The sequence below is a fragment of the Rhipicephalus microplus genome, chromosome 6 (genome assembly GCF_043290135.1).
Source record: "Rhipicephalus microplus isolate Deutch F79 chromosome 6, USDA_Rmic, whole genome shotgun sequence".
NCBI classification, from domain to species: domain Eukaryota; kingdom Metazoa; phylum Arthropoda; class Arachnida; order Ixodida; family Ixodidae; genus Rhipicephalus; species Rhipicephalus microplus.
In genome coordinates, this window is record NC_134705.1 from 70110495 (window position 1) to 70384616 (window position 274122).

Genomic DNA, 274122 nt, shown 5'->3' on the forward strand with positions numbered 1-274122 from the left:
GAATGATACTCTTCCAAGAATCACTCACTCAAAGTCCAGCGCGGTTGTCGTTCTGCTGCCTCCGAAGTTGCTCTTCCAGGAGAGCTCGCGTCTTCAATTGGCCGCTCTCCAAACACCAAACTTCCTCGCCGTTAGCGCGTCAGCTTCCCACACGCAGCTGTTGCAACGCGTCTTCGCTCGCTGGCGGTAGACACACTCTTCTGCTTGTAGCACGAGTCTTCACCACTCAGGGGGAAATCCTCTTCATTACCTGCTTTGTAACTGAGGACACACGCCTTCGCCGACAAGGCGGGACACCCTACGCACCCTGGCGCACACTTTCTTCTTCTCCTGCTTTGTCACTGAGGACAAAACCTTCGCTGATAGACACGGCAGAAACACCCTAGGCATACTGGCGCAAGCTTTCTTCTTCTCCTGCCTACGCACACGCGTGCGCAAACATTCTTCTTCTCCTGATCTCCCTTCTCCACTGTTCACTTAAATATCTTTCCCGCTAGATTCCAGAAAATTCTAATCATTTCGTCGGCGCGATGCACAGTCAGGGCTGGGGAACCGGTGAGACGTTTCAAGAGCCGTCTGCGACATGTGACGCAACTCAGCATCACCACGCCCATTTCCTTCGAGATCTTTTCAGGGCTTGCTCGGCTGCCAATGTCAGGAGGTTCGTCGGCAAAACTACGCTTCTCAGAGGTGCGGGGACAGTGCGCCCGGGGAGTCTTTGTAGGCTTGTTTTCTTCTTTATCGTTGACGTTGAGGCTTCTCTATAGCGCTTGGTCGCCAGAATGCGGCGGCAAGCTCCTTTTTGAGCGCTGGTTTGTGACACTCCCACAGTGTTTGTGATTAGGGGGTGACCACCGGTTTCATTTTTGTCTGCGTGTCTTTTTTTGTCCACTCTTCATACGGACAGGTGTTGTTCCACGACTGGTCTACGTACGTGCTGACGCGGCCTGTGGACCACTGGTGCAAGCCTCCCACGCTGTTCGCCCACCTGACGCGCGACCAGTGGCTGAACGTGAGTGTGCCCGTTGTGGAGGACTCGCAGGGCAACCGTCACCACAGCCAGTGCGCCATGTATGACCTCAGCACCATAGTGTTCAACGGGTCCCGACTGGAGGTGCCCTGCGACGGGTGGGACTATGACCTGCCAGCCGACGCCAGCACCGTCGTCTCCAAGTGAGTATTCATTTGCTTATACTTGGGAGTTGGTTCAAGTGTAGTTAGAAAAGCAGCGCGACTGGAACAGAAAAGGAAGTGACCACAAACATACGAGCGCTGACTGGCGAATTCCTTGAGTGCTGTCTCCTCCGTCATTTGGGAGGGGGGGGTGCAGAATACTACTATATCACTGAGTTAAACAGAAAAAAATTCAAGCTAGAAGTAAGAATGATTGCTTCAACAGCAGGTGAAGCAGAGGTGACAGACGTGGTTTTCTCGTTGAGAGCGTAGTGTCATTGTTGGAGGCGCTTTATTAATGAACGAATTCATGAAAGACCCTGTTTTGTTTTATTGTGACTGGCCATGGCATCATTGTTCCTGTCCAAAGACCACAATATAGAAAGATTGAGACACTATCGAACCGGTATATATTGTGTAGTTGTGTGTTCGAAGTGTAAATTTCGCACTTAACGTTGTGGTCGATTAAGTTTTTCTCACTTTTACCAAGAGTTATGCTGTCTTCCCTTTTACCAAGAGTTATACTGTCTACGAAGGCCCTTATTCTAGTTCCGTATGACATACATGAGTACGCGTAATTAGCGGCGACAACTGAATGGTACCTAAAGCGGCACTCAGTTATGCCGCGTACACTCGACATAACAATGTTGGAACAATAAAACACAAAGCTAGACCTGCTAAAAAAATAAAGCCATTATGACGTCTTAGTGTTCGCGCATGGCATTTATTTGAAGCAAAGCCTCGAAAAACGAACGGGCAGAGCACGCACCCACACGATGACGATGAGGGAAGAAAGTGAAACGAATGATGGCCATTACGATAATGCAGTGGTAAGGAAGCAGGAAATAACAAATGCCCACACAAAATCCACCACGTGGAAGTCGATATTCTGGCCATCGAAAGCCAAGTGTCAAGAAACGTCGTGTGAAAGGTTTCATGCGAGAAACGTGGACAATCTCGGTGCACAACTATGTTCAGCCCGATGAAGTGCAGTTGAAATGTGCCAGAAAAAGCGGGGATTAGTGTCGAAAGCAGAAACTCGTCACCAGGTCGGAAATATACAACGCGATGGCATGCGTAATAAATTATTTTACACGCTGTTGGCCTCGCTTCTTTGTTGATGCGAGTCTTTTGGCGAGACTGGGCCACACGATAATGTATTCTTTGATAGACGACTGACATGAATTAACATCGTTAATATAGGAGGACACGTCGAGAAAGGTAGTAGAGGGACGTCTGTGAAGGAGGTAGAAAGGCGAGTAGCCAGTTGTGTGCTAAAGGCCCGTGTTCTATGCGAAGGTCAGGAATGGTAGAGCTATATTCCAGTTTTTGTAGTCAAGTTGGACGTAAACGGCTATCATGTCAGCAAGAGTACAATTAAATCATTCAGTGAGACCATTGGTCTGAGGGTGGTAGCTTGTAGCTGTCTTTTGAGTAGTTCCGAATACGCGTAGTACTTCATTTAACATTTTTGACAGGAACACCCTTCCGCCGTCACTAAGTAGAACACGTGGAACCACATGACGCAAGATTATGGCGTGAAAGCGTGAAAAATGAGCGCAACAACTTTCACAGCTGAGCTAGTAATCACAGAGGTTGTGTCAGTGTAGCTTGTCAGGTAGTCAACGGTAGTCACTATTCATGGTTTGCCAGCACGGAATGGTTGCAGAGGTTCCGCGGGTGCAGAAGTCGAAAGTTTACGACACCGACATGAGAAGAATGGACGTACCTACGCTACGCTACAAGAAAATTCTGGTCAGTATGAACGATATCGAATGCGGTCAAGTTTTTTTAACGAAATAGACAAGTAGTCATGACGACCAGCTGTCAAAACCAAGAAAACCAGCAGTTACTCGGTGGCCCCGTCCTATGAATCAGCGGCAGTCACACAGTCCTATTCATCGATTCAGTCCTTGATGTCTTCTCTCCGATGACAAGCAAAGAGTAAGGGACCATCCTGCTAGTAAAAATCAACCTTCTACCCACTCTCTCTGTTCCCTTGAGCAGAGCTCTCCCAGTTGCGTAGCGGCTGTTGCTACAGAAGGGAGTGGAAGGTTGGTTGCTTCTTGGTGTCCGTCTTGTCTTGTCGTGGCTGCTGCTGCTTGTTCGGGGATGGAAGCCAGCACATTTCGAACGTTACACCAACTCGACTTTATATACAGAAACTTATGTACATAATGTTTTTTTCTTTTATTCGGTGAGTGCCCCGCTTTGCTCAAAAAGGCGTTACAGCAGGAGGGTTACAGACTGGAATAAAACAATTCTTCGTTTATGCAGCACACTTGCTTGTCTTGCAGCCGGATTTAATCTCTAATGGTCATCACAAAAAAGGAATTATAAAACATGGTCGTTCTTGCACGATACTCTTTCACTTTGCGTCGGTGGCCATGTCGACTAGATATGTAACTGGGTTCACTGAAATAGTTATGACGGTCAATCCCAGTGCGCCCATGAAAAACAGAAAAGAAAAACTTCAAACGCAGTTTTTTCCTGCGTAAAGAAAGCAATTCCCAACCCAATTCAGCTTTCATAGCACTGGTTGTCTTGTCGTGGCTGCTGCTGCTTGTTCGGGGATGGAAGCTAGCACATTTCAAACGTTACACCAACTCGACTTTATATACAGAAACTTATGTACATATTTACAAGACTTCACCGTCGGAACCGTCGCATGCTGCCTCGGCAGAGCCGATAGTGCAGAGCACTCTTTGCTGCGACCAGACTCCCCTGCGAGGTTTCGGAAGCCAGGTTGTAATACCTCGGTTGCCCCTCCCGATTCTCCTTACGGCCAACCAAAGCAATTTAGTCCGTTTATTGGACAGACAAAACACTTGTTGCCGTCCGCTCCTCTCGCTCTCTTCTTCCCGCACTCGACTGCTCGGTCGGAAAGAGAGAGACGAAAGGACCGGCCTGCACACAACGTTCCGGGAACTGTGTGAACGCACACAATGGTGGCGCCGATCGGCTGCGGGCCTCCTGCATCGCCGTGGGATGACTACGCTGTCCAGCACGACAGCAGTCCCGCGGACTCTAATCCTGACGGATGGGTGGCTGTGCACTGTCCTCACGTCACCCGCCGGCAATCGGCAGTCCGGGGACCATTTAGCTGGTTGCTAAAAGCGGCGACTGATCGCGGTATTCTTGCCAGAAGGGGCGCGCTTACGCCGAGATTATCGTCTCCCGAAAATCGGCTTTTTGGGAAGCGCGCCCTTTTGAGACCGAGAAGACTCGCTCCCATGGGCTGCGACGCCAGACCTTACACGCCTTTTCCAAGATTCTCGCAAGCGCTCAAATGCAGCTACGCGAATAACAACAAAGGTATGGCGCCGCACGTCCCCAACCCTGTGGCCACACTTCGCAGTTCCTTGAACGCCAGAGGCGTTTCTGCAAACCGTGCAATACTTTCTCTGCTTAACCTTTGGGGCCCCACCAAACGGACGCCCCCACATAGCAAAAAAAGAAAAAAAACCAACACGAGGTCACTGTGTACACAAGTACAATCTATAAAGCAGACAAGTCAAACAACAACAAATTTCCACATGCTTACAGCGTATATATACAAAAAAACACTTCACTGAAACACACACACACCCTTCCGCACATGGTGCTGTTCAAATTCAACCAAAATACCAATAACTCCTGCATGCTACACACACGCACATGAGAAACAATACACTTCACTGAGGCACAAAGACCATTCAACGCGTGGTGCTGTTCAATTGTCCACAGGTTCGCGCACGTCACTCTTGAGTGTCCACCATGCGCCTAGTCCTCTAGTGTCTCGACCCCCGGAGCACCGCTGCCGATTACCCAGCACTCATTAGGCACCCTCGCAAGTGCATCTGCGTTGCCATGCTCGACGCCTTTCCTGTGCTCCACCACTACATAATACCGCTGAAGCGCCAAGGCCCAACGGGTAAGCTTAGCCCCAGGAAGAGTGCCCTGGATGAGAAAAACTAGTGGGTTGCAGTCTGACACCAAGGTAACCTGTGCGCCGAAGAGCCAGAAATTAAACCTGTTCAGACCCCAGATGACTGCAAAGGCCTCTCGCTCAATAGTCGACCAGCGCGTTTGAGTTGGAGAGAACTTGTGGCTCGCAAATGCGATCGGCACCTCGGTACCATCGTCCGCACGTTGCGACAGGCAGAGTCCAGCCGCGACCGCGGACGCGTCTGTAAACAGCCAATACGGCCTCTTGGAATCTGCGGTCGATAATGCCGCTGCCTCACACAGTGCGATCTTAAGCCGCTGAAACGCCCTTTCAGCTTCTGCGGACCACGGAATTCGGTTCGGGATTCGCTTCCCCGTTAGCTCTGTCAGGGGCCTCGCTACCTCTGCGTAATCTTTCACATAGCTTCGGTAGTAACCAGACAGGCCCAGTACGCTGCGTAGTTCTCCTTTAGTCTGCAGCGCTTTTAAACCTTTGATCGCTGCAAGCTTCTCAGGGTCAGGTGCATGCCGCCCCGATGCCTACCACATGTCCCAAAAACCGGATCGATGGACGAGCTACCTGACACTTATCCCTCTTGACCTTCAGGTTAGCCCGCTTTAGGGTCTCAAACACCTGCCCCAGGTGTTCCGCGTGCTCTTCGAGCGTTTCGCTAAAAACGGCTATATCATCCAGGTATGCACAGCAGTATCCACTGTGTGGCCTTAGCAGTTCGTTCATTGCCCTCTGGAATGTTTAAGCAGCGTTTTTAAGCCCGAAGGGCATTACCGTCCAGGCAAACTGTCCGCGATGACACGCAAACGCTGTCAGCAGGCGCGAAGAGGACTCGAGTGGTACCTGGCAATAACCTCTTCGCAGGTCGAGCAGCGTTATGTACTTCGCTTTTCCTACGCTCATTATGAGTTCTTGCTGAAGGGCCATTGGGTATGCGTCCACCACCGTCCCCGCGTTTAATGCCCGAAAATCGACCCAGACTCGCATGCTGCCGTCTTTCTTCGGAACGCATACCTGCGGATGGGCATACGGGCTCTCGCACGGAAAGATCAAGCCCAATTCGAGCAGCTCGTCTACCTGCCTCCCCACCTCGGCCTGCAAGCTTTTAGGTACCCTGTACGGATGCAGGCTTCTGTGGTCAAACCCATCTTGCAATATTATCTCGTGTGGCCTTACTGCCGCTACCGTTGGCCCCCCGCCAAACTGCTCCACATGCCTCTTGAACACTTTGCAGATCAACCCGTGTTCCCGTTCTACAAAATGGGCTACCATATCGCGCGACGGAAAAACTTCTTCACTATGCATTGCCCCTGGCTGTGGGGCCCACTCTACTTCACCGAAATCACCATCCTCTTCGAACATTACTCCTACCGACATAACCCTGGACTGATATGGGCGCAGCTTATTCGCGTGCACCAGTTTCCAGTTACCTGCCGCCATCTGCACGAAATATGAATGCTCGCGGTATCTCTCGGTGACACTGCCTGGCCCTTCCCATTTCGGAAACATTTTCCCTGGCCGTTGATCATTAAACGCGAGTACCAAATCACCGACGTTAAACTTTTTTGCCTTCGCCCTTTTGTTAAATTGTGCAGCGTAGGTGTTTTGCGACTTCGAGCTGACCATTTCCGCAACCTGCGCCGCACGCCTCAGCTGCCCTCGTAATTCTTCCATCTACGCCGCTGGCGACGCTCCCAACTCTCCCAGCACTGCAGTTTCCCCCGTCCAAGTCCTCTTAAGTATACTTAACGGACCCGTTGGTTGTCTCCCATACAGCATCTCAAAAGGCGCTACTCCGGTCGTGTCGTGTGGGACTTCCCTGTACCCCCACAGCAACAAAGGCAGAAATTGATCCCAATTCCTACCCTCCTTCTTAATATGTGGTATAGCATGTTCTTAAAGGTCCTGTTCCATCGCTCGACCACCCCATTGCTCTCAGGGTGCCCCGGCGTGGAAAATCGAGGGGAGCAACCAAGTTTCGACAAAAACTCTCTTGTCAGTGCCGCTATAAAGTTAGTGCCGCAGTCGGACGCTATAACCTCGGGTATGCCTGTTCTGCTAAATACTGCCAGTAGTGCATCGCAGGTTGCCCTAGCGTTTAATGAACGCAAACACACTACCTCGGACTAGCGCGTGCATAAGTCGATGACGCATAAACAGTACTTATGGCCCCGGCCTGATACTGGCTCCAACGGCCCAATAACGTCCACGTTAACCTGCTGAAACGGATATCTTGATCTCGTAAGGGGTTCGATCGGAACGCTGTCCCCGCGACGCCAGTCTGCCCTCGCCGCGAAACCATGACAACTGTTGCAGTGCCGTCATACGTCGTCTCCTACGCCTGGTCAATAAAAACTGTACTTGATCCCAGAGCACGTTTTACGGCAACCAAAATGCCCGGCCCAGCTTGACTCGTGCGCCAGTTACAAAACTTCCCCTCTGCGGCATTCCGGCAGTACCAGCAGCGTTACCGATTGCCCAAACACCTTATCCTTATGATAAAGTAACCCGTCGATTACTAGCATACTGACTTTTCCTGTCGCTGCTCCTCCCCACGCTTCCTGTTAAGTCGGGTCTCCCCGTTGTTTCTCGCCAAACTCGTCTGACGCGGACCTCTCCTTCATGCCGACACTCGGGGCTTCATTAGGCAACATGTTGTCATCCCGCTGATCCCCTTCATCGCGGCTTGCTACAGCTACCTCGCTGATCAACACCTCCTCGGTGGCGTGTCGCTCTACCAATTTTACACGAGTGTCCACCTCGTCCTGACGCCATACGGCCTCGGCGTGCTGAGGCTCGCTTTCGAACTCTGGCCGAGTGCCGCCCACTTCTAAGGTACCCTCCACTACCCCATCGAGGGTGCTCTCCTCGTGTAGTAGTTTCCATGCTTCTTCGGAAAGTAGGCAATCTGTTCGTGCCATTAGACGGTCCATTAACGCGCACAACACTGGGATTGGTTCCCTAACGTCGGAAAAAACTCCACGCTCACGCGAAATAGTCAGTGGAATAACTGCGAGCTTGGCCTGTACTTTCTCCCCGAACGCCGAAGTCAGGTTGACCATCCCATGCGGTTGCACCAACTCTGGCGGGACCACGCTCTCATGGACTACTGTAATTTCCGCACCTGTGTCCAACACTGCTCCTATATGTTTGTCTTTGCAGTCGAGTGATATTGGGATTAAATTGCTGTGTGCAGCTGGGGGACCTTCAATTGAAACACGCGCCGCTAAGCTGTCTTCTTTACTGTTCGGAAGCACTCCCGTCGGCTGTTTCTGACGCTGTGGGCAATTCTATTTCTGGTGCCCTGTACTGCCGCAACTGTAGCAGGCCCTGGACTTTGGTTTCCACTCCACGATACGGTTTTTCCCAGCCCCGCGGCCCTTCATTGCCTCTTCATTGGATCTATTCCTGCTCGCGCTTTTCGACTCCGCCACGCTTTGCTTCGCCTGCCTCGCGGCACTGTTCGTCCCCTGTGCTTCTTCAAACGTTCGCAGCAGCGCGGATATCTCTGGGGCGCTCATCCACGTTCTACCTTCTTGGAGTGTCACATATCGCAAGGCCTCCTCCGACAAATTTTTCTTTAATTGGTCGGCCACCAAAAGCTTGACTAGGCCCTCGAATGTCGACACCCCTCTTGCCTGAAGGTAAAAGTGGAGGTAGCTCTCTAAACGTGTCGAAAAAGGTCTCCACCCCTCGTTCACACGCTTGCCTGACCCCAAAAATCTTTTTAGATATTTCCCGGCAGAAAGTTTGAGCTCGTCCAGCACCGTTTGCTTGATTACCTGTTAACCTTTGTGCTCTGTTGGGCTTAGCCGCGTGGACAAAAATGGGACACTCTCCGCTACCAGCGGGAAAACTAAACGTCCCCAAAACTCTCCCGGTATCTCGTACACTTCTAGGGCACTCTCCACGGACTCAAACCACACTGGTGCTTCAGCCTCGGCTGGAAATTTAGGTAACACTTCTGTGAGGACTTTTGAGTAGCATCTCAGTTCGTTACACGGATCCCGCCTGCCGAACTCTGGTCCACTCCACCGAAAGCTTCCGCCCATCATCTGCGACAGCCTCTCCATCTCCAACCGCAATTCCTGCAGTCTACGCTCCGGCATGAGATTTTCGAAACGGTCATCTTTCTGGCTCTCCCGCGCTCTCGTCCCCCGACTCACGACTCATGGCCTGCGCTCACCTGTCCGGGTTTAAGTGGGCAAACCTCGTGTCCGTAGGACGCTTTAAAACTCAAAAAAGGCAACGCCACCCCTGAGATGTGAGAACACCAGAGGACTCACCACTTTTGAAGTTTCTGCTCGCTGGTTGCTCGATGTCGCCGGGGTTGTCGCCGGAATGATGAATTGGGATGACCGTAGCTGGACCCCTGGCTTCCTCGGGTCGATGACTGCCACACTGCCGCCTCCTAAGCTCGGTGACTTGGCTCTTCGTTGGAACAGCCGATGTCTTGGCTTTTGGTCTTGCGTGTTTTCGCAACACGACGATCTCTTTGTTGCGCAGAGCACTCTTTGTCGTCGTCATCTCGATCCTGTCGGACTGCGCCAGTAAACCTCAACCTTCTACCCACTCCCTCTGTTCCCTTGAGCAGAGCTCTCCCAGCTGCGTAGCCGCTGTCGCTACAGAAGGGAGTGGAAGGTTGGTTGCTTCTCGGTGTCCATCTTGTCTGGTCGTGGCTGCTGCTGCTTGTTCGGGGATGGAAGCTAGCACATTTCGAACGTTACACCAACTCGACTTTATATACAGAAACTTATGCACATATTTACAAGACTTCACCGTCGGAACCGTCACATGTTGCCTCGGCAGAACCGATAGTGCAGAGCACTCTTTGCTGCGACCAGACTCCCCTGCGAGGACTCGGAAGCCAGATTTTAATACCTCGGTTGCCCCTCCCGATTCTCCACGCGGCCAACCAAAGCAATTTAGTCCGTTTATTGGACAGACAAAACACTTGTTGCCGTTCCCTCCTCTCGCTCTCTTCTTCCCGCACTCGACTGCTCGTTCGGAAAGAGAGAGACGAAAGGACCGGCCTGCACACAACGTTCCGGGAACTGTGCGAATGCACACAATGGTGGCGCCGTTCGGCTGTGGGCCTCCTGCATCACCACGAGATGACTACGCTGTCCAGCACGACAGCCGTCTCGCGGACTCTAATCCTGACGGATGGGTGGCTATGCACTGTCCTCACGTCACCCGCCGGCAATCCGCAGTCCCGGGACCATTTAGCTGGTTGCTAGAAGCGGCGACTGATCGTGGTATTCTTGCCAGAAGGGGCGCGCTTACGCCGAGATTATCGTCTCCCGAGAATGGGCTTTTTGGAAAGCGCGCCCTCTTGAGACCGAGAAGACTTGCTCCCATGGCCTGCGATGCCAGACCTTACACTGCTGTGCGTGTATGAAAACAGGAGGCACGGCTTGCGGCAGCGGGGTGGTGATGGCATCAGTACCGGCAGGCTCGATTTGTGACGTGCTGCTGGAGAGTGGGCGCAAGCGTTGGCCTGAGCGAAGCTCCAGGGGGTAGAGCAGCATGAAAAATGACCGAGGACCGAAAATCCCCCTCCAGCACGAGTGACATTGTGGTTTCGATGGCATTTATTGAAGAAAAAAAAAACTCTGAAAACTGACAGGCAGAGCATACACCCACACGTTTATGATGAAATGACGCAAGGTGACGATGAGGACAGGGACACAAACGTATGGTGATCAATATGGTCATGCAGTAGTGAGGACGGAGAAAAGAACAAATGCCCACACTGTATCCATATATGTGACTGAGTTCTAGGTGATGGGCTAGTTTACGGGCGCACGGCCGTATTATTTATTGTCCTAGAACAAAAGTTCAACGCACCAGGCCCACCAATTCACAAGATATATAATGTTTTTAAGATGAAAGACATCGATGTAAAGTACTTGTGCCCATCCGTTCGTTCATCCGTGCCCAGGAACATTGTTAGCTGTAGCCACAGAGTTTCCAAATATACACTAGATGGAACTCTGGCGCTAGTGTCTGTGGGAGCTTCAACGCATGGCGCTTCAGTGAGCACGGAAATTGTGGATAGGGCATGAATTCACCTTACCTTCGTACTTCTGGCTCCGTGTGTGTTCGTGTGGCTTGAAGCTGTTATCCCACGAAACAAACATCAGAAAATGTACAGCGGTTGCACTTTACAACATCCTTCTTTTATGCTTACCATTTCAAACTGGGTCACGAAGTTTAGACTCGTTTTCCTTCGAAACAAAAACCGAAACACAGCAAGAAACAAAGCCACAAGTGCGATTCACCGCCCTCAAGCATGAAGACTAGGCAAATTCGTGTCTAGCCCATCATTCCCTTGGTCGCTAAGTGATCGTCGCGCCTAATTACCCTCTAGGTAACCTTAAGAAACTCTATGACTGTAGCCTCTCCCCTCCCTCTCTAAGCAATCATGTGACAGCAGAGCATCGTGCAGCAACAGTTGCGCTGCCTTAGCTGTGACTTCTCCCCCCTGCACTCTCTCACGAATCACGTGATTGCTGAATGTCAAACGAAATAAAAAGCACAAGAAAAGGAAGACCAAAGAAAAAATTACCATGAATCGCAGCAGAGAAGTGACACTAATCTGCCTCCGTTTAGCATGAGTTCGTATAATCGCGCTTTGACCATCGTGCAGATTCCATTCAAGTTCCAGGCTGATATATTCGTTTCTAAATAAATGTTTACTACTACTACTCCCGCGTGGTGGGAGACGCTGCAGGTGAGACCATTGCCAGGGGACAGGACGGCGGTGTAGGATGACTCGCATTTCTTACGGTTTTAACTTTTCACGAGAAGCTACACATTCATCATTCTTATGCTTCGTTCATTAGCTTTACATAAGACCATAATTAGCTCATAAAACGGCTCGTTAGACCATTGCATTTTTATCATCTGCAACGCCTCTCAGGTGGCACCTGGTGTGCGACCGCGCACCGTACGTGGTCATGACGCACGTCTACTACACGGTCGGTGAATTGTTGGGCGCCCCGCTGGTGGGACAGCTGGCAGACCGTGCTGGCCGCCGGCCCATGGTCTTTGGCGCCTTGCTGATGTCCATGGCGTCAGTGTTCACAGCAACGGCAGCCGACTCCTTCCCCGCCTTTGTGGTCGCCCACGTGCTCATCGCCTTGTCGACATCCACCACCCACTTCCTGATGTCTATTCTGCTCTTCGAGGTATGACACTCGATCAGCGGCAATAACCTGTTAGCAACATCCTTCCATAAAAACAGAAGAAACCGTGCCGAGTATTATTTAGCATCTGGACGGGACGACGTACTACACCTGTGGCCCATTAGTGATGAGAAAGAGTTGAAACATTGCTTCAATCGAAACATTATTGCCAAATGACGTTCAATTTATTGTAACCATTCCCTATCTGAGTATATTTTACCGGCAGAGAATTTACGCGCCCCACATACTATAAATGTGCCCACTTGTAGCTGTAGAACCAACTCGCCCAAATCAAATCCTTAATGTAACATGTGTTGTGAAGCTTCTAGTCATGCCTATTCGGTGTAGACGTGTACTGTCCTGACGTATATCGTCCATAAATCATATAAATCGGCGTAGTTTGCGGTCTCATTATAACATGCAACGCATGGCTTTGTACTGTCATTCCTGAATAGAGAAGTTTGACCCAAAGGCCATCTCCTACTGCACGGCAAAATGGCCTAGCTAGAATTTTTTTCTGGTGGCTGGGGGGGGGGGTAGGGGGTGCAGTAATGCTTTATCTACGTTCGCGCGTGCATTTCTATAACGTGGGTGCATGTATATGAATGCACAACTAAAAATTTTCTGGTGGCTTCAAACCTCCGCCTTCCCTCGTTGACTATGCCCATTGCAGGACATACACTCGTTCACGTAACCCACGAATGACATATGCTTCTTATTGCAGTGTGAGAACAATGTACTACTTCTGTTTTTTGCGCAACTACACTCAGAGCTCTTCATCGGCCTACCGAGCGCTGTACATCGCTGCAGCCGAGACGGGTGCTCCACTCGTGCACGCCATCTCGTTGTGCCCATGGCTGCAGCACATGGACCTCCGCTTCACGCGCATCGCGCTCGTCTTCAGCATGATCCTGTTGTCACTCGCCTTCCACGCGGTGGCCGAGTCTCCCCGATGGATGCTCGCAGTGGGCGAATACGACGCCCTGACCACCGTGCTGACCAGGATCGCCCAGGAGAACGAGTTCCAGCTCGGAGACGTCTGGCGTCTTGTCCACTATGCAGAGGCCGTCAAACCACTGCAGGTTGGTCGTCCTCAGAGCACGTTTTCGTGCGATGGCAAAATTACTGACACTAACAACGGCTATGCCGTCGGCTTTTCTGCAACCGTCATGTTCCTAATGAAATTCAAACAGATAACGTCCCCTCCCCCCGCATTGGATGCTTTACCAGCAGGTAAAAATGCTAGCGCGGGTGACAAACGCGGCGGCTCAGGCAGATCAACCGATATAAAACGAGCCGACCTGTCTACGTGTCACACAGGGTGCACTCAATAACATGTGTTTGACAATATGTGTTGCTGTGCGTTGGCATTAGATAAGATGTATTGAAAACACGGCACTCACAATAGCAAGACAGCTTCGTTAAGAATCGCCTTTAATGGGTTGGGGGAAAAGTTACAGCTTTGCTGCAAAGGCAAAGCTGTGAACGCGATAGCAACAAATTGGAAGCTGACGCGAAGAACGGCAAGCAAATACAAACATGCTCCACGTTTCTCACGCGCATTTTGCGTGCGAAACATACTCATGGGTACAGATGAACGTGAATAAGCATATCAGTTGTTACTCTGGTGTGCCTGAAAAGCGCGCCCTTGTCGCAAATGGAAGCTGTGCAACGAGTGAAGTGACCTTTGTGCGCCTGGTAAGTTAAAAACATAATCGTTCGGTGAAAGCCCACGACGTAAGATTGTCTCCACCGCGATATAAGTGAGCGCAGACGTGAGGTTACCCTCACTGCGAAGCGAAGTACGCGTGGCAGATGAGAGCGCGCGCCGCCGCGTCGTGACGATCTGGTGACGCGCGCTCACTGCGGCATCTGGCTTGTAATGCTGAAAACGCGATAGTTCCCTCGAGATCCATCTCACCAGCCCTAAGTGCTAGATATAAGCAGCTTGCCGTTTGAACGTTGGACATGGTGCTCTTTTGTGGCTTGGTGACTAGAGCCCCGCCTTCCCAATTGAGAGGTCGGACGGATGTTCAATTCTGCTCACCGGGTTCTTTTTAAGAGTTTTTTTTTCGTTTTTATATATAGATAGGTTTACATATATGGTGAATGACGTCGACGCCCCCGCCAACGCCGGCGGCAAAATCTAGCCGAGAGTGTCCATATAATCGCTACGGCAATAAAAAGATATATAATATTGCTCAGACGAAAGACTGAAAGCCCACGCGCACTGCTGTTCGTCACACTGGGGACACACACTGCATCCGCCCAACTAGCGCACTGTCTCTCAGCTATAGTACGCTAATTCGCGCCGTCGCACAAACGCGCACACCCTAGGTCACAATCCCACCGCTATAGGTTCGTCTCAAGCCACTGTACTGCTGAATACTGCTGCTGCGATCGCTCAGCGACCATGTTTCGTTGTTGCGGGCAGATAATCCACTTGTGACTGCGTTAATTGCTGTGTTTAAGTTTTGTTTTGAAGGAAAGAACAAATCATGTTTCACTTCATGACCTGATTTGAGGTGGTAAACCTACAAAATCTAGGTTGTGAAGCGTAGTTGCCGAACACATGCCGATTGTTTCGTGAGAAAGCAGCTTCGAGCCATGCGAAGCCAGAATGGCCGTAAAATACGAAGACTAAGTGAACTTATGTCATATCCACAATTCCCATGCTCACAAAGGCGCTATGCGCTGCAGCTCCCATAAACACTAGCGCCAGTGCTCTTTCAACTGTATATTTAGAGATCTCCATGCCACACAAGATAGGTGGCACTGCACTCTGTTTCTTTACTTTTGGTTCAGCAGTACCGAAGCTACAGGATGTAAAAAAGCCACACGCTTGCGCAGCGAAACCTAGTCCCCAATAGAAGTACCTTAAAATTAACAGAAGTGGCTGAAATTGACGCTTCTTCAGTGTTTTGCACCACGTCAATATACATACAGTTTAATAAAATCCACTAGAACAAGAGACTCTGACTCTACGATTGTTAGGCGACCATGGGAGTCAATGGTAGTACATGGATATGCCTCGTCTTCGTACTTGCGGATGACGAATCGCATTTGTGGCTTCCTTTATTGCGGTGTTTGGGTTGTCTTTTAAAGAAAAAAACGAGACCTTCTGAACTTCGTGACCCGGTTTGAAATGGTAAGCCTCAAGAAATAAGGTGGTGAAGTGCAACCGCTGAACATTCACCGAGTTTTGTTTCGTGAGAAAACAACTCCAAGCCCCTCGAACACACACGGAACCAGAAGTACAAAGATTAGACAAATTCATGTACTCAGTTTCATCTCTCTTGTTACTTCCCGGTGTCTGAAAAGCGCGCTCTTTTCGCAAACGGACACTGTGCAACAAATGCAGTGGCCTTTGTGCGCCCGGTAATTACAATAGAATCGTTCCGATGAAAGCCCAAGGCGCACGATTGTCCCCACCGCGAGATAGGCGAGTACACGCGTAAGCACCTCCTTTCCGTGGCGAAAGGTACGCGTGGGAGATGAGAGCGCGCGCCTCCTCGTCGTGACGATCTGGCGACGCTCGCTCATTGCACTATCTCGTTGCTAATGCTGAAAACACGATAGCCCCCCCCCCCCCCCCCCCCTGAGATGCCCATCGCCAGCGGTAAGTGGTAAATATAAATAGTTTGCCATTCAGGCGTTGAAGAAGATGCTCCTTCGTGGCTTAGTGCAAACGCCTCTTCAGACGTCAGACATTTGATTCCGCGCGCCGGAGTCTTTCCAGATATTTTTTTTTTCATTTTCAAGTATATAAATACGTATGCATTTACGATGGATGACGGCGACACCTGCGTCAAAATCCAACCTAGAGTGACCATATATTTGCTATCGCAATGAAAAACAGAAAGCCAGTTGAAAGCCATTCCGTGGGCTTCACACTTGATGAGGCCGCAATGACATAAATAACCAAGCTGTGACAGAATGATACCTAAGACTGTGTACCCAATCGAAACCGGACAAAATTAAATCAAACCGTCTTGAAAAGCCGCCGTTTTGACTTGGTAACACATCCGAGTCCCACGACAGTTCTGAAACGAATTTACTTGTTACATGAAAAATCTCTGTACTGCACAAAAATACCGTATATTTCTTTTTTCACTTCAAAAACGTTATAGTATGAATATTATGCTGGGATGGTGCCACTTATGAGTTGCTCAATTGTAGAGACCGCATTATAGGCGATTGCCGATTTTGTTCTAAATGCTATGCATTTCTTAGTTAACTTCGGTGACTTTGCCCGTATCTATCTATTTATCTATCTATCTATCTATCTATCTATCTATCTATCTATCTATCTATCTATCTAGCCACCTACGACGATTAGCTCTCCTGGCCTTTCGATAAGGGGATCACTACCAAAATTAGTATGGCATAAATGACTGTATGACGAGCATAAGTGAATAGAGACAACATAAAAATTATGGCACGTCTGTCATTACTGTCATGATTTACACGTCACGATCTTGCTGCCCGTGGGTAGGTTTCGTTCACATAACATGTTGCAACACTGGCATGGTATGACACGACAGCAAGACGAACATAATTGACCGGCCTTAACGTAGAAATTTGGACATGCATGTCATGTAAGTCATGACTACACGCTGCGCTCATGGTGAGCTCGCAGCCGTTTCGCTAGCTTCAGATAAAGCAAATTCGGTATTGTGTGAAGCGAACGGACCACGAAGGTAAATGACACGTCCAAACATGACAATCATGATATGCGTGTTATTTCCAACATGACTACGTGGAACGACCGTAGCACGCTCGCGGCATTTTCACTAGCTTTACATATACCAAATTGGTTATTACGTGAAGTGAATAGACGATGAGTGTAAATTACACGTCCAAACATAATGATCATGACACGTCATGCACGTCATATAAAATATGACTACATGCCACACTCATGATGCGCTTGCGGCCGTTTTGCTCGCTTCACATATACCAAATTTGGTATTACGTTACGTGAATAGACGACGAACCAAAATACAATGCACAAGCATGATATCCATAATATAGAAGTCATTTACGGCATACCTTCTGCCTACCACTGCTGCTGCTGTTATTACAAACGTTAGTGGGACCGTCGTTACGCGACGATATACAACATACTTGCCCCGCCGCGGTGGTCTAGTGGGTAAAGTACTCGGCTGCTGGTCCGTAGGTCGCGGGATGGATTCCCGGCTATGGCGGCTGTATTTTCGACGAAGGCGGAAACGCTGTAGGCCCGTGTGCTCAGGTTTGGGTGCACATTACACAAACGCAGGTGATCGAAATTCCCGGAGTCCTCCACTACGGCGTCTCGCATAATCATATGGTGGTTCTGGGACGTTAAACCACACAAATCAATCATTATATAAAACATACTTATACCTTATCTAGATACGTGAGTGTGCATAATATTTCTACTTGTGTCCGCCTCGTAACGTTGTGCTCATTATATAAAGCTTTCTCATTCGCGCTTCGTATTTCATTGATTCCCACTGTACCTTGGATCTGCCAATTTTTTTAATTGGTAGATCACTCTATTATTTAATAGCACTGATTTAATAAAATAGGCATGCCTCGAGACAATCTATGGAATGTGTTACAGGAAAGTAAAACTCCAGCGAAAGTGCGTGCCCTTTTTTACTTTATCATAAGCAGGATGAGTTTTTATGCAGGTGTAGCTTCAGCGAGTTTATTCCGCAAAACCAACAACCGTGCGAACCCTGAAAAGCTTTCTCTACCTCATCATAAGCAAACCCATCTCTTACAAAAAACGAAAAAGACGAATCGCTACACGAGAAACGAGTCCACTTCATGTGTGAAATATGAATTGCCCGCTGCACAAGTATGTGTTTTAGATGCGAAGCAGGTCTTTTAATAAACAGTTATAACATACCGGGCGTACCGTGATAGCGGAACCGAAGTGTGCATGCGCAGATACATACCTATACTGCTTACAGTACACGCGCTATTTTTCAGATTTAACTTTATTGTGTTTGCGTGGTGTAGGTATCGTTAGTAAACATGGCGGCGCTTTCCGACGCCCGCTTCGAAGTGATTTTGGCGTAGTATTTGAAAGATTCAGTTTGTTCACAGTAAACGACTGTATAAAATGGCTTCGCTTGCCTTCAGTTATCTTCGCTGACCGAGTATTACGGATAAGCTAGAGTAATTTTTGAGATAGCTTCCCATTACGGACTTCTCTTGGCCTAACTAGAAGATCGATGTAAACAAATCGGCAACATAAATGTCATCGCCTTCAGTGCATGGTTCATATTTATTTACTTTTAGTATTGCTAAAATAAACTAGTAACAATACTTTGAGCGGTGGTAAAGGCAAACATTCTCGTTTTCTTCTGTTTTTCCCTGTTCTTGAACTTATTAACCGTCTGATAGGTGACGCCACTATCCCAGCCTACACTATCCCGCTAAACTATAGGACACTGTCCGCAACCAAAGTTTTCTGCGTGGTAACGCCATTTCCTTAACCTCCGTTATCACGCTAACGGCCAACCATAACTGTCTGTAACTGTCTGTAACTGTCATAACTGTCTGTAAACCATAACTGGAAATGGGCGCTGACGTGACGCTCTCCCTCGCCGGCCGCGCGCTCGCTGCGGCGCCCGCAGCTACCACCTCGTCCGTTCTCCCGCAACACCTGCGGCGACCGCCACTCACTACACCACCGACTCGTTCGTTCACGCGAAATTAACACAACGCGCGCCTAACGTACACTTTGAAACATGTATCTACGTGTCGCCTACTAGACCTACGCCAGCCATCGCTTGCAACGAATCTCCCAGCGGTCACCGCAGCACACGCGTTAGCGCCGTTCAACCCATCATGCCACCCATGCGACACGCTTCTGCTTCGCTTCTCATCAGCGTTCCCTTCGGGGAGATAGTCAAAAGTTTTTCTATCCCGAATAGCCATCATTCGACGAGGCTAAAAACCCGCCACCCGAAAGAGATGCTCTTACAGGTCGGGTACAAAGCTGTTCTGCCTATACGTTTTCTAGTCAGCGGCTATTTTCGGAGCCAGATGGAATGGTGACACTGAAACGGTGTGAATGCTTTCCGAATATGGCAAACTGCTATTCATTTACGCTTACAGCTAGTAATGACGTCAAGAGTAGTACTGCCAATCGTGTACGTGAATATTTCTCGTAGAATATTTTGCCGCATAACAAAGAAACACGTTCTCCCGTTGCTGGAGACTTTTTGGAAATGTTGAGTGGATTAGGTTTTCTTGTCAAAAATACTCCAGAAATATCGGTGTAAACTCACGATTCTTTTGCATAATGCAGTTTACATAATACCTGAAAATTGGCACTCCCCTACTTCTCAGTAGAAGGGCACTTGCACCTTTAGTTATAATAGGAAGGTTCTTTCGTCGACAACGCTTATTCATCTCACGTCCCCTTAACCAATATACCAAACCCCCACGCGTAACAGGCACGCATGCCGTTCCAAATATCTGACGTGCTGCTGCTTCCTGAACTGCGCACCCGCACAGTGGCGCTGTCGGTACTCTGGTTCTGGTGCTTCTTCGCGGAGTACTCAATCCTTCTCGTGCGGCCAAACGCGGCAACCAGGACGTCGTAGCTTGTTGCCATGCTCCTTCTACTGGTGCCCGTATACGCCACGGGCTACCCGCTGGTCATCAGGTGGCCCCGCCGCACGAGCCTCCACATGACCCTCATGGTGGCGTCAACGGTTGGTGTCGCTGCGGGTGCCACGCACTACTACGAAAGCCCGCTTGTCACCGAGGTGAGGTGAACCCCTGCCTTTACTCTCTCCATATTTTAGACGAGAAGCAGCCCTTTGACTAGCATGTGTAACGCTGTCCGTCCGTGTCTCCATGCGAACGCACCACACCATGATCCCCCTCATAATGGGCGTTGGGGCGGTGCCACGTACGTCACGCCTTATCTCGTGGTGTGCGGTGACATCACTCTCTCCCTCACCTGCCGCGCGCTCACAGCTTGTCACCTATTTTTCGCTCCACACACTTTATCGCCCGCAACGTTAAAGCGCACGTGGCGTTAACGCTATCTCGGCTCGTTGATCTGCGATGAAGAGGACGCCAAAAAGCGAAGCTCCTTCGCCTGATGAAACAGGCGCCGGAGCGATTTGGCGTAACCCGGCCGTCGCCCAGGTTGCGAGGGTTAGCAGAGCCGATCTCGTTCGCGAATGGCGACGCCGCACGTGCAACGCTGACGAGGTGCGAGCCAGAGAAGCCGAACGCAAGCGTCGGCAGCGAAAAACTAACGACACCGACGAGGCGCAAGTAAAAAAAAATGCCTGGCCTGAGTGGAAGGTGCATCACAGTCGCAGCGAAAGCTTGAAGAGTGGCCTTTCAGAGCCTTTCAAAACACTCATTGGTTAACTAGCACACTTGCTTGATACCCACTGGAGCATTCATAATAAATTTTAGGTAGTAGGCCGGCATTCACCATGCTATTTTTTGTCATTTTTCTGAGAAGCATGGTATCCGCTAAACACTTCCAAGGAATTTTGTGGCAATTTATGCAATGGCTGACGACGATGAGGAATTATGGTTGAAGTGGGTATGCGCCACAGTTTAATAGGGGAACAACAACAAGCTTTTGTAATAGGCTGAAGCATTGGATGACCCACTCGTTACGCTATTCACATTGTGCGATTACGGGTTGTTTCGTTGTTTTAAGACGCTTTAAAGGTCCTATGTACGCTATTCATTTCCTGACATCAAGCCTGCCTAAGGCAAGTTTGCCAAGAAGTCCCAAGCGTCAGTGTGGCTCAGTGGTAGAATACTGGGCTGGAACCCAGCTGCGGCGGGTTCGAGCCCCACCAGGTTTTTTTCCCTAATTTCGCGCGATGTGGTTACGGACACCGGTGGTGGCGGACAACTGCGCGTGACCAACTTTGTGATCTTATAGGATCTTTCTCTGTAAAACGCAGATCGCGTCGGTTCGCACCGCTGCTGCTTCGCGTCCTGTCAGGCTTCCCTTCGGGAAGATCGTCCATAACTGTTTTAATATCACTGTATTTCAAATCAGCGAGAGCTCATCAAGTTTACAATGATTGTACTGTGTTGAGGAAAGGACGAACCACCGTGCCCATGGCGAAGCCCACCCGAATGAGCTCTTCTTTATTCCGAATGCTGGTCTAATCCCCCGATGATGATAATGCGCTCCTCGTCTTGTACGCAATTTGTTACAGTACTAAATGAAACATACTAATCGGCCCAAAAAGAAAAACTAGTACGAAAACAGCAGCGAACAAGCTGGGCAGCACTGCACTAGCGAGTGTAGTTTACTCAAGCGACACGTCACCGATATACGGAATAGAAAGAAGCAGAGGTTCCAAACATTGCGGTATAATGGTTTAGCAAGTTACAGAAACGTATGCGCGAATGCCGTATGGGACTACGGTAGCCCTCCTTCACTATAACTCATTGTGTATAAGGCACTAATAGCTCTAGTGACAGTGCTCTCCCGGTCGACAGATACATCGCTAACAATGAGTAGCATGTTGCCAATGATTTAAATAAATGAAACATTTCAAGCAGCCCAAAGGGATAACTAATATGAAGACGACCGCAATGAGACTGCTGCAACAGCGACTATTGCGTACCGAAGCAACATGTACATGATATGCAAAAGGATTGAAAACACAAAGCGTGCTGCAAAAAAGGCGTAGGGCATGACTTGAAACAAAACTAATAAAGCACTTACATGGTGCCCAGCTTCTATGATGATTTCATTCTTCTACGCCCAACCATCACTTACGCTTTTTTAATGCACATGCCTTCATAAGCGCTATTATAAAGAAAAGTAAACTTTTTGGAGTATTATATAGGCAGAAGCACGTGGCACAGTACACACACTCGCACTAACATATCCCGAACTGAGACTCGCAGCGGTTAGTGTTGGAACATATACAACTTGTATTAATACGTGAATTAAGAACTGCTAAGCACACTGCACATAACGAGAGCACACTTTTCTCGCAGCCTACAGTTGATAAACTGAATTTTATCGCTAAACAAAGGTAGCTAGGGGCACTCATCCTTTTCAATGAAAAGAACCCCTAAAACGCCGTGTGCTGTCTCGTGCTTCTACCAAAAATCGTCGCCAGAAAAAAAAACGTACCTCATATTGCCCCAAGGGTGTATGCCCAACTAGATGCGCGCCCTTGTCGTCTTTAATCATAATTTTTAAACATCATGCTCTACACGCTCTTCAAGACACCTCTTGTTTCGACCGAAATGTAAAGTTCTCCAGGACATGAGTGTGGAGTGTACGGTGTACGTGAAACATTTCACAAGTGCCCTCTCCTGCTTCTCGCAGCCGTGTTTTGCCCTATCACAATTGCATTACCGACCCTTCCTGATTTTTTCGCTTGCTGAGAGGACTGTGCGGAATCCCTTTCTTGCACGCGACTTTCCAGAGATTATGTGAGAGCTTACAAATATATCGCACAGCATTGTGGTTTAATCCTTGAGGACAGAGTAGCAGTCGTCACCTCATGTGTTTCACTTCTCAATTTCTACAGGAGTGTCTAGGCAACAGACGTAATACCGTATAGACGGGAGCCAACAACCTCTAATCAGCACACCTAAATAACAAAACAAAGTCGCATGCCACGTGTGCACCACTTTTTCAACGCTGACTGCATGCACGGAGAAGCCACGTCCTTTTTGGCAATCGTTGGATGTGTATGAAAACAATTCCGTCTGAACCCCTTACAATAAAAACAAGCAAAAGTGTTCTTCGTTTCACGCGATCATCAAAGCTTCAAATTTCAAAGAAGCTTCTTGCAGCAATTTCGTCTTGAAATCGGTCCTCGTCTTATTCTTTGAAATACGTTTAAAATACATTAAGCAGATATCAGGTCTCCCTGTGTATTTAACAAACAATCATCTACCTAGTTAAGAACCACTAACCGCCCCTCCTTCTTTTTTAAAACATTGCTCAAGTTCTTATTGAACTCAATAAAATGGCACCACATATGAACATGTGCAATGTCCCTGTCATTCGAGTTGGCGTTTTTCATCAAACATGACAGACTGAGATGAAACAATGAAAACGATATAAAAGAGCCAACCCTAATGCCTGGGCCGTTCAATAAAGGAACATCACCATTCTTTTCGATGCAGGATTTTACAGAAACTAAAAGCATGTCATGCAGCACAGGATAATATGTCTTCAATATAGACCTAAAACGCATTGCCAATACTATAATAGGACCACGAGGGACCGCAAGGTCCCCGTACTTTCTGGAGTTTAACCTAAGCTCATAGCTATTAAGCAAATGCAATAATCATCATATGTTAATTAGACACATTTCGCAGTAATAATATCAGTCATCTTAATATTCACACCTCTATACGCTTTCGCGTAAATATGCTTTCCTCCTTGCCTGTATCATAATAATAATGTGTGCAGTGATGCTGAGGCCGTTTAAAAACTGAGATATACCATCAAATACGATGGAGCTCTTCTGTGCTGCCTTTTCATCAGATTTAAGAAAATATTTTTATAGGACACATAACTCACTTAGAGTAAGTTGACTTCTATATTCTGACAATGGCAGCGAATGCCACATAACAATCTTCAATGGTTGTTTTCTTAGAAATATTTGATTGCATTGCCAACTCCTAGAAGCGCCCTCATTTCATAACACCGCGAAAATTGCGAGCCGTAAGCGTCCACACTGCTGTGACCGGACCAGTATTTTTCGAAAAGAAGCAATGAAAACGGTCCTGGGAGCACGGCGGCAACTCGTGGTGGTTTTATGCGCGCGAACCGTGTCGGACACGTTGTTCGATGTATCCATTCGACCATTTTGATGTTAACGTAGGCGTAGTTTACTGGCTTTCCCTGCTTTGGGATCTCCGCAGAAAAGATGCTTTGACGGAAGAGGTGCAGCTCAGGCAATGACGTCAGCGCTAGTTCAGCGGTGTACTTACAAGATGCTCCGGTGCCCATTGAATTGTGCCGTCTTGTTCTCGGCCACCACCGAGGCAGGAGGCGGCAGTCTTGAAGACCAGGGAAAAATACGCACGTGTCATTCTCGCTGCATATTTGTAAATACAGTTGTTTTTGAAGAACAAGCGTCCTGAATACCGCGGCCCTACACTGAGGTCCCTCGGCTGTTTGAGGTGGCTTTGAAACTGAAGTACCCAGTTCCTAGTCGAAACAGCATGTAGAAGATATATATATTGTATAAATGTCAACGAAAGGAATGTGCCTTCAGTATTTTTATTGATGCTACATACTAGCCATACTTTTCCTTCTCTTTCACCTGCTTGTCCTGGCACGGCCTCTGCAATTTCTTTTCAGCACTGTGCGATTGTGGTTAGCTTAAATGTGTGAAACACTATATCTGACACTATGGTTTGATTGTGGCCTCACCAGAAAGTTTTCATTCTCTTTTATTCATTTTATTTCATGGTAATGATTCTTCTACGCATTTTCACATCATGGTTCTATATTATAAATTGTTTAATCTATGCTTTCGTTATGCGTTGCGCATCGCTTTCCTCCTAAAGATGATGTCTCTGAAAACATGACCTCGGCAAGCACACTCTTGCCCTGATCTTAGATGATTTTGGTAACCAACTCTTGCTTTCTTGCAAGCCAATATCAAGGTTATCTTTGAGTTAAGCATAATACATTCTTCTACACTGCTCTCCCACTCTGCCGGCTGATGTTGTCTATCACTTATCTCAAGTCAGCCACTACATGTACGAGACGTCATTTGCTGAAGGAACGTCGTCACAATTGTCCCCGGCAGATCTTCACTCTTAAAAGAAAATGACATTATATATATTGTGCTTACCTTTCACTTGAAACCAAATTAAAACATGCTTTACAGTTACCTTGGTCTAGAAAATGCTCCGACGTAAAGAAAATACGAACCATAACATTTGCAGTGCTCCAGATGTTATTGTGCTCAACTTTTCAAAAACATTTCAAAACGTAGTTTATATGGAGTGAAATTTGCTAGGGCCACGTGGACTTAAATTTGGCTAAAAGGTAAATAACCACAGGTGATCGAAATTGTCGAAGCTCTTCTGTACGGTGTCTTTCAAAATTATACAAGCATTTTGGTGCCTTCGAATGAACCGATTATTATTCGAGATATTGAAATACATGTACAGTGTTTCCTTGCGTATTGCGATGTATGTACGGCTATATTTACTATATGAAATACGAATCCTGCTACTAGCCACCATGAGGTTCAAAATCAATGGCGAGCTCAATAGAGATGTTTCCAGTTATTTAGGCGGAAATAATCATCAAGTAAATTATTTAATAAATTACTAAGTAACCTAGTCATTCTTTGCTTGCTTGCGTGCTTACGTGATTGTACGCTTAGTTTATCGATTGACTGTTTGCTAAAAAGCGTTGGCTCGCGTTCGTCCAGCAGGTCATGGGCTTGCTCTTAGCCATGGTGCAGCTGTGTTTGCTGGTGGCCAAGTTGCACACGTACGAGTGCTTCCCGAGTGCTGTCAGGGCCACTGCTGTACACGTGGTGGTCGCAGCTGGATGCCTCGGTCAAGGCATGGCCCAGTTCCTGGTGGATGTCGCGCGTGTCGCGGACGCAACCTCGGCGCTCCTCATCATGTCCGCGGGGCTGCTGACCTGTGAGCTGGCCATCCGCTGGCTCCCCGAGACGAAAAATGTCGAGCTGCCCGAAGTACAGGCAGAGGTTCTGTCCCAGGAATGCCACCCACAGCAGGTTACACCACCGTTCAAAGACGAAGTGCTTCCAGCAAGGAGAACCAGCAGTACACGGGCCAGCTCGAGTCACCAAGCCAGTTCAGCGGGCCGTGGCGGCGCTGGAAGAAAATGAAGCGCGGGGAAATGCTTGGGGCAAGTGCGGTCACCGACTTAAGGACATGGGCCACGTCACATCAGAAAGGACTTTCAGCTGTGTGGCCAGCCATATTAACTGGACCGCAAAACACCTTCTAGAGATATGTGCGGGAGTTGCGCGTTTTATTTTCGCTGGAAGAAATAGATTTATTGATATCCGTACTTTTTCTCGTTATTTCTGGACCGAATCATACCCTGCCTGTCACCATTTGCGTGAAGTGAACCACGGATTCCGACGTAGACTTAACTGTTACCTGCCGTAGCGAAACCGCTTAGTTGCGATTTCTTGAGAAAAATATGAAAAGGTTTTTGTTGTTTTCTTTATTAACTTTGAAAAGTTAGCTATAGGTGAACGCTGATTGATTGACATGTGCGGTTTAGCGTTCCAAAACCACCATGTGATTATGAGAGACGCTGCAGTGGAGGGCTTCGGAAATTTCCACCACCTTGGGTTTTTTAACGTGCACCCAAATCTGATCGCACGGGCCTCAGCATTTTCTAGTTGCGAACGTTGCCATGTCTAATTTTTAATTTTCATACGATGTGAGCAAGCTTCGTAGGTACCCACCCCTATTGACATTTTAACCAGTCGAAGAACTGTGATCGTTTCTTTATTGCAGAAGAGAGGAATAAATTCGTCTCCGATCCTACCATGCTTCTAGGGATAATACAAGCGAAGATGAGCAGCGGGCGCGTCCCCCAAAGGAAGTCGCAACGAAGCGATGCATGAAAATAGGTCTGTGAAATTAAGAGTTTTCTGAGCCTTTGACGCGTCATTGCAATCTTCTGTACAAATGCCGGAGACAGGCAAGAGCTCAAACTCTAATGCGTGTCGTAGGTCTAGTTCTAATGCTAGTCGAAGTCGTAATGTCTAGGTCTAATGCTAGTCGTAATGCTAGTCGTAGGTAGGTCTAATGCTAGTAGTAGGACTGGTGCACATGTAGCGCACCAGTCCTCTACATTGATGTGGCGTGATATCCAGAGAAACGGACCATGTAGGTGTCTTGTAGTGGACAGTATCAAATATGTAACGGCATTGGCTACGCATAACACCGAGAACAGTGGCACAGCAGGCCAGGCTTCTATATCGCCCTTGCTGTCATACACGCTTCGCAGATACCAGCACCATACAAACAAATCCCCGTGGTTAACGATATACAAACGAAACCACCAGTCAGAACATAATGAAAAGAATGATCACACTCTACAAACACCGTACCCCGACATGAATATACCTTTCTTTGTTACATAAGGTGCGTATCGTCCAGACACCTGGACACGTCTCACTCCATGACCATGAACCCACAAAGTGGCACCTCAAGAGCTTACGAACCGCGGGCGCCATCAGAACTGTTTTACCCCGGAGGACACCAACAGATCCGCTAAACTACACTGAAACGCTAAAGGATTGCCGACAAAGCCATATGTACTTACCACCACCAGTCAAATCACTCCACCCAGAGGACGTTGCCTGTAGGCCGCTTCAGACTAATCAATCCCCCTGCCTTTACATCCTTGTCTTCCACCCCATTGAATATCCCTCATGCTATCCCTATTGTGGAGCAAATACCACGGTGTATCAGTGCACTTGGGAATGTCCACAGCAACCGGGCAACCATTCTATTCCTTCACCTTGACATCCTTCTAGAAAGACAGCGCCGACGAGCTCAGAGCTACAGGAGCATTTTCGGCTGATCCATCGGACGCTCCGCTTAGCGTGAGCCAAGGGGGGCCTGAACTAAAGGCTCGCCCCGACTAGGACATTTCTTTCGGCCTACATAAATAAGCTTTTCTCTATCTCTGCAGAAAGCGTTGTCGGCTAATGCCAAGCTGCTCTCGGCGTTCGGTTTTACAAAATGAAAATGGTCTCGGTAACATTTTCAAAGTTACAGGAGACGCGTATGAAGAAAGTACTTTGCCTAATCCTGCTGCCAAACTGGCAGCCTAAGCAGAAGCTCAACGCAACAGAGCTACAGCTCGCAGGCCCGCCAAACAATGCAGTGTCCACAGCGCAGACACCATGAGTAACATTCCCCATGCACTGGCGAAACATAACGTCATCCATGTGTGCATGCAGGTAACTGTCTGCCAGTTTATATATCGGAAATGTAAGAAGCAAAACAGACATGCTTCAAATTCACAACATTGAAGTTCGAACATTTACATGCTTCAAATTCAGAACTACAGAACATTGTAATCGTGGGTGAACGCTTCAAATGTGCCATTATATTTTCGTAGTTGTCTTGAAGTACGCATAGTTAGCATGTCATAATTTGTAGCAACTGCGAACTTTGCTCATAAATGTAGAGTCCAAACCACTGAGACGCAGCCTGTGCCGATTGACATCATTAGGCGACACACAGCCGTGGTGCTTTCTCAGTGCTCACTCTGCGCTGAGACGATAGACAGCAAGGAAGTCGCTTCCCTCACTACAGGCGCTTCGTTGACTTTAACCAGTGTTTTTAGAGTTGAGCGAGATCTGATCTGAAAAACAAGCAAAGAAAGAAAAGGGCTCGCGAAAGAAAAAAAAATCTGAAGAGAAACAAAGGAGGCTGTCCAGCTTTCACTTGGGCACAACTAGTGCGAAGCTGCCTTCATTTTTATTTTATGACACGTCCTCATAGGCTTAAACAGTTGCTTGGAGTAAACAAGTAAAAAGAGATGTTTACATTTTTTTGTCAAACTATATAGGTTTCACAAATGGCACACAACTGCCTCTCAACCCACGAGCTCTGGTTTGACGCCCTGGTTCCTATTTTCCGTGAATCACGAAGGCTATTGCGAACAAGGCCACCGCTATATATCATAGGTACTCTGGTCGCGTATGTGGCTGCCACGAAATTCATTGATTGAAAGGTTACGTGGCTCATACCTTGCACTCAATGGGACCGTCGCACGACTTCTGAGGATCGACCCTCTCCTCGCGCGACAACAGCTTGCGGAATGCTGTGAACTGTTCGGGAGACAATTCGATAGGTGAGGAGGTGAGAAGAGAGAAAGGCGTGACTCTGCCGCTGTCACCACAGTACTTCGCGCCAGCGCAGTAATTTTGTAATCGTACAATTTTAAGTGTGCGCAAGGCTCTGCGTCTGCAGCAGGCTGCATGTAGCGTACACATCGTTTCAGGCTACCACCAAGAACATGTATCCGGTGCCTCTTCTTATTTTTCCTCGTCCACATCCGGGCTACGAAATGACTTTCCATTATTTTTGCCTGCGCATTACCCGAAACGTGTACAACGGGCGAGCGTCAACCGACAACAGCGTCCTTCGGGCGTTGCTTGGCTTCATGCACTAGCATAGAGTCATCTTGGGTTTCCACGCTCATTAGCAGCTCGGAGAGCCTGTAGTTAAACCACAGACGATCAAGGACACGACAACGGAACCACCATTTGCGTAAGGCTTCCATTGCTTCGTAGCTGACATGCTCTCGTAGCTGACATTGCCTTTCCCGTTTTTTAGTATTCTCTCGTTGTACGTAGTAGGGTTGTTCGGCTCGCCGCCTCCGCTTCGCAGTCATTGGTTAGCCAAAACGTCGTCTTCATCCTTTCAGTGTAAGCTTTGTGTAATGGGATTTACCCTGTTTCTGCGGCACTAGCTTGTTTATGATGATGATACTTTTGTGAGACGTCACCCAAATATTCGAGTTCAATATATACGTATTAGTACTAAACACCTCTGGCTGATGTTTTAAAGGCCCTAAATAAAGTAATGATACATAAATTGATAGCCGTAAGTGTGCAGAGTTCTTTTCTTAATTGCTGCCCAAATAGTGGCTATTCCTTTTTTTTTGAATGGCGGTTGAGAAGAAGACGAGGTTCAACAGAATGCCTACGTATCTGGGTAACAACAACAACCCATTGAATTTTTTTTTATGACACTGTCTGCCGATCACTTTTCTTCCCCTTAGCGGGTAAGCTACATCAACGAGAGAATCAGCACCCTCATCGTTACTTCGTGACAGATGTTTTTCCGGCCGCGTCAAGCTCGTTTACCAAACCGTCCCCAAAGGCAAGGTTCTTTCCTGTTCTGATATTCGTTGCGAATTTTTCAAGCACATTCGTCCTTCTACAGGCATGTCCTCCGTAAACAAGCTGTTTGACTGCGTCCCTAAGTGCTATTTTGGAAAGAGTACGGAAAAGAGCACTAAGCGCATTGGAAACAAGCAGTCACCGGTCAATATTGTGACAAAAGACGTGACACCGGATCCCTATTTGAGGGACAACCCACTGCAGTGGGACGATACGGGCCTGCGGTCTACGAGCATCTCCAACACCGGTGAGACATGGGAAGTGAGCGTCAAGGTGGCGGAACCAAACCTTCGCGGGGGACCTCTGCAACACCACTACCAACTGGATCGGTTTCATGCCCACTGGGGCAAGACCAACAACACCGGCAGCGAGCACCGTGTCGACGGGAAGCAGTATGCCGGTGAACTGCACTGGGTCCATTTCAACGCCGACAAGTACAAGTCATTCGTGGAGGCAGCTTCATCTGAAGAGGGTCTCGCCGTGGTGGCTGTGTTCTTGGAAGAAGGTGCAGCTAACCCACTGCTTCAGAGCGTCGTCGACTGCATCCCGCACATCAAGCACAAGGGCATGAAGTGGGTACTGCAGAAGCCTCTAGACATCTCCTCGCAAATTGCAACCGGCAGTAGCTACTGGACGTACGAAGGCTCGCTGACGACACCACCGTGGTACGAGAACGTAACATGGATTGTCTACAAGCACCCCATCGTAGTGTCACCCGAGCAGTTGGCAGCTTTTCGCACGCTGATGTCGTACGAGGAAAAAGTCCATCCGCAGAAGTCTTCCGATGGCCCAATTGAGTGCAATGTGCGTGCCACACAGCCTCTTATGCGACGCATTGTGCGGGAGCCCCTGAATAAACGGGACGAGAGTGGCCCTCGTTCACAGGGACGGCCTTGTTCCCAAGAGTGCTCGCAACTTCCGCAAAAGAAGAACTAAGGCGTCAAATCAGGGACAGTGGCTTGAGACAGAGCTGTGTGTGTTTTATGTAGTTGATGTAGCTGAAGAAATATTCGTAAACTTTTTCGTTCTACCCGTTCACTCCGACTACGCTCTGAGCCTTACGAGGACAATCATATGCCTTCATATTCTAGAGGACATGTCTTATGTACGAACCTTCCATGACGTGGGCGATTTTACAATTATATAAATGTCGCGTGAGCTCTTCGCCGCTGGCAATTACAAACCATAATACTGTAAATGAACTTCAGTGGCGATGACCAATGTTCAAATGCCTTGTAATACGCTTAATAAGAGCAGCTGTAACATAGAGGCACATTTTCCGATTTCGCGAAAATACACGCTTTAAAAATTGTATTACATGTGAGCTTTTATCCTCACGGGACGTAGATAGAAAATCAGCATCATCTTCATGAGCCGGCACACGTTTCCAACTTCCCCAGCATTCTGTACGGATGGTGGACAAGAGAACCTAATACTTGAGACCACGTTCCAGCTTCTGAAATGTAACCAAGCCTTACGCGAGTTAGCGCTTTACTCGCCGACAACGTTTCTGGGCATTGAAATGAAGGATATATAGAGCCAAACGCCGCTCATTCTACCGTCTGTTATTGTACTTTCAACGTGAAAGATAAAAGTTCCCCCTCTATTTTAACATGGGAAATTTGGCCCAGGACTCGGCTAACTCTATTAAGATATTCATAATGGTTTATATTTAGTCGTTGTGAATTCGGGCTTTTGAACGCGAGAGAATGTCCCGCCTTTTTAAGTGAACCTCAAACGCTAAGCGGCGTCTGCATCTGCACGAAGCTCTGATAGTGCGCCCCTGTAAACTACTGCTGCATTACGAGACGCGTGCCACAACGAACTGCTTCGCGTAGTGCTACATGTGTGGAAGCTCTACCCCCGTAGCTTTCCTTCCCTACACTGCCAAGAAAAGTTGTCGCCGCGTATTGCTGCGCTACTTTTAAAAGTATTTTCTTTGACACATTTGTTGAATGGTTAACTTTTTGTTAGAGAACTAATATTCTATAACAACTATTCATTTCAACTGACATCACACGCTGTACTACTGATTGATAATATATCGATCATAATTTAATCTACCAACTGTTGATCGCTCCCCATGAGTGGGTAGGTGCCTTGCACGTTTGGATCGTTATCGTAATGAATGTTTTGTGAAGGAGCCGAAGGAAGCGTGGTTGTCAAAAGCAAGCAAATACAAGTAGCAAAAAGGAGCCCCATATAGGACTTTGTTCGTTGTACTTACGCAAAGGCAGAAGATACCACCATGCTAGGCCTACCCGTCGCACTCGCAACGATTCCGACCATTTTATATGCAGTTTCGTATTTGATGGTTTGGGCTGCCGCCGTCACGCAGAAAAAGGGTCTTGGTTTAAACTGGTTGGGGAAGACTCGCATTTAACTAAAGCTTCGCAGCAAAGATTAAAGCATGGACACCAAAAAAACAAAAAAAAAATTCGGCAGATACCACGTACACTTCTCAATCGACATTATGCGAAGGATGCGGAGGAAAGGTTACCGTGTTGCAATTTTTCTATTGAGCGACACGTCATGAAATGACGCTAAGTATATGTACAAGTGTTGACACATGTTGAAGACTTGCAGATGAATTTACAAATGTTGCACGCACAGACATAAGTTAAAGAGTGGCAGATGTTTATATAACCAGTTGTTCGCACTTGCGTAACGATGCCAACTGGAACATGCGTATTATCAACACCTGAAGCTGATATGAAGCGCTGATGCCCGTCAGGATGCTGCCCTGGACACTGCTACAAAAATGAACTTCAACGCGTGGCAACTAACCACAATTGACGATAATTCCACGTGACAGCTGTATAAAATAAGTACATATGTAATGTTTAGAAAATTGGGTAGGCAGCACTGCAACCACTATTCACGTTTCACGAAGAATAGCGTCTATTTGATGCCCCACCTTGGTGGTCTAGCGGCTAAGGTACTCGGTTGATGACCCGCAGGTCGCGAGATGCATGGAGTCCCGGCTGCGCAGGCTGCATTTTAGATGAAGGCGAAAATGCTCTAAGCCCGTGTGCGGAGGTTTGGGCGCACGTTAAAGAGCCCCAGGTGGTCAAAATTTCTGGAGTTCTCTTCTATGGCGTCTGTCATATTCATTTGGTGGTTTTAAGGCGTTAAACCCCACAAATAAATAGGCGTCTATTTGAAAATTAGTTCCCAGACCTTGCGTAGCTCTGTGGTAAAATGCTTCATTGACACTCAGAATCCTTAACTTTGATTACAGCCAGGACCCTGACATTTATTCTTTGTATTCATTGGGTCTACGCTACAGATGTCGGGTATTTTTAACGCTCGCACGTTAAAATTGCACATGTGTTTTGTCGTCGTTTCTGGGTAGATAATAGGTAACAATCAACTGTGGCACACAGCCGCATACCAGCGGCACATACCCTGCCGTGGGTATCTGCCACTGTTTGGTGGGAAGTATTTGATGACGTACGCAAAAAAATTGTGAAATAATTTTTCTCGACTTGCGTGCCATATTCGTCAAATCATCTTACCCTTTCATGCTAATTTTGGTTCACGCCAAGTTTAGGGGGTAACCACGAGAACACCCAAACGTAGGCAGATAGATAGATAGATAGATAGATAGATAGATAGATAGATAGATAGATAGATAGATAGATAGATAGATAGATAGATAGATAGATAGATAGATAGACAGACAGATAGATAGATAGATAGATAGATAGATAGATAGATAGATAGATAGATAGATAGATAGATAGATAGATAGATAGATAGATAGATAGATAGATAGATAGATAGATAGATAGATAGATAGATAGATAGATAGATAGATAGATAGATAGATAGATAGATAGATAGATAGATAGATAGATAGATAGATAGATAGATAGATAGATAGATAGATAGATAGATAGATAGATAGATAGATAGATAGATAGATAGATACGCGCAAAGTCGTCGAAGTTCACTAAGAAATGCTTCGCATTTAATAATCAGAAAAGTGGGTACATATATAATACTTCATGCATACAAATACAAGAAAATGGCATATGTAAGTGCCCACGTATTATATGTGGTCCAAGAAGTACATCTTCAACTTCTTTCTGAAAGATAACATGGAAGAAGCACGCATTATCAGAATTAGTACTTGGGGATGACTGTTTATTAGATTACAAATTTGCTGTTTGAAAAGTTGCTGACCATAAGTTGTTCTAGCTATTGGCGTAAAAAAGTGGGATGTTTAAAGTTGTAGTTCCGAGCGTTGTTAGCGTAGGTATTGAGAAATTGCTCAGAGTCATTTCTCTACTCTAAATGTATGAGCTTGGATAGACGCTGGTTATATATCTAATGAATGTAAAGAATGTGTTCTGATGAAAAATGCGAAGATACGTGCTCGTGGTACGATAAGTTATGAATGAATCGAAGAGCTTTCTTTGAATAAGATATAAACTGTTCAGATTAGACCGCGACGTAACTCCCCAAATTAAAACGCAATAGAGCAAGCGAGAATGAAATAAAGAAAAGTATAATTGGTGTTTTTAAAATTTTGGTAACAAAGCCCAGTATCTGTTTAGGACACCTACTGATTTGGCTATGTTGTTTACAAAAAACTTTCATTACGTCTCCTAGTTCTCTTCGGTTATAACCTAAAGCAAGTCAACTAGGCCACCTGCTGCGAAATATTCTGGTAGCCTTAGATGCCACATTTAACGCGAAAAAGAACCATCCGCACGCCAGCATATAAGATGCATAAAGTTACGTGATCACAGGTTACGATTGATAACGTTGCCGTTATTCACAGCTGCTGCAAAAATTTTTTTTCTGAATATATAATCGTCTGTTAACGTCTTGGTTTTTTGTTCTGTGATGAACGGTTAGATAGTGAAAAAAGAAGGCTTATAACAGCGGAGCTGTTTAGGCGATGCGTAACTGGTCCAATTGTAACCAAAAAAATTCTACGTTGCGATGACGCCATCTTGCGTTGGCGAGCAACACAGCGCACAGAAGTGTGGCTGCTTGGCTCCAACACCAGCTCGCCTCCCTTCACACAGCGCGGAGTCACTAGTTCACGCCAGACTTGACGCTACGGCCAGCTGCTCATGCGCATTTTAAATGTGTATAAAGCCGGCGGGTGGCGGTGGTGCCAAGTGCCCTCATTCGCAGGCATGGTGCGATCGAAGAAAGTGATAAACTTCGATAAAGCAACCGCTTACCGAAAAACTTGGCGCGCGACCAAGAAAGACCGCTGGACCCTCCTTGTTTAAAGTAGTCCATGACGTTTTACCACAGAAACCGTAAATAGTTACTGTGCTGTACTCGACTACAACTTTGAATCCCTTTGTATAAGTCCACATAACTTATGAGAAATTCTCAAAAAGGGGGCAAGTGCTGGAGCCGACTTTTCCACATGTGTACTGGTCTTCTTAAAGGCTGCTACTAGCAGCACCGGTGTGTGCATGCTTCGTGCCTTCTGCCCCAACAGCGATATCTTTTCCCGGAATACCATTTCTTTTCTGACTCGCCCAAGTCACCACGACGACTTCTCATTGTTCCTCCTTCCCTCCCCCACTTTGGTCGTTGCGCTCTCTCCCTCCTCTTCCTCTGTTTGGATCGGAGGAGAGGGCACGAGGCATACACAGACAAGCGGAGCAGAAATCAGATAAAGTCTCAAAAAAGACAAGTCTATTTGCCGAAACGCTCGCTCCAGCACCAACCTCCTCATTACGAATTTCTCATAGCAACCTACCATTTACCCCTTCTTGCCTTTCCTTTGAATTTTCAGCACCACTTGGCATCACTTTATATGGCGAGGACCAACTAGGAACCAATTAGCTCCATTGTACCTCTATCTTACACTATGTGCGTGAAATCTTTTCGAACTTGCTATGCACCCACTACGTAGCCTTAAGGGAATAAGCGCAGTAACCTGTGTGCCTTTTCTGGTCGGTGGTGGACTTTAAAGCACAAAGTCCTTCTGATAATCACATGTTCTGACCAGATATGTGATAATCACATGTTCTGACCCAAACCTGAGCACACGGGCCTACAACATTTCCGCCTCCATCGGAAATGCAGCCGCAATCGGGATTTGATCCCGTGACCTGCGGGTCAGCAGCCGAGTATCTTAGCCACTAGACCCCCGCGGCGGAGCTGCCCCAGCTGGGAATGATAGGGGACTGATGCGCCCGCTCTTCTCCGGTGGCCTCCCTCAAGCCGGATCGTACTGGAGCAACTACATTCGTATTGCACCATTTTCCTTCAGTGGGCGCCGGATGAAGGAAACTGGAGTAAAACAGGACCAATTGACTGATCATGCTCCCCTGGCTGCTCCGCAAATGCTCCGGCGTATCACTTTTGCTCCAATGGATGGTACGCAAATACTCTGGCTTATCACTCAGTGGCATTCATTGGCTGTTGGAAGAGTGATGTAGGCAGCCTCACCGCCGCGAGGCCAATCTCCACAAACCAACGTGGCGCAGACCAAGCCGCTGCAGTGATAATTGGGCGAAGCGTTCAGCCACACTCGGGAAAAGGAAATCGTTCTGTACGCCTTCTCAATATCACAAGTGACTAAAAGCAGCAAGGAAGGTCATCATCGACAGAATGGAGTTGTGGGAATGGTAATCGTGTGATGGTTCCTCGCAGCAAAGGACACATTGTGATCTCCCGAGCATTGGGCGACCCGGCCGTCCCTGGCCAACACCACCTAGAAAAACTCAAGGCCCCCACACGGTGCCGTGACGTCACGCCAGTCAGATCGTCCTGGAAGTTCGCTTCACCTCACACAATCGCTCTCTGTAAGTGGCGCGGTGTCGCGAAAATAAAATTCGCTCGCTCATGTTGTGCACAAAAACTAGATAAGATGCCTCGTCTACAATTATGCACACAGCTTGGCCGGGAAACTACCATAGATGGCAGCCTCATGAAGGCACTATGTTTTCTTAATGATTGGGAGGGATTTATCTAAATTTTTGTCGTCAGGTAATCATTTTTTGACCCTGCTGTGATTGCTATATATTTGATACTTCCGGATGATATATCCCGGAGTTTCAAATGCTCTAACAGGTATACTTGAAAAATGGCATAATTTGACGTTGAAACTAAAATATCAGCAGCTGAAAGTGAAAAAAAAAACATAATCATGCTCAAACATAAAATGACACTCATTTCTGCTCAGCAGCAGTGAAAGCTTGTTTATTACATACAGTGGTGACAGGCTGCTCCATCCAAGACACATTAGTAAAACTGCACATGCGACTCAGCGTCTGGAAGAAGTAGGTACATTTCTGCTACAACAGGGCACGAATTGTTACCTCAAACATGCAGGCCACAGATGTGCACGATTTTCGTGCAAAACAGAAAGATGGACATTAGCATCCCGCTGACCAATGGCAGGATGCGGGGTATTTTCTTTCTTTATTTATTTGTTTATTTTGAACAAACAATTATATAAAGTGGTTTGTCCAAGGGGACACGGCTAAAGGCAAACATTGCCTGACTGGGCCGTGCCACCCATACAGCAGCAGCAGCAGAAAGATGACATATTGTACATAAAAGCATACATAAAAAATAATCAACTACACTTGTTTTACACAGATGTCATGTACAATCAAAATTAAAAGCAAATGCAATAATTGAAAAAAAAAACATCAATTTTGTACACTTTGACAGGTTTTTAGCACTAAAAGGCAGACGCACAAAATAAGAATTGATGCACGTGTAACTCTCGAGCAATGAAGAAAAAGAAATGAACGACAACCAAGTACAACGTGATAGGGTTCGCGAGTCCCATGCGAAAAAAAAACAAAACAAAGAAAACATAACATTGACGTGGAATCAGTCTTCATATATTAACTTTAGTTTTGTCCTCTGAAAGTAATAATTCTCTTATCGTTTTTTGGAAATCTTGCTTCGTAATTCCAGAATTTAGTAGATCTGTAGTTAAGGCATAGTCGTTGAGGAGGTTAGGAATTTATTGGCATTGATGAAAGCAAAAAACATTTCATTCACAAATCATACTGTCAAAATAAGACTACATAAAAGGCGCCTCAGCTTTTAACAGTTTCAAGTTTTCGCTTTGCCTTTGTGGCAGGCAACTTTTAATTTGGTGTTTTTGCCTTTGTTGCAGACAACTTGTTGTTAGCTGTCTTGCACAAGTTGTTTAGAAGGGTGTTTGCTGCAGCACTTAAAATGTAATGCATGACCTGTTGAGGAGCATGCCCATAACCACAAACATCCAGGTCCTCATTATCACTGAGGATGCCATACGCAAGAGCCACTAGTACTTCTTTCTGCTTAGGAAGTGCAAATAACTGAGAAGCGAAGCGTGGACTCCTTAGCTTGTCGAGCACTATTTCTGTGGTAAGCACAGTATTTATAACCAAGTTCACGGGGGAACTTCAACCCACCCCTGGTCATGCTCGTAATAAGGACAGTTTTGGCAATGTCAATCTCTGCATCATCCATTACCAGGTTTTCTTTGCATGATTGGCACAAAAGTTTCTTTAGTGCAGCATAAGCACAGTATCCTGCAACATATGTGACAGCTGGAAGCCTTGCCACTTTCTTCTCACTACCACTGTCACTAACCGTGACGTCGAACTCACTTAGCAATGAGCTGACACTGATGACAGGAATATCGCACAGCATGTCAACATCTGGCAGCTCAAGCACTTTCTGTAACCGCAACTTCGTATCGGACTCGTAAATCTGCCTAATGGACACATGATAGTTGGCACCAGACAACTGACGGTACCGACCCAAGCGATCTTCGAGAGAATCTGTCTGAAACTTGCCCAGCAAAATGTATTGCATACCAAGCTTTTCAAGGCAGTAGATACCGATCTCGTGGAGTGCGTGAGTTGTATGACATAAGGCTAAGTGTGTGTCCCTTGTCAAATGTCCTGCATCATGCTTCAAACTCTTCCAATAGTCTCGCCACTGGATCATTTTCTCCAAAAACTGTAACTAGGGGCAAGGTGCCAAGGTAATATGCTTTTGCAGGTCATCTAAAAGCCTCTGGCCCTTTCGTGGAGTTTTAACATTAACAATATTCCACCATGTTAGCACCGTGTTGATGTACTGAGCTGTGCTATCAGCATGCTGAAGGTTGCTATTACGAAGTGCTGCCTCTGTTGATGAATTGAAGATTCTGAAAGCCAACTTAACATTTTGCCTCTCCATGTTAGACGAGTTGAAAGCTTTCAACGAGAATGTCGGAGCAATCTTCAAGAGCTCATTTTGTTCAGACTCATGCAGCTCACATGAAGTCTTGAATGATGCTGTTAATATTTTGGGTGTGGCTTCTATACTATTTGGATCTGGGAAGTACATGAATATTCCTGCATTGCATTGATTCTACCAGGTATTTCGGACAAATTTTAACAAATGAACATGGTGCACGACAAAAAACAAAGGTCATGAATGGTCAGCAGGATGTTGGTAAACTATCCTTAGTCTCGGGGGGCTTGAAAACAACGACATTGTTTTCCTGTTTATAGAATTGTTGTCCGAGTTTACAGCAATCACTTTGAATCCAATATGCCCAAGATTGACAACTAGCATTCGCAAAAAATCATGCAAGCATTTTGCATCAATTGTAGCCACTGGCAAAATATACACATCTTTGTGATAAGATAACAAACTCTGAGTCATAAAGACATATGCTGTTTTTGCTGGGCTTGTGGTGTTGACTGCTGCACCTGTTATTGATCCAGCTTTGAAATCAAAGTGTGACTGAAGGTGGATTATATCCATCATTAAAGTTACTCTCTATTCATGTTCTTTCATTGCGGCAGCAACTTTCTTAGCATATGACAGAAAAGAGGAGTCTTGCTGCTCCATGGCTGGGCTGACCTGTTGAGTGGAGCAGACACGTCATATTGTTTGAGGATGAGGCAACTTTACCTTCAGTGAACCTCTGAGGAATCAGTACGCATGCGGCGAAATGGTGTAGAGGAGACTTGCAAATACCAGCAGGTCTGGCGAGTAGCGTGCTGCGTTATTAAGGATGAGCTCCACTTGAGATTTAATGAACTTCAAGATTTCCAGATGCCATCCATGGAGCTGATGCTGCTGATCATTGCATATCAGCTCCTCCAACAGTACCATCACAGACGCAAGCAGTTGACGAGCCCACTGGACATTGTTGGAAGCATCAGGAGTGCGCAGACGCTCAACACGATGAAGGATGTCGCATAATTGCCGCAAGTCCTGCAACTCCGCAGGCCCACTGACACGATCAAGTTCCACAATGCGTGTTTCCCCAATATACACTTCCATACACATGCTGTCTGATGAACGCACAGAGGCGCCTCGATCAACAGTCAAGTCCAGGAATAGAACCTTCGAGTCCACGTTGATCACAGACCAAAATGGTGAAGTGTTAAAGCTTGGCAGAGCATTACGGAATTCAGAAAAGCTTGTAACTTTGTTCTTCTTGTCCTGTTGTCGTTTTTCTTCCAGAAACTTTTCAATGAAGATATGGAGTGATTCGTCCTTAAGACGCTTTCTTTTCTTTCTCGGAGCCTCCCGAGTGCACGCATATTGACGAGAGAGGTACTGAGGACAATTCGGGAACACACTCGGTATCGCATCCAGCTTCAGCCAAAAGACTTTCAGCGGCACTTCAATAGTCTTTCCCGTCTTCAAGTCTGTGTACTTTGACGTTTTAACGTAGTCGCTGGCCGAAAAATGCTTCTCGCAGAGCTGAAACAACAACAAAAAAAGGAAATCATGTGGGAACACGTTTCATACAGCCGAAAACAAGAATGTTAGGTATAGCTTTCGATACAACAAATAAACTGTGAGCACGTTTCAGGCTCCGACAATGCAGGCTGGGCAATTTAGCTGGTGCTGGATACACTCAGCCACAAAAACTTGCATTGCATAAATAACAAGCACCCGTATTCAACCATAAAACGAACCTTACCACTGTGTTCTTCGTAGGAGCGAAATCCTTTCGCGGAACCGCTCTTGTCCATGCCGCCTGCCGCACCGGGTCGTTGGGAAACACGTGCACTCGCACGCTCGGCTCTCCTGCGTAGTTCGACTTACAGTTTGGAGCACAACAGCAGCCGGGCATCCTTCCAGTTCATTCACACGCACAAACACCACGCGAAATGAAGAATATACGTCTTCCAAACGTAAAAAAGACACACGCTCACATGCGAACGAGCGACTCCAACTGCTCTATTAGATTGTTGTTGTTGTTGTTGTTGTTGTTGTTGTTGTTGTTGTTGTTGTTGTTGTTGTTGTTGTTGTTGTTGTTGTTGTTGTTGTTGTTGTTGTTGTTGTTGTTGTTGTTGTTGTTGTTGTTGTTCTCCTATTGTTAGTGGCGCTTGCTTCGATCACTGTGGCCAGCAAACGTGAAACGGAGTCCGGCCGAAGCGCGTGGGAATGTGGCTGCTTAATAATGTTTAAGCAATATGGCGTGCCGTTATTTGACAATGCGGTTGGCTGATTAAAACCGAATAGTTAAATACTGCAACCATTGGCAACGTTCGTGCCTTAATTGTTACAAAACTAAAAAAAAATTGTTTCGGTACAAGCCAGAGTCACTGCGGAAGCCACTGCGAGGCATCCGTAGCTGTTCTTGTCCGGTTGTGCGTTCACGTGATACAGACGTTGGGCGAGACTGTCACCGAGCCATCCAAGCGGTGATCTGAGCTTGGTGACGTAGGCACTTGGGCGAGGAGGTAGGGCTGGGGCCTTCAGTTTTTCTAGGTGGAGTTCCCCTGGCGCGACAAAAAATCGTGAGTGAGCTCTTCTTAAATTATCTCTGCTATTCATGTCAGGTGGTTTTAAGATTGGAAAATGTAACTTTGATGACAAAAACGGCTATCAAAAATAGACTAATTTAGTGAACGTTCGGACGATGTATTCTTTTTCTCAACATAATTTGGTAGTACTAATCACACCACTGTAATAATTCAGGAGCTACTTTGATATGCAATAATGAAAAATACCATAGTTTTGGTTTGAATTCATATGAGGTTAATAACTGTTATAAATGACCCTTACTGGTTGAAAAATTTTTGTCGTGTCGTCAGTAAACACAAACGGTAATACTTGTCCCCTTTCGATATAATTGAAAGTCAGGTCACGGTTTCACACTGCGTATAAATTATTCTGACCTATTGTGTAAGTTGAACTAATAAAACACAAATGAATAAATCAGCGTTAAATCTTTATGAATGTAGTGAATTAAGTGTGGGCAATGTGTTTAGTACAGACCTTTAGAACGCATACACGCACTCATTTTAGTGAGAAATTTATTTTGATTGTATAATAGGCAATGTGGTATTTTCAGGAGCGTCGTGCTTTTAGAGACAAGAAATAGAGGGGAAAAGAAGCAGACTAGATCAATTACAAGGAATGCGATAAAAAATTCAAGCAGGTAAAACTGTCACTTGTCAGGACGGGTTGCAGAGTGCTTGACGTTTCCATAAAAAAAGGTAAGAAAAAATTGGCCCCGTATCTGCATGTTAATCTGCAAATAACGTCGAAAGACGATAGTCTTGAGTCCGGAGAGATTGAACAAAACGTTTATTTAATGTTCCGTGCCAGAAAATCGGTGAATGGCCATCTGGAGGCGCTGCGTTTAGGGTGCCTCAAGCGTACAGCGGAAGCGAACGAGCGCACAAAGTCACGCCACACGTGAGACATGAGCTCCATCTGGCAGTTATCTTGGAAAACAAAACGCGTGGCTCTAAGACGGGCCTGCACGCCCGTCTCAGAGGTGATAAATTGTAGAACACAATGCGACGGGTAGGTGCCACCACCATGTTGTCTTAGCAAAGCGTTGAAAACACTTCCCTTTTCGTGCAAGCGTTGCATGGTCAGCACCACGTGATAAAAGTTACAGTCTTTAGAATAACATACGTATGCCTTTTCTAGTAAAAGACGCATGTACAAAATATATACGTGTTGTTATGGTGCCTCAAATACGCGCAACAATTGTTTTTAATTGAGAATCGCACAACTATGAACGCTGAATATTGAGCAACATTGGCGGGCGCTGCGGATGGGGTCGGCCGTTTGGGGTATCCTCTGGTGCCGCTTGAAGTTCCCAGTACCGTTAAAAGTGGACAAACAAACAAATGGACAGATGGACAGACAGACCAAATTTTTTGCGCAGAAGGTCCCCAAGAAAGACTTTCGTCTTAAAAAAAGCATTTAGCAGCACGGTTGAACGTTGTAAGACGTAAAGAACGTGTTAAATAAATAAAGAAAAGAAAGGGCACCTTCTCGAGAAACTAGCCGCATTCTCTGTGTCGCCTTACGGAAGACAGAAGTTAGATGCAGTTCTTCCTTTCCTCAAGAACCACTACTGTGACGGGAGAGAGTTGTGCCACGCTGCTGCATTTCTTTTTCTTTTTTCAGTCCTGTGCGGAATAAAACACCTCTAACCTTTATCCTATCCACTGTTCCCCCATCCCCCCTAACCGCAGGCGCTGCGCCATGCTTCATACCAGCCTGCAGAAATTAGGCGCCTTCTTCTTCTATCCACAACCACCACCACCAGTCCTGCTTCCATGGCCGTGAAAGCAGTTTTTTTTTGGGGGGGGGGGGGTAGGGGGAGGTGGAGAGAGCAGTCAAGTTTTCCCGACCAAACAGATAAAACTGTCAAAATGTTCTCCTTCTGTGCCCTATCTCTGTAATAAAACGTTTCTTTCTGTCTCTCTCTGATGAAGGGTGCTCGAATACGAGAATAGTTTCAACCTGAACTATGAAATAACGCTGGTCTGTGAACAGAACGGGGGAAAAAATTCCTGGCATCGTGGCGCGCACGTCGTGACGCCTCATCTGTCATCAAGTTCCGTGACTTCCGGACGTTTGCATGGACGTGTATGTTGGGTAAAGTCGTCGACCTTTCCTTATTTCTGCCACTATATTATGAAAATGCAGTTGGCATACGCGGCGTGATTGAAATCCAGGTCGATGCTGGACGTCACACCACCCTCATCGGTACGCCACCGAGGGCAAGCATCATCTGCTAGTGAATTGGGACGTGTTTCGCATAGCCCGGAAAGAGCAGAAACGTGGCAGCGCGGCCACCAAGGATATCAAGAGCTGGACCGCGACGCTTAGGGGCGATATAGAAACGGCAACACCGGAATCGGAGCTAAAGGTAATAGACAGCAAACTCCTACACATGTTAGAAGCCAGACGCAGCCTGCAGGACAGGTTGAAGTGTCAACGCCACAATAGAACGCTACGCAGACGCATTGCACGACTAAGCAAGGATATAGAAGAGCATGCCTTACAAGTATGCCGAGTGCAATGGTAGGAGACGTAACAGGATAGAGAACCAGCTGGACTTGGCCAAGACGTAGCATCTCCTCTGGCATCTCTTGGATTCGGAAGAGACCAAAGCCGCGTACGCACATAAGCTAAACAAGTTACTGCACGAGTACGAAGGAACGTCTGCGGACTTGCCTGTTGACGTGCGCAGCCGTTACTTCAAGTGCTCAAGCCCCATCGTGCACCCGGCATACGGACTGAATAGCGAGAGTAACGCGGAGCTGGACGAGGACTTCGGTGTGGCAGAGGTGAGGGTGGTACTGCTCAAGCTCAACACGAAATCGGCACCAGGCCCGGACGGAATAACAAACAAAACATTGCGTAACTTGGACGATAAGTCGAAAGAACAATGAACAGCTTACATGAACGAGTGCGGGAGCGCAGGCGCTATACCGAGTTCGTGGAAAACGGTGCGCAAAATTATAATCTTAAACCCGGGCAAACGGGTAGAGATTGACTATCTTCGACCAATATCTCTGACTTCCTGTCTTGGTAAGGTCATGAAACACGTGGTTCTCGCTCATCTTACCAACTACCTCGAGGACCAAGACATGCTCTCGTACACGATGCTGAGGTTCCGTCGTAACCTTTCCACGCAGAACGTTATGGTTCAACTCAAACACGATATCATAGACAATACCACGCGATCTACAAAAGCGATACTCTGGCTTGACTTAAAGAAGGCGTTCGACAACGTGAAACACGCCGCAATACTTGAAATTTTACGTGCATTGAGACTGGGCGAGAGAACGTTCCACTACGTATGGGATTTCCTTACAGGGCGCCGGGCCCGCTTAGCGATCGGTGGACTAGAATTGGAAGATATAGACATAAGTTGCATGGCCACGCCACAAGGCTCCATAATTTCGCCCATGCTTTTTAACCTCGTGCTTGTCGGGTTACCACACAAATTAGCTTTTATAGAAGGCCTCCGCCACAGATTGTACGCCGATGATACCACCCTCTGGTTTGTCGAGAGGAATGACGGAGAGATTGAGCAAACGTTGCAGGAGGCGGCTGACGTGGTACAGGACTACCTTCGCGGCATGGACCTTGAATGTTTGGCGGCTAAATCGGAGCTCCTTCTCTATAGACCCACGTGCAGGGACCGTAAACCCAAGAATGCCGATTCTTCTAGCGAGCATGCAGACGGAAGTATTAAAGTAGTAACATAGGATGGCACCGTCATCTCAAAAGTTAATAACATTAGAGTACTGGACTTTCACCTGTCGGCCAATGGCCCCAACTGCGAAACCATACGCAGAGTAGACGTTGCTGTGAATGAAACGCTCCGGTTGCTCAAACGCATAACAAATCGCCACAGCGGAATGAAAGAAAGCAATACCATTCGTTCGGTACATGTTTTTGTAATAAGCCACATAACCTACGTCACCACCTAGTGGCAGGTGACTGAACGAATTAAGCTAGACCGTCTCCTTCGCATGGCGTACAGACGCGCATAAGGCTTACCAATAAATACCGGCACGGAAAATGTTCTTGAGCTGGGGCTGCACAATACCCTAGATGAACTAATCGAAGCACACACCATCGCCCAGTACGAACGTTTGGCGGAAACAAAAACAGGTCGACACATCCTTGAGAGACTGGGCATAAACTGCCACACGCTGCGTGGCGAAAAGGTCAGAATACCCAGACATATTCGAGAGCGCATTGGCGTTCTGCCGTTGCCCAGGATTATGCATCCCCCACATCATATCGATCAGCGCAACAGACGTGCGTGAGATCTGGAAAAGAATTTCGGTAACAGTCAAAACACCATTTACGTAGCCGCGGCCCGTTACGAGTGGCAACGCGGTTTCGCCATAGCGATCAGAATCACGCTGGAACTTGCATCGCGAGCGCTACAATTGTGAAGGAAGAGCTGCGGAAGATTCTGCACCTACAAGCCGCACCACCAGTTTCGTCTCTCACTACCCTTATGAGTGATGAAGTTTGCCACGCCATTCTGCAAGCGGAACCCAAGGCGCAACCAGTTTGACTCGAACAGCAGTTGCAGGAACGCACCGTTCCGACTTACGCCGATAGTGTGCGCCCGCCCGCCGTGCACACGGCTTCGTTTGCAGCTCCCAGTGGCTACCGACCGGCATCACGTGGCTTAAACTATCTAGCTAGTTCGAGGCCATGAAAGAGCGATGTGTGGCACACACCCGGCAGGACGCTGCTCTGTGTTCACTGCGGCGAAGCTGGACTCTAGAACGGAATGTGCCCGTATCGACGAGTTGATCTGCGTGGGTTTCCTCTAAACGCGCCATGCTCCAAAATGGCGAAAGACACGTTGAAATCGAAGATTACTTGTCCGGCCATCTGTTTCCAACTGCTGGTTTCGAGCATTAGCCTGGATCCCCAGCGCCTGCTCGCTATCAACCACCAAGCCCTCGACGATCTAGTTGACCTTCTTCTCCTTCAACTTCAACACGCCGTCGATCAAGCAGTGTTTATCAGGAAAACTGAAGCCAGCGACCTGTGGGGCAAGGCCGCTAATGTCCTACCAACTGAAGATCCTCCGTCAAGGTCCCAGTGCAGGAACGACGAGCGGAACACTACAACTAAGCTAGGTAAAGACAAAATTTCTTCAGACTTACGCGTAACCATAGACGGGTGTGAATTTAACGTTTTGGTCGACACAGCTGCTGATTATTCGGTTGTCAGTTATGCTGCTGCAAAGGATTTAAAGAAAGTTCTGACACTTTGGAGTGGACCCCAAATACGCACGGCTGGGTGTCATCTAATTACACCTCTGGGAAGATGTACCGCAAGAATCAGAATTCAAGGCACTGCTTACGTTGCTGACTTTGTCGTACTTCCGGAATGCTCTGGAGATGTAATACTCGGAATGAATTTTCTGCTAGCAAATAGAGCTATAATCAACCTGCAGAATTATAATCTCTCTTTTTCGAGGAAGCTGGAATATAGACACAAATGAGCGAAAGTACACTGCATGACGTGTTATAGATTGTGATGTTACAGGCCGCCACAATTAAGCGTAATGGTCGGTGTAAGAAATGAAGCATTCGTTGCTTCTGAAGGTATAGCGGATGCAAACATCAAACTACTGTTCAAGAAAGGTGTTTGCGTAGCTCGAAGCATTATTCATTTACGTTGTGGATGTGCTGATGTATTGCTCACGAATTTTGGAAACGAAATTCAGCATGTTGCAAAAGACACTGCTATCGCCTTTCTGCACGGTTTGGAAACAGTTGAAAATTTATGTAGTCTGGTATTAGGCCCACCTGCTTCGGAACCGGCGCCCGATGTCACGGCAAGAAACCGAAATCTATCACCGGCTGAGAAGAAAATCATTCAAGACCTCATAGGAGATTTCGCCGGATGTTTCTTCACGTAGTCGAAAGTACGGTGGACCCAGGCTGTTAAATACCGAATAATAACAGATGAAGCTACAAGGCCGGTACACCAACATCCGTACAGAGTATCAACAAAGGAGCGATAAATCATAAAGAGCCAAGTGAAAGAGATGCTTGCGGACGATGTCATACAGCCATCCAATAGTCTGTGGGCGTCCCCTGCAGTCCTCTCGAGGAAAAAGGACAAGACGCTGAAATTCTGCATTGATTACCGAAAGTTGAACAGCGGAACCAAGCGGGATGTCTACCCTTTGCCACGTATTGATGATACGTTGGATCGGCTACGGCACGCAAGATATTTCTCTTCATTGGATTTGAACAGTGGTTATTGGCAAATTGACGTGGATGAAAGAGACCGTGAAAAGGCTGCTTTCGTAATCCCGATTGGTCTATATGAGTTTAAAGCACTTCCATTCGGCCTCTGTTGTGCGCCGGCAACATTCCAGCGCATGATGAACAGCGTCCGTTCGTGCCTCAAATGGCAGTCGTGCTTTGTCTACCTGGACGACGTCGTGGTGTTTTCAGCAACGGTTGAACAGCATGTACAGCGACTACATTCGGTACTTCAGGCTATCCAGTCAGCCAGCTTGACGATTAAACCGGGAAAATGCCAGTTTGGATTCGAGAAGCTTCGTTTCCTCGGCCATGTAATCAGTGCTCAATGTGTTGCCCGGACCCCGATAAGACTATGGCCGTGGGGCTGTTTCCCAAGCTGAAAGGCAAGATGGGCGTACGCAGATTTTGGGTTACTGTGCTTATTACAGGCGCTTTGTGAAGAATTTCGCGAAAATTGCCGAAATTTTAACAAGACTCACGAAAGAGGACGTGCCATTTATTTGGCACACCAAATAAGAGAGTGCTTTCAACGAACTAAAGAAACGTTTACAACCCCCACCTATTCTGGCCCACTTCGACGAAACCATGTATACGGAAGTTCATACAGATGCAAGCCATCTTGGCCTAGGTGCAGTGCTGGTGTAATGGCAAAGTAGACAAGAAAACGTGATAGCATATGCTAGCCGCACCCTCTCAAAAGCGGAAAGAAACTACTCTGCAACCAAAAAAGAGTGCTTGACAGTCATATGGATGATCATAAAGTTCAGGCCATACCTCTACGGCAGGCCACTCTGTGCCGTCAGTGACCACCACTCACTTTGTTGGCAGGTGAGCTTAAAAGACCCATCGAGATGGCTTGCAAGATGGAATCTGAGGCTCCAGGAATATGACATTACGATCGTATATCGGTCTGGCACAGAGCATGAAGATGCTGACTGCTTATCACGTTCACCAGTCGACTCTACTCTTTCAGAAGAAGAGGACTTCACACTCCTTTGTGTGATAAAATTCTCAGAAATCGCCGAGCATCAACGGGCTGATATGGAACTGCTCCAATTGATAAAGTATCTCGAAGGGCATGACGAACAAGTTCCTCGCGTATTTAAGAGAGGGTTATCCTCATTCTACCTGCAAGATAATGCACTTTACAAGAGGAATTTTGAACACAACAAGGAGAAGTTCTTACTCGTTGTACCATCAGCCATGAGGCATGAAGTCTTAGAAGCCTGCCATGATGAACCATCTGCGGGTCACTTGGGAGCGAGTCGAACATTCGCCGAAATTCATCAGAAATATTTCTGACCCAAGTTGCTAGCGTCCGTGAAGCGTTACGTCAAGACATGTCGCCAGTGTCAAAGGCGCAAATCATTACCCCTCAAGACGGCCGGCCTTCTCCAACATATAGAGCCTCCTGTACCATCATTTCAATAAATTGAAATGGACCTCCTTAAGCCGTTTATAATGTTGGCATCACGAAAAAGGTAAACAATAGTTGCTACTGAGTATTTGACACCATACGCTGAAACCGGCTGGCTTGAGCGAGGAACGGCCACGGAAATCACGAAGGTTTTTTTCTTCGGAATATTGTTCTGCGCCATGGAGCCCCAGTCGTCGTGATTTCTGATCGAGGAGCAGCGTTCACGGCTGATTTGATGCATGCAGTTCTTTATGACAATGACTAACGCCAGTCACAGGAAGACCACTGCATACCATCCTAAAACCAACAGCTTGACAGAACGCCTGAACCATACCGTCGCTTAGATGCTGTCGATGTACATTGAAATTGAGCATAAATTGTGGGACTAAATCTTGCAATACGCAACCTTCGCCTACAATACGGCCATGCAAGAGACCATCCACGTCACACTATTTGAGCTGGTCTATGGTCGCACTGTCACTACGACACACGATGCTATATTACCAGAACAAAACGACAATTATGAGCCATCTGAAGTTGACGACTTTCCGCAAGGGGCTGAAGAAGCATGCCAGTTGGCAAGACACCGAATACATCAACAGAAAAACAAGGATGCAAGCGACGACAACCTGCGCCGCAGAAAAGTTCAGTACAACCCAGGCGAGCGAATGTGGATATGAACACCAATCCGACGCCGCAGCCTATCAGAAAAGCTTCTTTGTGGATACTTTGGTCCCTATAGGGTTCTCCGATGAGTAAGTGACCTAAACTACGAAGGCATCGCCGATGAACACTTCCGTTCAAAACGGCAAAACAGTGCAGAAGTCGTACACGTTGTTCGTATGAAGCCCTATATCTCTTTTTGTTTGCCTCTGTCCATCGCGCATCAGGACGATGCGTAATTTGAAGGGAGACTAATGCCACATAGACTAATTACACTATCCGATATTATGAAGAATCAGCGTCCACAGTCTTGTACGTGCTCGTGCTTGTGGCCGCACGACTCATGCCTCTCGTTCACAGGCACGAGCCAGCGTGGGTTTGACCTGCGAGGAAGAAGAAGGCGCGTCGGCGGATGATCAGCTTTTGCTTGTGACGCTCTAGCGGACTCTTCCATTTTTGAACGTAGTTTTCAAAGCACAAGTTCGCCCACAATAAACAAGTTTTTGGTGTTTCTTCTCTTGAATCTGTTACAGTATTAACGTTGTTCTTTTTGTCTTTATACCAGTTGTGCATTGGCGCTACTTATGCAATGCGGCAAATGGTGAAGCAGTGTACCAGGTAATGAGGCTGGCCTCTTGCAGTTCACCTAATTCATTTGTGACTGGCTTGATAAGTCTGATGGCGTTGATGACCTTGTTTACAGTGTCAACATTCGCCACGTTGGATTTGATAGTCATTCCAAGGACTCAGACGCATTTCACAATAGGGATGGTGCTCTCACTTTTGGTGCGCAATCGAACCTCTACTTTTCCTCTTGTTTTATTGAAACTCTTGGGAGGCCTTCCCACAAAGGTAGACCGGTACAGCGAAAATTCTGACTTTTTTTGGGAGAACATCGGAAACCAGAATTAGCCAGGTACCCTTCAACAACATCAATGGCATCCTGCAGGGCCGTCTCAACCTGGCCGTCACTACCCCTGAAGGACCAGATCGTAGTATCATCTGCATATATCGTGTGATTGACGTTAATCTCTGTTTAGAGCCGTTTGGAAACGCCAATTATGATAAAAAATAACATAGGCGATATTACCAAGCCCTGTGTGGTCCCACTGCTACCGAGCTCTTGTTCTTCGCTTAGGATATCACTCGCTAGTAGAAGGATGGCTCTTCTTCCAGTGAGGAAATCCCGAACATAGTTGTAAACCCTCTCTCCGACGTCGAGCTCAGAGATGTGTTTCAGGATGGCAGAATGGCTGACACTGTCGAAAGCACTCCCCAGGTCCAGGCCCAGGATCGCCTTGGTGCTCCGAGACTTGTTGTCGAGGACTTGATGCTTAAGCTGGAGCATTGCATCCCGAGTCGACAGGTGTGCCCGGAATCCGGCGATGGTGTGCGGGTATGCTTCCGTAGATTCGAGGTAGTTGTTGACTCGGTTAAGGACGGCGTGCTCCATTACCTTTCCTACACACGAGGTTAGAAAGATAAGTCGAAGAGTGTCGAGACCGGGAGATTTGCCAGGCTTGGGTATTAGGACTGTCTTAGCCGTTTTCCACTGCACCGGTATGTTTCCTGCCCTGTCAGTCGCCTGCAGAATATACTCGCCTACCAGGGGCACATAGCCGAAACATGTTTGGCGAAAAAAAATTGTCGACGTACGTGTACGTACTCTGACATATGCATGTGAGGACCAGCGAGTCATATTTGTCCAACCATCTCACCTTCTCATACAAATTTTGGTTTAGGAGTGATCACGAGATCATCCAGACGTAGGCGGCCAAACAGACGCACAGGAAAACTGGCAGACAGACGGAGATAGATAGATAGATAGATAGATAGATAGATAGATAGATAGATAGATAGATAGATAGATAGATAGATAGATAGATAGATAGATAGATAGATAGATAGATAGATAGATAGATTCTAAATATACATATAGTACGCAAAGAAATGCTTCGTATTTGACTCACCGATATGAACCACTGAAGGCATCTTACTTGACCACTTTTGGCCTGTGGTGACACCGAGCAACTGTTGGAAATTAACTTTTTTCATTCTTGATAATCATCATCATCATCAGCCTGACTACGTCCACTGCAGGACAAAGGCCTCTCCCATGTTACGCCAGTTAACCCGGTCCTGTGCTTGCTGCTGCCAATTTATACCCGCAAACTTCTTAATCTCATCTGCCCACCTAACCTTCTGTCTCCCCCTAAGCCGCTTCCCTTCTCTGGGAATCCAGTTAGTTACCCTTAATGACCAGCGGTTATCCTGTCTACGCGCTACATGCCCGGCCCATGTCCATTTCTTCTTCTTTATTTCAACTATGATATCCTTAACCCCCGTTTGTCCCCTAATCCACTCTGCTCTCTTCTTGTCCCTTAAGGTTACACCTACCATTTTTCTTTCCATTGCTCGCTGCGTCGTCCTCAATTTAAGCTGAACCCTCTTTGTAAGTCTCCAGGTTTCTGCTCCATAGCTAAGTACCAGCAAGATACAGTTGTTATATACCTTCCTCTTGAGGGATAGTGGCGATCTACCTGTCATAATTTGGGAGTGCTTGCCGAATGTGCTCCCATTCTTGATACAGTTCTCTAATGCGCTGCTATCGTCTCTATTGCTTAGCCTTTCAGGGATTTTTTCAACCCGAAATTGTTTTATGCCGGGGTTCATCACCAGTCCACCGACGTACTTCCTTCTCGGAAGTGACGATGAAAATATGTACTAAAAGATTCCAAAGGGAAAAAAAACCGAAAACAAACATCTGACACACGGGATCGGACGATAGACCTCTCGATTTTCAGCGCGCAATGCCAACCTCTACGTCTCAAAGCGCAAGTTGTCTAGAATTAACGGCAAGCCATTTATGTACACAATACACAGTTTGGCAGTCCTCAGAGCTTCGAAACTTCAGCGCTTTTTTGTTATGAGTGGCAAGGTGGTGCGACTAGCTCGTGTTGGGCGCGCTCTAAAGGTGGTCACCTTCACGAAGCGCCGCCCCGCCCCCCTCCCACCTTCCAGAGCGTGTCTCTCCTTCGCACGCGCTTATCTTCAGGAGACAACTAAGATCACTTTTAGATCACTTCGCGCACTGCCACAGCCGCCTTCACGAAAGGAGGGCACTGCTGACACACAACGCAAGAATAATTGACAGTTGCTCGCACTTGTCCTGTCTATACTTGTGCGCTCGTTTCGCGCGTCTTTCTTTCTGTTTGAACAGTGTGCTTTAAGTGTCGAACTTTAAGCGTTTTATGTCTACGCCTGTCCTGTGTATGGTATTTTATGCGTGCTTTCTGCTTGTGGTGGGTGCTGCATTTTCCGAGCAGCTTGACGGTACCTAACGTGACTTGCAATTTGTTGCTGTTGCTAATACAATGCATAATAAACGCTCAACTACCTCTGTGAGGACACGTTTCACTTTCGTGTTATAGGTCGATATAGGGGGATCAGCCACGTTTTTTCTTTTGTAGGCCATGACAGCTCAGATTGAGAAATCAAAAGTTGCCTGTATGAACCCATTGCTTAAGGCCCACTGATGGGCTAGCTGGTAAGTCGTGATAGTTTATGACAGCGTGCATCAGGATCAAGCACACCACATAACAGAAAAAATTCGGCAGACCGTGCACGTATCTTGGGAGTCAACATTATTCGAAGCCTGCGGAGGGAAGGTGACCATGTTGTATTGTTTTCATTCAGCGACACGTTATGAAATCACACAAAATATATAGCGTCACATACCCACCCACGGGTATGTTCCACTGTCTGGCTATGTCGTACGCGACGGGATCATGACATTATGTGTTGACCAAGGCGTCATGTACATCAAACCATCTTACCCTCCCATAATAAGGCCACACGTAAGCGGCTATATTGATAGATTGATTGATAGAGAGATACGCAGATAGACGCCAAAAGTGCTTGCAGTACTCAAAGAAATGTTCGACATTTAAAAGTGCTTTGTTTTTATACAGTCCTAACCTGGGTCACTTTTTTATTGTTTTCATGATACACACTGCTGCAAGCTACCGTTACATGCTCTTGTCACCTGTCCTGTAAGACTAACCAATGAAATGGTAATATTTAATCTTTATAAATAAAGTTCGCGTCATGTTTACTCGCGCCAACAATACGTCAGGGTCTACGATTGCTTCGCAAAAGGCATCAAGTATCAACGCAGGCCCGTTCACAGCTGGCCACAGATTCAAATCGGTTCATGCCGACGAGGCAGCGATGCGCCTTGAGCTCAGGGCTGGTGGCGCTGACGCAGCGGGCGGCTCTGTTCGCCCGCATGATGGCGAAGTACGGATACTTCAGCTGTCGCGGGGTACACGTAGTGGCGTCGGGAGCGTCGCAGCGCTGCGGCTCGCCGCTGTATTCGCCCTCCCGACGCGGAAGGCACGTCTCGTGGCACTGGCGTCGGTTTCGGAACACCCGCTCGACCTGCAGCGGACAATTGCCGAGCGGGAAGCTCCACTGGGTGCACTCAGCACCGTCGTAAAACCACCACGTTTCGGCAACGTCTTGCCTGTACACAAGACCACACTGCTTAAGAACACTGAACAATCATCAGTTGTCATCTATCCACGTGATAGACTCTTATCACGTCTTAGCACTTTTGTTATATTTTGTTATTCAAGTACCCCCACGGTGTTCTAGAGCTAAGGCACGCAGCTGCTGACCCGCAGGTCGCGGGATCGAATCCCCACTACGGCGGCCGCGTTTTCCATGGAGTCGAGAATGCTTGAAGGCCGCGTGCTTAAATTTAGGTGCGCATTAAAGAACCCAAGGCGGTCGAAATTTCCAGAGCCCTTCACTACGACGTCTCTCATTTTCATATGCTGGTTTTGAGATGCTAAACCCTAGCAATTATTATAATTATTACTAAAATAGTCATGGATCCGGTACGGCAGCGCTATGTTAGACACGCCGTACGTGTTATCGAAACCATGATGTCCATGTTAGTGCTTGTATTTCATGTTAGTTACTCGCTCATGGCATGTATAGTGCGGTGTCTATCTAAGATAGACGTACGACAACCCTATTTCACGTCTCTTTCTGTGTCCTGTTCGCTTCCTTTTTTTAACAAGTCGTGAACCAATTACACACTATGTACAAGCCAGGCACGTAAGCAAGGGCCCCCCTTCCCCGAAATTCGTCTAGTCAGCCAATAACGCCTTAGTACAGAGGCAGGAGTACAAATAGCGGCAGGCGCAATTATACAAATGAAAGGCAAACGCTGTTTAGAGAACTAGCTCAGAACAGCTACCAAAGAACGTTTATTCTGAATTCTGAAATCACGGCAACGCTCGCCGAGAAACTCAGCGCCCAGCCCGTGAATCAACATCACAACTCGCTGATACGTCTCAGGCGTCAGCGAAACCATTGCCTGAACAGAAAACAAGACATCCGAGTGACTCACAAGCCGACGACCACATGCTCTCTACATACTGCTAAAGGCTGTCCACTGAGGGAGACAGCCAAAGGCACTCCATACACGGAGAGCTTAAAAAGTGAACTTCTGCATGGAATGTGAAGGATTCGACGACGCATTAACCCGTCCGACCCCGCTCACGCCTATGCGAACCCCACGATCCTTTGTCCGCTTCCTCTGTCTTCGGCCATATGCCCACCTAGCGGAAAGAGTCAACAGTGCAAACAATTTTATGCTTGGGCCACCCACCTAATGAATGAGTGTTTATGCGGCTCTTCAGTTATTCTGTTGCCACCGACAAAAGCGCCAATGTTGGTGGACTTGCTGATCACTCTAGAGAACGCAAGCAGACCACTACCGTTATTTGTGTCGTTGTACTTGTGGTAACGCATTTGAGTTTCCGTTAGAAAATAGCAACGTTCCCCGTATGTGTGGTGGCTGAAACTTTTGAGGATGTCTAATAATTGCTCTGGCGTGCGGTGCTCAACTCCTACAAAAACTCGTCGGCAACACAGTTTTACTTCTTTCCCACAAGGCCTTATGAGAAAGAGTGACAGAAGCAATGAATCACCGCCGTGTGTTGGGACAGACGAGCCCCTCCGACATTCTGCGACTTGATGCGTCGCTTCTTGTCCTCAAGCTTTCGTTCTGTCGTATCGGTGCTCGCCGGATGCACTCGATCGTGTTGGCACTGGTAAACGACAACAGATTTCGTAGCCGAATAATGCATGTATTGGTTCTGTTCCACCACCGTGCAAGGGCACTTCGCGCAGACGTTCTGTTTGTCTTTGTTACAGAAACAGCATTGCGGCAATCGTTGAATTCGGAAAGAACAAGCAGTGACTAAGACGTCACATTCGTTTTAGAAGCAAATATGATGTTCACCGCAAGCCCAACCTTATATCTGGGCTTTGTTACACTGGTCTGCGCGAAGCTCTTATCATATCCATCGGCTTGACGATTGCCTCCGCAGCGCCAGCAGCGCTAATGGTTCGTTCTCCTTTGAACTAGGAGGTTATCACATGTATCCGCAGTGAACCTCTTAGAAACTCGTCACTCCTCCAACGACGTCATCTATTCATACTTTTCAACAATACGGTTGACCGCACTACACCATCAAACACGTCTCCTCTGGTCGACCAAACCACGCTATTCCTTGAGCAACAAGTTTCACTGACGAACGCCTCACTGACCGACTCGCCCCGCCTCCGTCAGCACGCACTTAGGCCCGGGCCAGGAAGCCTGCAAAGCTTCTGCGTGATTCGTGTATGCGTAGCATAGTGGAAGCTGTAGGGGGAAAGCCACATCCTTCTCACAGATTCGTACGTGGAATCAGACGGCGCCACTTCGACTTCTTTAGTTCCCCTGATCTTCCGCGGTGTTGGGGCTTGGGGATTAGGAGGACACTACCGCTGCATCCAGTTTGTTGGGACCGGGTTCAGCCGGTCTCGGCTGGTAGCTCGCCCTCGTCACCGGATCCATCCTTTTCAGTGCGGAAATGTAGTCTTGCAGGACAGACGGACGTTCGTTTACATCTCATGAGCACAGAGAAAACGAAGGATATGAAGAAGAAGAAGGAATAGGCTTATATAGCCAACCATCGGAAAACCCTGAGGCACCTGGTGTCTGCAGCTGCCGCCACTCGGATGACTCGATGACCCGGCGGCAAGGATGACAGTCAGACAGTGTGAAAAGGGAGGGAACCTTTGTGTTAGTGACGCCTCAGCTGGCCAAGACATTCGACGGGCTTTTGAAACAAGTAGTCAAGTTCGCACTTTATTTCATGCGTCATTATAAATGACAGCAGTCCTGAAAAAAAACATCTATAGAAGCGCCTCCAATGTCATTATGCCGGATGCGCAATATTCAGAAACAATTAAAGTGGTTCGAACGTCACGATTCAGTTACATTGTTTGGAGAAACGGTTTCCGAGATCGGTCGCTCACCTGAACAGTTCACGGACACCACACGTGACAAAAGAACAGTGCCCACCGCTCATTTTCTCCATCAGCGAATATGTCCACCCAACTTTCACATATGCCTTGCTGTTAGTTAGACATTCCTAGACCTCACACGCCGCTTGTATGTGTATCTGCAGAGCCCGTATATTGACACCAGCGTCGCCATGGGACAGGTTGACTTGGTGCTGTCTAAGCTGGAAGAGATGGGAACTTACGCGTAGGCATAATTCCAAAAAATATTTCCTCTATGTCAAGGCAAAGTGGCGGAGTTTGGAGTGAAGCGCGAGATTTCGCGAGGGGTAGAAACACAGAGGTACCGGGAAAGTTACAATTGTAGCTCTGCGGAAGAGTACTACAGACGAGCTTCGTTTATTCCCTAATAGATGACCTGAAACCTTTCTGTAAAGGGCGCTTTGCAAACCATGGGAAAACTCTACAAAGTTGGCAATTAGTGTTACCAAAGCACGCTTCCAAAGGCAAATTTCAATATGTGCAGCCGGCCTTTGATTTTTACTTGGCAAATGTGAGAAAAGCTCATATCTTTACAATGAAAGGTTAATGGTAAGTCTGGAAAACAAAATGACAAAACAAGCAAGAGGATGAATTTCCTTACTTTACGACGGACGCTTTAGCTAAATGCGGCAGAGCCATCTTCCCGAACAATCACACACTCCTGAAGAAAGTGGCGGCTGCAGAACACAGCTTCTCATAGTACAGCTACTGCAGGACGCTACTTCTCGACGCTGGAAAGAGTGAAAATATATTTGAGGAACAGGATGGTGGTGGAGCGGCTTGACGGTCCGACCCTAATGTCCATTCGCCGGGTACAAATCAATGTCGACGAAGTTATCATTGTGTTTAAGGAGAAACTGCGACGCATGGAAATTGTAGAGGGGACCGCTCTTTTCGGCCAGGCTACATGGTCGTTTTTTTCTTTTATATTGATCTTTGCTATACGATAAAACTATTGGCAATGTCATTCTTTGAAGTTGCTCGCTAAAATTAATGTTAACGTTCTGCCTCTTTTGTTTGAGAGAAGACCGTGTTTTATTTCTCGGTTGTTTAATAAAATTGTTTTTTCCGCATTTGTGTATCCTTTGTTTAAAAATCTCTGCCATAAAGCGACTCCTGCTCTTCTCGCAGGTCTGTTGTTAAGAAAGAGCGTTAGAAGTTTAGCAGGGAAAGCGTCCGCCGTCCGATATATTTTTTTAATCTTTTGCCGCGCATGCGCAAGTGGACGAGCAGTTTCTTTGCATTCCCCCCCTCCCCCTCCCCCCCCGTTGTTTTCTTTTTGTCACTCGTTTTCCCGTTACTGACTCTGTATGGTTATTCTTGATCGAAATTATTTGGTAGCAAAATATCCTTTCTGGTGCCCAAGTAGTATCTCTGCTGCACTGTCAAAAGTTACTTTACATCGCTGATTAACTCGTCTCTTGTGCTGCATCGCACTTTGTTTTCGTTTTGTTTTAATAATTAGGCACCTTCTATATTTTGGGCAACTTCTTTTCTAATTACCATGAAAAGACGTTCTCACACTTAGGCCTTGCACCCCCCCCCCCCTGCCCGAAAAAAAAAAATCCTGGACATGTGGCTGGTGCAAGCTACTGTAATAATATGATCGACTCTTCTTGCGCGAACTTACAAAAGGAACCAAGAACTCTAAGATTTGCATTGCACGTACTTCTTCCCTGTGCCCAGTTCCGTTTGTGAATTTCCATACCGAGCCTGCATAAACAATTAAGTAGCCAAGAGCTGTGGGAGACTGCCCTGCACAGCTGCAACCCCGCCCATCAGGAGGCTAACAAAGGTGGGCTGAGAGAGACGGCCTACTGCGAGTAGAATCCCTCGTCTACTTGCAGCCCCTTTCCCTTAGATCGGATCAATATAGATGCCTCTCTCTGTTTTGTTTTTTTTTTTGCAAAATGAAAGTTGTGCATGTGTACCCAACTGCACTATTGTGAAGTTTTTATGCTGTAATAACTAACAGCAATTAGGAATACGCATCTTAGTTAACACGAGGAGCGACATATGCACAAGCAATCACTCGCACGCACTCGCACGCACACACGCACACACACATGTGCGCAGTGAGAATCTATATCGTTATGGGTTGCGGTGTAATAAAGGGAGTAAGACTATCCAACAAGCCCAACGTGCAACCTGAGTATGAAATCAAGACATCTCGAGAAATAAAATGAAATATGTTTGAGTTCAGTTATCAGGGAAGAGTGACTGCTGGGTAAAAGAGGTAAGAGTTTTTTCGAGAACGGATGGCACAGGAGCCAGCATTTAAACAAGTTGTCTTGTCTTTTTCAAAGGCGGCAACATTAAGACAACGCTTGCAGTCTTAATAGAGACAAGTCAACTGGTCGAAACACCGGCTAAAGCGATACTCCTCAGGCTACGATTTCTCAGCACCTCAATTCTCTACCATCTCCCGAACCGTGTGTCTTGCTGTGATCTTCTGTGTACCCTGCATGTCCGTGGAATTATCGCATTGCATTGCAATGGCATTGAGCACAAGGACTACGGGACTCAAAGTGCGAGACTCTGTGATGAACTCACCACGTGCAGGTGGTGAAGAGAGTGCTCTCGTAGCACCGCGGCTGAGGCCTCCCGTTCGACTCAGGCGCGCAGCTTCTGTGGCAACTCTCAAGGCTGGTGAAGCGGTTGACGCCGTGATTACACACATGCACGCTGTCAGCCTCTGTTGAGGTACAGGCACGCAAGGAGGCGCTGTAATAGACCTCGGTGCGCCCTTCCTGGCAGTAAGTGTACATATGGGGGCCGCATCTGTGAGACAACTGAAGACAAAGAGTGAGAAAAACATTCTTTGGTGGGTGGGCCACATGTTTGACTTGCCAAGTTGTTTAATATCACGACACGTACAGAAACATACCAGCATTATTCATAGAATATCGAAGAAATACAACGCAACTTTTTCGCAAACATATAGTGGCGTTCCACAGTTAGGACGCGTTCACACTTGGCATTGTATGGAGTGAAAGCGGCAGGACTCACCGGAATTGCACACACTTTGCCGTTTAAGCCGTCGAAAAACCAAGCAGCGAGGCCGACACGAAAGGGAATCGTCTTTGCGCTTCATATCTTTGACGGCACTAACTAAAAACTGGTAATGTAAACCGCCGGCCGCAAACTCAACATGGCGGCAAAGGCGTTGGCGGTGGCTCACAACGGCTAAAGTGGCAAGTGACTTGTGCAGCACGACGAAGCTTTATGGCCTGAATGAGGACACATTCGTTTACTGTCTCGTTTGAATTACGATCGCCAAAAACGGTGCAAGTAGAAGGTGCAGCAGCAGCGAGTCGGCATGCCCTGACGTCTCTCGTTTTTGTGCAGCCGGCTGAATCCGCTGCGAACGGTGCCAGTGTGTCCCCTTGTGTCATTTCTGCTGATGCGTCTTTCAAAACACCGTTTCAAAAAGGGCGAACTGTTTCTATTCAGTGCTTTACATGAAAACTACAATTCGGTACGAAATCAGAATGACAAAGAAAATGAATTCTGAGGATAGTAAAGGCGGTGGTGGTAGTCGTCTGCACAAGGGGCCGAACAAATGGGAACGTTTTCGAGCACGTGGACGTGGTTTCCCGGCCACTTCGGTGTTTTCAAAACGATAGTTTTTTTTATTACCTCACCACAAAAACTTTGGTCTGTCGTCTATCTGTCTGTCTGTTTGACAACCGGAACGGCTGAACTACGGCCACTATCACAGCGCCCATTATTATTGCCAAAACTTCTGCGTTCACACATGTGTGATTGTCGATTAAAACAAATATTGCGCATTTTTGAGGCATAATATCAACAATTCAACAATCTGCGCCGTGTTTCTTTACACTGCAGGAGGCATACATAAACAATTCCAACAACTGTAGCATTTATTACGCTGCGCTGACAATGCGAAGCTTTGCACGAAAAGGTGAGTTTCCCACGCTTTGCTTGTACGACAAGGGGCTGCCACCCACATTGAAATCTACAAAATATGGCCTCGAAGATTATGCACGCATGCTTCGCGCTCGTTTTCACAGAGGTCATCTTTTAATTTTCTAAGATTACCGCCAGATAGCGCTCTGTTCTCACGCAGCGCCTTAAAAAACCCATTCACCGATTTTATCGCGCAAAACATCATACAAATGTTTTATTCTATTCACTCTCTCCAGACGGGAGACTATCCTTGTTCGACGACATTTGCAGTCGAACAAGTAGATACGGGGCCAATTTTTTTCTCTTCGCCTCTAATGTGTGAATGTGCCTCTGGAAAAAGCTAAGTGCCCGAAATCTATTCTAGATTAGAGATGGCATAGAATGCCTTTCGTGAGTGTGAAACTAGTATAGTACTACACCCGTGGAAAGTGTGCAAGGCGGGTGGCCTCAGTAGTCGAAGCCCGTGCTGGGTGAACAACCTGTGTGTAACCGGTAACCTGAGCTTTCGACTGGAATACAGAATACAAGTCTAAAGTAGGACCAGTAATATGGATTCTGCATTTGCTGATCTTTTCAGATGAGGAGTAGCCAATGCCTGAAATGCCACTCAATTTTCGTGAAGACAAACATAGTTACAAAAGGCGACCTCTAGATCTGAACTGGATAGGCCAGATGCTGCGGTATTCAGTCATGATATCGTATTCGTTTCATCTAGATGTAGAGGACGCACTATGCACTTCCGAGTAACGAGATATGTTCTTTAGAGCCGACAGATTCGTACTGGCGAACAATTTAAAGGACCCATCACCTGCCTCTAAAAATTAAATAGGAAAACAGGCACGTTATCCTGTCCTAGAGTTTCTGCTCTTGCGTACTTAGTGTCGCAACAACAGTACGTTACAGACTCGTACTATCGAGTCTCGATGTAGTGCGTACTCTCGTACTGCGTAGTGCGTATTATGTAGTACGTACTCTCGATTGTTCCACGCACGCGAATTATCGCGTGTCATCTAATGCGGTAGTTTGCCATGAAGCCATGCTGCACTTCTTTGTCATCCGCTCTTCCTTGTCTCGCATCACTATTGTTCGCGATTAACTAATTTTCCTTCGTTTTGTGTGTTTTCGATTGCGCCAGCGGAGATCAGTGCGTCGCCGACAAACGCGAAATCTTGATGGTCTCAACACTTCATGATAACATTGTACGAGTGGTTTCAAAAATGCACTGCAAGGAGGAAAAATTGCTTTTAGGTATCGGAAGCGAGGACGAAACCACCTCCTCGTCTTTAAGCACTGGGTAGTGGGGGGGGGGGGGTTAAAAATCATAGTTAGCCATCGAGTCACAAACGGCATTTATGAAGGAAGAGCTTTTCAAATACGGCAGTGTAATCTGTTTTGTATGAAACGAGGCTGTGTGTGTACTGTAGTGGTCAGCCAGTGTTAATTGCACTTTATGCGCATGACCTGCCTTTCACTTACGGTTCTGTTGCTGGCACCAAGGCTCGGCCGGCGCGGTCCCTGCACACCTAACGCCCTGTCCTTGCGGTGCGCTCTTGCAATAGTTGGTGACTGGTGGGTTATTTTGTGAGCTTCCAATATGGGGCGGAAGTTCTCTCGTGGTCTTCTTCCCTGAGGCTTGACCACCGGAGCTGATGGGATGGCAGCCCTTCCCGAGACGATATTCCCCATGGCACCACGAATTGGCGAGGTGGGCCAGTGTTCGAAGTCGGAGTCCGGCAGGTCCGTGGTCAGTGCTAGGGTTAGTGCCACGGTGAGCATCGTAGCTACCAGCACCCCGATGGCAATGATGGGAAGCCAGTGCAGCGAGGAAGCGCCAAGGTCATCTGGAGAGGGTGGCGGCTCGAAGGCACCGCTTGAAGAATCCCCCTCGAATGCGTTGGACCAGCTTATCTCGAGCGGTGACCTCCTGGAGTGCAAGCTGCGTCAAAAAAAAAAGCAGTGAAGAACAAGCGTGCATGTGGTTTGAATCAGCAAAGTGTATCAACCACAAAAGGGTCCCTTCTACGCTCGGTGCCGCATCCTTCAACATGCCTTCATAGCCGCATGTCTCATAAGCAATCTGTGTGACCACGGCGTCCTTTTCTGACCACATGTTCACCTGTTTGCGCGAACTACTCGTTCAGTAAGACGGCTATGGTGTGCTCTGGGTCAGCTCACTCCAGCTTATGCTTTGAAAGAAGTAGTTTTTGGCATGTCGTTGATGCGGGTGGCGGGTACTATGGTATGTGGACAAAGAATGCACTTGAGAAGTGGTAGTGCGTAGCGTAAGTAGCACAATAGATCTTATCAAAAATACGTTCACTCTGAAATGTGTAGGCTAGCTCTTGTAAACAGTCAAACCAGATTCTCGGTCAAAGAGATCCTCACAAGAGGCATGATGACAGGTGTCTGACAAATATGCAAAATTCTGGTCATTACTGCGCCCCCTTCCATCATAACGTGTTGTATTTTGGCTTGGATGTTCTTGATCTGTACAACGATCACACAATGCCGTGAAATTCATGCAACAAGCTAGCCACATAAGCAGCGTGCCACTCCTGTGATTACGCGCTATGCGAGCTATTTTATGCACACCGATTCGCACAATAAGTCAGCATTGCAATGATGCCCAAGTGTTCAGCTGTTTTCTTTGTTAGGGGCCGACAGCCATTGGATATGAAAATAATTCGCTGACTTGTGAGTCAGTATTGTCCATATTAGATTTCATGGCAAATAGATGATATAGCGATAAAAGGACACTGCACTTGTTATGTCGGGGTTGAACTGGCTGCGACGCTGACGAAGGAGAAGAACGAAGTGCCGCAGCATGCCGACGCTGCCAGCGGCAGCCACCTACGACTTGGGCATGGAGCGTCAAGAGAAAGAACGAAACATCCGTCTCAAACAAGGGCTCGTCACCAACTGTTTTGTTTACCACTATACATATGTAATAATCACATGCCTCTTAGGCACCACCTGGTACCTCTACACATCACTGCTGTGCGAGGCGCCACATGAATCTAAACAAAAATTGGCAGATCCCACGCACAGTGCGAATCGATTATATGCGAAGCATGAATGAGAATTAACGATATATGCCACTTTAAATTCAGCGCAACGTTACGAGGTGGAGGTAAATGATTCCGTAGATGACTTTCATGTCATGATTATCACCATTGGTTGTGTCGTTTACCTTCGTCATCTACTCACGTCACGTGATACCAAATTTAGTACATGTGCAGCTAGCGAAACGACCACGAGCACGCTATGAGTGTGGTATGATGTCCTTACATGATACGCTTGTCAGAATTATCATGTCTGCACCAGTCATATACTTCATCATTCATTGACGTCACGTAACACCAAATTTGGTATATGTGCACCTAGCAAAATGGCCGCGAGCGCATCATGAAGGGTCCAATATACTCCAGTGTCGCGTTGACACACGCGCACGCTAGGCACAGTGACGCTACATTACCAAAACGCGAGCACTCTATAGTCTGACGCCAGGCACGACCAGCGTCCGTCAGCACGGCCCGACGGCAACCAGCGCTTTCGCGTCGATGCGTTACCCAGACAACACAGCGTCTCCCTCTTTTCTTGATGGAGGGACGCGGGACGCGCTGAAACGCGCATGCGTCAAAGCAACGCAGCGCGGTGTGCGCCTACGAATATATGGCAGAACCGGCACCTGGCGTGGCAACGCCAGCGTGACGCGACGAAATGAACGCTGGCGGGAACGCACACCACGTCATGTCGAAATGTATTGGCGCCTTGACTGTGGCATGTAGTCATGTCTCCACATGTCATGCATCTCATGATTATTTCGTTTGCACCAGTCACATACCTTCATCATCCATTGGCGTCACGTAATAACAAATTTGGGATAGATACACAGATAGATAGATAGATAGATAGATAGATAGATAGATAGATAGATAGATAGATAGATAGATAGATAGATAGATAGATAGATAGATAGATAGATAGATAGATAGATAGATAGATAGATAGATAGATAGATAGATAGATAGATAGATAGATAGATAGATAGATAGATAGATAGATAGATAGATAGATAGATAGATACGCTCAAAGTCACCGAAGTTCGCTAACAAATGCTTCGCATTTAAAACGAACAGAACAAAACAGGAACAGCACAACACGACAGCGCTACTCTTAATTGATCACTCCACAGCAGCGAAGTGTCTTTTCGTCTCCCTTGCGTCCTGTTGTTATGTTAAAGCTTACTATTGGTGTCATCCGTTGGCAGATTCGGAGCACTTCCGGTAATAATTTCTTCTGCTCCATGCGGGGCAAGTCTATTTCGTTGGCGGATTGAGAGTGCACCCTGTATGTTCCATTGGCAGATCTGGAGCAGCTTCTTTGCGAGATCCACTCCATGGAGCAACTTTTTCTACTCCGCAAAAACCGGCGGATTCTACCGGAAGTCGCAAGCGCCCCATGCCTTCAAAATATAGTGAGCTATACTAAAAATGGTGCTAACTTTGGGCGGGCCAATGAATGCCAATCGCGTCGGTTGCGCCTCGCGTCGGAGCCCACATTTTGCTAGCGTAGCGTCGCTGTGCGCAGCGTGCTCACACATGCAAGAAAAGAGACGCGTCCATCGCGTTGCATTCTGACCCTGCCATTTGCTCCAGAGGGAGGGCGTGTGTTCCATTGGCAGATTGCTGTCAGTTGCGCTCCGCCAGAGTGGAGTGCTCCGGCGCAGAGTTGGTCAGCCACTCCGTATCTGCCAATGAACGACACCGTATGATTGCACGCCAAATTTGTACGAGCCGACAACTTACCGGGGCCGCAGTAAGGAAGGACTAAGAGTGATTGGCGGTTCCTCTGGTAACGACCCAACCTGCGTTGGCGCAGCTGCTTCGAGCAGTGAGGTTGTAGAAGACTCCACGGATCTGAATTCGGGCCTGTATTGCGGCGGGCAGCTGTAGCGATCCCAATAGCCAGCAGATCCCGAGTGGCGACGAGCTGCAGGCAGGCTCACCCCACGGTCGTCGCACTGAAGCTGTGGCGACGTCCGCAATGAACTCTGGCTTGTTCCTTCCGTGCTCTCTTCACACGATGTGTCGGCGAAGGACACTCGCCGTCTCCCGAGCCGTGATATGCGCACCCGCGAATGCGAATCCCGGTGCTTTGTCGATGCCAGCATGGTTGCTTCCTCGCGTTCTTCTCGTGCAGCACATGTACCTGTCGATGATAATGATGCCTGCTGCGAAAAATTACACAAGTCTACTGTGGAGGTATAAACCCTCTTAAACAACGGAATGTCGGGGCACACAGCCTACTGAATCGGCTTGAGCAGTAGAAGGATAGCCAACGAGTACGTAGGATCAGAGAGTAGGATCTGACATATATAAAAAAACCGTTGAACTACTGAGAGAGATAAAATTTAAATATAAACGAATAATCAATTAGAATGTATAGGTAACCAACTTTACAACGCAGGTACAATTTCGCGTATAACTTGAGCGTCTTAATATGATTCTCAACAGAGAAGAAAACGTACTAGTAGTTGTATCCAAGAATAAAGACCCAAAGCCAAATTGCAATTTTTTTCATCGAAGCCCGCATCATACAACAAAACATTCGCCTTGCGTATCATATGAAGAAGTCCTGGAATGGTATTCTGCCTGAATTTCATCAGCTAACGCTTTCCGGTGTAAGTGGGGAGGAGCGTTATGGGCTGCTCGCATCCGCATCGGCCTTGGCGTCTTCAGAAATGGAACGTTTAGGCGAGACAGGGAAAGAGTGCAGTGGTAACGCGCCACCCTCAATCTCAGTCAACATTGACACTCAACCCTTCGATGTGATTTAAATTGGCCGTTCATGTGCTGATGGGTCGATTGAAGCCGTTGCTTCTTTTTTTTGACAGTGGAGCTGTTTAAAGGGGCTTTCTAACGATTCAAAACATCGCTTCTCACAGCACTAACTCGCAGTGGCGTTTGCCAGAACTATTGCGAGTGGATTTGACGACGGAGGGCGCAGGCCTGTGTTTGGATAAATATAACGTTAGATGTACCCACGGCATTGCATCATGATAGGAAAACTATCGGGTTTATTTTTTCTTTAGCATGGGTTTTCACTAAACGCGGAAGAAAATGAAGCTCTCCGACTTTCTCAGCTTTAAACCTGCAAAGACAGTCAACGAATGCGACGAATGCCGCGGTGGTGCAGGGGAACGTGCCAGGGGCTATTTTTTTAAGAAACTAAATGAAAAAGATATAAGAGCGTTGATATATAGACGCCACCTCAAAAAGAGAGATCAGTAAAGCTGTGGAACATCATGGAAGCGTTCGCGAGCAGCCTCGTTTCGCACATGCCATTCACTCAAGTACCACATTATGTGTTATCATCGCAACGACGTTTTAAATATCTTTGAAATAACGGCAGTTTGATAGAATTTCCTGAATATCCACAAGAAGGAACCCTAGAACTAGTGTCTAAGGGAGCGGCAACGCACAGCCCTTCAGCGACCATGAGAATTATGGGTAGTACACAGATTTGCCTAATCTTCAGATTTGTCTAATTTCTGGCTCCGTGAGTGTTCGTGTGGCTTGGAGCTGTTTTCTCACGAAAAAAAAATCAGCAAATGTTAAGCGCTTGCACTTCACCGCCTCCTTCTTTTAGACTTACCATTTCGATTCGGGTGATGAAGTTCAGAAGGGTTGGTTCTTTCCTTTGAAACAAAACCGAAACACGGCAGTAAACAAAGCCACAAGTGCAATTCACCACTCGCAAGTACGAAGACTGGGAAAATTCGTATACTACTCATCATTCCCATGGTCGTTGAACAATCGCAGTGCTAGAGGGCCCTCTATAAATTTTAGGAAACTCTATGGACAATATGGCATGCAAACATCTTTTACGGTAAGGCTTTCAGTCCATTTTATTGGACAGCCATCACACGTCACAGGGTGAGAGAAACATGATCAGGTGAGCACGCGAATATCAAGTTGAGGGTAGGCCTCTAATTTATTGTATCGATTTTTCTATACCAAATAATGTTGAACTTTGTGCGTGTCCCTAACGCTTCCGTTCTTTCAGCATTTATCTTTCAAGCCTTCAGTTCACGCAAGCAGCTTGGAAAATATTTGAAACAGTGAGGTTGTGAAAGGTGTTAGAGGGCCCCTTTAGAGTCAAGGTTTTTTTTTTTTTTTCGAAGAGGGTGCATAGTTCTTAGCGGCTATGCGTCACAGAGACAGCACGAGCCCCACTACTCAGCACTCGTCCGCTACAAATAAAGTCTGCAGGCAAAAGTGCACACGCCCCGGAGAGAAAATGAAAGAGAAAAAAACGACAAGAATGAGAAACAAACTGGCAAGCATTTCTGGCCGATGTAATGAAATATACAAAGAAACAAACAAACAAAGGTAAAAGCGAAAGAAGAAAGAAGAGAAATAAAGAAATAAAGAAACAAGAAAAGATAAAGAAAGAAGGAAAGAAAGAAATATTACGTTGACGATATTTGGTTGTAAGAGCACAATAAAAAAAATTGGCCCGAATCTACATGTTACACTGTAAATATCGTCGAAAGACGATAGTCTTGCATCTGGAGAGAGTGAACAAAACGTCTATTTGATGTCTTGCGCAAGAAAACTTGTGAATGGTATTCTGCGTTGGAGTGCCTAGAGCATGTAACAGAGGAGAACATGCGCATCTAGGCACGTTTTACACGAGCGCCATCTGGCAGTTTTCTTTGAAAACGAAGGCGTGCGCGACCGTGGAGAAAGATGCGCGCCAGTCTCACGGAGGTGATGAGGTGTAGAAATGGAAGCGACGGGCAGGTGCCACCACTGTGCCGTCGTAGCAAAGCGTTGGAAACACTTTATTGCGCATCGCGTTGCACAGTCAGCGCAGCGCGTTAAACGCTACAGTCCTTAGAGTTACTTGTGTGTGCCTCTTCTAATACAAAGGCAGACATACGAAACATAGACATGTTGTTATGGCGCCTCAGATATGCGCAATATTTGCTTTTTTAATTGACAATCACACAACTATGAACGCTAAACCTTGAGCAATATTGGTGAGTGCTGCGGATTGGGTGGGCCGTTTGGTGCCGTTTGAGGTATCGTTAGGGCGGACAGACAAATGTACAGACAGACAGACAGACAGACAGACAGACAGACAGATAGACAGACAGACAGACAGACAGACAGACAGGCAGGCAGACAGACAGACAGACAGACAGACAGACAGACAGACAGACAGACAGACAGACAGACAGACAGACAGACAGACAGACCAAAATTGTTTTGTCGAAGGTCCCCAACAAAGACTATCGTCTTTAAAATATTAGTGACGTACCTGGCTGGCATACAAAGTTAATGATTACACCTTCTCCCCGCTCCCGGAAACGATTTTTGGCTAAGCTACTGGAAATGAGTATGGCGTCGTTTGTACCGCTGCAGCCATTTCTACGTAACGTTAGGCCACAAGCTCCAAAGTTAAACTAGCATTCGCGACGTTAAGTCTATGAAGCTGCTTCACTTTTTTCTAATTCATCACTAGTAGCCACCGAAACTAAGATACGGGAGTAAATAAGTACTAGTACACAATCCCCCTAAAACTCAAGATGGAGCTTAAAAACAACCCTCACAAGTAACTCAGAAAGTTTGCAAAGCCACTAAAGATCGCCCTGACTATATTCGCTACGAAGCCTAACACGGAGTGAAAAATTGCTGCTATTTGTACATTTAGAAGCTTGGTCGATATCACAGTAAATTTCTAACTCGCCTGTGTTCCCAAAAGTTGTGCTTCTTGCGTTGTGAAATGTAAGAGTTGGTAAACTCTCTATTGGAGTTTGGCAGCTATGGAACCGTTTGAAGTGAATGCGTACGTGTTTACAAGTAACGGCACCTCTTCTTCACGACGATTAACGCCTATGATGATAATTTAACCTCTGTTGTAATGATAGGTCAGTAGAAAAATTCAAGCCCACTCAAGGACTGTATGTCGCTCTGAGGGCTCACCCATTACAATTTTCTTGAACCGGACTCACTCTTACTCCGACTCTAAACGTTTTGTCAATCGTACTCACTCTTCATGACACAAACTCATCAACATATTACTCAGCCGGACTCACTGAGACTCACAACTCCACCTCAATGCGAATGAGCCTGAGTGAATTCACTCATGAGTGAATTAGAGTAAAAATATAGCTCTTTAGACAACGGAATCAATGCTCTTTAATAGCGTCTACATCTCACATAATCGGTGCTCGACAAAACACATTTTGACCATGCATGTTCAAATACGAGTCATTAGTGGTTTCAGCTCAGTGCGGCTATTTTCATGAAATACACGCTTCTCACAAAAGATATTTTTTATTAAAAACTTTCCATAAAAGAGTTCGAAGTCTTAGGTCATAACCCCTCGCCTAAGTAAATTACGTCTTTGATCAATGAATATTGAGGCGGGGCACGATAATCAGTGCGGTGAGATATTTGTGCATCAAGGTGAGCATAAGTGTGAGTAAATATAGGACTCATGGCGACACTGAAGATGGCAAGATATGACCATAGGTCAAAAATCAAAGATGTAGCTCACTCAGACTCATTCAAGGAATTTTTTTTAGTTTAAACCTAACTCAGACTCACACTCACCAATATTCTTCTCATAGACTTACTCAGACTTATTAAAATTTTACTAAATCGAACAAGATATTATTCGGCCGAAATCACTCGGACTCATGGCCTTAGTGCCTGAAGGAGTAGACGCATGAATGAGTTTGCCGACCTGTGGCGGTAACGGAAGTTGTTAACTGGAAGCGGCGCATATGATTCTCGCACAAAGATTACATTAACAAGGAAATAATAAACATTAGTTCTCGATGCGCACTGCATCTGACAGTCGTCCTTTAGTCAAGAAAACGACACGGTCTGTGCTGACATACGACTGTGCTCATACATACCATTCTCTGCTTCAGAAACTCTGAAAGCGGGGATTCGTAGCTTGGCATGCGAACAGGCGCAGGTGTTCTACGACTCAGCGGCCCCTATCGCGCTCCACCAAAGAACACCATTCAGCCGTTGACGTAGTTCTTTTTCTACGGCGCTTAATAAAGCAGTTTTATTTGAGTTTAGGTTTGAGTTTATTCAACCACGTGACAAGTACATCACATACGTCGTACATGACAAGTACATGACATTTGTCGTTGATATCGCCTTCGTAGCAGTCGGCGGCCGACAAACACCACTGGTGCATGTGGAACCTGCTCTACTCCGCAAACGGGCCATGACAGCTAACAGTGAGTGAAAAGCAGAAAACAAGTGCGTCTATAGCGACTGCCCATTGCTAGCGTCACCAGCATTCCTCGCTAACATGGAGACACTTTAATCATGGCCTTCGAGACCTGTTACTGCGCAACCCGGAGGGCATGTTTAACTGCGTCGTCGCAGAATCACTTTATATCGGCGCCATAAAGTTTCCTAAAATTACCTAGAGGGGACTCTGGAGCTGCGATCATTCAGTGAGCATTCGGATGGACGGATTCCCCTAGTCTTCGTACTTGTGGGCGGCAAATCGCACTTCTGGCTTCGTTTATTGCTGTGTTTCTGTTTTGTTTCGTAGGAAAGAACGAGCTCTTTTGAACTTCGTGTCCCGATTTGAAAAGTTAAACCTAAAAGAATAAGGTGGTGAATGAAGCGCAACAACCGAGCACTTGAAGATTTTTGTTTCGTGAGAAAACAGCTGCAAGCCACACGAACAAACACGGAGCCAAAAGCAGGCCAAAAGTACGAAGATTAGACGAATCTGTGTACAACCATCATTCTCGTGCTAGATGAAGCACCGTGCGTTGCATCTACCGTGGACACTAACGTCAGAGTTCCCTCTAGTGTATATTTAGGAAACTCTATAATCAGCACTAGCAAGATTCATGACCAAGAATACTGGTCTTCCACTCACAAACAACGGTACCAACCACCCCTACTCGGCGTAGGCCAACCAACAGAGAACAACGCGAGAGAAAGAAAGTATAAGAGACATCATCATCATCATGATCAGCCTGACTACGTCCCCTGTAGGACAAATGCCTCCCCCATGTTCCGCCAGAGAACTCAGTCCTGCACTTGCTGCTGCCACTTTATACCCGCAAACTTCCTTATCTGATCTGCCCTCCTAACTTTATGTCTCTTCTTCACCCGCTTGTTTTGTCTGGGAATCCAGTCAGTTACCCTTACTGACAAGCTGTGATCCCGCCTACGTGCTACGTATCCCAGTTCATGTCCAATTCTTCATTTCAATTATGATATCCTTAACAAAGGTTTGTTCCCTGATCCACTCTGCTCTCTTCTTGTCTGCCCACCTAACTTTGTCTCCTCTTCACCCATTTGCCTTCTCTGGGAATTCAGTCAGTTCCCCTAATGACGAGTGGTGATCCTGCCTACGTGCCACGTTCCTAGTCCATGTCCAATTCTTCATTGCAACCATGATATCCTTAACAAAGCTTCGTTCCCTGACCCACTGTGCTCTCTTCTTGTATCTTAAGGTTACAAATATCATTTCCATCGCTCGCTGCATCTTTCCGAATTTAAGCCATACCATCTTCGTAAGCCTCCACGTTTCTGCTCAGTAGGTGAGTACCGGCAAGATGAAGCGGTTATATACCTTCATCTTGAGGGTTAGTGTCAGATTACCATTCATGATTTGAGAATGATGGCCGAATGTGGTCCACCTCATTCTTATTCTTTTACTTATTTCACTCTCATATTTTGGCTCCGCAGTTACTGCCTGTCCTAAGGAGACATATTCCTTTATAACTTCCAGCGTCGCTCCACGTAACGCAAAGTGCTGTTTTCTGTCGAGACTGTTGCACAATACTTTCTCTTCTGTATATTATTTTTCTGACCTTTTTTTCTGCTTTCCGAGTTGACTTCAGTAATCATGAGCTGCAATTCGTCCCCTGAGTTACTCATAAAGCCATCATAAAGCCGTCAGCAAATCGCAGGTTACTAAGATACTCTCCATTATTTCTTGCCCTTAACTCTTCCCAATCTATGGCCCTGAAAACCTTCTGTAAACACGCCTTAAATAGCACTGAAAGATCTTGTCTCCCTGCCTTACACCCTTCATTATTGAGGTTATGTTGCTTTCTTTATGGAGAACTATGGTGTCTCTGAATCCACAGTAAATTTATTCTAGTATATTTATGTAGTGTTTGTCGATTCCTTGATTCCATAGTTCCTGCATTACTGCTAATGTCTCGACTGAGTCAAACGCCTTCTAAAAACCTATAAAAGCAATGTATAGGGGCTGGTTGTATTCCGCGAATTTCTCTATGACCTGATTGATAGTATGAATATAATCTATTGTGGAGTAACCTGTACAAATTCTTGCTTATTCTTATCGTTTATTCAACTCTAAGGTCGCCTTATTTATATAAGCTATATTTTTGTAAATAGTTTGTAGAGAACGAACAGCACGCTGATCGGCCTGTAATTTTTTATGTCCTTGGCGTCTTTTTTTATGAATTAATATGATGGCGCTCTTTCAAGATTCCGGTGTATTTCCATCAAGAGACACTTCGTATATAAATGGGCCAGTTTTTCTAACCCAATTACTGCGCCATCCTTCAGCAGGTCCGTTGTTACCTCATTATTACCAGCGGCTTTGCCTCTTTGTATTCATTCTAGGGCTTTCCAACGGTGTCGTTAGTGGTAGGATGTCGAATTTCTCTGGGCTCTTATTGCTTCTTACGATATAATCCTGGTTGTTTCGGCTTCTATACAGCTCTCTGTAGAGCTCCTTCGCCAACCTAGCTATCTTATCTATATTGGTTACGACATTGCCTTCCTTGTCCCTTTATGCATGCTTCCGATTTTTGGTTATGCACGAGTTTGCCTTCGCAGCTTTTAGGCTTCTGCCACTTTTTACAGCGTGCTCGATTCTTCCAATGTTAAACCTTCTGATGTCGGCTGCGATGTGCTTAGTAAATAACTTCGAAAGCTCCACTAACTATATATTGTCTGTTTCATTTAGGGCTTCCATAATTTGTCGCCTTGTGGTGAAATTTTTTGTATTGCCGCATTCAACCTGAAGAGGGGAGCTCGCGAAGCCAGAAAGGAAGACGAAGCTCTTGCCTGGTCCTCTTTACATCTAATATGGTGAAGCTCATCGAAAGAGTGCTCAATAAAGGAATTCTAATATGTATGGAGGGAAAATCTATATTAAATCCAAATCAAATTGGCTTCAGAACAGATTGTTCAATCTGGTGTGCACATGCAGATTTAGAAAGCCCCATTCAGCTTGCTCGCAAAAAGAAGACAACATGCGGCACTAGTGACAATAGATATAGCTAAGGCATACGATAGTGTAGAACATTCAGTTTTATTAGACATATTAGAGAGCCACAATCTCCCAAAATATATATTGGCGTGGGTGAGAGAATTCTTGAGCGGAAAAGAGTTCTATTGTTTTAAGGATGAGTGCGCATCGTGAAAGTGCAAACAAACACGCGGTGTCCCCCAAGGCGCTTTATTATCGCCAGTTCTATTTAACATCTTAATGAGCACTATACCGCATTGCCAGGACGTGAAAGTGTGTGTATATGCTGATGATATTGCATTTTTCACGGCACATAGTGACATATATTAATTATATCAAAAGCGACAGAGATATGCCAATATGCTGGAGAGATGGCTAGATGCAGTCTGCATGACCCTAAATGTAAATAAGAGTGCAGTATTGATATTCCCTTTATCCGATCCTATCTCAATTTCAATATGTTATGAACAAGAGCCCATTCCGCAGGTGGAATCTCTTAAATATTTGGGAGTAATTTATAATGCCAACCTAAACTTGACTCCCCACATAGAAAGCATGGCATCTAAAGCACAACGCGCCTTAAGAATTCTTCGTAGACTGAGCAGCCGCCGATATGGTCTACGCAGAAGCACAATGGTGATGATCTATAAAATGTATATGCGACCAATCCTAGAATTTGGGTGCGTATTGTTCTCAGGTGGCCCTGCTTATAAAATAAAGCATCTGGTTATGCTGGAACGAGAAGCCTTGTGATTGTGTCTAGGACTTCCGAGGTTTGTAACAAACAATGTTTCGTATCAGGAAGCACGATTACCTACATTGCCTTGCCGTTTTCGTATCCTAACGGTTCAGACGTTTCTGAAATTTTATAGCTATGCGTCAAGACGATCTGAATATGATGTTATAAATGACCCACACAGCTTTTTTCTTGCCCATTGGCCACGCTTTCGAACACCTCAAATTGCTTTTGTCCAGAAATAACTAGATAGGTTAAATGCAAAAATTCGAGATGTGATTGCGGCGCAGGTTACAAATCAAATTCTTAAGATAGAATTCGATGAGATTTTTCCCTCTAAGCCCAAATTACGATCCTATAGGGTCTTAAGTAGCCGACTGCTGGATTATCTTGCACACGCAGAAATGAATAATATTATAGCCACAGATGCTTCAGTAATGGATGAAAAGACAGGTGTAGGTATACACCCCCATTCGCTTGACTGGTCTTTTTCATTAAGATTACCGGATTTCACCCCAGTTTTTGAAGCTGAACTCTTGGCAATAGTTCTAGCGCTGCAAAAGCTACCTTTGAATGCCGCTAACGCGATCATAATCACGTATTCCCTGTCAGTATGTACGTCGATTACGGCGTCAACAAAATCGATGGCCTTAAAGACGCTCCTTATGCTAGTTCCTCCTCAGCTGCAGCTACTGAAATTAGTATGGGTACCCGGTCATTGTGGCTTAGAAGTAAATGAAATCGCCGACACTGTAGCACGAGCAGCATTGGAAGGGTCAGTACTATCAGTCCTTCCCGAAGTGGCCACTATAACAGCGACAAGATACAGAAAGCTTGCGCTTAGTGCAGACGCTATGGAAGCAATATTGTCAACACCAGAATTCACTCACTTAAGATTTCCATGGAAAATTGATTGGTGTCCTACAAGACAGTTGAAAACCATAATAACCAGATTTTGATGTCGTGTCCCCCCGTTAATTTTCTATTCACATAGGGCTGGTCTGGCGATATCACCACTATCTAACTTTTGTTCAGAATCGGAAACAATAGAGCACTATTTTTTATCATGTCGCCAATACAAATCGCTCAGGAAAACATTCTTAGTCCTCCCATTCGCTAGCCTTGGGCTGAATTTCACTTTAGAAAACAAACTTTCCTACGGTGCTTACGATCCGGGCTTCAGCCACGAGAACGTTTTCTATGCAGTTTGCATGTACCTTAATGAAAGTAAAAGAATTAAGCTTTTAATTGCGTGAATATTATTCGTGCAAAAAAAATTCCAACATACACAAGAGCATTGTTTAACCATGCTGATTCTTATTCAAGGTAATGAATAATTGTCTTATCTGAACGAGTGACATACAACTATTGCACTCCTTTCGTTCTGTCTAGGGTGTCTTTTTTTTCTTTCTTTTTTCTGGTGGGTGGTTTCGATATTGAAAAAAAAAATCTTACCGAATTAAGTCATCGATTCTTGGCCGATCCCCCTGAGTGGGTACGAGCCATGGCTGTGGAGTCATCATCATCATCATAATCATCATCATCATCACCTCTTTACGAGCGTCTTTTATTTTATTTAAAGTGAGCTCTTCTATATCGGACTCCTGCTGTGTCTGCGTCGTGACACTGGTGGAGGAGCTGGGTACATGTCCAGGGCACCTTCCAACAGCCCGGGATCTAGTCCACAAAGACTTCCGCTCGTCGAAACACCCGTTCACCGCGCCAGCCGCCGCCTGTTAGGCCTGAGGCCAGAGTTCGGTCCTTGGACGGAAAAGATGACCGCGCCCGGAAGCAGTTGCCCCGCCATGACCAGCCCAAGCACGACACAGGTGACTGTTTTCACCCCTAAAATTCCTGCTGACTTGCACGGCATCACATATGAGGACGCAGATGACTGGCTTGAGGAGTTCGAGCGCACAGCCAACGTTAACGAGTGGAACGCCGCACAGAAGTTGTGGTACGTGTATTTCCCTCTTCAAGGCGGGGCTCGCACATGGTTCACGAATCACGTGTGGTCAACGTAGGATGAGTTCCGGCGGAAGTTCCTGGACACCTTCGCAAACACCGAAAGGCGGGAGCATGCACAACGACTCCTCGAATCATGGATTCAAAAGCCCAACGAGTCTGTTGCTATGTTTGTTGAGGACATGGCTCGTCTCTTTCATCGAGCCGATCCCGATATGTCCGAGAGCAGAAAGACCAGCCACCTCATGCGCGGTGTCAAAGAGCAGCTGTTTGCTGATCTCGTGCGGAACCCACCTTCAAGCGTCGAAGAATTTTCGAAGGAGGCGACCGCCATTGAACGTGCAATACAGCTACGCTACCGCCAGTACGACCGCCCAAACAACAACGGACAAATCAGCGCAACCGCCGTGACCACTGTGACACCTGACGAGCGTTCTTTGTGCGACCTGATACGCGAAATCGTGCAAGAAGAGGTGAAGAAGCTTGCCACCACACCGAATGACTGCGCGATTGTGTCGGTCACAGAAGTTGATCGCCAAGAGATAAGGCAAGCGCTTTCACTTCCCGAGCCGAACACTGAAATAGTTAGGCCAACATATGCAGATATTCTCCGTCGACAGCCTAGATCTAACGTGCCGCCACTTCAGCAGTACCACCAGCAACAGCCGCCGACAGTGCCTTGGTACTAAAGGGAAACGTCGACGCCGATGCGACCCCCACTCCGCAAAACTGACATATGGCGTACCCCTGACTACAGGCCCCTTGTGCTTCCATTGTGGGGAAGCAGGCCACATGGTGCGGTATTGTCCTCATCGCGTTGCCGGGTATCAAGAATTTCCGTCCACTACGCCTCGGCGCTATTTCGACGGAAGACGCAACGTTGGTACGAGCACGACGATACCGTGGGACGTTTCTCCTGGGTTCCGGTCACGCTCGCCCTGCCCTGGTCATTTTCCCTAATCTGATAGAGGTAGCATCACGGACATGGCGAGAGGAAGATCTCCCAGTCCACGCCGGGGAAACTAAAAGCAGCGACCTTAGGGGGAAGGTTGTGAATTGCCGAAGAGTTGAAAATCCCCCATTACCACCGCACGAAGCGCCGCACATTTCGAATGAACCAACGAAAGACGAGATTGTCACCGCGGACATTACGCTTTCAATTGATGGTCACGACGTCACAGCACTGGTCGACACTGGTGAATCTGGCGGACACACTCGAGAGGGTAAAAATGTAATGGACGGGGCCGCAAATTAGAGGAGCCGGGGGCCAGCTGATGACGCCTACCAGATAGTGCACTGTACGAATCAAGATTGGGGATTCATCATTCGTCGCAACCTTCGTTATTCTTTCTGAGTGTTGTAAACAGGGCATCTTGGGTCTGGATTTCTTGCGGGAGTACGGTGCCATCATAAATATACCGGATGGTGCACTGACCTTCTCAGCAGACCATAGTGCAGCGTTGCATCGCAAGCCCATGCGCGTGATTGACGACGTGACCATGCCACGGTTGTCATGCCGCCTCGTCTCTGTCACGTGTAACACGCAGCATACTGGAGAAGGTGTCGCGGAACAAGTATCGACGCTTTTACTCTCTCAAGGAATCGCTATTGCCAGAAGTCTCAGTGTCTGAGCAAGCAGAAGTCATGTTGACGAACTTCAGCAACGAGCGTCGACGCATTATGGAAGGTACCACACTTGCATACTTCAAAGAAATTGTAGAATTCCGCGAGTGCTTCGCAGTACAACAGGCAGAGACGCCGGCTGCTTCATCACCACTGCCTGTCGACGTGAGCACAGATTTATCGCCAGCGCAGAGGCAGAATCTTCTAGATATGCTCGGCCAGTTTGAAGATTGTTTTTCGTCGACCTCGAGGGTAAATCAAACGCCACTGACAAAGCACCGAATTATAACGGAAGAGACGGCAAGACCAATTCGACAAAACCCATACCGCGTGGCACTGAAAGAACGTGAAGCGATTCAAAAACAAGTCCAGAAAATGGTCGATGGTGACATCTTTCAGCCGTCAAAAAGCCCTTGGGCATCACCGGTAGTGCTAGTTGAGAAGAAAGACGGCAGCTTACGCTTCTGTGTGGACTACTGCAAGATGAACCGCGTGACAAAGAAAGACATACCCATTACCGCGTATTGACGATTTACTTGACAGGCTGAGGCATGCACGCTTCTTCTCGTCGATGGACCTGAAAAGCGGGTATTGGTAAATCGAGGTCGATGAGCGGGACAGAGAAAAGACTGCTTTTGGTACATCTGACGGGCTTTACGAGTTTAAAGTCTTGCCCTTCGGATTGTGCTCAGCCCCAGCAACATTTCAGAGACTGATGGATACCGTCCTATCAGGCCTTAAGTGGCAGACGTGTCTGGTATACCTCGACGACGTCATTTTTTTTTCACCAACGCTCGAGGAACATCTAAGACGGCTGCTATTAGTATTTAGAGCAATACGGTCCGCTGGCTTAACGCTGCAACCTGAGAAATGTCATGTCGCTTTCAAGGAACTCCTATTCTTAGGACATGTGGTGAGCCATGAAGGTGTTCGTCCGGACCCCGACAAGATTGACGCTGCCCGAAAATTTCCGGCGCCAACAGAAAAGAAGGCCGTAAGACGTTTTCTTGGCCTTTGCGACTACTACCGCAGCTTTATCGCCGATTTCTCGCACATAGCGTCGCCCTTAACACGCATAACGAGAGACGATGTTCCATTTTTATGGGGCGAAGAAGAACAAGCAGCATTTGACCGTCTACGACAGCACCTGCAGACACCACCTGTGCTTGCTCACTTTGACCAACACCACCTAGACTATTCACAAGGCCCGTTCATACCCCTCTCTCCATACGGCTTACGTCACGCTAGTTGTCCGATGTTATGACCGGCACAGCAAGAAGGTGGCTTGCAAGGGACGCTCATCGGCGTAACGGTCAAACGCTGTCCGCGTCCTGCAGGAACGCGGGAGGCGTCTGTGTGCGCCGCAGGAAATGCACACCAGTGTCGCTGGGACACACAGTCGGCGTCTAGCGCGTGCACGGACGGCTATAAAAGGAGCGTGACGGGAGTGCGCTGTGCTGTCTCTCTGGACTTCTCTGGCCCGCTCGTCTCGAGTGCGCTCTGGGCCCTTGTGATGGAAAGGCGCGTCTGTACGCTCTCGTTGCAATGTACTTATCTTGCAAATATGTAAATTAAATGCATCTTCTACTTGTTCGTGAGACGCGTCGCAAGAGTCGTCCTTCGCCGGATCCTGGGTGGCAGCCTCAACCCCTCCCCGGACATATCACCGACTGTCCAGTGGCCGAGGACGCGTCGCTCAGGTGGTGGTGTTGGTCACCCCGCGCACTTTTTACCCCGAACGGCGGACAAGCCACGACAGGTTTGCCTTTCATCGCTACCTGCTTCACTGGTTAGACTGCGTTAGGCTTGGTGCTGCATCGCACTGCTCTGAGTCTTCGTCCGTTCTCACGTGTCCTATTTTATTGGTGTTGTATTTGTGAGTATGCGATTACACATCGATCAGTGCGACATGGGACGTTGTTGTGTTCCCGGGTGCCGCGGCAATTATGACAGTGGTCCCAAAGTGCGTGTTTTCGCATTCCCCAAGGATGAAGCTCGGAAGAAGTCTTGGATAAAAGCCATTCCGCGAAAGGATTTCACACCAAGCATACACTCCAAGGTGAGATACTGCTGAAGTTTGTTGTCTTACCGGCTCTATCGCATTACTGGCGTTCTGGCTCTGTTACTGTTGAACGGAGCGAGTATTGTGAGTGGTGATTGTAGTTTTGTCGTGCTTCATGTAGGGCAGTGCGGTAAAATAGAACAGAAATACTCAGGCTCGTGTCAAAGTTCCCATTAGCCCGTTTCGTATGAAAGTAATGAAGTCACAGTTATGCTTGGCGCAGGTCTGTGAGCTCCACTTCCTCGAGGCTGACTTCATCACAAAGCTGTCACATTTCGACGCAGCGCCGGGACGGACATTGACAGTCGACAGCGAGAGGATGCGCCTAGTGTGAGATGCTATACCATCGGTGTTTCCGAACTGTCCGTCCTACCTGAGCACGAATCGCAATCGTCGAGAATCTCCTGTCTCGAAACGAGCTCTAATGGAAGACGAGGCCTTGAGCAAAGCGATTAAGGACTCTATATGCGCAAAAAAAGCGAAGAGGAGAGAAATTCTGTGTTTTCTTTCGAACACTTAAGAGGCAAGCTTTCTGCTGTATGCAGTAATGATTTCTGGACCATCAAGGCCAACGATCGTTGTGTGATGTTTCTCCGCATCGAAGATAATCCTTCACCGCACGTGAGGTTTTCCGTCACTGTGCTTGCTGATCTCTCACTTGCAGTCTCAGCAGGTATGATCAAGCTGGTTTCATTACCTTGCGGAGGCGCAGTTCTAGATGCAGTGCGCGATGATGATGATGAAAAACATTTGTTATAAAAGAGAGAGGTACGGGGCCAAAGCATGACCCCGCTACATGATCGGCGTCCTTAGTCCGGGACACCGCATGACGAGGCCCCTGCTCGCGCCCGTCTCACCAGAGCCCGTTGAGACTCAAGTGATGAGCAGTTGAGGAGGGCAGTCTCCCATGCCTCTCGGGAAGGGGTAGGGGAAGGGGGTAGGTGGGGGTTTTTCGGACATGCCCATACCATGTGGAAGATATCACACGTCATTTAATCATATGGTGTAGTAGCGCGAATTTGACGGGGACGAAGAGGACAAGAAAACACAACACTCGCTTTCTTGTCCTCTTCGTCCCCGTCAAATCTGCGCTACTACACCATATGGTTAAATGATGTCTCACCAACTAGCCCAGCTCTCAACCCTATTGAGCTTCATATCACACGTCTCCCCACAGTGTGGGCACCGCCCATCTGTGTTCGCATCGAAATGTTTTAGGATTGCAGGACAGAGTAGAGTACCTGTCTGCAGGCGCCTTAGAGTTCGCTCTTCTGCCATACTCAGCCCCTTTGCAGGAGCCGGGTAAAGGCGGTGAGTGTCGCGATAATAGGTCAGAATTTCTTTGAACCGCAGCAGCGGTGTATTGGCCTCCGAGTCATAAGAGCCAAGGTGAGGAGCCCGGTGGGTAAGCGCTCGGGCGGCCGCGTCAGCGGCCTCATTACCTCGTAAGCCCTGATGGCCAGGAGCCCATACGATGCGTTTCGGGGCTGGATTAGCGAGAGCCCGTTTTAGAATTTGGCTGGCTAGGGGGGATATCTCTCCTACCAAGTGATGAGTACATGCTTTCCGGGAGTCCGTGATGATAACTTTCGAGTTGGGGTCCACAGCAGCAAGCGCTATCGCGACTTCCTCAGCGCGCTCTGGATTTTGTGCTCGGAACGAGAGCCCATTGACATGCTTTTCCCGGTGAACTACAGAGGCCGTGTAAAATCCCATGGGCGAAGACCCTGCTATATCTACGTAGAATACACCAGGTCGGGAGCCGTGTTGCCTCTCAAGCGTCCGAGCCCACGCCTGTCTTCTGCTTTCGTGCGTGTGCTTATCCATGTTACTGGGGAGTGGAGTGACCGAGAGCATATGCCGCCACAGTTCTGGAATACGCTCCGCCTCCTCTGCAGTGCAAGTGTGCTGTATATGTAAGCGGTTTAGCAGGCGGCGCCCGGGAGCCGTCTGCACGAGCCGCGTATATTGATTCATAAGGTGGGCCTCCCGCAACTCCTGGTAGGAGTTGAGCACACCTAACGCCCTCAGTTTGGCGCTGGAAGTGGCCACCGGGAGATCCAGAGCTCGTTTAGTAGCCTTACGAATGATGGCCTCTATTCTTTCGTCTTCTTGCTTGTTAGTGCGAAGGTATGGAACGGCGTAGAAGATCCGGCTAGTCACGAAGGCATGGGCGAGCCGAAGCGCGTCCCTGCCCCACAGACCACCCCGCTTGTTGGAAACGCGGTGGATCATGCGCCCTACCTGTTCGCCTATTCTCTTGAGTTTCGCTATAGTGGAGTCCGGTATGAGTCTGTGGTGAATGAACAGGCCCAGAATCCGGAGCTCCTCCACCTGTCTGATGGGAACCCCAGACAGGGAGATGTGTATGGCTGACTTATCTCTTGGCTTCACTCTAACGTGCAGAAGCTCTGATTTGTTTGGAGCACATTGGAGTCCACAATCGTTGGCATACGCCTCGACTATGAATGCGGCCTGCTGAAGGCGTTCCTGCATTTCACCAAGGCTCCCTTCAGTGGTCCAGATTGTAATATCGTCGGCATATACTGCGTGTTGTGTGCCTTCCACCCTGGCCAATTCGCTTGGAAGGCGCATCATAGCAATGTTGAAAAGGAGCGGTGATAACACTGCTCCCTATGGGGTACCCCGTGTTCCCAGCAGTGCGCGACATCCGGACGTTGTCCTCACTGCTCCATCAGCTGGAAAAACACATGACTGAGACGCCTGAAGTTGCAAGTCCGTCGAAAACAGCGTCAGTGTTGCAGCATATCGGCTCCTTATTGAATGAACTATCCCAAGACAGTGACACGACCGAAGAACACAGTGCTTTGTTTCGTTTGCTAAATGAAAAAATAGCTCTCGCACTCGCTGCCCCCATTCGTCGCTACAGTGCTGAAACATTAGTGTTTTCTAGCATCCTGCACTCCATATCTCCGCACGCCTATAACTTTGCCAGATCAGCGTCGACGTTGATTTTACCCCATCCTTCAACCCTGCGCCGCGTTTGTTCCAAGTATGGAGGCGATCCACTGAAGGAGCAAAACGAAGCGAACTTCCTCTCCTACATTCGAGAAAGAGTGAAGTGCATGCCGCCGCACGAAAAGATGGTGACGCTAATGGTTGATGAAATTCATATCAAGCCATACTTCGATTATAAAGGGGGCAGCATAGTTGGATCTGCAGCCAATTCTCAAGAGGCAGCCACAACCGCTAATGTTTTCATGCTTCAGTCGCTCTTGTCATCAAACAAAGATGTGCTTCACATTCTTCCTGATGCTAAAATGACCGCCGAAATTCTACATGAGTTCTGCAAGAAAGTAATTTTACAAGTGAAATGTATGGGCCTCAGGGTCATTGCTGTTATTACCGACAACAATTCCTTCAACCGGAAAATGATGTTGTTTTTCTCAGAGAAACAGGAAGTAAGCATTGTATATTCTCATCCAGCCGACAACAATCGGCCTCTGTTTTATGTCGTAGACCCTGTGCACATACTGAAATGCATCAGGAACAACTGAATGGATAAAAAAACGAAGGAATATGCTTTTACTTTCCTGAAGTGAGCCTGTCAGGAATATTGCCCGACGGGCCACCCAAAATGAAAGCAGCATCATTTGAAGCCGTACGGCAGCTGTATGCACTGGAGCAGACATCGCTTCTCAAGCTTGGCTACAAGCTAAATTCCAAGGCAATCAATCCAACACCTATCGAGAGACAAAATGTAAAGTTGGTGTTAAATGTCATTAATCCGTTTGTATCAAACGCACTTGAGACGCGTGGCGATGCCCTTGAACCCACATGTGCCAGTTCAACAGCTCTCTTCATAGACATGATATCGACGTGGTGGAAAATCGTCAACATGAAGACCCCTTCGAAAGGTCACCGACTGAACGACACCCTTCAAAATCCAGTGAATTCTACGGTGGATCAACAGCTGGTTTTCCTTAGTGGCATGGTAGACTGACTGGATGCTTGGAGCAGCGTCAACATGAGCCGTGGCTGCTTCACAAGGGAAACACATTATGCGTTGAGACTGACTTGCTACTCCCTTGTTGAGCTGTCGCGGTACTGTTTAGAAAAACTGAAGTTCAAGTATGTCTTGCTTGGAAAATTTCAAACTGACACTCTTGAAGATCGCTTTGGTCGCTACCGTCAGCTTGCTGGTGCACAATATCATGTTCCCGTGAGGCAGCTTCTCGAGTCTGAAAAGAAAATTCGTCTGCAAAAGCTGCTGATGCTTCCGCAGCCAGACATCAGCAGCGAAAGTGACACAGAAGTATCGCAACATAACTTCTCTGTTCACATCTCAAATGATGAAATTTCCAACCCAAAGCATGACATGGAGGTCGTTGCTTATATCGCTAGATATTGTGCTCATTCAGGTCTGAAGAAGCTGTCATGCGCATTTTGCAGCAGCGTGCTCGTCCTGGAGAGCAGGAACATAGATGTGGAAGGTAACACAATGATTGACATCTTGTCAAGAGGAAGCTTAAAGTTTCCGCAGCCATGTACTGTGCACATGGTGCTGGTGACAACGCTTGTTGTCGAAAAGCTCACCAAGGGAGAAAATGCAAAGGCGTTCCTCGCGTCGAACAACCAACGTGGCACTGTAAGCTCCATTACCACATCACTGCTAGGAGATGTTGAGCTAGAGGCTTGTGAAAATGGCCATACCTGTGAGACTATCGTGCGGCATGTAGTGCGTGTTGCAACAAATGTCGCTCTGAACAACTTTTGTAGACTTCGAAATGACACCATTCAAAGCACCGCACAAAATAGGCAGCTGACAGAAAAATCAAAACCTTGAACAAGAAATGAGGTAGGGTGGTTTTAGCCTTTCGTCCTAATTAAAACAACTTCTACAAGTGCAGTTCTGACTATTTAGTTTGATCACTAAAGTGTAAAGGCAGGCGTAAACAAATGCAGATCGCGCAGGAACAAAAAACGAACAAAAAAAGAAACACCGGCTTTCAATAAGTGCCCACAGCAGATATAACGAGAACGAGTGACGACGACGGCCGGGGTGCAGGTGGGCAACTAGCGTGACGTCACGCTCTCCCTGGAGGGGCCTTCTCAATAGTCTAGGTGGTGTTGCTTTGACGAGGACGCTCCAACCATGATCCACACTGATGCCAGCAACGTAGGTTTAGGCGCTGTACTCGTCCAGTCGAAAGACTCAGCCGAAAGAGTGATTGCATATGCAAGGAGGACGCTTTCCCGTGCCGAGTCCCATTATTCCACAACGGAAAAGGAATGTCTTGCTGTAGTATGGGCAGTTCTGAAGTTTCGCCCATACCTCTACGGCCGTCCCTTCCACGTAGTCAGCGACCACCACTCCCTTTGCTGGCTGACCAACTTGGACTCATCTGGTCGGCTAGCGCGCTGGAGCTTACGCCTACAAGAATTCGATATGACGGTCATCTATAAGTCGGGACGGCAGCACTCTGATTCTGATTGCTTATCTAGGTCGCCTATAAAGCAAGACGATGTCTCAGAAGATGATTACATGGCACGCTCTCCCTGGACTGGTCGACACGGTCACCATTTTGTCTAAGCAGAAAGAAGACAGCAAGCTGCTTCATATTATTAATTTTCTTAACGGCCAGTCTACAAGCGTTCCCAAGATATATGCAAGGAGCCTGTCATCATTCTGTTTGCGCAGTGGTGTCCTATACAAGAACTTTTCCCCCAGCGGAAATGTCCACCTATTTGTCGTCCCGACATCCATTCGCGATGAGATCCTGAGTGCTTGCCACGATGAGTCAACCTCCGGCCACCTCGGATACACGCGCACTATGGCCAGAATCCAACAGAAGTACTACTAGCCGAAGTTTCCAGGCATTACGTCCACACGTGCCTCGATTGTAAACGACGAAAATCACCATTTTTAAAACCAGCCGGATTGTTGCAACCAGTTCAAGTGCCCACCATGCCTTTTGCACAAATCAGAATGGATCTCTTTGGACCATTTCCGACTTCGCATTCTGGAAACAAGTGGGTAATTGTGGCTACGGACTATCTTACTCGCTACGCAGAAACAAAGGCTTTATCAAGCGGAACCGCAGTAGAAGCGGCACAATTTTTCATTGAAAATATCGTTCTGAGGCATGGTGCTTCTAGAATTATAATAACGGACAGAGGCACCGCTTTCACGGCCATGCTCCTCCTCAAGTCAGTGCTTGAGCTGAGTGGAACAGCGCATTGAAGAACTACCTCCTACCACCCACAAACCAACGGCTTAACAGAACGCCTCAACAAGACAATTGCTAATATGCTGAGTATGCACACCGACGTGGATCATAAAAATTGGGACGACGTTCTACCATACGTGACGTTTGCCTATAATAAGACGCAGCAGGAAACTACACGAAGCACGCCATTTAGTCTTTTTTATGGCCGTGAAGTGACAACAATGCTTGATGCCGTGTTTCTGTACGACTGTGATGATACAGACACGGATGTTCAAGCCTTTACCCAACGAGCTGAAGAGGCGCGGCAGGTAGCACGCGTGCGAATCGCCCGGCAGCAGAGTTACGAAGCACAACGTTAGAACCTGCGACACCGATACGTCACTTATCAACCAGGAGAGAAAGTGTGGGTCTGGAGCACTATTCGCCGACGCGGCCTTTTTGAAAAGTTACTGGAGAAGTACTTTGGTCCCTACAATGTTGCACGCCGCATAAGTGAGGTGAATTATGAGGTCATCCCTGACAGTTCCTCGCGAACTCAAAACTCTGAAATCGTACACGTTGTGCGCATGAAGCCATATTGCAGTGAGCCAGTTGCGTAATACGTCAACTACATACACCGCGTATTCTGTAGCCGAGCATCGGGACGATGCTCTTCCTGGAGAGAGGCAAATGCCGCATTCAACCTGTAGAGAGGAGCTTGCGCAACCAGAAAGGAAGACGAAGCTCTTGCCCGGTCCTCTTTACGAGCGCCTTTCATTTTAATTAAAGTGAGCTCTTCTATATCGGACTTCTGCTGTGTCTGCGTCATGACAATATACTGAGATAGTTTTCCGGTATCCTGTCTAGTGAATTTACCTCCGACTTCCATCACACACTTTTTTATGATACTAGTAAGATCATCGTTCATATGTCAATGCGGACGTCGGCTACCTCGTTTAGAACCTGGAATCTATTTTGAAGCGAAACTCTGAATTCCTGTAAATTTTCTGTCTTCGCTAGCTCAATAATCGGCTTCTTGGCTATTAGTTTATGCGTTTGCGTTTTTAAATTTAATTGAATACGATCTCTTACAATTCTATGATCACTGCTTCGTATCTTGCTAGCTACTTCTACATTCTTTACAGTGCCTGGGTGTTCACACAGAATGAAACCTATTTCATTTTTAGTTTTGCCATTAGGTCTTCACCACGTTCGCTTACGGTTAGCTCGTTTATTGAAGAAGTTATTCAAGATTCGAAAATGATTACGTTCTGCAAACTTTACTCACAACTACTTTCTGGCATTTCTAGAGCTGATGCCATATCCCTCACTGCAGGGTCTCCAGCCTGTTTATTGCCTATTTTGGCATTAAAGTCGCCCATCATGATAGTAAACTGTGTCATCACTTAATTAATATGTAACCTTACGTCTCCATAGAAGCGTCCAACCAAATGATCATCATGGCTCAATGTAGGCGCGTAAGCCTGTGCTATCTTCATCTTGTACCTTTTGTTAAGCGTAAATATGACACAATCTTCCCACTGATTCTATAGTATTCCTCTGCGCTGCCAGCGATAATCTTGCGTATAAGAAATTCTACCTCTAGTTCTTTTCTGTCATTTAACTCATCGTAGCATAGGACTTGTTCGTTCTTCAGCACTGTATAAGCCTGACGTGTCCTCCCATTACTGATCCCTAATAGATCCCATTTAACAGCCTCTATTTCCTGCAACAGTACAGCTAGACTTGCCTCACTTGATTACCTCTAGCATTAAACGTATATACAGCCAAGCTCAGATTCCGATGGCAGCCTGTCCGGACCCAGAGATTCTTCGCACACTTCGCTCCATCGCAGGTCTGACCGCCGCCTTGAACCGTTGCTTCACCGCCGCTGGAGACTTAGGGCCGAGGGTTCCTTGGTACTTTCATAAGGAAGGTACTGCCCGAGTACTGCACCATGGTGGCCAGTCTTGCTCTCGTGAGGAAATGCATTACCAGCTGGTGGTCGCCAGTGATGCTGTGCCCCAGAACTCTTCTTGTTATAACGATTCCTTTTTCATGCGTTTAAGTAAATGTACAATTAAGAATAGTTCGGCACCTGCATTCGAACCTAATTTCGTAATTGCATGCTACATGCGGAGCTATCTCTAAGTAGAGTGTTCTGTTGCACTTTTTAGCACTGTAAATACCACCTGATAGCCTAACAGCTCTCTACTTCACAAGTCTCGTCGCTCTCCTCTACTTTTCCTAACTGTGTGAAAGTTCATATCTGCATTATTTAAAAAACAACGGCGCGGTTTTGCACTTCTGACCTTGCGAACTTAAGCCAGTTTAGTGCTAGGATGACCCTCCTTCTCAAGCGTTTACTGAATTCTTCCTGTCTCGCCCAATTATGACATCGTTGGCTTCAAAGTGTCCGCAGGGTCAAAGTCGTCGCACTCCCATTTCGACCTTCCCTGTCAACTGAGTAGTTGGGCGCTTCTGTTTTGCAAACTAGTCGGCTACTTCTTTGTGATTAAAACGTTGGGCGTATACGTCACGGGTGGTTGGAGTGCGTGAAACGTAAATGCGAAAAGTCTCTAACCGCTAAAAAAACTGATGTATACAGCGTTTAAAGGCTGTATCCTTTTTCGTTGGCGTTTTGGAGTAGCAATTAGAACTCTGGTAAAAAGACATAAACGCAAAGTCCATGCAACAGGTTCCGAAGTTGAAAGTGCTTCTAGGAGACATCATAGTCCCATGTTTTGTGAACGCAACTGGTGCCGGTGGGTGACTATGCCTCAGGATAAATATTTTAAATTGACCTCTTTGTTTAGGCACTGTACAATTATATTACGTCTTTAGGTAACGTAGCATAGGACTTTTAATCAAATAATGCTGAAATTGTGCCAACTTTGCACACTGCCGCCTCATCATAGCATATATAATACAAGACCCAAGATGGGATTATACTAACATTACATATAGCGCCTCAATGAACTTCAACGTATCTCTGGGCTAGTAATAGCTTGTTAAAGAGAAGTACACTACATCAAGTTTAGCATGGTATATCCAGCGTACCTTGTATAGCATGATATATCTATGATGCAGAAAGGCGAATTAGGAGGACTTATGTGAGGTTGAGGAGGACAGGAATGAGAAGGGAAAAAAAGGCCACGAAAAAAAATCAAGGAAAGGCACATATTTAGACCTGCTCAATCTCAGTGCACGTAACGCATTATTTCAGAACGTATATGCTAACAGCTAAAAATGTTATTGTGTGTGCTATTTCTTTACCAGAGCTGCTTCAGAAGTGTAGCACCTTCGGAATCTTTGAACATTATTTTGTCAACTCGTAGTTTTAGGGATTTGTCCACGTGAGTGCAGGTGCAGAATTTACTCTGGCACGCTACCTCTCCTTCGCCTTCGTGATCGCAGCAATGCAATCAGAGGGCCAATGCACCGTGATTCTTTAACTTACAAATGATGATGACTGATATGTGGGTCTTCACGTCCCAAAACCACGATATGAATATAAGAGACACCATATTATAATGTATTTATTAATATGTGATGTTTAACGTTCCAAAACCACTATATGATTATGAGACGCCGTAGTGGAGGGCTCCGGAAAGTTCTACCACCTGGGGTTCTTTAACGTGCACCCAAATTTGACCACACGGGCCTATAGCATATCCGCCTCCATCGGAAATGCAGTTGCTGGCAGCCGGGATTTGATCCCGCGACCTGCGGGTCACCAGCCAAGTACCTTAACCACTAGACCACCGCGGCGGGGCAGGAAAGACACCGTAGTGGAGGGCTCTGTAAATTTAGACCCCCTGAAATTCTTTAACGTGCGCCCAAATCTGACCACATGAACCTACAGCATTTTCGCGTTCATCGAAAATGCGGAAGCCGCAGCTGGGATTCAAACCAGAGATCTGCGTGTGAGCAGTCGAGTACCTTAGCCACCAGATTACTAGACCACCGCGTCGGAGCACTCTTCAACCTATAAATCAACGACAAGACTGGATGTAAGTGGCTCTGTTCAACGTCCTATGACCGTCACTCGGGTCGCCCAAAGGGAAAGCAATAAGGATGGTTAGCCGGCAGGAAGGGCCGGCCGCGTAAGAATACGATGACGATACGTCAACTTTGACATGCCGTTGGACCCTCGAGATGGTAACCAGGGGAAACCCCCCTTCATCCTCTTGCACCCTTATCTCTTCGGTTATCTGGGGCTGAGTGTCGTGCGCCGATTCGGCGCGTGGCGAGGCACTCGATTTTCTATCGCAAGCCGACCGCACGAAGTCGCCGCACGATAAACGGCGCTTCTTTGCAAAGACAAGGCAAACGCCATTCGCAGACACCCAACCCGGTGCAGGCCGCTACGCGATGGACACCACCGGCTGGCCCAGATGCAGTGCCTTCTTTGTGGTTGGGACGCGTATTTCGGTGCTCGCCCTGCTGCTGATCTCACTTTCAAAGACTGAAGTGGAAGCTGTGTCTTGCAAGGACGAGCATAACCAAGATGTGGAGTGGTAAGCGCACTACCCTTTTATCGAGCATCGTCCTTAAGGGTGTGCTCGTGTATGGAGGGAGAACGCTATACTGCAGATTGCGTAAATATATTTAGTACGGAAACATACCGACCGCCATCTTTCAGGCACATTTATGTCTCGATTTCCGAACTTCATTCTCATTAAGTAACTTGCAAATCTTCATATCGCAGCACAATATGACATACATCACAAACATGGGGCCATAGGACAGCTACGAAACAAACATAAACGGCACTCGCGTTGTCAATTTTTCATTTTTTTTATAACGATACCGCACTGTTCGTCACATTCTGCCTCGCCAACAAGTCAGGCCAGAAATGTTTTTATTGATGAGCTTTTTTATTGGGCTGCATATACTTCTTTCTTCTCAAAATACGGTTAAGTTATTCTTTCTTTAGAGTTTCATGCTTTAAACTCAGATATCAGCGTGTTGACAAAATCCCATCTGGGCGATATTATTTATACATAACAAAGCGGAACAATGTATAGCAATTGAAACCATGAGGTATCTTGATATGTTGTTCGGTGTTTGGTTTTTCATTTGTGGGGGCGGGAGGGGGGCTCTGTTTTTTTTTCTGTCGCTTTTGTCTATACGTGAGTTTTTTGCGAGTAAAGCAAGCACAAGCAGTAATAACATAGCGAACACAAGCGCGACGCGTTCATAAAATATCATACACCAACATCTGTGCTAACACGAAAATTTTAAAAAGTAAGTGCAACTAAGAAATGTACATGTTCAACAGCCCTTTTTCCACCACGACACACCACAAAAAACCGACAGAACGACTATAGTAAGAAATACGAATGACATGCAAGTCTTCGCAATAATAGGCGCAATTTTTCATAGAATTAGGAGTAAGGACCATTGCTCAAGTTGATTACTTCGTGAAAATAGACATATTTCGGCTTCCACTAATCAAAAAGTCTGCTCCAAACCAAGCGTTAGGGTTCAGGGGAAACACCCAGTCAAACTTAGAGCAGGATCTGTGTGTTCATTTTCGTTGTCCTGGTCTTCGTGCGTTTCCTATTCTCAATATGTCACTCAAAACCCGCTTCTGAACACTTGATTCTCTGTTGAAGCTTTCTTTGTACCCTAAATGTCGATCAGCTGAATTTGTGGAACACTGAGTTCGCATGCTCACTGATCGCCTGTTGCCATATTATGCTTTATTATGCTTTCTTTTTCTAGAGGATTGTTGCACCATCTAAAGCATGGTTAACGCGATTCTTTATGCACGCGACGCAAAGTCTTTAGACTTTTAGGGGCGAAGCTTCTTAAAGCGGCACCCGTTCGTCCCTCGTCGTAGTACGCAACATGTCTTACGTTTTGACCTGCAAGGTGGTGCCTGTGGGAGATTTCTCCTGTGCGTTGTTGAACAATAAAAAATTTCCAGCGTGCGCGTTAACTGAAAACCGAATTCTCCTGTCCCTCATTCCCCATTAGCAGCCATCGGCATGTACATTGAGCACTATCTGACAAGAAAGGGTTGCTACGTAATACTCGCTGGGCGTAACCTCCTTGGTTTTAGAAAGGTTTAGCGAGCGTTCGGCGCATTCTTTGACCAGATCTGCAGTTCTTAAGTTGAATAAGTCAGAGAGCTCCGTTTTCTTCCACGTTCAGTGGAAACCCATGCTAAATAAAAAATGAACTCAATAGAAGCTTAGATTTTGATGCAATGCCGCAATTACGTCTAGAGTTATATTTATCGAATCGCAGGTCTGCGTTCTCCGTCGTCGTATCCACTCGCAATACTTCTGGAGAGCGCCACTGCGAGTTGATGCGGTCAGCAGGAATGTTTTGAAGTGTCAGAGGGCCCCTTTGAGGAGCAGCATCAGTGTGACTGTCCATATATTATTTTTTTTACGGCAACGAGACATAGTGACAGACATTATAAGCACTGCCGTATTCTCTTTTCCTCTATTTTGCTTTTCCTTCTGCATTTTGTAACACCATTTTTCTATCATATTTTACTCTCTTCACGCCTCCTCCGAACAGCCAGTTGATTTAATAACTGACTAACCTCCGTGTCTTTCCTCTTATGTCTTCCTTCTTATCGCAACAAGAGGCCGCAAGGTACGCTTCATCGGCGTCATTCGTGCTGCCCACGTGATGCATTCGTCCGACGCTGTATCCCCATATCGCTTGTGACAGTGACGTTATCTGTGCCGCACGTCAACGTTCCGACAGCCCCTTGACTGTCCTCCAGAGAAACCGCGATGAGTGTACAAACGCAGACGAGTGGATTCAGGAAGCACTTATCGTCTATACAACGTAAAGTCAATGTATACACAAGTTCCACACACTCAGTGAATGAATAGCCTTACGTCTCATCAACTCCGCGTAACCATGCGCAGATAACCACCAGCGTGCGCTTTGTACTGTTTGAACAAGCCCAAGACACATAACATAGTAATACTATTGCAGCTGGTCTTGCTATAAACTTATCTTTCTCGGAAGCCGCGATCTGTAAACATGTGTAAGAGTGATAGCTTTTATCGAAAGGAACGGGACAAGCCCTTTTTAGGGGTGAAGCTCCTTATGGCGTGGGTCATACGTCCCGTGTCGTCGTAGTAGCCACCTCTCATTTAGTCCTTAGAATGTCGGCTGGATGGCGGTACTTCTATATATTGAATCTATGATGAAAAGCTGCGAGATAAAATGCGGGATAGATGCGAGATAGATGCGAGATAGATGGAGTGTTCGCTAGATGGAAGGATGGATGGACGAATGGACGAACAGACAGACAAAAGGACGGACGGACGCTTCGGCCCACTCATCATCATGCACTCCGTGTATATGCTGTTTTTATATACGACTTTTATTACCGTTTTCCCAAATTGATAAACCAAAACGCTGTAGCACAGAAACAAAGGCTATTTGACGGTTCTGTGAGTTTTTTCTTTTTCTTAGCAGTCAATTTAACTCGGGAACATAGAAATCATCACAGCAACGAAGAGCCGCTGGCATGCGACGAAGTGGTTTTCCACCAGGCCGCTTCCCCATTGTGGTGCTGTCGTGTACTGGCAGTTCTATCTCGGAGAAAGGTGCTATTAGTTCACAAGCACTCGTGAGACCCGGTGGCCCTCAATTAGGGTGAGTGTAGGAAACAATTTGCGCCACCAGTGTGATCTTCTTGAACGCCAGCACAATAACATGGTAGGGTCTCATTACAAGTGCTCAAACTACCCATACAAAACAATAAAGTTTTTGGCTTACAAAACGGAAGGACCTGCAATTATTGTTTTCAGCTTCATTCAAGCGAAAAAGAAATGGTGTTACCTTTGAGAACGATGAAAGTTCTTGTTTTTTTGCCTGGCTGAGCTCCGCTGAAGCTCCTTGATCCGTTGCGCCGCAGCGGTCAGCGGTCGGTCAGTAACGTCAGAATATAAGGCCCCTCTCCGAGGCGGATATTTCGAATCGCGCAAACGTTGGTTGTGCGGCGTGATTTCTTTTTTTTTCAGACTAGGCATTCCTTGAGACGAAACAAGCGTGGTCAAATTTCGAGAACGTTATTTCAGCAATCTATGTCAACTCAATATTTGGCGTTAGAGTCCCATTCAGTGGAAGCCTACTGAATCTACATTTAGCTTTTTGTTTTCTCTCTACGACTGGCTGCAGGTTCTTCATGTACAAAATGCCCAAGGAGGCGTCACGTGCCGCCTCGGTGGCCTTCAACAAGGCTTCCACGTCACCCAGAGGCGGAGAGGAGTACTTCTACGTGGATGCACGGACGCCGGAGACCACATCTCGGTGGCCACAGTCCGAGCATTCGGTGGCCGAGGCCGCAGGAGCGCTGGCCAACACTCTGGCACCACTTTACACGACGAACAAGTCCGGCCTGGTGAGAAAACCAACAAAACCGACCGGAAGTTTCCAGCGACACAGCCATTTCGCTGCATGGCCAGCATAAGTCCCAGAAACTTTCATTGAAAGAAGATCGAGGCAACATCGCCATCACACTGTTTATTTAGTGCTATACCATAATTCATATAACCTTAATAAGCTTGCTGAAAATCAGCTAGTTATAAAATGTGCTCATTCAGACATACAGAATTGAGACAAAAGGTATCGTGACAAAAGGAATGAATGTTAGCAGGAACGAGAACGCACAACAGGTATTTAAAAAAAAAAATATATGACGAAGTACCGACACTTACACCAGGTAATTGCAGTTGCAACAAAAAGCAATGGTCTGGTAAAAGCAAAGAAAACGTGAAAGCAACAAGCTTTCAAATTGTGCGCAAGACATACAGATAAAGAACGTTATTGTGTTCCTGAGGAACTGCGTTGAGCCGCCCCTTTTAGGGGGAATCCGTAGCAATCGTGGGCCACTCCCTCGTAGGGACAGGAAGACCAAGGCCCTCCGCCCTTTCGCAGGCCCTCTGAACTCTGCGCAAGAGTATCTATATCTATATAGATTACTAAGAGCGAAGCCAAGTAGAGAAAAAATAAAAGAAATGATCAACGACTGAGGATCAGTTGAGGCACACCCTGAGGAAGTGCTTGTGTGATCAACGCAAGAAAAAATGTTTTTATCAGGCCAGTTTTAATGGCCGTCGAGTATGACATGCTAACGTTGCCCGGCGGAGTAAATAATACTTGTTAATTTACTTAGTGAGCAAGCAACCGAAGTATACATGACCAAAAATAATATGAATCATATGCTTTGTGGGCTTGTGTACTGCATTGTTGTAAGCATAAATGCTTAGTACTTGGGGAGACGCTCAGTTATATTTAACAAATAGGGTTAGTAGCAATTTACCCATGACAGACAGTGCTAATGAGACACGAAACATAAGTACACGACACGGGCGCTGTCACTGACCTATAAGTATATTGAAAAACGTAGCATATTAGAACCCAACAGCATAATACCTCTCAGTGATGCTAAGGTTTGTGTGTGCGACATACATTGTTAGAAGCTCGACATGGCGTCATCAGGTTTTTTCAGTGTGTCTCTTACGGCTCAAATACGGGCCACGATATTTCATTGAATTTTCAGTTGGTAGACAACGCCTGTGTCATATCGTTTCTCGCGTTTCGTGTGTTATCAGCGGTGATAATCGTGAGCTCAGATATATATATATATATATATATATATATATATATATATATATATATATATATATATATATATATATATATATATATATATATATATATATATATATATATATATATTACTTACCTGTTGCTGTCAAATGTTGCAGAACTTTGCTTACGCGACGTACAATGACCAGCCTCCCACAGGCACTGATGCCAATGTTGACAGTCATGGTCATACGAAAGGTAAGGCCACGTTATTCGTACTCATCGCTTGTACCTGTCGATAAAACTGATGCGCGGAAGTTTAGCTGCAAAATAATCATGTATGAGTTCACACTATGCTTTATTCAAGCCTAAAGTTCCGATGGAATGCCAGAAAACTGGAGGAAACAAACGAGGAAAAAAATGCTCCGTGCGGTGGTCTACTAGTTAAAATACTCGGCTGCTAACCCGCAGGTCACGGGATCGAATGCCGGCTGCGACGGCTTCATTTCCGATGGAGGCGGAAATGTTGTAGGCCCGTGTACTCAGATTTGGGTGCAGGTTAAAGAACCCCAGGTGGTCGAAATTTCCGGAGCCCTCCACTGCGGCATCTCCATAACCATATGATTGTTTCGGGACGTTAAACGCCACATATCAAATCAAGCTTTTTGCAAGCCTAAAGTTCAAATGGAATGACAGAAAACTGGAGGAACATAACGCGAAAAAAAAAAAAGATCTCCAGCTGAAGCAAGCTAGCAGGAAGGGTACTTCACCAGGACTTTTTTTTAATACGAAAGTATTTTATGCCAGGGTACACCACGGTAGAAAATCCCTTTTGCGTAGTCCTGAGTTGCCACATATATGACTCTTTGAACGGCCAAGTTAATCATTTTGTGGGTCACAAGAAGTTTCACGTATTTCTGATACCGATATGATGTTGTAAATATAAACTTACAGATTGCAACAAAAGCGAGACCGAAAGGTTTTGAGGTGGGCCTCGAATCAGAGACGTCGCAGTCCGCAGCACACGGCGCTAGCCACTAGACCACGAAGCGTACGTTGTCCAATTTGTTAACCTCAAGCCGTTTATATACACAATATACCGTTTGGCAGTCCTGAGAGCTTCTCACATTCAGCGCAATTTCGTCATCCGTAGCGAGACGGCGCGGACGTCTCGCACTGGGAAGAGTTTCAGTATATGCTCCCTGTGGGAGCAGAGTTGCACATAGGTCCGCCATCTTGCCTGGCTAGCAACCATAGTTACGCGGTGAAGCTGTGCTCTGTTTTTTGCAGAGAACTTCCATTTATTCGATAAGGACGATTCGGAGTGACCGATAACGATATACCAAGATTAGACGTACCTTGCGTGTCAACGATCGGCGAAGAACAAACACCAGGTTTTCGGGACTGTGCCGCACGAGTACAAAGGCATTTCTTCAGTCTATCTTGTAACACAAATTACAAAGGCACAGCGTAGTGCCGAATAACATTCATCGCCGGAGCCGCCACGTCAAGTGGCGCCACCTCTAAAAAACAAGCAACAACTGGCAGACACAAAATATATGTCATCCGAGATTTAAGAAGCACCTACTGGTACGCGCGAGTGACCCAGAGACGAAGTGTATTGCTGAGAATCTCGATACCAACGAGCTTTATTATTCGTTCAGCAAGGTAGACTCGGAAACCGGTTCCCTTTTCCTTTCCCTCTGCGCACCTTTGCTGGCGGTGCAGAGAGAATAAAATGTTGGTCTGGATGGATGAATGGATGGATGGATGGATATGGCTGTAGCCTTTAGATTGGGCGGTGGCTAGCGCCACCAAGCCGTAATACTTAATGAACCAAAAACTCGATTTATTTATTTTTCTTTAAAAGGTGAGTTTGAGGATTCGTACTTTGCAGTGAAGAGTTTAATTTTCACGCGTGCCTTGACTTTAGCCAGCAATCAGATAACCTCCGTCTAGTTAAGTCTACTCGCTTGAAGTCTATTTTGCCCTCCCGGTCCCTAAACCACAGTGCTTTGAAAAACTCTGTGCCATCATTCTGAACTATATGGTGAAGCCCTTTACAGAACATTATCAAGTGTTCGGCAGTTTCTTCTTCCTCTCCGCACGCACTGCATACTGAGTCTACCCCTTCGTACTTGGCCCGATATGTCTTGGTTCGCTGCACTTCCGTCCTGGCCTCAAACAGTAGAGAACTACCGCGAGTATTATCATAGATCCTTTCCTTGACAATTTCCTGCTTAAAAGTTCGGTAAATCTTTAGTGCGAACTTCTTAATCATGCCCATTCTCCACATGTCAGTCTCCGTTTCCTTCACTTTCTTCTTAACCGTTAGTTCTTTTTGGTTTGGCCACTTGCTGTTTTCTGAGTATTTACCAGTCAATTTCCTGGTTCGCTTCCTCCATTCTGTATCGACATTCTTCATGTACAAGTAGCTGAAAACCTTCCTAGCCCAACGCTCCTCCCCCATTTCTCTCAATCGCTTCTCAAATTTTATCTTGCTGCTAGCTTCCCTGCCCTCAAATGATGTACATCGCATATCACCTTGTACTCCTTGATTTGGTGTATTCCCGTGAGCTCCTAAAGCAAGCCTACCAATTCCACGTTGCTTAATTTCTAATCTTGCTTGAACTTCTAATCTCATGCACAAGACCGCATTGCCGAACGTCAGCCCAGGAACCAAGACCCCTTTCCATATTCCTCTCACAACATCATACCTATTGTAATTCCACAGTGCCCTATTTTTCATCACTGCTGCATTGCTGTTACTTTTAGTCCTCACCTATATTTCGTGTTCCCTCAGGTACTCGGTCCCATTGCTTATCCATACGCTCAGATATTTGTATTTATCTGTCACCTCTAGTGTGACCTCCTGTATTCTAAGCTCATTACCTTCGTTGTCATTGAAAATCATGACTGCTAATTTTTCCTTACTGAATCTAAAATCTAACCTATCTCCCTCAATACCGCAGATGTCCATCAATATCTGCAAATCTTCCTTGTTGTTGGCCATTAGCACTATATCATCTGCGTACATTAATGCTGGTAGTGCCTGATCAATAGGTTTTCCTTGTTTGACTAAGGAGAGGTTGAAGCCCAGTCCACTTCCCTCTAATTTGGCCTCTAATCCTTGTAGCTACATCATGAATAATAAGGGTGACAGGGGACACTTCTGCTTAAGCCTCCGTTTCACCTCTGCAGGCTTGTATACCTGTTTTTCCCACTTTATACCTACCTTGTTACCTTTATAGATACCCTTAAAAAGATTAGTGACTACATCTTCCACGCCTAGTGTGTCCAGTATTCCCCACAATTCCTCTTGAACCACGCTATCGTACGCTCCCTTGATATCCAAAAATGCTAGCCACAGGGGCCTGTGCTTCTTTTCTGCTATTTCGATGCACTGCGTCAGTGAGAACAGATTATCTTCCAACCTCCTGTGTTTCCGAAACCCATTCTGCAGTTCCCCCAGCACCTCCTCATCCTCTACCCATGCCTGCAGTCTTTCCTTTATAATCTGCATCGCCAGCCTGTAGACCACTGATGACACTATTATAGGACGGTAGTTGTTTATGTCAGCTTTGTCCCCCTTTCCTTTATAGATCATGCTCATCCTAGTAAGTTTCCATCCATCGGGAACTTCACCATCGATTATTATTTTGCTCACTGCCTCTCTCAAAGGCTGCTTAGACTTCGGACCTAATGTCTTTATCAGCATAATTGGAATGCCATCTGGGCGTGTTGACGTACTACTAGGAACCCTTTTCTCAGCCCTTTCCCACTCTTGTTGTGAAAATCGAGCCATTGCACCACTTCACTCGTCCTTGTCTATTGTGCTGCATAAAGCACTTCTTTGTTAAAATTTTTCTGTCACCCTTGTTCTTATATATTCAATGGCTTCGTCACCTTTTAGCCTAGCACCTTGGGCTGTAGTTATAAAACTATGCTCTAGGCTGGTCTCATTTCTTAGGGAGTTTAGATGGTTCCAAAATTTCTCAGCTGCCTTTCTATCTTTTTTATGTACTTCTGCCAGCCACTGAGCTCCCTTTGTTCTAATCTTTTCATTGATCAGAAGGGATGCATCCCATCTACAGCTTAGAAAGGTTTCCCATTTTCTTTCAACATCATCTGTCGGTTCACCGCGCTGCTTAGCATGTATGTGTTCCCTAGAGGCTTCCTGACGTTTTGCTATGGCTCTCTTAACTTCCTCATCCCACCAACTTTTGGGTTTGTGTCTTCTTTTCCGAGGTGACTTGTCACGCGTCTTAGCAAGCTCTAGCTCTAAGAGTCTAATTAGATTCGTGTATGTCCTCAATGTCTTATTATCCTCTGTGATTACTTTCTCAATTTGTTTAGCGGGTATTTCAATTTGCCTTTCTGGATAAAAATTTTCCTGTAGTTGCTCTTCTTGTCTCCTTCCCACTTTCACTGCTCTTCCAAAACTTAGCTTTATACGTTTGTGATCACTACCCAGACTTCTGGAGCCACCTTCATCTATCTGCATTCCCCTGAGCTTATCATACATCCTATGTGACATCAGTGCACAATCTATCGTCGACTGCATCCTTCCTACCTCCCATGTTATTTGCCCTTCACACTTCTCGGTACTGTTGCAAATGATCAAATCAAGCCTTTCACACTTATCCATGATCATTTTGCCTGTCGGGTCGGTATACCCATCTATATCTTCTATGTGCGCATTCATGTCTCCTACTATAATTATTTCGCACTCTCTTCCTAACTCCTGAATGTCCTTTGATATACACTCTACCATTGCCTGGTTTTCCTCTCTGGCCTTTGCTCTTGTCCACAAGTGCACGAAACCAAGGAGTGTCATTTGACCTGCCACTTTCCCTTTTAGCCATAAATGTTCCTTGCACTCCTGCTTGACCCTTTGTCAGTCTGTTCTTTTATGAATGAATGCCCCAATACCACCCCCCCTTTCTCCTGCCTTCTGTTCTATTACAATATTCCCACGCGTAGTCCGGATTGTTCGGAGGTTGTTCCATGTCCATGAGATGTGTTTCTACAAAACCGTATACCATCGGCCTCTCTTCCCTTAGCTGTTCTTCTATCTCTTCCCACTTCAGCCTGTTCCTACCACCCTGCATGTTAATATACCCTATGTCTGAATTGGCTCGGCGCTCGTGGCTACGTCTATTTATGCCCCGGACTCTACCTATCTTAGATATTGGTGCCACTTTGGAATCGTATCTGTCCATACCACCTGTCGAAGAGTCTCCCTGGTTGTTTTCCTCGTTACTAGCTATCCTGCACCCCGAAGGGCTTGCTTGCCCCCCAGAAAAGCTACTGCGCGTCCTGCAAGTCGCCAACCCACCTCATGACCTAGCCACCCATCGAAGTGAATTCTGTCTCGTTGAAAAGCACCCCACCTATGCACCTCTCTGTTTATTTCCACCACCTCAAAGTCTTTCTCTCGACTCATTCGCCATATCTCTTGGTTTGCGTTGACGACCGCTCTTTGCAGGTTGCTATCACGCACCGGTACCTCCGGTATCGTGGATACCTGTACCTTAGGATGAGTGGCGCGCATGTCATCGACGCCTTTCGCCAGTATGGTTGCTAGTCCTGCTGTATCTTCATTTAGGACATCGTTTATACCGCCTGAATTTATCACGAGGTTCCGTCTATCAGCTGTAGTTCTGAGTTTGGCGCTCGCTTGCCTCATGACTGCTTCCAGCTTGCGTCCTGGGAACGCCCCTACTGCAACCCTCTTGGCACCTCTTACCCTCTCTTTGATGGCTTGTGTGCATCGATTTAAATTCGAGTCCCCGGCGATTATCACATGCCGTGACTTTTCAGCTGGAGCGTCCTGCACCTGGGGGCTACTTGCACCTGTGACGCCGGCTGCTTTGTCCCCTCCCAGCCCCACCACTACGTCGCTGAAGCTGGGCTTTGCAACAATTGAACCGGCTAAACCTGTTTTTTCCAAACTTGCTTGCTCTTCCTTCTCCACCGTTCTGGTTGCCGGTTCCCTACTGTTCTCTCCGTAGGCCGCTTCTTTGTTCAGCTTCGCTAGTGCTTCCTCGGCGGACTTCAGTCTTTCTCCCATTGCCCTCGTTTTCTCTTGCTCTGTTGCCAACGCAGTCTCGGGCTTGGCGATTCTCATCAGCAGTTCACTCTGGGCAACCATCATTTCCTCAATTTTTTCCTCGACCTCACATTGCCTACACTTCGCGTCAGCCTCTTCTCCATCCGCTTCTACGCTTGGGTCCACTTTCAAACCCACTCCACATCCTGAACACTTCACAGTCTTTTTAACCATATCTTTCTGACACCAATTGTCCCTATACTCAATAATTACTAAATTCGAGCCCTTCACTACGAAAAAAAGGAAAGTCTAAGCTCTACTACAAAAATTTGCGTGTTCAATGTACGCGCACCTCCCCCACGGGGTGGCAAAAGAAAAAAAACAACAAAAAATTCAAACACACACACCCGCACTAATAAATACCTGGTGACTGGCCCCCGAAAAAGCCGTACCATGAAATAAGTGCTACGAAGATTTCAACCGCTGCCTTATAATTATAAAGACAAGCTCAAAACATGCAAGCACACTTATCTGCGCAGTCGAACCGGAGCGATCAAAAAACACGTTCATCCACCGTGACAGCCCGAACTGACAGCCCGGTCTACGACACGCTGGCAGCGCCACCTGGAACGCCACGGCAATCACTAAACTTCACCACAGAATACCACAGAATCACTAAGCCTACAGCATCGATTATTTCAGCTTGTTTTTAATGGTGCTAAATCCACGCAAATCATTTGCTCACGAAGTTTAAGGGCATGATGCTAAAGCAAATAAAAGCACGATTTCATACCTAACGAACTACAAAGTGCACGACGGTCACATGATAGATACCAGACGGACGGCGACCGCTTTCGGCGGTGCGGCTATGTTTTCAGGGCGCGGTCTGTGAATCAGCTTCTCCGCAGTGCATGGTTAATAATGGCGTTAGAAAACAGATGCGCAATTCTGCTACCTAAATGTAGCATATACAGTAACTCTAGCGCTGGGTAGCGTTGGGGCCTCTCGCGTATCGTGGAGAGCCGCCTCAACTGAGCGTGCTCTCTCCTGTGCGCGTATACTTAAGATTCGTGATTCGGTAGAGAACAAAGGACACTTCGCTTGCTGCCGCGGCCGCGTTAAGGAAACGAGCACGCTGCTCACACACGGAGAAGTAAGAATGGTGACAGACGTTCGCGCTTGTCCTGTGCATACTTGTTCCTTTCGTGTGTCCTTTTTTTCTGAACAGTGCGCTTCAAGTGTCGAGCTTTCACAGTTGTTGGTCCACGCTCGTCTTGTGAATACTCAATTCGTGCGTGTTTTTTCGCTTGAGATGCATGCTGCAAATTTCGAGCTGCTTGCCGTTCTCCGCCTGACTTCGCAATTCGTTCCTGTAGCAATCCATCGTTTGCCGCTGAGGCGTAACAACACACAATAAACGCTCAACCACATCTCTGAAAATACCTTTCACTTTCGTGTTATACCAATTTTTAAAAAGAGGAATCAGCCAAGTTTTTATTTGTCAAGACTGCAGTATTGTACGATGTAGCGTCATACGCCACCCGTGAACCGAGTACGCCAAGTGACCTAATTTAACGTATAAAGACTGGTGGCCCTACATAGATAATACCATTTAGAAGGTGCAGTGTCATTTTGCGTGCGCTTGCACTCAATCTGTTACAGTGAATCGGTCACTGTCGGTAAAGTTTTGTAGCGCTATTACACCATACGTGCGTGTCGTGACAAGTTCCCGACAGCACTCTGTGTGACAAACTACTAATACACATCAAAAATTTAACTTGTTCTCACAATGATAAAAAGTTGGACAAGTTTCTATTGATAAACACTTCAAAAGGCACGAAAAGTCCATCACAAAAGAAATATGAAAAACAAAACTGCATAAAAATGTGAGTTGTTTGTAACGCGTTGTCCTGTTCTCGGTTTTTCTTTTGTACTTGCCTTTTCGCATCTAAGTTTGTTTTCATGCGTTCAATAATGCCAAGCAGACAAATTTAATCAACACATTGTGCTTTTGTGCAAAAAGCACTGTTATATATATGTCTTTTTTTTTGAAACTGCCGAAAGTGCAAGGAAAAAAGCTTACATTACCGCTCTTATATCCATGTTCAAAATGCTTGAAATCTTTGAAATCTTAGCACAATTAATAGAATAATTACCTGATCGATGTGTTGTTCCAATCATTCAGTCGCAATTAGAAGCTTGAGGGAACTAGAGCCTGAAGACGCTCAGCCTATTATCAACGACTGTAGTATCACATACTAATAAAATAAATTAATGGCTAAGTAGATCCAGGAGCTTGCTCAGCAGCGGTATTTCGGTTTCTCTGGGGGGTACGTACTGCGTATATCAGGAAGTGTATTGTTCTCCTTCTTATTCTGCCTGCTGTAAACAAAAGCTTCCCAGAGTGAAATATGACAGAAAGTTATGACAGTTATCAATACCATGATGTCAACCATTCGTATTGCCTTCCAATTCACTCAGAATAATTCGAAAAATATAAAGAGGATAAACGGCACTTTATATAATTTGCTTCAGGTCACTATTTCCACTCAGCAACAGTATCATAATCGATCTATTGCAGGATCAATAGATCTGTCGATGCTCTCAAATTTACACTATCTTCTGCGAGCTGATTACATTTTATCCCACTTGGTGTTCATTCTGTTGTTGTACTCCCCACCGGTTGTCTGTCCTGCGTATTAGGCGGCCGACTCAAGATAATTTCTTCGCGCTCGATTTAAACTGAATGATGATTAACCGGACACTCCCCCACCCACTTCCATTCTCACTCCTCTTCTTCCACAGGCGTGATCCTATTCGACCAGCAGCAGGGCGTGTGGCTGGTCCACAGCGTGCCGGACTTTCCCGGCTCCCTGCACAGTGGACACTACGAGTTCCCCGAAAGTGGCCGCGAGTACGGCCAGGTGGCGCTGTGCGTCACATTCCCCGCGAGTCAGCTGGACACTATTGGTATGCCATCACATGAAACGCAAGATCGTCACAGAAACACTTGTATCCCTCACTCAGCGTTATTTTTGCGTTGTCGTGCTATAATATTTCTGATCATTTGCTGCAACCTTAATGTGAGTGCCATTTGGACATCAAGTGCTATACAAATGAGCGATGGGGGTCAACATCTCGGGGTAGCCATTAGGCTTGTGCTGGTAATCTAGCCCTGGTTACTAGCCGTAGCCAGAAAAAAAAACGTCGTAAATTTTTCCCTTTTTTGTAATTGCTTGAAAGGTTGTATCCCTGCAATCCTATAAAGAAACAGGGCGAACTGGTGAAACAGCACTTGATACGTTTCACCCCAAACAAAGCACACCTGGAATTGCTACTATGGTTCGGCTAACCAAACCACAATGTTCACCTTGGGCCAGTGTAGTCACCATCAGCAGCAGTACCTTCATGGCACCAATTCAAAAATGATCTAACCGTTGTAGAACACCGAGGAAAGTCCACGTAACTGAAACTGTGTAGTCTCGATGTGACTATCCATATCTTTTTATTACTCTTCTTCTTTTCTCTCTATCCCTTTCCTTTCTATTGTTCCCCTTTTCCCTTTGGGATGTGGAGTCGGTGAAAGACGGATCTCAACATAAAACGTAACGGTCGCTTATGTTCGTGGTAGCAGCAGCAGGGCAAGCATGCCAGTGCTGCGCTCTAACAGATAGAGAAACAATGATTCTCCCTGCGAGCTTACAGCGCAGTTTTGTAGGCACCGCTGGTGACGTATGCCTCGGATGATTATCGGCACTGTAGCTTATCGGATAGTGGTGCGCATTGTGCAGCCATGTCACGCCGAGCAAAGAAATAGCGAGGTTAGAGGCTGCATTAAGATCTGCGCAGATTGTGTACCCCCCCCCCCCCTCCATTGTATGGTAGCCAACCAAGTCAAGCTTGGTGAACCTCCTTGCCTTTTCTCTCTATTTCTCTCTCTCTGTGTTAACAGTGGCGTAATCTCGCAACGATATTTGCGAAAATGTGCTGTCAAAATGTAGGTGTCGTCAATTTGGTGCAATTAATTTTTTTTTCTCCTAGTTGCTAGCAATCATACTTGCGGTAAATGTATAAAAGCGCTTGAATCGACCGACTCGGACTATCTATCAGGCCATTCTAACAAGAAATATTTTTCTAAATTATATAGCCAGCCTATTGTATACACTATAGAAAAGTGTCAGCAGCCCTGTTTGATGTATTACACGACATGCAATAGGTTACTTTGGGCTGCTCGAACGTCCCTGGTGGTGAAAATAGAAGCCGTTTTACACGTAACACATATAGAGTGTACATATAATGCATGCCCACAGAATACGTTGTGTATATTATTTCTACACACTTGCACGCGCAGTCGTGAGAAACTTTAACATGAACGTTCCGCAGCGTGTCCTGAAACAGCTTGATTGACGCCAGTGCTGCGTAGCTTTCGATGCTGCTGCAGATATGTTAGCAATGCGTGCCGACATACTAGCCAAGCATACCGGGGTATCACCTCAGCAACAGCGCCCAGTGCTTCACGTCTAGCTTCAAAGTAGCACAGGACAGGTCCCACACCGGAGCATTCGTGTGAATTACGGAATATTTGGCGCAAGGACGAGAAGGTGGAACACAGCACGAGCGCTAACACTTGTCATTTTGTTAAATGTTGTGTCCTCTTTTCGTTTGCTTGCGTCACTTCGCACTAAATACGTATTGCCGAATGCCTCAGCAACATGGCCGAATTTCATTCGGGGCTTGTTTGTGTGAAGCTTGCAGATGACTGTACACAAACGAAGTGCTATTCCCATCCGGAGTAACATGCTAGGCGAGTCCTCATTCCAACGATAACTGTGGTTTATTAAATAGACCTTCTCATCCCTCGGCCTCCCCAGTTTTCTAGAACATAAAAAGCGTGTTTCTCGTCTCGCAGCAACGCACCTTCGTCTCCAGCATCCGGACATCTACGACAGCTACTCTCCACAGAGCCTCCTCACCGCACACCCCCAGTTGGCGCTACTACTGCAGAAAAGTTTCATCCACACACAGCCGTGGCTGCTGACCGCCAAGCTTGTCACCCAGGGGAACGCCACGTTCGTCAGCTTCGCCAAGCACGGGCAGTACGAACAGGGTGGGTAGCTATGCTGCTCGATGTCTTAGGCTGGGGCTCTGAGTTCACTCATTCTGTCGAGGTATATGCACACAGGCATTCTGAAGTTTATTTCTTTGTAATTCGGGATTTACCGCTGCGTTATATTGAACATCCGTTTACGCGATCCAAATCAGAGTTCTTCATAGTTTTGTTTTACTGTATCAAAATTTCAGCAATATAGATTCCCTAAGACAAAATGTGCACATTGTCATGAGATGAAGTATATATTTTTTTTTCACTAGAAGAGGGATCACTGTCTTGACGTACTACATATTACCTACAAACCCAGCTTCCAATATTTGCCTCCACATCTCCGACGTGCTTCTTATGGTTCACGAAATGGAACATAGGTGCGCCCTTTTCATTTTCGTGCTAACCATAGAGTTTCCTAAAATTAAGTAGAGGGGACCCTGGCACTGCAATCATTAGGCGACATGGGCATTGTGGGTAGTACACAAATTTGCATGGTCTTCGCGCTTGCAGGCTACAAACATACTTGTGGATTTGTTTACTGGTGGTTTGGTTTTGGTTCGATTGAAAGAACAGACCACAGGGAATTACATTACCCGATCTGAATGAACGAGCCTAAATGGTTAAGGTGGTGAATGTATCGATCGAGCAATGCTTGCAAGCCATGCGCACGCATGCACCACCATCAACGAAACTAATCTTAGATAATGACCACACGTGGTTATCATGCTGCATACTATCTATACGCATTCCTTGTTTGAATAAAGGGTATTTTTCTTACTGGCTTCCACTCGTCACAGATCTGATACATGGTGTCAGAAGTGGGCGCGTCGCTCCGTGGCATAGATGAAATCGGCCCACAAGCTACAAGCAGTAACCGGTCTATGCAATTGGAAGCCACGACCGCCCGGCAAAATTGAGCATTAGCAATGGAACTTCTCAAAGCACCAGAACCCTTGCTGTTATCCGGAAACACGGCAAAGAACTGGGAGAGATTCAAACAGAAGTTTGAGCTGTTCTTGGAGGCGACATCACCAGCGAAGGAACTCAAGACTCCAGCTGTGAAGACCGCGCTCCTGCTGAGCTTAGCGGGAGACGAAGCACTCGAGGTATTCAACAATTTCTATTTTCTTGAGAGTAAAAGCAAGCAAAATTACGAGACTGTTGTGAAGAAGTTCGATGAATATTGCCAAGAGCAGCAAAATGAGGCTTTTTAGAGATATCTGTACCGCATTAAGACACAAGCAGAAGGCGAACCCTTTGAGCATTTTCTACGTGACCTCAAGAGACAGGCACACAGCTGCAACTTAGATTCCTTGACAGAATCTTTGATACGGGACCAGATAGTCTTCGGCACAAACAACGCCAAGCTGCGCGAAAAAATGCTCAAGGAGAAGGACTTGACGCTCGACAAAGCATGGCAAATATGTCGAGCTGCGGAAGTATCCGCCCAACAGAATGAAGCGTGGTCCCATGCATACAACCAGATAGACATGGTTAAAAAATCGCAACAGCACGTTTGTGCCAAATTCAGTCGCTCTCACGCGCGTGCTAGGTATCCAGCCTTTGGAAAAACTTGCTTCGTGTGTAAAGGAAGAAATCACTTCGCTAGGTGCTGCACGAAACGTCAAGTAGACGAGGTTCACAAAGAAAGCAATGACTTCAGCGTTTTAGATGTAAAAATTTGCAACATCAACAGCAGGGAAGATTGGACAGTCAAAGCGCCGGTTACGGGTGAAAAGGTGGTGGTTAAGGTTCACACAGGCTCTCAGGCAAATCTGCTGCCTTACTCTATCTACCGAAAGTGCAAGGGGGACTTGAAGCTTTACCCAAGCTGTGCCGTACTTCGGTCCTACAGCGGAGGTGTTATCAAACACGTCGGCGTGGCAACAGTGCAAGTTGAGACGAATGATCGGTGCTGTAGCATCCCCTTTTTCGTTGTGAAAAAGAGCAGCCCCGCTATTGTGGGATTAGCCGCAAGTGAAACTCTGGGTCTGGTGTCGCGCAACGTAAACATGGTCAGCAAAGATGGCACCAGTGACATTGCCAAAAAATTCCCGGATTTATTTCAGGGAACTGGCTGCTTGCATCAACAGTACCACATGGTTTTGCGCAAGGATTCAGTACCAGTAGTAATGCCAGCGCGGCGCGTACCATTGACAGTTTGGGGACCACTACAAGATGAGCTCGATCAGATGGAAAGAGGTGGCATCATAGAGAAGGTGAACGCGCCAACAGCCTGGGTGAGCCCTCTAGTAATCGTAAGAAAGAAAAACGGAATGCTGCGTTTGTGCATGGATCCTAGGAACATCAATGAGTGTCTAAAGCGAGAACATCATCAAATGCCAAAGCGAGATGATATTGAGGCTGAGTTAGCAGATGCTAAATATTTCTCGCGCCTTGATGCAAACTCCGGCTTTCACCAAATCCCTTTAGACAATGCAACGTCCAATATGTGCACGTTCAGCACACCGTTCAGGCGATACCGTTTTCTCAGGCTCCCATTCGATATAGCTTCCGCTCCAGAAGTTTTGCAGAAGGCGATGAGCGAAATATTCGACCGCGCAGCAGGAGTGCACGTGTATGTTGATGATGTCCTAATATATGGAACTACTAAAGATGAACACGATGCGTGCCTCCGTCGTGCTTTGCAATTAGCCAGACAGGCTGGTTTGACGTTCAATGCTGATAAATGCAAGTTCGGGCTGACTGAAATTCATTTCTTGGGTGACGTCATATCTAAAGAGGGAATAAAACCAAACCCTTTGTTGAGCGCATCACTGGGCGATTTACCTCACCCAGCCGACAAGGCAGCCGTACACCGGATGCTAGGCGTGGCTAAATACTTTGGCAAATTCATACCCAACCTGGCCGATAAGACGAACCTTCTGCGCAGCCTTTCAAAGAAACACACCATTTTCGAATGAACGAAGAACCATGCGCATGAGTGGGCAGTTATTTGCGAGCATCTCATCAAACCACCACTGCTCGCCGTCTTTGACGCGTCTAGAGAAACTAAAATCTCTCCAGGTGCTTCGAAGTGCGGGCTAGGAGCAGCTCTTTTACAGCGTTATGGTGACGCTTGGCGGCCATTTGCCTATGCATCTCGCGCTATGAGCGATACAGAACAAAGATAATCTCAGATCGAAAAAGAGGCGATGGCAATTACCTACGGATGCGAAAAGTTTCACCAGTTTGTTTATAGAAGCAAGATTGTAATTGAAACTGACCATTGTCCGTTGATTGCCATTGCTACCAAACCTATTGGTGACATGCCTCCACGACTTCAGCGTTTCTTTCTGCGTTTGTTCACCTATGACTTTGATCTTTACTTCGTGCCAGGCAAGCAGCTGCTCCTGGCGGACATGCTGTCTAGGGCGTCACCAAGTGCCACCGGAGACGTTGTATTCAACAAAGACGTGGAAGTCAATGCAACGAGAATCGTGTCAGAGTTGGTAAGCAAAGGCCATGGATCGCCTAGCAAAGAAAACTGCATCCGATCCCGAGTTTCGGGCTGTTATCGACTACTTGTGCGGCAAGGGAAAGCTCGAGGGCCCATTGAAATTGTTCGCATCCGAATTATCCCTCGTACAGAACATTTTATTGAAGGGATCCAAAGTGGTTGTCCCGAAGTCATTGAGGCGAGAAATACTCCACCGCATTCATAAAGGGCACTTGGGTATGAACAAGACCAAAGCAAAAGCTCGACGTCTGGTTTTCTGGCCAGGGCTTAACGTGGACATCGAGAAGATGCTACAGGGCTGTACAGCCTGCCGCAAGTACGCTTATGCGCAGCAAAGTGAGCCGCTAGTATTGAGGCCGACACCGCAATACGCGTGGTACAGAGTTGGAGTCGACATTTTCCAGCAAGGTGGAAGTTCATACCTCTGTGTCTTCGATGCTTTGTCCAATTTCCCAGAAGTCGAAAAACTAACGGACTTGACCACTATATCTGTAATCGAAAGCTGAGCGCCATTTTCGCTAGATATGGCATCCCAGTAGAAGTTTGCAGCGATAATGGTCCTCAGTTCTCATCCTATGAATTTGCACGTTTTGCCTCCAGATACGACTTCCAGCATGTGACATCTAGCCCCGGATTCCCTCAGTCCTACGGCCTCGCTGAAAAAGGCGTTCAAATTGTCAAACGAATCATGAAGAAGACTGCGGAAACGAAACAGGACTTCTGGCTTGAGCTGTTGAGCTATCGTTCATCACTCCTCGAAGATGGTCGTTCCCCTGGTGAACTCCTCCAAGGCAGACGCCTACGCACGAGACTTCCAGACTTCAGCTACCACTGAAGCATTCCCGTGACTAAGCACAAACAGTCCGGAGATCGGGGCAGATGCTTGCCAGCGCTCAAGAAAGGCGAAGCTGTACGCGTCAAAGACAAGGCATGGACTAGAAAGGCGCAAGTGCTAAAACGCGTCGCACCGAGATCTTACGAGGTGGCCACGGAGGACGGCCGAAAGTTTCGACGTAAGCGGCGCCACCTACCGAGGACAGGTGAGCAGTATCGGGAAGGCTTTGAAAGTGAGTCCTCATGGAGCGATAAACGTGATGGCCTCGACGAGCCAGGACGGGCTCGGCATGAGCACAGTGACGAACATTGAAGGCCCGGTAACAGATCATCCGAGCAGCCGCCAGCACAAGTTCCTCATCAAGGCGTACTTCCTCCCCTACGCAGGTCTGCTCGGGAGACACGACTACCGAATCGAGTACGTTATGACAGTAACTTTAATCAAGTAACTTAAGTTGTTTTGTTTTCCCGCTGGAAGATCTATCGACTGGAAGCCATGCGCACGCATGCACCACCGTCAACGAAACTAATCTTAGATAATGACCACACGTGGTTATCATGCTGCATACTGTATATACGCATTCCTTGTTTGAACAAATGGTATTTTTGTTACTGGCTTCCACTCGTCACAGATCTGATACAGTGAAGTGCAACTGCTGAACATTTGCTGATTGTTGTCTCGTGAGAAAGTGGCTCCGGGCCACGCGAATCCAGGCGGAGCCGAAAGTATGCAGATTAAACAAATTTCCGCACTACCTACCATTCCCAAGCATGCTGGATGAAGCTTCGTGCGTTGCAGCTCCCACAGACACTAGAGCCCGAGTTCCCTTTAGTGTATATATAGGAAACTCTATAGTGCTAACTACTGGGTGTATGAGGAGATACAATGTAACGTAGTAAAGTGTAAGAAAAGAGGCCATGCGTGGAAATTAATGGAAGAACATCGCATTTTCCAAACAATTCAATTTACGTCATATTCCTGGTAATACAAAGCGTCTGACGAGTAATTATGAGTGTGTCACCGTTATCAGACCCAGCTAAAGCACACACAGGCAAGTAAGCCTCGAATGGCTTGACAAATTGTTCTATAAGTACAGTTTCATAATTTGCAGTCGGCGTAAGATAGCATAGATGGGGTACACTGCAGCTACCTCGCAATGCTCCTTTCAACAGAGTACACTAATGATTGCGTTCCTTTAAAATAGTTTGCCGACGCTCCAGCGTTTGACTTTTCTGAACGTTTCCACTTACAGGAAGGTGCACTAGCTGGCAAGTGAGAGAAATGAAATTTCTTGCAGTTTCTCGAAGGAATCTAAACTTAAACTTCGTGGCGTCGAATCCTTCCTAATATGTACATATAACGTGTGTGCCTAACCTCCCTAGCTTTGTCTGAACAGCCTACCACAATTTGTTTACATACAACGTGACACGTAGGTACAGTGCACATTGGCCACGAAATAAATCGAACGTTATTCAGACAATCAATATGTTTAAATCGCTGCTCAAGTATGCCAATGCACTTGCCACGGTGCAATTGTGCATATATTAACACTGTACAACGGCAGCTCGATGATTTGCTGCGGCGCAAATACCTACCGGGACCTGGGATGTTCGCAGACGTCTACGAGACGGCCGTGGGCGTCATTTTCGGGAAGGACGTGCTGGTCTCTACGTGGCGGAACGGTCGTGGCGGCAAGCTACCACCGGCGTGCAACGGCATCGACGGTCCTCGGGTGCTGGACGTGCTGCAGATGCGCTTCGACCAGGCCTCGAGCAACGCCTCACTGGCCTTCGACAACACCGAGGACCACAGCAAGTGGGCTGTCTCCCTGCCCGGCAAGACGTGGACGCACGACAAGGCAGAAGAGAGCGGAGGAAACAACGACGTAGGCTACGTCTGCATAGGCACGCTCAATCGAATGGTACGCATGCCCACAAGCGCTCGCGCTTTCTTCAAGCCTTCGCCTTGCGAGGCTTGAAGCACGATCGATCTTGGCCTTGCGAGGCAAGGTCGATCCTTAGCACTACGCTTTGTCAGTGTTATACTCGGACGAATGATTGTTCAGGTGGTGCCGTGCGAACAAGGACAAGAGAGTCGTATTCGTCGTTTTTTTATTATTATTATTTCAGACAACACGGTATACACAGTTCGACATGTCCCTTGTCTTGTTTTGCACTAAACTACTCACACTACCTTTTAAAGGTGCCATGCAACGCCTTTTAAGGACGGTTAGAAAACACCCTGATCGGTCGTCGAGGCTCCTCCGAACACGTGAGCCGAGCGTTTGCAGCACGCTGCTTGAAACTAGCAAATAATTCTCAGACTCAGCTAGACAACGCTCGCTCTTCTCTGGACAAAAGACACTGTATACATTAACCCAAATTACCACGCCATAAAACCAAAGTCTACGGCTCTTGGCGACCTTAGCTTCGTGAGCTGCATAGTTACAGTGATCGCCGCGGAGTGCCGCGACGTGGCCGCATGCTTGCCTGCGATAACACTGAAAGTAAGACTATATAGCAGCTTTTGAAATCCATACATCTGTTTGTGCATACAAGCGTACGTAATGATTGATAATAAGGATTACATTTTCACCCTAAAGGCGGAGTAGCAATTGCGATAGCAACAAATTGAAATTGTAGAGGTAAAAAGAGTGGCAGCTACTTTGTGGGATCCGATCGCTATACTAAACTCTTCAGTAAGCAAAGGTCTTCTGTATACGGTTGCCCCTGGGAGAGAATCAATTTTAGAGCTGTCAGTATTCTCAACGTGAAATAAACAGTGAGAGCACATTATGAACAAGGGTATAAGAGCCCTCTTCTAATGCCTCTCGAGATGGCACTCGCGGCCGCGCTCTTGTGGTCAAAGTTCACAGTTCGTGGTAGAGAGACGCACCATCCTCCGCCACCGGCGGGTAAGGCTTTTCTTTGTGCTTGAGAAGCGATGAACGCAACGGGGATATGATCGCAAGCGCCCTTTACGCGACGTAGACGGCCGGCACATTCCGTGTCTGCTTCAGCCGCGTTTTTCTCCGGCGTTTATTTTCAGCCGCGTTTGTATCCAGCGCTTTTACTCTTTCGTAGAACGTACGATGCATGGGGCGATGTTAACAATTTAAACTATATATGAAACATGACGGTGATGGTAAAAAAAAACGCCAAGTGTGTCCATATAACCCCTAATCTAATAATATCAGCCGACTCCAAGGCACGTATTCGGACTCAGCGCCGCGAGCTTTGCCAGGCCCTGACAGGTGCCTTCAAATTAGCACCAATGATGCGGCATACTCACGTGATAGACAGTGGCGGTCTAAAAATGTTACTGTGATTAAATATATTATTATTCTGTAAAAAAAGTACCAGCAAGCGTTTTTTTTTTTTTTTGTCATGAATTCATTCAGCTTTTGGAACGGCTTTTCACTTGCAGTCTTTAAGTATCTGCCTAGCCGCAATTGACTGTTTTTCGGGGCGTATCATTGGCAGTCATTTCATGAGTTCTTTTACGTCACAAAATCTGTGTTATTACTATCATGTGGTGCTACAGCAAAGTAAACAAGTACATTGTTATTATTTCATTAAAATATTGAGCGATTGTGGGTAACACCTGCAGAAATTGATGAACTAATGAATATCGCAGTAGCAACATCATTTTGGAGTGATTTGATATGTTCTAAACGTGTTTTTATTGCGGTGATTTGTATCTCGGCGTTCAGTCACAGTTTATCAGTGACCCTGTTATTTCGCAATTTCTGTGCAGCAATCTCAACTGCGAAGAGGCGGCGAAACCCTGTGCTTCCGCAACGCTATGCTCCACGGCTTGCTCCTCAACAGTGTCGTCTCACATGACACCTGTCCACGGAACGCTGCAGGCACCTGATCTTGCCGCTACGAACGTTTACTACAACACGCACCAACGTGCTAACGAAGCGAACAATAAATAAAGCTCATGCGCGATATACTGAACTCAGCCACCTCAATTTTTCAGCTGTCGCGCATTTTCTACCAGATTTGTGCGCTTTTAACAGCGGCATTGTTTAAGCTTCGAATAAGGCCGACGCTGCAGGAATTTAGGCGGGCACGCGACACAGAAATTGGATGTGTGCCAAGACGCGGCTCGCACACAATATGTATGTGTAGCATAGTACATAGCAAGGGGGCAGGAAAGAAAAATAAGAGTGAGTACGAGTGATGGGAAGGTGAGAAGGAGGCGAGAAGGTAATGCAAAGAATAGCCTTATAAAGTATAGTTGAGGATGTATATGGGAAAGGGAATGAAGGGTAAGAACTAGGAAATAAAAATTATGAGGTGATGAGAGGCTACATCCTGACAGCACAATATACATATGCATCATGATGGACATTATAGCATATATGAAGGTGTGGAAATGCCAGAGGGTGAAGAGGAGTGATGTAAATGTTAGGAGAAGAAAAAGGAGGAGAAATACCAATATATAGAGAGAGATAAAGAAGGCAGAAAGACGAGAGAACTGAATCTGCCCTTGAAAGATGGCGGCTCTTGCTCGCCAGCTCCGCTGTTTTCTAAGATTTCACAGTTGAAGCCGCATTTAGTCCTTTTTTTTTTTGTTTATTCGCTTTGCAGAACTGACTGCCTGGTTCAAGCAGGATGCCCGACCTTGAGGAATGCTTGAGGAACAAATGACAAACTACAAGTGTATATCAGCAACCTTGCAGGCAACGCTGTTGTTCAAAAAAAATCATTTCTACTAGGTACCCTGCCCAGCGGTTTAGGAGCAAAAAAAGTCATGTATACACTTAAATGCAGTTACGTAAGAAAATACAGAAACAGGCGCTGTTTCAGAGTGTACATTTTCTCCTTGTTTTGAGCGGCTTATAGATTACAATCAGTGTAAGACAATAGATCATCCAGGACCATTTTGCACAATTACAATAAGTGAATTTTACTTTTCGGCGTATTTCCAACTATTGCAGATTTCGTTGCCCATTACCGAAGGCGCTGAGCCAGTTCTTCTGTACTCTCTAAATGTAACTCTCATTTCCTTGAGGCACTGTTTCCCAGACAATCGCGGAATATTCAAGCATTGCCTCAATAAAAGAATTTCATGCCAATTAAGACGATACTTATAGCACGAGAACAAAACGACGACACAGAGACATCGTCATGCCATACCAACTAGCCCAAGCTGCAACGCTTCTAAGCCAATTAAGAGCCGATCGTGCGATTTCAGCTGCCCTCCCACAACTTACGCTTTGAAATCGCCAACGCAAGGAATTCATCCATAAAACCTCTATTTCCTTGCAGACATGGACAGCTCACTTCTGGTTGAATCTAATTAATATGTTTTATTTTTACTGTATGATCGATCATATTTGACACATTTTTGCACCCAGGAGCGACGACATAAGACATGGCGTTTTGGTCGTTGGTTTCTAGGGTTTGCCGTTCCGAAGTGACGCCACTGAGGAGGGCTCCGCATGATTTCGATTACCAGGGTTTCTTCAACAAACATGTGGTGAGGCTTAGCGGGGAGACAAATGAAAGGTGCGTGGCTAATATAGGTAAGCATTCGTGTTGTAAATTACTTAGGTAAGGAAGAACACGGCGCCAGACGCCGGCTGCGAGATAGGGTCGGGAGAGGAGGCGTTTGTCGCCACTTCGGTAAACCTGAAAAATCTAGGGGCTTTCTCCTTCCGGTCGTCTGGAACGAATGCGTAAAGCACGTTGTGACGTTTGTCTCAAAGTCTTGTTACGCCAATGCATAAGGGATCCTGTGAGCTTTTGCTGATTTTTTTGCCCAAATTAATCGCAGGTTCACCAACTTGCTCTGCCTGCTTGACATTACCAAGTGCAATTAACAGTATATCAATCAGGCAGAGATACCTTTCTGGATACTGTTCAGCAACAGGTCATTTTCGAAATATTCCTTCAACGTTGCTGTATACATACATGTCCCCTTCCTTAGTCATTCTTTCAAAGACTTAGAGATAACCATTTTGGAATAGGGTTTCCAAAAAACATTATGACCGCAATGACCTTGAGTCGTATATTATTTACAAGTTGAATGTTATTGCATCAGTCATTCATGAAAGCATGAGCAACCTTATATGCTTACCTTGTGAATGGAGGATAGGTGTTACTAGGAAGCTTTGTTCCTAATTACTTTGAATGAGTTTTTTCGTACCTTGAAGCTTTTATGTATATTTATTATCCTCTTTTTCATTCTCTTGTTTCGTTAGGTACTTATTATTCATTATGACGGCTCTCGTTTAATAAATCTTCTTGATGGTACCTGTTCAGCATTTCGCCTATTGGACGCGCATGGGGTACCTGAGTCTGCAGCATCATTTGCCCTAAATTTCATTCCGAAACATTTATTGGCACTTTCATTGGTCATCTTTTGTAGCTTTCTCTCAGCGGAGAACGAAAATGGGCCTTCGCTACTCAAGTATTCATCCAATTAAAGGCTATATCACAAACATACACGAGCACACACACACAAACACACACAAAAATTCCCGATTCGAAGTGATAGGCTTGTCACTCGTTTGAAAAGAGAGAAAGTTTTAACCCTATTGCGCTAAGCAGCTCGTATCGCTGAAATTCCGGTGTCGGCGTCGTTGGTTGTGAGCGAAAAATCAGCGCTAGCCGCGGCAGGAAAATCGAGAAATATACAAATAAAGTTCATAAAAATTGGCAGATACCCCATACAGCGGGAAACGATCATATGCGAAGCACAAATGAAGTGATATGTAATTTTAAAATCAGCACAAGGTTACAAAGCGCACATATGTAGTACACGGTAAAAACAAGTACAGATGCTATGCGCACTCAGGTATCGAGATAAGATGCAAATTCGTTGTTTATATCCACATAACGACAGCCCCACTAACGTTTGCAATACCAGCACCAGCAGTAGTAGGCTCGTAAATTATGCCTTCCATGTCATGATTATCATGTTTGCGCCTGCCCTTTGTGTTCGACGTCCATTCACATCACGTAATGCCAAATTTTGTATATGTGAAGCTAGCGAAACGACCGTGAGCATGCTATGAGTGTAGCATGTGGTCATGTTTTACATGACACCCATATCACGATTATGCTTCTTGGACGTCTCACTTACCTTTGTCGTCCCTTCACGTCACGTAATATCAAATTCCATGTTTTCTCGGTTTATTCAAAATATATACAATTTTACATGTACATTTTTTGCATGGCAGATGAACAATCGGAGGTCCCAAAGTTTTTGAGGCTTATGAAGCGGCCGCGCGTGCATCATGAGCGTGGTATGTAGTCATGTTCTTACATGACACGCATATCTAAATTATCAAGTTTGAACGGGTCATTTTCTTTGTCCGTTCACGTAACGTAATGCCAAATTTGGTATATGTGGAGCTAGCGAAACGGCCGCGAGCGCATCATGAGCTTGGCATGTAGTCATGTTCTTACATGACACGCATTCCATGATTATCATCTTTTGACAAGTCATGTGCCTTCGTCATTCATTTACGTCACGCAACACCAAATTTAGTATATATTAAGCTAGCCGAATGGCCACGAGCCCACCATGAGTGTAGAATGTAGTCATCTTTTACATGACAGGCATGTCATAATTATCATGTTCAGACATATCATTTACTTCGTGCTCCGTTCGCGTCCCGTAATAGCAAATTTGGTGTATGTGAAGCTAGCGAAACAGTGGCAAGCGCGCTATGAGCATAGCATGTGGTCATGTTGTACATGACACGCATATTATGATAATCATGTTTGGGCGTGTCATTTACCATCATAGTGCATTCACGCCACAAAATACCAAATTCAGTATATATAATTTTTTAGTTTATTCAAAATACATACACTTTATTTATATACATTTTTGCATGGCAAATGAACAACCGGCAGTCCGAAAGGCCCCGCCGCGGTGGTCTCGTGGCTAAGGTACTCGACTGCTGACCCGCAGGTCGCGGGATTCAATCCCGGCTGCGGCGGCTGCATTTCCGATGGAAGCAGAAATGTTGTAGGCCCGTGTGCTCAGATTTGGGTGCACGTTAAAGAACCCCAGGTGGTCGAAATTTCCGGAGCCCTACTCTACGGCGTCTCTCATAATCATATGGTTGTTTTGGGACGTTAAACCCCACATATCTATCTATCTAAGTCCGAAAGTTCGTGAGGCTTATGAAACGGTGGCGAGTGCATCATGAGCGTGGTATGTAGTCATGCTCTTACATGACACGCATATCATGCATGATTATCATGTTTAGACTAGTCATTTCCTTTGTTGTCCATTCGCGCAACGTAACACCAAATTTGGTATAAGTGAAGCTAGCGAAGCAGCCGCGAGAGCATCATCAAAGTGGCTTGTAGTCATGTTTCACATGACACGCATGTCCTGATTGTCATATTTGGACAGATCATGTTTTTCGTTGTCCATTCGCGTCACGTAATAATAAATTTGGTAAATGTGAAGCTCGCGAAATGGTCGCAAGCCCACCGTAAGTGTAGCATGTAGTCATGTTTTGCATGACCTGCATGTCATGATTATCATGTTTGGACGTATCACTTACTTTGTTGCACGTTCGCATCGCGTAATACCCAATTTGGTATATGTGATGCTAGCGAACGTACGGCAGCGAGCGCATCATAAGCGTGGCAGGTAGTCGTATCTTACATTGCACACATGTCATGGTTATCATGCTTGCACCAGTCATATGCCTTCGTCACCCATTCACGTCACGTAACTCCAAATTTCGTATACCGTTTATGTGAAGCTAGCGAAACGGCCGCGAGCGCGCTATGAGCGCTATAGCATGTGATCATGTTTTACACGACACGCATATCATGATGTTTGAACGTGTCATTTACATTCGTCTTCATTCAGGTAACGTTATACAAAATTTGGCTATGTGAAGCTAGCGAAGCGGCTGTGAGTGTAGCATGTAGTCATGCTTTACATGACACGCATATCATGATTATGATGTATCGACGTGTGTGTACCTTCGTCGTCCATTCACGTCACGTAGTGCCAAATTTGGTATTTGTTAAGATAGCGAAACGGCCGCTAGTGCATTATGAGCGTGGCATGTAGTCATGTTCTTGCATGACACGCATGTCATGATTATCGTGTTTGCACTAGTCATATACCTTCATCTTTCATTCACGTCATGTAATACTACATTTGGTATACGTGAAGCTATATAGCGAAAGGACCGTGAGCGCACCATGAGCGTATGGCGTGTTGTCATGACATACATGACATGCATGTCACGATTTCCACGTTAGGACCTGTGACGTATGTTCGTTATGCAGTAATGTCATACCATGCCGGTTTCGCAATATCTCATGTGAACGAAACCACTGCAACAGGAGAAAGACCATGACAAGCAAATGACATTCATGACATACATAAAATGATTTTCATGATATGACTAGTCACTTATGCTCGTCATACAGTCGATTATCTTACGCTATGCCAATTTTCGCATTGATCCCATCATCGAAACGGCCAGGAAAGCTTAAGGTCGTAGGCGGTTAAAAAGATAGATAGATAGATAGATAGATAGATAGATAGATAGATAGATAGATAGATAGATAGATAGATAGATAGATAGATAGATAGATAGATAGATAGATAGATAGATAGATAGATAGATAGATAGATAGATAGATAGATAGATAGATAGATAGATAGATAGATAGATAGATAGATAGATAGATAGATAGATAGATAGATAGATACGCTCAAAGTCTCCGCAGTTCGCTAAGAATGTTTCGCATTTAAAAATCATCGGTTGGAGTGACAATCAAACCCAGGCCTTGCACGAGTCAAGGAGCTGTCCCGCCACAGACAGGAAGGTGTCCCGCCACACACACACACAAAAACACTATATGTAAACAATGAAGTGGGAGAAATTCTCTTATGCACTCGGCTGCTTATGTACCGCAGGTCACGGGATTGAATCCCGGCTGCGGCGGCTGCATTTCCGATGGAGGCGGAAATGCTCTAGGCCCGTGTACACAGATTTGGGTGCGCATTATTGAACCCCAGGTGGTCGAAATTTCCAGAGCTCTCCACTACGGCGTCTCTCATAACATTATAGTGGTTTTGGGGCGTTACACCCTACATATATATCTATCTATCAATTAATCAAATTTCCTAGTATAATTTAGAGTGGCAGAAGCAGAGAATTACTCCAGGCGTCAAAACATGTGAATCACGCAACGAGTGGGTGTTTGAAAGGTGCAACTGTTACAAAGCGCGCCGATATATTTGATCAGCATAGTCGGCAAAAGCGCCAACAACGGGAGCAGCTGCGTAGGTTCGCGTATTGCCTTACAGACGCGTGGTGCGCACATCACACATGAAGAATTATGGCCTCGTGGGCAGTGCGCCACTAGCAGTAGGCCTTCTAGGATAGTTTGAAGCGACCAATGGTATGCGCACAGGCGTTCGTTTTCTTTCGGCAATGTTGAAGCATGTATCAAGAACAGAAGCTATGGCTATAGCAGTTAAGAAGTCGATGCGCACGGCGTTTCGATTACACAGTGTCCCGCTCTACTCTTCGAGGCAAAGCTCAAGCAACCTCCAAGCTTTCCGACTTTCAGTGTAATGGGTGAACAGAAAATAGCTGCACAAGTTTCATGGTCACAAAAACACGATCACGATACGACCTTATTAAGCGACGGCAGAGCGTCTGATAGAATTCGAAGAAAGCCCCGCCGCGGTGGTCTAGTGGCTAAGGTACTCGGCTGCTGACCCGCAGGTCGCGGGTTCGATTCCCGGCTGCGGCGGCTGCATTTCCGATGGAGGCGGAAATGTTGTAGGCCCGTGTACTCAGATTTGGGTGCACGTTGAAGAACCCCAGGTGGTCAAAATTTCCGGAGTCCTCCCCTACGGCGTCTCTCATAATCAAATGTGGTTTTGGGACGTTAAACCCCACAAATCAATCAGAATTCGAAGAAAAAGAAACGCTGGGCTTGCTCCATGCTTTTCTCGTGCGCATCGAGGCACCACAAGGACTCGGATGCCACTAGATGGGGCATACTTGAATGCCTGACCCAAAGGGCTAGTAACACACTGATTTCTTTCAGCATCACAGAACGCATCATTTTTATCATCAACAATATCAATTTAGAGCGAGTACAAGCCAGACAAACGTTTTTAAAGCCGCACCCACTGCACGAGCGGGTATGAACGTGGCGCGATTTTACAGCGAAAGCTGTACGAGATAACAAGAGACGTTTTCAGCGCCGTAGTTGTCCACCACCGGTGTCCGTAACCACTATTGCTCAAAATGAGAAAAAAATACCCATGACGGAAAGGAATTCGAACCTGGGTCTTCTCCGTGACATTCCAGGGTTCACCCACAGAGCCACGCCGTGGAGCTGAAAATTCCGCTGCAAAAAGAGTCAAAGACCCTATACAGGCGTTATGTGGGGAAAGAACCACGTTAACACGTGTAGTGTCGCGTGGTAGAAAAAGAAAATAACCAAGCGCCACACAATCTTAATTCTGTACATTAACATTGACAGTTGGGCGAGTTGGAGTTGGTTGATAGCTATGAACGGCGCAAGAAAACACACGTAACACAGAGGAAGAAAAACGGCGCAGACACAGGCGCCCGTGTCTGTGTATCTTTTGTTCATCTATGCCCCATGTGTTTTCTTGCGCCGTTCGTAACTGTGAACTGTATTCTGTAACCAGACGTCATACAATACTAAACGCGTAACGAGTGGGTCGTTGAATGCTTCCAAACCATTAAAAAGGGCTCAGCCAAAATCCCTCGTCATCAGCTATTGCTTGAACCAAGTGCATATAATGTCTTCCGAATGCGTTCGGGTAGCTCGCTTCTCCACAGAATCGTGGATAATGGCGCAATGAGTGCTTCCCAGATTGACAAAAGTTATGATCTATGGCGTTGTGGGCACTTCGCAAGCGTACTTGTTATGAAAAGAGTTGACTGTTGGGCAAGGCGGCGCTTTGACTTAGAAACCATCGTGAGGGCTCAACTAAACACAACACACGGGAAGAAACAGACGAGGACAGACGCAAACTACCAACTGGCTTCATTGAAGGAAGATTCACACGTTTACATATTAACACCCCATGCAGGGCCCCGCGACGACGACCAGGAAAATCGAAGCCAGGCGAGGAAGAAATTGTAATTCAGCATTGTACAACGCAATGGAGGTTTCGCACTCGTCACGAAGGATGCATGTGACCTGAGAAGCCAGCGATGGCCTCACTAGCTGCTCAGACTAGAGTTACTGTGTATGCTATATAGGTAGCGTATACAGAAACTCCAACTAGCTCACACAAGTATAGGCATGCTTTGACTAATGAGATGATACTTACAAAGAAGGCGCGAAATTTCGAATTCGTACCCTATAGGAATCTCAAGTTTATAAGGGTCCTTTAGGAGCTTTTATAGCAACAGCGATTACAAACGCGGATGTGCTCGTGGAAGGATTTACGAAAAAGCACTTGTATATGTAGATCCATGAACAAAGTATAATAAAGTAAAAAGTGTCACCGCGTTCCCACCGTTCGCGTGTTGTTCTGTGGATGCCAAGTGCACAACATCAGATCACGATGTCCAGAAGAAGGCGTGGCATTCTCGCACCACGCTTGCAGTTATTAGTGGAAACCGGCTTAATTACGTGCCGCGCAACACTTCAAACAAGCTATCAGCAGCGTTCTTGGAAATGACATCGTGCGCCGATCAATTGCCGCCACAGTTTCACGATACTGACTGGACTAGACGTCACCAGCCCTTGAGGAGAGCGCGTTTTGCCGTTCAGCAGACCTAAACAACAGATGTTTCGTCGGAACCAAACATATAGCATCGTCGATTACTTAGGACGCACACGCGACGGCTGTTAATTTCGCGGTTTAATTATAGGTACGTGATAGTGACTTTGATGGCTCCAACAACAAGGCGCACGTGTTAGTGATAAACGTTCCCAATCCGACTTTAGCGCAGTTGCGCAGTTGCGTCGATTTTATTAGGATGGCACTGTAAGTCTTATTCGGGGCACTTTCGCACGTGAGTGAAATCACTGCATAATGACGAATAGCACAGTGGGCATTTGACTAGGTCGTAAAATTATGATCTAAGGCGTTGTGAGTACCTTCGCACTGCACTTGCATTGGTCGCTGCTCTAGGAGAGAAACGCCCCTGCCCAAATTTAAAGTTAGTGGAGCTTAAAGGTCCTCTGTAAGCTAACCCCCCTCAGTGCTCACGTTGGGCGGAAAGACTTGGCGCGAGCGCTGCGCTAGCTGCTCGGACTGTCTCCGTCGGTGGGCGTGGCTCATGCGAGAAACCAGGCGCGGAGGGTTTTTTAAAGACAACAGTCTTTCTTGAGGACCTCCGACGCAAAAATATTCGTCTGTCTGTACATTTGCCTGTTTGTCCGGCCTTAACGGTACCCTTAACAGCATAAAACGGTACCCCAAACGTCGGACCCCATCCGCAGCGCCCACCAATATTGCTATGTTATAGCATTCATACTTGTGTGATTGCCAAATGAAAAGCGATTATTGCGCATATCTGAGGCACCACAACACCTCAATATTCTCTGTGTGTGCCTTTGTACTAGAAAAGGCATACATAAGTCATTCTAAGGACCATATCGTTCATCACGCAGCGGTGATAATGCAATGCTTGCACGAAAAGGCAAGTGTTTCTAACGCTTTGCTAAGACGACGCGGTGGCGGTACCTACCCGTCGCCTTGCGTTCTGCACCTTATCGTCTCCAAGACGGGCACGCGCGCCACGCGCTTTGTTTTCCAAGATAACGGTCAGATAGCGCTCATGTCTCACGTGTGATGTGACTCGTTGCGCTCGTTCGCCTCTGCTGCACGCTCTAGACACTCTGACGCAGCGCCTCCAGAATACCTTTCACCGATTTTCTTGCGCAGAACATCAAATAAACGTTTTGTTCACTCTCTCCAGACACAAGACTATCGTCTTTCGACGACATTTGCAGTGTAACATGCAGATACGGGGCCATTTTTTCTTTATTGTTTTCATACTCTGATCAAGAAAAAAAAAACAGAAGAGAGAAGAAACCCGAAGATCGCGGCGTTGATGTACTCGCACGGCTGCAGAGGAAGACCACGCTCGGCAACGGTGGAGCGAGATTTGCACGTGTCGTCTGGCAGCGTCATCCGCGCGGGTCTCGTCAGGTAAACAGGATGTCCTCGTCGCCGGAGTCGTCTTGGAGGATGTTGCGCGGATGGTCTTCCAGCTCCTTCTTCGCAGTCTTAGGCTGCAGCTTGGCCAACTCGGCCTCGCGGAGCGCCCTCTGAGCCTTCTTCTTTTCCTGGACCTTCTTCAGCCTGCTCGCCGCGCACATAGCGACCATTAATCCTCACCGACTAATACGTTGCACTCTACGCTACGAAGAACAAAAAAAGAAAAAAAACGTTTCGCGAGAATCATTTCGGGGAATAATGGGTGCATTTTTGTTTTTTTTAATTGTATTTTTTTTGTTGCGCAAAATCACTTTCAAAGTAGCCTTATACTAGCTAATATTACATTCAAATGTGCCCAATTTACTTTTCTGTGGGGGCCCGGTCCATAGGACGCAGCATGGGAAGGCTGCCGATGCCTAACGGGAATTTTATGTTTCTTTCAGAATTGCAATCTCTACTTTTTACTTTCCGTACCTACAACTCACTTACTTAGGTATCTATTTTAACTTAATTGTTTTTCGTTTCTACCACTCACTGAATTTTTCTAGAAATGTTTTGCTTTCATGAGTTATATAAGTATTTTGCCTCTTCAACAACCTCCATTACCTGAAAATTTTATTGAATTTCTATTCCTGTATTGCATTCTTATTGTGAACCGGCAACTCGTATTTCAAAAAATATTTCCGGATTTCATTCGAACCTGCGCGGTTACTGGCCAATGCCCTAGAGCGGATGTTCGCCACAACTTCGGAGATCTTCTGCTTGTACACGTAAACACGCGAGATAATTGTCAGATTAGGAAGAGAATGATGCTGTCATAACGACACACAGCCTATGCATTAGCCAACACCATCACTTGGCAACAGTATGAAAACACAGCCCGATATTTGCTAACAGACGGCTGGCTATGTAATTGGTACACATTTCAAGAGTTGTACCAACACATAAATTTAAAAAAAAAATTCCATAGTTTCTCGCTGTCTTCACAACTACTTTTCTCCGGGGTCACTGGTATCTTACGATAAATACTGACATTACAGCAATATCTATACATATATTCAAGTGGATCTTGCTTCAGAACGGTAACAACGGAAGCGTTTATTTCGACAGTTTCGGCCAAAGTCAGGAGGTTCTGACGAAGCCCATCCAGACTCTGGCCGAAACTGCCAAAATAAGCACTTCCGGTATCTTTTTCACACAGGACCTACTTGACTATTTGCAATGCCAGGGCCCATTTAACCTCCATGTCTATATATATATATATATATATATATATATATATATATATATATATATATATATATATATATATATATATATATATATATATATATATATATATATATACTTCTCATAGTTTAATAATAACTTCCCACATAGTTTCCTTGGCAAGTTATTAGAGCCAATGTAATGCAAATAAAAAGAAAGAAAAGTGGGTGAAAAAATAACTAGCCGATCTCATTACTATTGTGTGAAAACACGGGAAAACGAGGCGAGCCCTTAGGTATTTTCCCTTATATATATATATATATATATATATATATATATATATATATATATATATATATATATATATATATATATATATTGCTACGTGCAAGTGCACGAGGTTGAAGAAGACAAAGCATGTAGACTGGCGCGAGCTAATCTGTGTGGCTGGCGCTGCTCGCTTAACCGGCTGTAAATACATCTCTGATTACCCCTCCGAGTCGGTCTCCTTCTCGTAACATATTTGGTGGAGTTTTGCGATCCCCGGAACTCCGAAGCGGACGCTCCGTCGAGGGTTTCAACATGACCATTCAAGACTCGGCTACATCCTCCCCGGTCGCAGGCCCTTCTGCCCGGCCTGTCACCCCAGCGCCCGCAACAACTTTCGTGACGCTTCCCGCCCTCAAAGACCCCGGCGTGTTCTCGGGCTGCGAGGGTTCCGACATCGACAAATGGCTACGCCTCTACGAACGCGTCAGCGCCACTTACAGGTGGGATCCCACACTAATGCTCGCAAACGTCATCTTTTATCTCGACGGGACCCCTTGTGTTTGGTTTGACAACCACGAGCATGACATAACAAGCTGGTACATCTTCAAGGAAAAGATCCGTGAGCTTTTTGGCAACATCTCTGGTCGTCGCGAAGCTGCGAAAAATGAGTTGTCGACTCGTGCACAATCTTCCGCGGAGCCCTCCATCGGTTACATTCAGGCTGTCCTCTCACTATGCCGCCAAGCTGACGAAAACATGTCCGAGCCTGAAAAAGTTGCGCATATCCTAAAGGGTATCGCCGACGATGCTTTCAACCTGTTGGTATTCAACAATGTGTCATCTGTTGATGCGATTATTCAAGAATGCCGCCGGTTCCAACAAGCTAAAAGCAGGCGCATCTCCCATCAGTTCCAGTGCCTTCCGAACACTGCTGCGACATCCTCATGTCTCGACACACATCATCCACCAGACACCTGTGACAACTTGACGCGACTCGTCAGGCACGAACTTGAAGCGGCTGCTCCAGCTAAGGTGGGACCAACGTCCCCTGACCCCTTTCCTCCAATTACGTTGCCCCTCATTCAAGCAGTCATCCGGCAGGAAATCGCCAGCTTGGGAATTCACACTATCTCACCGCCTCCCCGCACTGACTACCAGCCCCAATACATGCCTGCACGTCCCTTCCCGATCGGCTCTCCCTCAACGTTCTGTAATCCGTCCGCATGGCGAACACGATGACAATTAAGCCGATCTGCTTCTCGTGTCACCGAATCGGGCACATTTCTCGCCACTGCAGAAGTCGCTGGGGTCCTCCTGCAGAAGCCTCCTCTCGTCCCATCTATGCACGTCCTGCCTATCGCCTTGAGACCATCCGCGACCGTTTTCCCCAGGCACCTGCTACTGAACACCGCTACTCCCGCTCTCCATCCCCCCAAAGCCGCCAGTCTCGTTCTCCACAGCCCCGCCGACCGTCTTCTCCCGCCTTCCCACGAGGTTCCCCGACGGAAAACTAAGTGTTGCAGCCCCCGGAGGTGGCACTGGATCGCTCGGACTGACCGAAAACCCTCTCTTGACGATACGGACAAAACGGAACCTTATAGACATACAAGTAGACGGCGTACCCATCACTGCTCTTGTCGACACCGGCGCCCTACTTTCTGTGATGACGAGTGATTTTCGCCGCAAGCTCAAGAAGTTTCTCACACCTGCGACCACTCAGTTCGTTCACGTTGCGGATATCAGAATAGCATCTATCGTTGGAATGCGCTCTGCTCGTGTAAGCATTGTGGATCGACACACAGTTGTTCTCTTCACCGTCCTTGATAAATGCCCCCACGACGTAATCTTAGGCCTCGACTTCCTGTCCATGCATTCTGCCCTCATAGACTGTTCGACCAGTACGCTCCGTCTACACTTGCCCGAAACAGAACCTCTTACACAACGGCCGAGTCGCCTCTGCACAACGGGACACGCGCGCCTTTCTCCACAGACACTGACCTACATAGAGCTCGTCTAAATATCACCAGTTCCCGACGGTGACTATGCTCTGACCCCTATCACCGATGTTCTCATAAGCCAGGGCATTACATTACCGCACATCATTCTGTCCGTCGCAGGAAATTCTACGTGCCTCGCAGTTGTCAACTTTAGCTTGACACCTCAAGTTTTGCCACAAGGGATCTCTTTGGCGTTGCTCTGCACCTTAGAAGACAATGCGGTAGATGTTTTCACGATGGCCGCCCCTTCTGACCCCCACGCTCAACATCAATCTGCCACTTGCTCCGACAGCACTATTACTTCGATGATCGCTTCCAACTTAGCGCCGCAGCAGACTGATGAGCTCCACCGGGTTCTGCTGTCCTACATCGACGTTTTTGACATCAGCGGCCGTCCGTTGGGGAAAGCTACCGGTATGAGCCACCGCATAAACACTGGTAATGAGCATCCTATTCATAGGCATCCACATCGGGTGTCGGCGGCCGAGCGTCACATTATCCAAAGTGAGGTCGATAAAATGCTCGCCAAGGACATCATTGAGCAATCCTGCAGTCCTTGTGCTTCTCCTGTAGTGCTAGTCCGCAAGAAAGACGGTGCATGACGTTTCTGCGTTGATTATCGACACCTTAACAAAATTACCAAAAAAGACGTGTATTCCCTGCCACGAATAGATGATGCGCTTGATTGCCTCTGTAAGTCTCACTATTTTTCCTCCATAGACCTTCGTTCCGGCTACTAGCAGATAGAGGTAGATGAAATGGACCGTGAAAAGACGGCATTCATCACCCCCCAATGACCTATATCAGTTCAAGGTCATGCTCTTCGGCCTTGTAACGCTCCAGCCACCTTCGAACGAATGATGGACTCCCTGCTCAGAGGATTCAAATGGTCCACCTGTTTGTGCTGCTTAGACGACGTCATCGTCTTTTCACCAACATTTGAAACTCATATAGAGCGCCTCTCAGCCATCTTGGGAATCTTCCGTCACGCTGGCCTGCAGCTCAACTCGTCTAAATGTCACTTTGGACGACATTAAATCACAGTACTTGGCCATTTAGTTGACGCCAACGACGTACAACCAGACCCGGCAAAAATCAGCGCCGTCAAAAACTTTCCTTTACCACGATCTGCGAAGGATGTACGCAGCTTTATTGGACTATGTTCTTACTTCCGACGCTTCGTGAAAAATTTTGCGCACATAGCGAGGCCACTTACGCAGCTCCTCAAGAAAGACTTCCCGTTTTCATGGGGCTCCGAAGACGCTTCTGCGTTCTCGACTCCCATCGCTCTTCTCACAGCTCCTCCAATTCTGGCACACTTCAACCCTGCTGCCCATACGGAAATCCGTCCAGATGAAAGTAGACATGGCATTGGTGCAGTGCTGGCTCAGAAACAACCTGGCCATGATTGCGGTATTGCATATGCCAGCCGCCTCCTATCCGCCCCTGAACGTAACTATTCGATCACAAAACGTGAGTGCTTGGCTCTTATATGGGCAGTGGAGAAATTTCGACCTTATCTGTACGGACGCCCATTTTCGGTAGTTACCGACCACCACGCGCTCTGCTGGCTCAACCCTCTGAAAGATCCATCAGGCCGCCTTGGTCGCTGGGCTTTGCGCCTGCAAGAGTTTTCCTATTCAGTGGTCTCCAAATCTGGCCGCCTACACCATGATGCCGATTGCCTCTCCCGATACCCTGTCAACGATCCTGAGGACACTGACGAGCCCGCGGAGAACTCTATCATTTCAGTGTCCGACTTCTATTGGGGAAGAACAGAAGCGCGATATAGCGCTGCTTGACATCATCAGCCGTATGGAATCCTTCCCAAATGACGCTTCCGTCCGCTACTTTGTCATTCAAAATAGTGTGCTATACCATAGCAATTTCCGACCAGACAGGCCCGACCTTCTCATTGTTGTGCCTAAGCATTTGCGCTGCTGTGTTCTCACCGAACTTCACGACGCTCCCACGGCTGGACACCTTGGCGTATCCCGAACGTACGAGCGCGTCCGGCACCGTTTCTTCTGGCCAGGCCTTGCTCGCTCGGTACACCGATACGTCGCCACATGTGACCTATGCCAACGTCGTAAAACACCGTCGCTGCTACCCGCTGGCCATCTTCAACCAATTGACATGCCCGCGGAACCATTTTACCGTGTTGGATTAGACCTGCTTGGCCCTTTTCCCACATCAACATTGGAAACAAATGGACAGCCGTTATTACAGACTACGCTACACGCTACGCTATCACGCGAGCTCTACCGACCAGCTGTGCAACCGACGTCGCTGACTTCTTGTTACGGGACGTTATATTGATTCACGGTGCTCCGAGACAGCTTCTCACAGACCGTGGCCGTGCATTTCTATCCCAAGTCATCGCCGACATTCTGCGTCCTTGTTCCACGCAACACACACTGACAACCGCTCACCACCCTCAAACAAATGGTCTCGCGGAACGATTTAACCGCACTCTAACAAATATGCTCGCTATGTACGTGTCGCCCCACCACCGAGACTGGAACCCTGCCTTACCCTACGCAACTTTCGCGTATAATTCCTCCCGTCACGACACAGCGGGCTTTTCGCCATTCTACTTATTGTACGGAAGAGAGCCGACTTTACCAGTGGACATAGTCATCTCAGCTCACACCTCGTCCACCAGCGAGTATGCCCGCGACGCGATTGCACGAGCCGATCATGCCCGTCAGCTCGCTCGCGCTCGGCTGATGGCGTCGCAAACCAACCAATGCCGTCGGTACGATGCGGAACATAGAGACGTACATTTCGCTCCCGGTACCCTCGTTTTACTCTGCTCCCCTCATCGTCGGTTGGGCTTATCAGAAAAACTTCTGTCTAATTACACGGGGCCATACCATATATTGCGTCAACTAACACCTGTCACCTACGGGATCAGCCCCATCTATCCATCATCATCTGCTGTGCGGTCCAGTGATATTGTACACGTCTGTGATATGTGTCGTGCGCGAAGCTTCAAAGTGCGCGCCATTCAAAGTGCGCGCCATACAAAGTGCGCGCTTGAAGCAGACAACGACGAAGGTAGCACGAGAACGGAGTAGCGTGGCGGCGAAGGTACGAGAAGGAACGAGGAAGACGGGGCTCTCGACTCGGCCGTTGGGTTCCGGACCCGAGCCTAGTAACAGTCGAGCCCGGCCTACCTGCCACGTTCTACCTGCCACGGCCGTGCGTCGCTGACGTGCTGCGGCTTCAAGGCATCCTGTGCTTGAGGACACGCGGAGCTGTCGGGCTACGGGCACGAGTTCCAGCAGAGGTGTCCGGCCGGGACGCGGCCGGTGGTAGTGCCTGGTCTACCGCGCCAACTGGTCCACCTGGTCTACCGTGCGAGCAACGCGGAGCTGTCGGGCTACGGGCACGAGTTCCAGCGGAGGTGTCCGGCCTGTACGTGGTCGGTGGTGGTGCGTATACCCTTCAAGTTGCCACCTGGTCTACCGTGCGAGCAACGCGGAGCTGTCGGGCTACGGGCACGAGCTCCAGCAGATGTGTCCAGCCGCGACGTGGCTGCGGGGGCGGAGCCTACCCATCAACTAGTCGCCTGGTTGACTGTGCGGACAACGCGAGCCAGCTCAAGACGTAGCAACGAACCTCGGTGAGACCGACCTCATGTCTTGTGTCCATGTTAAAAAGGAGGGACGGTTAGTTTAGGACTTTGATAGTTCACAGAGACAGTGAAGGATTCTTTAAATAGCCTGTCCATGTTATGTGTGTTCGTTTTTCGTGTGTATAAAGTGTGGCGTACAAACGGCCTCGTCTTTTCGTGGGAGTCTGGGGCGACGGCTCGGACACCCATTAACTAAGAACCTGCACGTTGCTATAACACCCACTGCAATGTAACACTGGCGTCCGCGACAGGACGAGGCCATTTGTATCGCTTGAGTCAGGCTGACGATTAGTGAGGAAAAGATGAGCTCGACAGATTTAATGGCGTTGGCCATGCGCATGGGTTTGGAAGGTGCGGAATTGAAAACTTGGATTGATGAGCGAGAAGCTCGAGCTCGTGAGGAAAGGGCGGCAGAAAGAGAGGCGAAGAAGGAACAAATGCAGTTGCAATTACAAGTCGAGGAGCAGGCCCAAAGGACGATCCAATTGCGCCTTCAACTGACTCAGACTGAAACCGCCAGAGAGCCTGTCGGGGCAGACATAGGTCGATCATCAAGGGTGTCTTCCAACGTCAATCCTCATAATTTTATACCAGGATTAGATGAAAACCGGGATGACCTAGATGCGTACTTAAAAAGGTTCGAGAATGTGGCGACAGGGCAAGAGTGGCCTAGAGACAAGTGGGCCACGGCTCTGAGTTTGTGCCTAAGCGGAGAAGCGCTAAAAGTGTTTGGTCGCCTATCCCCTGAAGATGCACTTGATTACGAGAAAGTGAAACTGGCTCTATTTCAGCGATTTCGCCTCACAGCGGAAGGGTACCGTGAGAAGTTCCGGCACAGTAAGCCTCAAGAGGGAGAAACCGGCCGGCAGTACGCTGCACGATTAATGAGTTTTTTCGACCGATGGGTGGAAATGTCGAAAGTAGACAAAGAATACGCGTCAGTTCGTGACCTGATTGTAGCTGAACAGTTCATCAGTAAGTGTCATGATCGAGTGGCGCTCTTTTTGCGTGAAAAGAATTGCCGTAAACTTGAAGAAATGGCTGAAGCGGCAGATCAGTTTTTAGAGGCACAGCGACAGTCTAACCTGCTTGTTTTCCGAGAAAAGGCTGAAAACGGCATGGCTGTGAAAAGTGGGAGCACGACCTCAAAAACTTCAGTGCAATGTTTTGTTTGCAACAAAATCGGCCATAAAGCCTCAGATTGTCGCGCTCGGACGAAGCAAACTTACTGTGGGCATTGTCGTAGGGCAGGACACGATACCCAAGTTTGCACCAAGAAACCCGCCACGTATAAAAAGGCTTCATGTATATTGTCCGAAGAGAACTCTAAAGACAATGATAACGCATCCGGCGGCGGGCCCGAGAATAATGTGTCGGGGGCAGTAAACACGCAACAAATGGCAACGAAATATCAGATGCCAGTTCTCCAGGGTCTCCTATTTGGTAAGCCTGTCTCTGTTCTTCGGGATACAGGAAGTAACACGACGGTTGTGCGACGTTCCCTCGTGCCCGACGAAGTGCTGACAGGAGCTATGACGACAGTATTTTTAGCCGATGGGAGCAGAATAAAAGTTCCCGAAGCAAAAGTGGAGATATTTTCGCCCTATTTTTCTTGCACGGTGATCGTTAAATGCATGACTTCCCCATTGTATGACGTCATCGTGGGAAACGTGCCAGGATCCCGTGATCCCAATGATCCAGATAGCAGGTGGAGCGAGGGACTGTCGGAAAGGAAGACGAAGTCTAAAAGCGTCAAGGAGAGATTAGGGGTGATGAAAGCAGATCGCTACGAGAGACCAATGATCAGCGTAGTCAAGAATTCAAGTACTTCGTTGGATTCGGTGAAAGCAACCGCTTTGAATATCAACCAACGAATCTTCAAGATTGAGCAGGCGGAGGACAAGAGCCTAGATCTCTGTAGGAACAAAGTTGGGCAGGTGTTTTTTGGGAGAGGATCGACAGAATATTCGTTTGTTATGCAAAAGGGAGTTTTATATCGCCATTATCGGTTATCCTCCGGCAAGATAGTACAGCAGGTAGTTGTTCCTCGCAAACTGCGGAGCCAAGTACTGCAGCTAGCTCATGAAAGTCTGATGGCGGGCCATCAAGGCATCAAGAGGACAATTGACCGAGTACTAGGATCATTCTATTGGCCAGGAGTTCAGGAAGAAGTAAAGAGATACGTGCGATCCTGTGACATTTGCCAAAGAGCATATCCAAAAGGTAAAGTGGGCAAGGTGCCTCTGGGCGTAATGCCGTTGATCGACACCCCCTTCGAGCGAGTGGCAATCGATATTATCGGTCCTTTAAAACCTGTGTCGAGAAACGGAAACCGCTACATATTGACCATGGTGGACTTCGCCACGCGCTACCCGGACGCGGTGGCCCTGCCAGCAATCGATTCGGCGACAGTAACAGAGGGCCTGGTGGAGATGTTCTCACGCGTAGGATTCCCGCGTGAAATTCTATGTGATCAAGCATCTTGCTTTACTTCCGAACTGATGAAAGAAGTCAACGAGTTACTGGCCATTAAGCACCTCAGTTCTACACCTTACCATCCTATGTGTAACGGGTTGGTGGAACGATTTAACGGTACGTTAAAACAGATGTTGCGGAAGCTCTGCCAGGAGGAACCAAGATCCTGGGATCGGTTGCTTGCCCCACTCCTTTTTGCCTATCGTGAAGTGCCTCAGACCAGCACGGGATTTTCTCCCTTCGAACTTATTTACGGGCGTGACGTCAGAGGACCACTTAGTTTGTTAAAAGAATTATGGATTGGAGAACACATCGGCGACGAGGCGAAGACAACTTACGAATATGTATTGGATCTGCGAGATCGTCTTGAAAAAACACTGCAGTTGGCTCATGAGAACTTGACACGAGCAAGAAAATCACAGAAGCAATACTATGATCAGCGAAGCACGAAACGTCAGCTTGAAATAGGCGACCGGGCCCTTATTCTACTCCCTACTACGGAAAATAAATTACTCATGCAATGGAAAGGACCTTTTAAGGTCACAGGGAAAAAGGGCAGTCATGACTACTGGTTGGACTTGGGACGTGACACCAAGTTGTTCCACATCAACATGTTAAAGCGTTACGAGGATCGCGAACCGGAGAGGTTTACACAAACAGCGTCATTCGTAGTGATGGAAGAAGAGGAGGCAGATTCACCTATACCAGTTTACACTATTGAACAGTAGGGTCCTGAGGTGGAGCCTGGCATTGCAAGAATACTCATTTAGCATTCAGCATATAAAAGGGTCGGAGAATACCGGTGCGGACTTCATGAGTAGATTGTGAGCCAAGAGTTCGGACTTCATGCACTGTGATATTGGGTGTTGGACACTCAAAGTATGTCAGTGTATTTAACGGTGTTCTTGTGTGTTTAGTAAATATTGGACCTCGACATGTGAACTATACAGAGGACATATACAGTGAAGGGGTTTACAGACCGCGCACGTGTCAGCAGTTTTTTTTTTTAAAAAAAAAAAAAAAAAACTCATTTAAGGGGGGGCTTTTGTGATATGTGTCGTGCGCGAAGCTTCAAAGTGCGCGCCATTCAAAGTGCGCGCCATACAAAGTGCGCGCTTGAAGCAGACAACGACGAAGGTAGCACGAGAACGGAGTAGCGTGGCGGCGAAGGTACGAGAAGGAACGAGGAAGACGGGGCTCTCGACTCGGCCGTTGGGTTCCGGACCCGAGCCTAGTAACAGTCGAGCCCGGCCTACCTGCCACGTTCTACCTGCCACGGCCGTGCGTCGCTGACGTGCTGCGGCTTCAAGGCATCCTGTGCTTGAGGACACGCGGAGCTGTCGGGCTACGGGCACGAGTTCCAGCAGAGGTGTCCGGCCGGGACGCGGCCGGTGGTAGTGCCTGGTCTACCGCGCCAACTGGTCCACCTGGTCTACCGTGCGAGCAACGCGGAGCTGTCGGGCTACGGGCACGAGTTCCAGCGGAGGTGTCCGGCCTGTACGTGGTCGGTGGTGGTGCGTATACCCTTCAAGTTGCCACCTGGTCTACCGTGCGAGCAACGCGGAGCTGTCGGGCTACGGGCACGAGCTCCAGCAGATGTGTCCAGCCGCGACGTGGCTGCGGGGGCGGAGCCTACCCATCAACTAGTCGCCTGGTTGACTGTGCGGACAACGCGAGCCAGCTCAAGACGTAGCAACGAACCTCGGTGAGACCGACCTCATGTCTTGTGTCCATGTTAAAAAGGAGGGACGGTTAGTTTAGGACTTTGATAGTTCACAGAGACAGTGAAGGATTCTTTAAATAGCCTGTCCATGTTATGTGTGTTCGTTTTTCGTGTGTATAAAGTGTGGCGTACAAACGGCCTCGTCTTTTCGTGGGAGTCTGGGGCGACGGCTCGGACACCCATTAACTAAGAACCTGCACGTTGCTATAACACCCACTGCAATGTAACAACGTCTCGCGGATCAAGCCCTACAAGAATGCGTCGGATAATTACCTTTAAAGCACCGGGACGGTGCCTCCAACGCCGGGGGTCATGCTACGTGCCAGTGCAGGGAGTTGAAGAAGACGAAGGAGATAGACTGGCTCGAGCTAATCTGTGTGGCTGGCGCTGCTCGCTTAACCGGCTGTAAAAACATCTCCGACTACCCCTCCGAGTCAGTCTCCTTCTCGTAATATATATATATATATATATATAGGCAGGCATGGTGGTTGAGTGGCCGTAGCGTTGCATATAGTCTAGTAGATCCTCCGTGAGCGGTCACAACGTGGTTTATTTCGACGTTTCGGCCTAGAGTCTGGCCTTCATCAGGAAGGCCATCCTGATGAAGGCCATCCTGATGAAGGCCAGACTCTAGGCCGAAACGTCGAAATAAACCACGTTGTGACCGCTCACGGAGGATCTACTAGACTATATATATATATATATATATATATATATATATATTGTCACGTAACTCACGACAAAACTTGATACAATGCGCTCGTTTAGTCGACTAGCCAAGCAGCGGCTCAGAGAGATCGTCTTTGTCCTCTTTCACTCTTCGATCTCACCCAAGCAAACCATGTGGCAATAGTCCCCCCCTTTGAAAGCATCGACTCGATGCTCGTAAATAAAAAAATGAAGGTATACACACGCAGATATAGAGAACCAAAAGAGGAAGAGTGCCAGTACTCGCAGCGCAAATGAGGAAGTTTCGTCAACGCTTGCGCCAAGAGCAAAAAAAGAAGGCATAAAAACACAGGAGAACACAAACAGCAGCAGCAACGCAAAGTCACGGCATGTCGTAGCACGTGAAACCACAAGGGCTACTGTGTGAAGTAGGGCATCAGCTGAACGACATGCACGGTTTCGGGCCGAAGCTGTCGACGAGAAGACGCTGCGCCGTCCGGAAATACCTCGTAGGTAACATTTGTGACTCGTCTAAGAACCTTGTACGGTCCAAAATAACGGCTTAGGAGTTTTTCGGATAAGCCTGGTCGCCGGACAGGAATCCACACCCACACTCGGTCCCCAGGGTGGTAGGTGACATTTCGATGGCGGAGGTTGTAACGCCGTGCGTCTGCATCTTGTTGGTGACTGGTGTTTATGCGAGCTAGCTGACGAGCTTCTTCGGCGTATTGAGTTTATTGCTCAGCATCTTGAGCAAGTTCATTGCTTTGGTCGCACGGAAGCATAGCATCGAGCATGGTTCGCACGTTGCGTCCGTAAACAAGTCGGAAAGGCGGAAATCGCGTTGTTTCTTGCGTTGCCGTATTGTAAGCAAACGTGATGTATGGAAGAATCTCGTCCCAGGTTTTGTGTTGTACGTCCACGTACATTGACAGCATGTCCACTATGGTCTTGTTAAGCCTCTCTTTCAGTCCATTGGATTGCAGGTGATAAGCCGTTGTTTTTCGATGACTTGTGCAGCTCAGTTTAAAAATGTCCTCCATCATTCGTGCTGTAAACGACGTCCCTCTGTCCGTAATCACGCATGACGGGGCACCATGCCGTAGGACGATTTGGTGCACGAAGAACTGCGCGACTTCAGAGGCCGTGCCACGGGGTAACGCTTTTGTTTCAGCATAACGCGTGAGATAATCTGTCGCAACTATAATCCACTTGTTCCCAGAGGACGACAAAGGGAAGGGCCCAAGAAGGTCCATTCCCACGAGGTCAAAAGGTGTCCGTGGTGGTGCGATCGGCTGGAGCAGGCCTGCGGGTCTCACAGGCGGAGTCTTGCGGCGCTGGCACTCACGGCAGCCTTTCACATATCGACGTACACTAGTTGATAGTCGCGGCCAGTAATACTGTTGGCGTACTCTGGTGAGAGTTCGCGAATAGCCCAAACGTCCTGACGTGGGCTCGTCGTGGCACGCAAGGAGGATCTCATCACGCATGTCGGTAGGAACAACGAGTAGGAAGGCTTTGTCGCTACCACGGGCGTTTTTTTGTAAAGAATGCCTCTTTTTAGACAAAAAGAGGATAGTTCGCGAGCAATGTGTTGAGGGACCTGAGAGTTGTGGCCTTCCAGGGAATCAATGACTGGGCGTAATTCGTCGTCTGCCCGCTGCTTTGACATAATTTCAGAGTCGCTAACTGCTCCGAGAAAGGCATCTTCATCATCGGAGCCCCTGACAGCATTCCCCTCAGGTGCTCGAGAAAGCGCGTCGGCGTCTTCGTGTTGGCGCCCTGACCTGTACGCAATCGTAATATCGAACTCCTGCAAACGCAAACTCCACCGTGCGAGACGGCCGGATGGATCTCTGAGATTTGCCAGCCAGCAGAGCTAGTGGTGGTCAGTCACCACTTTGAAGGGACAACCGTAGAGGTAAGGCCGAAATTTGGTCGTCGCCCACACGACTGCGAGGCATTCTTTTTCTGACGTAGAATAGTTGGTCTCGGCTCGAGAAAGAGTACGACTGACGTAAGCTATCACATGCTCAACGCCACCGTGTCGTTGTACAAGGACAGCGCCAAGTCCGACGTTGCTGGCATCTGTATGTATTTCTGTAGCAGCGTCCTCATCAAAATGGGCAAAAACAGGGGCTGTTTGCATTCTCTGTCGTAACTCTGTGAACGTTGTATCTTGTTCTGCGCCCCAAGTAAAGGGCACGTCATCTCGGGTGAGTCGCGTAAGAGGTTCAGCTATCATCGAGAAGTTGGCGATAAATCGGCGATAATACGCGCACAAGCCGAGGAAACGGCGTACTGCTCTTTTATCTGATGGAACAGGGAAGGCGGCGACAGCAGCAGTTTTGTCTGGATCAGGTCGCACTCCATCCGCACTAATGACATGTCCCAGAAATTTCAGCTCTTCATAGCCGAAATGGCATTTTTTGGGTTTCAGCGTGAGTTCAGCTGTGCAAATGGCTTCCAGAACCTTTCTCAGACACTTCAGATGTTCTTCGAAGCTTTCGGAAAAGATGACCACATCATAGAGGTAGACAAGGCAGCTTTGCCACTTCAAGCCAGCGAGAACTGTGTCCATCATCCTCTGAAAAGTGGTTGGTGCGGAACAGAGGCCGAAGGGAAGAACTCGGAATTCGTAAAGTCCATCTGGAGTCACAAACGCGGTTTTATCTCGGTCTCGTTCATTCACTTCAATTTGCCAATAGCCACTCTTTAGATCGATGGACGAAAAATACTTCGCGCGTCGTAACCTGTCGAGGGAGTCGTCAACCCGTGGAAGCGGGTAGACGTCCTTTTTTGTGACGCTATTAAGCTTCCTGTAGTCAATACAGAATCGCAGCGTTCCGTCTTTTTAGGGGCAAAGCTCCTTAGGGCGTGGGCTGTGCGTCCCCTGTAGCCTGTATGTAGCCACCTCTAGTTTAGTTCTTGCAGTATTCACTAGATGGCGGTACCGTCCCCTGTACCGTCCCCTGTATGTAAGTTCAGTTCAGGCTGTCAAGGTGGATGGACGTATTTTTTGAGCGCTCCGGATCGACTGCGCAGATAAGTGTTTTTGCATGTTTTAAGCTTGTCTTTATAATTATAAGGCAGCGGTTGAAATCTTCGTAGTACTTATTTTATGGTACGGCTTTTTCGGGGGCCAGACACCAGGTATTTATTAGTTAGTGCAGGTGTGTGTGTTTGAAATTTTTTTGTTTTTTTTGCCACCCCGAGGGGGAGGTGCGCGTACATTGAACACGCAAATTTTTGTAGTAGAGCTTAGACTTTCCTTTTTTTTTCTTCGAAGTGCAGGGCTCGAGTTTAGTAATTATTGAGTATAGGGACAATTGGTGTCAGAAAGGTATGGTTAAAAAGACCGTAAAGTGTTCAGGATGTGGAGTGGGTTTGAAAGTGGACCCAAGCGTAGAAGCGGATGGAGAAGAGGCCGGCGCGAAGTGTAGGCAATGTGAGGCCGAGGAAAAAATGGAGAAAATGATGGTTGCCCAGAGTGAACTGCTGAGGAGAATCGCCGAGCTCGAGACTGCGGTGGCGACAGAGCAAGAAAAAACGAGGGTAATGGGAGAAAGACTGAAGTCCGCCGAGGAAGCGCTAGCGAAGCTGAATAAAGAAGCGACCTACCGAGAGAACAGTAAGGAACCGGCAACGAGAACGGTGGAGATGGAAAAGCAAGCAAGCTTGGAAAAAACAGGTTTAGCCGGTTCAACTGTCGCAAGGCCCAGCTTCAGCGAGGTAGTGGTGGGGCAGGAAGGGAACAAAGCAGCCGGCGTCACAGGTGCAAGTAGCCCCCAGGTGCAGAACGCTCCAGCTTTTCTGAAAAGTCACAGCATGTGATAATAGCCGGGGACTCGAATTTAAATCGATGCACAGAAGCCATCAAAGAGAGGGTAAGAGGTGACAAGAGGGTTGCGGTAGGGGCGTTCCCAGGACGCAAGCTGGAAGCAGTCATGAGGCAAGCGAGCGCAAAGCTCAAAACGACAGATGATAGACGAAACCTCGTGATAATTTCAGGTGGTTTAAACGATGTCCTCAATGAAGATGCAGAAGGACTAGCAGCCACACTGGCGAAAGGCGTCGATGACATGCGCGCCACTTCTCCTAAGGTACAGGTAGTTATATGCACGATACCGGAGGTACCGGTGCGTGATAGCAACCTTCAAAGAGCGGTGGTCAACGCAAACCAAGAGATATGGCGGATGAGTCGAGAGAAAGGCTTTGAGGTGGTGGAAATAAACAGAGAGGTGCATAGGTGGGGGGGTTTTCAACGAGACAGAATTCACTTCGATGGGCGGCTAGGTCATGAGGTGGGTTGGCGACTTGCAGGACGCGCAGTAGCTTTTTTGGGGGGCAAGCGAGCCCTTCGGGGTGCAGGATAGCTAGTAACGAGGAAAACAACCAGGGAGACTCTTCGACAGCTGGTATGGACAGATACGATTCCAAAGTGGCACCAATATCTAAGATAGGTAGAGTCCGGGGCATAAATAGACGTAGCCACGAGCGCCGAGCCAATTCAGACATAGGGTATATTAACATGCAGGGTGGTAGGAACAGGCTGAAGTGGGAAGAGATAGAAGAACAGCTAAGGGAAGAGAGGCCGATGGTATACGGTTTTGTAGAAACACATCTCAGGGACATGGAACAACCTCCGAACAATCCGGACTACGCGTGGGAATATTGTAACAGAACAGAAGGCAGCAGAAAGGGGGGTGGCATTGGGGCATTCATTCATAAAAGTACAGACTGGCAAAGGGTCAAGCAGGAGTGCAAGGAACATTTATGGCTAAAAGGGAAAGTGGCAGGTCAAATGACACTCCTTGGTTTCGTGTACTTGTGGACGGGAGCAAAGGCCAGAGAGGAAAACCAGGCAATGGTAGAGTGTATATCAAAGGACATTCAGGAGTTAGGAAGAGAGTGCGAGATAATTATACTAGGAGACATGAATGCGCACATAGAAGATATAGATGGGTATACCGACCCGACAGGCAAAATGATCATGGATATGTGTGAAAGGCTTGATTTGATCATTTGCAACAGTACCGAGAAGTGTGAAGGGCAAATAACATGGGAGGTAGGAAGGCTTCAGTCGACGATAGATTATGCACTGATGTCACATAGGATGTATGATAAGCTCAGGGGAATGCACATAGATGAAGGTGGCTCCAGAAGTTTGGGTAGCGATCACAAACGTATCAAGCTAAGTTTTGGAAGAGCAGTGAAAGTGGGAAGGAGACAAGATGAGCAACTACAGAAAAATTTTTATCCAGAAAGGCTAATTGAAATAGCCACTAAACAAATTGAGAAAGTAATCACGGAGGATAACAAGACAGTGTGGACATACACGAATCTAATTAGACTCTTTGAGCTAGAGCTTGTTAAGACGCGTGACAAATCACCCCGGAAAAGAAGACACAAACCCAAAAGTTGGTGGGATGAGGAAGTTAAGAGAGCCATAGCAAAACGTCAGGAAGCCTCTAGGGAACACAGACATGCTAAGCAGCGGGGTGAACCGACAGATGATGTTGAAAGAAAATGGGCAACCTTTCTAAGCTGTAGAAGGGATGCATCCCTTCTGATCAATGAAAAGATTAGAAGGAAGGGAGCTCAGTGGCTGGCAGAAGTACATAAAAAAGATAGAAAGGCAGCTGCGAAATTTTGGAACCATCTAAACTCCCTAAGAAATGAGACGAGCCTAGAGCAGAGTTTTATAACTACAGCCCAAGGTGCTAGGCTAGAAGGGGACGAAGTTATTGAATATATAAGAACAAGGGTGACAGAAAAATTTCAACAAAGAAGTACTTTATGCACCACAATAGACAAGGACGAATCAAGGGGTGCAATGGCACCATTTTCACAACAAGAGTGGGAAAGGGCTGAGAAAAGGGTTCCTGGTAGTACATCAACAGGCCCAGATGGCATTCCAATTAGGCTGATAAAGACATTAGGTCCGAAGTCTAAGCAGGCTTTGAGAGAGGCAGTGAGCAAAATAATAATCGACGGTGAAGTTCCCAATGGATGGAAACTTAGCAGGATGAGCATGATCTATAAAGGAAAGGGGGAAAAAGCTGACATAAACAACTACCGTCCTATAACAGTGACATCAGTGGTCTACAGGCTGGCGATGCAAATTATAAAGGAAAGACTGCAGGCGTGGATAGAGGATGAGGGGGTGCTGGGGGAACTGCAGAATGGGTTTCGGAAACACAGGAGGTTGGAAGACAATCTGTTCTCACTGACGCAGTGCATCGAAATAGCAGAAAAGGAACACAGGCCCCTGTGGCTAGCATTTTTGGATATCAAGGGAGCGTACGATAGCGTGGTTCAAGAGGAATTGTGGGGAATACTGGACACACTAGGCGTGGAACATGTAGTCACTAATCTTTTAAAGGGTATCTATAAAGGTAACAAGGTAGTTATAAAGTGGGAAAAACAGGTATCCAAGCCTGCAGAGGTAAAACGGGGGCTTAGGCAGGGGTGCCCCCTGTCACCCTTATTATTCATGATGTACCTACAAGGATTAGAGGCAAAATTAGAGGGAAGTGGACTGGGCTTCAACCTCTCTTTAGTCAAACAAGGAAAACTTATTAATCAGGCACTACCAGCATTAATGTACGCAGATGATATAGTGCTAATGGCCAACAACAAGGAAGATTTGCAGAGATTGATGGACATCTGCGGTAATGAGGGAGATAGGTTAGATTTTAGATTCAGTAAGGAAAAATCAGCAGTCATGATTTTCAATGACAACGAAGGTAGTGAGCTTAGAATACAGGAGGTCACGCTAGAGATAACAGATAAATACAAATATCTGGGCGTATGGATAAGCAATGGGACCGAGTATCTGAGGGAACACGAAATATACGTGACGACTAAAGGTAACAGGAATGCAGCAGTCATGAAAAATAGGGCACTGTGGAATTACAATAGGTATGATGTTGTGAGAGGAATATGGAAAGGGGTCATGGTTCCTGGGCTGACGTTCGGCAATGCGGTCTTGTGCATGAGATCAGAAGTTCAAGCAAGATTAGAAATTAAGCAACGTGGAATAGGTAGGCTTGCTTTAGGAGCTCACGGGAATACACCAAATCAGGGAGTACAAGGTGATATGGGATGGACATCATTTGAGGGCAGGGAAGCTAGCAGCAAGATAAAATTTGAGAAACGATTGAGAGAAATGGGGGAAGAGCGTTGGGCTAGGAAGGTTTTCAGCTACTTGTACATGAAGAATGTCGATACAAAATGGAGAAAGCGAACCAGGAAGTTGACTGGTAAATACTTAGAAAACAGCAGGTGGCCAAACCAAAAAGAACTATCGGTTAAGAAGAAAGTGAAGGAAACGGAGACTGACATGTGGAGAATGGGCATGATTAAGAAGTCCGCACTAGAGATCTATCGAACTTTTAAGCAGGAAATTGCCAAGGAAAGGATCTATGATAATACACGGGGTAGTTCTCTACTGTTTGAGGCCAGGACGGGAGTACTGCGAACCAAGACATATCGGGCCAAATACGAAGGGGTAGACACAGTATGCAGTGCGTGTGGAGAGGAAGAAGAAACTGCCGAACACTTGATAATGTTCTGTAAAGGGCTTCACCCTATAGTTCAGGATGATGGCGCAGAGTTTTTCAAAGCACTGGGGTTTAGGGACCGGGAGGGCAAAATAAACTTTAAGCGGGTAGACTTAACCAGAAGGAGGTTATCTGATTGGTGGCTAAAGTCAAGACACGAGTGAAAATTAAACTCTTCACTGCAAAGTACGAATCCTCAAACTCACTTTTTAAGGAAAAAAAATAAATATAGTTTTTGGTTCATTAGGTGTTACGGCTTGGTGGCGCTAGCCACCGCCCGATCTAAAGGGTACAGCCATATCCATCCATCCATCCATGTAGCCACCTCTAGTTTAGTTCTTGCAGTGTTCACTAGATGGCGGTACCGTCTCCTGTATGTAGCCACCTCTCGTTTAGTTCTTGTAGTGTTTACTAGATGGTGGTACTTGTAGCTGATGATGAAAAGATGCAAGATGTTATAAACTAGAAAGCGGTACTTGTAGTTGATGAAAGACGCGAGATCTTATAAAATAGGAATGATGTCACATATGGCGCGTGTCATTGGTTGAAGGCAATCGTTCGATTTAGTGCGGCGACGTACGCTAGGGGGAGCGATGTAATAAAATCGAGTGGGCAAAATGTACAGAGGATTCATGGTTTACCAGGTTTACCTCCGGAGCTTCGCCCACTCATCATCATTCACTTCGTGGATATGGCGGAATTTTTTCTTTACTAGAACGACTGGCGAGGACCAAGCGCTGCTGGATGGTTGAATAATCCCGTCATCGAGCATCTCTTTTACTTGTCTCTGAATAGCCTCGCGTTCTTTGGCAGAAACGCGATAAGGCTGCTGCCGGATGGGGCGGACGTCATCGTCGGTAATAATTCGATGCTTCGTGAGGCGTGTTTGACGGACTTTAGAAGAAGAGGCAAAGCAAGATCAAAACTCCCTTAAAAGGTCATGAAGTGCAGCCTTTGTCTCGTCTGACAGCGTCGAATTAATGTCGATGCGGTCTAGAAATTCCTCATCCTCATGCGTTTCCTCGGACGCGAAGCACTCCGTGACGTCGGAAACAGGGTCTCCATGAGCTAGGGTGGTTCCGCGAAAAAGATGCCGGTGCTCGTAATTGAAGTTCGTAACTAGTATCGTTGACTGTCCGTCACGGACGCGCACAACACTTCGGGCGGCGCATACACCGTGGAGCAGCAGAAGTGATAGGTTGCTTTCAGCCACCACGTCGCCGTCTTGGAAGTCTTCACAAGTGACTTCAATGGGAACAGTTGCTCGAGGTGGTAGCGTCACACTGTCGTCAGCAACAGGCAGCGCAGGTCTACGGCAGTTATCAGCGTCTCGATCTGTTGCGCCTTGAGTCGAGAAGGTCACGATGCGCTCACGGAGATTTATGATGGCACCGTATTCCCGAAGGAAGTCCATGCCGATAATCAGCTGACGCGAACAGTCGCGAAGAACGAGGCAGCTGAGCACAAACGTTGACGCACGAATTTTCACTCTTGCGGTACAGCGACCCAGTGGTGTTACAACGTGTCCTCCAGCTGTTCGAATTCGCGTTCCATTCCACGGCGTGATCACTTTCCTCAGATCTTTCGCTAGCCTCCCGCTGATGATCGAATAGTCTGCACCAGTGTCTACCAATGCACTGACCTGAAGACCGTCAACCAGCACAGGTATGTCGAGTGACACGCGGTCACTAGGTTCAAATGTGGATGTCGGCGTTTCTTCGGTACTCCGATTATTCTCTGACGAAATGCCTTCGGCGTTGCGTGCAAGCGTCGATGGGAGGTCTTCCGCACTTTGAGTCCCAGCGACCTTGCCCCCGAAGGCCGCTGCCTTCAGTTTTCCCGACGAGGGCTCGGGGAGTGTTCCCGTGCCGTCACCCCGAAACGTGGCCCAGTGGCTGCGGGTCTCCTCGGAGATGGTGACCGCGATTGCCGTCGTGTAAAGGGTGCACGCTGTTGCGCGAGATACTCTTCGATATCCCTTGGCCTTTGACCAATTCGGGGACGAGGGGAATTGACGGAAAATCCGCGCAGTCCAAGTTGCCGGTATGGGCATTCGCGGTAAATGTGACCAGCCTCACCGCAATGATAGCAGAGGGGTCGTCTGTCTGGCGTACGCCAGAGATCAGACTTGCGCGTCAGTGCACGGCGACTATCGATGTCCAAATCAGCGTGCGCTGACTGAATCGCGACTGACGGCATCATTGTCTGGATCGGGACGTATGGCATTGTCTGGATCGGGACGTGCGGCAATGTCTGGATCGGGACGTGCGGCACTGGCTGGGTCAGCACTCCTTGACCAGAAAGAGGAGTGGCAGATCGCAAGGCTTCCGCGTACGTACGACGGCGACTGTCAGTAGACACACGAGCCGTTTCCATATCAACCGACGTGGGCGGAAAACGATGGGCGTGCAGCGCCTGCTGGACCTCGTCACGGATGACACTGGTGATAGAACCAACATCGATTTGCCTTGTCCCGTACATCTTTTCCATTTCTTCCCGGACGACAGATCGGATGATCTTGCGAATCCATTCGGGGCTCTTGCTCCCAGGGGTGGCGAAAATTTCGGGAGTTGAGGCAGCATTCACTTGAGGGTTAAACAAAGCAGACCGTTGGTGCAGTACTCGCTCCATTGTTGCCGCTTCAGTAAGGAACTCAGCAACACTTTTGGGGGGACTACGCACCAAACCAGCAGAAAGTTGTTCCTTCACACCACGCATAAGGTGGCGCAACTTTTTTCTTCTGCCATAGCAGGATCCGCTCGCTTCAAAAGCCGTGTCATGTCCTCGACGTACATCGAGACGGTCTCGTTGGGCATCTGGATGCGTGATTGTAGTGCACGCTCCGCCCGTTCGCGGCAGTCGGGACTCCTGTAGGTCTCCAGGAGGCGACGCTGGAACTCGCGCCAAGATGTCAGAACATCATCCCTGTTCAAAAACCACGTCTTGGCACCGTCTTTTAGGCAAGTGTACACGTTCCGGAGCTTCGCGGCATCATCCCAGTAATTGATCGCTGTGACACGTTCGAACTCACTCAGCCAGTCGTCAACATCTTCATGCTGCTCTCCGTGAAAGGGGCTAGGCACGAGCGGGTTCTGGGCGGTGCAGTAGATTGGCGTAGAAGGTGTCAGAGCTTGCATGGGATCTTGTGTCGAAGTCATAGTCGCTGCGTCAGTGGTTGGTGTCTCAGGCGGTAGGCCTCGTTGGCGGCGGCTTACTCTATGAACAGGAGTGTCCACGGGTGGCAGGGCTTGTGTTCCGGCTGCTGGACGGGGTCTTGGGCATCGGGTGGATCATGAGACGTTGTACCCAGGAACTCCACCAGTCTTGTCACTTTACTCACGAAAAAACTTGATACAATGGGCTCGTTTAGTCGACTAGCCAAGCAGCGGCTCAGAGAGATCGTCTTTGTCTTCTTTCACTCTTCGATCTCACCCAAGCAAACCATGTGGCAATATATATATATATATATATATATATATATATATATATATATATATATATATATATATATATATATAATCAAGGGTGAAAATCAGGCGGACCTAACGGGTGAATGGGAGTCCTTCAAGCAAATAGCGCAATTCTGCCTTGATATTACTGAAAAGCATCCGCTGGATGTGCACAGCGATGCTTCAGACACATTATTAGAAAGTTGCAGGTTCATTCCTTGCCGGTGGCAAGCTGCATTTTCTTCCACTTTAATTTTTTTCCAATTGAATTACTACAAATAGCCTATCCTACACATTTGCATTTCACTTCATCGTCTATTAGTCCTGATATATACCCATTGATTGATTTGTGGGGTTTAACGTCCCAAAACCACCATATGATTATGAGAGACGCCATAGTGGAGGGCTCCGGAAATTTCGACCACCTGGGGTTCTTTAACGTGCACCCAAATCTGAGCACACGGGCCTACAACATTTCCGTCTCCATCGGAAATGCAGCCGCCGCAGCCGGGATTCGAACCCGCGACCTGCGGGTCAGCAGCCGAGTACCTTAGCCACTAGACCACCGCGGCGGGGCCTGATATATACCCAATTACTACAAATAGCACACCCTACAATTTCACATTTCGCTTCAAATTCATGTTGGGTCTAAAAACGAAAATGGGCCACTGAAATTACCCTTTTTCGTTCTTGTTTTTAACGCAATAGCGTTAAAGAGCTTGTGACGCAGAAATTCCGCCACCAGCATGGCCCCGTTCGTTGTGAGCGAAAAAGCTCGTTACAGAGATCGCCGCGGGAGGCCGCTACTTGTCCACACGAGCGCGATCACACTGAAAAACCCGCGCATCCGAAGAAAAAAAAAAAAGAGAAAAGAATGCTCAAGGGCACGAGGTGTGAGTGACGCATGTTTCTTTGCCCTGCCACTCATCCCTGCTTCGCTTCCAGCGCTTCGGTCGGGACGAGAGAACATGACATGCAATTGCAGCATGCGACAAACCTTTGTAACTCCACTCGCACTGAACCGATTTTTAAAAATTTCGCGGCGTTGAATTCTTGAGGCAATAAGCTCTTCTAGTGAATTCATTTCATGGTTACTTGAAAAAGTGTTTCAGGGCCCCTTTAGCGCATTTTGTTCGACAGGTTTCACGAAGAAAACGAGCTCATTCGGTAATTTGTAGGTGCATTTGGGAGGCCTCAAACTACGTCGAAAACAGCCAGGATAGTGCAGCCATCGCCGCCGAAAACACACAGGAACTTTCAAAAAGCTCTAAAAATAGACAACTATGTCCATCTAGTGGAAAACATATCAGGCCCTTCCAGAGGCATTGATCAATCAAACAGCAAACGGTAGATAATGTGCTGCCATCTGTGAGGCATTGTGAGACTCTTTATGGCCTCCGAGATGGCGAGCGTGCGGCGTATATCTTGGAGTCCATGCGACTCTTGCTTTAGATTAAAAAAAACTGTATGTACCATTCATGCACGCACACTGCTACAATCTTTTGTGTGCTTGTGTGTGTGTATGTAACAAAACATAATAATAAGTATGCACTTAACGGTTGAAGGGCACACTAGGGGCCGGATCGCGGCACATACAGAGGACAGCTTATGACATCAACCGCTCTCTCGGAACCCTTTCCCCAGTGTGTACACATGAACTGCACTCTACGAAAAAACGAGAAAGAGACAGAGGGAGGGAGGTCATTATCCCCCTCGCGAGTGCTTTGAAGACGGCGCTCCTGCGTAGTCTCCGCAGTCACCCCCAAGGAAGGAACCAAGTCGGTTTCGAAACGTCGCGTTTGTTCAAAACTTTTGGTTGGAGTCTAAATCATCTCCCAACTTTGGGATCGGATTGCGGCCTCTGAAATTTAAAACTTCGTCCATGGGGAGGCACCCCTTTCCACCCCCCCCCCCCCCAAAAAAAAAAACCACATGGTGGTTTAATGAACCGAAATGGAAGACAGTGCATCGATACTGTCATCAGCAACGGGCAACCTACGGATTTGCCTTTCCTTATTTTATTATTAGTATTATTATAGATTCTTTCCTTGGCAATTTCCTGCTTAAAAGTTCGATGGATCTCTAGTGCGGACTTCTTAATCATGCCCATTCTCCACATGTCAGTCTCCGTTTTCTTCACTTTCTTCTTAATCGATAGTTCGTTTTGGTTTGGCCACCTGCTGTTTTCTAAGTATTTACCAGTCAATTTCCTGGTTCGCTTCCTCCATTTTGTATCCACATTCTTCATGTACAAGTAGCTGAAAACCTTCCTAGCCCAACGCTCCTCCCCCATTTCTCTCAATCGCTTCTCAAATTTTATCTTGCTGCTAGCTTCCCTGCCCTCAAATGATGTACATCCCATATCACCTTGTACTCCCTGATTTGGTGTATTCCCGTGAGCTCCTAAAGCAAGCCTACCTATTCCACGTTGCTTAATTTCTAATCTTGCTTGAACTTCTGATCTCATGCACAAGACCGCATTGTCGAACGTCAGCCCAGGAACCATGACCCCTTTCCATATTCCTCTCACAACATCATACCTATTGTAACTCCACAGTGCCCTATTTTTCATCACTGCTGCATTTCTGTTACCTTTAGTCGTCACGTATATTTCATGCTCCCTCAGGTACTCGGTCCCATTGCTTATCCATACGCCCAGATATTTGTATTTATCTGTTATTTCTAGTGTGACCTCCTGTACCCTAAGCTCCCTACCTTTATTATCATTAAAAATCATGACTGCTGATTTTTCCTTACTGAATCTGAAATCTAACCTATTTTCCGCATTAACGCAGATGTACATCAACCTTTGCAAATCTTCCTTGTTGTCGGCCAATAGCACTATGTCATCTGCATACATTAATGCTGGTAGTGCCTGTTCAATGAGTTTTCCTTGTTTGATGAAAGAGAGGTTGAAGCCAAGTCCACTTTCCTCTAATTTGGCCTCTAATCCTTGTAAATACATCAATACAGAGGACACCCCCGCCTCAGCCCCCGTTTTACCTCTGTGGGCTTGGATACCTGTTTTTCCCACTTTCTGACTACCTTGTTACTTTTATAGATATCCTTTAGAAGTTTAGTGACTACATCTTCCACACCTAGTGTGTCCAGTATTCCCCACAAGTCCTTGTGAACCACGTTATCGCACGCTCCCTTGATATCCAAAAATGCTAACCACAGGGGCCTGCGTTCCTTTTCTGCTATTTCAATGCACTGAGACAGTGAGAACAGATTGTCTTCTAATCTCCCGTGTTTTCGAAATCAATTTTGCAGTTTCCCCAGCACCCCCTCATTCTCTATCCATGCCTGTAGTCTTTCCTTTATAATCTTCATTGCCAGCTTGTAGATCACTGATGTCACTGTTATAGGACAGTAGTTGTTTATGTCAGCTTCGTCCCCCTTTCCTTTATAGATCATGCTCATCCTGCTAAGTTTCCATCCATCAGGGACTTCACCATCGATGGATCAAAATTGATCTGTGCGTGATCAGTGCCATCTGAAGTCTTACTATTTGCAGTTTTGAAAATGTCGCCCAGTTTTTATTTCATTTTTATCACCATGCGTATTTTTGTGAGTGTGTGTGTGATTGTGGTCTACTTCGTGCGCGCGCACGTGACCATCCCGCGAGCGACGCCGGGATGGCTTCCCCTCTGTCTCCTGCGGCCCCAACCACCCCAACTCCTGCAGCGAAGAAGGTGAAGTATGAAGCAAAGGATTTGTCTGCAAAAATGAAAATATTGAAGGCGTCGCAAGCGGGAGCATCTCGAAAATAAGTGATGGAAATGTTCAATGTAAAGAAAAGCACGCTGAGCACTTACGTGAACAACGAATACCAATTATGCAAGCGTATGACGGGGGCATGTTTGGCGACCAAAAGAAGAGGCTTCAAACGGCAGCACATCCCAAGCTAGAAGAAGCCCTGTTGCGCTAGACTTCCGTTTCGCGCGTTGTGCGTTTCCCATCGAGCTGCCCCTTTATCCGCGCACAAGCAGAGAAGTTCGCAGTGACCATGAACATCGGCTCCTTCAATGCGTCGGAAGGCTGGTTCGACCGCTTCAAGAAGCGACACTGGCTGGTGTTCCGCAACGTGTGTGATGAAAGAGGTGCGGTTGATGAAAGTGTTGTGTAGAACTGGCGGTCTGGACTACCCACGCGCCTTTTCACCTACAAGCCGTGCAACATTTTGAACGCTGATGAGACAGCGCTGTTCTATAAGGCTCTGCCTGACAAGACAATCGAACCTAAGGGGGACCCGTGCGTCAGTGGAAAACGAAGAGCGCGTGACAGTTCTGCTGGCTGCTAACATAACCGGCACAGAGCGGCTGCCGCTGCTGGTGATCGGGAAGGCTGCGAAGCCAAGATGTTTTAAGAATATTAAGCAGCTGTCTGTCGACTACCGGTTCAACAGAAAGGCTAGGATGAGTGCTGAACTCTTTTAAGCCTGGCTGCGTCAGCCAGACCGCCGCTTTGCGGCCAAGGCTCAGAAGATGTTGTTCGTGCTAGAGAACTGTAGCGCGCACATGAAGCTGTCCGGGCTCGAGAACATTGAACTGCTATTCCTGCCTCCAAGCACAACGACTTCCCTGCAGCCGATGGACAAGGGAATCATACAGTTCATGAAAAGCCACTATTGACAGCAGGTACTCGAGCGGATGTTGCTCTGCATGGAGTCAGGCAAGCAGTACGAAGCAAGATTGCCAAGCGCAATCCACATGCTGACACACGTGTTTAACACACCACCTGCAGTAGTCGCGAACTGCTTCAGGCATAGCGACTTCGTGCATGAAGCTGCTGATCCGGGGGTGGTGGCAGATGAGGAAACCGGCAAAGAACAAGACTGCCGCTATGTGAGCATCATGGCAGCTGATGCGCTTCTGGGAGATAATTTCGCAATTCACAGGGATGTTGCCGTGGCCGGCACTATGACCGACAGCGTTAGTGTCGCCGAAGTCTTGGACGGCAAAGGGGAATCGGCTGACGAGGACGTAAGTGATGCTGATGAGCGTCCACGCCACAGTATGACGGAGGCTGCGCGTGCGTTGGCCGTTTCGGAGGACATATGCATGCTTTCCTCGGACAGTGTGTGTGGCAGCTGCAAGCACTTCGCAAAATTGTGACTTCGTCGCACATTGCATCCGTGAAGCAAACGGCGATCACAGAGTTTGAAAAATAAAAGTCTGATAGTGTAGGAGACATTTTTCAAGTGTTCTGTTCGTACTTGCGATAATTCGTACCCTCAGTTAATTCGGACATTCTCTCCGGTCCCGTGAAGTCCGAATTAACAGGGTTTTACATATTAGTTTTCTTTTCGCTTTATACTTTCACACTTCAAAGCACATGCCCCTGCAATTTGGTTTTCTTATTGTCTTCGTGTATTTTTTTGAATAACAAAAATTCACTTAGTCACAAATGCATTTATCAAACATAATTTTACGGATATTTATAAAGATATTAGTAAATTCTCAGCACTATGTAGCTACGCAGTTTAATTATATTAACCCTGTAATGTCTAGCGAATCATATATGCTATGCCGTCTTTGGCAATTAGTGGTAATGCTTGTTTCACCATCATCTGAGCCAAAGCAGTGCAGACCGCTGGCCATGAACATCATAGACATTTTCGCTTTTGACTAGTACTAAAATTTATCGTGAGGGGGCCACACGTCTACAACGAATATGGCAGCACTCAACTCAAGCGGCATGGCCTAGCCACCCTAGCATGGCGATTCCAACAAAAACATTAATGGTTGTTCTACAAACAACAAAGGTAAATAATTCGATCTTTTACCTGATTTTACCGTGTGCTGGTGTAGTTAAGTTAGTTCTGGAAAAAATAAAGGTAACTATATTGATATTTTACCCGATTTGTGTTCTAGAACCTTTGCTGGTACAGTTAAGTTAGTTTTGTTTACTGGAGTCATGCATAAAAGTGTTCTGACGAGAACATGTTTTCAGCGTATTATATATGATATAGTGGGCATTCATCATAAATTTCACTGTCCCTATCATGTATGATATAAGTTATGATTACCTACAAATATATCTAAGATAACTTCTTTTTTCAGCTCCCAGCGCCAAGGATATCACAGCCTGCATGCCTTCGGGTGAAGACAGCGACTTTGGTGACCTGACTGACGACGAATACATTTCAAACAATGCACCGAGGCTTGTCACAGATGATACGGACATCTCTGATCAGTCTTCGGAAGAGGATGAAGACAATGTGAGCAGCTCGCAATGTGGCACTTGATACGTGGACAGGGGTCACTGGAGGAAGCGCTTGATGGATTGCTGCCTCCCTACTTTTACAGACACATCCACGCAGCCTGCCGAAGTACGTACTTTCTTCAGACACTTGAGACATTTCGTAACCCCATCAATGATCAGCGAAGTAGTTTGCGAGACCAACCCGTACTGTACTCGGACGACTGGAAAATCCCTGAATATCACAGACAGCGAGCTTGACCAATTCGTAGGTCTCTACTTATTCATGGGACTTATGCAGATGCCCAGTGTTCTCAGCTATTGGGAACATGAAACGCTGTTTCCTCCCATTGCAGACATAATGCCTTGAAACCGATTTGAGAAAATTATGCGCCTTTTGCACTTCACAGACATTAACAAAGCCAACGACGAAGCGAAAAAGAACAAAGTATGGAAAATCCGTGCCTCCTTAGATGAGCTTCAGCGCAAATTTCTGACTGTAGAACCTGAACATCTCAACAGTGTCGACGAAGTCATGATCTCCTTTACAGGAAGATGCCTAATCAAGCAGTACATGCCCGCTAAACAACACTCTTGGGCCATAAAACTGTGGGCGAGAGCTGGTTCATCTGGCTTTCTTTATCAGTTTGATGTCTACCAAGGACAAGCAAAGAAAAATTACCAGTGTGGTCTAGGCGGCAACGTTACGCTAAAGATGTGCCAGACTCTGCCGAAAAACAGGGGATACAAAGTAGCAGCAGATAACTACTTCTCCTCTCTTGACCTAGCTGCCGAGCTGTCAAAGAGAGGCTTTGGATTTGTTGGGACGCTAAGAAGCAACAGACTGAAGGACTGCAGACTGAAATCGGAGAGTGAACTAAAAAAGCAGGCCATGGTGCCTTCAACTACGCTGTTGACTCTTCGCGGAATATATCGGTAGTGAGGTGGCACGACAACAGAGCTGTCACCATTGTCTCAACCTACGTATCCACTGAGTTAATTGCCTCTGTACGAAGATGGGATAGGAAGCAGAAAAAGTGCATTCATGTTGCACAGCCAGCTGCAGTAAAGATCTACAACTCCTTCATGGGAGGTATAGACCTTTACTCATGGGAGGTGTAGATCTTTACTCATGGGAGGTGTAGATCTTTACTCATGGGAGGTGTAGAGGTGTGTATTGAATTACTTGGTGGAGCTGTACAAGTTAGGATTGAAATCTAGAAGATGGTACATGTGCCTTTTATATCATACTCTCATGATGAGTACAGTGAACACCTGGCTTCTCTACAGGTGCCACTGCGACAGCCTCAATGAAAAAAATTGTGAACCTCTGACAATTCTAGACTGGCATAGCCCGATGCCTAATTTCAGTGGGCAAAAAACCAGTTGGAAGACCGTCCTTTTTTGGAGTACCAGCATCTAAAAAACGCAAAGTGTGTTCAAGCTCACCCGACGAAGTGCAAAAGAATGTAGTTGGCCACATGCCAATATGGGGCTTCAACAGGCTCAGGTGCAGGCATTACCATCCAGCAAAGAACTCTTTTTCTTTAATTTATTGTAATAAGTGCAACGTGTACTTATGCGATAAGGACCGCAATTTTTTTGCTGCATATCATATGTAAGGCATATATGTACTAACAAGCAGCAATGCCCAGTGTATCATATATGATACGCTTTGTATTATGTATACCTATATCTCAAAAAAAAAAATAAAACAATATTTGGCTATCCTTTATAATGCAGATGAAGTGTGAATCTATATATAAACTTTTTTCATTTGCAACAACTTCTGGGCATTACAGGGTTAAAATGTGTTACCACTGACATGATCACTTTTTAGAAATTGTATACATGACAGGGTAGGCCACATTCAAGGGGAAGGAGTGACCATTTTATGAAAATTGATTTTGATTAGAACTATGAGTATACTAGATGTTACAGCCATGAGCAAGACTTTCAGTTAGGGCTACGCTAGCGTGGCCCTGTGCTTCCACTACAGTTAAAGCTTATACTAACTACCCCTAAAAAACTACCAATGACGTCCTCTACACCTGTCTCGGCTTTACTGTCTGTTGGTTGTAATGAGTTACGTGTCAGAGGGACACGTATCCATGAGAAACTGCAGCACTGAATAAAACAGCCACAATATATATATGTGCGTACACCTGCACATACAAAATGAAATAAGACCCTTAAGTGCCTTGCTCATTGACCGGCTGACGTAAACTCTCACCGTACGCATAGAGCACTGTTGCATTCACTGTACGCACAGAGCATTCTGTTGTGTGCACACTTCGGTGACCCGAACGCATTGATCAGTCTGTATGTAAATGCTGCTTTGCAATTCCATGCACACGATTTCGCATAGTACCTGGCAGCAATTTAATCCAGTCCATGCACGATCCCTTGCAGGTAACATGCAAAGACATTGAAATAGCAGTTCAAAGTACAATGCACCCCTGTTAATACATTAAAATTGCTGCAAAACAATACGTTCTAGCTTTAAGACTATGTTTCACAAGATGGAGACAAAGATCAACAGCGATCTGAGAAAAAATTCCTGGCATTGAAGTTACTGTTTCAACTCGTCTGAGCTGCATGACATGCGCTCTTGTCGAAACAGCTCCATGTCAAGCTGTCAAATCACCATTGTTCACAAATTTCTCCCGATACTCCATGTAAAGTTTGTTAATAAGCAAGTGGTTTGCAAAAAAGTGCACACACAAGGACCTGGTCGTTACCTGTGGCATCAGCTTTTGGCATTGGAAAGGGGTATCCTAATAAGAAGATGGAATTGTGGCGACTTTCTTGTTCAATAAATTCACATCTGCAATTTTTAAAACTGACTAGGTGATGTAAAATGGCACGAGCCCATACATACCAGCCACTGGGCAATCATTCTTACTGTGGATTATTCCCATGCTTCGCACACCTAAAACATTTGCTTATAAGGAGTACCTTGAGAGCTTCAGGTTAATTTTTTCCCGTGCAGAGTTCTTGAACATGCAGTTAAATCCATGCACATTAATGTTTTTCTACGTTGGAACTGCCCATTTCAGTGATTGTTCCGTTGGAAATAGAACCTACAGCTTCGTGACAAGAACATTAGCATAAGGTATGACATGGACAGAAAACACCAAGAAAAATAAGAAGGCACTTCATAGTGAGCAGAATCATTCCATCAAGAATGTCATATAGCATTCATGCTTGTACAAGATTTAACTCTTACCTACCTATTCAAAGACATTCAGCTGTCATGTGAGCAAAAGGCTGCTTTTCGTATTCGTGAAAGAAAGCACCGAAGTCACTACAGCCCGGTCGAGCTGGAAACTGAAGTCTTACCAGATGAAATCAAGGAAACCAATGTATTTCAAAGTGCTGCATTGAAGGGTATGAAGGCAGCAAACAAAAAAACAAAAATTCATAGTTATAACCACCTGTAAAATTGTGAAGGGTAGTGCGAGGGAATTCAGGCAGAGGGAAGCAGGTCCAAAGCAAGGAAAAAGTGGTTGCTGCACATAATATGGGAACACTGGGGAGAGAGAGCCCCCACAAAAAAACGGAATGAACACATAAGGCTTTTAGGTGTCAAGCCTCAAAATGAGACAACAGAGAGTGAAGCTCACAGTAAATTGAAGCAGAATGAATTATGAGAGCCGAGGTCACCGAAAAAAGAGGCAAGCTCCCAGCATAAGAAACGGATACACAAACCGAAGCACGCATATGCAAGATCAGGAAGGAGAGCAAGGATAAAAAAAGAATGCCCCAAACAAGAGGAAAAGATGCATATGTCACAGTGGCAGAACGTGAAGCTTAGGATGGAGTCATGGAGAGGAAAGGAGGAATCAGGAGAAGCACGCAGCCCCACAATGCAAAGCAGGAAACGGGTACATTGGAGGGAAAAAGCTTCCAGCACAGATTCCACGGATATGAGGGACTACAAACAGCAGGTCCACAGTACAACAATAGACAGGCTTCGGGCAAGTGAGTGCAAAGCAGGAGATGGGAAAACACAAAATGAAGGCAAGTGCAAAAAAAAAAAATGAAAGGAATAGCTAGTATTGAGCAAATAATCGTGAAGCACAGGTTGGAGACACAGGGAAAAAAAAGGCACAGCCAAAGTTCAAAGCAGGAGGCAATCAAGTAAAAGTTGAAGGGCAAATACTTGCACCAAGCACCGAGGAATTGGGGTGCTGTCATCACACACATCTTAGACTCTTGGGTGGTTGATTAAAACCACCAATCCATAAAATTGGTATGGCTTTTGTGTGCAACAGTAAGCACCAGAGCCTGTCTAAAATTAGTGCAACCTCAAATTTACCTTGCCCAAGGTGTGCTTAAAGACAAGAGCATTCAACAGAGACCATTTATTGTCCAGTGAAATATTTTTTGAGCAGGACATTCTTTGAACGTAAAGGTCAAACAATAACAACGAATATAACTGGTTTATCTATATGGATACATTTGGACCCACAGTATGGTGGGAGCGGAGAAACTGGGGAGAATGGATGACTGCCCTTAACTACAGTGTACAACGTGCCGAGGCAAATAGGCAGACGCCCGTTAATTGAACAGGATATCTTCGTCGTGCGCATCCTCGAGGATGTTTGGTGCGTGTTCAAATGCCTCGGCAAGCAATCCCACCTCGGCATTGTGTTTGGCCAGCTCAGCCTCCTTCCGCACCTTGATCTGCTTCTTCTTTTCCTGGATTTTCTTCAGCCTGCCAACCCCAATCGCAGTGCACCGCAGGAAACACATAAAACAAAGAATATCCAAATCAGCTCTCATAACAAATTGGACACATTGTGTACATTGCACCTGCTGCCACATCCCACTGTCTCACTCCATCACGACAGGGCCCAAGGACATGAACGAAAAATGAAGCCGCCACAATAGTTACAGCAAGGCTCTGACAATATGGCTTTGACATTTGTTACTGCAGCCACAGAGGCAACATCGCTTTTCTCAGCGTCAGTTCTACAACTTCGCGTCTTTAGCTATTAAGGGCTTCACCAGAGTGAATGAGGTCCACTATGGAGGCAAGCATCACGAGACCTCCAACGACCATTACAATGGCACAGCAAAATGAAAATGAACAAGCAACCAAGCTAGATGAAATGAGAAGCTCTTAAAAAAGTGATCCAGAGAAGAGGAATGAAATGCAGGCTTTTATGACGAAGGCTGCATCCACTGCAATGTAACTATTCACGTACAAAGCACGTCGTAATGTGAGCGTGTAAAAATAAAAGCAACATTTGTGTCCAGTACTGAGAAGATACAATGCGCTTATTTGCCAGTGTTGCCTGGCAAGTAAGGAATGAAGCATTAAAACGTAATAACAGATTTATTAAGTCAGTCACATTAGGTACTGTGAAACCTCATTACCTAGTTGCAAGGCACACTCAAACCCGGCAAGCTGAATATTGATGAGTTATTATTGCAAATCGGAAAGAGTAAAAATATGTGCATATAAAGAAAAAAAAAGCACACATTTTCTGAACTAGGTTTGTTACACAGAAAAAATATGCTTTTATGCAAAGGCAACATGCACCAGCACAAGACAGAACAACGAATGTGGTGCATGCCTGTGGCCTTCAACACAATAGCATGGTAGACAAATGTGAAAAGAGAGTTTCTTTTGGTGACAAAGTGATCGAGGCAGCGCTTACAAAGTTCCAATCTTTTCATGTAAAACGTCCCAAGCACCAAACACCATTTTTTTGTCATCATATCTACTAAAATATTCGGTGCCTGCATCTTTTTCTTTTCTTCCTTGTGAGCTGTGAGTGCATATTGATTCAGTGTTCTAGTCATCTCAGCCCGGGGCATGTACTATGTTTCTGAAACAAAAAGTTTTAAGAAAACTGAGGGACCTGACTATATCCTTTCAAGGCTCATAAGCATCAAAGTGAGATCAAAATATCTACAGTAAATAGCTCACGATGATTTAAAGAAGTCAAAGTAGTTTGTTTTTTGTGATTGCATATTACATTTGCTTTCTTGACAACTTCTGGAGGTCAGGTATTTTACCTTGAAAACCTCTGCAAATGCCACAAATGCTATCACTCTGCAGACGAAGCCTTGATGTATTCAAGCCTTCTTCAATAATTATCAAGTTGTGTGCGTGACGTCTGCAATATAGTACTCTGATGGATACCAGGCCCTTGCATATATAGGATAGCCGAACTGCAATCCAGTAAATGCTTTTTTAAAAATGGACCCATAGATCGCCCTGAAGGCACCTTCTGTTTTTTTTTGCATTACCGTGAAGTATTGCCCTAAAGTGCCCTTGCACACCAGAATTCACCTGTAACTTCGTACCCAGACTTAACCTTTAGAGCACCAGTACTTTTGCGTGATCATACCCGAGAAACAGCAATTATGCCCGAATCTAATGTGACTCAAGAAATGAAAAATTTGAAAGAGCAAAAAGCTGTGCTTGGCACTCATTGTAGCACTTCGAGTGTTCGTGGGTTTCTCGGTGCATGTCCCTCTCCCCCACCAGAGTTTATTTCTTACCGTGCGCATCTGATATTCTTACCAATTAGAATGTGATAATATAAATGCAAATAATTATCACAATAATAACCTTCCCACTTTAAAACCACGGAAAGATCAAGGCCTCACTCAGTAATGTATGACGTCTTCCTACTACACACAATAAAATGCAGACACACAAAAATACATCGAAAAGGTTACCAGTCTTTCCATTAGCCTTGTTAGTTCTACTGCAGCCTTATATAACAATAAAAATAAGAATGAGTGAAGTATTGTGATGAAGCTTGTGACAAAGGAAGCACATCTCACCTGAAGAATTCTTCCCTCTCCCTCTCGTCGAGCTCAGATGTGATGTACTGCAGAGTGCGGTCGATGCGAGGAATGATCACTGCGACAAAATGCAAACAGTAAATTAAAAGTCTGAACTGCTTTCCCGGTGTACATAAAACAATGTCAAGCTTCCTCCTGCATTAAACTGGAATCTGTTAAACATAATGTCAATTACTCATCATACCTCAAGTGACAGAACCATGGTATGATCATGACAGACGCCGTAGCGTAGGACACCGGGAGAATTCTTACCCCCTTGGGTTGTTTAAAGGGGCCATGACACTTTCACCCAACGGCTTGTGGTTTTCCGCGACAAATAAAAGCCCAGGGTCTATTATACCAGTCCATATAGTACCAGTACATATAGCCAGACTAAATTGTAAAAGAATATTTCAACAAAAACAAGACCTAGAAGTCACCGGCTATAAAGCCCACTCATTGCCACCAAACATCATTTTGTCATGGCCTTCACGAGTCGCACGGAGCACATTCGTAATTTGTAATCCCCTAGCAAAATCTTAAAAGCTGCAGAGAGTTCGATTTCGATATTAAACTGAAGAAAGCTTCAATAGCAAAATCGCACACGCAGCTAAGCAAACAAAGCAAAATAGTTTGCCAGAATGCAGAAGCTTGCATGGCAAGCAGCTTGTTAAGTCACTGCTCTGGAGTGTGTCAGTGTTGCCTGAGTGTTAGGTTGATAGCGTGTTTTTAAAGACACTCATTTATAAATAAAGTGGCCAACAGAAGGCCCAAAAATTGACATACTGCCAAAGCAGATTGGTAGGAAAACCAAAGGTCAATGATGCAAGCAGTAAAATTCCTAACATCTCTATTGGAGAAGGAAAGCACTTATTTATTGCAATGGCGGCACCTAAACTTTTGTGTGCCAAATTGCATGTCTGAACCCTCCATTAAAGGAAAAAAATAAAGTTGAAATATTGGCGCGTTGGCTGTGGCCTGCTCTTCTTGCTGGGCGAGTTGGGGGTGCATGATGTGCACACATTTTTGCAATTAGAGGTAGAAAGCCCTGTGCACTGAGTCTTCTCCTTTAGGAGTTCTTCCTGGCCAGGTTTTGCGCTAAAAAATATGTGGCCTGTTCCGAGTTGCACTTTTCTGCATACACATCAAATGCACATTAGCAATGTATTGATCTTCCATTTTTCATCCAGAAAAGGAATTGTAAACACAGAGTGCAGATACAAGACTTGCAACCTCAGCCACACTGTTAGTATTGCCACCTACTTCTAGTAGTGGGTCGTATGCCAAGGTGAAGGCTCACGCCACAGAGAAGAAAGAAGTGCACGTGGGCCCCCGCTCTGAAAAACAAGCCCAACCCTTGGACAAGCGGCCCTTGGAGGCGAGGTCGCTGGCAATCGACGTGCTGAAGACCTCCGATCGACGCTAACAGTAAAGGGTGTAGATTCGACTAAGTAACACTAGGCATCGAACGACGACTGCTTACCATCCGCAGAGCAATGGCTCAACCGAGCGACTAAATAAGACAGTCACAAACATGATCTCCATGTACATCGACGTCCAACACAAAACATGGGATCGCATTTTGCCTTATGTGACGTTCGCTTATAACACCGCCGTTCAAGAAACAACCCGATTTACGCCGTTTCGCCTTCTCTACGGCCGCGAAGTTCAGACGATGCTGGATGCGATGCTTCCTTGTGAAGGCGCAGATCAATTAACAACTGACGCAGAAGAATTTGCAGAGCGTGCCGAGGAAACTCGCCAGCTCGCCCGGCTACACATTGGTCAGCAGCAACAGGTCGATGCACGACGTTACAATATGCGTCACAATGACGTATCTTACAGACCGGGAGACCAAGTTTGGATTTGGACCCCTGTTCGACGCCGTGGCCTCTCCGAAAAGTTGCTCAGCAGATACTTCGGCCCGTATAAAGTATTACGCCGCGTGAGTGACGTAAACTACGAAGTGGTTCCGGACGCTACGTCGTCACGAAGGGTACAACGAAAACAACCGACCTCTGACATAGTTCACGTGGTGCGCATGAAGCCCTATTTTGCGCGTTCCTAAAAGACCACTTTTCCTGTGTTTTTTTTTATTTGTCCTCCGACAATTGCCTCATCATTGGTGAACTTATCGCGTCTAACATTTGATTATTGGTGCCCTTTTTCATTGTTTAAACTACTTTGTTTTGGTTTTTTTTCTCAATAACATTACAGCATCGGGACGATGCTCTTTTTTTTTTGTTGTTGAGGGGGAATATTGCCACCTACTTCTAGTAGTGGGTCGTATGCCAAGGTGAAGGCTCACACCACAGAGAAGAAAGAAGTGCACGTGGGCCCCCGCTCTGAAAAACAAGCCCAACCGACGCGCTTGGTTAGAGCCCTGTTGCTCAGACGTCAGTAAACCTTGTCGACACCCCCTGGAGTGACGTGACAGTATATTTGGTGTTCAGGGCCATAGCCAGGGGGTGGCACACCGCCCCCCTCCCCACTGGAAAGTTCCAAAACTGCAGCACCACTAATTTGACAAGTCAGGCACATACACTTCTGCCAAAAAGAATCATTCCCACCACTGCTGCTTACTTTCGGTTGTGTGACGATGATAGCAGCAAGACCTTTTTTTTTGTGAGAACAGTTTCATGGCAACCACATTGACATGACATTTTGAGCAGCAACACCTGTGAAACAAACTTTGTGTCATGACGCATTCCATAGACTTCCTAACAGCTTACTACCACACGTCTCTCCATGCACACGCAGAGATCTTCCACACCTAGCTTGCATGCAGTGTCATTTAGCCTTGCGAAAAGATGCCACATTCTATTAAAAAGCCAAAGGTTCAGACGCTTCGAGACAGGTCTAAAATCGTTGCCAAAGCTGCGAAAGGCCGTAGAAAGGATGATGTTGCATAGAAGTTCGGCATCCCTTCCAGCTCCTTCAAAGCAACATCAAACAGAGAAAGAGCCATGACATCTTTATGAAAAATTTTGGCTGTACAATGTAATAGGGTGCACATTTTTCTGTTTTCGCAACGCCGATATTCACAGAAAGACGAAAAAAATAATAAACGCTTCTTCAGCGATTTTGTTATTGAGGGGTTCAACTGTATTTGCACGAGTGAAAATTAGAGCTCTGTGAATAGCAAAACTCTGGGTGCGATGAAAATTAATATACCGAAATAAAGCTGCGAATCGAATCAAATATTTTTCATATTGTATTTCTAGAACATTTTTCTAATACTGTGAAGCAAAATTACAGAAAAAAGTTGGAGAGGATTTCCAAGAATATTCCTATGATATTGAAACATGAAGTGCTCATTTTTGCTAGGTTGACAAAGCACAGACAAATTGGTGTTTCATAGCTTTCTCGTCAAGAGTGAGGCAATGCAGTGTTGCTGAATGAGGCAACCAAAGTGTTGCTGAAACCACTTCACATGTGACAGCTTACGATGCCATTTTCTGTTTCTCCTCTTTCAACTTCTGTGGAAGCCCAAGTGATGTGGCAGACAAGGATGTGCTTCCTTCTAGTCCAAAGTTCCACATATGCCGCATAGGTGCCAACATACAAGAATGTTTTAAATTTTAGAAGCTAAAAATCTCTGACATCCAATTTTTCGGATTCTTGCCCGAATTTCAGGCCCGAAACAGCACTCAGGGGTGCAACAGCCGAAATAAAATTTGTAGCAATTTTTGGAGCAGAATAAAGTTACTTTTGGAGTACTAAAAAATCCAAATTTGGGGCAGGTTACGGAAAAAAGCATTTCTTTATCATAAAATAACAAATTTAGAGCAGTATAAAAAAGGCTTACATTCAGAAAAAAAAATATGTGTAAACCATTTAACATCACATACATTGTGCAGTGTGAACAGCAGCACTGCTATTTCAATAAAAGTATTATTTTGAACCACCCCACTGAGCAAACAATCATAAAATCCACATTAACATTAGCAAATTGTTCGACAGACTCTGTGAATATAAATTTGAATCTGCCAAGTTCGCGACCTTGAAATTCAAGACATTTATCAAACCTAGGAGTCAGGGTGGCGAAAAAAAAAAATTGATGCACAATTTACCTCTTTTTTAGGGACGCAAAAATGTCACTCTGCTCCAACCGATTGCCAGTAGCTTATATTGATGTCAGTGATCATACTGGTACTTGGAATTATGTGGCGTACACCAACATGAGTAATTGAACTAAATGTGCTGTGTCCTGTGACTAATGCCAACAGCCCCTTCCAAATCTTGACACGCCTTTCCACATCGCACTAGTGTACTGCGGCAAAGGTGGCTTAGCAGCATTCTCTGCCCGGGTTAAAACCAAGGCAAGAAATTTTCCTACTGCTGCATTCGCCCACCCATTTTATTTCTTTAGATTAGGTGCCCCCTTGGCTCGCTTGCAAGGTGCACTCGACCAGGTAAAGCCCATCTGCCCGACGACGGCGATGGATATCAATCGGCAGAACCGTGACCGCGACCACGCAACTTCAAAAAAAAAAAAAGTTGTACGTGCCGCTGCTAAGGCAACCAACGTGGTCGCTGGGAACGCCGGCGTTTGTAGCATGTCAAGCTTGTTCGGGCGTGGAAAACGTGGCATACGCTTCCAACCTTGGGAGATGATCTAGACTCCAACCAAAAGTTTTGAAGAAACGCTACGTTTCGAAACAGACTTCGTTCTCTTCTCAGGGCGGGTGGCGGCTCGAATGAAGTTTTTTGGGTGTCGGTTTTTTGTAAGGTACGCAATTACGCAGGCCTCTTCTTTCTTTCGCTCCAATGACACGGAGCGAAAGAAAGAAGAGGCCCGTGTAATTGCGGACCTCACAAAAAATGGACACCTAAAAAACTTCATTCGAGCCGCCACCCATCGCGCAGAGCAACAGAGGATACGAAAACTCCTTTCAACCTTAATTGGCAGCCCCCAAAACGCATACCGGTCCCATACATTCAGGGAACCAGCGAGATGTTGGCGCGGATCTTCAAGAAGGAAGGGGTTTGCATCACGCACGTGCCTTCGTGTACGCTGGGCCGCCTCCTCCCCCGCCCGAAAGACCAGCCAACAATGGACAGGACCCCTAATGTCGTTCACAAAATTGCGTGCGTCCAGTGCCCTTCTTTGTATATCGGTGAGATGAAAAACCTACCAGAACGACTGAAGCAACACGGCAACGATGTGTGAAAGCTCTACAAAGAGCGCAGTGCAGTCGCCCAACATGCCGAGACGTTGGATCACCAGATAAATTTCCAAGCGACTGCCATCCTTGAAAGCGAGCCGAACTGGAGAAGGTTATTACTCGAGTCGTGGCATATACAGAGGACAGCCCATAAAATCAACCACTCTCTTGGAACCCTTCCCCAGTGTATACGCATAGACTGCGCTCCATGGCAAAACGAGAGAGAGAGGGGTCATTATCCGCTCCGCGAGTGCTTTGAAGACACCACTGCTACGTAGTCCCGCAGTCACCCCTGAGGAAGGAACCAAGTCGGTTTCGAAATGTCGGGTTTCTTCAAAACTATTGGTTTGAGTCAATCGTCTCCCAGTTTCGCACCCAACCAGGCGTCTATACTTCTGTCGAATGTTTACATTCAGGCTTCCAACCTTAGTTTCTAACATGCCACAACTGTGTTTTCAGGCATGAAAATTTATAGTTCCCGCGAAGCAGTGGTAGCTACAGCATTGCATTTCCGTCGTGAAGTTCCGCTGTATTGTCGATGGGTATCCGCTGCGGTCAGCGGACCGTTGGGCGTACAGCCTTGTTACTTTATCTGGTCAATTGTGTGGTGTTGCTGTCCTCATTTAACGGCTATCCATCTTACACTGAGGTTTAGGGTTAGCATCTGGGCGCTTCAATTGATGATGCAGCTAGACAACATGGTCTCCATTTCTTGCTGAAATTAGTGCACAAGGGAAATTTTGAGGCTAGTTGACCATTTTGGCGCAGTGTGGCACAATTTCAGCTAATTTCATAGTTTTGGCACAGCTCGGCGCAACAATCCGGAATTGTATCAAATTGGCACTACTGGCGCAGCTGTTGCACACCTTTAATCCTTTCAGATGCCAGCTACAAAAGACTGTCTGTAAATGCGTCAAATCGATACAACATGGAATCAAGGTACTCAATATTCTATTGCAACAAAAATAATTTTATAATATATTGATTTCTGTATTTTATAGCAGTTAATCCAAATCAAGCTGTCAATAACTATCTACTTATCGTGAAGACATTCATGTTGTGTTCTTCCATATATAGAATCAGATCTCAGGCTAGAAATATAGCGCAAATCGATTACTGTTCTCGTTGATTCAGAGAAAAAACAATAGATTTCGACGTGCCTCCAAAGAAGCGCCAAGTCGAGAGACTCCTCGACCATGGTGGTGCCTTCAAAAAAGTGATGATACACATCAGTACGATGAAAACTGAGGTTAAATGAAGACAAATTTATTAAGCAGGAGGACCATTCATCTAAACCTCACTGCATATTGCACTTTTTTATTCATTAGTCGACACAACAAGCAAAAACAAGTGACGTACACAACTGTGTACAAAGCACCTCAAAGGGTTGAGCCGCCATCTATGCCACATCTATCATCTCCAGGTTGGAACCAGAGTTTTATCGAGTCATAATTAGCGACTTTTGCAGAACCTGAAAGTCACCTTTCCTGCAACACAAAAATGTAATGAGGCGAAGCGTAATAAAAAAAAAAATCTGGAGAGACCGTTTTGCATTGGATGTTTGAAAAATTCGACTGAAGCAAAGGTTGAAAAGCAACTTTGTTTCGATGTAAGAGCATGATCAGCGTGACATATTAAAAATCTGAAGGCACCACTTTCAATCAGACGTAGACTGTACTTGTCTTACGGAAGTTCAAATAGCAAAAAATTCATTGCGAATCGAATCGCAAACACTACAGTGAACTCTCAATTGAGTGAACTTCAAAGGATCCAAAGAAATAGTTCACCTAACTGAAAGTTCACTAAATTGAATATTCACTAAAATATGGAACAGCATTGGGCACAGCAGACATTAGAGTCAAAAGTGTGAAATGCAATTTATTTTGAAAAGAAATCTGTGATTGTCATTTGCACTGGTGCCCTTAAAGCACAAGAAGAGACGAAGCTTTCCAGACAGTCTAGATTTCTGTGCAGTGCCTTTGGCACAGCTTGTTGCTGAGACACGAAGTCTCGCAACTTTCTAACATACTCTACTGCCTCGGCTAGAGTTACAGGATTTGAACCAACCTCAGCCGCTGTGACTTCCTCACGGCACTCTTCTGGTTCCGCACAAACACTCGAAACAATTTCTAAATCAGATACTTCTGCACAAGTGACGAGATCCCTGTCCCACTGCACATAGTCCTCAAATGAAGCACCACTAACAAGCAGCTGTTGACAGACCTCTGCCCACATTCCAGAGTCAATGACTGCACCGTGCTCTTCCTCCTGCTCACTGACCTCGTCATGCTCTTCTTGCTCATTCGTATCCTGCATAGGAGACAGACCGAATTTGTGCCAGCATTTTCTAATTGTAGCCTGTGACACTGACCCCCAGGAGCCTGTCACCATCTCTGCCGCCTGCCTGATATTTATGGGCTCATTGTTCCAAATCCTTATAAAAATTTAAATCCGCTGCACGAGCCGCCTTCGATACTCGACCTTCAAGTTCTGCATGATGGCCAAGTCGAGCGGTCGAAGCAGGGCAGTGCAATTTGGCGGGAGGTATTCAACACGCACACTGCTCAAATGGAGATCGACAAGATGTGTGGAGCAATTGTCTACAATCAAAAGAATCTTTCTTTTTTGATGATGCTCAGCAGCCGCTAACTGAAGAGATTCCTGGTCATCCACGCTTTTCGGTTGCTTTTATACGTGCATGGAAGCAAAGGGAAACCTTTAAAGCATCGCGGTTTCGCGTATTTTCCTACCACTAGCGGCTTGAGCTTGTGGCTGCCGCTGGCATTGCAGCACAGTGATCCTTGCTTTCGATTGCTTCCCGCCTTTGCAGCTGTCATTTTTGAATGGCATTGTCTTCTTTGGAAGAACCTGATAAAACATACCAGTTTCGTCAGTGTTGTAAATGCCATTGGGTGAATATCCACTAATGATATCTTGTAGTTTTTCATCCCTTTAGGTTCTGGCCGCCTCACTGTCCGCCTCTTTGCTTTTGCCACAAATCGTTTACCACGCAATCCCATGCCTATCCCGAAATCGGGTAAGCCATCCGCTGCTTGCTTCAAAGCCATGAACATCCAAAAGCAGAGCAAATTCCTTTGCATTGCACTGCATCATTGGGTTGAACATGGGTATGTTTTGGTATCGCAGGCCGCGGAGCCATACCGCAACGGCTTCATCCACTGCCTTGAAATGTCCCATACAGAGTCGTTTCCCGGTAGGATTGAATGAAGTTTTTCTTTATAGCTTCGATTTTTGTTTATCTTTGACAACGTCGACGGTGCCATTCCGTATTCCTTCGCAACTGTCAAGACACCGAAGAATTTTTTAGCTTGTCTGACAGAGTCAACCGCTTGCGTTTCGTCAAACTGATTACGAAAGTGGGCACACGTGCGTGAAATGCGCTGTTGTTTCCCGAAATGAAGATGGCACCGACGGATGCCGATGAGAAAAAAAAAAAGGGGGGGGGGGGGAGGCACTGACGGCGCGCACTAACTGATGCGCACGTGAATCGTTTTAATTAACCTGCACGGCCGCTTTGCCTCGGCGACGCTGCATGCAGAAGGGATGCCACGTCGCCGCCTATGCCAATGCTGCAGTGCACAAAAATTTGTTGAATTGATTTTAAAAATGAGCCTGTGCTCGCGGATCATGTTTGTTCAACTGAAAAATTCACTATTTTCAAATTCGTTTAACTGAAACATTTTTACATAGAATGCAGAAGAAAATTGCCGGGAATTTTCTAAAACTTCATTATTCTGAAGTATTCATTAAACCAAAGTTCGTATAAATGAGAGTTTACTGTATAAGACACATATTTAAAACTTCAAATATTCCCACATCTCTAGTAAAACTGAAAGGAATAATGTGAACAAAGGACATGCTTATTTATCAAAGCATAGTGTAATTGGTTTTGAAACTCTAAAAATACACTACCTAACGAGTTATTCTCACTACAACATTCACCAAGAGCCTACTATTCACTGAGGATGACAGAACATATTGTACAGCCGCAATGTTGAAGCCGTGCAACACTCATGAGACTTTTCGACCAGAGAAAGACACGACAAGTTTCAGTAAAAGTCGCGCATATAAAGTTGTAATTTCCGGCTAGGATTAAAAGCAAAGACGAATAGCAGTACACCCCCATTATTTTTTACTAGTGGTAGTGTTATGATAATTATTGGTACATTGGCAGTAGTGCAGATAAGCGATAGCAAAGAAGGCTGGGCACAGGTTTAGCTGCATGCTTGCTGGGCTTTCGCAGGTCAGCAGTGCACATGAAACAAAGCTTCCCGTACACCAGGGCGTCTCAAACGCGTGGTCCTTCGAACATTCATAAAATTAAAGCAGAATGCAAAAACACGGGACAAAAGGGACAAGACGGGATTGGCGCTAACTACAAACTTATTTTGTTATGAAATAAGTGGAAAAAATGTACAGAGCATACGTGACCAGTACACCTGTGCACACATCTGCGTAAAAAAGCTCGACTGTGTTGTCTTGATCAACGCAGAGTAATTTCCAAACTGAAAATTTTGTAACATTTGTATCATGAGCATTAAATCAAATTGGTATCGTTTTTTTTATATCTGGCATTGAATCTCATTCACGAAAAATTCATTACGAGATATAGGAGAGGCTTTCTTTCAAATGTCAATGTCAGCTGACATTTTGCTTAAAGCAGCACTGACATCAAATTTCGAAATCGAGATGTGCCCTTCCTGCTATTGCTCAGTGTGCTTAGGTCGTCTTGGCCAAATTTGGATGGAATCCGTCGCGTGGAAGTTATTTTATTTTGGCAGCAAACAGCGCACAAGTGTTTAATAGAAATCGAAGTGTCCTGCGACATCGACACTAGTGCTACGTGTTCAGTGTGATACGTTCCACAAATACCATCATGAGTGACGATGCGCTAGCAGCGATAATGTGTACAATCGGAGTGCTCTTATGGTGGTGCCGACTGGTGCCGAAGCCTGGAAATGCACTTGCTCGTCCCGTCTGATCTTCGTCGCACCTCCTTCAATGATTTCGTGAAATGATCAAGATCAAAACCCCCTTTAAAAGCACAGCGAAAGAAAAGAGTATGATTAAACACATGCTGGTCGGTCAGCATGTCGGGGAATCGTGAGTTGTAGTTGTCTCATTTGAAGCACGGAAAAAGCGCAATGAGGGCATCTTTTTATATCACGTATGTGTTACACGCCAACACGACCACAGGCTATCAATGTGAAACAGCGTATAGTCAGATATCATCGCCAACAAGTAACATGCAGGTATAGTTCAATCTCAGTTCATCGTAGACTTTGCGTCCGCGTAATACCGTGTTACTGCCGCCGCAGCCGTGAGAGGCTGGATAGGTGAGGCCATCTGTAGGTGCAAAGAAGAACCTGGCAAGCAGCGAACATATTCAATTTCTCTGCTGATGCTCATTCTCAATAGCGATATTCTATTGACCCCTCTGCGTATACCTGAATGCCCAAGCCAAAACACACCAATATAGCTAACTGAGACGCACGAGCGAACATGGCTGAAGCATGCATCCTCGGGCACCTCTTAAGTGCTGCTTGGAACGGCGTCCATTTTGAAATCGCTGTTCTGTAAAAGGTCAATCGAAGCGAAAATAATTCGTGATGCCACGAATCACAGGGATTCCAAGTTCCCGACTATTGTATTCAACCCGAGTCGACACTTTGTACGGCGACGATGGCAATTCAGTTGACCAGGCATGACTGAATGTGTCCGCCTAGCAAACAAAATGTTTGCGGAGAAGCTGAGCCTGACGTCACTCTTTTCTGTAGAGAAGTGGTCAGCTGTTGCAAGATTTGGAGGTGACCCCGAGGTACCGCCACTGCTGGTGCTCCCAGCCCTAAAAATAGCGGGATCGCCAGCTGTTTTGAACCCTGCTAGATACCAGTGATATAAATAAAAAAGTCACAGCTTCGCCAGAAAGACGAAGCAATGAAGGCGATAGCAACAAATTGAAAGGTCATATCAGAATGAAAAGCAGATCAAAACATGCTCCGCGTTCCTCACGCACAAATGACGCACAAAACGTACTCAGAGGTACAGATGCACGTGAATAAGCGTCTCATGTAATCACTGCAATGATTGCAGTGATTGCAATGATTGCAGTAACTACAGCAGAATTGTTCCAGGTAAAGCCAGAGGCCAGGCAAGGGGTACGATCTTCCCCTCCTCGCCGCCGCAAAATAAGGGCGCGTGGGAGAGCGTCGCTCCCCTTCTTTAAGCCGGGCAAAGTATGCGTAGGAGATTAGAGCGGGCGCAGCGAGTCGCGCGCTCATTGCGCCATCTTGCTAGTAATGCTGAAAACACAATTCTCCCCCCCCTCCCCCCCCCCCTTCCGAGATGCTCATGAGCAGCGGTAAGTGGTAGATGAAAGTAGCTTGCCGTTTGAACGGTGAAGGATGTGCTGCGGGGTGGCCAAGTGGTTAACGCCTTGCTTTCATGACGCAGAGGTCCCAAGTTCGATTTCACGAGCCGGAGTGTTTTTTTTTCTTGATTTGTTTCTTTCTTGCATTTTCATATATACAGATACGTACGTATACATATACTGTGCATGACATTGACGCCGACGGCAAAATCCAGCTGAGAGTGTCTATATAATTGCTACTGCAATAATAAAAGTGATACTTCTTCATCCCTAAGTTGGTCTCAGTTCGCGAATCGCTGCTACGGTGTGTATAGCTCCTCGCTGATGCAAAAATCTTGGCATGAGTAAATTTCATGTCAGTGCTCTTTTAAACTCCCCCCTTCCAACACTGCAATACATTTCGTGAATGTACCTCTGTGGCCGCTGAGAGCTTTAGACCGACCCCTGGTGTACGTTGTTCTTAGTTTGGTTCACAAGTGTGCCCCGTTCTAGACTCAATCTCTTCGTTGTCCAGGGCAACCTCCTCACAATAGTGTGCCAACCCACAGCGTAGGCCTGACGAGCCCTAGCTGCGTCGTCGATAGTGGATCAAAGTTAGCTTGCCACTTACAGTCAACAAAATGCTTTGCAGAGGCTCCATTTGCAAAAGGGAAAATTGCATTGTCAATGAAACCACAACTGTTGGTCGCATGTGCAAAACTTTAATTGTGGTTAAAGATTGCCACATCTTCGACACCAAACACAAGGCCAAGAAATTGAATAAAGAACCCTGTAGCATGCAAACATTGGCTGCCATACATGATAGTTTCTATGTAGTATAATATTCTCAGAAAGTGCCTGCTCCTATTTAATGGCTAATTTCAGCTTAACAGAAAGTTCCAGGAAAGTGCCCCCCCATGTGATGCTATGCCTCCTAATCATGCACCAGGTCCATGCCGAAACTGTAAGTTGTGGAAATTGAGTGCGCTCTTCCGTATGGCGCCTCGTTCCCTGACTAGCGCGTGTGCCAGCTTGTGTGGCCCTGGGATTAAAAACTTCAGTAATCAGTAACATGGCTAACATGGCTTTGCCACGAGGCCTCTTGGCTGGCTCGAGTCAGGCGGCAGTGCCTTGCTGGCCGGCTTGTCCGGACATGCTACGCCGGCACATATGACTCAAGCATACATCACTGCGATTCGCCTATCACTGGCCACCGATGACAGCCCCTTCTCCCATGGGCTTGCTACTGCCCGGCGCTCGCGCGCTTGGGAGATGCTCGCACGCCTGAAACGGAGAAAGTGACGCTCTGCTTTTGCGGGCAACTTCTCGTTCGCGCTTCGTGTGGTAGGTGTGGTGCCGCAGGACAGTGTGCTCGATCGGTTTTGAGGAGTTTCCCTGTCGGCCCGCAATCCCGCGATTGTCACACTGTGCAGTATCTTGGGTTCATAAGCTTGTGTTTCTTGACAACCTGCCTCGAGTGCAATCTCTGCACCCTGTCGGAGAGTCGATGAACCCGGCTGCAGCGTCCTTGTGTGCAACAGCAGTGGAGAGCGTCGCATCCCTTCCCGGTCACTTTGCAGGGTAAGCCTTTAACAAACCCATCTCCATAAATTGACTGCTCCTGAACTTTACCGCCAAAACTTGTAGAGTAAGATCTCGGTACAACGAACTTCAGGGGATCGTGGCAATTTGTTCGTTATTTTGAAAGGTCGTTCTAGTGAAAGCCCGGGAATACTTAGTTTCCACCGACCAAGACGCCTTACCTTTACATCAGTGGTTCCTTGAACTCATTTCGAACGAATGCGCAAGTGGACACCAAAAAATGCACAATTCCATAAAAATGTCCGATTTTCTTTTCTTTTTTTTTTTCCTGACGCGTGCAGCACAAACTTTGCAGCCTGAAGGCTTCCAGCTCATCCACAGTCTCCACTTTCTCCTTAGAAAAAACTGCTTCCGCTTCTTCATCGCAAGCAGAGATGAACTCATTGTAGTACCACCGCAGCGCGAACGCAGACTTGCTTTGCCGACGCAATAAGTAATCACAGAAAAGATGAACACCACTGACAAGTCCTCCTGAGAGAATACCCGTAACCCTTTGGCCTCCTAGATCACATGTAGAAGAGACTGTGACAAAGATAAGAAAAATCCGAAGCCTCGCAGCTGTCATCACCTCTTCCAACACCTCCTCTAGAAAGATGCCTGCGCTTGAGCCAAAAAGCTGGTTCCCGGCCCTCTCGTGTTCTCTCCTCCTCTGCTCCCTCAAACAATGTCGGCTGCGAGCGCTCGTCGCGGCGACCGCTTTAAACCTTGCAGAGCAGCCTTCGAGATTAAAACAATGTCTACTGCCGTTTCGGAGGCAACACGGTGGTGTTTTTGCAATGGCATCACTTCCGAAGTAGTGTCGGCTTCGAGTGCTAATTGTGGAGAAAGCACTAAACTACAAGGAACCTCCCGTCTCCATAGGAAAGCGTGCGATGTCACAGACATCTTTCTAGAGGAGGCGTTGCATCTTCCTAAAAAAAGAAAGAGATCTAAAAGAGAATTCCTCGCGTTTTGTTTTCTGCTCTTTCGCTGTCTCAAGTTTTCCGCGCCCATTCTTCCTGCTCTGCAACTCCCACTCTGCCCTTTGTCTTTTTGACCTTCCCCTCCTGTGTTGCCCTCACCCCTCGCCCCTGCGCTTGTAAACCTGCAGCATCCGCGTTTCAATAAAAAGAAAAAAATAGTCATCCTATTTTTTTTTTCCTCCACACCATCGCGCGTCTTCCGAGAAGCAAGGCATTCGTTCGTCTGCTTGGGTACCACTCCGGTGATGGGGACTGATTTCAGAACACGAGTTCATAGTACTGAGGCATTGTTATTACAATGCGAAACTAAAAATGCGAAACTAAACTAGCACTCGTTATTCTGAAAAGTTTGGTATTCTGAAGTATTACACAGTAATGAAATAATTTTGCATTGAAACTATTAGCAGTCGGCACGGGATTTTTTAGAAGTTTGTTAATCTGAAAAGTTTGTTTAAGTGGTGTTCATTCTACCGAGATTTTACTGTAACCTTTTTTTTCCTTCCACATAACGACTGCACCCACAACCATGGACACGACTCCCATGGTGATTTTGAGGCTCCCACGGGGCAAAGTATGGCCTTCGAGATCTGAATTTACAATTTTGACATCCTACCTGTGAGATACGAGTTAGCAAAAGTAAGGCTTCCCCGATATGCATCTATTGCACTGAGCTCTTCGGCGTGGGCTCACTCTTGGAGATGCTTCCATGCTGAGCTTACCCACACAGAGAGTCTTATATACTCACTAAAAGGAACTCTAATACCAGTGTTTACAGGAGCGGCAATGTACGGCGGTTCAGCGAGCATGGGAATGATGGGTAGTATATATGAATTTGGCCAATCTTTGTTCTTTTGGCTCTGATTGGCTCCAAGTGGCCTGAATCCACTTTGCCACAAGACGAAGTTCAGCAATGCTTTACCATCTTGACCTTTTTAGGCTCACCAAGTCAATATGGCTTACGAAGTTCGAAACCTTCATTATATTATTAAAAACAAAATCCAAATTAACGAAGCCACAAGTGTGTTCACATCCTGTAAACACAAAGACTAGGCAAATGCATGTCTTATACATCATTCCCATGGCGGCTGAATGATCACAGCGCCAGAGTTCCTGCTAGTTAATTTTAGGAAACTATGCTTCCAGCAGCCTGGTCACACTGAACATGCATTTGAGTTTTAAAACATTGTAATACGCCGTGCCATGAACAAGAGACGGAAGGTATCTGAGTGGTCTATATACCGTTCTTTTTTTTCTGGTGTGAAGCCTGCCACCACCATATTGAACTTTAGAAGTTCCCCGATGTACTTTGTTGAAAATTCTTATTGCTGAAGGGGAGCCACTTGCTCCAAATTTTATGGAAGTGCAGTTTTCTTGAGGAGTCTGCATAGGGCAGAAAGTCTGAAAGGTTAGCCAGTGACCCTCATGATAGCACTTCATTTTTTTTTGGGGGGTGTCATAACATCAGCACTATAGATTCTTGGATTTTAACCTTTAAAAATGAGAAAATTCAAACAGACACGAACACCCTAGCCCCATACTTCAATTCACAGCAATGTACAGCTGCTTGTTCGACAAGTTTTGCACAGATGTTGCCCTTGAAGTCTGTTTCATTTATATCAAGGTACTGCTTGTAGTGTAGAGGCTAATTACAGTAGTGACATGCGTTGTAAGTAGTCTAGTCTATGCTGTGCATCTGTTTTCAAACAAAATTTGAAACAGAGTTATAAGAGCTGCTATGCTTGCTATAAAATGCTGTGATAACCACATGCTTCCGGAAAGATGCATTATAAGGCAAAGAAATAAATGTAGAAAGAAACCTTGCTGTAGGTGTGAATGAAAACGATAGCATTTGTACTATGTGAGCATTATAATACTATGTAGTTTAAAAACTACATATGTTGCTGCACTTCAATAATGCAGAGACTAGTAGTCAACGTCCAGGCTCTATCCTACCAGCAATTTTTACCGTATTCTTAAATTAAGTCACAAATTGTGTGGGAATGGGCATTTATTTTAAATGTGAAATGCTATTTGATTTGAATAATGCTGAATTCAATTCAATTTTCCATGTAGCATTGGTTTTACTATTCAAAATATTGAAATACTAAAAATTTTACCATGGGCATTAATACAGTCAACTGCCGATTTTTCGCACCCTCTAGGGAGCGAAAACCATCCGAAAAAATGAATGCAAGCAAAAAAAAAAACGTTTTTATTTTACTGATAATTTTCAATGCCAGCAAAAAACGCACCATTTTGCTAATATTTCTCATATCAAGCAAAAAACGCACCATTTCATTGATATTTCTCGGATAAAGAGGGTCAAGGTCGAAATACCAGACTTTCGGAACTCTGCCAAAGCATCAGTGGGGTGGCAGAAAATTGGAAACTATTTGCTTGGAAATGCCGAACTCCTTGCTCGCGTCAGCCTGCGATCGGCCAGTCTTCACTAACTTAATAATGGCGGCTTTCTTCTCCAACGTTAACCGATGGTACTGTTTTCTGCGCTTCGATGCCATCGGCGAGGACGACGAAGGCGGAGTGGGGGCCATCGCAGGCAAGCGAAATCCTCACGATGTGAACAAAGGAGTTTGCTGACGAGTGTCAAGCACCTAAGCTTAGCGTTACAGAGCACACTTCACACGATCGCACAACCACGCACTAGGCTAGCCAAACACCATGTGGGCTGCGTAAATGAAACGGCGCAACGGCAGGCGATGGTGCCTCGGGTACTCAGGAGGTGGTGCTGGTAAACATTCAAGATAGCCAGCGTGGCCAGACCAAAACGGTGTGTGACGGTTAGTCCTAGTTCGAAGTGGTGAAACGCTTTGCAAAAGCGCTGCGCAGGAAGCCAGAGTGGCACGCACGAGCACAAGCGTTAAAGCGCAAGGAACTTTATTGACGCCAAAAAATTTCCGGGTGGATAGTTTCGATTGTCAGCGAAGCACCCTTGCACGATAAACACGGCCAGCGTTAGAAATCTCGAAGGCCATGAGTGTTTCTCCGCTAACGATCAACGAGTCCAAGCAACAGATGCCGCCACAGTAGACCGGCGCGCTCATTTGTGTGATCGTAATCACATGTGACGCAGTGGTGGTGGTTTCCACTGGAGGTCAGTGGTGGTTTCCGACCTTTTGTCGTGTCAAGAAGTCCCGAAAATTGGACTCCAGGGGGTTCGAGTGCCCGAAATTTCAGATTTCCTTATACATTGATTCAATGGGGCTCGTGGCGGTGCCGCGAAAATGTTCGAATTATTGGGCTTGTCCGAAAATTCGGGTGTACGAAAAATCGGCAGTTGACTGTATCAGTAAAGATATGTGTTCAAATTTAAATCTAATGCACAAATTAACAAAAAATTGAGTTGTCAAACTACCCCCCACTCTCGCCATGAATTTTCGCAATGATGCGCCAGTATTTAGCTATAGTGGCTAAAACATAGCACTGTGTACGAGGCTGCGCAAATGGTTGCAAAACAGGACCGGCCTTATATAACTAGACAAAGCAACAACACGAATGGAGAGCTATTGTAAAATCAAGAAGAAATATCTGAATATATAAGACTGACTGATTGATAGATATGTGGAGTTTAAAGTCCCGAAACCACCATATGACTATGAGAGGCGCCGCAGCGGAAAGCTCCGGAAATCTTGACAACCTGGGGTTTTTCCACGTGCCCCTAAATCTGAGCACACGGGCCTACAGCATTTCCGCCTCCATCGAAAATGCAGCCGCTGCAGCCGGGATTGAATACCGCAACTTGCGGGTCAGCAGCCTAGTACCTTCGCCACTAGACCACTGCGATGGGGCACTCTAAAGATATAAGAAAACCCAGCATTATTCTGGGTTATCCTAGCATGAAGCAGCTGCAATGAACAAAGATGTCATATGTAGTCACTGTTTCTCTCAATGAAGAAAGAATTTTCGGAGGACGAAGCTGTGACAATAAAGGGCTGTTTTCATTCTCTGCAGGAATGGTGACATGCACATTGGTGTCGCTGCTACTTGAATATACCAAGCAGCTATCCTCTCTTTTTGACATGATCAAATAACTGCCCATATGGTACGCTCAAGTAACAATGTTGTGTGTGTGATACTACGTTAACGGGAGATGCGAGTCGAAAAATCGCGTTTTTAGCGAAATTTCTCGTATTTCCGATTTTTATTGCATTGTAATCTTCAAACTTTCTTCTTTCATCTGTGAAAATTTCAAACTAAATTCGAACCGCAAAATGCAAAAAAATGTGTACGAAGGCATCGGGGTGGCTCAAAATTTCGTGAATTTGCGCCGATATTGGCCATCTTTGACTGCGCGCTGCTCCCCGTCGCAGTGCCGCCTGCCACCGCGATCGGTTGGGAAAGTTGCGTCCGGCCTTCTTCTTACAGCTCTGACGACCGCCAGTTTCGTCCGTGGGCAAAAAAAAAATAAAAAACGAGGCCTTTTTATCACGTGGTTTGAGTGGTTTGAAACGCGCGGCACCCTAAGCCGCATCTCGATTGGCTACCGAGTCATTGTCAGCTGTGTTGGTGGCGGCCATCGGCATTTGGTCCGTCTGCCTTTCTGCGCGTCTACGCATATTTCCGCGATGACAAGCCCGAAAAAGTGCAACGGGAGACCGCAGAAGTTTCGAACGAAGCACAAGTTCAAGGGAAGGCGGCGTAAAGCGCCCCGAACGACGGCGACGAACGAGAACGCGCCTACGTGTGCTAGGCCTGACGGCGGCATCGACGAGTGCGCGAGCGACAGTGGCTGCGATGAAGGGATTGACGCTGCGCTTTCTTTCGTCAGTGCTTCGGAAAAGAAGCTCGGCTTCTTTAAAAAAGACGAAATACAGCGCGATGAGGTTTGTGCAACGACAGTTTTGTGCGACACCCTCTTGCTGACGGCACTTGTGGCAGGTGCGGCATGCCCTGCTTGCGGTATTCAAAAACTTGCCATTCGGGAGCCGGCAGAAAAACGCAAGGGACTTTCGTCGCTCCTCGAACTTCATTGCGAAAACAGCGAATGCTCAGCGACTGTTCTTTCGTGCTCCTATACGTCACTGCGTGTTACGGCGGACGGCAGCAGCCGAGTGAGCCAACGGTACGACAGTGGGAGCTCCCGAGATAGTTTTGCTGTAAATGTGAAGGCGGTGGTGGCTGCACGCGCTGTCGGCATTGGGCATGAGCAATTGTCGAGATTTTGCTCCATTATTGGACTCCCAAAGCCAATGCACCACCGAGGATTTTTTTCGATAGCAAAGAAGGTGCACACTGCTGCCATGGCAGCTGTGAGTGAAAACTTGCGCCGATGCAGAGAGTTGACGAAAGAAGTAGCAGGCGAAACTGATGTGGCTGTTATGTTCGACGGCACTTGGCAGAAGACGGGCCACAAAAGCCACAATGGGATTGGCGCAGTTATCTCCTTAGATACTGGCCTCTGCTTAGACTTCGAGGTCATATCAAATTACAGCCTGACATGCAGTAGGCACAAGGATATGGGCCCAGACGAGGAAGTGTGGCAGGCATTCCATGGCCCAGTCTGTGAAAAAAATGCAGACTGTTCCTCCCATGCCACGGAAACGGAGGCTGCAATGCGCATTTGGCAGAGAACATTGACTTATGACACCCCATTGCATTTCATGACATTCTTGAGTGACGGTGACAGCAAAGCATATAGTGCAGTTGCAGAGTCAAAAGTCTATGGTGCTGTCAATATAGAAAAAGAAGACTGCACTAATCATGTGGCCAAGACACTTGGCACCGCGCTACGGAAGCTGCATGTGCCATTACCACGAGGGCAGAAAATGAAAGAGCCAGCCATTCAGAAGCTCCAAACATACTATCAGATTGCCATAACAAGCAACAGGGGGAGTGTACGGGATATGTACACTGCAGTATGGGCTTCGTACTTCCACTCATGCTCTACTGACAATGCTGGCAGCCACATGTTTTGCCCTGCAGGAACAGAGTCGTGGTGCAAACATCAACGCGCTGAAGCACTTGGTGAACCTGTACCACGCCACACACCTCTCCTGACAAAAGCACAGGGATTGGCTGTTTTGCCCATTTATAAGCGGCTAACGGATGAGAAGCTCCTTGCTCGATGCATCAAAGGGAAAACCCAGAACGCATCGGAATCCCTGAACAGCAAAATTTGGCTACTTTGCTTTAAGACTAAGTTTGTCTCCCGAACGGTTGTCGAGACTGCCGTAGCTATGGCAATCCTGTGGTTCAACAAGGGTCATGCTACTTTCGAGCACATCCTGGAAGAGCTCAACATACCGCCATCTAGAGATCTAGTTACTTTCAGTGATTCCCGCGATGCGAGGTGCATCAAGAGAATGTCCGAGCGTCTGACAGCAGAAGCAAGGGCCCACCGTCTTCGTGGAGTAAAAAGGGCACGGCTAGAAGAGAGTGCTCGCAAGGACCGTCAGGGCACAACCTATGCTGCAGGACAGTTCTAGTAACTTGCAGTGCTTTTCAAAGTTCTGTTGAACATTATGGCCAAAGATTATGCATTTCTAACAACTCTGTGATAAAAAAAATGGTTTCAAACTTTCAAATGCGTTTTTCTCCTTTTGCAGTTTTGTGTGATCTGTGCTTCTTATACACGCTAGTTCGTATACTTAGAATTGTCATACCTCTATGAAATTTTGCACATAGCATGATGAAGGCCCATAGAGTGCAAGTATCTATTCAGATTGTCAGTGCAGCTTGATTATGTTTTTCAAAAATTACATAACATTGAAAGCCCTTGGCAACTAGAGCCATAGTAAATTTTTCTATATTATTATTGTATTTCACCTTTTTACACACAAAATTTATATAGTTTTTTGCACTCTACAGTTCCAAAGGATCATAGTCAGCTATATCTGCATGCTTTATCTCAAATTTTTATAGGTCAGCATTGTTGCATAACAATGGCCATAATTTTGCAGTATCTGACCTGCAGAAAGAAAACCAAGCAATCTACATGAAAATAAATGACATATTTGAAAAGAGGAGAAAAAACTATTAGCATGCCAATTTGTGTTAAATTCAGACTCTTATTAAAGAAAATCATTTTTCGAGTAGCATCTCCCCTTAATTATTGTACAATAAACAGTTTTTCATGTCTGGTAAGTCTTCTACAGCAGAGCAGTTGAAGTATTTGTATTGAAAAAATATGCCATTCTGATTAAGTTCACAAGTGTTTTTATTGTATAACTTGACTTCACAGTTATAAATTTATTATATGCATTTATAAGCCTGTGTGTATGAATACCCATGCTGAATTGAAAAAAGATTTACGATTTACCGACTAGTACGACATTGAGAGTTTGCATTTGGCAGAGCCCCTTTGGGTTGACGCAAGGACAGTGAAGTTTCTTATTTCTGCAATGTATCAACCACGCTATAAAAGATAATTGTGAAGGAGGACAGGACAACACTATGGCATTATTCATCTTCCCTGTAAAGCGATGTACCCACTACACATCTGTAAGACGTTGTGTGCACTTTGATCATGCTGCATGCAGTTGAGGACGATGAATAATGGCTGAGCATTTAGCAGTGGGTGGGAAGCACTAAACCACCCACTTATGGTGCACTTAGCATTGTACGATGACTGCTTGTCCTTTTACTCTTCCGCCATGCTCTTCACACTCTTCACATAGGTTAATGTGGTTCTTTGCTCGATATAACGCCGTTATAGGATCTTTTTACTAATGAGTTTCAACCGCCACTATGGCTCTGTGGTAGAGTAGTCAACTACCACGTAGAGAACCCAGGTTCAAATGAGATTAGATCTTGGGTACTTTTTCTTTCTCATTTTTTTTCATCTCTATCAGTTACGCAACAAACAGTGACAATGGCGACGGCAACACCACTTAATTTAGGAATGGACACCTTAGAGCTACACTCCAAATATTCAGGAGGAGAATGCCTGAACACCCCAACCCTATTATCTGCGCCAAATAGTACACGAGATGTCATAGTGATCTTGAACAGCGCACAAAAAGGTCAAAAACACAAGAGAGCGTACGACACAGCTCTTGTGTCGTGCACTTTCTTGTGTTATTGTCCTTTTTGTGAGCTGATTGAGATGAGTATGCCCCAACAAGCTCGATTTGCTACCTTACACCTGATGTTAACTGACTGTATCTCTCTATCAGCACTGTGAGTACTCACCATACTCGATGGCATTCACACGTCGGTTGGTGGTCTTGATGACACTGTCGAGGGTGATGAAGGATGTCTGCAGGGAAGCCAACTCAACGAGCAGCTTGACCGCCTCAAAGTAGTTCTTCTTCAGCTTTCCCAGCTTCTGGCCGCCACGAGCCAAGCCGGCCAGCTCGTTGGCTGAGCAAAAAGACGCACTCGTGAATAATTGTACTGAGGCCAGACAACATGATCCGGATTGTGCTCCAGAATGTCCCACAAGTGGCGCTAACAGTATCCTATATTAATATCTTAATTTATTCATCGCTCAAAAGCTGCTGTGCATATATTGACATTTTGTAACAGTGGTTTTCAAAAGCGGGTCTGCAGACCTGAAGGGATCCGCAAAACTATTTTTGAAAATCTGCAAAAACCATCTTAAAAAAGTCACAGCTTTGTTGCAAAGGCGAAGCAATAAATGTGACAGCGACACACTGGAAGGTCATGCGCAGAATAAAAAGCAGATCGAACCGTGCCCCACGTTTCTCATGCACAAATGATGCACGAAACTTACTCATAGGTACATATGCACGCGAATAAGCACCTCAGTTGTTACTTCGCTGTGTCTGAAAAGTGCGCTCTTTTCGCAAACAGACACTGCAATCATTGCAGTGACCTTTCTGCGCCCAATAACTACAACAGCCTCGTTTCAGGTAAAGCCCGAGGTCAGTCAAGACGTACGATCCTCCCCTCCTTTCCACTGCAACATAAGGGTGTCAACGGAGCATCGCTTCTTTCCTCTAAGTGGGGCAAAGTACGCGTGGCAGATTGGAGTGGGCACCGCTGCGCAATTTGGCGACTCGTGCTAATTGCGCCATGTTGCTGGTAATGTTGAAAACACGATAATTCCCCTGAAATGGCCATAAGCAGCAGTATGTGGTAGATATAAATAGCTTGCCATTTGAACGTTCAAGGATGTGCTCCTTCGTGGCTCAGTGGTTAACACCTCACACTCGCAATTCAGAGGACCCAAGTTCGATTCCTCGCACGGGAGTCTTTTTCTAGTTTTTCTTTCTTTGTTGCATTTTCAAGTCTATAGATACACCTACCGTATTTTTCGGTGTATAAGTCGCGGGTTTTTTTCTGAATTTTTCGTCGGGGCGACTTATATACAGTCAAAATTGGGTTTGATGCCGCGGCGGCCGCGGCTTCGGCCGCTCCGACAGCCTGGATATCGCCGTGCGCCTCCTTTTGCCATGCAGAGAAACTGCATTTTACAAGAAAATAAAAATAGTGGTAAATTAACTCTCTAGAAATAACACAGCTGATGTAGCTTAGCGCAGAAAATAAATAATCAAAGAGGGGTGAAAATGTGCAGGGATTTTAAAAATTTTAAACGATGAAAGGCGAGTTTGGATTTCCGAGCCGCTTCCTTTGCCATCACTTCCGCCCGCACTCGCGGCTGCTGCTTTGGTGCACGCGTCGCGTGTGTTGTGCCAGTCGTAGCGTGTGGCGTAGGCTCAGCGGCCTCGCTAATCTGACAACAGCACCATGGCTCCACAAGTCGGCGAAGTTTCGATGCCAAGTTCAAGCTGCGCGCAGTTGAATTTGCCGAAGAACATGGAAATCGTGCTGCAGGGAGGAAATTTGATGTCGCCGAAAAAATGATCCAGGACTGGCGCAAAGGCCACAGTGTCCTCCAGACAATGAAGTCTACAAAGAATGCCAACCGCAGCAAGCAGGCACACTGGCCGGACCTAGAGCGTAGCCTGCGAACGTGGGTGCTGCAACAGAGAGCCGAAGGAAGAGGCCTATTAACAGTGCAGCTGCTCCTGAAGACGAAGGCTCTGGCAGTCGAGACAAACGCTGTGGGGTTCAATGGTGGTCCGTCGTGGTGCTTCCGCTTTATGCGGCGGAATAAGCTTGAGATGAGATCCCCCACTAAAGTGGGTCAGAAGCTTCTTGACTTCCAGGTGCAGCTGGAACGCTGCGCCTGGAATTCGTGTGGGAGGAAGTAGCGAAAAACAACATCAGCGCGAGCCACATGGTCAACATGGATGAAGTGCCGTTGACCTTCGACATCTTGCTTGGGAGAAGCGTCGCCGAGAAAGGCCAAAAGACTGTCACGGTGAGGACAACAGGCCACGAGAAGTCACTTCACCGTTGTGCTCGCCTGCTGCGCAGACGGCACCAAGCTGCCTCCCATGCTTATTTTTAAGAGAAAAACCTTGCCAAAAGGTATTTTCCCTTTTACAGTGGTGGTTCAGGCGAACACAAAGGGTTGGATGGACGAGGAAATGAAGGGTGTGTGGCTTGACCGCTGTTTTTCACGTCGACCCGACGGATTCTTCCACGTGAAGCCAGGAATGCTGGTGATGGATAGTATGCAGGCACATATCAACGACGTTGCCAAAAAAAAGATTGGTTCGAAGAATTGTATGCCTGTAATTATACCTGGCGGCATGCCCAAAATGCTTTAGCCACTCGATATCTCGGTTAATCGCAGCTTTAAGGCCGTCCTGCGACGTTTGTGGGAATCATGAATGTCGGAGGGTGAACACAGCTTCACTAAAACGGGGCGCATGAGACGCAAGGAGTTAGGGGAAGTGGCGAAATGGGTGAGCGAAGCATGGAATTCAATATCTGACAAGATCATTGTGGCGGGCTTTCGCAAGGCCCGTTTGATCCCCTGTGTGACCATGTTAAGTCCGAATCGAACGAGTCGGAGGACAACAGTGACGTGCCAGAGGACGACGTGCCCTAAAATAGCTGCGCTATTTGTCAGGGACTCGGAAGAAGAAGACTTCGATGGATTTGATTAAACGCTGCTAGCCATCGTAATAAAGATACTTCAGCCTGAAAATATTGTGTATGCATGTTGGGAAGAGCTCGCACGCGTGTGTGCAAACAGCTGAAAACTTACAAGCGCGACGGCCGCCTCTAGCATGAATTTTCGTAGTGCTTTCTCATGAAGCGGCACTCGATGGCCGGGTGAGCAGGTGCGACTTGTACACCGGTGCGACTTATATACATTTTTTTTTCGGAAAAATTGCCGTTTTAAGGGGGGTGCGACTTATAGACCAGAAAATACGGTACATATACGGTGAGTGAAGACACCGGCGACAAAATCCAGCCGAGAGTGTCCATATAATTGCTATTGCAACAAAAGAACTCTTTTTGAAAATGCAATTACTTTCGACGCAACCACCCCTCTGGCATTTTAGCGTGCTACACTGCACAACACACTTGTATTGCAACGGAACTGACCTATGTTTTCCTCCACAAGATGGCTTGAAGGTTCGTGTTGCAGTTTTCTATGACATATGGACGCAAGCATGCCTTTTTCAGGAAAATATAGGTAGAGACTAGTTGAATGTCACTGCAGACCACACAACTCATTCACAAGCCATTGGGGTCAAACTGACGAGGAAATTTTTGTTTGACCATTCATAGTAGAGTATGAATAAAACACACCTATTTTGTAAGGCCCACTCTTGTAATTTACTACCCCCCCCCCCTTTCTCACTGCAAATGATCCCCTCATTAGTTCCACCAGTCTACATGGGGTTGCAAAACATGCATGGATGAGAACCACTGTTTTAGACATTCTCAAGAGCCTCTCATTACGCCTTTCATCATCAGCCTAACTACGTCCACTGCAGGACAAACGACCCTGCTATATTCCGCCAGTCAGCTCGGTCCTGTGCTCACTACTGTCAGTTTATACCCACAAGCTTTTTGATCTCATCTGCCCACCTAAACTTCTGTCTCCCTCTATTCCGCTTGCCTACTCTGGGAATCAAGTTAGTTACCCTCAATGATCAGCGGTTATCCTGTCTACGCGCTACAAGCCCGGCCCATGTCCATTTCCTGTTCTTGATTTCAACTATGATTTCCTTAACCCCAGTTTGTTCCCTAATCCACTCTGCTCCCTTCTTGTCTCTTAAGGTTACACATACTTTTTTCCTTTCCATTGCTCGCTGCGTTGTCCTCAATTTATGCTGAACCCTCTTTGTAAGCCTCCAGCTTTCTGCTCCGTATCTAAGTACTGGCAAGATTCAGCTGTTATATACCTTCCTCTTTAAGAATAGTGGCAATCTACCTGTCATGATTTGAGAGTGCTTGCAAAATGTGCTCCGCCCCATTCTTATTTTTCCAGTTACTTCAATCTCGTGGTTCGGCTCAGCAGTTATTACCCATTTTAAGTAGACATGGTCTTCTGCAACTTCAAGTGCACTATTACCTATCTCAAAGCACTGCTCTCTTCTGGGGTTGTTGTACATTATTTTCGTTTCTGCAGATTATTTTAAGATTTACCTTTCTGCTCTCCTTATCTAACTCTGTAACCATGAGTTGCGATTCGTCCCCTGAGTAACTCAGCAATGCAATGTCATCGGCAAAGCACAGGTTACTAAGGTACTCTCCATTTACTCTTATTCCTAACTGTTACCGTTATAGACCTCTTAAATCCTCCTTTAAGCACGCGGTAAATAGCATTGGGGAGATTGTACCCCTGCATTACACCCTTCTTGATTGGTATTCTGTTGCTTTCTTTATGAAGCACTATGGTAGTAGTTGATTCCCTGTAGATTTCTTCCATACTGTTTATATATGCGTCGTCGACACCCTGATTCTACAATGTCTCCATGACTGCCGATATTTCTACTGAGTCAAACGCCTTCTCGTAATTTATGAAGGCTATGTATAGTGGTTGGCTATATTCAAAGCATTCCTCTATTACCTGATTGATAGTATGAATGTGGTCGATTGTTGAGTAGCCTGTTCGAAATCCTGCTTGTTCTTTTGGTTGATTGAATTCAAATGTCTTAATTCTGTTAGCAATTACCTTTGCAAATAGCTTGTATACTACAGACAGCAAGCTGATTGGCTTGTAATTCTTCAAGTCCTTGTCATCTCCTTTCTTATGTATTAGGATGATGTTAGCATTCCTCGAAGATTCTGGTGCTCTCTCGTCAGGAGACACCTCGTAAACAGGGTGGGTAGTTTTTCCAACACAATCTATCCTCCATCTCTCAGTAGATCTGATGTTACCCGATCCTCACCAGCAGCTTTGCCTCTTTGCATGCTATCCAAGGCTTTTCTGACTTCTATCATTACTGGTGGGGTGTCATCTGGGTTAGTGCTAGTTATTATTTTAAGGTCGTGGTTGTCTCGGCTACTGTACAAATTTCTGTAAAATTCGTCCGCTATTTTAACTATCCTATCCATAATGGTAGTTTTTTTGCCTTCCTTGTCCCTTAGTGCATACATCCGATTTTTGCGTATCTCAAGTTTCCTCTTCACTGTTTTGACACTTCTACCGTTCTTCAAAGCATGTTTAATTCTCTCCATGTTATACCTTCTTACATCCGATACCTTACGCTTATTAATCAACTTCGAAAGCTCTACCAACTCTATTTTGTCTGTTGCACTTGAAGCTTTCATGCTTTGACGCTTCTTAACGAGATTCTTCGTTTCCCGGGACAGCTTGCCAGTGTCCTGTCTAACTACCCTGCCTCCAACTTCCACTGCACACTCCGTAATGATACTTGTCAGATTGTCATCCATTGCGTCAACGCTAAGGCTGGTTTCCTCGATAAGAGCCGAGTACCTGTTCTGAAGCGAGACTGAATTCCTGCACTTTCCCTCTCAGTGCTACCTCATTGATTAGGTTCTTGCGTATCACTTTCTGTCAGTCCTTCTTCAAGTCTAGGCAAATTCTGGACCGCGCTATTACCTTGCAAAGCACTTCCACATCCTGAACGATGCCTGGGTGTATACTCGGTATAAAGTCCACTTCGTCCTTATTTTCGCCATTAGGGCTCCTCCATGTCCACTTACGGTTCCCTCATTTTCGGTAGAAGGTATTCAAAATCCGTAAATTATTGCGTTCTGCGAATTAACTAGTAGCTCCCCTCTGGCAATTCTAGTACCGATGCCATAATCTCCTGCTGCCTGCTTCATCGCTACCTTCGCATTTAAGTGTCCCATCAGTATAGTATACTGTGTTTTCGCGTTACACATTGCCGATTCCACGTCTTCATAGAAGCTTTCAACTAACGTGTCATGATGGCTGAATGTAGGCACGCAGCCTGTACCATCTTCAGTTTGTACCTCTTATTGAGTTTAACTATGATACCTACCCCCTTTTTCTTAATGCTATAGTATTCCTCTATGTTGCCAGCTATGTTTCTGTGGATAAGGAACCCCACTCCTAGTTCTCTTCTGTCATTCAAGCCCTGATAGCAAAAGACGTGCCCATTCTGTAGCACTTTATAGGCCTCATCTGTCCTCCTAACCTCACTGAGCCTTATTACATCCCATTTAACACCGTCTAGCTCCTCGAATGGTACAGCTAGACTTACCTTTCACTGTGACTTAACTTGTTTTTTTGCCTTCAGCATACCTTCAACGATGCTGGACACTACAAAAATAGAGGCACATAAGAAACGGCGTTCTGTATTTGGCTTTACAGAAACCTATTCCATGTAGATAGGTTCATGAGCTTTTCGCTGTTGAGTGTACAAGTTATTATTAACTAAATTCAACAGTTTACCGCTTTTAAACGCTTAATCAATAAAATGCTGTGAATGATATAGAACAGGCATTGGCAACCTTTTGAGCTGAAGGGTGAAGTTGCTTAAGGGGGGAGGTGGGTCTTTAGACAACTTTTCTTATTTTTAGTGCCAGCTAGATGAAAATGGGCAGTCTTGAGCAGTTTTTTACGCTGATTTCAAATCTGTAATTAGTTTTTTGATAGCTGCAATAGTTCATAAAATATTGATGTCTGAAATCAAATTAGTTTCATACTCATTACGGGGCTTTATGAAAATTTAGTCTTGCTAAACCAAAATCTGAATGCATGACACTGTTGCTAAAGATCTACTGTAGGGGGTCATGCTATTTTTATTCATTCAGAAGCATTTTACATGAAAAAAGAGGACCATGAAATTACTATGAACATTTTTTTCTAATTAGCAGCCACTGCTACACCTAACTGTAAATTTCATGGGAGTGCACGAGTGATGAAAATAGCATCACCCCCCCGATCATTTCCATACGAATAAAATGATACCACATTTGCCATTTTTGCTCAAATATAACACAGAAAAAACACCCGTAAGGCTGAGTACGGTGTGCAAAAACATCGAACTGAGAAAAACGCATTTGAAGTTTCAACCCAAAGTAGCTTTTCTTGAAATTAACTTACCACAATACAAATGGTACTGTTTTGTAGCTCTGTGTTTTGTGAACATGGCCGTACTAAATGTGTGACTGCAGACTCAAAATAATAGTTCAGTGGCCACCGAAACGGCATGAGAAACTGTATTTACAACGCTGTGTGTCTGTTTCAGTACACAGCAAGCAAAATAGCACTTGAACAGCATGGTAGCAAGCACTTGAATAGTATATTCAAGTGGCTCTTCCATAGACAGCATATCTACGCACAATGTTCCAGTCCGAAATGCAATTTTTGTCGGAAAATTACCACTGCTGTCCACTGAAACTGCCCTACAGCATACCAGGACTATAGGCCGAGTCTCTTGCTGGTTTGTGTCGCTTTGCAAGGCGGGTTTTTGTTGAACAGCTGTCAGTGTGCTTTTTCTTAGACTTCTCCAGCCTGATGTCTTTTTCGAGGCTGCGAAGCACCGAGCGATCTCCAGGGCTGTACCCTAGTTTTTCCGCAATTCCCGCATTGCTCCTCGTGACACCTTGGTTGAAGCGGCTGACAGCTTCAGCCACTGCCCTTTCGACGCTGCGCAATGAGGCGTGCTGCGTTTTCGAAACCTGCTGCCAAATCACAGAATGCAAGCGTTCACTGGGGTTCTGCGTGAGGCCGTCGCTGCACCTTTCCAGAAGGGCCGTTTCACTAAGGCGCGTGAACATGGGCTCCAGTGCCTCGCACACAAAGTCGGGCAAGCTATGGTCGTGCGGCGGCAGCTCCTCATTGTTGGCCTCAGCCCTGTTGAATTTGCACCATGACTCGGGGCCTTCAGGACAAAGCTCATGCCTGGGTGTCTGGTCAGTGGATGACATGTGCTTCAGCGTGGCCAGCACAGCCTTCTGCATCCCTGGCACATCATGCTTGTGACTGCGCAAGGCATAACCATAGTAGGAGGCGATCTTCTTGATTTTATCCTGAGTCAGCCTGCCCTTACCACCAAGTGGCTGACCTTGAGCTTTTTTTTTTTTGTCGCTGAGGGTACGCAAGGCTGCAAACATTCGTTTATGCACATGGTTTATGCAGTCTTTTTTTTGCCACCTTGATGTAGCTGTAGACTTCATTTATTGTGAGGGCGTGGTAGGTTTTGCTGTCCCCATCTGAAAGCATTGCCGTATATCGAAGCTTATGCTTTTCGAGTGACCGCTGGAATAATAGAAGGGCTGCTTCCACTTCCATTTGACCAGCTTTGCAATCAATATTTCTTTGGCACACAGGTGCATGATCAACAAGCCAGGCAGCGCATCCTTCGTCATTTTCTTTAGGTCCCAAGGTGCACCCCAAACGAAAGTTTGACAAGACAACATGATCTATCACTAAACCTGTATACATCTTGATGATGCACCCGACACATATGTGTGAAGTGTGCCCACAGGTCAACAAGGTGCCATCATAAATCACGTCGATGTTCCCGGGTGCGTTGCCCAACTCCGCATACAAGTCCTTGATGCAAGCAACACTAGCACCTTCACACTCGGTGGCAGTGGCACTGCAGGCTTTCTCCAGCCAATGGGAAGAGCGAGACAGGGGGCTCGACTTGCGAGCGCGCGCTTTAGCCAATCGGCGGTACGGAAGTGGCTTTCAGAAAAGGGGCGAGAGTTGTCGTTCTGTTGAGGCGACGCCATATTGAGGGGCCGCAAAATGAGCACAAAGAAATCAGCTTCAAAACAAGACCAAGATGGCGGCGATCGGCTCCCTGCTTCGTCGTCGGTGCGCGCGGGAAGTTTGACCAACTATTCCGTGTTGCGGAGCGTTTCGCGACTACCGTGCCGTTTTGAAATGCGATTTTATTATATTTCCCGATCGAATTCAGTGTTGAAACTTTCATGGCAGGTGCTTATTGGTGCAAACATTCGAAAAATGCTGTTTTCTCAAAAACAATTTTTTGGTCATTTTTGACCATTCTAAGACCCGCGTCACCCCTTAAAGTCGACACAGTGGCGGGCCACAGAGAAGATTGAGGAAGGTAGCATTTTAGCTTTACACACAAAGCGTAAAAATTCGGCGAATTGACACTAATTTGTAAGACAAGATTAGACATGTTTCTTTTCAGCAAGCTCCACACGATGTTGCTGTCAAGGATAGGTTAGAAATAAATATTCTATTTTTGGTCAAAACTACCACGTCTCCCTTCAAACAGGAAGTGGCAAAGGAAGGGGGGAAGGGGTATCAGGCCGTGCCGGGACCGCATAATACTATCACACAAACAGCAGGTTTCCAGCCCCTGATTATAGAGGATTGCAATATATGACTGACAAGTGTTTAAAGCGCTGATTAGTGGCATGAGTGGTTTTATGCAGAAGGATCAGATTTAGTGTGAAAAATGTCATAGATGAAATCAAAATTTTAGTCATGATTACAGTTACCATTCCACAGCTGTTAGTAAGAAGCTTCAAAAGAGCAACAATGACACTTGCAACTGCACAGCACTGACATCTCGTCACCAGACATGGTGCCCTTGTCAAATAGATTTTAGTCATTAAATGTATAATGTTTGCCATTAAAGGGACCTGCTAACACCATTCAAGCCCTCACTTCCTACTTTTGAAGTTCCTTAGACTTAGCTATAATGAAATGCCATTCAAAGGTATTTGGAATAAAAAAAAAAAACTACCTACCCCAACCAATTCTCGGCAGGGTCATGTAACTACATTTCTTTTGCCAGTGGCACTGCACGAATGGAATGAGCTTCAAGCGCCTATGCAGGAGAAGCTTGCAAACCACTGTTCTATACAACAGCGTGATGGCGCTATTGCCATAGTGACAAACAATGTGGTGTCTGACCACACACACCCCTCCAACTACAACTAAAAAGGAAAGACCCTCTCCACTTTAACAGTCATTTTCTGACATGCAATTTGAAATATGCCAAAAATAATTCATAGAATCACTAACAACTGAAACCACCATAATAATCTACTTGTTGCCTGATTTGCCTTTGCAGCAGCCTTTGCGGTAGCAGCAGACTCTAGTCATAATGGAATCACGAATGAACAAGCTTTATTAAATTGAGGTTCAACTTACATGCTGTTTCATGGACATCAAGTCACCAAAAATAGAGAAAAACCACAATAATGCAACGTAGCTGACATATCAGTGGTCAGAAGACGACATTGCTCGATAGCGATGGCAATGAGACTGCCCTGCTTTTGTTTTGCCACTCGCTTGCTTTTGAGCCGCAGACAATTCGAAGCTGAAGCTCAGTTCATGGTTTCCTTCTCGCAGCTGCTGGGTGCAACGCCAGCACGATGCCTTTTCAGATTCTGAGGTTTATCATTATGTTTGCGCTTCGCCACTGTGGTAACTAATCAGAGCGGCTGTTCGTCCGAATTATCAACAAAATCAGCTAGGCACGAGTGGTGGATGATAAGAATGGCATAGAATAATGCAAAAGTCGTCGTTCTGCAATACCCTGCCTCCATCTCGGCGTTGTCCGCTACTTTCGACGGTGGACAGCTGCTGGTGTTTTTGTGTTATTGCAACTGTTTGATTCGTTCACGAAAGCAGTTTTAGGCATTGTTTCAGCATGCTTTTCACCATGGCCTCGCTATGCATAGGTGAGAATCACGTCGTGACGCTGCTGAGAAAGAATAGGAAGCAGCAGACATTTTTTAATTTTGAGAATAAACGTTCCTTTGTTTTGGTAGCTCAGCTCATATATATTTTTTTCGATTTCACAACAATGAAAGTTTTTCCCTGCCGTGTCAGTTTTGATGTACTGGGGTTCGACTGTATCCTAACCTAGTGTCATTAAATAATTCCTTTATTATGCTTTGAGTGTTTCCGTGCCACATCCAAGCCTCACAATGCAAGAGGAGTATGATTTGATTGATTTGTAGGGTTTAACGTCCCAAAACCACTATTTGATTATGAGAGACGCCGTAGTGGAGGGCTCCGGAAATTTTGACCACCTGGGGTTCTTTAACGTGCACCCAAATCTGAGTACACGGGCCTACAAGATTTCCGCCTCCATCGTAAATGCAGCCGCCACAGCCGGGATTTGATCCCGCGACCTGCGGGTCAGCAGCCGAGTACCTTAGCCACTAGACCACCGTGGCGGGGCCAATGCAAGAGGAGCAATAGAGAGGCTTGCCTTATTGAAGAAACTGTGCTCTCCATGGCTTCATATTCCTTGCACTAAGGTTACTCGAGCACTCTTTCTGGTAGTACGCGGTAGTTCTGCTGAGAACAGACTTGGCAACCAGTGCAGAAATAAGGGGATGCTTACCAACAGCGGGAATACTGCATACATTGACTTCCAAATTCACAGTCAGCATGGGCGGAGTTCTGTTTGATCAGGCTGGTGATGTGCAGCCCAACAAGATGCAATAGAATGCATGCTAGCACGTTTATTCAGAAAGTAACGAAAAGCATTAAAAACTACATTTCACAGCCAAGAACCCTCCTAGGTAAATAACCAAAGGTAATGGTCACTCACTGTCTGTGCCTTCCTGGTAGCACTCGAAGATCGGCAGGGTCACGCCTATAGGAGGAAAAAAACGTGTACACAGGGTCAGTAACAGCCTGACAAAGCCTTTGTTTACCCATTGGCAGGTATATGAATGCAGGAAATTAACAGAAAACCAGCTCACAAGCAGCCGTGATCATGTACAATCGATACAATGTTGACTGTGCGATACAGGGTTTTTGCCCGATTACAAAGTTGTCGCTCTCAGGTGTAAGCTGTGTCCGTCCTAATGATCGAAATTTCATAACCTTTTAAAACTACCTAATCCTATTAGTGACAACCATGTTGAGAAAATGTACCAGAACGAGGTAATAGATAATAAGTGTAACATAAGCAGATAACACGCAGGAAGAGCAAAATGGAAAAGAAACGAGAATCCAGGTGCTGCCATGTCGCAGATAAAGTCATGATCTTTTCTGGGTGACAAGCAATATCTTTTTTCTGGTTTTCCAGGAACCTGCGACACCATGGCCAAGAATGGCCCTTCACGACAGCCATGGCGGCAGCAAATCTTGTCGTCACTCGAAAATAGCTTGCATATGACTGGGCCTTAAAGTTTCGTAGTTGCAGGAGGCGACCGTCGCTTGGATTAGGCAGTTTCGTGACCTTGCTCGCTGTGTACTTGCCAGCTGCGATGTCTCTACACTCACACTGTTCATGAACGCCGCTGTGGTGCACAGATAAAAAAACAAACAAGGCACATGCCACGCACAGATGGAAAGAAAAACGACAGGGTGCACGACGTTGGGCGAAGGGGTGGAGAGAGCGAGCCAAGGTAGCCGAGGAGGTTGGCATAATAATAAAAAAAGTGGAAGTGGTCCAGAAGACAAGGAGGCACCAGATGTCCGTTAGCGGGATGGCAGTGGATGTATAGAAGGGGTGCATCTATTACGCGGGGAAAAAAAATTCAAATGTTGTCGACTGAAGTTGGGGATGTGTTTATTATGCGGGTGCGTTCATTACATGAGTAAACACAGTATAGGCGACCTTTTCTACAGTAAGTTCTCGCGTGGTCAGCAAAGCGGACATCGCATTTTGTCATTATTCTTGTTATCAAGGTTTCTTTTGATGCTTGGATGGTCGCAATGTTGGTTACTTGATTATAATATATTAACATATTAATTGTTGGGATTTAACATCCCAACATCACTAAGGATTATGAGACACGCCGTAGTGAAGGGCTCTAGAAATTTGAACCAGCTGGGGTTCTTTAACGTGCACCTCAATGTCGACTCACCGGCCTCGAGCATTTTTGCCTCCATCGAAAATGCGGCTGCCGTGGCTGGGATTCGATCCCGCAACCTGCGGGTCAGCAGGCAAGTGCTTTAGCCACTAGACCACCGTGGCGGGTAATGATAGTTATTTGCTACAATGTCAACGGTGTCATCACGGTCATCGTGCAAGGTTGCCGTGAAGTTAGCAAAGCATGCCGTAGCCTCGTAGTGCAGTTAAACCTCGTTGATACATTTTTCAGCGGACCGGGTAGAAAAAACGTAACAGCCAAGAAAATGCACGAGTAATGAAAGCTCTAAAAACGAGAGCATAGGCGCTTTGACTACAAACAATTTATTTCGGCAAGGTGAGCCTAAGACCCAAAATATTCTAAGATTGTTGACTTCCAATTTTTTTCGCTCGCTGGTAAACACCACACGTTTCTCAATGACCTGGAAAGCCGCATTGCTTTCAGCGTCGCATTGGTGCGTGACGTACCTGCATAGGTGGTCCAGGGTTACGACGGCTTCTCCAAAGTTGAGATCGACCGACTCCACTGCCAATTCTCCAGAATCGTGCGACCCGTGCTTGTTGCCGTTATCGATGTCCCCGTCTTCAGTTGCAATCGAGTTTACAACATTCTCTGTGATTGTCTGGCACTCTGACATCATGACGGCAGCATCCACAGTGACATAGTCGTCGTATGTCGTACCCGTGGCACCCAGCGCATTCATTGCCTCATTGAGCTCTTGCTCACGAGAGGCTGCTTTCGATTGTTGAGCGTCGATGGCAGGGTCCGCTTCGCCGTTCATACAGAACCCACACCTCGTGAACAATGCTCTCGAGTTGACCCACTCACTGCACTCCAGGCTGATTTGACATAATGCAAGGCATTGAGTATCGCAATTGTCGTAGGCTACTGTCGACCATTAATACGTGCAATACAGCACTTTGTGCAATACAGCGCTTTGGCTTGGCAAAAATTGCATTGAGAAGCTCAACAGTATTCAACAAGCTTAGCGCACACAACAGCGACTGGTGGTGGTGGTGGTGGTGGTAGTGGTTAGAAGAGGAAGAAGGCACGTAATTTCTGCAGACCATTTGCCCCACGTAATAAACGCACCGCCAACTTTGCTCCAATTTTTTTAGATAAAGTGTGCATTCATTACGTGAGTAAATACAGTATTTTATTCAGTGCTCAGCTGCAGATCCAATCCGGCTATTTCATGTTTGCTTGCCTTGGCGTCGAAACTCAGTCATTCCAAATGACAAACTTTGGCAGAAGACGACAGCTATTGTAAAGACCGGAATATAGGCCAAATTTTCATTTTAAAAAAATGCAATGAAAAGTCGACCCTCGTCTTATTCACCAGTAATTGGCAAAAAAAACTGTGGAAGTCTCCCAACAATGGCCAGCTAAAGTCGAAAGCCTCCATTGCCATGGTGAGCATCAGCAACGGCACCATTGGGCAAGGCTAGGCAAAGGCTACAGTGTTCTAGCAACATCATTTTGCCTCGGTTATCTGTTGTCAGTCTGCTATTTTTTTTTTTTTCCCTCCAGAAATAGGTGGCAGTCGACGGCAGTTTACGATAGGCTATAAGAAAATAGTTATAGAGTATGATGAAGAGCACAGCAACCTGGCGACACAAAGGTTTGCTAGAATTCAAAGAATTTTAGCAACCCTTTGAGTCAAGCAGAAAGCGCTTGAGTCAAGCAGAAAGGGGTGTTTGTGGTTCTGCGAACAAGTTGCCGAAAAGATGCAGGCCTGCTGACAGCCATCTAAACATGGGTACCGTCCTCCCAACCGGTAAGCGTGGCGCATGTAGTTGCGACGCGGGGCCGCAACGTGTTCAACGAGACGACCAAATTGGTTTCGTCGCGCCAGCCTCCTTTGTAGAGATGGCAGTGACAGCATGGATTATTGTCAGCCCCTCAAAATGAGCGTGACGAGTGCGGTTTCTTTGATGCTTCTGCTGGTGCAGCTGTAGTACGAGCGGGAGACACGGCTCCCAGCGGTATTCTCACCCCCAAGGAAGAGACAACTTGGTGTCGGAGGGAGAGTGTGGTGGCCATGTTCCCATCAAAAACGTTGACCAGGACGGGCGTGGGCGGTACCGTCGAAAGTGATGTGTTCGGTGGTTGGACAGAGAAGTTTAAAGCCGTTCCCCTTAGGGGGAAAAAGAAAACACTCGATAACTTGCCGCAGCGGGCTCCGGCGGGATCCTCGCGATGTAGAACGACATCTTTATCTAGATGTTCACCTTGTAGCGAGAAATGCTTGCCAGTACATAATGTAAACTAAACCTCCCTACAGTTTCCCTCATCAGTCTCTTAATGCTCGGTGTCTTCCTCCCATGTCCCCCAATGCCGGTAACGCGAAATCCCAACAACTCAACAACAGATAGCAGCAGTGGTATGCTGTCTAATCCCGCGCCACGTCTCAACAACTGGTGGCAGCAGTGAGATCCTGTCAAAACTTCAGACCTTAACAGGGTATTCGGTGCATTGTAGGAAAGCATTCGATACTGGAGAAGCCAAAAGCAGCGCATCACACTATCCAATGATAAAAAGAACAACACTGTTTCTAGATAGACTGCAGTGCACCCTGAACTAGAAATTATACTCGCCGAATTCGTCCGGGAACTGCATGCAAGGTCACTACCCGTGACAACAGAGCGCATCCGCGTGAAAGCTCTCGAGATAACGCGCGATTCTATGATCACAAGGACACAATTCAAGGAATCGCCATCGGGCGCAGATTTATGAAGTGGAAAGGCCTTGCGCTGTGGCAGCGAACTTCGTCTTTCCACAAATGTTGCATCAGTAATGCATTGAACTGAATGGAAGACGATACATTCTGGGACGTTACTAGTGAAAAACTAACGTCATCCGACTCAAGTTCAAACAACTCTGAGGGACAGCACTTTATGGCCTTCTGGTGCTTGACAACATAAGATTAGTGTCAAAATAAAAAGAAACTTCACCACAGTGCAGCTAGTAGTGTCGCGTATATACTAAGGTAAATACGCGACACAACCAAAATATGTGTGCCGCAATACTTTGCGATATTTAAAAATTTCTTTTTCAGAGATTCAAAGTTTGAGGGGTCTACGTATATTCCCGTCCGACCTATATTCCGGTTCTTACGATACACTCCATGCGGCTGTGATGTCCTGAAGTTTATAGCCAGTAACTCTTTAAGGGCTTATTCCTCACAGAAATATTATTTTGTAGACATTTTTCCATAGATGTGAAGGAACAATAGATCCTTTATGTGTATTCCTTGCTGAAAATGATGAATTCTCGGGTGACCATGTCATGGCCCCTTTAATCAAGAAATGTAAATGTAATCACTCATAATGTGGACAGTCACAATGTAGCATGTTTCGAGACTGCCTGGCAAACCAAACAGCAAAAGGAATCTAGAAACTTCTCAGCCTGCAAAAACTGGGAGACCCTGCTAGCCAGCTCTGTAACAGACGCCCCCGTCACACTGATAGCCCTAGAGGTTGCCTTCAGCACGAACTAATCGCCATCTAATGGGGTCACAGAAACCATCACTCCTAGTACCACTGACTGACTCCAAAGGCAGGATCTGAACTCCAATCCTCCTATACCATTGCTTTGTGCTGTGCCACTGCGCAGTCAGCTCGAGCCATCGCATTGAAATACTTGCAGCGAGTTCAGAATGTCAACGGAGTGTTGTCATGTCGCCGTTATGCTGTTATACAGTGGTTCTCAAATAGGGTTCCACTGACCTCCGTGTCGGCATAGCTGCTTTTGGAGGTTGACAAAACCACATCTCAAAAAAAAACAACATTCACCTATAATTGCGATATTGCCTGGTGTAAATTCTGAGGGCAGCATTGTGTTGAGGCAAGGGCAACTGTGCTTGAAGCATTGGTTTTCAAGGTATCAACTACGCCATAAAGTATAACTTTCGTGAGTATAGGACAGCAACAATTACACCATTATTTGTCTTCCTGCAGAAAAGCGAGGTACCTTCTACACGTCTGCGAGGTATTAGTATGAGTACTTTGTTGATGCTACATGTGGCTGATGACGAATATTTATGCGTCTCTTAAAGAGTACCACCTGTGATGTACGTACCTGCAACATTGTCCTTTCGTGAGCGGACCTTGACCTGAGCCCGAGTGACATTTTGGAGGACGACCTGGTTGAAGTCGCCGCTCGTGAACTTGGCCTCCGCTAAGGAGAATGCTGCCTCTTTCATCACCTCACCCATCAGTGACTTTGTCTGCGCGACATCAAAGAGCATCTGAATGCTGCGGTCACTACTCTGGTGGTACACAGAGGTGAAGCTTCCCAGCGCCATAGCGTTTCAGAGTGACCAGGAAAGTTTCAGGCATCTAGTAACAACAAATTTGTTCAAAATAATGCTAAATGCCATACCACACTAATCTTTTTATTGCCTTTACAATTGTTTACAAGTGCACTTGGGTTAAATACATATATTTTTTCCAATGGCCTTGATATCACACTTCTTTCCATTGTGCAGATTTAAGTTAGTTAAATAATTGTTTGTAATAGCCAAGTTATTTCACATTTGCTTTGCACCTATACTGTTCTAACCTGAATGTGTCAAATATAATTGCACATGAGCTATCATAGTTAAAACACATCTTTTTGCCTCTCTTTCTAGAATATTATCTAACATAATGATAAATACATTTTCGTACGTGTTGCTGTAACTTTTTTCTTTTTATCATTTCCACACATATTTAGGCCTGTTCTTTTTGCTAACAGATTACCGACACAATTAAAAATTACATAGCATAGCTTCTTCCACAATGCCCCTAGAGGTCTATGAGGTACTTTTAAATGAATAAACGAAAGTTCGTCTTCAAACATTTCACATGATTATATCCGCTGAGTCATGTTGTTATGCAATAAAAATAGTCTAGACTTGCTGTGTTCGGCTACAACAGCTAGACAGCTTTTGAAACAGCTTTTGAAACAAAGACCACAATTTAATTACAAAGACCACGATTTAATTACAAGTCCCACCCAAGTGAAGAACACTTGAGACTATCTGAGGTTTATTAATGTGTTTAACTTCAATTGTAAATTCAGGTGCACACAAATATAGGTCATCTTGTTACATGTTGTCCTTGTCAAAATGCTGCCATAGTGGGCAGAAATGAGTCTTCCTGCTTAGTAACACAACACCGCTAATGGTCTCATTGTGTAGCGTTTTGTTGTGCAACTAAAAATTCAAAGCTATCATGATTGGTGTGTGGGCAACATTGAAACTGAATGAATTAAATGCTGCAAACTTTATGCGAAGTCATATAGATAGAGCCTGTGCTATACAACAAGTTCAATTTACAATGATGAAAGTGTTTGTTCCGGCAATAACACTACCAGATAAACCTGAAAAAAGCTTCTTGACAACCCAAGCGTGAAATATAGCATACCAACAAACACTTTCAAGATGAAAATTCAACAAGCAAGCTGCACGTGTTCTTAACTGGAAAAAACCCTGTAATGTTCACATTATTTGTGGCAATAAACTTGTTTTCCTTTGCATCAACAAGAAATTTAAGAAAGCATATATGTTATGAAAAACACTGAAATTAGAAAATCTTCATGCTGTAGCGAAATTTCTCGGCAGTATACTGACCAGAATTTTAATTTTTTTAGGCAGGAGTCATCTTCTGCAGCCCAATGCAGGAATAGCACTAGGTTCATTCTTACACCATGCTAGCCATTAGTGTTCCCAGACTATCAGCTGTTGGAACCCATGCACTGAGTTGAAATGTGGAGTTAAACGTCCCCAAACTACGAAATGATTATGAGAGACATCGTAATGGAGTGCTCCGGAAATTTCAACCACCTTGCGTTCTTGAACATGCCCCCATATCTTAGCACAAGGGCCTACAGCATTTTGCCTCCGTCGGAATTGCAGCCGCCGCAGCCGGGATTCGATACCGCGACCTGCGGCTCGGCAGCCAAGTACCTTAGCCACTAGACCATTCCGGCGAACTGTCGGATCCTCTCCTGAAGTTTGTGCTACTTAGCCGTTCAATGGAGTAACAACTAGCTCAAACAAGCACCTTACACCACAAGGCTTTTCAGACCTACCACAAGCAAGAATTTCCTCAGACAAAGAAAACACATTAGAAATTTCACATGGTTCTCCCTGAATGTTTTGAAAAATGACAGACCGCTGGAAATAACAAGTGCTCCCACACAGTAGACGCGCCCTGACGAATAAACTGTTGATGAATACTCCCAATCTCGAAATATTCAGCACAAAGCGCTGGACACCCTTTTTTGTAAAAAAAGCTCAGACGAAGAATGTACACAGTCGTCCTTCATGAAAGGGAATGCACAAGTGCATGGCCTGCGCTCTGTGGCGGCTGCCTAGAGGCACCATCAACCGACAGTTAAGAAAAGCATACTCACTTGTCGCAGCATCTATTGCCAAACAGGATAGCGAGACGTAGCCGGCAGACAAGCACTGCTAAGTAACGTTCCTTCACCGATCCCGCAACAAGTGACATTGGGCGATGCCTGCCGCTCGCGCCGTGCTCGTCCATCACGTTTTATTTGTTGGCAGCAGACAACGCACAGCAGGCATCGCCCTTTGCACAATCGGGGAGGGGGTGTGATCAGGCAGCATTTCTCTACCAGCCATGTCTCGTAATCGTGTTTGGCAATAGATGGCTTGCACTGACGTCACTAAAACAGCCACTTTAATACACCAACACGGTGAAACATGAATTTCGTGATGTCATGTTAGTGTTATCGGTGCATCGCATACTGGTTCCTTCGTTACTCCATGCACAAAAGCCCAATGACGTTCCAGCAACGTTACCACACTAAAGCAAGTTTAGAGCCATGTGATTTTACGGCCTTGACGACACCAAAGCCGCCATGTTGGTGTTATGTCGCGCATCCATGACGTCACCAGCAAACTGTCTGTAGATGAGATTCGAAAGCCAACATGCTTTGTTCAGCCATAGGTTGACGATGCTTTAGGCAGCCGCTGCGAAACACAGGTCGTGTGCTCATGTGTTCCTCGTCATTAAATAAAGACACTGTACCTTTGAGCGTAATGCAGTCAGCTGGAATATTCACGGAAAAATGAAGTGCCTCTTTGTTGTGCAAACAGTGACGGTGAATTTCCACATTGAATATTTTATTTGCTAGTCTTTTGTTCAGGGGACGGCAGGCCCCCCATAAAATTTGGCATCGTGTCAACCAAAGAGATTATCTGTAACAATAGTCTGCAAACGGCAGGTTCACTTAACGCAAACTGGGCACAAGGGAGATCCAATGAACTTGCGAGCTCATTAACTTGCTTTGTCATGTTTATTAATCATCACTGGCCACAAATGGCACAAAATAATACGGGAGCAAAATGTGCAAAATGTGCGAGTACGAACTACGATGACCTTAATAACACAAAAAAAGTGGCACTTCGCCAACACTACCTATGTGGCGTGCGAATATTCTGCGCTGAAAAGCTCATCTGGCTGAAAAGATGCTCTAAAAGCAAAATGTAAAAGAGAAGGACACTTTGAGCACTAACGACACCGGCGCAACAAAACCTAAACCACGTTCAGTCAGTTTCATAGCGCCCCTACAGCAATAAAGCAACCGAGTTTTTGCAAAGTTTAGAATGATTTACATGCAATAAAGCAGCATTCGCAATCCTGCACCAGGTCAGAAGCAGCAAGGTCGTAAAACAGCAGCTGTTTAAGCAGCTGTACGCACCTCCACGATTTTCTTCAGTATCGCCCTGAACCGCATCTGCAGAGCGTCGGCTTTCTTTTTCAGCAAGTTGTGGCCCTTCTGGGCACCCTTGAGACGTAACCTCATGAGGGTCATGGCCCTGTAACGAGTCAAAAGGAACAAAATTCGGTTCTTGCAACCAAAGAAACGCCGTTCTCCACCTCTAACACCTGGCATGTGTGTTGTCAAACTGAAAAAGGCTGGAACGGACCGACGGTGCCGAAGACGTCGCTTCGCAGCGAATTGCGGAAAAGCAAGATAATTTTACTCACATGCGAGAAGGGAAGATGGCTATCCTGTCCTTGCCGCTCATAGCTTTCAGCTAATAAGGTACGGAACAACAATGAATTTGAACAAGCTAATCCCGGAGAACGGTCCCACCTCTGCTGGGTACGGCGATCATGCGCTTCTTCCTCGCAGCTCGCGACGTCACGTGATTGTCCGCAGCGCCAATGCGCAGCTGAGCTGTGTTTCGGTTTTGGTTCTGACGCATGCGTTTTTGCGTAAATTGATCACAACATTGTATTTCATTTTGTTCTTCAAACTACACCCAAATTTATTAATAATAACGACACCTTTGACACGAATATACAGCTGTGTCACCTATTTTTATGCGAATTTGTTTAAGATGCTATTATTTGAAGTACCTGCGCTCGGCAATCATGTGTCCCTTGAACAAGTTAACTGGTAAGGTCTATTCGATTCAGGAAAAGTGCACGGAACCGTATACAAAAAGGTGCAGCCGGTGCCGACACCTGGTGCAGCAGTGTCGCAGGTTTCTCGGCACCCGTTACGGGGTGCAAATGCAATGCATCAACAGCGCCACCGCTAAAATGTCAATCGAATGTTGAGGTGCAGTGCAAGCCTTTCGTCTGCTACGGTACGGGCCATGACCTACTACACTCCTGACCTGCCCAGAGAGCACCTCTTCCAGCGCCCACGTTCTAGTTCATACCTTCTGCCGCTAGGGCCGTCACCTACGAGCGGCGTGGCGCTAGGCAGCACCTGTTCGCTGACGTCAGCTTGAGTGTTCGTGGTCATATTTCGGCCAACAGAGCACTCATATTGCGTAATTATTATGCACTAATGAAAAATAATTTTGAAACAAATATTTCAAAAGTCATTCACAAATTCTTTGCAATTAAATGGACGCAACATCACATATGCTGTCCTACACTATGTAAGTCTACGGATTCTCGCATTTGTCCACCAGTGTGCAATAAATTTTTCGTCACACTGAACAGCTTACTTGACCAGTCATCTAAGTGAAAAAATAGTCACATATATGCCGGCTGTTCATCACGGAATGCAGCCGTTCTTACTCTAGCGCCGTCCAAACAGCCGTAAAGTAGCAGACGAACAGGTTATAGGTAGCGCCACCTACGGCGAGCGATTGAACGAGAGCGGGGACACGCGCTCCCATAGGAACCCCGCTATCTGAACAGGTCAGGAGTGTAGTAGGTCATGGTACGGGCAGTACAGGGCTAGTGAGGCTTAGCACGCACCGGCAAGCGGTTGTCAGTTGTGTGCGAGGATTTGCACGTGATTTGTTAACATGGAGGAACTCCACATCGCCATGGAATTGGTTGAATTTGACAGTGATGATGAGGAACTCGACGCAGTGTTGTGTCAAATTGGTGCCCAATTGGTCCGCAGCGATCGTAACCGCACACCTAGATACTACGAGGAAGTTGTGGCCCGTTATTTTGACTACGAATTCAAGCGCCTGTTTCGGCTGTCAAGAGAGACGTTCGAAACACTCGTGGGGCGCTTCAAGTCGTCGCCCTTTTTTCCTAGGCCGCGGGGAGGACGCCCCCAAATCCCAGCGGAAAAAACTTGCCTGATTTCTCTCAGCTACTTGGGCACGCAGAATAGCATGTATAGAATCGCCGATACCTTTGATGTCTCCGAGTCATCCGTGTCTCTGTGCTTGAAACGGGTTCTTGACTTTCTCTTTAGCATTAGTGATGAAGTGATTGCTTGGCCCAGCGATCAAGAGCGGGCGAATATCAAAGCAGGCTTTGCTGCTAGGAGCGACGGTAAAGGTCCGAGGAACACTATTGGGTGTATTGATGGTTGCCACATAGAGATTCCGCACCAGAATGAATCACCGGCATCCTACTACAATAGAAAAAAATTTCCTTCAATCATTCTTCAAGGAATCTGCGATGCAAACAGCCGTTTCACTGACATTTTTGTTGGTTACGTTGGCAGCTGTTAGGTTTGGCCTGGGGATTCATCTCCCAATCCCTTCGGCGCCCAGTCTTACCGACGCTGTCAAGTATTTGAGTGATTATTCCAGACCAGGCGGCGGGCAGAGGCGAGTTCACGTCCTTCAAAAGCGGACCTTTTGTCGTCGCTTCAAGCAGAAGCGGTGACTAATGGACTCGGCGACTCATCGGGCGACGGCAAAGCTGTCGTGGCCGGCGCCGGAGCTGACAGAGGAGCGGTGCTCCCTTTTGATCCCCAATCACCAAGCCGACCGGCCGACTGCCTATGCTCGTCAGGCACTGTACGTGCTAGCCGGAGGACCAAGACGTCGTGTCGCCAAGACGCCATTAGCCGTTCGAGAGAGGCCAACAAAGACGGCGTCTTTCTGAAAGAGACCGCGACGGACAGCGCACGCAGATCGCCCCGCTAATTGGGCGAGCTGTGCAGTGGGCCCTTTGAAGTATGCGGCCAGGATCGTGGGAACGCTCGTCTAACGGCACACCCACGACGAGGACCAGCCCTGCTGGCGCCACCACCGTGCAGCGTTCACGTGGACCTTGTATGCTCGCCTCCCTCACTTGTGTGTGCGTGATTGGTGTTCGGCTCTGAGAGGAGGAGCCCGACAGGGCATAAAACGACGCGGAGAGTGCTGGACATTGCGCTCTCTGAACCGGGCTCTGAACGATGTAGTGTTCAACCACCACGCTCGTGGTTTGTGAAACCACTATCCTGTTCCTTTCTGTAAATATGTGTAAATAATGTCACAAAACCTCTGTTATGTTTCTCGTATCCTCTTGTCAGCGTTCAGTTCCTCCACCCGGATGCCATCACCTGCAACATCTTCCTTCCCATCTCTAACAACTGGTTGGCAGCGGCGGGATGGACTTCGCGACATGGTGCTGTGCTGTGGTGAGTGCTTGGTCTTTGCTGTAACTTTCCAGGCTTCATTTCTTGAGTGTGCGTTGATTAGAAGCTGGATTGTGTGTGAGTTAGGGAGATCACCTATTTGTGTGTTAGAGGGATCCCCTACATTTGTGTGAGATGCAGGACCAAAGTACAACGGCAATCATGTCGTGGAAGGCAATGCTAAGAGATGAACTTTTGTGTGTGAGTAAGCATCTAGGCATTGAAATAGAGGAAAGAATGGGCAGGACAGCGATTTGGATGCTGATCTCACAAAAAGCCAGTGAGGAGGATATTAAAAACGCAGTAGAGATTTTTGAAAAGCAGGAAATTGAGAAACAAGAAAAGAAAATAAGGGATAGAAAAGAGCGGCTCGATCAATTGGAACAGAAAATCGAGGCAATGAGGCGAAAGAGTCAGCCATTCGAAACTGTAGCGCACGAGAAGTGCGATAATCAAATGAGTGAGGTGCAGTTTAGAGCCAAAGAGAAGGCTAGCACACGTGAACATAGCAGCAGATTCAAAGGCGAATCTAGTTTGAGTCATGATCAACGTATGTAACTGCGCGGTAGTAAACACGGACGACAAGAAGATACAAGGACAAGCGCTGCGCTTGTCCTTGTATCTTCTTGTCGTCCGTGTTTACTACCGCGCAGTTACATACGTTGATCATGAATCACCAACTCGCCCAATCGTCCACCTTGACTAGTTTGAGTGCTGCGAATGATGCTGCGCCAAGTAGAGAGGCCGACGAAGGCCAGAGCAAGTGCGACGAGGTGCTGTGCCAGTTAGCTGTTAGCGAAACAGCAAGGATAGCTGTAGACAATCTGGCACAGACCTCAACTGTGTTTGTCGCAACGGTGGATCTTGCGAACAGTGTGGAAGTACGCAAGGACACCGAAGAAAGCTCAGAAGCAGCGAAAGTAGGTAGCGGGGATATCAGTGCAGTCGCAGACAGCTCTAAGCAATGCGAGCTAGAGTGTTTGCAGGAAAGCAGCTGCACTGTTCCTAAGAGCGTCAAGCTGTCCGCCGATCTAGAGTGTGAAATAGGTGGTTTTTTCGAAAATCATCTAGACGGAGAGGCGTCGACAGCTGACGAGTGTAGTGAGAGTGTTAGCCACCTTGAGCTGCGAGCAGTAGGCTCAGAGACGAGTCGCAGGAAGCAGCGCAGACGCAAGAGACGTCGCAAAGTCGCGAGTGAGACAAGCAGCTCTACGCATGTTCAGAAAAGTTTGAGGCCTATTGGCGCAGCAAGCAGAACTAGGCATTTTGCGTCAGTGACAAAGTTCATTTGTATACGTCTGAACTGCCGGACGAAAGAAAAGGGACCAGCGGGTCCAGCGCAAATGAAATCAAATGGGAGGCGCCAGGTTAGTTGGGTGCGTGAGTACAAAGTTAAGACAAAGGAATCGGCCCGACATGGCATCAGTGCTAGGAAATCGAACAGGCAAAATAGTGTAGCAGGTGGTACAGAAGAACCCTCGAGCTGTAGAGCAGCCGATGACGCAACCCGAGGCGAACTTCCTAGTTGTGAGAAAACGGGTCGCAAGCGTCGCCGTAGACAGGTGAAGGGTACGCGCGCGACAAAGCGAAGGCACAAAGGAGGAAGCAAGCATCGGGGAAAAAGGAAAGAGGGTGGCTCATCGGCCAGTTCAGCGAAGAGGCCTTTGTGGCGGGAAGTAAAGCGCCAGCGGCGAAAGGGTAAACCACAGCGCGCATTCGCGAGACGGTATGCGCAGTGGAGATTTAGGGCTTTTCATGGAAAAGAGTGTCGACGTGGTCCTAGAAGAAAGACCACAATAGCTAAACACCGCTCGGCTAGACCAAATAGGACCCCGTCACTCTTTCCCTTGCATTGCTCGGGTTCCCTCGGCCGGATTGACAGAGGACGGCCGAAATCGCAAATGAGGCGTAGCGCTGCCGTTCAGCTTGTAGCACTTACGCGACTTTGCCTCGGGCGCCCTCGAAATCCGCCAAGTCCTCGACCGCCACGAGTGCGATTGAAAGGAGGGACAACTGTAAGCTGGTGAGTGAACAGGGGAGTGTTCTTAGTAGCATGCTTTTGATTATTATTGGTTTTGAAGTAATACTTCTTTGTCCTCTCCCAGGCTAGTTTGTTTGGATACAGTTTTCCCTTCTAGATTTTCTAAGGGCATTGTAAATGTTTTTAGTTGAGTTGCAGGGAAATGGCCTATGGTTAGGTGTGCGATTGGTGTGCTGACGCTCTTTGGATGAGAGTATGATGTCGTGCTAGGGCGTACAGCAATGGGCGTTCTTTAAAAACATGGGCTGACATGAAACAACATCCAGCAAATGAGCGTGTTAGTACACGAGTTGCATTTACCTTTGTTATTTTAGTATGTGCTCAGGAATCAAGTGAAATTCTTTAGCTGAGCGTTATGTTATATCGAACGTTGAGATTAGAGATGCGTTTTAAGGATTTACACAGTTCGATATCTTGAGAAAATTCACGTTCAGATGCGGGTTTAAGGATACCTAGGTGAGAGAGATATCGCCTATGGTTAGGTGCGTGTTGGTGTGCTAGCGTTCTTTGGATGATAGTATGATGTCGTGCTAGAGCGCACAGCAAAGTCATGTGCGTTCTTTAAAAACATGGGCTGACATGAAACTACATCCAGCAAATGAGCGTGTTAGTACACCAGGTTTACTTCATTTTGTTTTAGTGATGACTTATAGGGATCAAATGATCACTTGAGGTGAGAGCGTGGCGTTCGCCAAAATTTGAGGCTAGATACCTTTCTAGGATTGATAAGACGCAGTTTGATTTGATGTGAGAGAGTTTTGTTGGCGTCAGGGTGTCAGAAAAGTAGGCACTCACGACTACGTTAAGTATTAGAGAATGAAGGATGCGCACAATTATCTTTCGTGGGTTCGGGCTGCATTTGCGTGTAATTTAGGTAGTGGTATTTCATGAAATTAGTCAGGAAATTAAATGTCAGTTACAACTTAGTAGTGCGGATGGTTGGAGAAAGCTAGTTGTGAAAGAGTGATTCTCGTTTATGGGGCCAAATTGTATTTGCCTTTGTGTGCTTTTCTCACACGGCAATTTGTTCCATCTTTAGTAAGCATCTCCACAGCCATGATTGTTGTAACTTTGGCGGCACAAAATTGTTTCAAAATTTTAGCGTACAGGTTTCTCTTTTGTTTGTGTTTTGAGAAGCCTGGAGGGTTGTAAGCGGGTCCAATGTGCTTGACTGCGGCATGGTATTGTGTTGTGTTGTTCGCCTTGCTGTTGTCGGTAATTGTGAGCTGGATTGGGAGTTGGTTTCGAGTACGCAGCTGGAGAGAGAAAAGCCAGGCCATCGTCCTCGTCACCACCCTTTCTCTTCGTGCCCAGCGGTTGGGAGCGCTGGCCAGCCGAGATTTTCCGGGCGGCGGAGGAGCTGTTAGGTTTGGCCTGGGGATTCATCTCTCAATCCCTTCGGCGCCCAGTCTTACCGACGCTGTCAAGTATTTGAGTGATTATTCCAGACCAGGCGGCGGGCAGAGGCGAGTTCACGTCCTTCAAAAGCGGACCTTTTGTCGTCGCTTCAAGCAGAAGCGGTGACTAATGGACTCGGCGACTCATCGGGCGACGGCAAAGCTGTCGTGGCCGGCGCCGGAGCTGACAGAGGAGCGGTGCTCCCTTTTGATCCCCAATCACCAAGCCGACCGGCCGACTGCCTATGCTCGTCAGGCACTGTACGTGCTAGCCGGAGGACCAAGACGTCGTGTCGCCAAGACGCCATTAGCCGTTCGAGAGAGGCCAACAAAGACGGCGTCTTTCTGAAAGAGACCGCGACGGACAGCGCACGCAGATCGCCCCGCTAATTGGGCGAGCTGTGCAGTGGGCCCTTTGAAGTATGCGGCCAGGATCGTGGGAACGCTCGTCTAACGGCACACCCACGACGAGGACCAGCCCTGCTGGCGCCACCACCGTGCAGCGTTCACGTGGACCTTGTATGCTCGCCTCCCTCACTTGTGTGTGCGTGATTGGTGTTCGGCTCTGAGAGGAGGAGCCCGACAGGGCATAAAACGACGCGGAGAGTGCTGGACATTGCGCTCTCTGAACCGGGCTCTGAACGATGTAGTGTTCAACCACCACGCTCGTGGTTTGTGAAACCACTATCCTGTTCCTTTCTGTAAATATGTGTAAATAATGTCACAAAACCTCTGTTATGTTTCTCGTATCCTCTTGTCAGCGTTCAGTTCCTCCACCCGGTTACATCAGGGACCTCACCCTCCAGCGTCCTTCGTCCCACATCTAACACAGCGTACACGACGCACGTGTGCTGAGAGAGAGCCCCTTCTACGGCACTGCAGAATCTAAGTGAGCCGGCGATTATTTACTAGGAGACGCAGCGTACCCGCTCCTTCCATGGCTAATGCCTCCATACAAGAACAACAGGGCCACGTTTGAGCGCTACAAGCGAAAGTTTAATAAGAGGCTCAGCCAGCAACGCGTAGCTATAGAACATGCCTTTGGCATTTTGAAGCAGCGCTTCAGGCGGTTATATCTTGTGGATGCAGACACCATTGATCAGTGTTGCCTCATTGTCACAGCAGCACGTGTGCTACACAATTTATGTAGCAGAAGTCGCGACACATTGAGCAACTTCGAGGATTTACCGAGGGAAGACGACATTGAAAATGACAACGATGGAGCCATCACAAGCACTGCAGCTGTTAGAGAGATGTGTAAACGCCGACGCAAGAACATTGCCGAAACGCAGTGCTGAGACTTCAGGTTCAGTGTTTTACATGCTTGTGTGAACTACTTTGCAAGAACATTGCCGACACACAGTGCTGAGACTTTTAAATGTTTTGCATACTTGTGTGAACTGCTTTTGCCGACACGCAGTGCTGAGACCAGATTAAGTGTTTTACATGCTTTTGTGAACTACTTTGCAAGAACATTGCCGACACAAAGTGCTGAGGAGACTTTTAAATGTTTTGCATACTTGTGTGAACTGCTTTTTCCGACACACAGTGCTGAGACCAGATTAAGTGTTTTACATGCTTGGAATTACTTTGCAAGAACATTGCTGACACACAATGCTGAGGAGACTTTTAAATGTTTTGCATACTTGTGTGAACTGCTACGCAAGAACATTGCCGTCAAGACTTGAAATCGTGTGTTTCACACGCTTTGCTCCTCCGATTTTCACCTTCCTATGTGATTTGTACCAATGCAATAAAACGAGACTTCATGAGAACAAGAAGTTTATTTTTTTGCTTCATACGCTCTCACAAAACGTTCCAGCAGGGCCATTTTTTCTGTATGTCGAGCAGCCCTGTTTTTTTTCAATCTCTTCAAGCGTTCTCAGCAGCTGCACCAAAGGCGGATCTTTCGCCTTACGCTTCTGCACTTCTGCTGTTTCCTCAGCACTAGACTCCTGGCTGGCTGGGGCTGCAGCTTGCACTCGAGCCTCTGGTTCTCTGTGAAAAAATATATTGTATAGTAGTGGTGCTTTTACCTCTCTTTGATGACCAAACTTACGTTTCCTTGTCCTCTCGGACCATTTTGCACCCCTGTGTATAAGTCACGATTGGGCTGACATGGTGTTGCTTATCCATGATGTCTGCCATCTCTCTGAAAATTGAATGCAATTGGCATCAAAGCATTAGTATGTACATGGCAATGTGCCTTCCGTCACCACTTCCACTCGTACTATAAAGAAATTTAGGAGAAGATAGAGGCTTGCAATGATGTGATCTGTTGAACAGGAAATGTCGCTTGAGCCAAAGTTATCACAAGAGGAAAGACAAGCCCTCTTAAACTTTAGCTTCAGCATCATTCTCTTTCAATTATCTTTCATGTTAAGGCAGGAGAAAGACAATGGGAAATCAGCCAGTTCGGTTTATTATTGCATCCATAACCGGCAAATAGTGCAACAGAGGATCTCTGGGCTGATGTGTGCAAACAAAGCAGTGCTACTAGTGCATAATGGAATACAAACAAATTATGGCCGGACCACACGACTTGTAGGAACCATAAGTGCACCCTACAGTGGTGCAATCGCCTGTCTACAGTTCCCATAACAAGGATGACAAAAATAGCTGAAGCTCCAGACTTGCTAGAGACTCAGACTTTCCTAATGCTTTAGCGTAATGTGACTTTGGGCGACTGGTTGCATGTAGTGCAAAGAAATGAGAGAAAGAGATGCATGATTGCTAACTAAACTTATTTTGCACAAGCCCTGTCACTTTAAAAACAAAAAATTGGGGTTTTCAAAAACATTTTTGAAACTCCTAACAGCTTTTTTGTAGCATGTAGGTTGTTTTGCATGATAACTTTTTTGGGGGCACATTGGGGTTTACTGTAGGGCATATTTGTTCTGCAGAAAAAAAAAAATTCAGTAAGGGAGAAGGCTGCTTCAATGAGCTGGTTCGAGTGAAAAGAAAAACCACTTAAGTGCGTGCCACTGTGCAAGTTTTTTGTTTTTTTTTTTTCTACGCATGAAATAGAAGTTGGTTATGGACAGAATTACGCACTCAGAAAGAAGATATAATAAGCACTGAAAACTTACTCTTCAAACCTACACTCCACAGTTCCGCTGCCGGACTTCCGATTGTTTTCTCGGGCTCTTTTATAGGCTCTTTCAAGTGATTTCCACTTATTCGTCACTTGGAGCACACTCAGCGAGCACTCGAATTCCTCATTCAGGGCATCCGTCATGTATAGGAACAACTGCTTTTTGTTCCTGTGAGCAAAAAAAAAAAAGTTAACAGAGTAGTGCACACGTGCTTATCACCAACGTGCTCATCACTGCCTCACCTCAGTCCTCCCTTCTTTCCGATGTTTCTGAAATTCTCCTTATATTTTTCAATCAAAAATCTGGTCCTCCGACTGCTCCATAGAGCTTCTTCCGAGTCGTCGCGACGCGCACGACCCGGAGAAGGCGCAGCAGCTGCAGCAGCGGACGCCTGCGTCGTCGGCTCAGCATTGTTTGGCGGTGTTGGCTGCGTTGTAGGCATAGCCGGCATGGCATGCTCGTTTGTCGGGTCAGCATTGGCAAGACGACCCGACGCACAAACTACCCGCACTTGTCTCCCATCTGAAAAAGGCAAAACAACAACCACAAAAAAAACAAAGGGTAATGAAGAAATGTCCCCGTCGGGCCAGTGAGCGGACAAATGGTCCAGCATGCTTTTCCAAAATTACCTGTGGTAGTGTAGAGTTCGGCGTCGCCGTCAAAGACGATAACTCCAAACTCGTCCACGATGGGAAAAATTTCGGTCTGGACACCGTCGATGTCCGCGACCACCGGCATATTTGTCGTCTGCTGGTCGCGTTGTCGTCTGCTGTCTGCCAAGCATGCGCGGGTAGCAGGTTGTGTGGCTGCACCCAAAATGCTGCACCCTCGCGATGGGAGGTTCAAGGGTTCGCGGCACCGCGGCAGCACCTTACCTGCACCCGCCACAATCGAGGACGTTGGTGCAGGGGGCGCCGCTGCACCTTCGGGAATCGAGGACCTAGGTGCAGCGCACCGTGAAAAAGTGCAGAAGGTGCAGAGAACCTAGGCTGAATCGAATAGACCTTTTGTCTTCGGTACATACTCGGTTCTTTCTTAATTCTGCCCACTATGCAAACGCATCGCATTTGATTCGCCTGCTGCTTCAAGTTAAAGAGGCCCTGAAACACTTTTCAAGCATGCTTTAAGTAACCATGGAATGGGTTCACTACAAGAACTTTTTGCCTCGCGAATTCAACGCAGCAAAAATGTGAACGATTGATCCAAAACGTGAGCGGAGTAAAATTTGACGTACGCTGCAAACGCATTCTCTCTTCTCTCGTCTCAACGAAAGCGCTGGAAGCTAATCATGAGATGGCAGGGGCAAAAAAAAAAAAAAAAACGCCACTTTCCTTTTTTACAAGCTGTTTTGAGAACACTTTTTGGGTCACGCGCAGTTGCATGTTTGTCCATAGCCGCCGCTGTCCGTAACCACATACCGCGAAATTAGAATAAAAAACTTTGCACCGATGACACAGGGGCTTTAACCAGGGTCCGCTGGGTACCAGCTAAATATTCTACCACTTAGTTACGCCGGTGCTTGTATCTTGTGATACTTGCCTTAGGCAGGCATGACCTAGCACCAACTGCACAGGGCGGCTCGAACCGAGGTCCGCTGGGCGCCAGCCCAGTATTCTACCACTGAGCTACACCGGTACCTATGTGTTGCTCTAAAAGTTGCCTTAGGCAGGCCTGATGTCGGGAAAGCAATCGCAATAATACGACTTCTAAAGCGTTTTACAACAGCGAAAGAACAACCAGTCGTCGCACAATGCGAATAGCGTAAGAAGTGGGCGGTCCAATGCTTTAACCTACTACAAAATCTTGTTCTTGTTTCACTATTAACTGTAGCGCATAACCATTTCAGTCATAATTCCTCATCGTCATCAGCCACTGCATGGACAATTGGCTCAAGATTCCTAGCAAGTGTTGAGCGGATGCCACGCTTCTCGGAAGAATTACGAAAAGTAGCATAATGAATGCCAGCCTACTTCACAAAAGTTTTACATTAGTGCCCTAGTGGGTACCAAGCAAGTGTGCTTGCAGTGGTTACCCAATGAGTGTTTTGAAAAGGCTCTGAAAGGCCGCTCTTCCAACTTTCGCTCTGCCTGTGCTGCGCCTACCGCGCAGGCCTAGTGTTTTCTTTTTTCTTCGAATACGCGGATTTTTCAGTGTGATGGCGCGCGCACGTGTGAACAAGTCGCGGCCTCCCATGGTGATCCCTGTAACGACGGAGCGCGCCATGTTCAAATCAGCCAATGACTGATAGATGGCCTTCAGCTAGGGATATTTGAGCGTCTTCCGTCGTTTGTAGAGAGAAGAGGAAGCGATTTCTAGCTGATTTTGATAATTGATTGTGAATTCTAGACCCTGCGCTGTGCTATATCATTTTGCTCGCGTGTTCTCGGGAGTACCAATCAGCAACGTTTTCTGACCATGCTCAAAAAGTGTTGCAGGGCCAGTTTAAATAACTGGACGAGCAAAACTTGTTTAGTGCTTCAAATAATCTGTAAAGGTAGTGTTGTAATAAATTAAAACGTATCTTAGGCTACTTTCGAGTTCATTGTCAGCCAGTACTGGTGTTTACTGAGGATTGTAGCTGGCGATCGTAGTTTACTGAGGATTGTAGCTGAGCATTCTGGCTGACGAGTCTACTCCCTTCAGGAGCACTTTGAAGTGTAATAAAGTATGTGACGAGTCTGTACTGCAATAACAATAAATATTACTGTGAAAGCGAGTCGAGGAACAACGGAAGTTCAAAAAGGAAAGACAGGGTCAACTGTGTTTAAGATACTTTTATACTTCGAAAAAAATCTACATACACAGAACTACGCACAGGTGTAGTACGTGCACAGGGTTAACTGTTGTAGAAGAACGTGCCTGTTTTGTGCGTATGGTTGCTCAGCAGTCTAAATGACGAAGAGCCAGCTATAAATGACATATATATTCAAAGAAATTAAGCTTTAAAAACTTTAAAAACATGGCCTTTATTGAAGAATGAAAAAAAAAAGAATAATTGACCAAACGCTCTGTAAAACAGAAACGATCCCTTATGAGTTAGCAGGTTCAGCGAAGTCGAAAACGGTACAATATGGTGCACTTCATCACCATGACGTTAGTGCGAAGTAACGCACAGGACATGGTGGTGGACAACGCTACAACGTGGGTGTATCATATTTCGTACCCTCCACTTTGCCCTGCATTTCGTGCGAATATATGCTTCGCGTCAGTCGCCAGGCTATCAAACCGAGAAATTATCACATTCCCTTCGCCCATTTTCTACTCGAATAATGAGATTTATATACCGATTTGTCACTACCGTGTTTGAAACAGGAAATCAGTAACGTAGTTTGTGAGTGAGTTGGTTCATAAAATTCGGAAGAAAAAACCGGCGAAAGACATTAAGGGAGCGAAGGAGAACGGCATGACCATAGTGAGGCGTTGCACAGTTTCACACCTAACACTACAAAGCCAGCGTGTCAAGGTGTTAGAAAGAGCACATTAACACCAAAATATCGACGCCATGCGCGCCCGCTATCTAGCAACACAAGTTCTTAATCTGTTAAGAAAAACAGAAGGAAAGCTGTGACCGATCCTTGCATCTGCGAGGAAAACTCAGGGTTCACTAACACATGACAATTTCCCTGTTTTGTTTTATATTGAAGGCACTGAAATTTCGCGCTCAATCTCACTTCTTCCTTTGCCAATGACACTCACGGATCTGAAATAAAAGGGGCCTGCACAGAGGTACGTTTCCACCAGTGTTTGTCGGGAATACATAGATTGTGGTGTTCATGCAGCTTGTCGTCAAAGCATCGGCCCGCCTGACTCCTGTCGACACGGCCACATGACAAGAGAATATCGAAACGTACGCTCGCTGCAAAAGATGCGACTGCACCCCTGGCTGATATGAAATCAGTGAGTATACCATAGCAAAAGAAAAAGAAGAGTGACCGCGAACCTTAATTGTGAAGCCTTCGAAAGAAACGATAAACCAGCTGAGTGAACACCGAGTTTTCCTCACATATCCGCGTCTCCGGATAACGGCTGCAAGGGGCGTCGCGATGAAAAGAGGCTGTTACTATCCCCTGGACAAGTTTGTTGACTGTGTTTTTGTACTAATAGTTGTGTACTGAGATATAGATCAGACAGCCTATTTACGCAGGCGCTGATGGTTCATGTGTGTCGGGGCTTTCTTTTTATTCATAAACATATAGTTCTTGTTTCTTCACTCTCTCCGTGTTTTTCGCTCCTTTCTTCTGAAGTAGATCGCTGAGATCCTCACGATTATCGTCATGCGGACCTAACAACTCCTTTACCACCCTTCCCTTTTTTTCCGATATTTTCCCATCATGTACATTGACGAAAAACTTTAACGCCCGACGTGGACGAGATGTGTTGCACCTGTCGCTCACGAAATATAGAGACTGATCAACCTCGTTTCAGCTTGTTTTAAGAAATAAGCAGCAAGATATTTTAGATTTCGGATACTTTCAGCCATATTTTCTTGTACCTAGAAAACATACTGTAGTTACAGGATAGTTTTTTAACCATTGTATGACTTTTTGGGGAAATCTCTCATGGATAACATGGCCACCGCCTCACCCAATCAGGTTGATTGTAAAATATGGGACATTCCTTTGTCCTGCGCCTTTCCAACGCCGCACTTGACAATTTTTGTGAAAATGTGTGAAATGATCTCGCGTACGTGTGCTCACCCTTTATTACTGTGTCCAATTTCCTACCTTCGCTATGCTCCAAGAAAACCCATGAAGATAAAGCCCAAAGTCTCGCCCAACGCCACACCCAAAGTCTCGTATTTTTAGCTCGATATCGTTAACGACCTTGGTTCGCAGAAATTCCGATGTCCGCGTCATAGGTTGTGAGCAAAGAATCATAACCCTTGTCCGTGGCCAAAATATCGAGATAGATGTCAGAAATGAAATACTGAAAATTACGTCTCTGAATGAGAGTCGAATACAAGTTGATTGCATGGCAAGCAGTTTTTCTATACCACACAGTCAGACGTCTGCTTGGAAGTGCAATAAAAAATTCCTATGCTTAGAAATTCACTCAAAATGCTGCCCCCCCCCCCCCCACACACACACACACACAAACACACCGTCTGCACGTTTAACAGTACAATACGAAATATCGCAGTTATATTACGTGCTACAAGCGTCTATTGGCATTGAGCGGGAAAATAATATGCGATTTTCGTAATGGCATTATGGCTTAGAGCCAGTCATCCATTAGAAAACGCACACACTGCATTGCAAGTTCGAAAATATTTCACGCGCAATTATTTCACGAGTGGTTCAATGCATGCTAGCCATTGTAAGGAATGCAGTCGTATGCGAAAAGCTTCACTGACACAAGCCACTTCATCGGTTACAGAGCAAAAAGTCCACAATTAAAACTTGTAGAGTAACATCAAACGATAAAACGTATGCGCTAAGTTGTTGAAGTACACAGAATAGGGACAGGATATCGCTATCATGTTCTGCTCATGCATAAAAGTGAAGCCTGAGATTCTTGAACTTTTTTGATGCGAAGCTGCTCATGGCCGAGTTCAATCCGGTGATGTGCGACGTGACCACCCTTACCACACATGCGCATCAGCTGGCCCAAGCCTGCGTAAGTAGGCTGTGGCTTCTCTGACCTTACACTCTCTCAGCAATCACTTTTCAATGGAGGCGAAACTCCTGTAGGCGCATGTGCTCAAATTTGGGTGCACGTTAAAGAACCCCCGGTGGTCGAAATTTACGGAGCCCTCCACTATGGAGTCTCTCAAAATCATATGGTGATTTGGGACGTTAAACCCCGCATATATCTCAGCAATCACGTGACGGTGTCGGAGAACAAAATTCTACAGATGCGCGATCAACCCGCGCGGCATGCTCCAACAATAGTTAAGGACGAGTAATAGCCACAGCAACTACAGTGAATTCATGGTGTGCTCCACTCGCAAGGACGCGTTCGCATCGGCCAAATGTCTGTGTTGAACGGAACGTTAAGTCGACCCACGCTCTGTTTGGCATCTGCTACTCATGATTCCCTTTAGTGATAGATAGTGCAAGTATTGATTTTATTAGTGCACATGTAACAAGTGAAGAAAGGCAAGGTGCAGCGTCTTATTTACAGCAAAATATTGCTTGTCATTCATAAAAGCATTGTAGCCTCCATTCACAGCATTGGTGCAATGTCACGATTTAGCGGCTTCACGAGTCCGATGAACGTAGCTGTCGAACAATTTCGGAAGCAGAGACCACCCCGAAACAAGCGATACCCCTTTCCTCCGCCTGGTCCGCGCATCCACGTGATAATCTCGTTAATTCTGGGATCCACGATGCTCGGGTAGTGGGCGTGCAGGCACTTCAACTTCAGTAGACTCCGACTGGCCTCTGTCACGGCATCGGATGCCGCGCCGAGTGACAGAGGCGTTTCCGTGAGAAGGTACAAGCAACGGGTCGCGGCGAAGCGGCGCAGTGTGACCAGCAATGAAAACAATAAGTGCTCGTAAGTGCGAAATATCCCACGCGTGCTGCGTGAAAGGCCACCTCTTAAAGTCAGTTGCAGAAACTATACCAGTTTTGCAAGTAAATAGAGGTTTGATTTATGCCTGCGTAGGAAATCGTTGAAGCTGAGGATCATAAAGCTTCAAAGGAGCAGTAACAGTGAGTAAAGCAACAAATGTATTGCAATAGAGCGCTTACAATCGGTGGTATGTGCGAGGGAAAGAAGCACACCGAATCTCGCAGTGTAGCGCCACCCGATACACGCGCACTCATTGACAACCGTCAGCAGTGCGAATAATTGTAGTGTACAGGGGTAAATGAATCTTAAGGCCCCTGTTGCTGGTGACACGTTTCGAACATCAGGATATAGCCAGACATTTGGCGTCCGTGACAAGGATATAGTGGGAATAACGGCAAAGGTTCACACCAGTGGACCAGCGTCGTCCAAACGAATGTGGTGGTGCCGCAAAATGAGGAAGCTGGCCCTGCTCCCTGCTAGAACGCGACACAAAAGGTCGATGTTCGCTTTTGAGGGGCAGTAGGATAACCTCAGTGTAGTCACTGGCTGGCAGCACTCGATGAACGAGAGGCACGCATTGTCGTGTACATGACTTAAGGTCAACCTCACAAGCCCATTTTGAAAGATGTGACCGGCGCCATCGCGAAACTCTGTACCCGCCTCGGTAACAATCAAGGCAGTATCCTCACATCCATCGCACCGAGTAAAGCTGCCCTTCCTGTCGAAGCGCACGTCCAGTTTCTCGAAATTGGGGCACTGTAGTGCCAAACAGCGCAGAGCTGACACGCGGCGAAAACCGCAAGAGGTAGCAGACAGGGACTGCAGGAACTGAAGCGAGTCATCTTGGAAGAGGGCGGTCACTTCGAGACCAGTATCGAAATGAAACCTGCTGATGTGAATTTCAACGACGTACTTCACCTGTGTGCTTAAGGTGCGAAGACAGTGGCGGTACTGGCCGCCAGCCGCTAGGTAAAATCTGGTTGGGTGCGGCGGCAGAAGTAGCAGATACAGCTGGTGCACGTGCTTTCAGACGTGTTTGACGTTATCCAGGTGGATCCATTCAGGCGCGAGGATGTCCTCAACTGCAAGACCACGTGAAATGGTACATGCACACTCTCAGCGCTGTTGATTGATATGTGGGGTTTAACGTCCCAAAACCACCATGTGATTATGAGAGACGCCGCAGTGGAGGGCTTCGGAAATTTTGACCTCCTGGGGTTCTTTAACGTGCACCCAAATCTGAGCACACGGGCCTACAACATTTCCGCCTCCATCGGAAATGCAGCCGCCGCAGCCGGAATTTGAACGCGCGACCTGTGGGTCAGCAGCCAAGTGCCTTAGCCACTAGACCACCACGGTGGGGAACAGCGCTATCCTCCACAAGGTCACGCAACCAAGCGAGACTAATGTAGTTGGTGGACATCTGCTTACATTTGCGCAGATGGCGGCGTACGCGGCGAAATCGAATAGCAGGACCGGTTCGACCTGCATAGGCGAAAGCACCTCGGAGGTAAACGTAAACTTATCCAGCTATTTGTGCAGGTCAAGGAGGACTCTGCACTGTTAAACAGTTTTCTTGAAGTCACCGCACACTAGATGCACGTGTAGATTGTCCGCCTTCGGGGAGATATGCAGGAGAACCGACAGTATTTTAATGTTGTGTTCCGGGCCCACTTCGCAGTATATTCGTCGGAGATTCAGAGTGCAGTGGCTTTGTCGGTGAGCGGACAGGATGATGTTATTCATCTCGACCTCCACGGTATTGCTGTCGACGAGGCAGGACAGCTTGATTTCGACTAAGTGTGACGTCTGCTGCATCGCGAATTCGATCATGTCACTGGGCAGTATGGTGGAGGCAGTGCACCGCAAGCGTTGGAGTGCCGTGCATTCTGCGATGACGGGAACCAGTTGCTTAGGGTCGGCGTCGATGCAGTTTGTGAGGTCTAACTCCCTGACGCCCTGCGGCCCGCCTCAGCTGTTCGGTCAGTCAGCTCAACGGTTCGTTAGCGCGGAGGCGTGCGCTCATTTCGGTGGGCCAGGTAATGATTCGCGCTCGTTGAAAGATGCCTTCAAGTTGTGTGGTTACAAGACTAAACTCGAAATTTAAACAATTAGAGTCTTCAAGTGACATTCGTCGCAGACATGATGTGCACCACGTATTTTAAAGAATTTGACGTCGCAGGTGTGTGGTGGTGCTGTTGTCACTTTTGAATAAAGCATAAAGCGAGCACTTTAGGGGTCCAGGTGTGTCTGCGCAAGTGCGTGACGTAGTGTTGCTTTTGTAACTCGGCAGAGATAACTACTGAAAGGCTTTACTTCCATAACCGCACGCGTGTCACCGTCATTCATGTCCTGGTGATATAAACAAAATTGTAAGTGTATTTAGGATGTTGTGAATACCACATAAGGCGGTATGCGATAAAGCGTTTTTTTTATCTTTTGACGCCATGCGTGTCACACGTGAGAAAAAGTACACAGACGCGCGAGCCGAAATCGCTGCTTCTCTGATGGAATTCGTCTGAGTAATGGTCTCAGTGGCCGACGGCGCTTCACGTGACCGCACAGACAGCAAAGGTAGCCCTGCCGTGGTGGTCTAGGTGCTAAGGTACTCGGCTGCTGACTTGCGGGTCGCGGGATCGAATCCCGGCGGCGGCGACTGCGTTTCTGATGGAGGCGGAAATGTTGTAGGCCCGTGTGCTCAGATTTGGGCGCACGTTAAAAAACCCCAGGTGGTCGAAATTTCCGGAGTCCTCCACTACGGCGTCTCTCATAATGATATAGTGGTTTTGGGACGTTAAACTCCACGAATCAATCAAATCAATCGAAGTTGAGAGAGAATAAACGCATGAGAAGGAAGGTCATCCAGGGAGCTTGCCGACCTAAGTTCGCAAGGTCAGAAGTTTGAAATCGCGCCGGGTGTTTTTTTTTCTAGTATTGCTACATGCATCATCCCACAAAATGTCAACATGCATGTAGCATGTTAACCCCGCACCTCCACCAAATATGTTACGAAAGAGAAAAGACGCCGAATCGACGAGACTGTGGATGAAATATATTTCAAACCAGCAGCAGCAGAGGCGTGCCCGGTAGACCAGACACCGAGCGGAGACCACTCTTCGTCCTCTTCGTCAAGCACACACGCGCATCGTCTCACAAAATGTCAATATGTATGTAGCAATATAAAGGAAAATAGACTTTCAAGCAGTTAACAAAAGAAGGCCGGGCGAGCTACGTACGAGTAAGGTGAGGTTGAGAGCTGCTAGGGCGTCAGATGATATTCTACAGTGCTAAGCAACTGCCTCGGAACCCCCTATTCAGAGATAGCGCAACAGTATGGAATGACAAAATTAAGTTCATATGCAGATGTCGGACTATTCCCAATCGTATATTTACATAAAACGTGTGATGAAGGAATCGATTAATAAAAAGCACGCATCGTTTCACGAGAGGAACGCGAGTAAATGCATCGCAGACTGGGGGAAAGGGGTATCTCGTGAATGTTGCGTAATTGGGTATGGTTTGGGAAATGCTTAATTGTACTGGCCATTGCCACGCGTCAATCGACATATGCTCATGAACGGTAGTCGAGGTGAAATGAGCCGCTATTTCACGGCGTTAATCTCGGGTATAGGTGTGCCGGTCGAGGCGGGTAACGGTACGCGTGGGTCATGCTCATCGACGCTACACTCTTAAAAAAAAAGTAGTGCTACTTGCTACTTTTGGGTAGTAACAGTTTGTCACATATGTTACAACCCTGTTAGTAACGGGAGTTAGTAACGGCAAGCGTAGTCACTGTTACTACTCTTGCCGTTCCTAGCAGCAGCTAGTAAAAGCAAGGGTAGGAATCCTTACTACCGTTGCTGTTACTAACAGCAGGTAGCAACAACAAGGGTAGTAACTGTTACTGGCCTTGCCATTACTACTTCCTGTTAGTAACGGCATATGTAGCAATAGTTACTACTACTCCCATTACTATAATATGGTTGTAACATATGTGACAAGCCGTTGCTACCCAAAAGTAGCAAGTTCCACTACCTTCTTCCAAAGTTACGAAGCTAATATGTTAGTAATCGATGCTACGTTCTTACTAGCTACGGCTGGTATGGAGGTACGACAGACTCTTCGAATACACAATTGTGTGCACACCAGGTTAGTTGAATTGATTATTCTGATGGCCATATTTTACCGAGAACATTGTAGCTGTAATGAATGCGACGAAAATGCGGGTATATATACCAATAATATAGATATGCACTATACATATAAAATCAGAATAATTGCCAATGTATTGCATCATGGTATTTAGCACTTTTTCTTGGAAAACACCTGGTTCTGTTCCACACTGCGAAATATATTATCATGAAAGACACTACGAACACACCTCCAAATTCACTGCTGAGTGTCAACGGCCGTATAAAACCACAGGTTTATGCGGCTGACATTGTCAGGAACAAAACAATGCATTGTTCCAAAAGCCAGGGAGCAATGAAATATGCCACACAGTGCATTTTTATATGAAAACATTTATTGATAACACACGTCTGTAGGCATAACTTAAGTTGCCTTTTCAAGCGATGATATTTGCCGTATGACTAGCGGCATCTGCTTTGCACTTGTCGGCAAGCCACAGAAATGTTCAAGTAGAGTGAATGTTTTTTTGTTGGCGCCACTGTACTTGACATCGAATATCCAGTATATTTCCATAAGCGCCGTCATACCTGCAATTACATCAAGCACCTCTACACTAAGCCCTTCAAAGCTCGCAACTATGTTTGTAGCTTCAGAGGCATTTTTGCCCTTCAGCGAAAGGGCAGGGTAGGTGTCCTGTAAAATGAGTAATACATAAAATCAGCATCACTGATGAAAAGTATACTAGCTGATATAAAAAAAGGTAAAGCAAATAAGCTCACCGGTCCCTGCAGAAATCGCGGCTGCTCCTTTAGGAGCATGGGCAGCAACTCGACAATGCCAACGGCAAAGCGATCTGTTGACGAAATATTTTTAGGCACATCAAACTTTCACATATAAGGGCATTGACAGTAATACTCCTATGAAAATGACTTATAAAAGTTTGGAAATTTGGGAAAACTGGAAAAGCTGGCAAGCTTCTACACGTACATTTCTTTTCGTCACCATCCAGTGCCTCGACTTCTTCTTCAATTGCTTTCACAGCTTCCTTCGCGCAACGACGACACTTCGCAAGCTCAAAACACCGGTCTCCATACCGGTTTATAAATTCCAGGACCTTTTTTTCTAAGTTAACGCCAGTGAGAGCAATGAACTCCTCATGAAGCTAGAACGACAAAAAAATTGTACCGAATCACCAACAAATTTGCAACTATCGATAACATAAAAAAACTCATTGTTAAGTTCTCTCACATACATTTCTGCAGCAGGATCAAAACCACAGCTGTTTCTGCTCACCATTTCAGCCTTTGCCAAAGCAGGGTATTTCAGCACCACATCTGCTGTTGATGGCCTCATTTCCTTCATCCACTTCTGTCTAGATGGTCTTGTCTGCTCCATAGAATCACCGAGTTTTTGCATGTCAGGAATAGGCCGCTTGATTTCTTTCACCATGTAGTCAATATGGCTATTAATTGTAGCCTCATCATGCTGAGAAGCGACATGTTGGGAGAGATCTACAATCTAATCAGCAAAAAAAAGATGGTACTGCACAGTGAAAGATCACGACAAATGACATGAAATAGGCAGACATGAAAACTCAACTTTTTGCTAGCTCAGTTGAAGAATGTTGGCATTTTTTTGAACTGGACATGTGTAGAGAACTCAATTACAGGGTTGACTTACGTAAGAGAACTGAAGCAGTGTGTACTGATACCATCTTGCTCTGCGAGTGTGTCATAAATTATGTTAATATCAAAGTTCTCACAATGATTCTCTCCAATGTCGACCACCTCGGCACTTCACCACTTCCAAATTTACACCTTGTGAACCAGCATATCGCAAATGTGTGTGTAAAACCAGTGAACCACGCCTCCTACCTATATCAGAAGGAGTCTGAAGAGGTAACACTGATTTTAAATATTGCCAACTGCGGTGTCGGTGTTAGAATACAAGAGTTGTTGCCTTTATATGTATGTCATATATGTAAAACTTTGACCAGATATTAGTTAGTAGTGCTTGTTCTTTCATATAAAAAGAAAGTTTGAAAACTTGAAATTTCGAACCTAATATGTATCTTGCCTCCCCCCCAAAAAAAAATGTTCACCTCTAAAAAGCTTCTGGAAAAACATTGGTTTATGTATAGTTACATGGTGTAGTCAACAAATAAAGAGCAATAAGGAGCTTTTCTAATGTAGAGGACAGACAGATATTGAAGCCAAGCATAGCATATGGGCATTGTTTATGGTGGCCACTGAAAGGGCATTAATTATCGCTGGTTGGAGCTTTCACATCACATGCTCACTGAGCTGCAGTAGTTTGATTTCACCTGTCCACTTATTTCAGTACTCATGCGAGTTTAATAGTTGAATCAAAGGATTGTCAGTCACTTTCAGTGATAAGTATGGTGCAAAATGTAGAACACAATATTTAAAGCTGGAATGATGCATGATGTCAATAACAAGCTGATACCGAGCAATAAATCTACTACTTGCTAACCAAGGAGCATGGAATCAGCCAAGTCGGGAACCTAGCTACAAAATGAAGAAAAGAATGAGGAATCGAGCAACATGCCCGCGGCACTTGCTGAAACGCCGAGTTTTAAACATACAGGGACACATAGAAGTTTGATAGAGCGTTACCATCTTGACTCAAATAATAGAGCCTTGCATGAAAACTGTGAAAGTTGTTGTTTTGTTCTCCATAGGAGATAAGATGATTTTTTTGTTTACCAAATTTATTTTGTCTTATTTTGCATTTACTATACTTTAACTGTCAATATGGCCCTGAAAACTTGCCTGGCTTCTTAATGTGTTGATATGAAGAGGTTATATCGTTAAAAACATGAATAATGTTTTACTTCAGTAGCTCACACATAAAATAAGAGTGACTTCATAGTTGAGTTCTATGTACCAGTCCATTTGACGTTTCACTTACCACATGGCAGTGCCGCTTAGTATTGGTGCTTTCTTCTAAGTCTTTGCGTTTTCCGTAAGCTGCTCTCGCTGCTTGAACAGCTGGAACTGTGCACAGAGACTTCCTCATATATGCGAATTTGTATTTCAAGGAGACTTTCCATGAGTCCTGGAAACAACAATTTTTTTTATTATTTCAAATTTCCGCACAGTGGACACTGTCCTCTTTGAACATGGTCACTTTTGAAGCAAATGATTCTTTGGGAACCTTGATACACTGCTTTTAACCTGCTATGGGGCAGAAGCAGATTCAGGTGACAATACCTGGCAAATTTAGCTGTTCCTAGTAATATCAGCATATCTGTTGTATTTTAGCTTTATCTGCTCATTCCAAACTCCGGTTCCTGCATTTTATGTATGTGCTGGAGCCATGCGGCATGGCGAAGATCGTGGCATTTCAGTCGCAGAACTGAGCTTGTGTGAGCCTCTATTCAAGCTGTGATTAGAAACTACATATACCATTAGTGGTAATATTCAATCCCCAGAAGCGATGCATTACATCTGTATTTATCCTCTTAAACCGGTGTTAAAGCTTATAACCAGGGCCAGTTTTTAACTTTATTAATGCATGATATGAATATATTGGCCATGGGCACCTAGTTGATGATTATTATCAAACCCTCAAGTTAATGTCTGCCATTATCAGAGTTCGATGAAACGACTCTAAGAACATGCATGGCAATTATTCAAATGTAATAAATATGGGGTTGAAACTTCTTGAATGCTCTCCAAGAACAAAATAACTTGAAGGGCACCTGCAGTCTAGCTCACCAACATGTATGACATCCCAATAAAGTTATAGGAATGCCATTGCTTTAGTGCTTACCCAGCCTGTGCCAATAGTGTCCCTTAGCACTGGATATTCCAACACGAGAGATTTTGCAGCTGCTTCGTAGAGGCTTCCTGGATAGCTGTAAAAAAGAGCAACTTTAAAACCTGTACTGAATTAAACACATGCAAATACATGCCTATACTTACACTGTTATAGTCATGAGATGATTTGCAATCCACCCTACAATGCGGGATTTAGTGTGACTGGACACTTTTCCTGGTTGTGTCCTTTCAATCGCATCCTTAATATCTAAGGGCACAGGTGGTAGCCTATAATCATTTTCACAGCAGGCAAGCTGCTGACTAGGTGACTGCTCATTACTTTCAAGGGTCTTGGGCAGGCTACCTTCATGCACTGCTGTCACTTTGTCAGTTGTGCTGAAAACAGAGGCTAGTAAGTGATGCAGTTTTCCAAAAGCAATATTAAACTTGGCACCTGAAATTTAGGTACTGACCTGCAGCTCATTAAGAAGTTTTCACTGCACACAAGCCTGATTTTATCTTTCTCAGAGAAGACATGGCCAGCTGGTGGGTCCACAAATTCATCATGTCGGACGTTGTATACCTGAAAGAGATTCAGATGTGATGTTCAAATTCCCATAAAGTTACCTCAATAGGCACAGAACCTGAAGTAAGCAGACTACCAATGTTATATTCAATAGCACCCTAGAATCACTTTACTTGTCCTGTTTTTTTTTATTATTATCATGATGCCGTGTGTATTGTCGAGAAACCCTTAATGTATGTATTGTAAAGAGCATTGTAAATTACTCGTCTGGACATTCGGTATCAGTAAGTTCAGATTTGTGAAATAGTGACAATTAAACTTGTGAAATTTCACTGTTTCATAACATCAATTAGAAATAAACAAAAGCATTTAATGATTGCTGTACTAGCAGAAGATAATCACTGTGCTACAACGAAAAACCACACTCACAGTATCTGCTATCTATAAAATACTGTATACGCTAATGGCACAAGTCTTCATTCAATAGACCATGGAGCCTTATATTTTCGCACGTTGAAGGAATTATTAGGCTGCATTTCTTGCGTGCGCTAAGCTGAAGCAAATTTTTTAGCTCTGTTGTTATCTCTGTCGTCAAACTTTTCTTCTACAGTGTATCACAATTTAGAAATTAGAAATGGCTCTAGCCAAGTTCGTAGAGATCTCGACGTTTCGGAACCAATTCGGTATTTTCCTAAGGAGATGACTATATTGGTCATGGAAGCATCTCCCCGTCTTGTTTGACAATGGCCCCTGCTTTCTCTTTCTCTCGCGTATCGGAGGCTGTGAACGTATACAGAGGGAATTGTTCCTAACGACCGGTTCATGTTTACAGGTGTGTTCTGAATGTAACAGCATTTGAACAAGAGCCTCCTTCATAGATTCCTTTCTGTTTCAAGAACAGAAGCGATGTCGAAGTCGATCTTATGATCGTGCTTCTCATATTACTCTGCAAGAACGCTATGCTGCACTTCTATCTTCCAGACTGTTTCTGGGAAACACTTTCTCTGACCTATGTAGCTGGCTTTACCTGGCAGCTATCACCTTTACAAAAATGGCTAAAATTCAAACTGTGTTTCAACATCCAACACCACCGCTTGGCAACACCATAGTTTTTTGCAGAAGCGAAATCATGCGCTAATAAATACAGTGTTGATAGCCCATTAATGTTTCGAGTGCACACATTTCGGCAATGAAATAGCTAAATAGAGATAAAGGATCCGTCGCTATTCCATTGGTAATTTGAATACTCACACACCTAATAATTATTGATGATTTCACTACACAAAGCAACACAATATATCAAAGAATACAAAGCATTAAACACACCTAACGACACCTGCGAGACAGAAATGCCGACCGTGGGGCAAACGTACAGCATTGGTGAACAAGCATCCAGAACACAAGACTGCGCGCGCACGCACGCACGCACGCACGCACGCACACATACACACACGCACGCACACACACACACACACACACACACACACACACACACACACACACACACACACACACACACACACACACACACACACACACACACACACACACACACACACACACACACACACACACACACACACACACACACACACACACACACACAACACTTTACGCTAGCTTTGAGAATTTTCAGTTTCTGACGAGCATACCTGGGAGCACAGCTGGCGGTCCCCCCGCCCCTCACCCTATTGTCAATTAAGACGTAGAAGGGGGTCGCCATGTTTGCCCCACTCATTGACACAATAGGGAGAGGGGTGCTGAGTTTCAGAAGGCAGCGCAAAGTCAGCCAGGGTAGTATGCAGATATCTTTTTCAGAGGGGAGGGCACGTTTCTGATCTATAGTGGGTACCGGGCAGGTAAACGTTCATTTTGTTCTGTGTAGGCAGAGCGAAAAAAAATTTCGGGGTGGGGGGAGAGAACGTGCCCGGCGTGCAACCTTCACCCAGCCCCCCTCTTCAGAGGGGAACCCTGCGCATGCCGATGCTAACAAGCAGCTTCTGCACCCACGCTATTTTCACTATGGAAGATACATGCAGTAACCACAGAAATTAGCCTATTCCATGTCCTTCGAAATTGATAATAAGTCTTTCTTGTAGTCCAATTTTATTGATTTCATGTTTTACGTGCGGTACAAAAGTCTTACTTTTTTTTGCTGATCTCCTTACATACCTAACCTCTTAACATCCTAGCTATGCCTTTATTCGTGAACAATCTCGCTCAATTTGAACACCAGGAAACGAACTCAGCGACGGCCACTCATCTTACCAACGCCGTGTCTTGGTGCATTGCCTGCTCGATAACTGGATGACCAAGCGCGCTGCCCCACTTTCCGCTAATGAAAGTTCGTGCGTGCCTCCGAGAGACAGATCGAGTGCGCATTTTTTTTTACCATTTTCACCTCTCATCCTCTACATCTGTCATTCCCACTTCCCCATCCTCGGTGCAGTGTTGTTGAGTTGACCTCCGAAGTGAGCCACAGTTACGAGGCCACACTTATTTCTTCACTTTTTTTTTAAAACCACCCCGATAGCCGATTCGCACCATTACATTATCGCAACACAACCACTGCGAATGCCAGCAAAGGGTGGTTGCGCGCCGCCGAAGCGGAGATTAAACCTGGTTTACATCTCCCATCAGCAACTCCGAGACCACGTGCACGCTTCGCGGGCCGACAGCTCCAGTGAGAGAGCAGGGCAAGAAAAGCCCCACGCTTCGAAAAGCGCGAGCGCATGCTTGGTAAAACTGTTGAAGCACGTGCTAACAACGGAATATAATCAGTACTGTTTGGGCCACTGTCACAATGCAATTCGATGCACTTCAGGATAGAGACAACATACCTCAATCCGGCATGCTTGCAAAGAATGGCCAAAGTCTGTCGTCTTCAAGGCTTCCAAAATGTCCGCCTCCGTCGGTCCACGAGCAGAAATAATCTTCTTGCGGCCTTGAAATGACACCAAATATTGGAATTCCGGCGGCTCCATGAATACACAAGCACGTGGGCGCGGGAGGAAAGCTGCTGACACGTTCACACTGCGACAACCTGCTCTTTGCCTGGCTAGCCACCCTAGCCTGGCTCAGCTTCCGTCGATGTGTGCGCCCCCTGCCGCGTTTCAGTAATCAGCGCCTCCTGAAGGTAACTATCACAACGACGCTGTCTGTTGTTAAAATTTTGAATCTTGAAGACCATTTGGCTCTGTGCAGCGGAAATTTGTCCTGTCTGAAACCTGTAGCTGGCATGCGAAGGTAATAAAGAACATTTTATTCATTATGCCGGTCCAGTTGGGGACAGCGAGTGAGTAGAAGGGCATGAAAAGAGAACAAGTTCTCCCCCCCCTTTTTTTTTCCTGGTCTCTTCTCTCGCTTTCTTATTCCCATTTCATCTCTCCACTCTAGTCTATTATCCCCCTTCCCCAGTGAACCACTGCTCAGGTGTCGCAGTTGGCGGCAAATATTTGCGGGGTTCACTTTTCCTTTCTTTTCCGATTCTGAAAACCACTGCCCCCCCCCCCCCCCCCTAACGTTCGACACTGTAACGCGCCACCACCTTCCATGTTTATATAGCTTACAATTATGCGCTTAACCAGATGGACATTGGTACAAATAAGTAAGACCACCACAAAGAAGCTAACTCAATTCAATTTGTGTGCATCGAGCGCACAAATTAATTAATTTATATTAATTCTCTGCTGCATGACTCGCTCGTGTAGGCAGATGCCACGTCCGTTTTAACGTGAATTTACGACGACAGAAGTCATGTGCAGCTACCACTTCGCTCAATACTAATTAAGCAGCGGTTGTGTTATTTCAGATAGTGTGATGCAGCTCCCCACGTGTTGTTTTGAAAGGTGTGAGACACAGTTTTCAAGGCCACTCGTAAAAACAAACTGCTTCAAGCATAATGTAGGCAAAGAATTCTGTTATCTCTCGGCCATTCGATGAGAACTTGAATATGTTCTCCGAGCACGTGAATGAAGTGCTAAGATTTCATTTATCGTGGCCATTGAGTTCGTGACAAAACAATCACCGGTGTCAACATCATTTATTCTACAAGCGATATTATGTCACTTCCGCACGGTCTCACTCCGAGAGAGACTCTAATGGAGTGATTGTGTTGCATGTAGGTAATATTCACTATCAAAACCTGTGTGAGAAATTTTTTTTGTTGCTTCAAGGTCTTGTTGTTCTGTTAGGAAAGATATACATACATTGGCTGAAGGAAAGAAGTGAAAACTGAACGGCTCGTTTTTCTTTGTTCGACAGAATATTAATGAGGACTAACAGACAATGATGCCAGAGATAGTATAGGGAATGTTATTCGTAGTTATTGCAATGTAAGTTTGACGAAATAAAAGTGGACGAAAAGGTAACTTACCGCAGTCAGGGACCGAACCTTCGACACGTGCGATGCTCTATATATAGAGCAGAAGTTGGCACAGCGACGGGCCAAATGGAAGGGGGGGGGGGGCTTTGCGAGCAAAGGGATAATGTAAAAAAACTGTAAAATCATGTTTATTTTAAGCACGCGTCATGAGGTTCCAATTAAACATTGGTTACTAAAAAAATTGCATTTTAGGCCAAAACTGCCTGGTCCTTTAAGTATACGAAGAAATAAGGTTAGAAGGAGAGGGGGGGGTGGACGTCCTGCCGGGGCCACATATATAGTAGTGCCTCGCGGGCCGCAGGTTGCGAACCCCTGCTCTGGAGCATCGCATGCGTTATTCGAAGGTCACAGGTTTGGTCCCTACCAGCGGACTGCTATCTTTCCATGCCATTTTCTTTCTTTACATGTACATTGCAATTACTTCTAATAACACCCTCTATATATTTCTTGGAGTCATTGTCTGTTAGTTCTAATTAAAATCATGTTAGTTGACAGAATAATGGGGCGGGTGGCTGCCTTTACAAAGCTCGTCGGAGATATGACCATATATAGTTTAGCTAGACCACTGCGACGCATTTAATCAGGATGGCCCCGGCATATCGTACAATTGAATGGTATCCAGAGGACCGCTGAATCACACTAAAGAGTTCAAACATATCGGGCGCGTATGTCTTCTCGATCTGCAGTTGTCCAATTAATGTTTTATTATTCTTCTTAGAAAGTATTCCCAACCTCCGCTTCTTAAGATGGCACACTGTCTGCCATATTAAACCAGTACACTGCAGCGTCGAATCGGCATGCATATTCCATCGGCATATTTCACTAGACCAAAAAAAGTGACACTTTTTGGTTGAGATCTCGGTTTGTGCTCCGAAACACGGAGCCCAGAGTGGTCTATAGCCACTCTAGACCACTCTAAGTTACTGTGACCATTGTGCCAATAGACAACTGAGGTGGGTGTACGTGGGGCAACCGGGTTGGTGTGTAAAAATGGCTGATTGTTCGAGTTGGTGTCGGTGTGTAAACATTCGGCTAAGCGAGCATCTTAATAATTCTTCTACAAACGGCTATTCACTCAAGTCTAAACACTGTGTAAAGTAGGTACCAATAACACGTGTCACCCACTTCTCGACAAAACAAACATTTGGTATCGCCGCCGGGATCGTTGCACTCGAGAGTCGTTCAAATTTTTACATCATCACCAGACGTGGACGCAAAAGCAAACCTTTGCTACCTTTTGATGATTGTGATTGTGAAGCGGCGATGGCGTAGTGGTTAGAGCATCCGCCTCGCATGCAAGAGGTCCGTGGTTCAAATCCCGGTACCGCGCAGTTCCCAACCGGATTAAAAAAAAAAAAAAAAATCCGCGTGTTGATGGAACTGCATTAAGAGGCCTGGGGTGCGGCCTCACCGGCAAACACCGCCGAGAACACACTCCCTCACCAGAGAAGGATTGGCCACCCTGGTGCAGTATCTGGCCACTACCTCCCACATGATTACGTCAAATAACTCACGGCCCTCAGTCCCCAGCAGCTGCGAAGCAACTGACCACGGCGGCGGTCAGATCTGCAACGCAGCAGAGGGTGCTAAGAATCTCTGGATCCGGACAGGCCGCCATTGGAACCTGAACTTGGCAACGTTTAACGCTAGAACCTTATCTAGTGAGGGAAGTCTAGCTGTACTATTCGAGGAGCTAGAGGGTGTTAAATGGGATATAATAGGGCTCAGTGAGGTTAGGAGGACAGATGAGGCCTATACGGTGCTACAGAATGGGCACGTCCTTTGCTACAGGGGCTTGGCAGACAGAAGAGAACTGGGAGTGGGGTTCCTCATTCACAGAAACATAGCTGGCAACATAGAGGAATACTATAGCATAAATGAAAGGGTGGTAGGTATCGTAATTAAACTGAATAAAAGATACAAGATGAAGGTAGTACAGGCTTACGCGCCTACATCCAGCCATGATGACGCTTCAGTTGAAAGCTTCTATGAAGACGTGGAATCGGCAATGAGTAAGGTAAAAACACAGTATACTATAGTGATGGGCGACTTTAATGCAAAGGTAGGGAAGAAGCAGGCTGGAGACCAGGCAGTAGGAGATTATGGCATCGGTACTAGAAACGCCAGAGGAGAGCTACTAATAGAATTCGCAGAACGCAATAATTTACGGATTTTGAATACCTTCTACAGAAAACGAGAAAACCGCAAGTGGACATGGAGGAGCCCTAATGGCGAAAATAAGAACGAAATAGACTTTATAATGAGTGCACACCCTGGAATCGTGCAGGATGTGGAAGTGATTGGCAAGGTACGATGCAGTGACCATAGAATGGTACGGTCTCGAATTCGCCTAGACTTGAAGAAGGAACGACAGAACTTGATACGCAAGAAGCCAATCAATCAGCTAGCACTGAGAGGGAAAGTACAGGAATTCAGAGTGTCACTGCAGAACAGGTACTCGGCTCTCAGTGAGGAAACCAACCTTAGCGTAGATACAATGAATGATAATCTGACGAGTATCATTATGGAGTGTGCAGTGGAAGTTGGAGGCAGGGTAGTTAGACAGGACACTGGCAAGCTTTCACAGGAAACGAAGAACCTAATTAAGAAGCGTCAAATCATGAAAGTGTCGAGTACAACAGACAAAATAGAACTGGCAGAGCTTTCGAAGTTGATTAATAGACGTAAAGTATGCGATGTAAGAAGGTATAACATGGAGAGAATTGAACACGCTCTGAAAAACGGAGGAAGTGTCAAAGCATTGAAGAGGAAACTTGGGATAGGAAAAAGTCGGATGTATGCACTAAGGGACAAAGAAGGCAAAATAACTACCAATATGGATAGGATAGTTAAGATAGCGGAGGAGTTTTACAGGGATCTGTACAGTAGCCGAGACAACCACGACCTTAATACTATAAGAACTAGCAGTAACCCAGATTACACCCCACCAGTAATGATAGAAGAAGTCAGAAAAGCTTTGGAGAGCATGCAAAGGGGCAAAGCTGCTGGTGAGGATCAGGTAACATCAGATCTGCTGAAAGATGGAGGACAGATTGTGTTAGAAAAACTAGCCACCCTGTTTACGAGGTGTCTCCTGGCGGGAAGAGTACCAGAGTCTTGGAAGAATGCTAACATCATCTTAATACATAAGAAAGGAGATGACAAGGACTTGAAGAATTACAGGCCGATCAGCTTGCTCTCTGTAGTATACAAGCTATTTACAAAGGTAATTGCTAACAGAGTAAAGAAAACATTAGAATTCAATCAACCAAAGGAACAAGCAGGATTTCGAACAGGCTACTCAACAATTGACCACATTCATACTATCAATCAGGTAATAGAGAAATGCTCAGAGTATAACCAACCACTATACATAGCCTTCATAGATTACGAGAAGGCGTTTGATTCAGTAGAAATATCAGCCGTCATGCAAACACTGCGGAATCAGGGCGTAGATGAAGTATATATAAACATTCTGGAAGAAATCTACAGGGGATCAACTGCTACCATAGTGCTTCATAGAGAAAGCAACAGAATACCAATCAAGAAGGGTGTAAGGCAGGGGGACACAATTTCCCCAATGATGTTTACCGCGTGCTTACAGGAGGTTTTCAGAAGCCTAGAATGGGAACAGTTAGGGATAAGAGTCAATGGAGAATACCTTAGTAACCTGCGCTTCGCCGATGACATTGCATTGCTGAGTAACTCGGGGGACGAATTGCAACTCATGATTACGGAGTTAGACAGGGAGAGTAGAAAAGTAGGTCTTAAAATTAATCTGCAGAAAACGAAAGTAATGTACAACAACCTCGGCAAAGAGCAGCGCTTCGAGATAGGTAATAGTGCACTTGAAGTTGTAAAAGACTATGTCTACTTAGGGCAGGTAATAACCGCAGAGCCGAACCACGAGATTGAAGTAACTAGAAGAATAAGAATGGGGTGGAGCACATTCGGCAAGCACTCTCAAATTATGACAGGTAGATTGCCACTATCCCTCAAGAGGAAGGTATATAACAGCTGTATCTTGCCGGTACTTAGCTACGGAGCAGAAACCTGGAGACTTACAAAGAGGGTTCAGCTTAAATTGAGGACGACGCAGCGAGCAATGGAAAGAAAAATGGTAGGTGTAACCTTAAGAGACAAGAAGAGAGCAGAGTGGATTAGGGAACAAACGGGGGTTAAGGATATCATAGCTGAAATCAAGAAGAAGAAATGGACATGGGCAGGGCATGTAGCGCGTAGACAGGATAACCGCTGGTCATTAAGGGTAACTGACTGGATTCCCAGAGAAGGGAAGCGGGTTAGGGGGAGACAGAAGGTTAGGTGGGCAGATGAGATTAAGAAGTTTGCGGGTATAAATTGGAAGCAGCAAGCACAGGACCGGGTTAACTGGCGGAACATGGGAGAGGCCTTTGTCCTGCAGTGGACGTAGTCAGGCTGATGATGATGATGATGATGATGATTGTGAGCTGGAATAAGCATGGTACGTGGGCGTAATCTCGGCACCACACAAGTTGGCTGGACGGTGTCCGTGGGTCAGCCACGTTGACAGAAATGCCTGGATGCCTGAAGAAGCACACCATACCTTATGTGAAATGCGTGACGGTTGCATAAATACCGCTGTCGTGTGGGAATACGTACGTAGGCCAAACAGGACGCTGTCTCAACGACCGACTCGGGAGCATCCTTTATCTCTAAAGAATAAAAGAAATGCGTATTTACCTGCGCATGGTATAGCCTGCAGATGTGATCCTCGGCTTCGCGAGGTCAAGATAATAGGCAGAAGCAACGAAACATTAGTGCGAGCTATTGGGGGCGTTTGACATTAAGAAAAGAGGCACAGCTTACATTATTGATACGACTATTTTACTTTACCAAAACGAGCTGCAGCTTTCTGACACGCGAATGTGACCAGTGTTTACCGATTTTGACGCACGCATTCGCAGAGATTTGTAATCTGGTGGCCTGTTCTTTCAAATAAACAAAGAAGTTTATCGCACGACCTTTCTGCTCCCTCCTACTTATTTACTAGAATCTGTGTTTTTTCCAAGTTTGCGGTATTATGTACCCTACTGACGTTAAATCAAATCGCCCAACAACAATTTATACTTAGTGTTGCATATTCAGAAATTTTTCAAAAATAGTTTCCTTCGCTTTACAAGTACGTTTCATAAATGTTACTTTACTGTTTCTGTCGCATACATTTCACACAAAAAATTCAACGGTAATGTTTGCTTATAACACCCTCATCACCTGTCGAGAACGACGGGTGATGAAATTGGTCCCCCGCATTGAATATGTTCCATATTTTTGATCCCATAAATTATGCAGTTTAAAAGAAAACTGGGTTCCTTTTCGGGCTGCTTGGTGCTATATACATAAAATATGAAATACTCAATCAAATGTGATACATCCTTTTCAGATTCCTGTCGATCTCACTTCAGTTCGGTTTATTACCTTATCTCCCGTGGAATCACCCGTTTAATTTCTATAACCATGGTTAGGAGACTAATTGCGGTTATGCTTGCTGTGCAGTCCTTTAATTAATGGACTTTACTTGAAACAGAGGGACGCCAATCAAAGTAAGGAGTAAACAAATGTTTTGTTTTGTTGTTCTTAGGTGCAATATCAAGACTAACAAAGAAAAACTAGCCCTTGAAATATCCACTTCTTTTCTTCTTTTTTTTTAGCTGCAAGAAAAAATTCCACGATTCGCGTACTTTTTCTTCCTGCCGTGGGGTCGTGCCTTTTCTTCATGATGAGCGAAATTATATTGAGCGCACTCGATTAGCAGCGCACCTTAAGCCGGTTGAAGTTACTGGCTGTCTCCTTGCGAAAGGGGCATGCCCTTCCTGTACCGACGTGGGTGCCGCCCGCAGCCGACCAGCCGTCTTGAAAGACGTCAGCTCCTCAGGGGAATGTGTAAAAAGTTTGTTGACTGACTGACTGTCTTGGATAGGCCAGGATTTCGCGAAAACCTGTTTAAATAAGCTGCATCTTGTTCGACGACGCCGGCATTGTGAAAATAGATGCCGTGGTCCGCGAACGTACTCTTTGTCACTGGAACTTGGGGACATCGCTCTTATGTTGCCGTAGCTTCTCAGGAAGTTCAATACTTGCCCTACGAATGAAATGTCACAATAAGCACGTGCGTGGCATGAAGTAAACCAACCCATGCGCTTTCCCTACGGGCAGCCTGTATTTCGGGCACGATGAAGGGCAGGTCCAAGAAATCCACCTGCACAGTGTACTTCCACGAAAAGCATGTCCGTCCAGTTTAGCGTGGCTTTTTCAAATCTTGAACTTGTTTTGCAAATAAACAAACGCTCGCTAATTGCAACGTATATCGTTGCAAATTTGGCGAGTGTTTGTTTATTTGCAAGACACGTATGCCCCTCGCCAGACGGTGTTTCGTCGAATCCTTCACTAGATCTTGAACTTGATTTTGAAAGAAACCGTTTCTGCATCGACCAATATTCACGGCGCTGCTAGACACGTGTAGGAATGTGTACCCTCTCGCTACCCGCAGCTAAGACGGCACATGAATTCCCGTGTAAAGGCAACTACTCCTTATCCTTATTGTCAGTGAAAATATCTCACCCTTGCCACCCACCCCCCCCCCCCCCCCTTCCTCCACGACGCCCGCCTTCCAGGTGCAGTCTAGCCCGGCCGTGCAAAAACCCTCAAAGAATGCGGAGCTTCCACGTGTTGCCGGTTCATGTTTTTCGCCCTCCGCCGTCTTGTCAACTTTTTGGTCCTAAATGGTAAGCCATGCTGGCCCAGTTCGGCTGGTGAAAACTACGGATAGAACTGCAGTTACGTCTGCCATGTAGCTACCTGTAATCATGGTGAGCCGTCGGCGTACTTAGTCCAGAATACCGCCCAGCGGCTGTACGCAAATACTGCCGCGAGTGAACATGTTACACTCATGCCCAAGATGTGCGTTCTCGTCCACGAAGCTCTGCAAAGTCGTCTGGCACATAAGAGACCATCGCCACGACAATAGATTTTCTATCATGTGCGGTGTGGATGGGTGTGCGAAAACCTACAGTGAGTTCGAATCTTATCGAAGGCACATTTACCGTGTGCACAGACGATATATGGACATGGATGACGCAGAGGAAGCCGGTGTTGAACCAACAGTCCTCGAAGAACCACCGGTGCGTGCCACAACAAGCTGCGCTGCGCACGACACAGTGGGTGATCACAGTGAAATGTTTTCATCTGGTTGCTCGTCGAACATGATCAACACGGAATGCGATGCGGTCTCTGTTCCCACTGCTCGAGTGACCACAATCAACGACTTCGTGCTGAAAATAAAAAAACAGCTGTGCTTACTTTTTTTTCGTGTTGCAGAAGTGCACAAGCTACCGCACTCTACGGCAGAAAGTGTTTTCAATGACTTCAAGATTACCTTTCTCGACATAATTCGGACATTCGCTTCTGTCATTGAAAATAACATCGCGATGGAGTCGGCAGGAATCGAACTGCGCAAGTTACTCGCTGGTGAATTCTTAGAGGATATTTTTCAAGCAGCAAGTAGTAAATATAAGCGAGAGCAATTCGCCAAGCGTCACCTGCCCTACGTAAAGCCTGAAGTGCGTGATCTTGGTGCTGGTGAGACTTTTCAGTTTGTTCCTATAAGTGGTGTCATGCGAAATCTTATGTCCTCTGAGAACTTCCGCGACCACATAGAGCTAGATTTCTCAACAGGAGCGCCTTCACCAACGCTGCATAATTTTAGGGATGGCTGCATATACAAAGAAAAGTTGCATGCACTACTCGAGGATGGCGCGCAGTATACGCTTTTTTTTGTGTTGTACAGCGACGAAGTGGAGATAGTGAATCCGCTGGGGTCAAAGCGGGGTGTTCACAAAATCCTTGTCGTGTATTTCAGCGTGGTAAACATCCATGCCAAATACAGATCACAGCTCAGCTCTATCCATGTAGTTTTAGTTGCACCATATAGACTTGTCATCAAGCACGGAATCAATGTTATTTTGAAGCCAGTTGTAGATGACGTATCAGCTTTATGGATGACTGGTTTCACTCTGTGGAAGAACTCTGTTGCGGTAAAGGTGAGAGCGATTCTTGTTGCCTTTTCCGGTGATAACCTTTCAATGAATCGACTTGGCGGATTCACGTGTTCTTTCAGCCGTGGTCGTCCATGCAGATTTTGTACTTCACCAAACTCGGCGTTCAACACTGCCTTTCACGAGAGTGATGTTCAGGTTCGAAATCTGCCCTTGCACCAAAACCACGTTGCAAGTGCTAAAATAAATAGGCAGCTAGGCACAGCACTGTACGGCGTTAAAGATGAATCTCCACTCACAGATGTTGCCTATTTTGATGTGACAGTGCAACTGCCTCCGGACTTGATGCACGATGTGCTGGAGGGAGCCATTCCACATGTATTAAGGCACATTTTGCAAGGCCTGCTTCGTTCTGGAGTAATTAGGCACTCAGACCTTGATCGTATCCGCACATTCGTTTTTGGTGCTCACGACAAAAAGAACAAACCGGAAGAAGTCGTGAAATCCTTTCTTAATGGGCAAAGTGCATACAAGGGAACAGCTTCTCAAAAGTGGTGCCTATTCAGATTTTTTTCTCTTATGTTTGCAGATATTGTTCCTAAACAAAATGAGCACTGGGAAGTGTACCTACTTCTGAGAAGCATTGCAGATATAACATTTGCCGACAAGATTCCTCACGACCATTTGGCATATCTGCAAGATGAAATACGATTTTTTTTATCTTCATTTGCTGCTCTCTACCCTGGTGCAATAATACCCAAACTGCATTTCTTGATTCATTACCCTCGGCTCATCAGTGAACTTGGTCCACTAAAGCAATACTGGTGCATGCGATATGAAGCCAAACACCAGTACATGAAAACTATTGCACAGCGCAACCAAAACTTTCGAAATATATGCAAGTCTATCGCAGAAAGACACCAGTTGCTGCAGAGTTTCGAATTTTCCAACTTAGAAGTGGACCGTGGCATACAGACTAAAAGATCCAGGCAGCTGAAGCTAGAAGACTTGTGCTCATACATGCGCAAAGTTGTCTCTCCTGGCATTCCAGTGTGGGAAGTTGGTTCTGCCGAGGTGGAAAACTTGGTTTTCAAAAAGTTCGATGTAGTCATCCTAGAGAAGCAACAGCTGCCACTTTTTGGCCAAATAAGAAGGCTGTATATTTACTGCGGAAGCCTTTTCCTGCTTGTAGATGTGCTCATGACAGTCAGATTCGATCGTCACCGCTGGTCGTATGTTGTCGACAATACAGACGAGCAAAAACTTGTACAGCCCTTCAATCTTCCATCACCTCAAGTTCTTGACCTATATTTTGGTGCTGAGCTGATGCTACGGCCTGAAATTATGATTGTTGAATGATGTCCAAATTGTCATCTTAGACAGCTTTTTGTCACGGGCTGAATCTAAACTACTAGTAGCGTAGCCAATGTTTTTTTAGGAGAGGGGTTTCAGTCATACTTCATATATTTTTGCTCTGGAGTTTGTGTATTTGGAAATGTCCTCCCTGGCTACGCAACTGAAGATGACGTATGATTTTATGTTACATCTCTCTTTTAGTGTATGGTTTCTAGTGTGCTGTCTTTACTGTATTTATCTTTTACTGTACCTGATGCACCCTTTCATCTACTGTTTTCTAACCAAAGCTTGTTACATTCTTTTTCTTTTATCAGTGTTATTGGTCTCTTCCCACTGTATTGCTGCAGAGCGCATGGCACTTTGTGTGATAACAAATTAAATGATATCCACCACATTTATAGTGAAACGCATTGTGCATGGTTACTTTGTTACATATTGCTCTGTTTATTTAGTAGTATCCGGAGCGGATAATTGATATGATTGTTACTTTGGACTATCTGATGCGCACATCTGCTGTTAATGTGAAATTGCTACCTTCAACTGCAACCGAAATATTATCATTCAGCGAACAATTTCGGTTAATCAACATGAAACACAATGGGCAGCCACAAAGTTACGGCTTAGGGCCTGTTAGCTTAGAGTTATGCAAATGTACAGCTGTGAAAATTTACACCTATAGAATATTTTCTGTTTTTTACACATGGTGCCTATATATATATATATATATATATATATATATATATATATATATATATATATATATATATATATATATATATATATATATATATATATATATAAGGGAAAGAAGTGTATAATTAAGGGCTCGTGTTTGCGTGTTTTGACACAATAATAATGAGATCTAACAGACAATAATGCCAAGAGGAAAGTATAGGGAAAGGTATTAGACCAAATTGTAATGTAAACGTGAAGAAAGAAAAGTGGGTGAAAAAATAACTTTGCCGTGGGCAGGGACCGAACCTGCGACCTTCGAATAACGACCTTCGAATAATATATATATATATATATATATATATATATATATATATATATATATATATATATATATATATATATATATATAAGGGTCATGAACCACCCCTGGGCTTGGTGAAGAGAGAGACCGTGATCAAGTATAGAATTTGTATTTCAATACCTTCAACTACTCAACATTTCAACTCTTTACTAACAAGAATACGAAAAAGTTAGTAATACCTCAAGTGAGGTAGTAAACGTTGCAGCTACTATACTTCTTTGCATGCAGCTAGTAACTGCTTACTAATGTATGTAGTAAATAGGTAGCAAAGAGGTAGTAAAAATTCAAGAGAGGTAGTAACAGCTGCAGTTGCTACCCTATTGCAGTTAGGTTGCAACTGTTTACTAATGTAAGTAGTAAATAGGTAGGAAGAAGCTAGGAACGGTTCAGGAAAGGTAGTAACCGTTGTCGTTACTACCTGTTCGCTTGCAGTTACTACCTTTTTACTAACTTTTTTTTAAGAGTGTACGTGCCCACGTACCAACGAATCCTTACACGATGCGCACACCAAGTACGACTTGAACGGCTCCAGCAGTCTCTCATCGTCATCGTTATCGCTGTTAACGTTGTCGTTGAAGCAGACGCCCTTCAAGTCGACGTTGCCAAATGTGCTCCAAAGATCCGGTAGCGCGTTGGTCTGCTTCGCTTTGTTCGTGATGCTCCCGACTAGCGTAAAGTCGTTGTCGAACCACAATCGGTCGCGCACCTTACAGCTGTGTCCGAAGATGTGATTTTCGAAGTCGCGTTTGAATGGAGTGGCCGGCTGCACAAACTGCTTGGCTAGCCCTGCCCCTTTCGCAGCACGTTCACGAGCAACTTCCAGAACCATGCACCTCTCATTGACGACGTTTGCCCGCCGTTTATCGCTTACGTACCTGTGGTCTTAAAGCTTGCTGCTCACGTTTTGCCGCTGCTCTCGTGCACAAATTTCGGAATCTGCACCTTGGCGTTGCCGTTTCTCAGCTGCTTGTTGTTCCCCACGGGAAGGATCCGCAGCTCACTTCAAACGCTTGCGTTCAGCGTCGTATGCTCGTCTCTTCGCAGCCTTGTCTTCTGTGTTCCTTGCTGTTGTTGACGCTGGTGACGGTGAGGGTGGGGTAACGTTGCCTTGAACGAGTGGTGGGACGATGATGTTGGGTTGCGCCCCAGTACTGGTCGAAGGTACTGCTGCCATCTGTTGCTTCCATCGCATCTACTCGAGTCAAGCAAAACGTGAAGTGAAGCGAAAGAGGAGAATGGGGAGGGGAGACGAGCCGAGCATGCGCAGTGGGGTTGTGGATGCCGACGATGAGTGACATGGTGTGACTAAGGAATGCTCCACATTAAAAAAAAGAGGTCTGGCGTGCGGCCTCACTGGCGACCAGCTGCTGGTAATGCACACCTCACCAGAGAAGGACTGGCCAACCTGGTGCAGTACCTGGCCACAACCTCCTATGAATACAACAATTAATTAACCCTTGGCCCTGAGTCCCCAGTGGCTGCGAAGCAACTGTACAAGGTGTGTGTCAGAATTGTGGAGCAGCGGAGGGTGAAACAAATCTCTGGGTCTGGACAGGCCGCCATTGGTATCTGAATTTGGCTATCTTTAACGCTAGATCACTATACAATCGGGCAAACCTAGCTGTGCTGTTCGAGAAAATAGGGGGTGTTAAATGAGATGTAACAGGAGTCAGTGACGTTAGGAGGTCACGTTATGACTATGCAATGCTGAAGAACGGACACGTCCTATGCTACCATGGATGAGATGACAGAAAAGAAATAAGGGGGGGGGGGTGCAGAAGAATATCGCTAGCAGCATTGAGAAATACTATATTCTCAACAGGACGATGGCGAATATCATAATTAAGATAAAAAAGTACAAGATGAAGATGGTACAGGCCTGCGCACCTACATCGAGCCATGATGGCCAATTCGTTGATCGGTTCTATGAGTACGCAGAGTCAGGTATTATTAAAGAAAATACACAGTCTATTATTCTGACGGACGCCTGTAATGCATAAGTAGGCAAGAAAAAGTCCGGAGACAATGCAGTGGGGGAATATGGCATCGGCTCTGAAAATGCCAGAAGGGAGTCACTAATAGAGTTCACAGAATGCAATAATTCATGGATCTTAAATGCCTTGTTCAGAAAATGACATCACCGTAAGTGGACGTGGTGAAGTCCTCACGGCCAAACAAAAAATGAAAGAGACTTCATACTTTGTGCACACCCAGGCGTTGTACAGGATGTAGTAGTTGGCAAGATCCGATGCAGTGACCATGTAATGGTGAGAGTTCGTATGCACCTAGATTAAAAAAAAAAACTCCAGGCCTGCGCAGAACGCGCAGCACAGTCACGAAAACTAGAAGAATGGCCTTTCAGAGCCTTTTCTTGGGATGCTACAAGCACACTACTGGGTACCCAGTGCGCCATGAATAATTATAAATTTTGTGCTGTAGGCCAGCATTCACTATGCTCTCCTTCGTCATTTTTTTTTGGTGACGCGTGGTATCCGCTATACACTTGTTAGAAATTTCATGCATTTTTTTTTGCGCAGTGGCTGATGACAATAAAGCAATATGCGTGAGGTGGGTATACGCCACTGTTATTTGGTGAACAAAAACAAGTTTTATAATGGGTTGGAGCATTGGGTGACTCAGTCATTACGCTATTCGCATTGTGGAACGTCTTGCGGTTCACTCAGTGCTCTAAAACGCTTTAATATTCATATTATCGTGATTTCTTTCTCTACGTCAAGCCTGTCTAAGGCGAGTTTGAAAACGAGTTCCAAGCACTGGCGTGGCTCAGTGGTAGAACTGGGCTATCACGCAGCCGATCCAGGTTCAAACTGAGTTCCAAGCACTTGCATGACTCCGTGGTAGAATACTAGGCAGGTACGTCATTATGTCAATAATTATTTTTTATTTACCAATTTTATAAAGTTGGTTACAAAATACGGCAGCGGTAAACAACTATCGTACCACACGTGATCTATGTTCTGATGTCATATCAGCTTTCGTTGTAAAATCAAGGACGAAAAAAGATACGAGAAAAGCCTCTTAGTGAACTAGCGGTGAGAACGAAAGTGAATTCAGAGTTTCGCTTCAGAAAAAATTCGAGGCACTGAACGTGGTAGCCGTCGTTAGCGTTGACGCAATGAACGATGATCTTACTAGTATCACCAAACAGTGAGCAATGGAAGTCGGGCAGTACACTGGCAAACTATCTCAGAAGACAAAAAATCTTATCGTCATAAGACAAACATTGAAAGCCTTAAATGCAACCGACAAAGCAGAGCTCGTGGAGCTTTCCAAGTTAATCAATAGGCACAAGGTAACTTACATCAGAAGGTATAACATAGAGAATTGAGCAGGCTGTAATAAGCGACAGATGGCTAAAAGCTTTGGTAATTTATTGATATGTGGGGTTTAAGGTTCCAAAGCTACCATGTGATTGTTAGAGATGCCGTGCAGTGGAGGGCTCCGGCAATTTCGACCCCCTGGGGTTCTTTAACGTGCACCCAAATCAGAGCACACGGGCCTACAACATTTTCAGCCGCAGCAGCCGGGATTTGATCCCCGACCTGCAGGTCAGCAGCCGATTATCTTAGCCACTAACCACCGCGGCGAGGTGAAGGCCAAAAACTGCGAAGGTAAACTTACGCATATACAAAAATCGGATGTGTGTAATAAAGAACAAGGAAGGCAATGAACCAATCTTGATAGGATAGTCGGTCACAGAGAACAGCCTCTGCTTCGAGCTCTGTGAGTTCCCTAATTCTTTTGCCAAGATTTTTCAATAATCGACACACCTTGGAGGGGCGTTCCCCTTTAGAATGGGGGATCAAAACCTTATCCAGCAACCGGGACCGGGCCGACCACATCATAGTGCGTCTGACGCAAGTTCTCACCCCAGCCCAAGCGTGGCCCACGTTGACAATTCTGATGACTCCTCCATTGAAGATGTGGCTTCGGACAGTGACTACGTGGTCGTACCAAGCCGACGCCTGAAGAGGAAAATCAGCCGGACATCGCCGACTGGCCGGCAAGCACAGACAAAGGCGAGTAGCATGCGGTCGTACACCATTTCGTATGTGCCGACATCGAAGACAGACATTTTGACCTCTCTAAATAGGCAGAACCTGTCAGAGTACTTTGAGCTCATCGCTCCAGGGAAAGTCGTAGAAATACGCATAAATACCCGAAAGAACATACTGTCCGTAGAGGTCACTACGAAGGCCTTATTGGACACGCTGAAAGCGATTGTTCGATTAGGAAACATTCTGTTTCGCGCATTCTCCGTGTACGATGAAGAAACGACAACAAGAGTTATATACGATGTGGATGAGGAGATAACAGACTTGAGTCTCGAGAAACTGTTGTCATCTTCGGCTCCCGTGCTTGGCTTCCACCGCTTTGGACGCACGCGATGTGCTAAGTAGTGTTTCAGTCGAAGACGTTACCCACACATGTAAAAGTTGGGTACGTGAGGCACTCGGTACGTCCTTACGTACCAAAACCTCTGCAATGTCATCAATGCATAAAATTTGGGCACGTTAGTGCAGTTTGCAAAGGTGCAGTAACCTGCAAGCATTGCGGTGGCCTTCATGATGGTGATAACTGCATTGCTGTGGCCAAATGCCCAAACTGATTAAACGCCCACGACGCAACATCAAAGGAATGTCCCAAAATGAGGAATGAAATTAGTATCCTGAAGAAGATGATTCGAAACCACTCCACTTACAGAGAAGCTGCAAGGGCTGGACGGCGCCGTAAACATCGTTCGCGACACCGACGCAAACGAAGCAGCAGTGCTCATAGCTTATCGAATTCGACACACAAAACCGTGCCCTCACCACCTCCTAGCCTACTTTTGTCGGCCAGAAAGGAGGATACAGATGCTCAAATACCAATACAATCCACGCAAGTACAAGGTAACCAGTCATTGGCTCTCCCCACGTCGGAGACTCAGTGGCCTTCATTACCGTCAAGAGCTACGATAGCGCCATCCTCACATGGTACCCCCACCCCTAATGAAGAAAACAAGAATATGGACAACGCAGATGTCAAGGCTATGCTTAAAAATTTGATGGGTTCGATGCGTAAGATTCTCAGATGCCTATACACTCCCGCTGCTAAGGCGGCTGTGTAGCTACTTGAGGTTTTCGAGCCTCTTCTACTGGTTCTTCAGTAAGTGAACATGGCACTGATGTTCGAAGAACGCATGCGCCAGTGGCTTGTCATGCAATGGAATGCTCGTGGCCTACGTGGCCGTCTGTCAGACTTCAAACAATGGGTTTTTAAACATTATTTCCTGTTATCGTTATATGTGAACCGAATATGGTTTCAACTTTTCGTATATCTGGATATATTCAGATTTGGTCCCGCAGTGATCAACGTACGAGCAAAGTTCTCGTTTGTATACGCCGTGATTTGACGTTCTTGAGACATGAAGTCGCGTCGCATACCAGCAATGATTTTTGAGCCTGACTATAACACATAAAAAGCGGACATTCTCCGTAATAGGAGGATACATGCACCCAAGCGCACAGATGGACTGCTTCCACCTTGGGACCATTCTTCAAGCAGCACAAAGGCCACAGATTGTGATCGGCGATTTTAATGCACATCATCCTCTCTGGGGTAGCACTACAACGAATTATCGCGGAAAGGATTTAGCCAATTTTATATGCAATTATGGACTAAGCGTACTCAACGACGGATCACCTACATTTGTTCGTGGCACGTCCTACAGCAGTTGTCCCGACCTCTGTTTTGTTTCCAGAAGCCTTCTGTCTTCCGCATGTTGGTGCACAGATTTGGACACTCGCGGCAGTGACCACCTTCCAACCTATGTTCAGTTCAGGTGGTTTCGCCGCACACACACACGCTACATCCGTCAAACCGACTGGACATTGTTCAAGGCATCTGTAAAGTCTGGCTGGCTGTGAGCACACGACTGATCCATCCGAGGTAGAGAACATCATTGCTTCTTCACTGCGTAACACAACCAAACAGGTTAACCTACCGATGCAGAGATCAGCAGTTGACTCCTAATACGAGGCCCTTCGTGCAATCCGTCGCCGTGCCGAACGCCGATACAGATGAACGAAGTCGCCTTCAGACCTCTTCGCCTGTCGTCGAGCTCAACGACATGTTTTTCGGCATTTTGACAAGATTGACAGGCAACGTTGGAGAAATTTCTGTGGATCTCAGGACTCCAGGCGACCTCTGTCTAAGATCTGGCAGGTGGTACGAAGTTTGCAGACAGCTCCCCAACAACGTCAACCATTTCAAGCTGTTGCTCTAAATCAGGGATGGACAGAAGTTGAAATAACCAGTGACTACTGTAGCCTCATCGTGGACAACAGTGATGGTCTTGCACTAATGAGCCTCTTACTACCGTTGCGCCTCCATCGTCTGACGAGCGCCTCTATGTACGTTTTACAATAGATGAGCTTGATGCAGCGATTTCTGCCTCCCGCCGATCATGGGCACCAGGACCTGACGGAATCACGTATGCTGCACTCAACCATCTTGGTGCAGAAGCACGACGTGTCCTGTTATCTCATTATAACACCTCATGGGAGTCAGGAGAAGTCCCAGCTAATTGGAAATGCAGTCGCATTATTGCATTGCTTAAGCCGGGGAAGTGTCCTTATGCACTTTCCTCCTACAGACCAATCGCGTTAGCCAGCAGCGTCGGAAAAGTGATGGAAAGAATGGTACTGGCACGATTAGAGTGACTTCTAGAGAGCAACAACTCCTTTCCTGCATTTATGAACGGCTTCAGAAGAGGCCGATCTGCCATTGATGGTGTGGTCGACTTGATCACCAGCGTTAAAGAGGAAAGAAGCCGACGCAGACTAGTGGCGGCAGGCTCCTTAGACATTAAGGGTGCCTACGATAATGTGCTGCATTATGCGATCCTTGACGCACTGGAAGACTTCGACATCGGTGGATGACTGTACGCTTGGATTTTTAGCTACCTTAGGGACCGCACCATTTACATGACGACAAGTAACGAAGACACCGATCGATATAAAGTTCATCGTGGTGTTCCCCAAGGAGGAGTTCTCAGCCCGATCCTATTCAATGTCACAATGATTGGCCTAGCAGCAGAACTTCCCAGCACGGTGAAGATCACTGCATACGCTGATGACATATGCATATGGGCATCCGGTACTACTCGTCCGCAATTGCGAGCTCGACTACAGCGTGCAGTGACGATCGCATACAAATATCTGCGACGTCAGGGGCTCGCTCTTTCAATCGACAAATGCGCAGTGCTTGCGTTCACGCGCAAGCATATGTCGCAATACCCGATATTTATTAATGGGACAGTGATACCTGCTGTAACGCACCACAAGTTCCTTGGGGTTGTCGTACACAGAGATTTATCGTGGACGAGGCATGTCGCAGTACCTAAATCTAAATTGAAGAGCTTTGCTCTCGTTCTTCGCCACGTAGCAGGAGCAAGATGGGGCCCATCAGAATCATCGCTACTTCAATTGTGCAATGCTCTATTTGTTGGATACATTCGATACAGCATGCCGGTGCTCTCCAATATGAGACCTAGTTGTGTGAAGACACTAGAGAGTGTTCAAGCTCAATGCTTACGAAGATGCTTGGGTCTACCGCACTGTACTTTCAACAAATGGGACAATCGCAGAGGCTCGGGCTTGTCCCATCAGTGTATACATGCTCTGCGAGCCACTTAGAGTTCACCTCCGATTACTGAGCAGACACAAACAGCACCCACTGTCAGTACTACCCGCCACTCACCCAGATTGCAGTTTCTCAAGAGTAATATCGCGGCATGAACATATTATACCATCAAGGATTTCTCCGCCAAATGCTCCTGCAGTGCCTCCATGGGTCCTGCCAAAACCACCTGTCTCTTTTACGATACCTGGAATTACGAAGAAGTCGGTCATTTCTACTGTTGGCCTCAGACAACTGACCCTATATCACATTCATACAACGTACGGTGATTCTCTGCACGTGTACACCGACGGATCCACTACGTTAAACACCTCCGCCGCAGCCTTTGTCATCCCAGACATGGATATCGCTCGACAATTCAAAGTGGACCATAAAACCACATCAACTGCCACAGAGCTTGTCGCTATCCGGTAGGCAATAAGGTTTATTTCCGGAGAGCGACCTTGAGCCTGGACGATTTTCTGTGATGCTAAACCCGCTTTGCAAACCATTAATTGCATCATGAAGCAAGGTCCGTATTACAGCTTGGCAATAGAAACCACAGAACTTATTCAGGTTGCTTCAACAAATAGTCATCTTATAGCCTTCCAGTGAATTCCCGCTCATTGCGGCGTGATGGGAAACGAAGAGGCAGACGCTGAAGCTAAAAATGCCTTAAGCAGTGCCCCTGAAGTACGCATTGCGTTTTCACGAGCTGACACGAACGCCCTGCTTCGCTGCGTGATGCGCAGCTACACACTTCAGCACTAGACCAAACCGGAATGGTGACACCAGTGACTTCACAAATGGGACCCGGAAATGAGGTTCCGCATGCCTCCTAAATTGAAACGGCGACTCGCAAGTATGATTCACCGCATTCGTCTTGGTGTAGCGTACACCAGACGTTACGCACATATCATCGGTCGCAGTGACACCGGTCCTAATTGTGAACACTGTGATGTGCCAGAAACACTTGAGCACAAATTTTGTGTCTGCCCAGCATACGCATGTGAACGCCAAACACTGATTTCTTCTACTGAACTATATTGCAGTAGGTCGTTAACAGATTAGACCATGTTGGGCCCTTGGCCAGACACCAACAGTGCAACTGCGGTCACAAGAGCAGTTATAACCTTTTTGGAAACAACCGGACTATGTGCGCGGCTATAAAATGTGTCTCAGCTAGAGAGAACACTACATACCCATTTTTCTATCTCACCATCGTCATCCATTATTCTTTCTTTTCCCCTTTCCCTTCCCCCAGTGTATAGTAGCCCGCTAGAGCAAGCTATCGCTCAGGCCGACCTCTCTGCCTTTCTGTAAATAAACTTACCTCTTCCTTACCTGATAGGATAGTCGAGGTGGCGGAGTAGTTCTACAAAGAGCTGTACAGAAGCCAAAACAACCAGGATGATATGATGAGAAACAATAATAGTCCAGAGAAATTCAACATCCCACCAGTAATGACAACGGAGGTTAGGAAAGCCCTGGGAGGAATGCAAGGAGGCAAAGCCGCTGATGAAGATAAGGTCACAACGAACCTTCCGAGATATGGCGGATAATTTGTGTTAAAAAAACTGGTCACCTTATATATGAAGTGTCTCTTGATATGAATGGTACCAAAATTTCGGATGAACAGAACGTCATCTTAAACAGTAAGGAAGGAAACGTGAAGGACTTAAAAAATTACAGGTCGATCAGCCTATTGTCCGTTTTCTACAAACTATTTAAAAATAATAGCTAATAGAATTAGGGCGACATTAGAGGTCAACCAACCAAAGGACCAAGCAGAATTTCGTACCGGCTACTCAACAATAGACCATAATCCTGCTATAAATCAGGTATGAGAAAAATGCATGAAATACAATCACCCACTATATATAACCTTCATAGTTTACGAGAAGGCATTTTATTCAGTCGAGAAATCAGCAGTGAGGCAGGCAGCAGAAATCAAGACATCAAAAAACCTTATATAAAATACTGGAAAAAAAACAATGGATCTACAGCCATCATAGTTCTCCCCAAAGAAAGCGAAAGAATTCCAACAAAGAAGGGTGTAAGGCAGGGAAACGTGATCTCTTTAATGCTATTCACTGGGTGTTTACAGGAGGTTTTCAAAGCCCTTGATTGGGAAGAGTTAGCGATAAAAGTTAATGGAGAGTACCTTAGTAACATGTGATTCGCTGATGACCTTACCTTAATGAGTAACTCACGAGACGAATTACAGCGAATCATTACTAAACTAGACACGGGAAGCAGAAAAGTAGGTCTGAAAATATATATGCACAAAACTAAAGTAATGTGCAACAGACTCAGCAAATAACAGCTCTTTTAGATAGTGGAGAGGCACTGGAAATTCTAAAAGAATATGTATACTCAGGACAAGTAGTAACCGCGTAGCCGAACGACGAGAGTGAAATAACTAGAAAAATAGAGATGGCGTGGTTCCCATTCGGCAAGCATTTTCAAATAATGTATGTATGATAATCTGGCACTAACCCTCAAGAGGAAGGTATATAGCAGCTGTTAAATATTAAGTGAACGACCAAGAGCGCCACTGTCATCATTAGGATTAGAGCAGGATTCGGAATAAAGAGGAGGTGGATGGGTGGGCTTCGCCATGGGCAATGGCGTGATGCCTTTGAAATTCAGGACGCATTGCAGAAGATATCAAAAATAAGTAATCACTGAGGTTGGCAATATCCACTGTGAGGCAGTCCTCAATTTCGTACTTACATGTTACCGGAGGAATCAAATCACAGCCACAGCAACAAGCGCAAAAAATAGAAGAAGAAATGAAAAGACCGTGAGGAAACAGACGCCTACTGCCTGTAAAGCTCATGAGTGTAGCTCCTTGAGAAACCTGCTGACACCGAGGAAGAGAAAAAAGTGGATCGTGCAGGCTGCATCACTCATCGTCATCTCATCGTCGAGCGGCAGGATTCTTGTAGCTATAAGATTTGGTTTGCTTTTCAATCCTCGTATTTTTTGTTAGTTTCTCTCGACTGAAACGTTGTTGTAGCCCTTTGGAGGTCAAGCAAGTCAGAATATTCTGATGTCTTTCTCATCACCCGGCCAAGGGAACTCCCCTTGGCTGGCCTCACTACCAGTCAAGGATTGGCCGCTCAATACCTCGCTTCGCAGTGGAGATAGCTACGTCCCTGTGGCTCTGGTTCCCACAAATGGGGGTTCCATTCCAATGAAGAATCCGAAGGTGATACAAGTGGAGCTTCAGAAAGCCTCGTCACTTTTCCAGAAGATTACGGAGGTCCACCACTTCGGCCGAGGGGGTATCCTGTGCTGCTCTGCAGACCAGGATTGCGTCCGAGAGCTTCTGAATTGCTCTGAATTTGCTGCACAGCCGGTGAGCCCGTTTATTCCAGCTCATCTTGCATGTACGAAGGGCATAGTCCGTGGGGTGGATGCGAGTCTGGCACCTCAAGAAATTTTTGACTTATTTGCTGTAGCTGGGGCAGTTTCAGTCTATCGATGCACCTGAACTACCGATAAAACAAAATAGCCTACTGAATCAGTTATAGTAACTTTTGCAGGAAGAGTTAGGCCAAGAGAAATTAAGGCATGGCCACTAATCTACAAAGTAAAACCACTTTCCCCGAAACCTTCGCAGTGCTCAAAATGTTGGTGATTCGGCCACAGCATTAAAGGGTGCAGATCACAGGCAAGATGTCGTCTGTACGGAGAGAGTCATGACAGCTGCGATTGAAAATCCGATGACCAGAAGTGCTGCTTCTGTAATGGAGCGCACCCTGCAGACTCTGCTGAATGTGGCGCAAAAGAAAGAGAAATGGGTGTTCTAGAAATCATAGAACGCAGGCGTTGCTCTAGGAGGGAGGCGGTAGCAGAAAAGCATGAAAGATCGAAAGGTTACGCAGGCATAACATCCCGGCACACAGCGGCAATGGATGCATCGCTCGCAAAGTCGATAACTGAGGCTATTGAAAAGCCCACTGAAAAAGCAATGCAGCGTCTGGCAGCTACTCTTTTTGAAGCCTTGGCTGATATGTTAACACAACAGCTGACACAAATCATTGGTACAGTTTCTGTGCAAAATCGGGATTCGTACGCTCTGTTGATTTCAAGGGGTACAGAGGAGGAAAATCAGACAGTCAATCATAGATCTATCTCTCCGAAAGCAGGATCTTCAAATAATAGAGTTCAGGCTGATTCAGAACCGGTGACAGATGATTCAGGAGACTTTACAGATATGGACACAGAATCTCTCAGAACTTTGAAACGTAACAGATCTCCCCCTTCAAAAAAGTCTTCTCAGAACCGAAAATCCAAGAAATACTTGTCAAGGAAAGACTTCTTTGAGAACGTTTCAAAAAATGATTTCTTGAAAAAAGATATTCTGGATCAGGCAGTTTCTTCTGCCAGTATAGCATTAAAATAGGTTCCCTAAAAATTCTGCAGTGGGACTGCCGGTCTATTTGGTCGGCAACTACAGATTTACAATATATTTCTTCGCAAATTTCTCCCGACATAATTGCCATTCAGGAAACCTGGCTTGGTAACGGTAAAAAATTTTACATGAAAAATTATCGATTAATACGGCTGGATCGGCCGAGTGAAGGTGCCGGTCTGGCTTTCTTAATATCAACTAAATTTAGTCACAGAGCCAAGATATCGTATCAGGGTATGGATACGAATTACGAAATTCTGGTGTTAGACATAACACTACCAGACTGCTCGCCTTTCTCTTTTGCAAATGTATACTTTCCTGCGGGAGTTCAAGACACGAGATGCCTCGATGTTATGGTAGCTTCATGCAGAAAAGAAATAGTACTGTGTGGTGATTTCAATTCACACCATGTGTCTTGGGGCTTCAAATCTGATGTATGCGGAAGACGTTTGTGGGAATGGACGCTTGATAATAACTTTTCCTGCTTGAACTCACACGTTGCTACATTTGTAAGAGGTAACTCTAAATCGACTATTGATTTAACATTTTCCAGCTCCACTTTAAGCATATCCTCGTGGAATATATTAGATTAGGCTACAAAAAGCGACCACCTTCCCATTACGTTTGAAATTACGTTCCCGAGGTTTAGTTTGGCAGAGAAAGTTGGCTCATTCGTAAATTATGCTAAATTACAAAAAGACTTAAAATCTACGTTAACTTAGCGCGAGGAAATGCAGGAAGACCTTAGAGCTATGAGTCTATGTGCGGTGTTGAAACGATCACTAAAAAATTCAACGTTTACTGTAAACTCGAACACAGCAGGATCTTTTAGCCCGTAGTGGAATCTAGAATGTGTCAGGGGGTATAGAAAACGAAAAGCAGCTTGAAAAAATCTGTTAATTAACTAATGCCCCAAATTATGGAGTGATTATAAATTCATGGCCGCCGATTTTAAGCATCTAGTGCGCAAAGCAAAAAAAGACTATGATATGAATCAATTTAATTAATTGTCTAAGTCTAAAAATAAGAAAATGCTTTTCAGGTTTTTACGTGCGAGAAAAATGATTCCACAGACAGAAAGCAGTCATTCCAACATTATGTCTCCTCGCGAACTCTCTGAATTCTTGGAAAATATTGCTATAGACTTGCAAACCAGGTTTACGACAATTATGCCAAAGTCCAAAGTGAAATTAAGGGTGGATTGTGATTTCCAGGAGGTATCTTTAGCTGAACTGGCGGATGTGATGAAGAGCTTACCACCCGCTGCTCCCGGACCTGATGGGGTGACCTCTACAATGATTAAAGTGCTATACGAAATATCGGCACATGAAATCCATAATATAGTTAATTATTCACTGAAAAATTCTTGGATTCCGGCCGATTGGAAGCTTTCCAAAATAATTCCGATACTTAAGAAACAGGAAATGGAGTTTACTTTGGATGACATAAGGCCTATTTCATTGACATCTAACCTGGTCAAGCTTGTAGAGAGAGTCCTAAATGCCCGTATAATAAACTACATCAGTGAACATACAATACTAAACCCCAGACAAATTGGCTTTAGATCGGGATACTCCATTTGGTGTGCACATGTGGATTTAGAAAGTCGCATACAGCTGGCTCGGCATCGCCGCGAATACTGTGCACTAGTGACTCTAGACTTAGCTAAAGCGTACGACAAAGTGGAATATCCTATCCTCATCCAGCAGATGCAAGACTATCGCTTTCCAAAATATATAACAGCATGGATTACAGAGTTTGTGAAAGACAGAGAATTCTAATGCTTCTTGGATGGATGCTCTTCTAAAAAATATAAGCAGAGACGAGGTGTACCTCAGGGCTCAGTATTATTCCCGGTGTTATTCAACATATTACTAAGTTCCATTCCAACTCATTAGGATATCCAAATTTACGTATATGCAGATGATATTGCTTTCTTCGCAACAAACAGTTATCTGCACTCATTGTATCAGGGATTACAGAATTACATGAACATGCTAGAAGGATGGCTTGACAATATCCATATGTCATTAAACGTCAAAAAAAGTGCGCTTTTGCCATTCTCTTTTAAGGATCGTGTCAACATTTCCTTGATGTATCGTACCGAGCTCATTCCCCAGGTCGATTTCCTAAAATACCTAGGCATCGTATATATTAGGACGCTAAATTGGAAAAGCCATATAGACGAGGTTGGCTGTAAAGCGTCACGTGCCTTGGGGTGGTTACGCAAATTGGGAAACAGAAAAATAGGATTGCGTAGGAGTTCATTGATAATTATTTACAAGATGTATGTGCGGCCTATTATGGAATTCGGGTGTGTATTATTTTCAGGCAGCGCGGCTTACAAGATGAGACAATTAATATTATTAGAAAGAGAAGCTTTGCGCTTGTGTCTTGGACTCCCAAAATTTGTGGCAAATAATGTTTTGTATGTGGAAGCGCGCCTTCCACCTTTGTTAACTCGGTTTAGAATACTTACCATTCAAACTTTCTTAAAAATATACAATTTGCCTCTGCGACAAGCTTCATACTTTTTTATTCAAGAACCAACCGCATTCTTTGGAACACAATGATCTAGACTACACTCCCCTCAGATTAGGTTCGTCCAAGCGTTGCTAGAGCCTCTCAATGTAAATATTTATCAGATTTGCACAATGAAGACACCTAATACAAAACTTGAAATTAAATTTGATGATATTTTCCCCTCTAATGCGAAACAACTGCCCCTTCAATATTTAAATATTCGGTTAAAAGATTATTTGACTCATCTGTCCATAAACAACTAAATTGCGACGGATGCATCCATATTGAACGAAAAGGCTGGAATAGGCATCTTCTGTACTTCTCTCGACTGGTCTTTCTCAGTTCGATTACCAGATTACACGCCTATATTCATCGCTGAATTATTTGCTATAATTCTAGCGCTCCGTAAACATCCTGCAAGGGAATCAGAAGCGGTCATACTTACCGATTCTCTGTCAGTATGCACTGCACTATCTACAGCAAAAAATTTGACATTATTGAGTATGATTAGCAGTTTATTACCAGAAAACCGGAAAAAATTTCACTTGCTATGGATACCCGGCCACTGCGGGATTTATCCAAATGAGATGGCAGACTCGTTAGCCAAAGCATCTTTAAGCGGATCACTCTTACCTATTTTACCTGATTTCGCCTACGTAACAGCACTCAGATATAGAAAGACTTGTTTGCACAAAGACATAGAAAAATTATCATTAGATAAAGTCAGACACTTCGTACATCTAAGATATTGCTGGAACAAACAGTGGTGTGTATCTCGGCGGTTAGAAATTACAATCACCAGATTACGATGCAGAATTCCGCATCTGAATTACTACCTACATAAAGCTGGACTAACAGCATCTCCGTTGTGTCTCTTTTGCAAGGAATCGGAATCAATAGATCATTTCTTTTTATCCTGTCAACGTTATGCTTATCAAAGGAAAAGATACCTGGTCGAACCAATGGAGAAGCTAGGTTTAAAAATAAACGTGGAACTAATTTTATCCTTCGGAGGGATTACATTAGGTTATAGCCACGGGGAGGTTTTCTCTGCTGTGTGCGAGTACATAAGGCCAACAAAGAGATTACCCTCTTAGCCTTTGTTATCATTTACGGCTACGAGACTACCTGAATGCCTGAATTAGCAAACTTGATGATCCTGCCGCCCGGTTCTTGGCCCATCCCCCTTTGTGGGCGAGTGCCAGCAAAGCTGAAGGTTCATCATCATCATCGTCATCATCATCATCATCATCATCATCAAAGCCAAGGCCAAATCCTAGCAGCGAATGATGCAACCCATGCCGAGGCGGAGGAAGAAGGCAGGTGCTCACAATGTAAATGCAGCCAAAACGAGAAAACCACGGAAGAGGTTCCCAGGAAAGGCTACTTACGGTGTTCATGTAACAGCCTTCATTGCGAATTTTCATTCCGAGAAAGATTTCTCAGAGACAGCGCAAGCTCAGCAAGGTCAACACGCTCAGAAGCACGAGCCTGGTACAAACGTCGAAAGCACCGCTGGAAGATCAAGTGCAGGAGAAAACCCGGATGACACTAGTAGGACTGACGTGGAACTCTTATTAATACTGCCGAACATTTTGCACTTAGACTCATGTGAGCGTACAAATTTCTTTGTCGTCACGTGCCATTGCGGGGGCTAGGAAGATGGTAAATATTGTGTGAACGACAAAGAGCGCCACTATCATCATTAGGATTAGAGCAGGATTCGGAATAAATGAGCCTGGAAGGCCGCCCGTACAAGGCCCGTACAACAACAAGGAACAAGGTCGAACGAAGAAGCCGGGCTTGTCCCTTCGGACTCTTTCGGACGGTGGTTTGGCTGAGCTTTGGGTGAATTTGACCTGTTGAAACTAGCTGACGTTGCATATTACTTCTTTAAGCAATCGAATTATTGCTAATGTCTAATTTGTCTCCTGGCCAAGGGCACAGCCCTTGGTCAGCCTCCTCGCCTAATGGCGAATTGCCATTGGAATATTTTTTTCCGCAGTGGTGTTGGCAGCATCCCTGTTGCGCTGGTGCCCTCGAGTGGTGGATTTATTAGGCTCAACAACCCGAAGCCGATCCAGGTGGAGTTGCAGGCCATGACGCCGCACTTTCGGCTGATAAATGATGTTCGTCAGTTCGGAAGAGATGGTTTGGTATGCAGATCGTCAGATCCTTCGCGCGTTTCTGACATCCTAAAATGCAAGACGTTTGCTTCGGTCCCGGTGAGTGCATTTATCCCGCCTCATTTAGCGTGCACTAGCGTGTACGAGGAGTCGACACTAGATTAACGCCCGCTGAGACTCTGGAAAAGCTGTCTGATGCTGGGGTCATAGCTGTGTACCGATGCAACCGATCAGTTAACGGTGAGAAAGTCCTCACTGAGTCTGTTATTGCTACCTTTGCCGGCACTTCCTGTCCATCCGAGTTGAAAATATGGCCGTTCATTTTCAGAGTCGAACGTCTCGCTTCTCGTCCTCTCCGATGTCAAAACTGTTGGTGTTTTCGTGACAGTGCAGGGGGCTGTAAATCAAATTCACGTTGCCGCATCTGTGGCCATACTCATCCATCGAAGGAGTGCAACGCCGAAACCGAAAAGTGCTGCCTCTGTGCAGGAAATCACGCGGCTGATTACCTGAACTGCACTGCAAGGTCTAATGAAACGCAACTTCTAGAAATCATGGACAGACGTCGTTGCTCGCGGCGAGAAGCAATAACAGTTGTGAATAATAGGGCCTTTGGATATGCCGGAGTCGCGTAGAGGCACGAACAACTAAGTGAGACGAAGATTCTGAATCTTATTGAGGCTGCAGTAGGAAAGGCCATGTCGAAAGCGCTGGAACACATAGTTACGAGCGTAAGTGAGTGCATCTCTCAAGTGTTTTGCTCACAGATGATACAGCTGCTTCTGCAGTAGCAGTACCGATAGCCAAGTCGGCACCTTGTGCAGTGGAAGAGATACCGAATTTAGCCCGACAGCGCCAATACCAAGAGGAGAAAACCCCAATTTTGTCCGTACCTTCTCGTCTACCCATGCGGAGGATCAGAATGAAATGGACGTATGCCAAGATTTCAGGCGTCAGAAGCGCACTGGATCTCATGTAAAATCTCCTTGCCCAAACACAAAACCTAAAAGGGGCAGCGAAAATGCCAGTGCACTTATTAATGAGAGTATTTTAGAAGCTGCCATTGCTGAAGTGTTTCGCTCGTCAACATAGATACCTTGAAAGTAGTACAGTGGAATTGTAGGTCTTCGATTTCTGCTTCTACTGACTTACTTTGGTTAATTAATCAGTCATATCCGGATATAATCTTGTTACAAAAAACCTGGCTTAATCTTGTTAAGAATTATCATTTAAACAATTTTAGAGCATTTCGGTTAGACCGTCCATCACTAGGAGGTGGGCTAACTATACTAGTCTCGAATAAATTTTGCCGCACAGCAAGCATAGCTTTTCAGCTTATGTCCACAGACTGTGAAATTTTGGCAATAGACCTCTGTATGCCAGGGCACCGGCCTTTTTCTCTTATAAAGGCATATTTTCCAACGGGTTTGCATAATACTCATCAGTTAGATACTGCCTTAGCTAATCGCAAAAATGATTTCCTTCTGACTTGTGATTTCAACTCACATCATGTTTCATGGGGATTTCGAACAGACCCTTCTGGTACTCTTCTGTGGGATTGGATGATTAATAAAAACCTTACCTGCCTAAATGATAGACAGCCTATATTTGTTCGTGGACGGACACGATCGGTATTAGATCTCACGTTTTGCAGCCCAAGTGTTTCAATAAAGTCTTGGAAAACAATTGATTTCTCTTCAAACAGTGACCATCTTCCTGTATACTTTGAAATCTCGTGTGCTGTGAAATCTATTGAAAGGCCAGAGAAAACATTGATCAATTACAAAAAATTTAAAGACTGCTTGCGTTACCACATTAGGGCAGTGTCCAGCGGTCAAAATGAAGACCTCGGCAGAAATGTCTGCTCTGCTTTAAAACTCTCCAAGAACACTTCAGAATTTTCAATTGCTTCGTCTTCATCCGATAGTGCCCAATTTAGTAGATGGTGGAATAATGAGTGCACACGAGACTATAGAAGAAGAAAAGCTGCATGAAAAAGACGTAAATGTAATCAGAGTCCGAAAAATTGGAAGAATTATCAGTTCATTGCGGCAACATTTAAACGCACTCTATCGCGAGCGAAAGAGCAATATGACCAAGAACATTTCGAGTACCTGTCTAAATCAAATAACAAACGTGTTTTATTCAATTTCCTTCGTGGTAGGAAGAAGACTCTATACCAGGAAACGTTGACTCAGTAGTTCACACCTCACAGGAACTACAGGAATCATTGAATCAATTGGCTCAGCAATTAGAAAACAGGTTCTCAACGAATCTTCCTTATTCGGCTTACATAACAACCATCTATGACTACACAGAAATATCGACTTCCGAATTAAATCAGGCTATGGAAAGATTGCCAAATGCAGCACCAAGCCCCGATGGAATAACAAATACAATGCTAAAAATACTACACAGGGAATATCCGAATGATCTGTTAGGTCTCGTCAATTATTCGCTTAGAAGAGCATGGATCCCTTCTGATTGGAAGATTGCGAAAATTTTACCATTGCTTAAGAAACAGGGGGCAGGCTATAATTTAGACAACATACGACCGACAGCCTTAACATCTAATGTAGTAAAACTTATTGAAAGGGTACTTCATGGTCGTATAATTAGGTTTATTAACGAGAAACAACTGTTGAGTTCTTCCCAAATTGGCTTTAGATCTGGATATTCCATATGGCATGCACATGTAGATCTGGAAAGTCGTATTCAAATTGCCCGTCACAAAAAGCAGTTTGCGGCTTTAGTAACGTTAGACATATGTAAAGCATACGATAGCGTACAGTATTTTATCTTGACTAATCAGTTATGGAGTCATGGACTTCCACCTTATATAGTAGCATTGGTGACAAAATTTTTAAGTAGAAGAGAATTCTATTGTTATCAAGGCGGTTTCTCTTCCTGTAAGCACAAGCGAACCCGAGGTGTACCTCAGGGGTCAGTACTTTCCCCGGTATTATTCAACATATTTTTCAGTACCATCCCCGTTCATCCAGATGTGAAAACCTATGTTTATACCGATGACATTGCTTTCTTTGCTATGGCACATGACTTGCACTGCCTCTACAGTATCATGCAAGCATATCTTAATGAAATAGAATATTGTCTGGATGGATTGATGTTGAACCTGAATACTGGTAAATGTGCTATTCTCGTTTTTCCTATCAAAGATCCCGTGCACATATCTAATAATTACAAGCTTCAAGATATCCCACAAGTACAATCATTGAAATATCTTGAAGTTATGTATAATGAACATCTAAATTGGCGCCCTCATCTTGAATACATCGCGACAAAAGCAGTACGCGCGATGGGCGTATTGCGCAGGTTGAGCAATTGTAGATCAGGTATGAGAAGGAAGGCACTTTTCATTATATATAAAATGTATGTCAGACCTGTGTTAGAGTTTGGCTGCGTTCTTTTTTCTGGTCCGCCAGCCTACAAACTTCGGCCGCTCGTTCTCTTGGAAAGAGAGGCTTTACGGCTCTGCTTAGGACTTCCAAAGTATACTGCAAATGCAGTGTTATACCTTGAAGCACGAATACCAACCTTATTATGTCGCTTTAACATTCTCACTGTGCAGACCTTTTTACGACTATATGAAGCATCGTTTAACCCTGAACAAATTATTTTTATTTTTAATCCTGACCTATTCTTCTCCGTGCATTGGCCCAGATTTCACAAACCAAAAATAGTATTTGTTCAATCGTTACTTGAGCCTCTAAATGTACAAGTTCGTGATTTGATTCATTTACCTGAGCAACGAAATTCTCCAGAAATTGTTTACCATGATATCTTCCCAACTCACCCTAAGCTATTACCTACAGTCATTTTAAATGGTTTATTGCAGGACCATTTAAGTACTCTGCCAACAAATGTCATTATAGCAACGGACGCATCTCAATCACATGAAAAATCAGGCATTGGAATATACTGCCTCGTATTTGATTGGTCATTTTCACTTCGATTACCGGATTTTCTTCTTGTTTTTCTGACTGAATTCATGACAATAATGTTAGCTTTGTGAAAGGTGAATATTTCCATTCCAGTCGTAGCAGTCATAACTGATCCACTATCAGTGTGCTCTTCTCTGTCCGCATCTGGTCGCTCACCCATACTGAAACTTTTTAAACCATTGGTTCCCTGCTATCTCCGAAGTATTCATTTAATCTGGACACCAGGGCAGAAAGGTTTGTTGTTAAACGAAATAGCTGATTCTCTTGCGAAGGCATCGCTTTCGACACCAATTATTCCTATTTTCCCTCATACAGTATACATTACGGTGGCGCGATTTCGCAGACATAAAATCAGGCAAAATTTATCAGATCCTGCACTGGCGGCTTTTCCAGAGTACAAACACTTGTTATTTCCCTGGCGCAGTGAACTGACTAATTCAAGGATGATGGAAGTTGTCATCACGAAATTTCATTGCTGTGTTACCTCCCTCAATTTTTACTTGCATAGATCAGGTATATTGAATTCCCCTATGTGCATTTACTGTAGTCAAGAGGAAACGATCACTCATTTTTTATTACATTGTCGCCGTTCGATTTATTCAGGCAAAGCATACTAGCACCACCTCTTCAAAGACTGAGCTTGCAATTATCACAACCTGATCTTCTTTCATTTGGAGCCTCTACATGGGGTTTCAGCCACAGGGATGTTTTATTCGCCGTTCAGGAATACATCACTGCGACTAAACGATTTTCTTGCTAAATTACGGTGTCACTATTTTTCTTCATTTTTTTTCTGCAAACTTAATATCGGAATTTCAAATCAAAATTAAGTTAGAAAAGTTTTGTAAGAATGACGCAATGCTGAAAGTATAGGGCAAATTCACCTTATAATCGGCCAATCCCCTCCTCTGGGTACGAGCCATTTGTACAGGGAAACAACAAACACAACAACAATAAAGAGGAGGTGGAAAGGTGGGCTTCGACATGGGCACGGCGGCTCCTTCTTTTTCTCTACAGCAGCTACGTCTCGCCAGTAATTACCTACGGAGCAGAAACCTGAAGGCTTACAAAGAGGGTTCAGCTAAAGTTGAGGACGACGCAGGGAGTGATGGAAAAGAAAATGATAGGTAAATCCTCAAGAGACTAGAAGAGGGTAGAGGGGACCAGGGAATAAACCTGCGTTAAGAATATTTTAGTTGAAATCAAGAAGAAGAAGTGGACATGGGCCAGCCTCGTAGCATGTGGGCAGGATAATCGCTGGTCATCAAGGGTAACTTGACTGGATTCCCAGGGAAGGCAAGCGCACCAAGAAAAGAGAGATAGCTAGGTGGGCTGATGAGATTAAAAACTTTGCACGTATAACGTGGCTACGGAAAGCACAAGATCAGGTTGATTGGCGGATTATGGTAGAGGCCTTTGCTCTGCTGTGGATGTAGCCAGGCTGATGATGATGATGAACTTTAATGAAGTCTGCCTGCACTGTTGCTAGTAGGGCGTGTGTGTGTGCGTCTCCTTCTTTCGTACGCGCCTTTTCGCGCTCACAACTCGTATACGCATAAACATGTCCTAGTTGAGCGCTTCATATTATTTAACGGAGTGTAAGGTAAAAAACACGATATGATTATGGCACACGCCTTTGTGGAGGGCACCGGAAGCTTCGATTACCCGGGGCTCTTTTAGTGCACCGGGGCTCTTTTAGTGAATCGAAGGAGCTTAGTGATTCAGTCTGCGCACTTCGCCGTGTGTTGGTGATGTTGTTTGAGTGGAGAAGTTTCTTAGGGTCTAGCCCTTTCCGCCGTCGACCCGAGATGACGATGATGAGTGATGACGATGAAGAACAAGCACGTTCCATACCAAACATTCTCTTTCTGCCATCATGGCACAGCACATGCAAGGGAACCATACGTCATGACGATGACGCTGACAACAATTAGGATGATGACAATGATCTCGGGCAACGACTGTCTTGCGCAGTAGATGACATCTCGATATACTCTGCGATGCGTTTAGTATGACTGCAAGCAACCTACAACCACCGGGGGACGTGCACAGATCTCGTCTTTGCCAAACCTAGGCCAAATTTGATATCATAAAGCAGTAATAATGAATGCAAACTGAAATTCACAACTCAACACAACATGCCATTTATGACCAATAAACATTTTATATACCTGTACACCACTTTGTCATCAATTACTTGCGTGAGTGGTCACTATGTCACGGGTGAGTTACGGTAAAATCGAACGATCCTACTGCTTCACCCACTCATCACTATTCACTTCGCAGATATGCGGGGAGTTTTGTTTTTAAGAAAAACTAATCCTACAGGGCCATAGTAGATACGTTGAAGGCTGTGTGGGGCGTGAAGTTCTTTCGAAGTCATGCATGTTCATTCACAGCAGCGGACTTTCCGCATGCGTTGGCGTGACGTGACATCGCTGATATGAACTGTTCGGCTACGGTTCCCAGATTGCCATACATAGCGTGCTTCCTATGCGTGGTAAAGCGGACCCACAACGGCTGTGTAGTCGTCGTGATAATCCACTGCTGACCTGAGTGCTGCGAGATACCATTTCGCTCGCGGTGACTGCATTTGCAATGGATTCAGAAATGTTTCAGGCTGGTGTACTCAAGACTTAAGAGCACCCTAAACAATACCAGATACAGTTAACAGGGATTGTGGCAGCGACAGGATGAACCACTCGCATCGTACGTGGAAAACTGCACAACAGTAAGGTCATTGAACCGCGATCAAACGCTACTGGCACGCTGATGGTAGCGCATGCTTCACGGCAAAGCAAGGACGTGCCCCGGCGCTGCACAGGAGATAAGGCAAGGCCTGGTCCTTGCGCCGATTAGCTTCACTGCGCGGCTGCAGCGTGTGTGCTGGCGCCACGCTGACGTTACGCATCCACGCCGCGCCGTGTTCGCACCAAGAATGGACAACCCTGTACGTAATGAGGAAGGTAATTTAGAGCTGAATAGGAACACTAAGTGCTGACTGACGAAAATTTGTCAACTCACTCTCGTTGTGAGCGTTCGGTTGAAAGAGTGTTTTTGCAAAATACATGACACTGAAATGACCAAGAGAAGCTTCTTGTGTCATGTAGGTAGAAAGTGGTTACGCACATCATTATCCGGCGCGCTATTGAACAGCCACAAATCTATTTCGAAGTTGTCGTGTACTAATGCTCAAATTACGGCCGCAGTACATGAATGCTAGCCACTTGACTTGGTATGCGTAAGAACGCAATGAATTCGTCACCTCTGTTGGTGCGTGAGCTGACCTGTTTAAACTATACGTTTCGAGTTGCGGTACTGCAAACGATTAGTGCTGTTAGTCAATACCATTGAAAAAGAAACATGAATTATTTATTCGCATTTCATAACAATGAGTTGTGTTTCGCGTCCCCAAAAAAGTATCACCATGGGAGAAGCCGTAATGGAGCTTTCCGGAAATTTTGACCAACTGGTGTTCTTTAAGGTGCTCCGACATCGCAAAGTGCATGGGCATACCATTTCGCCTTCATCGAGATGCGACCGCCATGGCCATGATCAAACCCGCGACCTTTGGGTCAGCAGCCGAGCACCTTAGCCACAGTTTCATCATGACCAACCATTCGCATTTCATAAGCAAAAGTACGGATCAAGGTGAAGACAGAAATTAGTCCACAAACGTTTGCATCGCGAACGCAAAAGTGCGGATAATGGTGACGACGCATTCATGCTCACAAAGAAAAAAAAAGTCAAGTTTGGAACGGTCAAGGTGGCGCCTTATTCGGTTATACTACACAAGGGCACTGTAGACAAAGCCCAAACTCACAACATGCATGAAAAATCATAGAAAGCCTCCAGGCGGTCGCAGAGGGCACGCCTGCTTCCACTTGTTACGACCTGGCCGCGTGGGAGGGCGCTTGCTAGCGTAGTGCTTATTCACAGAACATGATGTTAGCAGGTGTTTGGAGGCAGCTATGAAACCGATGACAATACAAGAAAATACCACGACAGGCGCTTGCCTCCGTACCGGACAGACGCGAAAGCGGGGCATGGAGTTCATACGTATACTACATGCTCTAGGCGCAGTTTTCTAGGAGACCGGGTGCACGTTAAAGAACCCCAGGTGGTCGAAATTTCCGGAGCCCTCCACTACGGCGTCTCTCATAATCATATGGTGGTTTTGGGACGTTAAACCCCACATATCAATCAATCAATCAGCTTTCTAGGAGACCTTGCTATGAATTGTCAAAGAGCTATCGCAGTGGCTGAAGGCAGTATTCACGTCCAGCAGAATAGTACTGCATAAGTGGATAAGTTTAGCCGAAGTCAACGAGCTTTGTTTAAGCTGCCAAGCTTTGAGAAGAGTAGACTCACTGAGACGTTTGCGCATTCCTTAGCCACGACCCGCTAAGGACGCTACACGACAACAAGCCTGTGCATTACAAGCAGTCGACGTTGCGTAAAAGAAATAAAGCTTGCCAGCACTGCGTCTATTGCATTAGTAGCATGCTCACTGACGGAGGCATTAGGACAGGGCTTTCAGAAGATAATTTATATGCGATATGAAACTGCCCGTTTTTCTTTGGCAATGCGTCCACCGAACAAGAATCGCGACACTCTCAACGTTCACAAGCCACACAGTCCGCATTCGCGCAGGCGTTTTATATGTGACGTCTCATCATAAGGCGGGAAACGCTTCAATGCCTGCTCAAGTTATATCCCTTATTTCACCGATTAAACCAGACATGTGCTTGCAGTATAGTCAGGTTAGCCCCACAAGTATCCATGAAGTGTGAGTAAGCGCTAACAGACAAGGACGTAGAAGAGACTGACTAGAACAGAGCGCTACTTCCAACTGATATTTTCGCACGAACGCATATACCGAGCAAGCGCAAATAATATTAACACAAAGAACATCTCACGGAATACCCCGTAAACTATACCTAATCTCATCTGTTCATTTAAAGGGGCCCTCCAACACTTCTCCAAGTAGCCATATAGAATGGCTCCTTCGGTGGAGCTTATTGCCTCATAAGTCAAGCGCAGCAAAAAGTGTTTAGAATCCGTTGAATGCAAGCATAGTTACAAAAAAAAAAAAAAACGCCAAGCCTGCGCGGAAGGCGCGGTACAGTCACAGCGAAAGCTAGAAGAGTGGCATTTCAGAGCCTTTTCTAAATACTCATTCTGTAAATGCTGCAAGCCCACATGCTTCATGCCCACTACGGCATTAATAATAAAAAATGTTAGGGTATCAGGCTGGAATTCGTTATGCTATTTTTTTCCGTTCTTCTGAGAAGCGTGGTATCCACTCAACAATTGCGAGGAATTTTGTGGCAATTGTTGATGCAGTGGCTGAGGACGATGAGTAACTATGCCTGAAGTGGGTATGCGCCATAGTTATTAGCTGAACAAAAGCGAGCTTTTGTAATGGGTTGGAGCATTAGACGACCCTCTCGTTACGCAATTTGCATTGTGCGACGACTGGTTGTCTTTTCGCTGTTTTATAACGCTGTATAGGTAGTATTAGCGCGATTGGTTTCCCGACATCAACCCTGTCTAAGGCAAGTTTCCCGACAAGTCCCAAGCACAGGCGTGGCTCAGTTTATGTGACTTCCTGCAACTTCTGCGAAAGACTTAGAAACTTTCATTGATTCTTCAATACCTTCATAGGAAGTACTACAGATCACAACATCATCAGCGTATGTGAGTAGTTTGACCTCTGAGGATTGTACTTGTAATGAATATTGGCCTTCAACCCTAGAATTTTTTGCAGCCATTAAATGGACAAAAACGCTTGTTAAATATGCCGGAGTTTCGCTCGAGCCATACATAAGTACTGATGAATATTGGACAGAGCAAACAAAAGAAACTCAAGAGAAATCAAATAGGTGAAATGCAACTTAGCTGTCTATGTTTGCTAGGGCTACTGCATGCAACTGGTTTTTCGTGTCTAAGCTATGGTATGTGATGTAAGTGGTCTACGGTTCCCGGGTCTATGTGCAAAGAAGACATCGGGTGCTTGCAATATTTGTGTGGAGATCTAACTGGGATAGGTGCCGTCACACTAATTTGTTTAAACGGGTGAACTGTGAAGGCCTTGGGCTGGAACATATGTTTATCAAACAGTTAGTAAATAGGTTTTTTTTTCCGCGAGACAAGAGATCCTTTTCTACTAACAGTGTGTCAAACAAGACTAAGTAGAGTGTTGCCTCAGTTTGCTGTGAGCACTCATGATACCACAGAGGCTGTGCAAGGATACACGAAGAAAGTTGTGGCCAGCGTGCGGTTTTTTTGTGTTCGTTTTGCGACTGACTACCTGTGTTCTGTTGGAAAGAAAAAGCTGTGCAATGATTTACGTTACAATATGCTCCCCATCCCACTGTACAGAGCGCTATATACAGCACGCAAAGGTCAGAATGTACTTAAACGAGCTAAAGAAATGCCGGCAGCTCCAAGTCCAAAAACGTTCTTTTTTTAATTTCACCAAGGAACATTTCCTTTGAGGATCTTCCTAAAGGAGCGTGGGTTTTATATGCCATGGGGATCTCATTGTCTTATCTGTAAGAAAGTGGAAACTATTGACTACGTTTTCTGCACTGTTGGGAAGGAGTTTACTTTGGGACGTATTACAATGGACATATAAAAAAAGAGTTTCCGTTGGACCCTCATGAGATCAGGTATTTGGCAATTGAGAATGATGATGATTGATGAATTACCTTCCGATTTCATCATGATGACTGCCTTGCACAGTATATGGTGCTTTAAAATGGCTGGATTTCACTGCAGAAACTCTTGAGCATGGCATGCTCAAATCAGCCAGTGGCGCGACACTTGAGATCATGACAATGATTTTTTTAGTATATAGCATCATTTGTCGAGAGATGAGCAAGCGATTCTTAGCTGACTTGGAGATTTTATAGTAATCCCAAGCCACGTGCTGTCCTCTAATATTTCACTCGTGTGTTCTCGGAATCAGCAGCGTTTGCTGTCCATGCTGAAAAAGAGTTGCAGGGCCCCTTTAACGTTATGCCTCCCCCTCACGCGCTTGCCTTCGCTTAGAATCAGCTCAGTCGCTCTCAACCTTACCTTCGCGCTACAAGCCTATTTTGTCGCTTTGGCGAAGGTGCAGTTGACGACGGTCTTTTTCCAGAACCACGTCTCTTGAGTGCGGATCTCCAATAGCTCCTGAGCGAGCGACCTTAGTTTTCAATTCTAGGACTGCTTGGGAATGTTAGTAATAGTTGTACACAGTTTTTACATGCCGATTTATTTTACTTGACCGAGGGGCGGATCTACGCCTGGTTCTGCCGCTTATCGATAGAGTACTAAAGCATTTAAAATTTGCGCTTCTTCCAGATCACGTCCAGGCATGAAATTCTCGAACAGCGAGGTGCGATGGGAAGCGGCTGTGCTCAGCGACAGCCTCGGCGATTAACTGTGGGCCTTGCGGCATGCCCAGGAAGCAACCTCAGTGCAAGGACTCGATGCAGTCCTATGGGCCACGGTGTCTGCAGCCCCACCCTGCCGGATACCGCCCGACATTTTCGATGAAAATGTCGGGCGGTATTCACTACTACTACTACTACTCACTTGGCTATTTAGAACTGTCTGCATCCATCATTATCATGACATTGAACTCAGCGAAGAATCGTACGGAAACCCCTGTGCTCTGAAAAAATAGCTTAGAACAATAGAACATAGGCAACGATCACGAAAGTACTTAAAATCAAAAGAATTTCGGCAGCAACATGGGAGGCTTTTTGTAATGAATACATGTCAGTAAATATTCTCAGTAATGCTTGATTTATTATGTGGCGTAGGTAACGTGCGTACACATGTAGGAAGTTATCTTCAATGGGGTATGTGCGAAATGGTCTGCATTGTCACAGATGCATGAAAGATGCAAGAAGTCCACTTATCTTTTTGTTATCTTTATCTTGCTTGACCCAGTCTATTGCATGGCCAGTTGCCTCTCCGTGCTCGGTCTCGGCGTTTGATGACACCTTGTTCTTTCCGACCAAGGGTTGTCTTCTTCAGTGAAATAAGTGTTAAATCAGTTATCTTTGTTACGTCATGCATGGGCTGCTTGATTCTATACAGTGTTTGAACCGTTCGGCTGCTGATCCAAGGAAACCTGTTTCAATCCTTTTCTGTCATTAACGTTGCTTTAAGACGTGATTTTTTTTACTATCACAATCAATAATAACATCTGGGGTTTGCGTCTCGAAACCAAGACACGACTATGAGAGATGATGCAGTGGAGGGCCCCAGAAAATTTGACAATCCAGTATTTTTTAACGTGCCCCTGAACTTGAGCACACGGGCCCCTAGAATCCATCAAAATGCGACAATCGCGGCCGTCATTGAACCCACTGATCTGGGTTAGTAGCCAAGCACCATACTCGCTGCTTCAACGCGGCCGCATTGGAGGTGTACATATG

General features: G+C 46.1%; 8 protein-coding genes across 11 annotated transcripts; 3 read left to right on the forward strand and 5 right to left on the reverse strand.

Moving 5' to 3' along the window:
- Positions 1-696: 696 nt before the first annotated feature.
- On the forward strand, positions 697-26335 carry LOC119168626 (organic anion transporter 3). 2 transcript variants are annotated; one of them, XM_075865328.1, is made up of 5 exons: positions 697-812; positions 908-1173; positions 12039-12306; positions 13074-13385; positions 25722-26335. In XM_075865328.1, exons 2-5 carry the CDS (start codon positions 1070-1072, stop codon positions 26148-26150), a joined length of 1113 nt encoding a protein of 370 aa, XP_075721443.1. In that variant the 5' UTR covers positions 697-812; positions 908-1069; the 3' UTR covers positions 26151-26335. The 2 variants fall into 2 exon arrangements, with proteins under 2 accessions (XP_075721443.1, XP_075721444.1); XM_075865329.1 differs by lacking the exon at positions 25722-26335 and adding an exon at positions 19761-20048.
- Positions 26336-30001: 3666 nt separating this feature from the next.
- On the forward strand, positions 30002-31671 carry LOC119168100 (carbonic anhydrase 1). The gene has a single exon (XM_037419516.2). It carries the CDS (start codon positions 30249-30251, stop codon positions 31137-31139), a length of 891 nt encoding a protein of 296 aa, XP_037275413.2. The 5' UTR covers positions 30002-30248; the 3' UTR covers positions 31140-31671.
- A 22767-nt stretch (positions 31672-54438) lies between these two features.
- Positions 54439-66801, reverse strand: LOC142765887 (uncharacterized). Its single transcript, XM_075867692.1, has 4 exons — positions 66437-66801; positions 63105-63564; positions 60252-60490; positions 54439-54819 (listed from the first exon to the last, which is right to left on the reverse strand). The coding sequence occupies exons 1-4, from the start codon at positions 66799-66801 to the stop codon at positions 54456-54458; spliced, it is 1428 nt and encodes a 475-aa protein (XP_075723807.1). The 3' UTR covers positions 54439-54455.
- Positions 66802-91747: 24946 nt separating this feature from the next.
- On the forward strand, positions 91748-116454 carry LOC119167600 (plancitoxin-1). The gene is made up of 7 exons (XM_037419098.2): positions 91748-91991; positions 95632-95854; positions 97224-97302; positions 105902-106066; positions 108006-108203; positions 114109-114413; positions 116249-116454. Exons 1-7 carry the CDS (start codon positions 91846-91848, stop codon positions 116366-116368), a joined length of 1236 nt encoding a protein of 411 aa, XP_037274995.2. The 5' UTR covers positions 91748-91845; the 3' UTR covers positions 116369-116454.
- Positions 116455-126466: 10012 nt separating this feature from the next.
- LOC119167599 (V-type proton ATPase subunit D-like) lies at positions 126467-205983 on the reverse strand. Of its 2 annotated transcripts, none has more exons than XM_075866058.1 (7): positions 205826-205983; positions 205536-205653; positions 201903-202050; positions 196550-196594; positions 184920-185090; positions 162670-162748; positions 126467-126805 (listed from the first exon to the last, which is right to left on the reverse strand). In XM_075866058.1, the coding sequence occupies exons 1-7, from the start codon at positions 205864-205866 to the stop codon at positions 126649-126651; spliced, it is 759 nt and encodes a 252-aa protein (XP_075722173.1). In that variant the 5' UTR covers positions 205867-205983; the 3' UTR covers positions 126467-126648. The 2 variants fall into 2 exon arrangements, with proteins under 2 accessions (XP_075722173.1, XP_037274994.1); XM_037419097.2 differs by lacking the exon at positions 126467-126805 and adding an exon at positions 160215-160582.
- LOC142765303 (uncharacterized) lies at positions 146463-149681 on the reverse strand. The gene is made up of 2 exons (XM_075866056.1): positions 146595-149681; positions 146463-146534 (listed from the first exon to the last, which is right to left on the reverse strand). Exon 1 carries the CDS (start codon positions 148260-148262, stop codon positions 147129-147131), a length of 1134 nt encoding a protein of 377 aa, XP_075722171.1. The 5' UTR covers positions 148263-149681; the 3' UTR covers positions 146463-146534; positions 146595-147128.
- A 7890-nt stretch (positions 205984-213873) lies between the features above and the next one.
- Positions 213874-216208, reverse strand: LOC142765304 (uncharacterized). The gene is made up of 5 exons (XM_075866057.1): positions 215833-216208; positions 215446-215725; positions 215198-215371; positions 214168-214260; positions 213874-214106 (listed from the first exon to the last, which is right to left on the reverse strand). Exons 1-5 carry the CDS (start codon positions 215939-215941, stop codon positions 213905-213907), a joined length of 858 nt encoding a protein of 285 aa, XP_075722172.1. The 5' UTR covers positions 215942-216208; the 3' UTR covers positions 213874-213904.
- Positions 216209-226224: 10016 nt separating this feature from the next.
- LOC142765305 (sterile alpha motif domain-containing protein 3-like) lies at positions 226225-235786 on the reverse strand. 2 transcript variants are annotated; one of them, XM_075866059.1, is made up of 9 exons: positions 232999-235786; positions 230106-230215; positions 229798-230028; positions 229646-229730; positions 228782-228928; positions 227144-227368; positions 226838-227012; positions 226630-226703; positions 226225-226543 (listed from the first exon to the last, which is right to left on the reverse strand). In XM_075866059.1, the coding sequence occupies exons 1-9, from the start codon at positions 233140-233142 to the stop codon at positions 226274-226276; spliced, it is 1461 nt and encodes a 486-aa protein (XP_075722174.1). In that variant the 5' UTR covers positions 233143-235786; the 3' UTR covers positions 226225-226273. The 2 variants fall into 2 exon arrangements, with proteins under 2 accessions (XP_075722174.1, XP_075722175.1); XM_075866060.1 differs by lacking the exon at positions 228782-228928.
- Between the last annotated feature and the right edge of the window lie 38336 nt (positions 235787-274122).

Excerpts from the sequence above, each read along its gene's own strand:
- LOC119168626 (XM_075865328.1), top strand. The coding sequence starts at position 1,070 with ATGTATGACCTCAGCACCATAGTGTTCAACGGGTCCCGACTGGAGGTG. Across the intron at positions 1,174-12,038 it reads GCCAGCACCGTCGTCTCCAA|GTGGCACCTGGTGTGCGACC; the intron begins GTGAGTATTCAT and ends AACGCCTCTCAG. Across the intron at positions 12,307-13,073 it reads TGTCTATTCTGCTCTTCGAG|AGCTCTTCATCGGCCTACCG; the intron begins GTATGACACTCG and ends AACTACACTCAG.
- LOC119168100 (XM_037419516.2), top strand. The coding sequence starts at position 30,249 with ATGTCCTCCGTAAACAAGCTGTTTGACTGCGTCCCTAAGTGCTATTTT.
- LOC142765887 (XM_075867692.1), bottom strand. The coding sequence starts at position 66,801 with ATGCTGGCATCGACAAAGCACCGGGATTCGCATTCGCGGGTGCGCATA. Across the intron at positions 63,565-66,436 it reads CCTTCCTTACTGCGGCCCCG|CTTGCACTCCAGGAGGTCAC; the intron begins GTAAGTTGTCGG and ends TTTTTGACGCAG. Across the intron at positions 60,491-63,104 it reads TTGGTGCCAGCAACAGAACC|TTGTCTCACAGATGCGGCCC; the intron begins GTAAGTGAAAGG and ends CTTTGTCTTCAG.
- LOC119167600 (XM_037419098.2), top strand. The coding sequence starts at position 91,846 with ATGGACACCACCGGCTGGCCCAGATGCAGTGCCTTCTTTGTGGTTGGG. Across the intron at positions 97,303-105,901 it reads CAGTCATGGTCATACGAAAG|GCGTGATCCTATTCGACCAG; the intron begins GTAAGGCCACGT and ends CTTCTTCCACAG. Across the intron at positions 114,414-116,248 it reads TAGGCACGCTCAATCGAATG|CAATCTCAACTGCGAAGAGG; the intron begins GTACGCATGCCC and ends ATTTCTGTGCAG.
- LOC142765303 (XM_075866056.1), bottom strand. The coding sequence starts at position 148,262 with ATGCCCATACCGGCAACTTGGACTGCGCGGATTTTCCGTCAATTCCCC.
- LOC119167599 (XM_075866058.1), bottom strand. The coding sequence starts at position 205,866 with ATGAGCGGCAAGGACAGGATAGCCATCTTCCCTTCTCGCAT. Across the intron at positions 205,654-205,825 it reads GCCATCTTCCCTTCTCGCAT|GGCCATGACCCTCATGAGGT; the intron begins GTGAGTAAAATT and ends GACTCGTTACAG. Across the intron at positions 126,806-162,669 it reads GAGAGGGAAGAATTCTTCAG|GCTGAAGAAGGTCCAGGAAA; the intron begins GTGAGATGTGCT and ends CGCGGCGAGCAG.
- LOC142765304 (XM_075866057.1), bottom strand. The coding sequence starts at position 215,941 with ATGCCGGTGGTCGCGGACATCGACGGTGTCCAGACCGAAATTTTTCCC. Across the intron at positions 215,372-215,445 it reads GGAAAGAAGGGAGGACTGAG|GAACAAAAAGCAGTTGTTCC; the intron begins GTGAGGCAGTGA and ends TTTTGCTCACAG. Across the intron at positions 214,261-215,197 it reads GTGGAGTGTAGGTTTGAAGA|AGAGATGGCAGACATCATGG; the intron begins GTAAGTTTTCAG and ends TTCAATTTTCAG.
- LOC142765305 (XM_075866059.1), bottom strand. The coding sequence starts at position 233,142 with ATGGAGCCGCCGGAATTCCAATATTTGGTGTCATTTCAAGGCCGCAAG. Across the intron at positions 230,216-232,998 it reads TGCAAGCATGCCGGATTGAG|GTATACAACGTCCGACATGA; the intron begins GTATGTTGTCTC and ends AATCTCTTTCAG. Across the intron at positions 227,369-228,781 it reads CTAAGCGGCACTGCCATGTG|ATTGTAGATCTCTCCCAACA; the intron begins GTAAGTGAAACG and ends TTTGCTGATTAG.